Below are 253,857 nucleotides of genomic sequence, written 5' to 3' on the forward strand. Positions count from 1 at the left end.
CAACAGATAAAAAAATCACAAAATGAGAACTGCAGAAACAAAAACCAGGTAAGATTTGTTTACACAACATTGTAAAGTGACTATACTCCAATTAAAAAAAAAAAGATTTATTTAACGTGGTAGGTGTGCTTGCCCATTCATAAGTTCATTCCAGTCTGGAACACAGGAGGATAATGCTACTCGCATATCTGCTGCGCCATTTAATCCGGTCCTTTCCTTTGCTTTTAACTGGGTTAAGACCGAAAATCCTATTTCACACAAACTAGTTGCTGTGAATGGTAATAATAGCAGGATACTCTTTTGACTTATCAAAGGAAAGTCTTCCTTTATCTTAATCCAAAATGCTGATACACTTAGTGTTTCATAATCATTCTTCGATGTATATGAAGAACTGAGCTGCAGTAATTCATTTTCTTCTTCAGGCACCAAGTTTAACTCAATTATTGATTCTGGGTTTCGAAAAGCAAACGGATCTTTTACCCAACAATTCTGTCTTAATGTTTCAAATTTCTCTTCTGGGAATAAATGGTTAAAGGTTTGACAGAGAGAAGTGAGGTGCAACAATATCTCTAGTTTTATTTCTTCCAAAATGTTTTCATTGATAACATTCTCTTCAATGTGCTGCAAAAACCTTGGAAACATGTAGTAGCTAGGACGATTGCTTTTAAGCTTCGCTTGCCACAACAGTAATGCCTTCTGGAATCCTTGGATACATTCGGCCTGTTGGAATATGTCACTGTTTTTCCCCTGTAGTTTTAAACGTAGTTCATTAAGGATGCCAAAAATATCAGTTAAATATGCCAGTTTCGTTACCCAAATATCATCCTCAAAAATAGTTGCCAAATGAGACTTCTTTTCAGTAAGAAAAACGTGTATCTCATTCCTGAGTTCGTAAACCCTGCTCAGTATTTTCCCTTGAGACAACCAACGAACTTTGGTGTGAAACAGTAAGTGGGTATAATTAGCTCCAATCTCCGAACAAAACGTTTCAAGAAGTCGGCTGTTTAATGAGCTTCCTTTAATAAAGTTAACAACTTTCACTGCCTTTTTCAATACTTCCATGAGCTTCTGTGGAATCTCTCTGGATGCTAATGCTTCATGATGTATAAAACAATGATTCCACACACCACTAGTAACTTCTAGCAATTTTTTAATTACTCTGCTCTGTTTTCCAGTGATGTTTGCTGTTCCGTCACTTGTAATTCCTTTGCAGTTTTTCCAGTTTAATTTATACTGACCAAAAATGCACTTTTCTAATTCTGTGAAAATATCTAATCCACTTAGGTGTGAGGTTAAGTTTAAACAACACAAAAAATCCTCCATAAAATCGCCTTGCCACGCATATCTTACATAGACTAAAAGTGCTGTGCAGCTTCCAGTATCTGTGCTTTCATCAAGCTGGATTGCAAAATCCATTCCCGACTGTAACTGAGTAATAAGCATTGCCTCTAAATGTTCGGCAATCGTACAAATTCGAAGAGATATTGTGTTATTACTAGGAATCGTTTTTAATTTATCAGCAGATTTATCATCAAAAATTGTACGCACCGTATCCAAACATGCTGGAAGAATAATTTTTTCAGCAGCTGTGTGAGCCGTTTTCTCTTTTGCCACACGATATGCAACTAAATATGATGATAATAAGGTTTTCTCACTAACAGTAGTAGAGCAGCTAAGAAATTGTGTTGATGACTTTACAACTATTTTCTTTCTTTGAAAATATTCAAGAGGCTTATCAATAAGTTCAGCATGCTGTGTTTCTAAGCGCCTTTTTAATTTTGCAGGTTTTAAGCTTTCATTTGCAAGAATATTATTACAAATAAGACACTGAGGTCTGTCATTTTCAAAGGGTTTTTCACATTTGATAAAACCATATTTTAAATAATCTTCATTACAACGCCTTGCAGTTACTTTTTTCTTTTTGAAACATGGCTCAAATGAAGTTGATGTTTGCAGATTAGAGCCAATAGTTTTATCAATATTGTCACTATTCATACTTCCAGATCCAGCAGTAGAACTTGAACATGCTTCTGCATATTTTGCTTCATTATTCCTCTTTCTTTTAAAAAAGAAATGATCCATTTTAAAAGCAATTTTGAATAAAATATTATAATTGCCACTAACTATAATTGCCACTAATATATATATGTGTATATATATATATATATATATTTTTTTTTACAGCCTAGATAACATGTTTCCAAAATTGCAGTTTGCAAATGAATCTCAGTGGAACATCTCAGACTTTATATACAGTTGCAAGTCATGGTAATATACAACTAGACTGCAGATCAACCTTGTTATTATGAAAACCAAATAAGACATCATTGGAAAATGATTGAAAAACCATTTCTTAGGCAATCAATGTACATTCTATTCATCATATCCCCTCCATCAAATCTTTCCACATATTGAAACTTATGACCTTAGTATTCCTTGCAAGGTGTGTAATTCTGGCAAAGGATTCATGCAAACCACTCTGATATTTTATATTTTATTTTGTTTTTAAAAATGTTCGTCATGACTCACAAAATTGATTTCATGACCTACTAAATGGGTCACATGCATAATGTGAAAAACACTGACATAGAGACGTTTTCCTCTTTTGTGTTAGTGGCTTGACTATGTCTGCTTGATGACCAAAGAAACTAGCTGATCTGCTAAACTGCTGGCTGATACAGAGACTTTCTTGAAGTGGTAGGTATATATCATTCCTGATTTTCATTCCTGATACTTTTTGATGGGAAGGGTTTTTTTTTTTTTTTTTTTTTTTTTTTGCGTTACACGGGCCTCCCACTGTTGTGGCCTCTCCCATTGCAGAGCACAGGCTCCGGACGCGCAGGCTCAGCGGCCATGGCTCACGGGCCCAGCCGCTGCGTGGCGTGTGGGATCTTCCCGAACTGGGGCATGAACCCGTGTCCCCTGCATCGGCAGGCGGACTCTCAACCACTGCGCCACCAGGGAAGCCCCCGTTGGGAAGGGTTTTTAAGAGTGCCAGTATTGTCTGATCTCATGAGGTTCCAATGAGGTTTTCCATGGCTAGGTCAACTATAAGGTTGGAGTTGGTGACATATTTTTAGAACTGTCTTGGAATGCATCCTTGACCTGGGAATAAGACCAGAGATATGACATTAAGCATTACAATACAGAGAAATAGTGTTGCCAGCTATAGGGACCTTTACAGAATCCAAGGTCATGGGTGCTGAAGCAAAAAGCTGGTACCTCTCAACACAATGTTATATAGGCTTAGGTCTTTTTCTGTAAGGCAAACCACCTCAACCAAGATTGGAAGATAGAAAAAATGATGTAAGACCTGGGAGTCGCATCAGGAGATGCAAAGTACATTGACAAAGCTAAACACAGGAAACCATGGAGGAGCACAGCTCATTCACTATATATATTTCCTCTTAGCTCAGTTTGGCCATGCCCATCTTGTAAGTACTTCCCGCACTGCTCTCTTTGAACTTAGGATATTTGGGTCTTATCAGCATAATACAGCACTTCCTTACAAAGCTCTCCATCAAGTAATGCCACTTTGCAGGGGGGGGGGGAGGAAGGGTAAAGTCTTACATTTACTGTAGTGTTTATTAGAAATTAAACATTTTAAGTGTTAATAGTTTTATCAGGATTGTTTGCATTAACTAGATTTTCTTATTTTCTGTAATTCTTGATGCTCTGGCATGTGGGGTCTCACTAATCATAGAGGGAACTAATCCTCCCAGGGTTGGGTAATTCCTAGAGATAGCAAACAACTTGACTGATAGCTCAACCCAGGAACACAACTTTCATATGCAAACTAACCAGTCCAGAGCCAGCCCTACCCACACTTTCCCACCCTCCCAAATCAGGTTCTTATTCTCCAGATACTCCCCTGCCCTAACTACCCCAGGGCCAGGTAACCATGAACTACGGACAGCCCCCATGCCCTGAATCCTGGTGAAACTGTTAAGAAAGCCAATCTGAAACCTGCTAACCCTGCTTGACCAATTCCTTCCTGAGAAAACCACAGTACAGGCTTTTCCACATTTCCCCTTCCACCCCCTCTCCCTCCTGCCCAATCCTGGTGCTTCCCATGTGGCCGCCCTGTATGGCATGGCTCGGCATGCCCTACCTCCTGTTTCTAGGGATCTGTATAAAAACTACCTACTTCATGACAGCCATTTCTGTGTCTGTTTGCCTTATCATACCTGATTAAAACAAATCATAGGTAGATCATTTTTACTTCATCTTGGTTCTGGTTATAAAGTTGCATAGTTTGGCCCTAACCTATTTTCCACATAATGTCTGTTATATTTTAGCATAAATTTTGCATTCCACGAGTTCTTCTAAGTCATAGTGTTAAAGCTGAAACACCCGTATCTCGAGATAACTTTTATTACTTGCCTGGTGAATGGATTCCCCCAATCACTTGAGAGGAAGATTGGAATCCTTCAGTTTTGGGGACACACTAAATATTTGTCATTCTAGCTATCACCCATCCTTCACCTGTGAGTGAAACGGTATCATACAGTACACAAGTAAGGTATAGGTTTCAGGAATACCAGGCAGCACGCAAAATGTGCTACAAATTATCTGAATGCCATCGATTTTCATCAGCCTGTCACCACTGTATTTATGTGGTGGCCTAATCTTTTAATAAAGCCAGCTTTGAAAGAGGCATCAGAGTGGATGGTGACCTTGAAACAAGAAAGATGTTGCCAGATGGAGAAGGCCTTAGTGAGGTTCTTCCCTGAGACTTCATTACTTATTTTTAACAGTAAACTTGAAGGGGACTTTCAGTATGTCATGTATACAGCACTTTTTAAAATTTTAATAAGCTTTATTTTTTTTAAGAGCAACTTTAGGTTCACAGCAAAACTGAGCAAAAGGTAGGGATTTCCCATATATTTCCTGCCCCCACCTATGCACAGTCTTCGCCATCACCAACATCCCCCACCGGAGTGGTACTTGTTACAGCTGATAGACCTACAGTGTCACATCATAATCACCCGAAGTCCACCCTTTACATAAGGTTCACTCTTCGTGTTGTACACTCTATGAATTTTGACAAATGTATGACATGTATCCATCGTTATGGTTTCATACAGAGTATTTTCACTGCCCTAAAAATCCCGTGCCTCTGCCTCCCTTCTTTCCTATCCCCACTCCCACTGCCACCAATCTCTAATAGTCACCGAATTTTTTTTTTTTTTTTTACCAGCTCAGCTCCACAGTCTTGCCTTTTCCAGAGTGCCATACCGTTGGAATTATATGTATATAGACTTTTCAGATTGGCTTCTTTCACTTAGTAATATGCATTTAAGGTTCCTCCATGTATTTTCATGACTTGATAGCTTATTTCTTTTTAGCACTGAAAAATACTTCATTGTCTGGCTATAACAGTTTATTTATCCATTCACCTACTGAAAAACATCTTAGTTGCTTCCAAATTTTGGCAACTATGAATAAAGCTGCTATAAACATTGGTTGTAGGTTTTTGTGTGGACAAAAGTTTTCAACTCCTTTGGGTAGATACTAAGGAACCTGACTGCTGCATCGTATGTACAAGTACATTTTTAAAGAGGATCCCGGCAAAGGTTGTGTATCCTTTTGTTGCTGGAGCTTGTCAATATTGTGGGCACAGATTATGCTTTATAGATAAAGCATAGATGTTGCTCAACTTTTTTTTTTTTTGCAATGGTGCCAGCTTTTGTTAACGTAATTCACACATGCTGACAGACTTCAAATAATGCCAAAGGGACTGCTCTAGGATTTCCTGAGCTGTGATGGCCTACTCTGGTACTGAGTTATTCTGTTGATGTCTCTGATATGAACTGCCAATAAATAGAACCAAGTCAGAACTGAGGGGTAAAGGTGGCTGGTGAGATGAGTTACACAATTTAGTATAATTCAGTGAGAAAAGTGACGTGGGGAGCTGTCAAGATAAGACTATTTGGTCAGTTTGGCATTGGACAAATACTAAATCTTGAATTTAGGAGCAGATATTTTATATGAGACTAAAAGCTTTAAATGGCATTCTAGAACAACGTTGTTGGAATGCAGCTTCAGGAAGGTGGCAGCAGGAGTCATCTGAGAAAACTTTGCTATAGGGAGTAGGGTTAAGTTGTAATATGCAAGAGATCAAAATGTATAACCTTGTCTCTAGGCTAGCAGTCTCTTGGCATAGTTTTCTGTGTTTAGTAATATAAAGCATTAGTGTCAACAGGAAGACCTACAAATAGGGGCAAAGGTCAGGGTTTATTAGGATGGTGGCATTTTTAGGTGTTGGTTGCCTTAGGAGGGGCTTGGAAATATCAACTTGATTAGTTATTATATTATGAATGCTTTAACTAGGACAAGTTGCTAGAGATCTAATGTATATGGTACCTGATTACACTTTAAAAAGAGTACATATGGGGGAATTCAGGGCCTGGTGTGAGAAACAGGCAAAGCTTTTCTTTGGAGGTCTTATGTCCTGTCTGCCAAGGTAGTTAGTAGGACTAAAGAGTTTATGGCAGACGCCTATTGGATGTCACAGCATGGTGGACAGCATCAATATATTAAATCAGAACTAAACTGCTGAAAAAGCAACTGCATCTAAATCTCTTTGATGAATAAAAAGAGCTGGAGAGCAATTCACAACAGCCTTGAAGCAATCTGACTCAGATATATAACTGCCCTTAACAGCTGAAATAGAACATTTATTGATTCTTCCTGTCATACTGAAGGATGCTCACTTGTTTTTAATGTTCCTTCTCTCCACATGAATTTCAAACCACTACAATTTTATCCTGTATGCCACCTCTCCCCAGATATTTTATAGACATTTACCTTATAAAGAAAAACAGTGTTAAAACGTTCTCCAAAGTCTTTTGTTTGCCCTCTCTTTTCTTTATCTATGTCTCTGAAAGGTGCCTTAATGGCAAGTCACAGGAATTTGGAGGGACAGGTTCAAACCTGAGGGTTTTGGTCTAACCGTAAGTTTTGGAACTTTAAACAGAGATATTCTCAATTAGAACTCAATGTAAATCAGAGCATATACACACATTAGCATGAATAACTACATGTGTGATTCCATAAGCCAGATGGGTTCTGCTGGGACAGGTCCTTTCTGGCCAAAACTTCAAAAATCTATAGATGTGTGCACTGATGCTTAAGATGTGTGTGTTGAGGCTGACTGTTGTGGATATATAACCACATTTCAGAGCAATAATGCTCTTTAATTGGGTGTGCATCTATCTTAGCCATTCTTTAGGAGAGAATTTCAATTAAGGTGACCAAATACTTGTAGCTGAAAAGTTTCTTATATACCAAGGTGCAATAATAATGACCTGTTCCTAGAACAGTGTTTGTTGTAATGGTAGGTACTCAGTAAATGTATTTGAAAGATTAAATGAGAGAATGACACCTGTAGCAAACTGTACCATGTACATTGTTTTTATTAATCAATGAAAAATAAGTTACCAAACTATATTTGAACAATTTGGTAATATGTAAGACAAAGGTTAGTATGACCTATTCTTTAAAATTGGATCAACGATATTCTATTTCAAAATAAACTGCTTATAATGTTAGATACTAGAAACAATGGTCTTATAAAAACATAAATGTAAACTATATTCAGATTTATCTTATAAAGCCTAACACTTAAATCTACCTGAAAATAAGAAACACATTAAAAAAACCCCTAATATCTCATTTATATTACAATAAGTAATTATTCTTTTAGACAAAAACAATTGTCTTTAAATCATTCTGTTCTTTTATATTTTTACTATTCTCATTTCAATCCAGTTCTCTGTGGGAGTTCATAATCAGCTATGCTTCAGACTGTTATATCCAAAAAGTATTCTTAAAGGGCTTACTCTCTCTCCTCAAGCAGACAATACACCTACAATAATAGCAGACATAATATATTAGGGTATAGACCTCATAGATGTGGGGATGAAAGCATGGGGAAGTCCTTTTCTAACTGAAAGAGGATGCAAGGTAACAGCTAAATGGGAGTCAGAAGCAGAAAATGTTGCAAGTTTGACAGAATAAGGTATGAAATAGTTGTTTACAAAAGTGGTGCTACGAATGGACTAGGAAAATGTGTTAGGATTTTAAGCAGGTCTGCATGATTGCCTTACATGCTTAATGCAATGATCATTATTGCTATGATGCTTGACAGGTGTGGTCTTTAATTCCCTGCCATGAATTTTTACCTCTTAAAGCCTCATCCTATCTCTCTAGGTTTCTCCTTCATCCCATATCTCCATACTATTCTACACCTGAAGCTCTAAGACTATGGGAGTTCTTGAAATACCTCATGCACTTTCATGCTTCTGCTTTCGCTCTGGCTGGTATTCCCCTTGCCTTAAGTCATTTGAAATCCTATTCATTCTTCATGATTTAGCTCAAATGCTACAGCATTCATCCAATCAACTAAGATGTAAGTATTTACGATGTGCCAGGTCCTGGGGATACAAAGCAAGAAAATGGATAGTGATATATGCATATAAGGGAACACCTGTTCAGCTGTTACAAGGAATGAACTAGAGTTACATAACACTGACAAATCTTATATTAAGTTAAAGAAAGCTGCCAAAGGATATACACATTTCTGCTTGTTAAAACTATGCAAAACAGCACTATATGTAATCCAAAATTAAAAGCGTGGTTACCTTGGTCAAGAGGGAACATAACGGGACTGGGTGGAGCAGACAAAGGACTCCAGTTATATAATAACTATTTCTCCAGTTGGGTGTCAAGTACGTATGTATTAGTTACAGTTTTATTTCAACTTTTTGTCTGTCTAAAGATATTCTATTTTTAAAAGGGATGTTTAAAGCTTGATTCCTTCCTGAAGGCATTGCAAACCTGTCCCATAACCAGTAACTTAAAATTACCTTCTTTCCGTCTCTGATATTATCCTTTGTTTCCTGTATTGCCATTGTGCACACATCAGTAATACTTAGGCCTCAAGAGTAGGAACTTGCAGGTACGAGCTTTAAGTAGATTAGAATGTAATCCTCTTCCCAGGAGACTCCCGTTTGCTCCAGTTCTCTAGGGACCTAACTAGGCCTAAGAACCTCAGCCTGACCCCTTCATGTGACCCGAGAACATCTTCCCTCGGATCCCGGATCGCTGACCCCTTCCCCCGGTAGATGTCCATTCGCCCCTTGAGCAAAAGCAAAACGTGCCTCCCGCCAACGAACCCCAGAATGTCTCCCTTTAGCGGACTCCGGACCACTCCCACCAGAGGTTGCCTTTCTTCCTTCTCACCTCCAGCCGAGCGCCGCGACCCTCGCGCCTCGCCTGCCGACTCGCGGTGCGCCTCGCCCCCCATTCTCTACACAACACCACTTCCCATCTAACCTCAACACTCACAGAAATCACACTTCCAGCCGGAAAAAGTAAGGCTCGGCCCTCTGCGCATGCGCGGAGCTAAGAGTCGCCCCTGCCCTCGCGTTCGTCTCGCGGTATTGCCTTTTCCCGCGGGAGTTATTTGAGCTTTCTGGCGGTAACCACGCCCTCGGCTGTCCGCGGCCGGCTGACCGAAGTCTGAATTTTGTCTGCAGAAAATCTGGCCGTGGTCAGTCGAGCCAGATACGGCTGAGAGCCGACAGATTCTTACCGGCCGGGTTCTGGCGCCATGGGGTTCTGCTGCCGATTAAGGAGGCCTTCCAGCTGGCGCAGGAGCCGCATCAGAACCGGGCGAAGCTGGTGGTGGCGCTGAGCCGCACCTACGGCTCGGCGATCCCCGCCACCCCTTGCCGCCCCGCTGGTACACCAGTTAGCACGTTAATTTGTCAGTCTTTGTAAGGGAATTACAGAGATTTTTTTCAATTCTGCTATCATTTACCTTGTTTACTTATTTAGAGAACCATATTGTTCTTTATAATCATAGTAGACTTGTGTCTCTAAGTTAGAAGTTCACCGATTTTTAACATAAATGTGCATTTCATTTAATAGATATAAAATGTATATTAAATATATATATTTGTATTTCTGCCCTGTAATGATTTTAACAAAACACGTTTCTTAGGAACAAAGTAACTCAGTGCAAAGAAGTTCATTTTTGTTCCAAACTATTTTTCAGGTTAATATCCAGGTGTCCCCCACTTTTCAAAAATTCAATTTAGGCCACTTCGCTTTTAGAAAAGACCTGTATTGTATTAGTACGTGTTTTCATAACTGAAGGAAATCTGGAGGGTTTTCACTTTTACAAAAAAACGGCGAAAAGCGATAGTACTTGGTATGCTTAGCCTTCAGCGTTTTTTTTTTTTGCAGGGAGCCTTTACCGAGGCAGCGCGCAGACGCAGCAGCCTGAGTGGCACAGCCAGGCTCCTTCCCTGGAAATACACTCAGCATCTCAGCATCTAGCCCCCATAGCTTGGAACTGTGCCTGTGAGCATCTGTGCTGCATCTCGGTTTATTTTGTGCATTCGTCAGCAAGTGTCCTAAAGTATCAGAAAAGGTTAACATAAAACCAGATGTAATTTTAAGTGTTTTGATTGGGGTGAACGAACTGGGCATTGTGTGTGAGTTGAACTTGCTTGGGTCCACTATTTCCAGGCAGAGAGAAAGAATCTTGAAAGCTGCCAAAGTTACTATTGCTTCTGTTAGTAGCAAAGTGGTCTCAGTTGGCATCCAGCAGTGGGTAAACTGGAAAGTCTATTGCTTGAGCGGACTGATGGGTGTACAAAGCGAGGTGTTTAAGTTATCTTATACTTAAGGAGAAATCGGTCAGTCTTTCTAATAAGCTGAAACAGAAAGCACTTGGACCACGGTGATGAAAGTGTTGCAACAGTAGAATTTGAAGGTAGTCATGGATGGTTTGATTGGTGAGGGCAGGTTCTTACCTTAAAAGTTACTGGAGAGAGTGCTTCCGCTGTTACTGAAGCTGCCAAAAAGTTCCCGGAACTGAAGAAAATAATTACAGGAGGTGGTTATTCATATAAGTGTTTGACCCTGAAATTGATGTTGAAGAGGTTTTGGCATCCCATGACTAAGAACTGACAGATGAAGAGCTGATGCCATTGCAAGAGGAAAGGATACTATTCGAATACTAATTGAAACGGAACACAGTAGTGAACAGCCTAAAAGTAAAGCCCTCCAGGAACTCAACATGAAGCACTTGCATGAGATTTTCACTGTAATTGACAGTGCTGCAATGATAGCAGAGAAGGTATGACTTTAATTTTGAAAGGGCATGTAGGTTTAGGGCAAGTTTGCAGGATGTTCTGAGTGCCTACAAACAACTGCATGATAGAAAAATGCATGAGGATAAGCAGTCAAGCATACTGTCATGTTTCAAGCCTTCCACATCAGCCACAGCCGACGATGAACCTCAACATTTGACGCTGAGGCAGGCAGTTATAGAAGAAGGTGAAGACATTAGTGACCTGCTTGCCCTGACGGATTCAAACAACGGTGAGATGTTAATGAGTGACCCCCTTCCTCTGTCTCCTACATCCCCATCTCCACACGCCCCCACCACAGCCTCCCACATCTCAGCCTAACACACCATCATCACCACCTCTCAGCCTTCCAGTGTGTTGCTGGCTGTCCTCTCGATTCTGGTAAGTGAAACTATACTGAACAGACATTATTTCTACTTTATCCAGGCAGTGTGTTTATCATATCATACCTGCTTTTACTATATGCTAGTGTTATTTTAGGTTTTATGTGTTATTTGGTATGATTTGGTAGGTTATTTTTTGAGTCTGGAAATGCTCAAACTTTCCCCATATAAATTCATGGTAATTGCTTCTTCACTTTATACCATTTTGGCTTACGAAAGGTTTCATAGAAACATTCTACTTTCAGATATGGGGGAAAACCTGTATTTCTAGCCTTTTATTATAATTTAGTTTCAGAAATAGAAAAAGAGTTAAATACAATAGTTTTAATTTCAACTCTAAGACTTTACATGAATTTGACAAAATCAAAAAGCATTTCTTTGCCTCAAGCTACTACCTTTTTGTTTAAAATTATTTATTTATTTATTTATTTATTTATTTATGGCTGCACTGGGTCTTTTTTGCTGCACACGGGCTTTCTCTAGTTGCGGCAAGCAGGGGCTACTCTTCGTTGCAGTGGACGTGCTTCTCATTGCGGTGGCTTCTCTTGTTTCAGAGCATGGGCTCTAGGCATCTGGGCTTCAGTAGTTGTGGCATGAGGGCTCAGTAGTTGTGGCTCACAGGCTCTAGAGCGCAGGCTCAGTAGTTGTAGTGCACGGGCTTCATTGCTCCGTGGCATGTGGGATCTTCCCAGATCAGAGATTGAACCCGTGTCCCCTGCATTGGCAGACAGATTCTTAACCACTGCGCCACCAGGGAAGTCCCAAGCTACTACCTTTTTTACCTGCAGGATTTCAAAAAGATTCTTCCATATGCTCTGCATTGTTCTGCACTTTTTTTCTTCACTTAACAGTATATTCTGGATATTCCTTCTTATCACTATTTAATTAAACTTAATGCATTCTTTATTTTTTTTCTTTCAGCTGTCATATATTCTGTTTTGTGGATATACTCAGATTTGTAGCCAGTCTCCTATAGATGGACACTTGTGTTGTTTCCAGCCTTTGGATATTAGGAACAATGCTTTAATGAATAAATGTCATTTCTTACATTTGCAGGGGTAACTCTTAGATTCTCTGAAGAGAATTGCCGGTTTAAAGAGGAAATGTTTTTGTAAGTGTGATAAATATTGACAGTTGGCCTTGAAAGAGTGGTCCATTCTGCACTCCCATCAGCAGCGTATGAGAGGTATTGCTTATTTTTAGGTGGATTGGGAGGAACTAGAAAGTGATTGGGGGGATGTTTTTTGATAGACCAGAAAATTTCTAAGTAAAATCCTGAACAGTTTGAGAATAGGAGTTAGAATGATAACATATATGTCAAAAAGAAATTGCTGTGTGATGGGAAGGGTCAATTGTAAAAGGCAGTGTTGAATTCAGACCAGTGCTGTTGTTGTTTTTAACTGAACTGTGCTTTCGATACGTTTCTCGGTAGATTCAAGGATGTAGAGAAGAATCAAAAGAATCTTATGTGATATTTTAAAATCTATGCTGCCTTGCTCCATGACAGCAGTAACTCAAAAACAGGAGACATGGGTGAATGATTACTCAAGTCTATTCTCAACAATTTATTCTTCTGAATAGATGATTAAGAGTCATTAAAGAGTGAAGATTTTACTTTAATGAACAATTATTCATGTTACTGAGAGTCTTAGGTTAGTGCTAGAAGTAAAGTCTTTTATCAATGTAGCTTGTGAAGGATTTGTTTTGTATTTTTGGTTGTCAATAAAACATTTTTTCAAGAGGCATTTGTTTATGCCTTAAATATGCTATGATGGTGTATAAATATGAACCTGCAGCGGAGTGAGAAATAGAATTTGCAGCAGTTTATTATTTCTTTAACCAAACAGAAGGAAGATGAAGACAGCGACATTTCACGTTATTTTAATTATTTTACTTTCTTCTTGAAAGTATTCCGGAAGTTTTGCCAGTTTTTATTAACATTCACAGGGAGTGAGTATATCATTTAAAAATTTACCAGATTGAAAACTTTAAGGACTTGTATAATTTAGAGGAAAAACAGCTAGGATTCTAAATATATATGAGATATAAATAAATTAATTTATAGTATACACACACACATACATACATACACATATATTTATGTCATATTAAAGTGACCTTATAAATAATACCTTTTTCTGTAGGATAAACTATGATCATGATTAAAAGCTGATTTAATAGATAATGCTAGCTTTAATTTAAAATATTTAAGAACAGTTTCAGGTAAATGTATTTAAATGAGTGCTCTACTTAGCAAGGAAGTTAAAAGACCTTTTTTTTTTGGTTCAAAAATTATTTCATTCTTATTATTTAGTAAATATTTCAGACAAGGATTATTTTGAGACTATATTAAATGTACATTTTGTACACGTATGTATGAAATTAGCATTATAGCTTCTGTGGGGTTTTTTTGCATGAATTATACCTTCTTTATGAGTTATTATTAAAGTCTTGAATTCTGAACTTGAGGAAATCAAATGGTTGTCATTATAATGCCACCTGTGAATAAGTTTGATCAGTGTTTTCTTTCAGGACTGAGGCAAATAGCAATGAAGTTCAATTTTGAGGGTGCCAGATTCTAAATAAGTTCTTGGGAAATATGCCAGAAAATGCCCAGATTGATAATGTTTTGTGTATAAAATTAATTAAGCCATTCTTATTAGACTGAAAGATAAATTTCCAAATACAGGCAATTCTGGCTCTTTCAGTACTTAAGACTGTTCCCTATGGTTAAAGGTATATATGACATGCCTATTTTTTTACTTCATATTTTTTTTTCTTTAACTTTAAATACACAGTAGTTGAATTTTTCCTTATTAAATATACAATATACAGTAAGAGAAAAGAGTGTGTATGATGCATGTGCACTTCTGTCTGCGCGCACACACACACACACACCCACACACCATTTAAAGATATGTAATTCCAACAGCAATTCTGTGACAGCAATTGGATGTCCTATAATTTGACACCTAGAGTTAGAGCAGACACATAGGTCAAGGGCTTAGCCCCACAAGACTGCCTCCACAACAGATGCCAGCCAGGAGTTTAAAGTATCCCAAAGCTACCTACACTTCTAGCCCGCTGACTCCAAATTCAGGGATTCCCATGACTGCTCACCACCACCCCCAGGTGTGATAATTCTCTAGCATGGCTGACTGGACTCAGGAAAGCACTATGCTACCTACTCAAGCTTTATTATAAAGGGGCAAAGTATGGGACGCAGGGAGTGCAGAGCTTCCATGGCCTGCCTGGGTGTGCCACCCTCTCAGCACATTGATGTGTTCACCAACCTGGAAGCTTCTTGAGCCTGGTTGTTTCAAGATTTTTTATGGGATTTCATTGAGTAGGCATGATTGATTAAATCATTGGCTATTTAATTGAAAATCTTTAGTCCCTCTCCCCTCCCTGGAAATTGGGGGATAGGCCCTGAAAGTTCCAACTCTATAATCACCTTGGCTGGTTTTTCTGGTGACCAGCTTCTATCTTGATGCTACCTAGCGTCTCCCAACCCACCAAGAGTCACCTCATTAGCATAAACTCAAGTGTGGTTGAAAGGGGCTCAGGAATGACAAAAGACATTTCTATCACTCAGCAAACTCAGGAGGTTTCAGGAACTCTACCAGGGACCAGGGACAAAGATCAAATAATTTTTTTATTATACCACAAGAGAATAAAAAAGTGAAAACATAATACCCAATGCCTAATTAAGAAATAGAATACCAAGGTACCTTTTTAAGTCTCTTATGTCTCTTTCTTAATGTATTCCCCCTTCTTCTTTCCCAGAGGAAACCACTATCATGAATTTTATATTATTCGTTACCTTGCTTTTCTTTAGAGTTTAGTTAATTATAAGGCTACCTAGGTGTATCCCCAAAATATGCACTGTGTCTTTGCTTTTTTTTAACCTTATTATGAATGTAGTTATTTTGCATGTATTCTTTTGTAACTAAGTTTTTCTTCCATTTAACACTGTTTCTAAGAGTAATCCAAATTTATGCATGTAGCTATAGTTCATTCCTTTTCACTACCATATAATATTTTGTATTAGAAATACAACACACTTGAGTTATCTGCTATATTGCTTACTATTATGAACTAAACTTATCAGCATTCTCAAACATGTGCAAATGTTTCTCTGGCTAATATGCCTAGAGGTGGTGTTATGGACTGAATTGGGTTTCCTCAAAATTCAAATGTTGAAGCCCTTACTCCTAATACCTCCCAATATCTCAGAATGTGACTGCATTTGGAGATAGAGTCTTTATTAATAAAGAGGTAATTAAGTTAAAATGAGACCTTTGATGATGGTGGAGTGGCGAGGGTGCCCTAGTCTGGTCTGATTGTTGTCCTTATAAGAAGAGGAGATTAGGACATACAGAGAAATGCTGGACATGTGCATGCAGGGAAGAAAGGCCAGTGAAGACACTGCAGGAAGACATCTGCAATGCCTGGGAAGAAACCAAACTGTATTCTTGGACTTCTAGCCTCCAAAACTCAGAAAATAAATTGGTGTCTAAGCCACCCAGTCTCTAGTATTTTTGTTATGGCAACCCTAGCAAACAAATACAGTTAGAATTGCTAGATGGTAGGATTATGCACAAGTTCAGTTAGTAATGCCAATATTTTTTTAAAGTACTTGGACTGATTTACAATCCTACTGGCATGTATGAGAATTCTTGTTCTACATCCTCACCCAAACCTGATATTGTCAGACTTTACTTTCTCCAGTCTGTTGGAAAGGAATGGAATGTTATTGTCATATTAATTGCATTTTCCTGATAATTAAGGAAAGTTGAATATCTTCATGCGTTTCTTGTTTCTATATCAATAAAATGCCTGTTATATCTTCGTCCACTGTTCTGTTATGTTATTTGTTTTTTTATTACTGATGGGTAGGAGTTAATTTTAATGAAAGTTAAGATTTATCCTTTAATAACCTGTCTTCTTTTATGTCTTATTTAAGAAATTCTTCCCAACCTCCAGAGTAAAAGAATATATTCTCTCATTTTTTTTTCTGAATGTTTTACATTTGAATCCTTAATGTACCTGGAATTGATTTTTTTTTAAGTTTGGTTTGAGGTAGATACATAGTTTCATTTTTTTCCCATGCTAATAACAGTTGTCCTAGTCCTATTTATTGAATAGTCTTTGGCAGCTCTGTTATACATCACGTCTGCCTATGATGCGGTTCTCTTTCTTGTCTCTAATTATGATTTTTGTCTACCTCTAGACCAGCATCACATTGTCTTAATTCCTATGGTTTTATAATAAATCTTAATATCTGGTAGTAAGTGGATTCTTTTGTTTTAAATTATATATATATATATATGTATATTTATTTATTTAACAATTGATATGTGTATGATCTTGAACCTTTCAAATGTGGAGAATAGAGCTAGGTGTGTTTAAGCATAGGAAATGGTCTTTGCTCCAAAGACTAAAAAAATTCTTTTCAAGGCAACTCAAAATCAAACCAGTGAGCCTTCAAAACAGCCATTTCTAATATGAAACCAGGGTTTTTGGGGTATTAGGGATGGGGTTTTAGGTGGAAAAAGGTGGTCCCTGTGTTGATAGTTGTTGAGGCTAGTTGGGTATATTTTATAGGTTTCAGTAGTTTCTTTTCTTAATAAATATATAATGTATCACTTGTTAGGTAATTATATTGGGCCTTTAATGACTACTTCTTTTGTCTTTGTTAAGATTTTCTACTCAGAGAATTCCATTTCTTCAGCAAGGCCTAATGATACATCAGGTAAATGTACATAAAGTTGATAGATTTGAAGATCATACTTTTTGTTACTGTTATGAAATTTTTCAAAGAGAATACAGTAAAATGAGCCCAACAACCCAACACCTGACTTCAACCTTTATGAATATTTGGCCAGTTTTGTTTCTCTTCCTTCCCCCTCCTCATACACAGGCCACATGAACACACTTCACACACCCCATCGCACTCTCAGCCAGAATTATTTTAAAGCAAATCTTAGCTGTCACTTCATCTAATATCCCGTGTTCAGATTTTTCTAATTTTCTCAAAAAAATTATTTTCATGCTTGTTTCTTTGAATTGGGATCTAAACTATATCTATACATTTCATTTGATATTTCTTATGTCTCTTTTAATATTCAACTAGCTCTCTTCCCCTCTCTTTCCTTGACATATATTTGTTATAGAGATTGGGTCATTTGTCTAGTTGAATTTCCCATATTCTGGATTTGGCTAATTTCATCTTTGTACTATCACTCAATCTGTTCTATCATGTGTATTTCCCATAAACTGCTATTTAATGGTAGATGATTGACTAGATTATAGCTTGACTTTTTTTTCCAGAAAGTGGGGCAAAATACTTATGTGGTAGCCTATAAACATTTTATTGCATTCATATCAGGAGGTGAAAGTCTTCAATAATATTTTTCAAAGTGTCCTAATATACATGATTAAGGATTATAAATGTGTTCTGTAGTCTTTTCATCTCTAATCTTCCTGTTTTTACAGATGGGAAAACTAAGGCCTAGAGAGTTAAATATTTGCCAAAGACAACCAGCTAACTTAATAGAAGTAGGGCTTTTTTCCACCTAATACTCCTTTCAGAATTTTGCTTCAGTTGTATATGCCTTTGTCTGAAGGTTTTCATGCATCAGAATAATGTCAGAGGTGGTCAGGATGGCACTTCTTCCTGTTCCAACTAGAGATTTTGTGACTGAGAAGGTAAGACGCAGTACGTGTAACTGTGTAAAGTTTACACACTAGTAAACCACTCCCTTGAGTGGTTCTGTTTTTGCATTGCCAGTGTGATAGCTAAGACTTGAGTTTGAAAGTAATAGTCAGAGGGGCCTTAGACAGGACCTAAGCCTGAAGCTTGGTAAATCCAGGATAGGAAGAATGCAAGAAAATCTTTATAGGCTACAATAGTATTTAGTTATTTGGTCCTAAATAATTTTTTTTGTGTGTGTAGAATTGTTCACCTCATATCTTTTTTTTTAAATAAATTTATTTGTTTTATTTATTTATTTTTGGCTGCGTTGGGTCTCCGTTGCTACGTGCAGGCTTTCTCTAGTTACGGCGAGCGGGGGCTACTCTTCATTGCGGTGCGCAGGCTTCTCATTGCAGTGGCTTCTCTTGTTGCGGAGCACGGGCTCTAGGCATGTGGGCTTCAGTAGTTGTGGTGCATGGGCTCAGTAGTTGTGCCTCACTGGCTCTAGAGCACAGGCTCAGTAGTTGTGGCACACAGGCTTAGTTGCTCCGCGGCATCTGGGATCTTCTTGGACCAGGGCTCGAACCCTTGTGCCCTGCATTGACAGGCGGATTCTTAACCACTGCACCACCAGGGAAGCCCTCATTTCTTTTTTTTATTATTATTTTTAAATTTAATTAAATTTACTTATTTATTTTTGTCTGTGTTGGGTCTTTATTGCTGTGCGTGGGCTTTCTCCCCTTGCGGCGAGCGGGGGATACTCTTCCTTGTGGTGTGTGGCCTTCTCACTGCCATGGCTTCTCTTGTCGCAGAGCACGGGCTCTAGGCACGCGGGCCTCAGTAGTTGTGGTGCACGGGCTTAGTTGCTCTGCAGCATGTGGGATCTTCCCAGACCAGGTCTTGAACCTGTGTCCCCTGCATTGGCAGGCAGATTCTTAACCAGTGCGCCACCAGAGAAGTCCCTTCATTTCTTTTTATATTGTTATGCTTTGTTTCCCATTTTAGTTTTTACTTGTCTTATAAATATTAGCTGTAAATTCATACTAATTTGAAGAAAATGAATTAATGTAACAAAATATAGGAAGTGAAAACTAGAGGGAAGTTACATTCCTCTACAGCTTACCTAACTGAACAGATGCTGTGAAATCAGTGATGTGAAAAATCTTCTAGAAATCTTCACAGAAATATCTTGAGTTGCTTCATCTTTTGATGTGTAAAAGTGGACTGTAGTGGCAGGCTCACTGCTTTCTTTTTAGTGAACTGACGGGAATTTGCAAAAACAGTGATTGTAGGTATATGACAAATAAATTTATCATTTAAAGCCGTTGCCTTGATCATTTTTTAATACAATAGAAATGAGCTGATATGGAGAAAGGAAGGTTTATGACTAAAATAAAAGTTTCATGAAATAATACCTTTACTTTGTAAGGGAAAAACATTATTACATACAATTTCACTAATGTTTAAATGCAACATAGAGAAATAATCCCAAATAAACACAATACAAGTAAAAATCGGGAACATTTTATTTAATGTGATTAGTATGCTGTCTGTTCATTCCAGTCTGAGATACACAAGGGCAGTTCTCACATATCCGATTAACCCTGTTTCTTTCCTTTGTTTTTAATTGGATAAACTATTAAAGCACTAGTGAATAGTACTACACTAATTCTGCTTTTCAGTGGACAGTCTTATTTCATCCAAGAGGATGATAAATTTAATGTCTCATAATCATTCTTTAGTGTTTATGAAAAGTAAGCTGTAATATTTCATATTCTTTAATTACCAAGTGTGTATAACTCAATTTTTGATTGAGTCTTAGAAAGCCAGTGAATCTAACCAGATTTTTTTTCTTGAATGCATCAATTTTTTTTTTCTGGGATATAATGGTTAAAAGTTTGAGACAGGCTGGAAACAGTAAAAAATAGACAAAATATATGAAACAATGTTTTTAAAGACACTGGACATCTGTCAGTGAAGAACAGGCAATAAAGGACATGAATTCTGAGTGAGAGGAAACAAACAAGGTGAATTCTGGGATGACTCCAGCTTACTGCCTTGAGAGAATTTCCAGGCCTCAGCACAGCCATGGGGACCACAGGAAGAGCCTGGTGGGGTCCCTCGTTTGATAAGATAGAGCTGAGAGCCGGTGAAACCAAAGTGGCTAGAGTTTGCAGCACAGAGTACTAGAGAGGAGAGCGCTGCACAGAAAGAGAACTCTGGAAATCTGGAAAGAATCTCCCTTGAGTTTTCAGGTGAGTTCTGATCAGTGCATGCAAGTGAGGAAATTACCTGAGGCCAAGAAAAGGACCACCTGAAAGTATTAGAGGTAATAGACCCCAGCTCAAAGAGGGCTGGAAATAATGGCTGTTCCCACAAGACATACTGGAAAAGCATCATTCACAGAGCAGTGGATAGAGTACATAGAAGGGTCTTGCCTCAATTGTGGGGAATAATTAGCCCTAGGCTGAGCACTGTTGTGTCTTGTATTTAAAGCAAGATCTGAAAACATCAAATTGTTCCCCAGTAAGTGTGCCAGAACAAAGACCTCCAGGAATACAAAAATATCCAGTACCTAGAAAGGTAAATCTTTCATTGTCTGGCATCCAATCAAAAATTATCAAAGATGCAAATAAGTGGGAAAATAGGACCCATACTAAGGAGACAAATCAATTGAAACTGATCCAGATGTTAAAATTTGCAGACATTATATTGTAACTATTCCATATATTCAAAAAGTTAAGTAGAGACATGGAAGATAGACCAAACTTCTAGAGATGAAAACTGCAATGTGCGGAATATAAAACACTGGGTGGGATTAATGGCAGATTTGACATTTCAGAAGAAAAGATTTATGAGTTTGAAGACGTGTCAATAGAAACTATCCAAAATCAAGCACAGAAACAAGACAATGAGTAAGCTGTGCACAACTTTCTAATACGCCTGTAATAGGAGACTAAGAGATGGGGAAAGAAATCTGAAGAATTTATTTAAGGAAATAGCTTAAAAGTTTTTTTTAAATTACAGAAACTGTAAACCCACCGATCTAAGGAGATCAATGAACCCCAAGCACAAGAAGCATGAAAACAACTACACCAAAGCACATCATAATCAAATTGCTTAAAACCAGTGATAAAGATAAAATCTTTAAAAACACCAAAGGAAAAAAGGCATTGTTTCCAAGATGAGAATGACATCAGATTTCTTTTAGAAAATATTCAATTGAGACATCAATAGACAAACTTAAGTAATGTATTAGAAAGAACCCTGTCAATCTAAAATTTTATGCCCAGGAAAATATTTCAAAAACAGGTGAAATATTTTTCAGACGAAAGCTGAAAGAATTCATCACTAGCAGATCTGTAATGCAAGAAATGTTAAAGCAAGTCCAGTCTTTCAGGCAGAAAGAAATACACTAGAGACTGGCAAACTATAGTCTGCAACCTTGTTAGTTTACTGCCTGCAATGTAAGAATAGTGTTTACATTTTTAAAATGTCATTTAAAAATATCTCCAGAGATTATCAAATGCTTCTTGGGGTGCAAAACCGCCTCCAGTTGAGAACTACTGGCTCTATATACCCCAGTTAAAATGCAGAGATTGTTGGATTGGATAAGAGAGCAAGACCCAATTATATGCTGCTTATAAGACACAAATATGTTAAAAACAAAAAAATGCAAAAAGAAATGTGATGGTAACACCAATCAAAAGAAAGCTAGAGTGACTATTGTTATTAGACAAAATAGATTTCAGAACAAAGAATACTGCCAGGTGTAAAGAATGTAAAATGATACAACCACTTTGGAAAATACTTTGTCAGTTTCTTGTAAAGTTAAACATGCATCCATATGATCTAGCCATTCTACTCTTAGATATTTACCCAAGAGAAAAGGAAATATTTATCCATGCAAAGACTTTTACATAAATGTTCATAGTAGCTCTATCATTTTGTAATAGCCAAAATTAGAAATAACCAAAGTGTCCATCAACAAGTGAATAAACTGGTATATGATAGAAAACATGCAATGGAATACTATACAGCAATTAAAAAGGAATGAACTATTGATACATACCACAACATTGATGAGTTTAAAAAATAATTATGCTGAGTGAGAGAAGTCAGACAAATGATTCCATTTATATAAAATTCTAGAAAATGCAAACTATATGGAGACAGAAGATCAGTAATTGCCGCAGAAAGGCAGGGGTGGGGGAGAGCAGGAAGGAGGGCTTACCCAGGGTACCATGAAACTTGGGGATGGTGGGGATATTCATTATCCTGATTCAGGTGAAAGCTTCTTGTGTTTATAAAAGATCAAATTGTACATTTTAAATATGTGTGGTTCACTGTATGTCAGTTATACCTCCATAAAGCTTTTACAAAAGTTTGTGCCAGAAAAGTTAAATGTACAATATCTTTATTTCTTTCAGAATATCTTAATTTTTTCCATATGTTGTGAAAACTTGGGGAGCATGTAATAGCTGGGGTGATTACTGCCATGACAGCAATGCCTTTTGGAACTTTCAGATGTGTTTGAATGTTGAAATAAATCCCTGTAGTTGTTAAGATAGTTCATCAAGAATGCTGAAAATATCAGTTAAGTATGTATTGTTATTACTTAGATATTGTCTTTGGAACTATTTGACAAATAGCAATTGCTTTTCAACTAGGAAAAAAATAGTTGACCAAGTAGTACTAAATATTTAATAAAAATAAACTTTCACTGTGTTTTTCAATACCTCAGTGAAATCACCAGAATGTCTTTGGATAACAGAATTTTCTTATATTGTACGTTAGTTGATAATGACTGAAGCTGGTATTGGGTGCATGGTGATGTTCATTATACTGTTGTCTCTATTCTTATTTTAGTTTGAAATTTTTCATCATAAGACATTTTAAAACATATATTACACAGCAATATATTATCTACTCTAAATATATCTAATTCAGTTTTGTGTGAAGTTACGTATAAACAACATAACATATCCTGTGTGAACTGATCTTGCTACATATATCCAAGAAACTCAAAGCTATGCAGCTTATTATCATCAAATTGGATTTTGAAATCTTTGTAGACTTGTGATGAGTATTGCTTCTAAATGTTCTGCAGTAGTAAACAAATGAGCTACTGTGCTGGCACTCTGCATGTTTTTTTTATTGATTAGATACAAAGTTATACACATCATATCCAAACATGCTGTAAGAAAATATGTGAAGCATTTTCTGTCTCTCAATATGCTTTAATGATGATAGTAAGATTTTATCATTAACAATGGTGGAAAGACTAAGAAATTAGACTGGAAACTTGAATGCATTTTTCCCCTTTCTTTATCAATAAATTCAGCAGGTTGTTTCCAAGGAGATTTAATTTTGAAGATTTTAAGCTTTTATTTAAAAATACCATTGGCAGTTTAATAAACCCACATATTAAATTATCTTCATTATAATCTCGTGTACTTTCTTTTTTTTCGCTGTAGAATGTGGCTTGCATGAAATCAAAATTTGCTGTTTAAAATAAATATTTTTCTCCTTATTGCCACTATTTTACACCCCAGATTCAGCAGTTGAACTTGAACAGTTTTCAATTCATCATTCTTTATTCTTTTTGCTTAAAAAATATGGTTTAAGTGCAGTTTGTATTAGTTTTATGAAAATGTTACAATTCACAAGTTCAAAAATATCACACTAGATGTTTCCTGACCATCTTTCAAATCAAATGAGAAGACAGCAACCAATTCATGTTTTATTTATCACATTCTCTCCATTAATTGTTCCTTGTAACAGTTGCCACTGCTGAGCATGGTATTTGTGGCAGTAGGTACAGTCCTTGCTCACACCTTGAGTAAGTTGCTCTGGCATTTTCTATGAAAAAGATTTGCTAATTTCAGTCCACAATTAGCTTGTGACCTGTTGTTTTTCAAAGCACTATATTACGCCATTTGATTTGCATTTAGAGGCAATATGAGACTTTGCTTAGTCTCATTTGAATGTTATGCTGAGTCTTTCCATATCTACATGTCAAATAGGAAGGTCAAATACATACTTAGTATGTAATTCATGAGTTGTATAAGTTGTTTAATATGTGTTGAAACTTTCACTTTAACAAATATTGAACGCCTATACAGTATGCCAAGTGTGATGCTAGGCACTTTTACATTTGCTTTCTCATAGATTGCCATAAAGGTTATAGAGCTTGCCCATGATCATGTGGTTGTTTAGTGAAAGAGCCAAAGAGTAGAACCAAAGTACTATGACATGCATTCAAGTGTCCTTTGCACTATACCATGATTCTAATCATTAAGAGTGGAATGAGATTTTCACAATTAATAGTTGCAATTTTTAACAGTACTATAATGGTTTAAATTTTCACATTAAACCAGAAAGTATTCAACATCTAGTAATTTCTTTTAAAATGAAGCTTATTTAATAAGCTGAAAACACTACCAGTGTATAAAACCCTAATCTAGTTAGCAATTGGGTGAATTTTCTCCATTAATACCACATGGCCTAACTGCATTGTCATCAGAGCAACAACAACAACAAATCTCATATATCTAAAATCTGAAAAGTTAAATCAGCCTAAAAGATTTGCATTACAGGAACAAGATATAGTTATGGTCTTTTTAAAAAAGTGTGTCAATAGGAACTTGATGCAATTCTGTTTGCAATCGGCCACAATGAAAGTGAATCAACTTCCTCTTGCTTCAGCCCAAGGGTGTGGCATGTGGTCTTGAACAACTAACTTGCGACCCAGATTTCTTTGAAGGACTCCTCTAGAGAACATAAGTGCATGTATACTGTAGTCATATACTGTAATCATCAGAGTCTTAGCAACAGCTAAATCCATCTCAGCTGAGAGCCCATGGTTTTTGTTTTTGTTTTTTTGTTTAGTTTTGTTTTTTTCCTTAATGTCAGGATTTCTGTGTAGTTTTGACTGAAGGTCAGGTAGTCTCATTCTAAGTTTGTGTTCCTTTCCTCAGATAAACTTTAGCTCTGCTCAAGTGGTATAAAATTTCAGTTGTTATTACATGTTTTAATACACTGATTGAGGCTCTGGTATGCACAAAGCTCCATTCTAGGCAATGGAGTTGGTGAGGGGCATGGGAAGGGGTGAGACAAATGTAGCTTGGAGTGCATACTTCGGGCATTCCTTGTGGGCACCCAGATTCAGATAACTAGGTACATCTGGCATACTCGTAGGGTGGCCCCAGAAAAGTTTTACGAAATTTGCTGAGGTAACTTACGCAAGGCAGATCATCTTAAGGGAAAAAGAAACGAGCTGGACCAATACTAAAACCATTGTTGGAGTGAAGGAGGGATTTTGAATGTGATGGTATGGCTGTACCTCAAATTTGCCCTGGTTCAAACTCCCAAGAGCATATCTGATGCCCAGGGAGCTAGAGGGCTCTAAGTGAATACAGTTGAAAGCTACTTCACTAAATACGTGATGCTCAAGTAACCTTCCTTTGGGACCTCTTTAACAGTGTGTCACAAAGAAGAAAGCCATTCTTTACTACCTTGGCACCTAAGCTCATGATGATATGAGAATAGAGGGCTCAGGGGAAGAAAGGAAGAGACACAGTGACTCACTTGTCATCTGGGGTAGCCATATCGCTATAAAGGGAGTGAATTTGTTACTGAGCCTGTGAGAAACATCCCTGGGGATTCAGAGCACTTCTTAGTAATGATGGGGAGGTTCTCCTGAAGCTGCAAATTCTGCGCTTGCTGGTGAGGCGGTGAATCATTTAGATTCACATATTAATGGTATTGTGACCTCATCTGTATCTGTGGGCTGCTGGGGCCTGGGGAAATATGGGTTATATAAAGATGAAAAAACGTCCCTACCTTCAAAAAGGGCTCACTTTAGTGGGGAAAAAGACATGGTCATATGGATAAAAGTAAACTGCAATATATTCAATATTGTAAGTGATGTACTACACCAGGTACCTTATTGAATGACACATATGAGTATTTGCATCCTATTCTGTAGAAATTGGGGCACCATTAAATGTTTTTAATTAAGGGAGAGTTATCAGATCTACGTTAGAAACGTTTCTGACTAGCTGGTTTGGCAGAAGGATTGAATGAGAAGAAGCTACAATCAGGGAGACTGGTAGTTCAAGCAAAAGGTAAGTAGGGCCTAAACCAGGTCCATATCAATGTGAGTAGAGAAGGGGTTGGATTAGAGATCTTTAAGAGGACTGTGTATTTTATTAGATATTCAAGTGATAGAGAGAGCTTTTAAAATAACTCTAAAATCTCTAGAGACTGTATCATACATTAAAAGATACAGATTCTGGTGCTAGACTGCCTACATTAGAATCTTGGCTCTGCTATTAACGGGATAGCCTTGGGCAAATTATGTATCTCTTCCATCTCAATCTTTTCATCTATAAAGTAGGGAGGATAATAGTACCTACACTCCATACAGCCATTCTGTGAAAGGATATAATTTAATACCGTAAGTCCTGAGCAGAGGGCCTTGTACTCAAGTTTGTTTGCTATTGTTATCCTAGCTGGGGTGACTAGATGAACAGTGATAAAAGTCAGGATGAGAATACAAAGACTTGGCAGGCTCAGAGGACAGAGAACACGGTGAGTTCACTTTTGGATATACTGAGTCTGGAATTTCTGACACACAGTGTTTGTTGAATAACAATAGAAATGAGTGGGTTTTTGTTTTTTAAAGAACTGTGGTTATGTGCCAGGCACTGTTATAAACTCTTTACCTGTATAATCCCATTTAATTCTCCACAATGCTGTCAGATAATTTATATTATTTCCATTTTACAGTTTATTTAGCAAAAGAGTAAACAGGCTTGTGGCTTAACAATATTAACAAAAACCTCGGGGCTTCCCTGGTAGCACAGTGGTTAAGAATCCCCCTGCCAGTGCAGGTGACATGGGTTCAAGTCCTGGTCTGGGAAGATCCCACATGCTGCAGAACAACTAAGCCTGTGCGCCACAACTGCTGAGCCTGCATGCCACAACTACTGAAGCTCGTGCGCTTAGAGCCCGTGATCTGCAACAAGAGAAGCCACCGCAATGAGAAGCCCTCACACTGCAACAAAGAGTAGCCCCCGCTCACCGCAACTAGAGAAAGCCCGTGCACAGCAACAAAGACCCAACACAGCCAAAAATAAATAAATTTATGTAAAAACCCCCAAAAACCTCATTACCAGAAGGCAAAGGAAGTTGTGATTTACTCTGCTAGTAGTAAGTGAGAAAGTAGATCAGCTGGGATTGGACCCAGACAATCTGATTTCCACGCTGGTATGCTGAACCACTATAATGGCTCAAACCATTTTGAACCTCTGGCTTCTAATATCTCTTAACACTAGAGTCTATTAAGATACAGTGTCCTATTTTACATAGTGTTAAATGTTTAATAATAAAAATACCTGACATTAAGTGAATGGCTACTATATGCCAAGCATTATATGTATAATCTTCAATCTCCACAATAACCTGTCAAGATATTATAATCGATATTTTACTGCAGTGGAGACTAAGGCTCAGAAATGTTCAGGAACTTGCCCATAGTTGCATAATTATGGAGAGATTTGAGCTCCTGTTTATTCCTGAAGTCTGTTTCATTTCTGTACCATTCATGTAGTAATCTATCATGCAAATTTAGCTATATTACATTTAGTGTATCATGTCATTGTGTTTTCCAAATGATACCATGAGTTCCATGAATTCTACAACCACCTTATGAAGTTTGAGAACCAGTTTTAATTATGGATGTGTAGTTAAAAACTGGGATAGTATTTTTCAAACTTTAGTTACATAGGAATTGTGTATAGGGTCTGAGACCTTGCCCCACATGTATTGAATCAAATTTCCAAGGGTGAGTCTCAGAAATCAGATCTTTAAAAGGATGGGATGTGTTCTTAATCAGGTTCCCAGAGGACTATATTCTGAATATCACTGTAAGGGATGGGGCTAGTTCACGTACCCTTGGCATCTGAGCTCTCTGGTTGAAGTCTTACTGTACTTGCATTGTCAGCACCATACAGTTTATTAACTCTTAATTATTATTTCAGAGCTTCTCTCATTAATTTAGCTGAGAGCAAGCATTTAGCTAAGAACCTTGAAGCAGTACGTATTCTGTCTCCTGTTCTGCCACATATTATTTCCCACTGTCTGCACCCCTTTTCACTGATGAAGCTCTAGGCAGGCTATATGGTAGGACTTGTGTTTAACAGAAAGTGAAGTGTGATGCTGTACAAGAGGGAAAGAGCATCGCAGTACAGTGAAAATGAGAGATCTGGCTTCAAATTCAACTTGTACCTCTGAGCGTTGATTCCCTCGTCAGTAAAACTGGGTTGGCAGAACCTAATTCACAATGTTGTCAGATAATGTGGTGCCTGGTATACAGTTAGTCTTTCAATGACTGATGGCTATCATCAATGTGTAATTTACCCCTACGTTTGGAGAGGAAGATCATAGAAGTATTAAGTTGTGTGTAAAAAAAAAAGGGATATCATTTTTCAGGAATGTTCAGTTAGAGACAGGCAAGATTAAACGTGTAAGTCTATGATTCTTCATGAATAATAGCATTCCTTTTATTTCAACCCATCCTAAAGCTGACTCAAATTGGACATTTACATTTGGTAAGTATTTCACAACCATCTCTTACTTATTATTTCCCTGCAGACTCAGTCAATATGACTTACTATTTTATTTTATGTGGCTAGACTGTCAGCTTCAATGTATCCTCATGAAAGAACCTAAGCTAGAATGACCTGCTAAGCCACTCTGGGATGCTTGATCCCCAGAAACTGTGAAACAAATGTTTTAAGCCACTAAGTTTTGGGATACTCTGTTATACAGCAATAGATAACTAATACCATGAGACAAAGAGAAAACCTCTATCTTGTTTCAGCCACTGTCGTTTTGTATATTCTGTCACTTAACAGCCAAATCCGAGTCCCTCCTTTCTCCAGTTAAATTTATTTGTAGAATTAACCTAAAAAAAAGTCTTTTGGGCTTCCCTGGTGGCTCAGTGGTTGAGAATCCGCCTGCCGATGAAGGGGACACGGGTTCGTGCCCCAGTCCGGGAAGATCCCACATGCCGCGGAGCGGCTGGGCCTGTGAGACATGGCCGCTGAGCCTGTGCATCCGGAGCCTGTGCTCCGCAACGGGAGAGGACACAACAGTGAGAAGCCCGCGTACTGCAAAAAAAAAAAAAAAAAAAGAAAAAAGTCTTTCAAGGTGCTATTTCTGGAGTCCCAGAGACTGAGAATTGGAGGAGACCAAAGAAAGCATCTTGTCCAATCTCTTCATTTTATAGGTGAAAGTAACAGCTAATATTTAGTGTTTTCTGTGCCAGGCTCTTTGCTAAGTTCTATATAACATGTAATTCTCAGGATATCCTGTGAGGTAGAGACTCACTGTCCTATTTTACAGGTGAGAAAACTGGGTCCACACTCCTACCCACTTTGCCTTACTGTCTCTCTGTTGTTAAAGAATACTTTCAAACAGTTCTATCACAAGCATATGCCAATGTTTTATTACAATCTTGCACATAAGGGAAAAAATCTGTAGTCATGCAAAGAATCATCCTGGTAGAGACTTTTTCGGAAAAGTGACTGGAACGAATCACAAACTAGTTATAAAGAAAATAGTGATTGGTTAAAAGGTCAATTAACTCTTGATCTGGGTTGTTGGTGACTGATTTCCCATAATAGAGAAGCACTTGCCTGGCAGAGTCCTTTTTACATGTGTCATAGATTAATCAATATGTATTAATTATCACCCCTTATCACTCTCAAAAGTGTCTGTACAGATGAGAAAACTGAAGCCCCAGAGTGGGCCATTGATTTGCCTAAGGTCCCATGGAAAGGTAGTTAGTGGCAGAGATAGAATTAGAACTCAGGCCAATGTTTTATGTATTAAACAAGTTGTTCCCCCCAAACCCAGCTATTAGTCAATTAATGGAAATCAGACACTCTTGTTTCTTTCTGCCTACATAGCTCTTAGCATTTTAAAAATTCCTGGGAGTTGCCTTATGTACCTGGGGATATTTTTTGTACTGTGTTCTGAGCTTATGAGGAAGGAAGGAAACAGAACTGATACTTCCCTAAATACTTTTTTCCCTTCTCTGTAGGCAGAGATTAAGCAATCACTGACCTGATTTCATCATTACAATGAATGTAAGCCTGACAATTTACAGGAAACTAATTGTTCCTTTCCATTCCAGAAACTTGTGATACTTTCCCTCACTACATGTTGCAAACAGCTAAGTCAAGTTGTCTGTGATAGTAGTCAACACCTTTCCCTTGGGCCGTATTCACTGCACCGTTCAGCATGTTAGCTCATAATAGAGCCTTTGATTGGAGTTGGTGTTGACTTGGCAATATTTATTAAGAACAGGTAAGCCATACACGGGTATGTCTAGGGAATGGAAGGCTCTTACCTGTCTGGAACTTTTGCAAAGAAACATTATGGACCACTGTGTACATCTTATCTCCACATTTCTACTGGAGTAAAGTATGGTCTTCGCATTACCTAAACTATTTCTTTTCCAAAGATAATCTAAGGAACTGAAGTACTCTATATTTGGACACATATAGTTTGTGGAGTGGCCTACATTCTTCTTTGTCACCTTTCGCTCCTGTTCAGAGGTGAATAGCACATATTAGGCATTTAGTTTGTTGACATAAACTGATGACAGAGAGCTGTTTTTCAGTGTAAGGTTAAGTACAGATTGTAGAATGAGGAAGACATAGATTTATATCCCTGATTTTCCACTCACTAACTCTATGACCTTGGACAAGTCAATAACTCTAAACGTTATTTTCCTTTTCCCGTCAAGTGGGAAAAACAGTAGAAACTTCCACATATGGTAGTTGTGAGGATTACACATGACAATTCATGTAAAGCACGTATAATACATGTTAAGACATCAATACATCTTAATTATTGTTTTCTTCTGTTTACCTCCACCTGTATCTTTTCTCTTTCCTTTAATCCTTCCCCCACTCTGTTTTTCCTCATCTTTTAACTTCTGTCCTATCTGTCCCTTTTTCTTTTATGCCTCTTCCTCTTCTCAGCTCTTCTGTTATCCTATGCCTTTGTATATGTCCAAGCATGTCTTTTTTCATGTATGAGGCATCAGTGAATCACCTCTAGGGGAGAGAGCTCCACACCTTGAATAAAAGGGCACAGTAAGTAGCACCCGTATTCCAATCTGATGACTTATTCTTATTTATTTAATTGATTTTTGGCTGCGTTGGGTCTCAGTTGTGGCATGCAGGATCTTTGTTGAGGCATGCAGGATCTTTTGTTGTGGTGCGCAGGCTCTTTATTGTGGCGTGCGGGCTTCTCTTTAGTTGTGGAGTGCGGGTTTTCTCTTCTCTAGTTGTGGCACGCGGGCCCAGTTGCCCCGTGGCATGTGGGATCTTAGTTCCCTGACCAGGGATCGAGCCTGCGTCCCCTGCATTGTAAAGCGGATTCTTTACCACTGGACCACCAGGGAAGTCCCTGATGCCTTATTCTTTTAGTCAAGAATGTGCTCCAAAAATGCAAACTTAAAGTTCTGGGAATGGACACAGACTCACTGTGAGCACAAAGGGCCACGGAACAGGAAAATGCCCAATGTGGTAGATCCCCCCCACCCCAACTTTCTAGCAACTATTTGGACATTAAAAAGATCTGGCAGCTAGGGCAGCCTAGCCAAAGTGAAGATGGTCCTGTGTGTATGTCCTATAGGAAGTGCAACAGGGGCTTGGTGGTCTAAAGAAGAGAAGTCAGCTAGAACTCACTGGAATGGCTTCCTACCGACAAGCTGGGAAAGGCCCATGTCAGAAGGAAGGGACCGTGTGGCAGGAGATGAAGGCGCAAGTCTCCAGGCACAGGTACAGGAAGCATTCCAGGACTCTATATGTCTGTGCAGTAGGCTGGGGCTTCCGAGAGACTGGATATAGCTCTGAAATGATGGATCTAACGGTGATTGATATTAATTAAACTGAAATCTTTAAAAAAACCTAATTTTGTTTTTCAAATACAAAATTTGGAAAAAAGTTTTGTTAAAATTTTGAGAAAAAAGTAGCTCCCCTCTCCCCTAAATCAGCCACAGTCCCAACACCAAAAGATAGCCACTGTTAACACTCTGATGTATTTCCTTTTATCCCCTTTCAAATGCATTTATAAAATACAGTTGCCATAAGGTTGTTTCTATTATATTCATTTCTGTATTCTGACATTAAAAGTAAACATGCTCATTTAAAACATTGGAAAGAATAGAAAAATATAAGGGAGGGAGGGACTCATCTATAACTTTTGTCAATCAGAGGAGACATTAAGGCTTTGTGTCATTTATGCCACCCTTTTTATGCATTTTTGTAAGCTTGTTATGGATTATGTGCAATTTTGATTCTGCTTTTTTCAGTTAACCTTATATCATACCTGTTTCCCCAAGGTCATTAAAAACACCATCCTTACCCTCAAAGATGCTTCCAGTCCTACCAGGAAAATTGATGTGGACCCAAGGGTGTCATAAGCAGAGTAACCAGAGGCAGAGCAGATTAGATACAATTTTGGGATAAACATAAAATGGCTCTACCTGCAATTAGCCCGGCTGCTGCTGATTATACATAATCAAACATTTTAGTATTTTTAAAGACTTAAAAGTCTTTTAAAATGCATTATTATTAACAAATTTTTATAACTGTAAGAATGATAGGTGAACACAGTAAAATATTAAAACTGTATCAAAGGGTATGTATTTAAAAGGCATTTAACTGTTTCCCATCCTAGAAGCCCTGCTCACAAATTTCTGCTGTCTTATCCTAGAAACACATACTATACTTTTTTTTTTAAACACAAAAGAGAACATATTTAACAAAGTGTTCTCTACATTGTTTTTCTTAACTTAGAACTTCTTGGTTTCATTCCATATCAGCAAACATAGATCTACCTTATACTTTTTAACAGATGCCTATTTGTCCATTGAATGAATGTACTATAATTTATTTATCTAATATCCAGTTGATAGACAGCTAGTTGTTTCCAATTATTTTTGTCATTGTGCAAAAGATTTTATTATATCTTTTGTGACAAGCTTTTCTTTCCATAGTATTATGGGCTGAATTGTGTTCCTCCCAAATTCATATGTTGAAGCCCTAATCCTCAGTATGTCGGAACGTGACTGTATTTGGAGACAGGGCCTTTAAAGATGTGATTAAGTTAAAATGAAGTGGTTAGGGTGGGCCCTAATGCAATCTTCCTGGTGTCCTTATTTGAGAAGGAGATTAGGACATAGACACCAGACATACACAAGCACAGAGCAAAGGCCATGTGAGGACACTGTGAGAAGGTGGCCATTTGCAAGCCAAGGAGAGAGGACTTAGAAGAAATCAAACCTGCTAACACCTCAGTGTTGGACTTCCAGAACTGCAAGAGGAGAAATTTCTGTTGTTTAAGTCTGTGATATTTTGTTATGACAGCCCCAGCAAACGAATACACACAGGCACTCATCTGTATATAGTGAAAACAAATGGGGAAATAGAATTCACTACTTAAGTTTAAAGAAAGAAAGTAAAAGTTTGGGGCAAAATGCAGGCTTATGTACATTTCATTTTCTGAGGTCCATGTGCATATAAAGTATCTGAAAGGAAAATGAAAAAAAAACTCCCAAAAAACCAAAACAAACCGTAGCATCTGGCCTCACATTCCAACTCAGTGGCTATCTTTTCTTTTAATAATGCCATCATCCCTGCTAAGAGCTTTACTCCTAAATCAACCTGCAGCAATTGTTGTTTGGCTAATTTGACTGACAGTAAGCATCAACTCTGGTACTGAGTTAGGACTGGGATTCCAGCTGTTGGGGATAGCAACAACTTTTCATTGCTTGCTTTCACAAGTAACCCACTGCAGGGTAAAGTGCTGTGTCACATACTCAGCTAAATGGAGTTAAATATAAATGCCTTAGAACTGACTTTCCCTGACCAGTAACCCTCTCCAGGGCCCTCAAAACCAGGGTTGGAAAATACCAGTGAAGAGGCCTCATGTCATCATACATTTAGGTCACCAGGGAATGATTTGGCATTTTCTTTCCCTGTAGCATGCTGTTTTCAGAGAGAATGAGAGAAGGAAAGAACAAATTTCCAATCCACCAGGCACTATACACTTTGGAATTTCACTGCTCTGTTCATATGCCTTCTCTAGTTTCCTTGTTACCCACAGCTAGATGGTCTATTAGAATTCCTTCACTTTCATTTACCAGAAGAAATCATAAAGGCATGATTAAACCGACAACCTTAGCCTTAATAACAGTTCCTGATCTGATGTAGTTGTAGGAATCCATAAAAACGATACTACACTGATCAATGTCTTCTTTTTTGGGGCAAAAGTTTAATGTAAATCAATCATTTATTCTGGATATATCAGGTGATTAATTATTATCTTACTCAGCATATGGAGCAAATGTTAATAACTTCTTCTGAAGGGAAGAATGACCCACAGGACTTATTTTTTTATATTACTTTATTTCTTTCATTTTGTCATCTTAAAGTCCCTGAAATGGCCAGTCCAACGTGGCTGTAGTTTAGCTAACTACACAGCTTCAAATTCTAGGTTACAGTGAAACTGTGGGTGGATGGACTTTTTTGTTGTTAAACACATATTTAATGTGCTTGGTTCTAGGGGTACACTGGTGAACAACAGACACAAACAGGTATTGGGAAATAAAACATGGTGTATTAAAAGCTAGTTAAAATGAGGAAATTACAGAATGCCATGAACTTCCTTCATTCCTTCTTTCTTTATTCAACTATTGAGTACTAAGTGTATGTAAGATAGCAGTGTTCTAAGTGCTGAGGATAAAACTATGTGCATATTCTCATGGAACTCATTGCTCTATATAACTGGTTGACCTGAGGTCTGGGTCTACATTCCAAGATAGCTAGAGTGACAGATCAGAATGAAATAAAGAAATAGATGGAAAATAAGAAAATGTCTTCTGGGGGGTATTAAAAAATATAAAAGCAAAACCATAGTGAATGAGTAGAGTTTTAAAAGAAAGGAGAAGGGGAGAGGATGGGAGAAAATGAGAGAGATATCAAGGACCTTATCTATATTCTATTACTTAGGTGCTATTCCTGTTTCTAGGACAGACTCTGTATAAATCGTCATCTCTGTATCCCACACAACTAACAGGGTGCCTTGGGACGGTGTTATTGGACCTAGATTTATATGTCCGGATTACTCGCTAATTTGTGGGATGCTAGGTAATTACCAGAATGCCTTCAATACTTAGTTTCCTACAGTACTACCTCACAGATTTGTTTTATTTAATAATGATAGCTTACAGACAGTACTTACTATGTGCTAGGTACTATTATAAACAATTCAAATGTATGAACTCTCTTAATTCTCATAACAATCCTATGAGGTAGGTATTTGTCTTAGTCAGCTCAGACTGTTATAAAAAAATACCACAGATTGGGTGGCTTATAAACAGCTGAAATTTGTCCTGGTCCTAGAGGTTGGAAGTCCAAGATCAGGGTGTCAGCTCAGACTGTTATAAAAAAATACCATAGGCCTTCCCACGTGGCGCAGTGGTTGAGAATCTGCCTGCCAATGCAGGGGACACGGGTTCGATCCCTGGTCCGGGAAGATCCCACATGCCGCGGAGTAACTGGGCCCGTGCGCCACAACTGTTGAGCCTGTGCTCTGGAGCCCGTGAGCCACAGCTGCTGAGCCTGCGTGCCGCAGCTGCTGGGGCCCGCGCGCCTAGAGCCCGTGCTCCACAAAGAGAGAAGCCACCGCAATGAGAAGCCCGCGCACCACAACCAAGAGTAGCCCCTGCTCGCCACAACTAGAGAGAGCCCACACACAGCGGCGAGGACCCAACGCAGCCGAAAATAAATTAAAAAAAAAATACATAGATTGGGTGGCTTATAAACAGCTGAAATTTGTTTGTCCTGGTCCTAGAGGTTGGAAGTCCAAGATCAGGGTGTCAGCATGGTGAGGGCCAGACTGCTGATTTCTCCCTGTGTTCTCACCTGGGGAAGAGCAGAGAAGGGAAGCAAGCTCTCTAGGGGACTCATTATTAGGGTTTTACCTTCATGACGTCATCTAATCCTATTATCTCCCAAAGGTCCACCTCCTAATAACACATGAGGGGTAGGGTTTCAACATTTGAATTTGAGGCAGGCACAAGCACTGAGTTCATGGCTGTATTAACCCCATTTTATATACGAGGAAACTGAGGCACAGAGAAGTCACGGTAGCTTGCTCAAGGTCATACATGTAGTATATGGCAAATGAGGAATCCAACTTCATCTCCAATCTGTGCTTTTAAACACTGCTCATATTGCCTCTCAATAAATGGCACATAGTAAGATTAGAGACAAACAAATGCATTCTTCTAAAAAAGTTCTTTCTTACAACCTTCTACTCCATCATTTATTGAATATTTATCAAGCCCTTATATTGTCCTGGAACTGTGACAGACAATACAGATACAAGGGGTGAAGAGAACATCCGGTTCTTGCTCTCCTGGAGTTTATTGTCATTAAGCAAATAACATAACCCTTCCCAGGTTCTCAGCCTTCCCTGTTTTCTCCCATTTCTCTGTGTCTATTAATCCTCCAGCCAGCCAGTCCAGGGTTGATCTGGATGAGAGAAGCCCGTAATAGGGTCTTCCTAGGTCTCCTGGAGGGCTGGGGCCGGGATGAGGTGACCTGTCGGGAAGAGCCACACTGACCTTTTTCTTGGCAGTGACCTGGTTTGTCTCCTTTCTCTCTGAGCCTCGGGTTAAAATGGAGGGATGTGTCTCGAACTTCCTTTCCACACTAACTTTCTCTCATTATTTACCCTCCTGCCCAGCACCCAAGGCCTTTCTGACATCCCTGACCTTGCGTCCCTGTGCTTGAGGTGAATTCCTACCTCCTTGATCCCCAGGAGACATTTTCCCTCCTTGGAGTCTCCAGAATTCCACGCGGCCCGTCCCTTTCGCCCGCCCCGGAGGAGATGAGTGGTCCCCGCCCAGCCTCCAGACCCAGGCTCCAAGCCCGCCGCGAGCCCACGGGCCGCCATTGTCCGGTCCTGTCCCACGTCCCCGTTTTCCTCATGGGGCGCAAGTTTTGGGAGCCCCCAGTCCTGGTTCCCCCAATCGCTGGGACCTCTGACCAGCGGGCAGGGAGGTCGGTGCTCGGGCCGGCGGCTGGGCCATCATCCGCATGGGCAGGGAGGCGAAGGGCGGCTCAGGAGGGCCGGGGCGCGCACAGCGCAGTCGCCCAGGCGGACCGGGCGGTCGGGCCGACCGCGGCCATTGTACTCGGTTGCCTCGGCCTCAAGACCTGGTAGGCATAGCGGCAAAAGGCGCTGACAGCACCCTAAAACGACGCCCCCTCGTCTCAGATCATGTGTTTTGTGTTGCAAAACATAACAGACAAACAGGGAAACGACTTGGTTTCTTTTTCTGGCGCAGAAGGAGGACGAGCAACGTGAGTTGAGCGGGGAGGTGAAAGCGCGAGCCTCCGCCGCGCGCCCGGTCACGTGGTGCCGTAGGGACCGCATGGCGGCGACCCGCGCGCCCCCGCGTCCCGGCCGGCCCGGCAGCCCGGGCGCGCGCTCCGACGGGGCGGGCGCATGCGCAGGGGGGGGCGCCGCCTCTGCCCCGCGGCGAGGGTGTCTATGGAGAGGCGGCGGCCGCGCCTGCTGAGGCGGAGGCTGAGGTGGTGGCGATGGCGCCCTTCCCCGAAGAAGTGGACGTCTTCACCGCCCCACACTGGCGGATGAAGCAGCTGGTGGGGCTCTACTGCGACAAGGTAACGGTGTGCGGGGCCTCTGGCTCTGGGCGGCGCGGGCGGAGCGGGCCGGATCCCTGGGCGGCCGGGCCTGCGCGGCGCCTTCAGCCCCCGGGGGCCGCGCCGGGCGAATTGTAGCCTGCGCAGCTGTCAGCGCCGTGCTCGCTGCCCCGCACCTTCCGCGGGGAGCCCACGCCCCGCCCTGCTGGCGGCCTCGGACGTGCCCTCGGAGCTCGCGGCGCGGCCCCTTCCCGGCCGAGGGCCTGGCCACCCGCCGCCCTCGGGGCGGGCTCCCCGCGGCCGCGCTGGGCCTCCCGCCCCTGCCCCCTGAGGGAGAGGGGCCCCTGCGCCCCTACCGATCTCTGGGGACCCCGGGCCGGCTACCTGCGGTGGCTTCCTCTCCCCCTGGCGCAGGCTGTTTCTGTAGTTGTCCGCCACCTCCCCCATCAATACTGCCCCCCCGCCCTACCCCCGGCCTGTGTTGGGCCTCCCCGATTCTCCTTACGAACACCCATCCATTCTTCTGAACCTCTGGCCCGCTTTCTGGCCCAACGAGCACCTTCTCCCAACTCCTCCCTGCTCATTTTACGCCCCAGCTTTTCTCTGGTTTGATTTGGGAGAAAACTCAGGTTTCGTGGCTTACGAACCAGAGAACCTTCTCTCTTCTTTTGTGGTCATGTTTTTCCTTGCAACTTTTATTGTCCGGAGCGTTTACTAGATGTCGATTTTGTTACAAGACAGCTATTCTCTGTTGGAATTCTTTACGTGGGCTCGAATAAAAGGGCTTCGGAACAACTTGATTTAACTGCGAGAACCTTTTTGCATTCTTAATTGGTGCACCATAAGCTGAAAAAGCACTTTTGTGGAGATAGTTCAGGGCTGTTTGCTAATGCTTTTTGAGTCCACATTTTTGTCAAAAATTTATGTTGGGTAGAGTCCACATACGGATATTCTGAGAACTTCAGGCAATCCTGCTTCATGTAGAAATGAACCAAACAAAAAGCATTTAAAGACCTATTGCTTAAGCATGGATATCAACTTTGATGAACTTTCAGAAATTACATAGCACTAAGCAGAACCGCTGTTGCGAGAAAAGAGGTGTTCTTATAGCCCATGAGGTGGTTGGAGGATGCCCCGTGTTCAGTGCCAGGCCACACTTAAAAAGCATCCACAACCATCTTTTCCCTCCCTCCATTTTGAAAATTAACAATACCCGATTCAGATACAGGTTTAAATACCACGGCAGTCTAGGACAGTGGTTCTCAACCTTGTTTGCTCAGTAGAATCACCCTAAAGCTGTTAAAAATGCTGATGCTCAAGTCACTAAAATCAGCATCTCTGAGGCTGGGCCCAGGCATCAAGTATAATTTAAAGCTCTCCAGGTGAGTCCAGTGTGAAGCCAAGGGTGAGAACACTTATCCAGGAAAAACATAATGAATGGGTAAGCCGTTAGTTAAGCTGTGTAACTCTGGAATTAAAAAATATATATATTTGTTTAATTTATTTAGTTTTGGCTGCACTGGGTCTTTTTGTTGCACGCGGGCTTTCTCTGGTTGCCACAAGCGGGGGCTACTTTGTTGCAGCGGCCGGGCTGCTCATTGCGCTGGCTTCTTGTCGCGGAGCATGGGCTCTAGGCACGCGGGCTTCAGTAGTTGTAGCACGCGGGCTCAGTAGTTGTGGCTCGTGGACTCTAGAGTGCAGGCTCAGTAGTTGTGGCGCATGGACCCAGCTGCTCCGCGACATGTGGGATCCTCCCTGACCAGGGCTCGAACCTGTGTACCCTGCATTGGTGGGCAGATTCCTAACCACTGTGCCACCAGGGAAGCCCTAGATTTTTGAGTTAGTTTACTGTAGTGTTTTTACCTGCCCTGGCTTTTGAACTTAATTATTCTGATGGTATCCTTTAATTGCAGGAAAGAAAAAAATGGGGAGGTTTTTTTACTTTCTCAAAACCAAAAAGGGAAAGTTAATGAGGAGTAATAGAATTTGAGGTCTTCTCTCTAGACTGGGGAGAGGTGGTCCAGGACCACCTGAAATTGTTATGGAAATTTTGGTGCATGTGTACATTTTTCTAGGAGGTTTGTGGCTTTCATCAGGTTTCCAAATGATTGTGACCCTCCCAAAATGGTTAAGAATCACAACTTTATCTAGCTACGTGCTAGACTAACCAGCGTATTTAAAAAATTGAAGAAGTCAGTCACTAATGTTGTGTGTCACTACCTGGTGATTGAGAACGTTAGAACAAATTTTGAAAATACAGTGCCCTTTTTAAAAACAATATTTGAGTCAAATAAGATTCTTTTTGGTAGTTAAATGTCCCCTTTTGAAATAACTAGGAAAGCATTTTCAATTTGACATAGCAGAAGTTAAAATTATCACTAATTTTGAGTTAATTAGATGTAGTTAATGAGATTGTTGTATAAATTCATCAGGAAGATTAAAAATTCCAATTTTCTGAACTGTGGATCAGAGACCAAGGTGATTTAGGGGAAAAAAAAAACTGCGTAGGAATTAAACATCCGGATTCCTTCTTGATACTGATAGTTAATTGGAATCTCTCCTAGGATGCCCTTTGGGAGCTAAAGGGGAAAAATGTATTTTATAATGGCTAAATTGTCTTAAAGGAGTATATGTTTTTATTCATTTGGCATCTCAACTTTTTTTAAAAATTATTTTATTTTTATTTTATTTATTTTTGGCTGCGTTGGGTCTTCATTGCTGCACGCGGGCTTTCTCTAGTTGCCGCGAGCAGGGGCTACTCTTCGTTGTGGTGCGCAGGCTTCTCATTGCAGTGGCTTCTCTCGTTGTGGACCATGGGCTCTAGGCATGTGGACTTCAACAGTTGTGGCATGCGGGCTCAGTAGTTGTGGCTTGCAGGCTCTAGAGCACAGGCTCAGTAGTTGTGGTGTATGGGCTTAGTTGCTCCACTGCATGTGGGATCTTCCTGGACCAGGGCTTGAACCCGTGTCCCCTGCATTGGCAGGCGGATTCTTAACCACTGCACCACCAGGGAAGCCCTCAACTTTTGCCTTTACCATGTTTTGCCTGTACAGACCACGGGTATCCAGCCAAAACAGCATATAGTAAAACTTTACAAAATGAGAACTAGCTTTTGTACTTAAACGAAAAAGATACAAAATATGTTATTTCATCGTATACTATATGTTGACTCTGAATGCCCAGTAATTATAAAGAAGTCAGTTTTATTTTGAATATTGACTTTTCAAGTACAATGTATTTTAGAAGCATCCATTTATTTATTAGCAACAACAATTATTTACGTGCTTAGACTAGTTTATTTAGAATAATTCTGAAGTTGTGGGCCATTTTTTTTTTAAGAAGATGTTGGGAGTAGGAGTTTATTAATTAATTAATTTATTTTTGCTGTGTTGGGTCTTCGTTTCTGTGCGAGGGCTTTCTCTAGTTGTGGCAAGCGGGGGCCAGTCTTCATCGCAGTGCGTGGGCCTCTCACTATCGCGGCCTATCTTGTTGCGGAGCACAGGCTCCAGACGTGCAGGCTCAGTAGTTGTGGCTCACGGACTTAGTTGCTCCGCGGCATGTGGGATCCTCCCAGACCAGGGCTTGAACCCGTGTCCCCTGCATTAGCAGGCAGGTTCTCAACCACTGCGCCACCAGGGAAGCCCATGAAGTTGTGGGCCATTTTAAATATTGCTGTATTATATCTAATTTAATACTTCGCTCATGTGTTTCCTTTTACATTTATAAAAGGTTTTATAGAAAGATTTTTTCACTGTTGTTATCCAGACAGCAGTCCTTTTAGGTACGTAAAGGCAGAGATGTTTCTGTTTTATAGCTGGGGATTTGTAGGGCTAGATTAGTTAGACCGAGTTTACATAAGCAGTTAGTGATAGATCCAGATGGAAACCCAAGTCAGGATCATGATTCCTAGTTTAATTTTCTTCGTATAAAACCAGAGTAGTTTCTGAAAAAATTTTCTGGTAACAGTCTATTATGAAATCGTTCGCTAATTCACTGACCTTCCAAATTAGGAGGATTTTAGGCAATATTTACATTGGATCACATCCTTTTTTCCAGTTTATTCCAATTCCTCAGTTTTTCCTCTAATCCTCAAAACTTGACAACATTAATACTGCCAGTGGGCATGGAGTTTCTACTGACACTTGGCCCTGTAGTAGCTTGTATTGGCCATGCGAGATGTAGTTCCTATTCTTTAGGAGATTACAGTCACACATTTGTGCTAGGATGGAAATCCAAATGCCCGTTAGTGGGAGCAAAGGGGGGAGGTATTTGGTCAGCTCTACATTAAAGTGTCAGGAGTGGGCTTACAGTCTCTTTGAACTGATTTCTGAGAACAAGGTAGGTGATGGTTGTAAAGATGTGCATAGTACAGAGCTTTCCAGACTGTACAGTAAACCAGCTATAAAAAATTCAAGTGGTGGAGGCTTTATGGAGTGCCCAGGTTTTTCAGGTAAGGATATTACCTGAAGTGCCATCTACTTTATCATTTTATAAAGATAGGACATTTAATGAGCAAAGCCATAGGCAGAAAATAAACTCAGAATAATTCGAATAGATTATTTTTAAAAAATTGAATGAGTATAGCTTTATGAAGAATTCATTTAGTTTTCCTCGATTTTCTGTTCCTTTGCATACCTGTAAAAACTGTTATTGACTGGCATTGGGTTATTGGAGAGAATATGTTTTGAATTGAGAGCTAAGGAGAGGAAGGAAAAGGGAATTTAATGAGTTCTTACTACATGCTTACTTACTTTTAATCCTCACAAGAGCCCTGTGAGACAAGTATTATCCCTTATTTAAAGATGAGGAAACAGACTTAGTGGTTAAGTAACTTACCCAACTCACTCAACTAGTAATTAGGGGAGCCCGAATTTTTAACGTTTAGAATTTGTTTCCTTTCTAAAGCCCATGTTTTTTGCATTACCTTACTGGTTCTGCTATTTACTACTAGCTATATGATTTTACGCAGAACATTTCACCTGTGGATCATAGGTTTTTCTATCTGTAAGTTAGTTTGAGCAGATAGTTATTAAGGTTTCTTCACTGAGTGTAAATCTCCCTCACTTAAATGAAAGCATTGTCTGGCCGAGGAGAGAAAAAGTAAAAACTTATTTGGGGTAATAGTATTTGAGTTTTTGTTATGCAGTTTTTCATATCTGCTTCTGAACTTAATATCTAGTCTTTAAGTGGCACACAGCTTCAAATCAGTTTGAAGCCAGGCTGTAAGTATGATTTTAAGTTGTAGAATGTCTGAGGCAGAAAATCAGTTTTTTTAAAATTGTTTACGATACTCTTTTTTTATAAATTTATTTATTTATTTTTGGCTGTGTTGGGTCTTCATTGCTGCGCGCGGGCTTTCTCTAGTTGCGGCAAGTGGTGGCTTCTCTTGTTGTGGAGCAAGGGCTCTAGAGCGCAGGCTCAGTAGCTGTGGTGCACAGGCTCAGTTGCTCCACCGCATGTGGGATCTTCCCGGACCAGAGCTCGAACCGGTGTCCCCTGCATTGGCAGGCGGGTTCCTAATCACTGCGCCACCAGGGAAGTCCCAGAAAGTCAGTTATAAATTCTTTTAAAATATGGGAGATACCATGTTACTGATTGTTACTATTTGTTGATTATGTGTATCCTGTTCTATGTAGGTTCCTTGTTGAATCTGCTAGGCATCAGACGATACACGCTTATAGGTCACTTGGGAACTTTTATAATCTTACTGTAGAACAGTGTTTTTCCAAGTGTGTTCTGTGACCCATTAGTGGGTCATGGAATCGATTTTGTGGGTCAGAAATAACATTGAAAAAATGAGGGGACTTCCCTGGTGGTCCAGTGGTTAAGACACGGGCTTTCACTGCCGTGGACCTGGGTTCGATCCCTGGTCGGGGAACTAAGATCCCACAAGCCGTGTGATGCAGCAAAAAAAAAAGAAATGGAAAAGTAAATGATAGAGTACATCACAGATTAGGGAGGGAAATATTGTTTCCTGAAATTTGTTTGAAGTGTTTGTGGTGTGTGTGTCTGGATTGTGCTATATTTCATACTAAAGGTCATGGTTAAACATGTTTGAAAAAACACTTCTTTGGGGCAGCATTTCTCAACTGCAGCACTGTTGACATTTTGGGCCAGATGGTTCTTTGTTATAGGGGCTGCTGTCCTGGGCATTGTAGAATGTTTAGTCCGGCCCTGCCATTTACCCGCTAAGATGGCAGTAGTGCTTCTGCAGTCTCTAAACCTTGTCCATTAATTCCTGGGGGGCAAAATCGAACCCCTGGAGAGAACTAATATTTTAGAGCAAGCATTCTTTCTGACAATTTACTCTGTTGGCTCTGAAGAGATAGCTTTATGATTAGGACTAACATTGCATCTTGTGGAAGGTAAGTAGGTTTTATAGTCATAGAGAGTTGACCTCTGTTTTGTTGTCTACCAGTTGTATGATTTTTGGGTAAGTTATTTTCTCTGAGCTTCAGGGTTTTCACCTATAAAATGGGAATTATAACATCTACTTCCTAGGATTGTTGTTAAGAATTAAATAATATCTAAAAATATTTAGTATAGTACCTAGCACGCTCTAGGCCTCAGTATGTCCCAGATATTATTAGGGTCTAGGTTTATTTTTTTTCTCAATCAAGTCTCTATGATTGAATACCTTTCTAGAGGTAAACAATTTAAAAAAATGATTCATATACACAAATTTTTTAAAAGTTAAACTGTATATGCTCAGGTTATTCTTTTCACTGCTAAATTTACTGACTTTAGGTACCAGGTTAAAAACAGTTGCTCTTTTCAAGTGGAGAAAAACTGACTTGGGTAGGATAAGGACTTCTAATGATAGTTTTGTTTGGGTTAAATATAGGAATAACAGAAAAACCTAAGTAGGCTTATATATGTTATATTCCGTGTTCTTTAAATATATTAACTTATTCAATCATCACAAGAACCCTATTAGGTAGTTAATATTATTAGCCTTATTTTACAGATGAAGAAATTGAGTGAGGTACATAGCAACTTAGTGACTTGATGGCAGAGATGGATTCACACCTAAGCAGTCTGGCTCCAGAGTCAGCACTTTTAACCACTCTGCGGGATTAACTCTATGCATAATGGAGAGTCCTTTTGTCTAATTTGGTTCTCAGTCTGTAGCATGAACCTGGTCTTTACCTTAGCTTGTTATTAAATCCGAAGGATTTTCTAATAGTCCAGTGAGACTGTATGCAAAACTTCCTGGATGTGTTTTACGATGTTATTTTCCATAACTCACGTGAGGACATTATTTAGTTTTTTGCCATCCTTTTTGTTTTTAAAAAATTTTATAGCCATTATTAATGCTTAATTTACCTCTTATTTCTACTGACTTATTTTTAACTTTTTTTTTAATATAATGCCACATGATAGTATTTGCTGAGATTAGCCACTAGTGGATTTTGTTGTGATTTTGTGTGGCATTTCTTAGGATAAAATCTACAACCTTGGTTTAACCAAATCCGTCCTGTCTGTTATTTTTGTATGGCTCAGGAGCTCAGAATGGTTTTTACATTTTTAAGTAGTTGGAAAAAGTAAAAAGAATAATATTTTATGACATGTGAAAGTTACATAAAATTTAAATTTTAGTGTCTGTAAATAAAATTTATTGGAATACGGCCACAGTCATTCATATGACTACTTTTGTGCTACAACAACTGAATTAAATAGTTGCTACAGACAGTATACCTCACACACAAAAAACTTAATATATCTGACCCTTTACAGGAAAAGTTGCTAACCCCTGTTGTATTGGGTTGGCCAAAAAATTTGTTTGGGTTTTTCCATAACATCTTATGGAAAAACCGGAACAAACTTTTTGGCCAACCCATAGATAATTTATTTATTGTGGTTACAGTTCGTTGTCTTATTTCACTAGATTGTAAACTCTGTAAAGGCAGAGATGTCTGTTTTTTTCACTGAGGTATCCCAAGTACCAGAAACAGTGCCTGGCTTATAATAACTGCTCATTAAATATTTGAATAGGGTAAAAAAAAACCCATGAATTTATACAAATGAATGATTAATTTTCAAAGTAATGCTAGCTAATATTTATTTAGCACCAGTTCATTTAAATCTCACAGCAACCATATGAAGTACAGGCGGTTTTATTATTCCCATTTAACGCCAGGAAGAAACTAAGACATTGAAGGAGAAAAGTAGCTTACCTAGGGTTACACAGCTAAATAAATGGTAGGACTGGAGCCTAATCCTAGAGAATCTGGGTCTAGGTCTGGTTTTCTGTAAATGACTCATACCCAATCCATCTGCCTTTTACAGTAGATCATTGGTTAAATTATATAGTGGAATAGTCTTGCTTTAGGAGTTTGTTGTCTTTTCTGATGCTTTGTCATGAGCTGACTGTTCCTGCCCAGAACAGGCAATTAAGACACCTTAGACTCTTCTCCATTTTAGGAATACTAGATCAGACTTTACAGAACAAGTCTAGGAAGTATGGTGTTTGTAGCTTCTTTTTCTCCATTTACTGTCTGTTGTTTTTAACCTAATCAGATTTTTCCTCTTAAAATGAATTTTGAAACTGGAATTGACATAATAGAAGACAGATTTAATATGACAGTGGAAGTAATAGAAGGTTTGAATATTACTTTGAACTTTATCTTGAATCGAGTTTCCCGATAATATATATGCTTTGAACATGAGAATTTAACTTGACATTAAATGTAAAAAAATAAAATTATATCAGAATAGTCATTTTCTCTTGTTGAATAGTAGAATTAAAGAAAATGACAGTGTATATATTTCTTTATATTTTCATTGATTTTTATCTTTCCTTCAAGTGCCTTTACTTTCTCATGCCCCGATGTACAAGTTTTTCACATTGTACTATTGCAGTGCTTCCACTCTAGGAAGTATGTGATCCTTGTATAAACTGCTAAGTGTTTTCCAAAAAAAGAAAATTCTTATAAAATTATCTAATAATGTTCTAGTAGCTTAGTCAGTGTTTTCTGAACAGATCAGACTCATCTTGATATTAAAGTTTAAACAAATTATAATAGAAAGTTTTTGAATTTTTTACATTGTAAAAGTAGTATAATAGCATAAAGAACATTTGAAAAAAGAAAAAAGTGCATCACATTATCCTAACACAGCTCTTTTAATGTTTATATGTAACTTTATGGAGTATCTGTATTTAGTATGTGCACAGAGTAATGGAATTTTAGGTTTCGAGGGAGTCTGGTTTAATCTCTTTTATTTAAAGAAACTGTTTTGTTGGTGCGTACATCCTTTCCTTCAGAATTCAAACCAACATCTTCCTGGGCTGGGGTACTTTTTATTATACCATTATAACTTGTTTTTTATGATTTCCTTTCCTACTTTAACAAAGTATAAGGGAGGTATTTTGATATGTACAAAACTAGATAGGAATGCATTTGAGTATTTCCTATTGGTGCATATTTGCATGTATTTATTATGCCTTTCTTTTTAAATTTTTATTCAGCTTTCTAAAACCAACTTTTCCAACAACAATGATTTCCGTGCTCTTCTGCAGTCTCTGTATGCTACTTTTAAGGAGTTCAAAATGCATGAGCAGATTGAAAACGAATACATTATTGGTTTGCTTCAACAACGCAGCCAGACCATTTATAATGTGCATTCTGACAATAAACTCTCTGAGATGCTTAGCCTCTTTGAAAAGGGTCTGAAGAATGTTAAGGTGAGTTGCAAAAATGGATATTTATCACAGCTTGTGCCATCTTCTGATATGTCATTGGCAAAACTTGTTAGCATTTTATAGTAAATGATGTTACTATAGTATAGTAAATGTGTGTTAAAGAAAAAAAAATTATTCTGACACTTGTTAAAGACGATAAGGAAGACTTTATTCAAGGGATTACTGCAATGGGGTTTTGCAGTAGGAGAGAGAGATGGGGTTGAATTCTTATAGCCAGGGAGCAGAGGTGAGGGTCAGGAAAATTACTAAGAGGAAACATCAAGCTGGGAGATTCTTGCTAGACTGACTCTTGCTTCCTTTTGCTGAAGGCATACCAAGGTGACAAGATATTGAGGGTGGTTAGATATTGAGGGTTATCAAATGCCAAGGGTGGTAATGGTGGGGTTGATAGACTGATTCAGGATGATTTTGGTAAAACTGGACTAAGTGGGCCAAGGACAGAGCTCAAGGTCAGGGCCTGGCTGAGAAGACTCAGTGGATCCTGGCTCAGGTTTGATGAGAATCTTTATCAGTTACCTCTTTGTTACTATATGTAAAATTCTATCATGAATGCTGCTCTCCAAATCTTAAAGGTGTTTTTGTAAGTTGAAATTTCAATTACTGTACAAATTTTACTTTCTGATAACATTTGCTGAACTCTTAAAAGAAATCTGTAGTAAATGCAGTTATTGGTGACTAAAGGTAGAATTGTTACTTAGAATGAACAGGGCTGTAGGGGTGGTTACAAAGAATAATTTTTAGTTGTATGATGTAAAATTAAAGATATTTTTGGGTGTAGTTTAGGATAATGGTGTAGAGAAATTTCCCTATTAATTATATTTACGTATTATAGGATATTTGGTCTTCATTTGTCCCCCTTTTGGCTTGGTGAAACATAGACTTAAGTTGTAACTCTGTCAAACCACCATGCACCTTTCATTGATAGATTTGTGTTCTAGAAAGACTGTTCTTAAGTAGGGAAGATGATGGATTGAAGGGAAAAAAAAGACTCAAGCAGGAAGATTTTTATAAAAAAATTATTGTAATAGTTTCCAGAAGAATATATAGTAGCTATTTGGTGGGGAGGTAGGAGATTGGGTAGGGATAGGGTACTGGGAGGGAAGATGGTATAGGAAGATTTATTTTTTATTGAATACTCCTTTGTACTGTTTGAATTTTATATCATGTTCATGTATTACCTATTCAATAAAATGATTAAGATCAGAACTGAAGTAGTAACTAGTGGAGACAGAAGGGAAGGGACAGACTTGAAAGTAATGTAGGACATAAAATTGATAGAAGGTAGTGCTTGTATATACAGGAAGGAAGAAAGGAGAAAGAGAAAGGAAATAAGAGTGAGAATTGAGCTTGACTTTCTAGGGAATATAGAAGAGGCTAAAAAGATCCATTATGGGCAGGTTGAGTTTGAACTGCTCGTGCAGTCCAGGTGGGCATTTATAGGTAGGAGGTGGCATTAGTTGCGCTTCAAGGTTGGAAGGGTAATTTGGTTTGGAAAAGCAAATTTGATAATTATCAGCATGTAAGTAGAAATGGAAGCCACTTGGGCATGCTTAAGGAAAATGTGTAAAATCCTAAGAGAATAGGACATTGGATAGACTATTGGGAAGCAGTTTAATAAATTAGTTAGAAAAGGAGGAGACTAGAGAGGACTCAGCAGGGTTAAGATATTCCCACATTTTAAAAGTTTCATTATTTTTTGAATTTTCCACATGTACTAAGTTGAGAGGGCTGATACAGAAGTGATGGATAAGTTACAGGGAGATATGACCATAGTTCATATGGGGAAGAACTCTTTAGCTGTTGTGCAGAGTTAGAATGATTTACCTCAAGGTACAGTGAGCTCCTTGCCTTTAGAAATGTAGATGGTCTTCTTCAGGATAATGTAACAGGTATTCTGAATTGTTTAGTAGAGGATACACTAGATGACCTTAAAGGGATTCTGTAATGATATAGTCCAATAGGCGCTTGTGAACTGCTCAGAGGTATATTAATCGGAAAACGGACACATTGAAATTGTATAAATATGCATTAGAAATCACTAGAAGTTTTGAGCAAATACTTGCTATTTTTAGACTTTTTATGACATTTTTAAAAAGAAGTATGAGATCACATTACTAAAGGAATTCAAGGTTCTTTTAAGAGATGTTTTGAGGCCATCTTTTATACTTAGAAAAGTACAGAGACCATTTTGCTATTTGTTAGTCTAATTTTTTACCCTGACGTTTCAAGTTACATTTCACACTGACTTTCTAGGATCAGATACAGTATAAATTACGAAGCGAAATTTTTATAGAATACAGTTTTTTTGTTTGTTTCTAGAATGAATATGAGCAGTTAAATTATGCAAAACAGTTGAAAGAGAGACTGGAGGCTTTTACAAGAGATTTTCTTCCTCACATGAAAGAGGAAGAGGAGGTAAGCATAATTTTTCCTCTTCGTGATTTTGCTTTATAAAATTGGAGAAATGTTATTTTTCCTTTGAGTCTTCAAAATAATACATAGGAAGATGAACCTCCAGATCTTTTTAGAAAATGAAGAAAAACCCAAGGAAAAAAAGCATTAATTTTGTTTCCTTAGAGAGTTTGTTGCTTTTCATTGACTGAGTGATTGATTTAATTCATTTACTCAAAAAATATTTATTCTCTTATTATGTGGATGGCACTGTATTGATTGCTAACTTTTTATGCTACCCTAATGTCTTTTCTGAACATGTTTTCTGTATTTGCATTCTAAGTTTAAAGAATTTTTAGTGTTCTTTTTTTAGTAGTGGATTTTAGTAATTAAATGGTGGTGTTAAACTTATCAGTCTTATAACTAGTGCACATGTATTAGGATATCCCTGAAGTGGATGAGCAAAACATTTTCTCATTCTCTTCTTTCTCTAAAGTGGGATGAGTATCAGGGTAAGGAATAGAGAAAATATTTATGAGGAACTGGATTCTTGTTCAGCTGTAAATCAGTTATTATAGTGATTCTCACTATAAAAAAGCTTTACCTTATAATCAGATGGCCGTTTTAAAAAAATCTACTTTTAAACCCTTTCCAGACCAATTAAATCAGGTGGGAGATAGAAATGGACATGGATATATTTTAAAGGTTCCCCAAGTCATTGTAATATGCAAATATGCAACCAGCTTTGAAACCACTGAGTTACCAGAGCAGTGTTTCTTAACCTGTGATGCACATCAAAATTATCTATGGAGCAAAGAAAAAAAAAAAAAAGCCCTTGGCTCCACCTCTAAAGATTCTAATTCTGTCAGTTGGAGGTTGGGACTAAGCATCTGTTTCAAGGAAGAAATCTCCTAGATAATATTGAATAGTTGAAGGTATCAGTAGAGCTTTGACTTTTATGGTTGGCAGTACACTGGGTACGGTTCTCATATGATTTAGAGGCCCTGTTTGGGTAGAGGTCAGTTGTTGTAGTAGCAGAAAGCAGTTACCTGACCTAAATGTCTTACCATAGGAGAGTGATTTAGAGTGTATGATAAGCTCTGTACAGGAGGACCTTCTGGTTTGCATGCTTTTAAATTGTTTCGAGAATGAGTGGAGAAGCCATAGAAAGAAGGATCTTGGTGGTGGTATTCTTCTTTGCAATTTTTGGGTAAACTAACTTGGTAACAACTAAATTTTTATGTTTTCCAAATATGTGGTCATAATACTACACTTGAGCCATTAATACTTTAAAAGATGTAGAGTAAAACAAAACTAATTAAGCATATTTCCTTATGAGTATTTTGTTTAATTTAGGTTTTTCAGCCCATGTTAATGGAATATTTTACCTATGAAGAGCTTAAGGATATTAAAAAGAAAGTGATTGCACAACACTGCTCTCAGAAGGATACTGCAGAACTCCTTAGAGGTCTTAGCCTATGGAATCAAGCTGAGGAGCGGCAGAAGTTTTTTAAATATTCTGTGGATGAAAAGTCAGATAAAGGTGAGAGTCATATGTTTAGATAGCTAGCTAGCGATTTATTCGTTCCAAGGCCATTTACTTCTTGTTGATATGACCTTTATATTTTGTTTGAAGAATAATTTAGGCCATTTGTTTTCAAGTATAGTAAATTTAATTGAGGACAGTAGTTTCTATCTTAGAATTTAGTATTGTCTATGATAATTTAACAGCTCATATACTTGGGCCATGTGCAGTATAGTGTTTCTTGAAGGAGTTTATATATATAATAATAATAATTTTGATTAGTAAGAATAACTATCAATATTATTTATATATAAATATATAATGATAATTTAATAATATTTTATTATTAATACTTATTATTGGCCAATCAAAATTATTGAAAACTACCATATAGAGAGCACTTTTGCAGTGTCATCCAATTTTCTGAGCTCCACTGACCATAGTGGCTGTTTTTATCCTTCTTTGTTTTTCCTTTTTTTTAAAAATCAGTTTTCAAAATCATTTAATGCTTATAGTTTTATCTCTACCCTTTCTCATTCTCTTAGCTTATATCCAGGAATACACAGGGGAGTGAGTATGAGAGGCATAGTTTTTCTATGTATAGTCACTTTGAGAAAACAAATGACAAATGTACATAAAATATCTCTGCTTTTTTTATTGATAGACTACTTCCTCATTTTTATTCTTTCTTTTGTTTGATAGCTTTGCCTTTTAAAACATCATTAAATAAAATTATTGGCATCCTGAGGCTAGTAAAAATTCCTTTGCTTTTGCTAGATGAGAAATAGCAATGGCATTCCTGTTAAAATTGCTTGAAACTGTTTGAAATTGGTCCTTTTTTCTTATTTTTATTTAATAAAGTAGGTGAGATGCATGTTGGAACAAAATTGTTTTTATAGGTTAAGGTATAATTAAACCCATAAAGCTTGTGTGCTTCACTCTGAAATGCAGCTTGTGCTTTAGACATCAAGTCAGGACCTGTTGTATCTGGTTTAATTTTAATTATAACATGGGACTTAAAAGCATCACACTTACTATATTGAATTTTCCCACTCCTTCAAAGTAAATTATAGCTGTATTATGTTTAAAATATTTGCCATTTGTAAAGGGTTAGGTGAAAGTAATTCATCATAGCATTTCTATATTTAAGTTGCTTTGTGAAAACAAATCAAATATATAAGGTACTCAGATCCTTTTTAGTACATTAATGATGAAACTTTTATATTTTATATTCTTTATTGTACACCTCATTTGCAGTTTTCCTTTGGAAAGTTGCTACTGAAATAACCCATTATAGGAAATTGGATATCCAATAACTGTTTTCTATATTAGCTGCTGACAAAAGATTCCTGATAAATGTATACCAGCATTAGAAATATTTACATTATATTGTCTCAGCTGGCTCATAAATAGGATAAGGTTGAGGCACCTAAATGTTATAGAGGTCAGATTTCAGAGTTCTTACATGAAACGTGAAAATCAAAGAGGGAACACAAGGAACATGCTGACAGGAGTTGTAATGCATGAATGGAAAACGTTGTGAGATTTGTGTGCATCATTAAAAATGCCCTGGATTTCTCATTATTTGACTGACTCTACACTTGCTGACTTAAAGCTGTATAACCTGTTGGGTTCCTTTTTCAAATGATGCTTCTTATGCTACAAAGTGAGTATTGTATTTTCTGCGACGCCTTTGTAAGAGGAAGTAAATCCTGTGTTCATTATTGTAGCTCCCACTGATGAAGTATGATTTGGACCACGATAGTTTAACCCTACAGGTTCTTAGCAAGTTTAACATCTCCATGTTAACTCTAATCCATGTTATTTCCTTTTCACATCTTGCAAGCAGGAAGGAGTGGACTTTAGGCACTGGATTTTATTTATAGAAATGTGATTGTAATTTCTTACTGCATTTGCTCTTAGAGCCTTTTATGTTAAAGGTTTTCTTTTTTATTTCAGAAGCGGAAGTGTCAGAACAATCCACAGGTATAACTCATCTTCCTCCTGAGGTAATGCTGTCAATTTTCAGTTATCTTAATCCTCAAGAATTATGTCGATGCAGTCAAGTAAGCACTAAATGGTCTCAGCTGGCAAAAACTGGATCACTTTGGAAACATCTTTACCCTGTTCATTGGGCCAGAGGTAGGTAAATGGGATGCTTAGTTTGTTTTAAAAATATTTCAGTCTGTTTTTTTTTTAAGTATATACTCATAGACATTAATAAGCAAGGCCAGGGAGGGAAACTCTGAAAGGTTGACTAAAAATAGGTTTCATTAGTTAGATTATATGTCTTTGTATACATTTTTTAAAAGCTAACAATTCTGAAGTATTCATGAGTGAATTATGTGATGTGTGCAATTTCCTTTCAAGTAATTAGGAAGAAATAGTTGGGGATGGAACGAAAAATAATTGGCAAAATGTTGATAATTGTTTTTTCTTAATAAATTTATTTTATTTATTTTTGGCTGCATTGGGTCTTCGTTGCTGCTTGCGGGCTTTCTCTAGTTGTGGCAAATGGGCTACTCTTCATTGTGGTGCATGGGCTTCTCATTGCAGTGGCTTCTGTTGTTGTGGAGCATGGGCTCTAGGTGCACGGGCTTCAGTAGTTGTGGCTTGTGGGCTCTAGAGTGCAGGCTCAGTAGTTGTGGTGCACGGGCTTAGTTGCTCCGTGGCATGTGGGATCTTCCCGGACCAGGACTCGAACCCGTGTCCCCTGCATTGGCAGGCAGATTCTTAACCACTGTGCCACCAGGGAAGCCCCGATAATTGTGAAGATAGGTGATGAGTACATAGGTGTTCATTATGCTACTTGTTTAATGCTGCTTATTCCTACTTTTGACTATATTTGTAATTTTCCATAACAAAACATTAAAAATAAAATTAATAGGTTGTCAGAACAGCTTTAAATAATTAGATGAGTATTTTAAAAATACAAAATAAATTAATTCTATAAAATTTAAAGTTGAGTCACTGTTATGTTTCCCTTTTGATAGTAGCTCAAGATAACTAAATGTATTTTTGTCTTTAGCATATTTTTTTGTGATTAATAATGCCTCATTCTATAAATTACAATTTCATATTAGTTAATTTCATTGTGGTAAGTTAGTTTTACATGTGAACAATTAAAGAAAGTTTTGCTTTCATGAGCATATAATGCAGTCATGGGATAAATACAACTAATATGGCATATATTCTTCTGTCACTGAATTAAAACAGTTTTTCTAGGTGAGTACCTCAAATTTCACATTAATTGTTTTTAGTTTTTTATAATTTGTCACTTGGACATGGAAATATATATTTTTTACATAATTAAAGTGTGAGTCTGATTTAAAAATAGTTTTATTTTTTATATCAATATGTATCACTTTTAAATAAGCTTTTGTTAGATATATAATATTTTTTGCATGAAGCTATTTGGAGTATTGGGTAGACTTATATGATCCAAATGATTAGAATTATTATTTTTATGTGGAATAATTTTTCTTATTGTAGGATAATATATTAAGTGAAAAGTCAGATAAGGCAAGTATGGATATATCACATACTTTTTTATTAGATGTATTTTTGATTATGAAGAATTACTTATTAGGTAGTAATACATAATTAGGTACTGTTTGATATAAAGATCAAATATGATAATGCTATGCTAGATTTCTGTGAAGTTAACCAGATATTAAATATGCTGCTTTTTTTTTCTGTTTTTAATATGCTTAAACAAAAAGTTCCAATAAAAATGGTTGTAATTTAATTTATTTATGGTATTTGTTTCCTGTGATTCTTGATCACAATTGATTTGACCCCCTGCAGGGGATGTTTTGAAATGCCTGTGGAGGCATTTTTGTCCCATCTTGGAGTATTACACTGGCATCCAGTGGGTAGAGGCCAGGGTTACTGCTAAACACCCTGCAATGCACAGGGAAGCACTCCACAACAAAGAATTACCCAGCCCAGAATATCAATGGTGTTAAGGTTGAGGAGCCCTCACTTAGATGTAACGTTAGGAATTCAATAAATTAATTCTGCATTGTCTTGCACTTCACAATCACGTAATTTAATCGCAGCGTATTCTCCAGGATCTTTAAATTTATGGTTTAGCTTTACCTTAATCTTTCCCTTTTTCTGTTCCCACCTACTTCTGAATTGCTAATTCACTACTGAGTAGAAAGTCTTGCTTCCTTTTGTTTATTAGCAATTGTGTTAATGCGGGTATTGCTGGAGCCAGTGTGAAGCCACAGTAGGGAAAAAGGTTAGGTTGTTTTCAGTGATTTCTGAAATTTCTTGTTAAGACTGTTGATAATTATTTTTCATAGTTTTTTGGTATGTCTGAAATTGAATTCTGTGCTTATTTAAATGTAATTTTTTAAACCACAATTGTTTCTAACAATAGGTGGCTCATTGTGTATGGCTCACATATTTTTTGTGTGCAGACATTTTTGTTATAAATAGGTTATTTTTTTGTAATGGTAGCCGATCTAATCTTATTTTGTTCCTTTTGTTTTTTTGTTGAGTAGGTGACTGGTATAGTGGTCCTGCAACTGAACTTGATACTGAACCTGATGAGGAATGGGTGAAAAATAGAAAAGATGAAAGTCGTGCTTTTCAGGAGTGGGATGAAGATGCCGATATAGATGAATCTGGTAAGCTGTGTCTGGAATTAAAACTGTTACATGGTGCTTTAATAGTTACTGTTACATTAACAAGTACTTAGGTGCTAGGATTTATGTATTTTGTGTTTTCTAAAAAACCTGGTGTTTTTAAGCCTACTGCTTTCTAAACTTTCATGGAATAGTAAGCGTATTTAAAATTCTGTTTAAAGTAATTTTTAAATGTGTATAGGCTTGTTTCCCATATGTTTTTTTTTTAACAGATTTATTTATTTATTTATTTTTATTTATTTTTGGCTGCGTTGGGTCTTCGTTGCTGCCCGCAGGCTTTCTCTAGTTGCAGCGAGTGGGGGCTGCTCTTCGTTGCGGTGCATGGGCTTCTCATTGTGGTGGCCTCTCTTGTTGTGGAGCATGGGCTCTAGGTGCACGGGCTTCAATAGTTGTGGCGCGTGGGCTCAGTAGTTGTGGCTCATGGGCTCTAGAGCGCAGGCTAAGTAGTTGTGGCACACGGGCTTAGTTGCTCCGCAGCATGTGGGATCTTCCCGGACCAGGGCTCGAACCTGTGTCCCCTGCATTGGCAGGCGGATTCTTAACCACTGTGTTATCAGGGAAGCCCTCCCATATGCTTTTATATTTATTTAAACGCTTTAAAAAAATCAGAAAATGATGACTGTTTTCCTTATTGAAATAATATACATTCATTATAGTGCTATGCAGTTTACAGTGTGTTTTTAGGGCCACTTTATTTGATCAGCTCAGTAGTATATATTGAGTCGTCTGTGGCCCAGAGGAAGGAGCATAACGCTGTTGAACCTGTTTATTAATTTGTAAACAGTCATGCCACTTGCCTCACATGGTGGTTATAGAATTAAGTAATATATATGAAGATTCTTTGTAAATGGTAAGGGATTATATAAACTGGTGTAGCCATTCATTAAGCACCGTGGGAGAATTCAAGGGTGACAAAGACTTTATCCCTACCCTCAAAGAACTCACAAATGGGAGAATTTAGAATACATGATTCTTAATCAAGGTATGTATTGGAAAATGCTGTAATGAAGGTGCAGAAAGATGCTCTTTGGGAATATGGAGGAGAAAGACACAAATTCTATCTTAGATGTTACTTTAGATAATGATTAATTATTAAAAGATGATGAAAATAGTAAAAAAAAAAAAAAAACTAATAAGATATTCTTCTACTTCGTAAAACTGAACCTGTAGGAATTTTTTATTTATAAGTTGCCCACTTATAGTAAGCTGGTCTGGCAAAAGAACTAAACTTGTGGAAAGTAAGGAATATAAATACAAAGATTATTGTTTTAGCAGCAAGTTTATTTTTATGAAATGAAGGTGCAAAACACCTTTTTTAATGTTTTAAATGTTTGGAAGGTGTCATGTAAGGAGGAGGTCTATTCCAGTTACATTTGGTGATTTGCTTATCCTGTGGCAGGCACTTTCTGGGCATGAGGTTAACAGTGAACAAAATGGGAAAAAAAAATCCTTGGCTTTGTTTAGCTTAAAATTTGGAGGGGGAGGCAGACAGTAAAGACAGGCAAAATATATACTGTATTAGATAATGTTAAGTGCTGTGGAGAAAAATAAAGGAAAAGCGTGCCAGGAAGAGAGGAAAGAAGTTACCATTTTCAATAGATTGAGTAGTTAAGGTTCCTTGAGAAATTTGAGCAAAGACCTCAAGGAGTTAAGGTCTTTACTCAGATGTCACCTTAGGGAAGACTTGATTTATCCATTCTAAAAAATCAATTCATAATACCTGTGTTGAGTTTTAAAGGCTTTATCAAACTTAATGTGTTTATCTCAGCACTTAAAGATAGACAAAGAGACTGCTGTTGTTTTCTTTCATATTGAGAGGGAAAGGTTAAGGTTATAATGATGGAGCCTTTCTAAGGTAATATATGTGTTTAGCTGTTTAGTGTATCTAAGAGTAAACTTTGGATCTGTCATCTATGTTAGTGCTTTTTCAGCTTAGCTGTCTTTACTAGTCTTGTAGAGAAGTTATTATTCTTCATAGGATGTTTAGTTTTCTTTTTTTTAGGATTTCACAGTAAACAGTACACATTTAGATAGAGCCGCAGAAACAAAAGAATCATTTGGAAATAAAATTTTAGTAGAATAAATAGGGTTCACTGAACGTCACTTTTATCCCTGTATTTCACATATATGTCTAACTAAAGGAGGAATTTAGAATAATATCTGTAAACATGGAAACAATCAAAAATTCAGAATTATTGTTTCTATTTATATTCCTTTTGTCAGCTACACTCAGTTTTCTTTTAAATGAGACTTCCTCAGCTTATCCTGTTAAACTGTTTTATGTTTGGAGACATTTGAGTTAGATCTTCGGGTAAGCAAAAAAGCAATAGGATCCTGAGAAAGGTGATAAAATTATTAGTTCATTCTTTTTCGTGTAGTGTGTTTTTTTCCTTATATCAAATTGGAGTTTGTAGGGTTTTTTTTTTTTTTTACTTGTTACAGTAGTGCATCCTGTTATACACATCTAAACTCTACAGAAGTTATTAAGCAGAAAACAAAAGCCATGCTCATTTTTAATTTCTTTAAAGTTCTAAGGTACTTTTCGTTGCTTGATTCATTATGACCAGCCTAACTTAATTGTTTCAAATCTCTTCTAGCTCTGTGTCCCTTTTATTGATATTTATGTAAAATAATGAATGATACTTTTTATTATTTTTATTATGGTTCATTTTCCTCTTGATATCCTATATTCTCTTGAAGAACTGACACTATTCTTCAAGTAGTCAAAGTTTTTTCCAAAATTTTTTCGGTGCCTGAAACTGGAGTTATTTTTATCTTTTCTCTGATAATTAGCTTGAGAAGAAAATTACCTTCAGCCTTGAAGCATGTTAAAAAATTCTTCCTTTCATTCCCATTTAAACCTTTTTTCTTTTTCTTTTGTCTCTTTTTAGTTGATGTCAGACCTGTTAATATAAATATTAAGTCCTGGCGAATGAGGACTTGTCCATTTAATTTGCTTTGCATATATAGGGGAGTTTAAAAGGAGAGCAAAATGTATTTCATATTTAATGATTTGGTGATTCCTTGAGTAGCCTAATCATAATTAGTGTATCAAGTTCTTAGACTTTTGAATTCATTTTACAGAAGAGTCTGCAGAGGAATCGATTGCCATCAGCATTGCACAAATGGAAAAACGTTTACTCCATGGCTTAATTCATAATGTTCTACCGTATGTTGGTACTTCTGTAAAAACTTTAGTATTAGCGTACAGCTGTGCAGTTTCCAGCAAAATGGTATGTATAAATTAGCACTAGTTTAGGTATTAAGAAAAAGTAGCAACGATCTACATTTTGTTTGCTTATTCCTGAGTTTAATTTAAAAAAAAAATAACAGTTTACCCATGAGTGTACCTTCCCATGGGTAGGCATACACTGCTAATTTTCATCTTTTTTCATTTCAGTTCTCATAGTAATCTTTGTACATAGATATCATTGTCTTCATATTATAGAAAAGGAAACATAGACTGAGAGGTTAAACAGTTTATTTAGTTTCACAGATGTTAAGTGATAAAGCCCAGTTTTATATGGTTGTTTATAATGTGTAAGGCATGGTAAGATGGGCAGGTGAAATTAAATCATGGTTTTATAAAAGACTATCTTGTGATATCCTACATTAGAATCTTCTTGGGTATTCCTTAAGAATGTAAATTTCCTGGGTCTAATCTTAGAATTACTGAAACAGATTTTCTGGGATTTCATCACAATATATATTTGTAAGGCAGAATTGAAGTGATTTTTACATGCAGAAAAGTGTGAGAACCACTGGTTATATTACTTACTAAAAATTATATATTACTTACTAAAAGTTATGTCTCTAACCTAACTAAATTCTGCAGATCTTCACAGTGACTTTTTTTTCCCTCTTAGGTTAGGCAGATTTTAGAGCTTTGTCCTAACTTGGAACATTTGGATCTTACCCAAACTGACATTTCAGATTCTGCATTTGACAGGTTAGTTAATTTTGAATATATAAATTTAATGATTTCTTAACTATGAATCAGTAGAATTGTTCTGTAGTTTTTCATTTACATAATTACAGTTTAATCATACTATTACTTTCTACTATCAGATTTTGGTCATGTTATGGTAGTAGCACCCTCCAATTCTTTGCTTTTGTCCTTAGGTCCCAGCTGATTCAAAACTTATATATGTATCATCCTATCACCTTTATAATCTTGTACTGTGTCTAGGCTTTTGAGCCTTGCTGTGTAACCATGTAGCTTGGTACTGTGTTTTAAAGAAGTTTTCATTTTCAGTTGGGCTCCCAGTACCATTTGGCAAAGCTCCCTCTTCATAGTTATTCTAAAATTTTAACACTTTCTTCAAGCAACCCTCAGATTTTATTTCTTTGGATGCTGCTACTTTCCTTCTTATTCTACCTCGCCCTGCTGTTTCCCACCCTAGCATTTATATCAGCACCTCTTTTCCAATTTCAGAGGGAGAAATGTATTCTTCTCTGGCTAAGGCTAATTCTCTACTAATTCCTAGAGCTTGTTCTACTGAATCTTTCTCCTCTAATTATTATTTTCTTTCTTTCATGTCTGTAGAGCCTTTCCTCTATTGGTTATTTTTCAGGATGAAAAACAGTCTCTCCCTTCCATACCCTTCTCCTTTCCTACTCTTCTTTTGGGTTAGCAATACTCTTAGTTCCTCATTACTCTTATTGTCTTTTCATATTCCTAGCATTTAAAGTAGTGCCTAACAACAGATATTCAGTAAATGATTGATTATATTAGATTTAAAATCTTTCTTGTAGTTTCCATTTACTTACGTATAATCAAATCTTTTGAAGAATTTAACAATATCCACTAATAGTTTTGTTACCTCTTAATTATAGTTGGTCTTGGCTTGGTTGCTGCCAGAGTCTTCGGCATCTTGATCTATCTGGATGTGAAAAAATCACAGATGTGGCTCTAGAGAAGATTTCTAGAGCTCTTGGAATTTTGACATCTCATCAGAGTGGCCTTTTGAAAACTCCAACAAGCAAAATTGCTTCGACTACCTGGAAAAATAAAGACATTACCATGCAGTCCACCAAGCAGTATGCTTGTTTGCCCGATATAACTAACAAGGGCATCGGAGAAGAAATAGATAATGAACACCCCTGGACTAAACCTATTTCTTCTGAAAATTTCACTTCTCCTTATGTGTGGATGTTAGATGCTGAAGATTTGGCTGATATTGAAGATGCTGTAGAATGGAGACATAGAAATGTTGAAAGTCTTTGTGTAATGGAAACAGCATCCAATTTTAGTTGTTCCTCCTCCGGTTGTTACAGTAAGGATATTGTTGGACTAAGGACTAGTGTCTGTTGGCAGCAGCATTGTGCTTCTCCAGCCTTCGCGTATTGTGGTCATTCATTTTGTTGTACAGGAACAGCTTTAAGAACTATGTCAGCACTCCCGGAGTCTTCTGCATTGTGTAGAAAAGCATCAAGGACTAGATTGCTTAGGGGAACAGACTTAATTTACTCTGGGAGTGAAAAAACTGATCAAGAGACTGGGCGTGTACTTCTGTTTCTCAGTCTGTCCGGATGTTATCAGATCACAGACCATGGTCTCAGGTAAGTAATCTGTTGCAGAGTATTAGGAAATGAGCATGTTCTCATTCTCAAATGGAGTGGAAAATTTTGAATCTAAGTCATTCCTTTCAGCTGATTTATTTAACCGAAAGAGTTAACCACTTCAAAGAGTTGTCCTACTGCAAAATTTTGGAACGATAAAACTTCAGCATGAAGTTTCAGTCAGTTCAATTGCTTTGTAATGTGGAAGAACATAAATTTAAAAGTTTAATAAATACTTACAACACAATAAATACATGCAACACATTTTCTAAGGTGCTTTAGTGGATGTAAAGATGAATAAGATACAGTTTTTACCCTCTAGGACTTGTAACAGAGAAGAAAATATGTACACTATATTCTGTGTATTATTTGTGTACATCCTTTAAGGGATGCTGAATTAAAGATTCTATGGGGATCAAAGGAGAGAGAGAGAGACTTCTCATCCAGTTGCAGCAAATGATCAGAAAATGTTATGAAGAGGAACTTCCCTGGCAGTCCAGTGGTTAAGACTTTGCCTTCTGATGCAGGGGGTGTGGGTTCGATCTCTGGTCGGGGAGCTAAGATCCCACATGCCTCGTGGCCAAAAAACCTAAACGTAAAACAGAAGCAATATTGTAACAAATTCAATAAAGACTTTAAAAATGGTCCACATCAAAAAAAAATTTTTTAATCTTTAAAAAAAAAAAAGATAAAATGTAATGAAGAGGTGGCCCTTAATTGAACCTTGAAGATGGATGAAGGATTTTGATAGGTGGCAGAGGGAGAAGAGACCATTCCAAGCAGTAGGGATCATTTGAGCCCACGGTAAAGCACTGTTTAACTGTTGTTAGGGTATTTTGCTGTTATGGTTGTTCTCAGAGTTAATAATTGTTTGATTATCTGTGGCATGAGCCTTCAGAAATTGACTTTATGTTTTCTCTTTTACCCTGTAATAGACTTGAATTTTACTAGGGCTCCTTAATAAATGGGGTGTCAGGCATGTTAAACAATGAAAATTCATCCAACATAAAGCCTATTACCCCCTCTTGTCTTTTAAGTATGATCTTTAGCAGATTAAATTGAACTCAGTGGGGGATGTTCAAAGGAGTATTCCCGTTTGGTTGTAGAGAAGGATGTGTATTGGGGAATAGTGGGGAATAAGGCTATGACAGAGTTTGAATTCAGGGAAGAATTCATTTGGGGAATGGGGAGCACAGGAACTATCTTACTTGATATTATTTGGACTGGTAGCTTATCAAAAAAGCTGCAATCTGAGTGCAGCTCAGATTTTAAAAAGTGCAGCTCCTTTTAATCAGATTATCTTGAAGGAGTCTTTCTTAATCATTTAAATATTTATTGAGCATCTGTTGTGTGACTTGCCCTCTTCTAACTGCTCGGGATCCAGAATAAATGACTCAAATTTCCTGCTTTCATAGAGTTTATAATCTAATGGTAGAAATAAGACAATAAAGATGTAATATCAGACTGAATGTTCTGAAGAAAAGTGAAATATGTCTATGGGGTAGAGAATACAGAGAATGCTCCTTCACATTTGATGGACAGGAAAGGCCTTGAAAAGAAGCATTTTTTTAAGTAGAGATTGGGATGAAGTTAGAGAGTGAATTTTCTGTGCATTTCCTGGGAGAGAAGCTAAGGAGATCGAAACTACAAATTTGATTTTTAGAAACAGCTTTCTTCTTGCATTTATTCTGTTGGTTTAAAAAGTATTTCAGTTAACTTAATAAGTTCAGCTGGTGTTCAGGTTTGAGAACAAATACAACTTGTGCAAGCATTCACCTCAACTTGGGGGAACAGAGTTGCTAGTTGGGAGTATTCTGTGTATCCTTCTGTAATAGTCATTATGTTTTATTCAGGGATGGGTAGCATGAATTTTGGCAAGTTGGTTATGGGGCTTGTTAAAAGAGCATTCACTGTAAAAATGTAGGTTGAAAATCAAAGTTTTAAACTAGATTGAAGCCGTAGGGAACATATAGTGTAGTGTGTAGTCTTCATGCAGCATTATCTGGTTTTCATAGGAATGACATAAAATAAATTTTGGCTGTCATTGAGTAGAAGTAGCCTGTTTAAATTTTCAGCCTTCTTTGGCCCCCTCACATTGCCATTATTGTTTCGGTACAAACTATTCCTTTTCTCCTTGAATCCAAGGCAACTGCTCTTGAATCTTTTGCAGATAGCATGTATAGTTGGGTGTTACAGTTAAACATTCTGTCATTTAATCTTTCGGTTTCACAATATGCATTTAATGTAATTACTGATATGGTTAAATTTATGCCTACCATCTTACTGTTTGTTTTCCCCCTGTTTCTCTTTTCTTTATTCTTGTTTTGTCTTTTCCTGACTTGCTTTGGATTTATTAAGTATGGGTTGGCCAAAAATTTCCTTTGGTTTTTAAGTAAAAATAAAAGACATTTTTCATTTTCACCAAGAACGTTATGGAACAACATATTCACTGTTTTGTTCCACCACCTTCTGCCATTTTTGAGGCAACTTCATAATTCCATCTTCCCAAAACTTTTTATCTTTTTGAGCAAAGAACTGTTCCAGGTGCCTTTTAGTGTTCCAGGGAATTGAAATTTTTTCCATTGAGAGAATTTTGTAAAGACCGAACAAAATAATGGAAATCTGAAGGTGCAATGTCTGGTGAATACAGCAGATGAATCAGAACTTCCCAGCCAAGCTGTAACAGTTTTTGCTTGGTCATCAAAGAAACATGCGGTCTTGTGTTACCCTGATGGAAGATTGTGCGTTTTCTGTTGACTAATTCCGGACGCTTTTCGTTGAGTGCTGCTTTTGAGTTGGTCTAATTGGGAGCAGTACTTGTTAGAATTAACCTTTTGGTTTCTGGAAGGAGCTCATAGTAGAGGACTCTGTTCCAGTCCCACCATATACACATCACCTTCTTTGGGTGAAGACCGGCCTTTGTTGTGGTTGGTGGCAGTTCATTTTGCTTGCCCACGACCTCTTCCGTTCCACATTATTGTACAGTATCCACTTTTCATCGCCTGTCACAATTTGTTTCAAAATGGAATGTTTTTGTTACGTTTCAGTAGAGAATTGCATGCGGAAATACAGTCAGGAAGGTTTTTTTCACTTAACTTTTGTGGAACCCAAACATCAGAGCGATTAACATAACCAAGCTGGTGCAAATGATTTTCAGTGCTTGATTTGGATATTTTGAGTATGTCGGCTATCTCCTGCATGGTATAACGTTGATTGTTCTCAGTGAATGTCTTCATTTGGTAGCTATCAACCTCAGCTGGTCTACCTGACTGTGGAGCATCATCCAGCAAGAAATTCCAGCATGAAACTTCGCAAACCACTCACACTTTCGATCAGTCATAGCATCATCTCCATACACTGCACAAATCTTTTTTCGTGTTTCAGTTGCATTTTCACCTTTCTTGAAATAAGAAAGCATAATATGTCGAAAATGTTGCTTTTTCTTCCATCTTCAATTTTTAAGTGGCTACACAAAAATTCACTACTTTTGATAAGTTTTTTTTAAATGCACACTGATATGACAGCTGTCACAAGACAATCTAACAAAATTGTTTCAAATGAACTTAAATATAACTAAGCCCTACTAAAGCCATCTTACGGAAAATACGAACGAACTTTTTGGCCAACCCAGTACTTTTAGTATCAGTTTTATCTCTACTCTTGGTTAGTATATCATTTATTTAGTGTTTGCTTTAGGGTTTGTATGTACCTTGTAAATAAAATTGTGGTAAAATATACAAACCACAAAGGTTACCATATTAACGATTTTTTCTTAAATTTTATTTTATTTATTTTTCTAAACAGCACGTTCTTACTAGTTATCCATTTTATACATATTAATGTATATGTGTCAGTACCAATCTCCCAGTTCATCACACCACCACCACCCCCCTCGCCACTTTCCCCCCTTGGTGTCCATGTTTGTTCTGTACATGTGTGTCTATTTCTGCCCTGCAAACTGGTTCATCTGTACCATTTTTCTAGGTTCCACATATTTGCGTTAATATGTGATATTTGTTTTTCTCGTTCTGACTTACTTTACTCTGTATGACAGTCTCTGGATCCATCCACATCTCTACAAATGACTCGGTTTCATTCCTTTTTATGGCTGAGTAATATTCCATTGTATGTATATACCACACCTTCTTTATCCATTGGTCTGTCGATGGGCATTTAGGTTGCTTCCATGTCCTGGCTATTTTAAATAGTGCTGCAATGAACATTGTGGTACATGACTCTTTCTGAATTACGGTTTTCTCAGGGTATATGCCCAGTAGTGGGATTGCTGGGTCGTTTGGTAATTCTATTTTTAGTTTTTTAAGGAACCTCCATACTGTTCTCCGTAGTGGCTGTATCAATTTACATTCCCACCAACAGGGCAAGAGGGTTCCCTTTTCTCCACACCCTCTCCAGCATTTGTTGTTTGTAGATTTTCCAGTGATTCCCATTCTAACTGGTGTGAGGTGATACCTCATTGTAGTTTTGATTTGCATTTCTCTAATAATTAGTGATGTTGAGCAGCTTTTCATGTGCTTCTTGGCCATTTGTATGTCTTCTTTGGAGAAATGTCTATTTAGGTCTTCTGCCCATTTTTGGATTGGGTTGTTTGTTTAATATTGAGCTGCATGAGCTGTTTATATATTTTGGAGATTAATCCTTTGTTGATTTGTTTGCCAATATTTTCTCCCATTCTGAGGGTTGCCTTTTCGTCTTGTTTGTAGTTTCCTTTGCTTTGCAAAAGGTTTTAAGTTTCATTAGATCCCATTTGTTTATTTTTGTTTTTATTTCCATTACTCTAGGAGGTGGATCAAAAAAAGATCTTGCTGTGATTTATGTCAAAGTGTGTTCTTCCTAGGTTTTCCTCTAAGAGTTTTATAGTATCTGGTCTTACATTTTGGTCTCTAATCCATTTTGAGTTTATTTTTGTGTATGGTGTTAGGGAGTGTTCTAATTTCATTCTTTTACATGTAGCTGTCCAGTTTTTCCAGCACCACTTATTGAAGAGACTGTCTTTTCTCCATTGTATATCCTTGCCACCTTTGTCATAGATTAGTTGACCATAGGTGCGTGGGTTTATCTCTGGGCTTTCTATCTTGTTCCATTGATCTGTATTTCTGTTTTTGTGCCAGTATCATATTGTCTTGATTACTGTAGCTTTGTAGTATAGTCTGAAGTCAGGGAATCTGATTCCTCTAGCTCCATTTTTTTCCCTCAAGACTGCTTTGGCTATTCAGGGTCTTTTGTGTCTCCATACAAATTTTAAAATTTTTTGTTCTAGTTCCATAAAAAACGCCATTGGTAGTTTGATAGGGATTGCATTGAATCTGTAGATTGCTTTGGGTAGTATAGTCATTTTCACAATATTGATTCTTCCAGTCCAAGAACATGGTATATCTCTCCATCTGTTGGTATCATCTTTAATTTCTTTCATCAGTGTCTTATAGTTTTCTGCATATAGGTTTTTTGTCTCCCTAAGTAGGTTTATTCCTAGGTATTTTATTCTTTTTGTTGCAGTGGTAAATGGGAGTGTTTCTTTAATTTCTCTTTCAGATCTTTCATCATTAGTGTATAGGAATGCAAGAGATTTCTGTGCATTAATTTTGTATCCTGCAACTTTACCGGATTCATTGATTAGCTCTAGTAGTTTTCTGGTGGTATCTTTAGGATTCTCTATGTATAGTATCATGTCATCTGCAAACAGTGACAGTTTTACTTCTTCTTTTCCAATTTGTCTTCCTTTTATTTCTTTTTCTTCTCTGATTGCCCTGGCTAGGACTTCCAAAGGTATGTTGAATAATACTGGTGAGAGTGGACATCCTTGTCTTGTTCCTGATCTTAGAGGAAGTGCTTTCAGTTTTTCACCACTGAGAACAATGTTTGCTATGAGTTTGTTGTATATGGCCTTTATTATGTTGAGGTAACTTCCCTCTGTGCCCACTTTCTGGAGAGTTTTTATCATAAATGGGTGTTGAATTTTGTTAAAAGCTTTTTCTGCATCTATTGAGGTGATCATATGCTTTTTCTTCTTCAGTTTGTTAATACGGTGTATCACATGGATTGACTTGCGTATATTGAAGAATCCTTGCATCCCTGGGATAAGTCCCACTTGATCATGGTGTATGATCCTTTTAATGTGCTGTTGGATTCTGTTTGCTAGTATTTTGTTGAGGATTTTTGTATCTATATTCATCTGTGATATATTTCCGTAATTTTCTTTTTTTGCCGGGTAGAGTAATCTGGGTTGTAGGTTCTTCCCTTTCATCACTTTAAGTATATCATGCCACTCCCTTCTGGCTTGTGGAGTTTCTGCTGAGAAATCAGCTATTAACCTTATGGGAGTTCCCTTGTATGTTATTTGTAGTTTTTCCCTTGCTGCTTTCAGTAATTTTTCTTTGTCTTTAATTTTTTCCAATTTGTTTTCTGTGTGTCTTGTCATGTTTCTCCTTGGGTTTGTCCTGCCTGGGAGTCTCTGTGCTTCCTGGGCTTGGGTGGCTAGTTCCTTTCCCATGTTAGGGAAGTTTTCGACTATAATCTCTTCATATATTTTCTCGGGTCCTTTCTCTCTCTCTTCTTCTGGGACCCCTATAATGTGAATGTTGTTGCATTTATTAATGTTGTCCCAGTGGTCTCTTAGTCTGTCTTCATTTCTTTTCATTCTTTTTTCTTTCTTCTGTTTCATGGCAGTTAATTCCACCATTCTGTCTTCCAGGTCACATATCCGTTCTTCTGCCTCAGTTATTCTGGTATTGGTTCTTTCTCCTTTATTTTTCATTTCAGTTATTGTATTGTTCATATCTGTTTGTTTGTTCTTTAATTCTTATAGGTCTTTGTTAAACATTTCTTTCATCCTCTGGATCTTTGCCTCCATTCTTTTTCCAAGGTCCTGGATCATCTTCACTATAATTATTCTGAATTCTTTTCAGGAAGGTTGCCTATCTCCACTTCATTTAGTTGTTTTTCTGGGGGTTTATCTTGTTCCTTCATCTGGTACGTAGCTCTCTGCCTTTTCATCTTGTCTGTCTTTCTGAAGTGAATGTGGTTTTTGTTCCACAGGCTGCAGGATTGTAGTTCTTCTTGCTTCTGCTGTCTGCCCTCTGGTGGATGAGGCTATCTAAGAGGGTTTTGCAAGTTTCCTGATGGGAGGGACTGGTGGTGGGTAGAGCTGGCTGTTGCTGTGGTGGGGAGATCTCAGTAAAACTTTCATCTGGTTGTCTGCTGATGGGTGGGGCTGGGTTCCCTCCCTGTTGGTTGTTTGGCCTGAGGCGACCCAACACTGGAGCCTACCCAGGCTCTTTGGTGGGTCTGAAGGCGGACTCTGGGAGGGCTCATGCCAAGGAGTACTTCCCAGAACTTCTGCTGCCAGTGTCCTTGTCCTCATGGTGAGACACAGCCACCCCCCGCCTCTGCAGGAGACCCTCCAACACTAGCAGGTAGGTCTAGTTCAGTCTCCTATGGGGTCACTGCTCCTTCCCCTGGGTCCCGATACGCACACTATTTTGTGTGTGGCCTTCAAGAGTGGGGTCTCTTTCCCCCGGTGCTGTTGAAGTCCTGCAATCAAATCCCAGTAGCCTTCTAAGTCTGGTTCTCTGGGAATTCCTCCTCCTGTTGGTGGACCCCGAGGTTGGGAAGCCTGACGTGGGGCTCAGAACCTTCACTCCAGTGGGTGGACTTCTGTGGTATAAGTGTTCTCCAGTTTGTGAGTCACCCACCCAGCAGTTACAGGATTTGATTTTATTGTGATTGCACCCCTCCTACCATCTCATTGTGGCTTCTTTGTCTTTGGATGTGGGGTATCTTTTTTGCTGAGTTCTAGTGTCTTTCTGTCAGTGATTTTTCAGCAGTTAGTTGTGATTCCGGTGCTCTCGCGAGGGGGAGTGAGAGCACGTCCTTCTACTCCGCCATCTTGAACCAGTCCTTCCATTTTAATGATTTTTAAGTGTACAACTCAGTGGCCCTCTGAGTTCACAATGTTGTATAACATTGCAAATATTTCCAAAACTTTTTCAGCACTCACAACAGAAAGTGTAACTATCAAGCAGTAACTGCTTACTCTTCCAACCCTCCCAGGCTCCCTACTGTTTTACTTTCTGTCTCTATGTATTTGCATCATTTATACAACATAGATACATCATGTAAGTGGAAACATACAATACTTGTCCTCTCTGTCTGGCTTATTTCACTTAGCATAATGTATTCAAGGTTCATTCACGTTGTGAATGTATCAGAACTTCATTCCTTATTATAGCTGAATGATATTCTGTATTTATATACCACATTTTGTTTATCTGTTTGTCATTGATGTCATCATCGATGGGCACTTGGATTGTTCGCCCTGTTAGCTGTTGTGAATAATGCTGCTGTGAATATTGGCATACAAGTATTTGAGTCCTTGTTGTCATTTGTTCTTTAATTTATTTTAGCAGTGTTTTGCAGTTTTCAGTGTACAAGTCTTTTGCCTTAGTTAAGTTAATTCTTAAGTATTTTAATTTTTTGATGCTATTTTAAGTGGAATTTTCTTAATTTCTTTTTCAGATTGTTCATTGCTAGCGTATAGAAATATAACTGATTTTTAAAAAATTAATTTATGTATTTTTGGCTGTGTTGGGTCTTCGTTGCTGCACGTGGGCTTTGTCTAGTTGTGGAGAGCAGAGGCTACTCTTTCTTGCATTGCACGGACTTCTCACTGTAGTGGATTTCTTGTTGCAGAGCACGGGCTTCAGTAGTTGCAGTGCACAGGCTTAGTTGCTCTGCGGCATGTGGGATCTTCCCAGACCAGGGTTTGATCCCGTGTCCCCTGCTTTGGCAGGCGGATTCTTAACCACTGCACAACCAGGGAAGCCCCTAACTGATTTTTGAATGTGGATTTTGTATCCTGCTACTCTTCCACATTTGTTTTTTAGCTCTTAATACAGTTTTTTTTGGTGTGAATTCTTGAGAGTTTTCTATGTATAAGATCATGTCATCTACAAACAGAGATTATTTTACTTCTCCCTTTCCAACTTAGATGCCTTAAAATAATTTTTTTTTCTGGTTTAATTGCTCTGGCTAGAATTTCCAGTACTGTATTAAGTGGAAGCATCCATAGTGGGCATCCTTATCTTGTTTCTAATCTTAGGGGAAGAGCTTTCAGTCTTTCATCATTAACTGTGTTAGCTGTGTGTTTTCCATATATGGCTTTTCTTATGTTGAGGAAGTTCTCTTCTAGTCCTAGTTTACTGAGTATTTTTATCATAAAAGTGTATTTGATTTTGTCACATGCTCTTTCTGCATCAGTTGAGATGATCATGTATTTTTTTCTCCTTCATTCTATTAGTGTGATATGTTAATTTGATTGAGAACCACCCGTGCATCCCTGGGATAAAACTCACTTGGTCATGGTGTGTAATCTGTTTAATATGCTCCTGGATTCAGTTTGCTCGTGTTTGCTGTGGATTTTTGCATCTATATTTGTAAGGGACATTTGGCCTGTAGTTTTCTTTTCTTGTGCCTTTGTCTAGCTTTGGTATCAGGGTAATAATACTGGCCTCATAGAATGAGTAGGAAGTCTTCCTCCTCTTCAGTGTTTTTTAAGAGTTTGAGAAGGATTGTTACTTCTCTAAATGTTTAGTGGAATTCACCAGTGAGGCATCTGATTTTGATTTCTTAGTTGGGAAGCTTTGATTACTAATTCAGTCTCCTTACTTGTTGTAGGTGTATTCTGATTTTCTGTTTGTTTGTTTGTTTTTTTCCTTGAGTCAGTTTTGTTACTTTTTGTGTTTCTAGGGGAGTTGTCTACTTCATCTAGGTTATACAATTTGTTGATATACAGTTGTTCATGGTACTATTTTATAATCCTTTCTATTTCTGTAAAATCGGTAGTAATGTCCTAACTTTCATTTCTAATATTTATTTATTTATTTTTGGCTGTGTTGGGTATTCCTTGCTGCGCATGGGCTTTCTCTAGAGTAGAGAAGAGTAGCGGGGGCTACTCTTTGTTGCAGTGTGCGGGCTTCTCATTGCAGTGGCTTCTCTTGTTGCAGAGCATGGGCTCTAGGCATGTGGGCTTCAGTAGTTGTGGCTTGCGGGCTTTAGGGTGCAGGCTTAGTAGTCGTGGCACACGGGCTTAGTTGCTCCGTGGCATATGGGATCTTCCCGGACCAGGGCTCGAACCCATGTCCCCTGCATTGGCAGGCGGATTCTTAATCACTGTGCCACCAGGGAAGTCCCCTAATGTTCATTTCTTACATTGGTAATTTGAGTCCTCTTTTTTTCTTAGTTATACTAACTAAATGTCAAGTTTTGATGATCTTTTCAAAGAAGCGAAGTTATACTTTCTATGAGTTCAACCTTTTAAAATTTATTAAGCCTTTTTTTGTGGCCAAACGTGATCTGAGTATTCCATGTGCACTTGAGAAGAATGTGTATTCTGCTGTTTTTAACCGGAATGTTCTCTGTATGTTTGGTAGGACTAATCTGTTAATAGTGTAGTTCAAGTTCTCTATTTCCCTCTTGATCTTCTGTCCACTTGTTCTATCCATTATTGAAATTGGGGTATTGTATTTCTGACTATTTTTGTAGGACTTTTCATTTTTCCCTTTAGTTCTATCAATTTTGTATCATATATTTTGGGGCTCTGTTGTTAAGTGTGTATATGTTCTCAGTTTTTTTTAATCTTGGTGGAGTACACCTTTTACCAATATATAATATCCTAATACCCTTTGCCTTTTGTAAACATTTAAAAATTTGAAGTCTTTTTTGTTTCACAGTATTATAGTCACTCTTGCTCTGTTTTTGTTACCTTGTTTTTTTGGCCTCACTATGTGGCATGCAGAATCTTAGTTCCCTGACCAGGGATTGAACCCGTGCCCCCTGCAGTGGAAGCCTGGAGTCTTAACCACTTGACTGCCAGGGAACTCCCCCCTTTTGTTTACTTTTTGCTTGGAGTATCTTTTCTCATGCTTTTACTTTTAACCTCTTAGTGTTTTTGCATCTAAAGTGAGGTCTCTAATAAAGAGTATATAGATGGATCATGTTTTTAAAATTCTGAAGTTAAAAAATTTTTAATATAGTCTGTTAATCTCTGCCTTTCAGAAGGAGAATTTGATGGATTCATTTTTAAAGTAATTACTGATAAAGGAGACTTTACTTATGCCATTTATCTATTTCTTTTCCTTATGTTTTACATGCTTTTGTTCCTCATTTTCTCAGTGACTTCCTCTTTTTATGTTTTGTTTTGTTGTAATATACCATTTGATTCCCTTTTTCTCCATTTTCTTTGTTTTTTAAAGTTATTTTTTTAGTTGTTACCTTAGGGATACAATTAACATCTTGATCTTAAAACAACCTAGTTTGACAACCAGCTTAGTTTCAATCATGTACAAATACTCCACTCTTGACATCTCTGTCTCATCTCCTTTATATTGTTATTGGTACAGGTTACAGCTTTATACATTGTGTGCCCTTTAATGTAGATTTATAATTACTGTTTTATGCTTTTGTGGATGCATTTTTAACTAATTGCTTTCTACCTTCAAACAGTATTATACCATTTCACATAGAATGTAAGAATCTTAAAACAGTAATCGCCTGTTCCCCTCCCCATTCTTTGTGCTGTTTTTGTTATATATTTTATTTCTATATATGTTTTAAACCCCATAATACATTGTTAATATTTTTTCTTTAAACAATTGTCTTTTTTTTTTTTTTTTGGCCATGAGGCATGTGGGATCTTAACTCCCCGACCAGGGATTGAACCCGTACCCCCTGCATTAGAAGGTGAAGTCTTAACCACTGGACTACCAGGGAAGTCCCAAACAATTGTCTTTTAGAAAAAATTAACAAAGAAGTCTTATTTCACCTTTTTTGCCATTCTTCATGCTTTTGTACAGTTTCATGTTTCCATTTGGTATTGTTTTTCTTTTGCCTGCAGAGTTCTCTGTAGTTTTTTGTACTGTTAAGTCTTTTGTCAGTAAACTCTCAGTTCTTGTCTGAAAAACTCTTTATTTCACCTTCATTTTAGAAGGATTTTCACTGTGTATAGAATTCTAAGTTGGTAGTTTTGTTTTAGCACTTTTAAGATGTTACATTGTCTTTCAGCTTGCGTCATTTATGAGAATTGTATTAAATTTTTATCTTTGTTCTTCCGTATATTATGTATGTTTTTTCTTTAGCTGCTTTAAAATTTTATTTCTGCTTTTAATGCAGTTTGCATATGGTATGCCTTGGTGTGGTTATCTTCATTGTTATCTTGCTTGGGGTTAATTGAGATTCTTGGATATGTTATTCCTAGCTTTCATAAAATTGAAAAACAAAATTCAGCTATTATTTCCTCAAGTACTTTTTCTCTCCTCCCTATTCTCTTACCCCTGCTTCTTGCTGGGACTTCCATGTATGTCAGACTTCTTGATACTGTACTATAGGTCACTTTAGTGTAATAGTTCCCTGGACTGTCATGACAAAGTACCACAAGCTAGGTGATTAGAATGATAGAAATTTATTCTCTTAGAGTTCTGGAGATTAGAGTTCAATAATCAGGGTGTTGGCCAAACCATGTTCCCTCTGAAACCTTTAAGGGAGCATCCTTTCTTAACTCTTGAAACTTTTCATAGACCCAGGTGTTGCTTGGCTTGTGGCACTATAACCCCAATCTCTGCCTCAGTCTTCACACGGCCATCTCCTTTTTGTGTCTGTATATCTATGCGTCTTCACATGGCATTATCCGTGTGTGTGTGTCTAAATATCCCTCTTCTTAGGAGGACATCAGTCATATTGGATTAAGGCCCACCCTAATGACCTGATCTTAAATCTGCAAAGACCGTATTTCCAACTAAAGTCACATTTATGATACTGAGGGTTAAGACTTCAACATATCTTTTTTTGATGGGGGTGGGAGGGGACACAATTCAACCCATAACACCAGGGCTTTTTCTTTTCCTTACTGTTTTTGTTCTTTTTTCTCTTGGTGCTTCATTTTGGTTAATCTGGTTGTTCTTCAAGTCCACTAATTTTTGCAATGTCTAATTACTGCTAATCTCGTTCAGTGTATTTTTTATTTCAGATATTGTATTTTTCATCTCTAGAAGTTTCATTTGGTACACTCGTGATCCTCCCTGATATATACATATACACACACATATAAGCACATCAATAATGTATGTAAATATATTAAAACATAAAAAAAACTAATATATAGACATGTTTTTTGTTTCATTATGTTCATATTTTCTTTTAAATCCTTGAGCATATTTAAAATATGAAATCTGTTTTAAAGTCATTATCTCCTAATTTCATCATCTTTATCATTTATTGGTCTGTTTCTATTGATTCTTTTTTTCTGATTCTTTGAGTGTTTAGTAGTTTTTGATTGGATACCAGATAATGTGAATTATACATTGTTGAATTCTGGATTTTGTTCTGATCTTTTAAAGATTACTACTTTGAATCACTCCCTGGTCTGTATTATTTCTGTAATTTGTATATATTTCTAAAACTTTTTTTCTTATTGCATGCATTATTAATACTTTGTTTAAATGTTTCTTTCTTTGTTTGAGAGCAAAGAATGTATTTTGCATTTTACTGTGTAGGCCTGTGCCTGACATACTTGGGTATTGGTGATAAAAAGTAGACTAGAGTGATCTTTCTAGTATGCATTTCTTATTACTTGTTATTACTCCTTTAAGCGTTTCAGTGAGTCTTATTGCCCTTTGGTTAAAGTTCAGATTCTTGGCCCTTGCTTGCCTCTGTAGTTTATATCTTGTTACCTTCTTTAAATCTCTTCCTTTTACTTCCTCACATCTTCACCTCTGCCAAAAAAAAGACAGCAAGTAGGTAAACATAAACATAACACACAAACACACAAAACCATCCTTTCTTTAACCATACTCAGCTATTTTCGTTTCCTCCAGGTATACAGGCATACCTTGTTTCATTGTACTTTGCTTTATTGTGCTTTGCAGATAATTGCGTCTTATACAAATTGAAGGTTTGTGGCAACCTTGTATCGAGCAGGTCTGTCAGTCCCATTTTTCTAACGATATTTGCTTGCTTCACGGTTTTGTGTCACACTTTAATTCTTCAGTATTTCAAACTTCCATTATTATTATATTTGTTATGGTGATCTGTGATCAGTGATCTCTGATGATACTACTGTAATTGTTTTGGAGTGCCACAAACCATATAAGATGGCAAACTTAATCGATAAATACTGTGTGTGTTCTGACTGCTTCAACTGGCTATTCCCCCATCTCTCTCCATCTTCTCCTGCCACCCTATTTCCTGAGACACAACAGTATTGAAATTAGGCCAATTAATAACCCTACAGTGGCCTCTAAGTATTCAAGTAAAATGAGTCACACATCTCTCACTTTAAATCAAAATCTAGAAATGATTACACTTAGTGAGGAAGGCACGTCAAAAGCCAAGCAAGATAGGCTGAAAGCTAGGTCTTTTGCACCAAACAGTTAGCCAGGCTATACAAGCAAAGGAGAAGTTCTTGAAGTAAATTAAAAGTGCTACTCTATTGAACACATGAATGGTAAGAAAGTGAAACAGCCTTTTTGCTGATAAGGAGAAAGTTTTAGTGGTCTGGATAGAAGATCAAACTAGCCACAGTATTCTTTTAAGCCAAAGCCTAATTCACAGCAAGACCCTAACTCTCTTCAGTTCTGTGAAGGCTGAGGTGAGGAAGCTGCAGAAGAAAAGTTGGAAGCGAGCAGAGGTTGGTTCATGAGATTTAAGGAAAGAAGCCATAACATAAAAGTGCAAGGTGAGTACAGAGGAGAAGTCAGTGCCTGGCTTCAAAGGACAGGCTGACTCTTCTATTAGGGGTTAATGCAGCTGGTGGCTTCGTTGAAGCCAGTGCTTATTTACCATTCTGAAAATCCTAGGGCCCTTAAGAATGATGCTAAATCTACTCTGCTTGTGCTCTGTAAATGAAACCACAAAGCCTGGATGACAGCACATCTGTTTACAACATGATTTACTGACTTTTTAAGCCCACTGTTGAGACCTACTGCTTAGGAAGAAAAAGATTCCTTTCAAAATACTGCTCAGAGATAATGTACCTGCTCACCCAAGAGCTCTGATGGAGATGTACCATGAGATTAATGTTTTTTGTTGTTGTTTGTTTTATAAATTTATTTCTTTTTTGCTGTGTTGGGTCTTCGTTGCTGTGCACGGGCTTTCTGTAGTTGTGGTGAGCAGGGGCTACTCTTTGTTGCAGTGCGCGGGCTTTTTGTTTCAGTGGCTTCTCTTGTCTCAGAGCATAGGCTCTAGGTGTGCGGGCTTCAGTAGTTGGGGCACGTGGGCTCAGTAGCTGGCTCGTGGGCTCTAGAGCGCAGGCTCAGTAGTTGTGGTGCATGGGCTTACTTGCTTCATGACATGTGGGATCTTCCCGGACCAGGGATCGAACCCGTGTCCCCTGCATTGGCAGGCGATTCTTAACCACTGTGCCACCAGGGAAGTCGCTGAGATTAATGTTGTTTTCATGCCTGCTAACACAACATCCATTTTGCAGCCCATTGATCCAGGAGGCATTTCAACTTTCAAGTCTTACTATTTAAGAAATACATTTTGTAAGGCTATGTAGCTGCCTTAGGTAGTGATTCCTCTGAGCTAGGCAAAGTAAATTGAAAATCTTCTTGAAAGGATTCACTATTCTAGATGCGATGAAGAACATTTGTGATTCTTGGGAACATATCAGAATATCAACATTAACAGGATTTTAGAAGAAATTGATTACAACCCTCATGAATGACTTTGAGGGGTTCAAGACTTCACTGGAGGAAGTAACTGCAGGTTAGAAATAGCAAGAGAACTAGAATTAAAAGTAGAGTATGAAAATGTGACTGAATTATATCCGTAATAAAACTTTAATGGATAAGGAGTTGTTTCTTATGGATGAACAAAGAAAGTGGTTTCTTCCGATGGAATCTACTCCTGGTGAAAATGCTGTGAAGACTGTTGAAGTGGCAACAAAAGATTTAGAATATTACATAAACTTAATTGTTAAAGCAGTGGCAGGGTTTGAAAGTAATTGACTCCAATTTTGAAAGAAGTAGGGCAAAATGCTACAGAGCAATCATTCGTGGAAGGAAGAGTCAGTCAATGCAGCAAAAAAAACTTCATTGTTGTCTTATCTTAAGAAACCGCCATGGCCACCCCAGCTTTCAACCACCACCTCGATCAGTCAGCAGCCGTCAACATGGAGGCAAGACCCTCCACCAGCAAAAAGATTATGACTTGCTGCTGAAGGCTCAGATGATACAATAAGTATTTTTAGCAATTAGCAATAAAATAAAGTATTTTTAATTAAGGTATGCATATAGTTTTTTAGACATACTGCTATTGCATACTTAATAGACTACAGTATAATGTAAACCTAACTTTTTTATATGCACCAGAAAACCAAAAAAATTGTGTGGCTTGCTTTATTGTGATATTCGCTTTATTGTGGTGGTCTGGAACTCAACCTGCAATATCTCTGAGGTATGCCTGTACTGTATTTCTCTGTCTTCATACATTTGCATTTGCTCTCTCTCTAACAAACGTTTATTGGCTAACTTCTGTTCATTTCTATCTCCATTCCAGTTTAAACGTCACTTTTTAAGGGAAACCGTTTGTGACCCCTGTCCCCCTCCCTCCACCAAGGCCCTTAAATACGTTCCCAGGAGAGCATTCACCATATGATATTATAACTGCTTGTTTACTTTTGTCTTGTTTGATATCCCACTAGACTCAGTGAATGCATATACAGTTTACTCAAGTGTATTTGTGATATAAAGTTTTACATTCCATGCAGTCTGTCCTCAGTGTACTGAAAATTTGTAAGTTTTAGAACATGAAGCAGTTTCTGCATTGAGATACCTTCTGAGATCTTTTAGACCACTTTTTAGAAGCTGTTTTATTTTTTATTCTGAGCTATTCAACTTTATAGGAAAAAAAGAATCAATAAACTTTAAACAATAGTCTTCCTTTAAAGATGTCTGTTTGTAATTACTGTGGCCCAGTCAAGCCACTGAAGTTCTGAACTGCCACTGTTACTAATTTAAACTGTAGGAATGGATCAGGGAATCTATGATTTAAGAAAAAGTCAGTCTTTTTCAGTCAAAATATAAGGAGAAGTATGCATTTAAATCTCTCACGTGTATTGGGGTCTTGATAAGCTCTTTTTGATAGGCCAGGTTTTTCTTGTAAACATGCAATGACAAAACATTAAAATGTATGTACTGATCTTTGTCCATCAGTGCCTGTCACTGAATATATAAATATTTCCATAGTTTATTCTAATCTCAGTAGTTTACATACTTTTACTTACCTTTACTTCCTAATTTCCATGTATCTGCATAATCATGCTATTTGTTTTTTTACTAAATTTATTGTATTATTAGTTTTTGGATAGTGCTGTCAAGATAGACTGTCTCTAGTTTTCCCAGTTTTTGCTGTTCTATAGAGGGAATTGATGTTCTCAGTTTTGCTCTTGATATTTTTCAGCTCTGCCATTGTCATTTCAGTCAATTTCTCATTTTATTCTTTTTATGTAAATTGTTTTTTTAAAATTCTTCTAGGGTATGCCATGAAAAGCAATGTTTTCATTTTTACTGAAATGAAATTCACATTAAATTCATTCTTTTAAAGGGTACAAATCAGTGGTTTTAGTATACTTATAAGGTTGGCAACCATTACCACTGTCAAATTAGAAACATTTTCATTAAACCAAAAAGAAGCCATTTACTCATTAGCAGTCATTCTTCATTCCTCTTTGCCCCCAGCCCCTGGTAGCCACTAATTTACTTTGTCTGTCTATTCTGCTTATTTTGGATATTTCATATAAGTGGAATTACATAGTATGTGGTCTTTTGTGTATGATTTTTTTCACTTAGCACAGTATTTTCAAGGTTCATGCATGCTGTGGCATGTATCAGTTCTTTATGGCTACATGATATTTATACTAAATTTTGTTTATCCACTCATTGATTAGTGGACATTTGGATTGTTTCCACTTTTTGGATATTATGAATAATGCTGCTGTGAACATTTGTTTGCAAGTTTTTCTGTGAACATATGTTTTCACTTCTCTTGGGTATATGCTGATTCTTTAACTCTTTGAGGAACTGCCAAACTGTTTAGTAATTTTCTTGATAATTTTTACTTAGTTTAGTAGGAGAGTGAAGATTACAATTCCAGGATTCATTACTTCCTTCCTGTAAGAATTGAGTTACTGTAATGTTCTTATAAAGAACATTTCATAGACTTGTTTATTGAATGTCTTCAGAAATGTCTCTGTTAAATGTATCCTGCCTAAGGATGAAGTTAGTTGTCATGTTTTATAGAGATACTTTAATTTTTCATTACCAGATTGAAAGGTCTGTTAATAGTCCATTGGGCCATAGGAATACATAAGTTTTCATAGATTTTACAATACATTTTAATTGTTAATATATTCTAATTGTTGAATTGCTTCTCTTACAGGGTTTTGACTCTGGGAGGAGGGCTACCTTATTTGGAGCACCTTAATCTCTCTGGTTGTCTTACTGTAACTGGTGCAGGCCTGCAGGATTTGGTTTCAGCATGTCCTTCTCTAAATGATGAATACTTTTACTACTGTGACAACATTAACGGTAATGCCTTTTAACAATGGGATAATTTTGGAGGAGTTGATTTAAAAATTTTTAACAGTTCTGAAAATTCTTAGGGTTTCTATTTTGTTTTCTAGATTTCTGATTACCAAACATTTTTTACTTTCAGGTTTAGTCTGAAAGATAAGTTTTCTTATCTTTCTAAAGATAAATTTTCTTATCTTTCTAAAGATAAGTTTTCTTTTGGAGAGATATCTCAACTATCCATTCTGCCAGATTTTAGAAATATGTAATAGTTTAATCAATCCAAAGTGACAAGTTTTTATAGAATTACTAAAATTCTTATAAAATTTTGGGAAATTCCTCTAGAGTGAAAGAGCACTCATTAACAATACAGCGTATTGCTGTTCTAGATACACCTAATTCTTAGGGATGTTAGAGTTAGTTTTCTTGTAGGACAAGAAAACTTCATAATGTAGTAGAAAAAGGAGGACTTTGGTAATGTGAACTCCTCAGGGACCCTGAATCTGGTTCCAAATAAATCTCTTGGAAGATTGAGGAGGATGGTGAGTGTGGTATTGGGAAGAGGCTGAGGTGCTTTAAATGTGATTAAAATTCCTATAGTATTATGGAGATTGAACCCTGAACCTACTTTTAACAATCATCAGGTAAACATTTCTTGATTTTTTTTGTTTTGTTTTATTTTTTTTATTTTTTTTGTGGTACGTGGGCCTCTCACTGTTGTGGCCTCTCCCCTTGCGGAGCACAGGCTCCGGACGCGCAGGCTCGGTGGCCATGGCTCACGGGCCCAGCCACTCGGCGGCATGTGGGATCTTCCCAGACCGGGACACGAACCGTGTCCGCTGCATCGGCAGCCAGACTCTCAACCACTGCGCCACCAGGGAAGCCCCTTGTTTTATTTTTTAAGCCTATTCCTGCCCTGCAGTGGGACTGTTTAATGTGCTTTTTCAAAGTACGTTCAGTGCCCTGTTGGGCATTTGATAATCACTGGTAGAGACTGAAGTCCTGAAGCATAAAAAGCTGCTCCTCAACTATTAGTAAGGAAGTCAACCTCCTGTGTTTATAATTGGAAAAAATTTACATGGTTCAGATTCTACTGTGTCTTTTTACATCATGTTTTTTTTTGCGGTACGTGGGCCTCTCACTGTTGTGGCCTCTCCTGTTGCGGAGCACAGGCTCAGCAGCCATGGCTCATGGGCCCAACTACTCTGTGGCATGTGGGATCTTCCCGGACCGGGGCACGAACCCATGTCCCCTGCATTAGCAGGCGGACTCCCAACCACTGCGCCACCAGGGAAGCCCCATGTATTGTTATTTTTGAGAGTCCAGTTCATCTTAAGATCATGGGAAGATAAACGGAGTCTCTCAGGCAGAAAAATTGACAGACGCCAGCAAGACTAGAGGAATAGTATCTTCTTTAATGACATACCAGTAGGCAGAGAAGTTAGCAAATCTGCTGTTTCTCAGAGATTAGATTTTTCTTAAAATGTATATGAAGAGACAGGAGATAGCACTTCTTTTGTTTCTTGAATCATTGGTGATGCAGGAGATGACCTCCCATGTTCTTGAAATAGCAACACTAACTTCAAGCATTTCTTTGCTCTCTGTTGCCTTTAGTGTATAAGAAGGAATGGGGAAAATTAATGTCATTTTAGTTGCAACCTGCTAAGTGTACAAAAGAAGGTGTGAGTGCTACAGTGCAGCACTTGCTGCTTTTGGGGATGCAATAAAAATATATATATATATTTTTAATACACGGTTATGTCATTGTGGGTTCACTGTTGTACTTACTAAGGCTTATAGGATATATTATGAAAAGTAATCAGTAAGCAATTATTTTTTGTAAGAAAAACACCTTATTGGTAGGTTGCATTTGAATTATCTACACTGATTTCAGCATAGGTTATGCTGGTGGGAATAAATCTCAGAACCTAATTTGTTATACTTATTTTGGGGTATATAGATGTTATTGGATTGGTAGGGGGATTGGGTTTCACTTCATTTTTATGATCTGCCTACTACTTTTGTGTGTGTGTGTCTTTTTAAAAAAAACTTCTTGAAATAATTTAGGTGTTGGGATAAAGTTAAATACTTAAAAACTTTTGCACTTTGTTAGTATGTTAGAATTCCTTTCATCTTGACTGGTTTTGAATATATAAATATTAAAGTGTTCCAAAGGAGCTGCTACATTCTTTTTGTTGAATGTTAAGATTTTTTTTTGATAAATGAGTGGTAGTTTTCAATAAATGAATTTTAATGAACATATCTGACTTTAAAATGTTTGAAAGGAAATTGACCGTGCTTGTATAATCCAATACCAAGTCTCCTTTTACAGCTTCTTAAAGCATGATTTGGGGGAAATGGAAATCCTTTAAAGTTTACAGGGTGACTTGTCATGTGAACTTATGTTCCAGAGTTCCAGCCAGTTGCTCATAAAGCAATGCCCTGATACAATCTTTTCCTTAAAAGGCCATATGGACACTAGAAAGTGTTAGAATAAAGTTGCATTGTATCCAGTTTTGCAAGATGACACAGGATTCATCCAGTATCTTTTATTATAATTCAACTTGTACAAATACTTAGTGACTATAAATATTTAGCTCCCTTTTCATTATTATTTTTATTATTTCTGAAAGTAGTCAATATTTTTATACATGTTCTTAAACTAATAGGGAGCATATTTAGGTGACACATTATATTTTAATATTTGAGAGTAACACTTAACTAAAAATGTATTTTGTCAAAAGAGAGTTTGCATAGTTAACTACCAGGTTACTAACTAAAAGAAGTAAATGCTGATAAATAATACTCATTAACTAAAAAGTGCTAAGTAAAACAAAATTTTCTATTTCCTAAGCATTAGCAGAGATTTTGGAGAAGATAAATTAGTAATCAGATATTCAAACAGTGTCTGCTGCCAGCAAGGCACTATACTAAGCATTAACATAAAATGCCATTTTTATTCTTAATGATTCTTTCATGACATTTAAATTTGTTATTTGATTGATAAAAAAGTTAAGATTTAAGTATAAAAAAAGGCTTCTTAGCCATAACATTTAAAAAATTCCTTGTCATTTAAGAAGTGTTAGATGGAATTGCCTAGTTTTAGAGCTCTGAAGAACATTTGAACAATGATAGCAAATAAACTTGTACTGATTTGCATTTCAATGTATGTTTAATTTGTGAATTAAGATAGATTAGATCATAGTAGGTGACACAGTTTCAGATGATTTGCTCTCTTATGTTTCTAATTTAAGTTAAAGAGGAATTAAAGGTAAGTGAAGGTAAGTGCAGATATACAGCATAAGTAATATGCTTAAAATCTAGGAAAAACAAACAATTCAGTAATAAAAATTTGGGAAAATAACAATAGCTACCATTATAGCTCTTCTTAACTAATATTTTAAAAAATGCTCTCTTACAAAAGTTATTTTTACCATGCATTTAAAGGTTTTATTTAATGATTATGCAAATGTTATTTTTCTGTTTTATTATCCTTTACCGTAATTTAGCCCGCATCTGTTATAACCATTGGGTTTATTATCTCATATCAAGATTGACATTTACTGGTGATAAGTCAAATGTTTACCTTTGAAATTCCATGTCTGTGGAAGCACAGCTGTCTACTTGAGATATTTGGCAACCCAACATATCTTAGTCATGTTTCTTTCCAATTCTACCTCACTTTTTCTGTTGCCTGTTTATTCTGTTGTCCATTTATTCCCTTTTCTAAATAGTCCTTCTGTGATGCTTAAGGGTCTTAACTGTTAACATTGCTTATGATTTCCATGCTTTGGAAATTGCTTTCTCCCCTGTTTTCTACAGTATGAAACTAACTTACAAACAGTGGTTGTCTTCACTTTTGCTTTGCCCTAGGCCTTCAACAAAATAAAACCCATTCATGGATGATACCACTTTTATGGATTTTTAGGATCAGTCACCTGGAATGTCATTCACCTTATGATGGGATTGTAGTTTTGAGGTAGTTAGTATTACAGTTGTTGGTTAAGCACAATTTATGCCCTTAGATTTCCATTGAAACTAAGATATTCTGGTGTGTATCTGAGAAAGGGAGCACATTTTATAGCAATATGAGCGTGAACTTTGTTTTGTGATGAATAAGGAGATGCTGACAGATATCAGGAGAGGGTTACTTTCTACCTAATATAGGACACATATTTTTATTCCTACATTTTTCTTCCCATATTATCCCTACTTCCATCCCTTAGACTTTGAGAGCAAAAAGTGACTCAGGTCACCGGAGTGGAGACTGAGGATCCTGAGCCTCTTTTTTGGGGGAGGTTGGTGAAAAACTGTGTGGTACAGGCATACCTTGGAGATATTGTGAGTTTGGTTCCAGACCACCATAATAAAGTGAATATTGCAATAAAGTGAGCCACGTGAATATTTTGGTTTCCCAGTGTATATAAAAGTTATGTTTGCACTGTACTGTAGTCTATTAAGTGCAAAAGCATTGTCTAAAAAAAGCAACGTACATACTTTAATTTAAAAATACTTTTTTGCTAAAAAATTTTAACCATCATCTGAGCCTTCAGTGAGTCATAGTAGTAACATCAAAGATCACTGATCACAGATGACCATAACAAATATAATAATAATGAAAAAGCTTGAAATATTGTGAGAATTACCAAAATGTGCCAGAGAGACAGGAAGTGAGCAAATGTTGTTGGAAAAATGGTGCCAGTAGACTTGCTCAGTGCAAGGTTGCCACACACCTTTAGTTTGTAAAAAATGCAGTATCTGCAAAGTGCAATAAAGTGAAGCACAATTAAATGAAGTATGCCTGTGTTTGGAAAAATATGAATCTTTTGATTAGATTCCTTGATCCAATTGGCTCCTTTGAGGCTCCCATTTAATTTTCTCTCTTGAAAACCAGTAGCATACTTTACTTTGATTGCTTTCAGCCATCGCTTATGATTTTTCCCTAGGCGTGTGATTGCAGTATAAAATTTCTTCCTTACCTTTCTGTGCTTTTAAAAATAGAAGTATAGACATTTTGAAGTATTGTAGGGAGTTTCAGTTTGGAATATTGTACCAAAGTCTCCATGTCTCTTTCCTCATATTTCTCCCTTTCAAAAAAGTTAGAATTATATACTGAGAAAATGTTAGATATGTTTTTGCAAAAACCACCAGTTTAAGCATTTCATCACAGGGACTGTGTCAGGGCAGGGCAATGATAGTGAGGTAGGAGATTGGCTCTTGGAGAAAGGCTCTAATGTACTAAGAAATTTCATTTTGACTCTTTGATTAAGATGACTAGCATTGTGTCTTAAGAGAAAATAGTCTTAACAAAAATGCTACTTTATGAATTTTAAGTATTTGACACATTTAACTTTTCATTTTCAAAATAGAATAGATTTTAATTTTGATTAAATAAAAAATAAGCTTGTGGTAATTCAGTTTTATATTTGAAATGACTTTAAACTTTTATTATAGAACCTTTTAAATATATAAACATAATAATATAAAGAAGCTTTATGGATCATTGGCTTCAGCAGTTATAAACCTGTGGTCAATCTTTTTTCATATACTATTGCCCATTCCCATACCTGCTCCCCGTATCCCAGGCATTATATTACTTTAAAAGTTAAGCATAAGTATTTGAAAATAAATGAAATCATAAGCTATTGCAGTTCCACTATGCTTGTAAAGTTCATTAGTTTCTTTTCTTACTTAAAGATACATTATTATTTCCATTAGTGAAATATATGAATGCTATACTTCATTGATTGTATATCCTAAGAAATTAGTCCTTTGTATTTTGTATATTGCCATTACAGGAATACAAAAAAAAAGTTAAATTCTGGTAAATAAGTGTGTTCTATGTGTTTATTTGCAAGTAGTTATTTTCTTATGTTGGTATTAGCATAATTGCCTTCTTTTGCAATTGATCGCTACTTCAAAAGACAAAGAAAGCTAATATAATATATTTTTCTAAGTTAAAGTCTTGATATCATTCCAGTGATTTTTCAATTATAATCCATTTGATAAAATAAATATTACTTTCTATAATAAAAATATATTTCATGTACTTTTATGGTCCTTACGTATCAAAAATGCAAGTATTTTGGTTCTAATTGATGAAAGAACTAATTAACTTTGTTCATGGTGCAGACATACTGAAAGGCTTCAATATAGTTAAAATGTCTTTTTCCGCATTTGCTCGCCTTTATGAAAACTGTGATTCATTCAGAGTACTTGACATTTGAATATGCGCCATGATATCTCTTTGATACTTTCTAATTCTCAGCTTTGTTCCCTAATGGATCTTTTAATCTAGTGTCTGGGTAACATAATGTCATTGGAATAAAATGTCAGTTATTCCACAAATGTATTATTATTTTTCTTTGTAATTGGATCATAACTTTTATTATGTCTTAGGTATGTTTTTAATTATTCATTCATTACATATTTGATTCTGGAAGATAATTTCACCTAACCCTATCACATGACTTATTTTGGGTACAGATATTAAATAACAATATGGCAAATATGTTAAGGCTATATCTACGTAGTTTATTTTTAACAAAAATTTTGAATGTAATATTTATTATAATTGCTCAATACTGGATTCTTTAGCTTATCTATTATAGATAAGGTTGTTTTTGCCTTAATTATATTTCTAGGAAAGATGTTCATGATACAAGAAATCCATTGTGAAGTTATCCTGGCAGTCTTGTTTCTGTGGGTTATCTCTTTTCTTCTTGGATTTTTTATTTTGTAAGATTGTTGCCAAAAAATTACTTCTTTTCATTCTTCTTTTTCATTTACCTATATTAGTTAAAGTCAAACTGCTGTTGGCGATTTTTGTGCTGAATAATTTTTTATACACTCATTGTGGGATTTTACTTCTATGTTACAAATGTATTACTAGTTAAAAAAAAATAAGTGTTTTACTTCTTTCATTAGCAAGATTATTTTTGTGTGATAAGAAATTCCTCCTTTCACACTTCTCTGTTTTCATACAGGTCCTCATGCTGACACCGCCAGTGGATGCCAGAATTTGCAGTGTGGTTTTCGAGCCTGCTGCCGCTCTGGCGAATGACCCTTGACTTCTGACCTTTGTCTACTTCATTTAGCTGAGCAGGCTTCCTTTCATGCACTTTACTTATAGCACATTTCTTGTGTTAATCATCCCTTTTTGAGTGTGACTTGTTTTGGCCCCATTTCTTACAGCCTCGGAAATCTTAATTTACCAGTGAATTGTACAGTGTTGTTTCTCTTGCAAATCCTATTTTTGTTTTAGAAAGGGATTAGGTCTTTTTCATAGGGTGAGAACAATTTTATCAGATTTCTTTTAAACTAAATATTTTGAAAAAAATGTCACTAATGCCATGCCATTTAAAGTATTTTTTAGATTATTTTGAGTTTTGAAGTCAATGGGTTATTGGTTCTCTTCATAGATAAACACTGTACCAAGTCTTGCAGATCTTTTCAGACATACATTTTTGAAGTTTTATTTTCAGAGACTGCACAGTTTGGAAACCAGTCTCCTTTCCATAATGTTTCCTTTATTTGAACAATTCTCAGAGGGCCAATTCAAACATATCCACATATAAGATTCTTTAAGATTATAAAATAAATTGGCTTCTTGGTGTTAGCTCAGGGAGCTGGCACAGCACCAGTGTCTTTGTATTCGCTTTCTTCAAAGACCCCTGGTTCCCACCACTGTCCGTAAATTGTCACATTTGGGGGAGGGGTTTTTAAAAGTTCCACAGTCATTTGAAGAAATGTATAAATAAAATCTACTTTGAGGACTTTACCAAGTAATTTCTTTTGTGTTTTGATTTTGTTGTAAATCTCAATCCAGGGTTACTTTACTGTGAAATGGGACTAAATAGGTCTTTTGAACTCCCATGAAATCATGACTCTGACAAATGAATAGTTTTAGACAGATACCTGATTTTATTGAGCTGAATTGTCTTTTTGAAATTTATTGTGCAGTCGTCAGAATTTGAATTTGTAAGCTTATCTTCATTGCTGTTTGAAATAATAATTGGAATGGAGACCTGTTATTCAGAAAGGCACATATTGAGTCAATTTTATGTCATGCTATGTATAATTTATGTCACAAAGAAGAGAATAGTCAGCAGCATGCCACCTATTTTTATAAATATCTGTAAGGCTGTGGAAGAGGAGGTAATCTTGCAATTATGTTCTTTGTGGTCCCAGGTATTTTTTGTTTGTTTTATTGAGGAAGAGGAAGAGCAGGAAAGATACAAACTATAGATAGACAGATTTCAGTTCAGGCTAAGAGAAAACTATTTTACACAGAGTTGTCTAAAGATGAAGGAAGAAACATTTGACGAGAAAATAAATAAGAAGTCACTCTGCTTTTAAATTTAACTAACATTTGAACTAAATACTGTGAGGGAAAATCACCTCTAAGGAAGGACATCTAATGACTCTGAAATTTCACTTTTCTCTAAGAGTTTCCTCATTTTGATTCCATTGCTATTAACATTTGTGAAATATAAGATGGAACCCCTCAAGTTTCTTGTATGGAGGATAGGGCAGCTCTGGAAGCAGACCATCTTACCCTTTAAGTTTGTGTCTCTTAGCTTAAGTCCTCATGCCTCTTGTGGCACTACTGCGCCTAGCTGCCTCCTTTAAAAGTCTGGCCTAAGCACAAAGGAAAAAACGTTCTGGATTCCCTTAGAGAACTTGAGAGGAAATCTGAGTTTAGTGAACCGTTACAGGGTCAGAAGTTTTATTTTGTAGGTTGACTGTTTTGTCGTTACTGTACTTTCATTTCCTTAAATGATTAATAAAGTTCATTTGAAAAGTTGACATCAGGGACTATTTCAAGAAAACAAACTAAAATAAGTCTTCTGGAGTGACTCCCATCCAACTGCACGGTAAAATTAGTTATCTATAACCAGGTCCCAAGTCATCAAGGGAGTACTCAAGTTTATACCCATGTAATCAGAAAACAGTGTAATATTTGGGGAGTAAAATTTTTGATAATACTTAATGGAAAAAATCATGATTAAATGATATTTTGGGACTTGGCTTAAATGTTATTCTTCATAAATTAATTAATTTGAGCAGCTAATTTCCCAGGGGTTCCAGGTAATGGAGGTGCCCCCCTTTTGCCTTGTCCTGTGCCACTTGATGTTAGAAAACCATTAAATAGGACTTGGCAGTCTTGAACCAAACTGACTTCAACATGTGAGCACATTGCATGTGGAAACTTTTTCTACCACCCCCACCACCCCCACCCATTTCATGGGGAGATGGCATAATCTGCATTTAATTTTTAAATATTACTGCTGTTCCATTATTAAGGATAGTTAATGCTTTAAAATTTCTTCTAAATTTATTTTTCATTGAAATATAGTTGATGTACAATATTATGTTAGTTTTAAGTGTACTGCGTAATGACCTGACAGTTGCATACATTATGAAATGATCACTGTGGTAAGTCTGGTAACCATCTCAACTTACATAAAGTTATTACTGTATTATTGACCATATTCCTTATGCTGTATATTACATCCCCATGACTTATATAACAGGACCTCTTAATCTCCTTCACCTATTTCCCCTACCCTCCTCCCTTCTTGCAACCACTGGTTTGTTTTCTGTATCTGAGACTGTTTTTGTTTTGTTTTTTAGATTCCACATATAAGTAAAATCATGTCATATTTGTCTTTCTCTGTCTGACTTATTTCACTTAGTATCCTCTAGATCCATCCATGTTGTCTCAAGTGGCAAGATTCTTTTTTAATGGCTGAGTAATATATATACGTGTGTGTGTGTGTGTGTGTGTGTGTGTATATATATATATATATATATGTATGTATCGTCTTTATCCATTTATCTTTCCACGGACTCTCAGGTTGCTTCCACCTTGTGGCTATTATAAATAATGCAAAAAATTATAACATATTATTAAATTATGTATAATTATATTATACAATCAATATAATAACAATTATATAATTAATAGATTATAAATATAAACAAGTATGCTAATTTTATAATTATAAAATTAATAGTAATTATATTTATATTAAAATTTTATTTATAATAATATAAATAATGCAGCAGTGAATACTGGAGTGCATATAACTTTTTGAATTAGTGTTTTTGTTTTCTTTGGATAAATACTCAGAAGTGAAATTGCTGACATTTCTATTTTTAATTTTTTGAGAATTCTCCATACTGTTCTCCATAGGGGTGCACCAATTTGCAGTCCCACCAGTAGTGCATGAGGGTTCACTTTTCTCCACATCTTTACCAACACTTGTTATTTGTTGTCTTTTTGTTGGCAGCCATTCTGACAGGTGTGAGGTGGTATCTCATTGTGGTTTTGATCTGCATTTCCCTGGTACTTAATGATGTTGAGCATATTTTTATGTGTCTGTTGGCCATCGGTATGTCTTCTTTGGAAAAATGTCTATTCAGGTCTGCTGCCCATTTTTTAACCTGGTGGTTTGTTTTTTTTGATGTCAAGTTGTATGAGTTCTTTGTATATTTTGGATATTAACCCTTTGTCAGATATATCATTTGCAAGTATCTTCTCCCATTCAGTAGGCTGCCTTTTTGTTTTGTTGAGAGTTCTTTTTGTTTTTTTGCATGCAAAAGCTCTTTAGTTTGATGTAGCCCCATTTGCTTATTTTTGCTTTTATTGCCCTTGCCCTGAGGAGACATATCCAAGCTATTGGTAAGACCAGTGTCAAAGAGCATACTGCCTGTGTTTTCTTCTGGGAGTTTTATGGTTTCGGGTCCTTACATTTAAGTCTTTAATCCATTTTAAGTTTATTTTTGTATTTGTTGTGAGAAAGTAGTCCAGTTTGATTCTTTTTTAATGTAGCTCTCCAGTTTTCCCAATACTGTTTATTGAAGAGGATGTCTTTTTCCCATTTATATTCTTGCGTCCTTTGTCATAGATTAATTGATCATATAAGTGTGGATTTACTTCTGGATTCTATTCTGTTCCATTGATCTCTGTGTGTTTTTTATGCCAGCACCATACTGTTTTGATTACTGTAGCTTTGTAGTATGGTTTGAAGTCAGGAAGCCTGATACATCCAGCTTTGTTGTTCTTTCTCATGATTGTTTTGGCTGTTCAAGGTCTTTTGTGTTTCCATTCAAATTTAGGATTATTTGTTTAATTTTGTGACAAATTCTATTGGTATTTTGACAGAGAGAGATAGCATTGAATGTAGTACGGTCATTTTAACAATATTAATTCCTCCAATTCATGAGTGTGGTATATCTTTTTATTTGTGTTTTCTTTAATTTCTTTCATCAGTGTCTTATAGTTTTCCAAGCTATAACCTTAAATGGATGTTGAATTTTGTCAAAAACATTTTCTGCATCTCTTGAGGTGATCATATGATTTTTATTATTGAGTTTCTTAAGGTTATCACGTTCATTGATTTGCACATATTGAATCATCCTTGCATCCCTAGGATGAATTCCACTTGATCATGGTGTATGATTCTTTTAACATATTGTTGTATTTGGTTTGCTAATACTTTCTTGAGGATTTTTGCATCTATGTTCATAAGTGACATTGGCTTGTCATTTTCTTTTGCATGTGTTGTCTTTGGTTTGGATATCAGGGTGATGCTGTCCTTGTAGAATGAGTTTGGAAACATTTTTCTCCTCTGCAGTGTTTTGGAATAGTTTGAGAAGGATGGATGTTAACTCCCCTTTAAATTTTTGGTGGAATTCACCAGTGAAGCCATCTGGTCCTGGACTTCTGTTTGCTGGGAGTTTTTTTGATTACTGATTCAATTTCATTACTGGTAATTGGTCTGTTCATATTTTCTGTTTCTTCCTAATTTAGTCATGGGAGATTGTACATTTCTAGGAATTTATTCTATTTCTTCTAGGTTGTCAATTTTATTGGCATATAATTGTTCTCAGTATAATCTTCTACAATTCTTTGTGTTCCTGTGGTGTTAGCTATAATTTCTCTTCTTTCATTTTTTATTTTATTTGGACTCTCTTTTTATGTTGATGAGTCTGGCTAAAGGTTTATCAATTTTGTTTATCTTTCAAAGAACCAACTCAGTTTCATTGATCTTTTCTTTTGTTTTTTAGTCTCATTATTTTCCTCTGATCTTTATTATTTCTTCCTTTCTGCTAACTTTGGGTTTTGTTTGTTCTTTTTCTAGTTCCTTTGGATATAAGATTAAATTTTTATTTGAGATTTTTCTTGTTTCCTGAGGTGTGGGCTTGTATTGCTATAAACTTGCCTCTTAGAACTGCTTTTGCTGAGTTCCATAGACACTGGATCATTGTTTTTCCATTTTCATTTGTCTCCAGGTATTTTTTTAATTTCTTTTTTGATTTCTTCAGTGATCCATTGGATGTTTAGTAGCATATTGTTTAGCCTCCATGTGCTTGTGTGTGGGTTGTTTTGGTTTTTTTTTTTTTTAGGTAGTTGATTTTTAGTCTTACAGCATTGTAGTTGGAAAAGATTCTTGATATGATTTCAGTCTTCTTAAATTTACTGAAACTTGTTTTGTGGCCTAGCACGTGATCTATCCTGGAGAATGTTCCATGTGCACTTGAAAAGAAGGTGTGTCGTGCTGCATTCGGATAGTATGTTCTCTATATATTTAAAATACATCTAGTGTAATATATCATTTAAGGCCAGTGTTTCCTTATTGCTTTTCTGTCTGGATAATCTGTTCATTGATGTGAGTGGGGTGTTAAAGGTTCCTTCTATTACTGTGTTACTGTCAGTTTCTCCCTTTATGTTTGTCAATATTTGCTTCACCTTGTTAGGTGCTCCTTTGTTGGGTGCATATATATTTATAGCTGTTATGTCTTCTTGTTGGATTGACCCCTTTTATCATTGGGTAATATCCTTCTTTGTTTCTTGTTATAGTCTTTGTTTTAAAGTCTGTTTTGTCTGATATAAGTGTTGCTACCCTGTCTTTTCATTTCCATTCACATGGAGTACCTTTTTATGTCCACTCACTTTCAGTCTGTGTGTGTATTTAGGTCTGAAATAAGTCTCTTACAGGCAGCATATATATGGTTACTTTTTTGTTTATTTTAAAAAATCTGTTCAGCCACTCTAAGTCTTTTGACTGGAGTATTTGGTTTATTTACATTTAAAGTAATTGTTGATAGGTAATGTACTTTTTGCCATTTTGTGAATTGTTTTCTGGTTGTTTTGGTAGTTTTGTTCCTTTTTTTCTTTTGTCTTCTTCCCTTGTGACTTCATGACTATCTTTAGTGTTATGTTTGAATTCCTTTCTCTTATTGTGTGTATTGATTATAGGTTTTTGGTTTTAGGTTACCATGAGGTAGGTAGGAAGATACATAGATAGGTATATGTGATTGTTTAATGTTGATCTTTTTTAGTTTGAGTTCATTCTCACAACCCTGCATTTTTACCTCCCTCTCCACATTTAATGTTTTGATATCATATTTTACATCTTTTTGTTTTGTGTGTTTTTTGACTACTTATTTTGGATATAGATAATTTTACTACTTTTGTTTTTTAATTTTACTACTAGCTTTATAAGTGGTTGATATACTACCTTACGGGTTGTTTGCTTTTATTGATGAGGCTTTTGCTTTTTAAATTTTCATATTTCTAGTTGTGGCCTTTTTTCTTCCCACTTAGGGAAGTCCTTTTTTTTTTTTTTTTTTTTTTTTTTTTTTGCTGTATGCGGGCCTCTCACTGTTGTGGCCTCTCCCATTGCGGAGCACAGGCTCCAGACGTGCAGGCTCAGTGGCCATGGCTCACGGGCCCAGCCGCTCTGCGGCATGTGGGATCCTCCCAGACCGGGGCACGAACCCGTGTCCCCTGCATTGGCAGGCGGAATCCCAACCACTGCGCCACCAGGGAAGCCCAGGGAAGTCCTTTTAACATTTTTTTTTTTTTTTAACATCTTTATTGGAGTATAATTGCTTTACAATGGTGTGTTAGTTTCTGCTTTATAACAAAGTGAATCACTTATACATATGTTCCCATATCTCGTCCCTCTTGTGTCTCCCTCCCTCCCAACCTCCCTATCCCACCCCTCCAGGTGGTCACAAAGCACCGAGCTGATCTCCCTGTGCTATGCGGCTGCTTCCCACTAGCTGTCTACCTTACGTTTGGTAGTATATATATATCCATGCCTCTCTTTCGCTTTGTCACACCTTACCCTTCCCCCTCCCCATATCCTCAAGTCCATTCTCTAGTAGGTCTAGTAGGACACAGTATTTATTCCTGTCTTACCCCTGGGTTCTTCATGACAGTTTTTTTTTTCTTAAATTCCATATATATGTGTTAGCATATGGTATTTGTCTTTTTCTTTCTGACTTACTTCACTCTGTATGACAGACTCTAGGTCTATCCACCTCATTACAAATAGCTCAATTTCGTTTCTTTTTATGGCTGAGTAATATTCCATTGTATATATGTGCCACATCTTCTTTATCCATTCATTTGATGATGGACACTTAGGTTGTTTCCATCTCCTGGCTATTGTAAATAGAGCTGCAATGAACATTTTGGTACATGACTCTTTTTGAATTACGGTTTTCTCAGGGTATATGCCCAGTAGTGGAATTGCTGGGTCATATGGTAGTTCTATTTTTAGTTTTTTAAGGAACCTCCATACTGTTCTCCACAGTGGCTGTATCAATTTACATTCCCACCAACAGTGCAAGAGGGTTCCCTTTTCTACACACCCTCTCCAGCATTTATTGTTTCTAAATTTTTTGATGATGGCCATTCTGACTGGTGTGAGATGATATCATTGTAGTTTGATTTGCATTTCTCTAATGATTAGTGATGTTGAGCATTCTTTCATATGTTTGTTGGCAGTCTGTATATCTTCTTTGGAGAAATGTCTATTTAGGTCTTCTGCCCATTTTTGGATTGGGTTGTTTGTTTTTTTGTTATTAAGCTGCATGAGCTGCTTATAAATTTTGGAGATTAATCCTTTGTCAGTTGCTTCATTTGCAAATATTTTCTCTCATTCTGAGGGTTGTCTTTTTGTCTTGTTTAGGGTTTCCTTTGCTGTGCAAAAGCTTTGAAGTTTCATTAGGTCCCATTTGTTTATTTTTGTTTTTATTTCCATTTTTCTAGGAGGTGGGTCAAAAAGGATCTTGCTGTGATTTATGTCATAGAGTATCCTGCCTGTGTTTTCCTCTAAGCGTTTGATAGTTTCTGGCCTTACAGTTAGGTCTTTAATCCATTTTGAGCTTATTTTTGTGTATGGTGCTAGGGAGTGGTCTAATCTCTTCCTTTTACATGTACCTGTCCAGTTTTCCCAGCACCATTTACTGAAGAGGCTGTCCTTTCTCCACTGTACATTCCTGCCTCCTTTATCAAAGATAAGGTGACCATATGTGCGTGGGTTTATCTCTGGGCTTTCTATCCTGTTCCATTGATCTTTCTGTTTTTGTGCCAGTACCATAATGTCTTGATTACTGTAGCTTTGTAGTATAGTCTGAAGTCAGGGAGCCTGATTCCTCCAGCTCCTTTTTTTGTTCTCAGGATTGCTTTGGCTATTCAGGGTCTTTTGTGTTTCCATACAAGTTGTGAATTTTTTTGTTCTAGTTCTGTGAAAAATGCCAGTGGTAGTTTGATAGGGATTGCATTGAATCTCTAGATTGCTTTGGGTAGTAGAGTCATTTTCACAATGTTGATTCTTCCAATCCAAGAACATGGTATATCTCTCCATCTATTTGTATCATCTTTAATTTCTTTTATCAGTGTCTTATAATTTTCTGCATATAGGTCTTTTTTCTCCTTAGGTAGGTTTATTCCTAGATATTTATTCTTTTTGTTGCAGTGGTAAATGGGAGTGTTTTCTTGATTTCACTTTCAGATTTTTCATTATTAGTGTATAGGAATGCCAGAGATTTCTGTGCATTAATTTTGTATCCTGCTACTTTACCAAATTCATTGATTAGCTCTAGTAGTTTTCTGGTAGCATCTTTAGGATTCTCTATGTATAGTATCATGTCATCTGCAGACAGTGACAGCTTTACTTCTTCTTTTCCGATTTGGATTCCTTTTATTTCCTTTTCTTCTCTGATTGCTGTGGCTAAAACTTCCAAAACTATGTTGAATAAGAGTGGTGAGAGTGGGCAACCTTGTCTTGTTCCTGATCTTAGTGGAAATGGTTTCAGTTTTTCACCATTGAGGACGATGTTGGCTGTGGGTTTGTCATATATGGCCTTTATTATTTTGAGGAAAGTTCCCTCTATGCGTACTTTCTGCAGGGTTTTTATCATAAATGGGTGTTGACTTTTGTCGAAAGCTTCCTTTGCATCTATTGAGATGATCATATGGTTTTTCTCCTTCAATTTGTTAATATGGTGTTTCACGTTGATTGATTTGCGTATATTGAAGAATCCTTGCATTCCGGGATTAAACCCCACTTGATCATGGTGTATGATCCGTTTAATGTGCTGTTGGCTTCTGTTTGCTAGTATTTTGTTGAGGATTTTGCATCTATATTCATCAGTGATGTTGGCCTGTAGTTTTCTTTCTTTGTGACATCCTTGTCTGGTTTTGGTATCAGGGTGATGGTGGCCTCGTAGAATGAGTTTGGGAGTGTTCCTCCCTCTGCTATATCTTGGAAGAGTTTGAGAAGGATAGGTGTTTGCTTGTCTCTAAATGTTTGATAGAACTCGCCTGTGAAGCCATCTGGTCCTGGACTTTTGTTTGTTGGAAGATTTTTAATCACAGTTTCAATTTCAGTGCTTGTGATTCGTCTGTTCATATTTTCTATTTCTTCCTGATTCAGTCTTGGCAGGTTGTGCATTTCTAAGAATTTGTCCATTTCTTCCAGGTTGTCCATTTTATTGGCATATAGTTGCTTGTAGTAATCTCTCATGATCTTTTGTATTTCTGCAGTGTCAGTTGTTACTTCTCCTTTTTCATTTCTAATTCTATTGGTTTGAGTCTTCTCCCTTTTTTTCTTGATGAGTCTGGCTAATGGTTTACCAATTTTGTTTATCTTCTCAAAGAACCAGCTTTTAGTTTTATAGATCTTTGCTATCGTTTCCTTCATTTCTTTTTCATTTATTTCTGATCTGATTTTTATGATTTCTTTCCTTCTGCTAACTTTGGGGTTTTTTTGTTCTTCTTTCTCTAATTGCTTTAGGTGCAAGGTTAGGTTGTTTATTCGAGATGTTTCCTGTTTCTTAAGGTAGGATTGTATTGCTATAAACTTCCCTCTTAGAACTGCTTTTGCTGCATCCCATAGATTTTGGGTCGTCGTGTCTCCATTGTCATTTGTTTCTAGGTATTTTTTAATTTCCTCTTTGATTTCTTCAGTGATCACTTCGTTATTAAGTAGTGTATTGATTAGCCTCCATGTGTTTGTATTTTTTACAGATCTTTTCCTGTAATTGATATCTAGTCTCATAGTGTTGTGGTCGGAAAAGATACTTGATACAATTTCAATTTTCTTAAATTTACCAAGGCTTGATTTGTGACCCAAGATAAGATCTATCCTGGAGAATTTTCCATGAGCACATGAGAAAAATGTGTATTCTGTTGTTTTTCATGGAATGTCCTATAAATATCAGTTATTAAGTCCATCTTGTTGAATGTATCATTTAAAGCTTGTGTTTCCTTATTTATTTTCATTTTGGATGATCTGTCGATTGGTGAAAGTGGGGTGTTAAAGTCTCCTACTATGAATGTGTTACTGTCGATTTCCCCTTTTATGGCTGTTAGCATTTGCCTTATGTATTGCGGTACTCCTATGTTGGGTGCATAAGTATTTGCAATTTTTATATCTTCTTCTTGGATTGATCCCTTGATCAATATGTAGTGTCCTTCTTTGTCTCTTCTAATAGTCTTTATTTTAAAGTCTATTTTGTCTGATATGAGCATTGCTACTCCAGCTTTCTTTTGGTTTCCATTTGCATGAAATATCTTTTTCATCCCCTTACTTTCAGTCTGTATGTATCTCTAGGTCTTAAGTGGGTCTCTTGTAGACAGCAAATATATGGGTCTTGTTTTTGTATCCATTCAGCCAATCTGTGTCTTTTGGTGGGAGCATTTAGTCCATTTACATTTAAGGTAATTATTGATATGTATATTCCTATTCCCATTTTCTTAATTGTTTGGGGTTCGTTATTGTAGGTCTTTTCCTTCTCTTGTGTTTCTTGCCTAGAGAAATTCCTTTAGCAGTTGTTGTAGAGCTGGTTTGGTGGTGCTGAACTCTCTCAGCTTTTGTTTGTCTGTAACCGTTTTAATTTCTCCATCAAATCTGAATGACATCCTTGCTGGATAGAGTAATCTTGGTTTCAGGTTTTTCTCCTTCATCACTTTAAATATGTCCTGCCAGTCCCTTCTGGCTTGCAGAGTTTCTGCTGAAAGATCAGCTGTTAACCTTACGGGGATTCCGTTGTGTGTTATTTGTTTTTTTTCCCTTGCTGCTTTTAATATGTTTTCTTTGTATTTAATTTTTGACAGTTTGATTAATATGTGTCTTGGGGTATTTCTCCTTGGATTTATCCTGTATGGGACTCTCTGTGCTTCCTGGACTTGATTAACTATTTCTTTTCCCATATTAGGGAAGTTTTCAACTATAATCTCTTCAAATATTTTCTCAGTCCCTTTCTTTTTCTCTTCTTCTTCTGGAACCCCTATAATTCGAATGTTGGTGTGTTTAATGTTGTCCCAGAGGTCTCTGAGACTGTCCTCAGTTCTTTTCATTCTTTTTTCTTTATTCTGCTCTGCAGTAGTTATTTCCACTATTTTATCTTCCAGGTCACTTATCCGTTCTTCTGCCTCAGTTATTCTGCTATTGATCCCATCTATTTTTCATTTTATTTATTGTGTTGTTCATCATTGTTTGTTTCATCTTTAGTTCTTCTAGGTCCTTGTTAAATGTTTCTTGCGTTTTGTCTATTCTATTTCCAAGATTTTGGATCATCTTTACTGTCATTATTCTGAATTCTTTTTCAGGTAGACTGCCTATTTCCTCTTCATTTGTTAGGTCTGGTGGGTTTTTATCTTGTTCCTTCATCTGCTGTGTGTTTTTCTGTCTTCTCATTTTGCTTATCTTACTGTGTGTGGGCTCTCCTTTTTGCAGGCTGCAGGTTCTTCCCATTGTTTTTGGTGTCTCTCCCCAGTGGCTAAGGTTGGTTTCAGTGGGTTCTGTAGGCTTCCTGGTGGAGGGGACTAGTGCCTGTGTTCAGGTGGATGAGGCTGGATCTTGTCTTTCTGGTGGGCAGGTCCACGTCTGGTGGTGTGTTTTGGGGTGTCTGTGGACCTATTATAATTTTAGGCAGCCTCTCTGCTAATGGGTGGGGTTGTGTTCCTGTCTTGCTAGTTGTTTGGCATAGGATGTCCAGCACTGTAGCTTGCTGGTCGTTGAGTGAAGCTGGGTGCTGGTGTTGAGATGGAGATCTCTGGGAGATTTTCACTGTTTGATATTATGTGGAGCTGGGCGGTCTCTTGTGGACCAGTGTCCTGAAGTTGGCTCTCTCACCTCAGAGGCACAGCACTGACTCCTGGCTGCAGCACCAAGAGCCTTTCATCCACACGGCTCAGAATAAGAGGGAGAAAAAGTAGAAAGAATTAGTAGAAGTAGAAAGAAAGAAAGAAAGGACGGAGGGAGGGAGGAAGGAAGGAAGGAGGGAAGGAAGGAAAAAAAGAAAGAAGATAAAGTAAAATAAAATAAGAAAATATAATAAAGTTATTAAAATAAAAAAGTGATTATTAAGAGGAAAAAAAACGAATGGATAGAACCCTAGGAAAAATGGTGGAAGCAAAGCTATACAGACAAAATCTCACACAGAAGCATACACATACACTCAGAAAGAGGAAAAGGGGAAAAAATCATAAATCTTGCTCTCAAAGTCCACTACCTCAATTTGGGATGATTCGTTGTCTAAAGGGGGGAAGGAAGGAAAGAAAGAACGAAGATAAAGTAAAATAAAGTGATTAAAAAGTAATTATTAAGAAAAAATTTTTAAAGCAACAACAACAAAAAAAAAACGGACGGATAGAACCCTAGGACAAATGGTGGAAACAAAGCTATACAGACAAAATCCCACACAGAAGCATATACATACACACAAAAAGAGGAAAAGGGGAAAAAATAATAAATCTTGCTCTCAAAGTCCACCTCCTCAATTTGGGATGACTGGTTGTCTATTCATGTATTCCACAGATGCAGGGTACATCAAGTTGATTGTGGAGCTTTAATCCGCTGCTTCTGAGCCTGCTGGGAGAGATTTCCCTTTCTCTTCTTTGTTCTCACAGCTCCCAGGGCTCAGCTTTGGATTTGGCCCTGCCACTGCGTGTAGGTCGCCGGAGGGCGTCTGTTTTTCCGCTCAGACAGGACGGGGTTAAAGGAGCCGCTGATTCGGGGGCTCTGGCGCACTCAGGCCGGCGGGGAGGGCGGGGCACGGAGTGCGGGGCGTGTCTGCGGCGGCAGAGGCCGGCGTGACGCTGCACCAGCCTGAGGCGCAACGTGCGTTCTCCCAGGGAAGTTGTTCCTGGATCCCGGGACCCTGGGAGTGGCGGGCTGCACAGGCTCCCCGGAAGGGGGTGTGTGGATAGTGACCTGTGCTCTCACACAGGCTTCTTGGTGGCGGCAGCAGCAGTCTTACCGTCTCATGCCCGTCTCTGGGGTCCGCGCTGTTAGCCGCGGCTCGCGCCCGTTTCTGGAGCTCCTTTAAGCAGCGCTCTTAATCCCCTCTCCTCACGCACCAGGAAACAAAGAGGTAAGAAAAAGTCTCTTGCCTCTTCGACAGGTCCAGACTTTTCCCCGGACTCCCTCCCGCCTAGCAGCGGTGCACTAACGCCCTGCAGGCTGTGTTTACGCCGCCAACCCCAGTTCTCTCCTGGCGCTCTGACCGAAGCCCAAGCCTCAGCTCGCAGCCCCGCCCGCCCGAGCGGGTGAGCAGATAAGCCTCTCAGGCTGGTGAGTGCCGGTCAGCACCAATCCTCTGTGCGGGAATCTCTCCGCTTTGCCCTCCGCACCCGTTGCTGTGCTCTCCTCCGCGGCTTTGAAGCTTTCCCCCTAAGCCACCCGCAGTCTCCGCCCGCGAAGGGGCTCCCTAGTGTGTGGAAACTTTTCCTCCTTCATGGCTCCCTCCCACTGGTGCAGGTCCCGTCCCTATCCTTTTGTCTCTGTTTATTCTTTTTTCTGTTGCCCTACCCAGGTACCTGGGGGTTTTCTTGCCTTTAGGGAGGTCTGAGGTCTTCTGCCAGCGTTCAGTAGGTGCTCTGCAGGAGTAGCTCCACGTGTAGATGTATTTCTGGTGTATCTGTGGGGAGGAAGGCGATCTCCGCGTCCTACTCTTCCGGCATCTTCCCGGAAGCCTCCTAACATTTCTTGTAAAGTTGTTTTAGTGGTACTGAAGTCTTCTAGTTTTTGCTTATCTGTAAAGCTCTTTATCTCTCCCTCAAATCTGAAGGATAGTCTTGCCAGATAGAATATTCTTGGTTTAAAGTTTTTTTTTTTCCATCAGTTCTCTCCCTTCTGACCTACAGGGTTTCTGCTGAAAAGTCAGCTCATAGTCTTATGGGAGGTCCCTTGTATGTATCTAGCTGTTTTTCTCTTGCTGCTTTTCATATTCTCTCTATCTTTAATTTTTTGCCGTTTTAATTATAATGTGTCTTGGTGTGGACCTTTTTGAGTTCATATTCTTTGAGACTCGCTGTTTCCTGGAACTGAATGTCTGTTTCTTTTCCCAGGTTAGTGAAGCTTTTAGCTATTATTTCTTCAAATAAGTTCTCTACCCCTTTCTCTTCTCCTTCTGGAACCCCTATAATGTGAATGTTAGTGCACTTGACGTTGTCTCAGAGGTTCTTAAACTTTCTCATTTTTTAAAATTCTTTTTCTTTTCAGGTTTGGTATTTCCACTACTCTGTCTTCCAGTTCACTGACTGTTCCTCTGTATTTAATCTGATGATTCCTTCTAGTGTATTTTTTATTTTTATTGTATTCTTCACCTCTGTTTATTTTTCTCTACAGTTTCTAACTGTTAAACTTCTCACTGTGTTCATCTATTCTCCTGAGTTTGTTGAGCATCTTATGATCATTATCTTGAATTCTTTATGGGTTAGATTGCTTATTTCCACTTTGGTTTGTTCTTCTGGGGTTTTGTCTTTTTTCTTCATTTGGAACATATTCCTCTGTCTCTTCATTTTGCCTAATTCTCTGTTTATTTCTATGTAACTAGTAGGTCACTTAGCTTTTATGATCTTGGAGAAGTGGCCTTCTGTCAGAGACATTTAATGGGGCCCAGCAGCACCCTCCCCTCTGCTCACTAGTGCTATATGTTCTGGGGGTGTCCTCTTTGTGGGCTGTGTGGGCCCTTCTGTTGTGGTGGGGCTGACTACTTTGGGTGTGTGGTAGGTGGGGCTGGCCCCTGGCTCAGTTGGCTGCTGGGCCTTGCCTTGTGTGGTGGCTGCTGGCTCACTGGTTGTTGTGGCTGAGTCTACGATGGCAAGCTGCATGTTCCAGGGGGTCCTGGCGCTGGTGCTGGCTTCAGGGGCTGGGGGTACCTGGTGGTGGTGGTGGTCCAATACCAGGTGTGCTGTTAAGCCCCCTGCACTAATAGACTAGAGAGAGTACTCCAGAATGGTGCTTACCAGCACCATTAGTGTCCTAATGGTAGAATGAGCTCCCCAAAATGGCGCCCCAAGTGTTTATGTCTGTGTGGGGAGTCCCAGTTCCCTCTTACCTCTCAGGGAATCTCTCCAGGATCAGCAAGTTTGTCTGACCGAGATGTCTTTCAGATTACTGCTTCTTCATTGGGACTTGGAGTGATGGAGATTTTGTGTGTACCCTTTAAGAGTGGAGCCCACTTGTCTCTCACATATGCAAACCCCACTGGCCTTCAAACCCAGACATTCTAGGGGCTCGTCTTACAGGTGCAGGACCCCTGGGCTGGGGAGCCCAATGTGGGGCTTGGACCCCTTGCTCCTTGGGGAGAACCTCTGTAATTGAGATTATCTTTCCGTTTGTGGGTCATCTACCCAGGGGTGTGGGTCTTGACCCTACTGTGTCTCCGACCCCCTTAGCCATCTCATTGTGGTCCTTCGTTATATCTTTAGTTGTGGAAAATCTTTCTGCCAGTTGTTCTCATAGATGGTTGCTCTGTAAATAGTTGTAATTTTCCTGAGCCTGTGACAGGAGGTGAGCTCAGTGTCTTCCTATTCCACCATCTTGGCCACACCTCTGTGGATAGTTAATGGTTAATGAAACAATATATACACTTGGTTTAAATTTATATTGAGCTTTGTGATGGATTTTATGAAATATTGAAACTGTTTTTAGAATAAGAGGCAACAAGTAAAACGCCTTGTGTTACCTGACATACATTAAGTGCCACGTACTGGATAGTGTTTTAAGTACTTTAAATACACTGACTTTTAAAATCAGTACAACAATGTGATGAAGTTGGTAATGTGATCATCCCAGTCTTATATATGGGGAAAGTTAAGTAACAGAGAGGTTAAGTAACTTGCCCATGGATTACCCAGCTAGTAAGTGGCAGAACTAGTATTTCTCCAAAGCTCATGCTCTTAACCACTCAACTATCCTGTCTCTATATTGCTATATTGGTAATGACTATTATGGGTCAGACCTTGAATTCTCCTTTGAAGGGTTCATAGTATAAATATCAGAGGCATGTAAACACATAATCATAATTTGATAGGGAAAGGCATAAGGGAATAAAGGTAAAATTTCCTTAACTTGGTTCTTCTGTCTTTATGTTTTTTGTTTTGTTTTGCTTTTAAGTGAGACTGTATTCCAGCTACATCAGTGGTTCTCAGCTGGAGGCAGTTTATCCCATAGAAGACATTTGGCAATGACTGGAAACATTCTTGGTTGTCACAACTTGGCAGAGGGGAAGAATGCAACTGGCAGCTAGTGGGTAGGTGCCAAGGATGCTGTTAAACATCCTACAAAGACCTTCGCAACAAGTAATTACTTGGCCCAGAATGTCAATAGAGCCGCTACTGAGAAATCCTGTTTTACATATTTCTATTTTGTGTACATCTTTCCGTGTCAGTACGTACCTTTAATTCCTTTTAGTATTATCTGACTTTGGCTTCATCAGTTTGGGCTGTTGTAACAGAGTACCATAAGCTGGATGGCTTAAACAACAGCTGTGTCGGTGCTCACAGTTCTAGAGCCTGGTAAGTCTAGAATCAAGGTTTCGGCAGATCCACTGTCTAATGAAGACTCTTTTTGGCTTGTAGACAGCCATCTTCTCATTGTATCCATGCATGGCATAGAGGGGAAGTAAGCTCTCTCCTGTCTTTTCTTAAAGGGCACTAAATCCCATCTTGAGGGCTGTATCCTTATGATCTAATTAACTCCCTAATTACCTATCTCTCTTTTTTTTTAATTTTATTTTTGGTTGCACCAGGTCTTAGTTGCCGCAGGCAAACTCCCTAGTTGTGGCTTTTGGGCTCCTTAGTCGCGGCTCACCAGCTCCTTTAGTTGCAGCACGTGTGCTTCTTGGTTGCAGCCAGTGGGCTTCTTAGTTGAGGCCAGTGGGCTCCTTAGTTGCAGCTCGTGGGCTCCTTAGTTGTGGCATGCAAACTCTTAGTAGCGGCATGCATGTGGGATCTAGTTCCCTGACTAGGGATCGAACCCCACGTCCCCTGCATTAAAAGGCATATTCTTAACCACTGTGCCACCAGAGAAGTCCGTCTCTCTTTTTTTAATTGAAATATAGTTGATTTACAATATTATGTTAGTTTCAGGTACATTACAATACAGTACATTATAGGTTATTACAAGATACTGAATATAGTTCCTTGTGCTATACAGTAGGTCTTTGTTCTTCATCAGTTTTATATATAGTAGTGTATACCTGTTAATCCCATACTCCTAATTTATCCCTCCCCCACCTTACCCTTCGGTAACCATAAGTTTGGTTTCTGTGTCTGTGAGCCTGTTTCTGTTTTGTAAATAAATTCATTTGTATTAATTTTAAGATTCCACATATAGGTGATATATAATATTTGTCTTTTACTTAGTATGATAATCTCTAGGTCAATCTGTGTTGTTGCAAATGGCAATATTTCATTCTCCTTTATGGCTGAGTAATTATTCCATTGTGTATGTATATACACCACATCTTCTTTATCCACTCCTCTGTTGGTGGGCACTTAGGTTGCTTCCATGTCTTGGCTATTGTAAATAATGCTGCTGTGAACATTGGTGTGCATGTATCTTTTTGAATTAAGAGTTTTCGTCTCTTCTGGGTATATGCCCAGGGGATTGAGTGGGATTGCTGGATCATATTGTAACTCTATTTTTAGTTTTTTAAGGAACCTCCCGACTGTTTTCCATAGTGGCTGTACCAATTTACAGTCCCACCAACAGTGTAGGAGGGTTCCATTTTCTCCACACCCTCTCCAGCATTTATTGGTAGACTTTTTGATGATGGCCATTCTGACCGGTGCGAGGTGATATCTCATTGTAGTTTCGATTTGCATTTCTCTAATAATTAGTGATATTGAGCATCTCGTGTGCCTGTTGGCCATCTGCATGTCTTTGGAGAAATGTCTATTTAGGTCTTCGCATTTTTTGATTGTGTTGTTTTTTTGATATTGAGTTGTATGAGCTGTTTGTATATTTTGGAAATTAAGCCCTTGTTGGTTGCGCCATTTGCAGATGTTTTCTTACAGTCCATAGGTAGTCATTTTGTTTTGTTTATGGTTTCCTTTGCTGTGCAGAATCTTATAAGTTTGATTACGCCCCATTTGTTTATTATTTTATTTCTTTTGCCTTGGGCGACTGATCTAAGAAAAAATTGCTGTGATTCCTATCAGAGAATGTTTTGCCTATGTTCTCTTCCAGGAGTTTTGTGGTATTACGACTTACATTTAAGTCTTTAAGCCATTTTGAGTTTATTTTTGTGTATGGTGTGAGGGAGGGTTCTAACTTCATTGATTTACATGTGGCTGTCCAGCTTTCCCAGCATCCACTTGCTGAAGAGACTGTCTTTTCTCCATTGTATATTTTTGTCTCCTTTTTCAAAGATCAATTGACCATAGGTGTATGGGTTTATTTCTGGTCTCTCTATTCTATCTATGTGTCTTGTTTTTGTGCCAATACCATGCTGTTTTTTTTTAATAGCTATTTTTTAATTTTTTTGTGTGTTACGCGGGCCTCTCACTGTTGTGTCCTCCTCCGTGGAGGAACACAGGCTCTGGACGCGCAGGCTCAGCGGCCATGGCTCACAGGACTAGCCTCTTCGCGGCATGTGGGATCTTCCCGGACCGGGGCACGAACCCATATCCCCTTCATCAGCAGGTGGACTCTCAACCACTGCGCCACCAGGGAAGCCCCTACCATGCTGTTTTGATTACTGTAGCTTTGTAGTATTTTCTGAAGTCTGGGAGGATTACACCTCCTGCTTTGTTCAGTTTCCTCAGGATTGCTTTGGCAATTCTGGATCTTCTGTGGTTCCATATAAATTTTAGGATTATTTGTTCTAGTTCTATGAAAAATGTCATGGGTAATTTGATAGGGATCACATTAAATCCATAGATTGCTTTGGGTAGTATGGCCATTTTAACAATATTCTTCCAGTCTAAGAGCATGGGATGTCTTACTGGCAAAGAAGAAGAGCATTTTAGATAGGAGGTGAGCAGGTACAAAAGCATAGAGGAATAAAGCTCATAGGGTAAGCGGGAACTCTTGAGTTGTCACAGTTGAATTTAGGGTCAAAGTGGCAGAGACAAGGCAGACTACTAAATAAAAACTTATTTTGCATATTTTGAAAATAATGATAATTTTATTTCATTATTTGTATTTTCTTCCCTTAGATCAAGAGCACTTAAAAAATATTCTCATATCTTAATTATCATTTTTACATGATATAAAACATACAATGAAAAAATTATCTGTTGCGTATAAGGGAGGCAACATAGATCCAAACAGACAAAACATTTTTGGGATATGGGTGGATATATACAGCTAAAGCAAATTCAACATTAGGCGCATCAGTATTATGTACTCCAGTGCTATACACAGCTTCAATTAAAGGCTTCACTTCAGAGTATGGCATGTGAAGGGGAAATCCAGAGAACTGAAGGAAAGCAAAACAAAATTTTTAGTCATTAGTGAACGTGAAGTTTTCACTGTATTTTTTCCCTACGTAAGTACGTACAGTTCTTAATATTCGTAATAGGAAGTCTTCCTTTTGGATCTTAAAGTCATTTATTTAGTTTTGTTTTCCTGTCCAGCTATATATTAGCAATATAGAAAATGGAGAGAGGCTAAATGTCGATTTTTGTTTTAGTTGCTAACATACTGACTTGGTGTTTAAGACACCTGTTAGTCACCCAGCCACTCTCCACTGTTTCCTTCTTTCTTCCTAATAGCCCCAAGTTTGCATAGAAACCCGTGCAATTCCAGGCACCTAGGTTAAGTTAATACCTTCTATCCCTTTGGCCTCAGTGTTGATCTACAGAAAAGAATGTATAATCTAGGAAACTTGAAAGGGATAGTGGCACGCAGATGCTCTTTCCTGCTCAGAGCAATATGTGTGCAGATGTGAGTCCTGCTGGGAACTATTCCAGCCATTTGCTACCACAAGAAAAGCCATCCTGTGGGTGATGCCGCCACATGGAGGAGGGCAGAGTGGGAAGACTTGCAGACATGTGGTATAGCCCTGATAGCTACTCACCCCTAACTTTTACCTAAATAAGCCCATAAGTTGTTAATGTTCAAGCTTGCTTGAAGTAAGTTTTCTGTTACTTGAATTGAAAACATCCCAGCTGAAAAATGAGCCTTATAAGGTAAAGGTAATTTTTAGTCAGTGAGTAGAATTAAATGTACAACTTGATTTCATACTGTTTAGCCAGTGAGGCTTACTGTTTTAGTTTGAGACTACTTTCTAGGTTTTAGGATCCAGATAAAGGATGTGAACACACAGCACTACTGACAGGCAGTAGAGAAAGCCTATTAATGAGAATTTTTCTTAGCAGTGAAAAGCAATTAGTATAAAATATCCTTTAAAAAAAAATCTGACCAAGAATGGTTGGTTTCGTCTTTATGCTCAGTTGAGTCTAACATGATTTAGCCAGATATTTTCATTTTATTTAATGCTCTTGCAATTTTATAAAAGATACTATTTTTCATAGGACCCTCCTACAAAAAAAGGTGGTGTTTTGGCTTTATAGAGGCATTTTGCTCTTTAATGGCAGGTTCATTCTTGAGATCTGAACTTCTAATCACAGTTTTTAGTCTGTGCTGCTTCGTCTGTGTACTTTGGGGAGTAATTTAGGCATTTTGATTCCAAAAACCCATAGTACTGAGCAATTTCCAATTTGAAATGAACTACTTACCCTGTAGTCTCCTAGCTGTTTCAGCAGTTCTGCTCTGTGGTCGTCTTCCACATCTTCTCCATGATTTCTTTCTAATAGAGGCAAGAAGTGACGCAGAGTAGAGGTACAGTATCTATTCCACCGAGTCAGATGGCGAGGCCTCCAGTCCATGATTTTTTCTTTTAGTATTTTTTCAATCCTGTTTATAAAAGATAAGTTCCATTTTTTGGTGACTTGACTTTTCCCTTGTAAACAAAAATAAAAAATAGTATTCTGAAACTTATTAGAAGAAACAAGATTTTTGGGGGGAATTTGTTGTTCTTAGGATCCCAAATAAGGCTGTATTTGAAATTTGCAGTTGAGAGTAAATTGGTATTTTTTAGTAATAATACCTTAAAAAGGGTCACATTTAATTTTGTGCAGCTTGACATGCTGCTCTTCACACAGCCTGAGACAGTAGAAAGGGCACACAGGCTTTGAAACTAGAAAGGTCTGGCTGGGCTCAGAAGCCCCCTTTAACACTTGACAAGTATGTGGACCTCTCTGAGCCTCAGTTTCCACACGTGTGAAACTGGGGAAATAAGTTCTATTTTACAGCATTATAAGTATTATTGGGGCTCAAATAGGCTCTTACTAGCTTTGTACATGTGTTAGGTTTTTAAAATAGCTGAAGTTCACTTAAGCACTAATTGGACAAAATAGGCATATTTAAGCTGAGGGTTATGATATTGTCTGAACAAGACCCATAAATAACATGACGTTGAACTCTAATCTGAGGTAAAGTTTTTGGAGAACTACCTATCATTGCTGGATTTCACTGCTGTATGTCTCACACCATGCTGATGCTAAAGCCTTCTTTTGAGCCTTGGGATTTAGAGATCACATTTGTACTTTGCATCTATAAACATGAATTAAAGTTTAATTGCCCAAATTATTTTACATTGATCCAGGTGGAAAATTGTTTAGTTGGATATTAACACTCCTAGTGACAGACTGCATATGCATTTATGGATATCAAGTGACCTGTCTTGTAGTTCAGCTGCAGCCACTTTGTCGGTGCGCTGGTAAATTAGCTCTTCTGGCTATAAAAGAAAAAACAGTTCAGGAATTTTAGAAATCAGTTACACTTAATTTCAATAGCTATACATCCTTTCCTAAATTTTTTTTAAAAATTATGAACTCTCAGACATTCAGTTAGTTAGACATCGAGGATAATGTAACAGATGCAAATATACCCAAGACCTACTTTAAATAAAGCATCACAAATTATAATGCTTTGTGGTTCTTTCTCTGTTTTATCACCCTTTTCTGTCACAGAAGTAACCATGATCTGAATTTGTTTTTTAGCACTCTTTCATTCAACATATACTGAATACCTACTGTGTGCCAGGCACTTACTTACACAAGTGAAGGGGACAGAGCTGTGAATAAAATCCCTGCTCTCATGGTGTTTACATTATAGTCAGTGGAGATAGGCAAATTAGTGAAATGTGTTTATGATTTAACTACAGATGTATGTATCCCTAAACAATATATTGTACTGCATGTTTTCTGAAATTTATGTAATAATTTTATACTGCAAACATGCCAGTTTTTCTCCCTTAACATTATATTTAGAATAGCAGATACATATTTTCAGTGTGCTTACTAATATTCATGAATATTAATTCATTTGTGTACTATAAAATATTCTACTATATACCATAATTTATCTCTTCTGTTGTTCCAGTTTTAGGCTTTTGCAAACAGTGCTCCTATGAAAATTGTTATGTTACCTTGTATACATGGGAGAGTTTCTCTAGGGTGATTTTTCTTAAAACTTCTTTTGGAAAGGTTTGATCCACAGTAAAAAATACATTTTATATTATACACACAGTATCTATATATCTATAGCTATCACATTTAAAGTTTTAGTAAACAGTTCTCATGCTTACTATTTATAATCTATTACTGTCCAGGACCCTCTAAATTAATGTTATGAGCCCCTCCTGGATCATGCCCTGCAGTTTGATTTCAGGTTTCAATAGCAGTGATGAAATTAATTTAGTGAATTGAGACCAGCATTGAAAAAATTAAATGAAATATATTTTGTGGCATTCTTTTGGGTCATGGGACTCTATATCAAAACTTACTCGTTCACATATTTGTGTACTGGTTCATGATATGATGGTCTTTCTTATTGGGCTTAACTAACTTTGAAAATGAAATATTATTCTAGACTAAATATCTAGGAGTGGAACTAAGGGTCAAAATATATCTGGCTACCCAATATAACGATATCACATTCCTTACTTTCTATATCTACATTTAATTGTTAATAAAAAAATTATACCTGAACACTGGAAAGGCCAGGATATGGAAGCCTTCTTGAAAAGAAAGATTTCCATAGCTTGGGCTTGGTGACATCAAAATTCATCCTTAATGGGGAATCATATTGTTGAATATTAAACCAAATCTAAAAAAGACAAGACTACATTAGCATATATGGTAGCAGATGTATGTGTATTTGTGTGTGTATGTATGTTATATAAAGAGAGACAGCAGAGAGAGACAGAAAGGGAACATGTAGCTTGCACATTTTTTTGTCATTTTGATTTTTAAGACTGATAAGCACTTTATGATCAGTGGCATCATATAGTTGTCACCAGCCATTTTTTTTTTTAACATTTTTTATACCTGCAGTTGAGGTGTACCTTACGATTAATTGTAGGTTGATGAAATAAGGTAGTTCCTGGTGATAAGACACTTAGAATCTTGTGGAAGAAGACAGACAAGGCTACTCCCTTCTCGGGCTAGCCTTTCCTAACCTTGCTCTTCCCAGCCTCCTAATTGTGGTAGGTGTCCATCTCTTTCCTTCCACAGCACTCTGTAACCTCTGAGATAGCACCTGTCTTATTGAGGCACTGTAGCATATTAATTCTGGAACCAGACCACTTGCATTTGAATTCTGGCTCCAACGTTTATTAACTGTGTGACTTTGGACAGTTTAATTACCGTATGCCTCAGTTTCCTCCTCTATAAAAGTGGGATGGTCGTACTTAACCTCATAAGGATGATGATAACGTTAAATGAGTTGATACATTTATACCTCTTAGAACAATGCCTGGTACATAGTAAGTACTCAATAATTGTTAGCTATTTTATTACTGTTGTTAGTATTTATCATTATTTATAGTTGTTTATCTCACTAGACTATTAGATGTTGCCTTGAGGACATTTGCCATGTGCTTTATTCACCATTGTATCATTAGCATCCAGCACAGCTCCTGGTTGGCACGTGGTAGGCATATTGAGTAACTGTGTGCATGAGTGGTGAATTTGTCCATTCAACATAATCAAGTACCTTATATTTAGTCTCAGTTCTAATCACTGTGGATAAAGTTGTGAATGAAACATAGTTTCTACCAGCATGCAGTAGCTAAGGAAAAGACAGTGCAAACAAACAAATACATGGGATATCAGATGATACAAGATGTGGTAGATTGCATCCCTGGCCCCAGTTCCTCACCCCTTCCTATACCCACAGCCTTTGCCCTGTTACTTGGCAGTTACTCCCACTAAAAGGGCAGAAATGTATTTCCTTGCCTCTTGACTTTGGTCAGTAGAATGGGATAGCAGTGTCATTATGTGACTTCTGTGTCCAAGCTTAAGCAGCTCTGTGTGTTCCTGCTTGCCCTCTTGTGCCTCTGCCAATTGTCATTGCCCTGAGTCCCAGAATAAAAATGCATGAAGCAGGGCTCTCCCAGCCTAGGTCAGCAGAACCATCCCAGCTGACTCAGATCCATGAGAATAATTGTCTGAAGCCATTTCTTTTGGGGATGGGTTTCTGGTATTTTGTTGTGGCAAAAGCTAACCTTACAAGGGCTATGGAGAAAACTATGCAGGAAGAGGTGAAATTTTAGGGTAGGTAGAGACGTTTTCACTGGAAAGAGCATGAAGGAGTGAGGGAGAAATTAATGAAGATACCTGGTCAGGGGAAGGGTCATCTATGCAGAGGAAATAGCAGATGCACAGTGTGTCTGAGGGACAGCAAAGAAGACAAAGTGACTTCAGAGGAGTGAGCAAATTAGAGCAAGAAAGAGATCAGCAGAAGATGATGGGGGCAGGGCAGCTGTCAGATCATAGAAGGCCTTGTGGGCCATTTTAAAGATTGAGGCTTTGACTGTTGAGTGAGCCAGGAAGCCACTGGAGTGTTTTATGCAGATGAGTGACATAATTTCCTTCTATTTTAACAGGAATATTCCTTGCTCTTTTGAGATTAGACAGCAGGGGGTAGGGGCAAGTCGGTTAAAGAAGGCAAGGTCTTTAAGAACTATAATTTGGCTGTAGGGTAGGGAATGTGCAGAAAGTAGTGGGAAATAGCACTGGAAAAAAAGAAGTCAGGTTACATAGGGCTTTCAAATCCAAGGTGAGACATTTATTTTTAAATCTGTATACAGTGAGGTACCCTCAGTACTTTTTGAGCCATTGAATGATGAAAGCTGAAATTCAGTAACAGGTATGTATCAGTGTACCAAATAATGGACTGAATTGGAGACAAATTATTTAGTTGGCTACTTATAGTAATGCAGGATGAAACAATAATGATATGACCTGGAAACAGAAGAGGCAGAATCTATATGAGTTGGTATCAAAAGGATTGAAGTAGGAGGAAGTGAAGGAGGGGGAAAATCAAGGACAGTTCTGGGGTTTGAATCGGGGTAACTGACATCCACAGAAGTAGGAAGGCCAGGAGGAGGAGCTCTTTTTAGAGATAAAGGAGAAATGATACAAGTTGTGGATGGCCTGAGTTTGTGATTTTGGTAAAGCATCTGGGTGTCTAGCAAACAGTTGAAAATTCAGGACCCAAAGATTCTGGGGCTAGTGACAGAATTATGACTTTTTTTGCCAGGATAAACTAGATAGAGCTATAATAAATAATGTGTGGTTTTGCAAGAAATCTAAATGTAGAATTTTCAGGAAAATCTACTTTTAAGGTGTGGAAAGAAAAGCCAGTGGAAGAAACCTAGGGAACTATTGCAGAGAAATGAAAATCAACAGTCCTTTATCAGTAAACCGAGGATGAGAAAGTGTTTTTTTCCATGAAGAGGTGATTAGTTGTGTCACGTGCCATAGAAAAGGACAGGAGAGTGAGGAATGGAGTAAACCATTGGATTTATTTATGCATTAGCAAGATAATGGTACTTCTCAGAGGGTATCTCTGTAGAATGGTCAGGGAAGAGGACTAGATTATAGGCGGTTAAAGTCTGAGTGTACTGAGGAAGTGGAAGCGGGGCATATAATTAATATTTAAAGAATTTTGGAAGGAAAGGAAGGAGGGGCAATGGTAGTTTAGGCTGTAGCCGGGTTGGGAGAAGCATGTTTTAGAATTGTTGGACTTCTGAGCCTATTGATGGAGAAGGAGAGAGAAAACATATAGAGGCCAAGTTGGGACAGTTAGTGGAGCCAAGTGTTGGAACAGGAGTAGAAACACAAACATGGGTGGAAGGGGGAGACTTACTTCTTGGCAAAGGAGTGGAGGAGGAAAAAGGCTGACAGTCCAAAGAGGTGGTGTGGTAGAGCAGGGGCAGTTGAGGTTTCAGAGTGCCAGGCCTGCAAAGCGAGCCTGAGGTCCTCTCCTGAGGGTGGCCGAGGCTTAGAGCAGGTTCAGAGCAGCTGCCATGTGGGATGGCAGGCATCATGAGCCACTGCTGCCTGTCTTGTTAGAAGAGTAGGAAAGGGGGTCTTTCTTCCTCACAAAACTTGGGCTTTATGTGAATTAGTCAACCATACAGTAATTGTTTTGAGAACTAATAATTTTGACAAAGAATGGAGTTCTCTGTAGGCTTTTTCAATGCCTGTTGACTCTGCCTGATTACTAATATGACCTTAAGATGGTTCTCTACATGTATTAATAGATGGAGCTTAGCAGATCATTTATGATTATGATACTGCTTTTAATTAAAAATAATAACATGCAAATTGTACACTACACTGCTCTTTTCACACTTGTAGTTAATAATAGTTACCATTTGCTGAATACCTATGAAAGACAGGTACTTTGCTGAGTGCTTGGCATATGTTATCTCTAATTATAGTAGTAACCCATAGACCAGTGGTCTTCAAGGTAGGGTGCACATCACAGACATAATAGAAGAAATAGTAGATCTTCTAATTATTTCTTTTCATTTTAAGAGTTTCTTCTGTGTGTAATATAAATAATATATTGATCCATAAGTAAATACATATATAATTTATAAATAAAAATACATATATTGGGGATATATGCTCAAATGACTTTTCTGACAGATAAAGTTCAGAGAACACTCAGGTAGATAATGATTATAAACACAGTCACAGTGGCCAACACAGGGTTGCTACTGTATGTTAGCTGCTTTGCATTGATTATCTCATTTACTTCTCACAGCTACTCTGTAAAGTAATTACTAACAAATACCTTCATTTTACCAGTGAAGAAACTGATGCTGTATAAGATTAAGAAACTTTCCTAAGCTTACATAACTAGTAAATGATGATGTTGGAATTTAAACTCAGGCAGTGTGATCCCATAACTCATGTTTTTAACCAGTGCCTTATAGAGTACCCTTCATAGTTAAATGGCCCCCCAAACTGGGTGCAAGCAGAATCACCTGATGGTACCTGGGAATCTCTTAGAAAAAGAAAAGGAAGAAAAGAAAGACAGTCTTTTCAGGTGATAAATTTGGCTCATTTAGTTCTCAAAACACTATGAGTTCGGCATTGTAAACTCTTACTTTGGGAGGGAAAACAGGACAAGCCAGAATACAAACTCAGGTCGTCTGAATCTAAATCCTAAATTCTTTCTTTAACCTCATTCTGCTTCTCGAAGATCAGGTGACTAATTTCAACCAGAAGTTTTTATTTAGAACAGTTCTGCCACTGTGCTTGACACTGCGTTTCTTTAACTGGTATTATATATGTTTATGTAAATTTTTTTGACACAAAATATTATTAAAATCAGATCAATTTAAAAAAAGCAATAGTCAACCACATTTAAGAGGAAATGGTAATACTTACATTATCGGGACCTATTAAACAGCCCACGCTTTTTAAGGGGCAGAATGTATCAAATTGTCCATAACAATGTCCACTGCAGGGATTCCATATTAAATAGTGACTTTGCTCCCGAGTTAGCACATAGGCAGTTGGACCCTGAAGGAAAATAGCCATTAAACCAGTTTCCGATTAATTATGCTATTAGGGTCAAGAGTAATTTGTATAGACAGTTCATTATTTTAATTGGACCCCTAATTTCTAAACCCCATGGCTAATGGTGAAAATTATTTTGCAGTTCTAGATTATGCTGAATTAATAAAATCAAAAGTTTATTTTTGCAAAATTCTTGCATCTGCAACTAGTGTGATATAGTGACCAAATAGGAATAGTGGTCATGTTACTCAACTGATATATCTTTTTTTTTTTTTAAGTTAAATGGGGTATGTTGTGGGGTTTTCTTTTTTCAGTTTTACTGAAATATAATTGATGTACAACACTGTATAAGTTTAAGGTGTACAACATAATGATTTGATTTCCATACATCATGAAACGATGACCACAGTAGGTTTAGTGAACACCCATCATCTCATACAGATACATTAAAAGAAATAGGAAAAAAAATTTTTTTTCTTGTGATGAGAATTCTTAGGATTACTCTCTTAACGACTTTCATTTATAACATACAGCAGTGTTAATTATCTTTATTATGTTGTATATTGCATCCCTAGAACTTATATATCTTATAACTGGAGGTTTGTACCTTTTGACTACCTTATCTAATTCCCCTTCCCCCTATCCCCTGCCTCTGATAGCCACAAATCTGATCTCTTTTGTATGAATTTGTTTTTGAAGTATAATTGACCTACAACACTATGTTAGTTTCTGGTACACAACATAGTTATTTGATAATGTCTATACATTTCAAACTGATCATCATGAAAAGTCTAGTTATCATCTGTCACCATACAAAGATATTACATAATTACTGACTATATTCCCCACACTGTATATTTCATACCTGTAACATTTATTTTGTAACTAAAAGTTTGTACTTAATCTTCCTCACCTATTTCTCTCCTCCCCCCTCATTCCTGCCCCCATTCCCCCCTCCCCCCATTCCCCCCTCCCCCCATTCCCCCCTCCCCCCATTCCCCCTCCTCCCCCCATTCCCCCCCTCCTTCCCCCCCATTCCCCTCATCTCCCCCTCCATTCCCCCCTCCTCCCCTCTGGTAACCACCTGTGTTTTTTGCTGTATCTATGTTTCTTTTTTTTTCCTTTTTTTAAAAAATTAATTTATTTTTGGCTGCATTGGGTCTTCATTGCAGTGCACAGGTTTTCTCTAGTTGCAGCGAGCTGGGGCTACTCACTGCAGTGGCTTCTCTTGTTGTGGAGCACAGGCTCTAGGCACGCGGGCTTCAGTAGTTGTGGGTCGCGGGCTCTAGAGCACAGGCTCAGTAGTTGTGGCACACGGGCTTAGTTGCTCTGTGGCTTGTGGGATCTTCCTGGACCAGGGCTTGAACGCATGTCCCATGCTTTGGCAGGTGGATTCTTAACCACTGCGCCACTAGGGAAGCCCTCTATGACTGTTTGTTTCATTATGTTTGTTCATTTGTTTTGTTTTTTAGATTCCACATACACTATTTGCCTTTCTCTGACTTACTTCACTTAGCATAATACCCTCTAGGTCTATCCATGTTATTGCAAATGGCAAGATATCTTATGATTGGCTGAAGAATGATTATTGATGGAAATAAGTAGTCACTGCATTTTCTTTTTAGAGTCAGTTAAGATTGCCTTTTAAGTATTTAGAAGGCTGATTATATCTGAATACTACTTCTATTTCTAATACAGTAATTAATATTTGATATACATTTATAATTATGTAAATGAATAGAAGATAATTTGAGAGGATACTTACTAAACTCTTGACAGTGAGTACACCCAAGGAGGGGGTGGGATTGGGAGTTAGAGCCTGAAGAAGGACTTTAACTTTTAATTCAGAATACTTATGTATTATTAGATTCTCTTTTTACAATGAACATTTATTCATTCATTTATTTCTCATGTATGATTTCATTTGATGCTCACTATAGGCTTCTGGGGAAGGCAGGGCAAAACTTACTCTCCCACTTTCATTATAAGGCTCAGAGTTGTGAAGTGACTTGCTTAAAGTCACACAGCTCATGAGGCGTGGGCATAACCTTGAACCCAGGCAGGCCTTGTGACTTCCTAGCCCATTATTCTGTTCCTTGTACCAGGCTATCTGGGAGATAATGATGGAGCATGAATTAGGATTCAGATATGATACTGCCTGTCTAGTAGCAACCTGTGCTGTCTAATTCCTAAGGATTCCTAGAGCCCTTCTTTTTGAAACACTCTTTGGATAAGCTGTTTCAGTCCATATGACTTTTCTAAGTTTGTACCCAAAATTACCCCCAAAACGTGCCCCAAATTTCGGGATATTTGCAGTGGGCTGGGGAAACAAATTTTAGTCGTCGCTATCTCCAGTCTAATAAAAATAACAATGGTGATACCAAAATATAGCTGTGGACATTCTTTTCTTTGTTCCTGTGGTTATCTGCCTTGTTGCCCTTTGCCTGCCAGGTTAATAGCAGATGCCTGTGGATGAAGCAGACGTGAAAGACTGTCCTTGCCGCACTTCTTCAGATCCCCTTCGGTCCTTGGCATGAATAACACTAGATCACTAAGGGAATCAGAATTCTTAGTAGCATGGGCGGGAGGGGGCTCTTGCTAAAAGGACAGAGCTAGGTGGGGACTGTGGGTGGTAAAGGGCTCTGATTTGCCAAAGACACCCTGAAGCATTGTGCAGGGCCCGAGTACCCTGAAAGCCACTTCATGTTTTATCGCTGGTTCTCTCTTCCTGTTGTGGAATCTCTGGGCTACTTTCCTTGCAACTCAAAGAATTGTTGTGAAATAAGCCCTGTCCATGATTTGGAACATAACACAGCCATCCATGTTAGCCAAGGACACTTTGTTAGAGCCAACCTATGTGATCTTACCTCAGGAATAGCATTGCCCATCACCAGCCAGGCCTTCTTACCCAGGGAGAGGAAGTAATTGCACAGTAATACTGCATGCTCTTCTTCGTCTCCTGCCAGGAGATCAAGAAATTGCTGACCAAAATTAAAAACAAAAAATTACGTTGCATTGACTGACCGCTTCATTCTAGATTGGCTGTATAGGATTTTAAAAAGTCATTGTTAAAATTAGTACCTTCAAGGATAAGATCTATTTTAAAAAGATTTTTCCAAGTGTTGGTACTGTGTTGTTAATTCATTAAAATAAAAAATACCGCAGCACTTTTAGTCGGACATGGTATTTTCTCTGACATTGATGACATGATTTCTAGAATCAATTATGGGGTGAGGTGTGGGAGACAAATTTCAAAGTTCCACGTTTTACTTTGAACTTACATATGGTAGCTCCCTGTGTACGAAACACTTTTTCTTTGTGAAGACGTTATTTTCTAGAGCAATTTTAGGTTCACAGCAAAGCTGACAGGAAGGCACAGAGATTCCCCGCACTTTCTTGCCCCCCCACAGGTACAGGCTCCTCCACCATCAACATCCCCCGCCAGGCGGCACGTGGGTTACAACTGACAAACCTACCCTGACGCACCATGATCACCCAAAGTCCATAGTTTATATATAGGGTTCACTCCTGGTGTTGTACGTTCTGTGGGTTTTGACAAGTCTGTCATTACAGTATAATGCAGTGTGTTTTCATTGCCCTAGAAGTCCTCTGTGCTCTGCCTGTTCACATCCTGTCCTCCCACCCTGGCCACCACACTGTTTTAAGCGCATTGCATGCATCAATTCATTTGATCCTGGAAGAAACCTTTGAGGGTGATACTCATCTTCCCATTTTACAGATGAGGAAGTGGAGGCACAGGGAGATGAGGCAATACCTAGGAAGTGGAGAAGCCATTCTGGCTCTAGAGCACATGAACTATATTCTATTCTTCGTATATCTTCTTACAGATATCTTGAGGTTGTGGAAATTTTATCTCTAAAATTGTGAACATTCTGTTGCCAAAATATATTGGGGAGCAAGAAATTTTAAGTGTACTTCAGCTTCTTCCTTTTAGAGCTATCCTTCAAAGGGAGTTGTATACCGCAGTTAAATTTTATGCAAACACAGTACAACATGAGATCCAGAAGCAGAATGAATACCAGTGATAATACATGTTGGTTTCATACTACTGAAGACTCATTTGGAAGTTTATGTAGCATATGTTGATTGTAAGTTCCATGAGGTCAGAGGCCATTTTATTTTGCTCATAGCCAGAACTAAGTACAGTGTCTGACATGTGATAGGTGACCAAGAAATACATACTGGATATTGACATGCCTTTAGAAGCCCATAAATTAAGGAATATGCAATTTCCAAAGCCCATGCATTAAGGAATATGCAATTTCCAAATGTAATAGAGAATGTGATTTTGATTATTTTATGAATAAAATTGGGATGTTGTTAAGGTAACATTGAGAGGATAAATTAGCATTAAGACATCTGAAGTGGTTTTGTGTGTGTGGGTGCGAGTGTGTGTGCGCAAATAATTAATTTTTTTGTTTAATTAATAATTTTAATTAATTTTAATTAATAATTTTGTTTAATTTCTGAACTTTGGGCAAGTTGAACCAGGAAGAAAAAAGTACCTCAGAATTTAGCTCATCCTGCTAAACAGATGGCTGTGTAGATTTTTATAATAACTAATGAGTGTTGCAATTTAAAATTATGCAAGCCATTTACTAATGTTCCATGAAATCAGCTCAAACTAGTAAGTCTATGAGGGAGAACTACTTACATCAGATGTGCTCCACAGGTCACAGATACCAGCAAATGAAACAGTGTCAGGCAAGAAAGGAATCAAAGACACATATCGAGCCACCAGTTCCTGTTGAAACAAAATTAGCTGTAATCATTTTTCTAATAAAATAGAAAGCTGGATCGTCTATCTCATTTCTTGGAAGAAAGTTTCATATATCACAAACATTTATGTGAACAAAATGAAACGAATGCTCACAAGAGCTTACTAAGTGTTGTGTTAATATTATCTCATTTAATCCTCTCCAAACATCCCGAGGAAGATTATTGTTATTATCCATCTTTTACAGATGAAGAAAATGGCTCTTGGGTCTCTTTGAAATGTTCTCATCTTCTTCCCACACCCGCCCCCCACCCCCCGCCCCACTTATAACAAGACTCTCGAAGATCATCTTGTATTTTCTCTAGCCCAGTGCTGAAAGCAGCCATTTCTCTAAGAAGTCCTGGTTCCTTTTAGAGGGCAGTAGTATTTAGAAACCAAGATGGGTGCATCACTGTGGTTGTAACTCATTATTTCTATAATTGCTCAGGAGGCTGAACATCTTTTTATATGCTTATTGGCCTTTCATGTTTCCACTTCTGTGAATTTGTATTCAAGTATTTTGTACATTTTTAAATTGATTTGTAGTTGTTAAAAAATATATTCTATTTACTATTCCTTTGTTTATTACATATGTTGTAAATGTCCTCTCCTGATTGTGGCTTGTCTTTTCCTTTGTGCTGTTTTTTGCTAACTCAAGTTCTCAGTTTTAATATGGTCAAATTTATTCTTTCTCGTTATAGTTACAGTAAGTCCCCTACATACGAACGAGTTCCATTCCGAGAGCGAGTTCGTAAGTCCAATTTCTTCGTAAGTCCAACAAAGTTAGCCTAGGGACCCAAACTAACACAATTGGCTGTATAGTACTGTACTGTAATAGGTTTATAATAGTTTTCACACATAATACTTAAAAAAAAACAAACACAAAAAATAAAGAAAACATTTTAAATCTTACAGTACAGTACTTTGAAAAGTACAGTAGTGCAGTCCAACAGCTGGCATACAGGGGCTGGCATCGAGTGAACAGGCCAGAAGAGTTACTGACTGGAGGAGGGAGAGGAGGTGGGAGATGGTAGAGCTGAAGGATTGTCAGCAATAGGAGATGGAGGGCAAGCTGCAATTTCACTCACGCCTGATGCTGATGACACAGGTTCTGGTTCCTTGCTGGAACCAGATGCATGTTCACACCTTTGAAAGTTTGCAACTTGAAGATTCGTATGTAGTGGACTTACTGTAGTGCTTTTTTCTGGCTTTTTTAAGGAACTTCCTACCTCAGGTCATAAAGATAAAAATGCCTCTCATATTTAAGTCCTCAATCTATTTGTTGAATGGTGTGCAGCAGGAATCTATTTTTTTTTCCATGTGTAAAATCACTGATCCCAATACAATTTATGTAATAGTCAATTTTTACTAATTTCCAGTGCCAGCTTTGTCATATATCAAGTTTGAGTGGGTTAATATTTGAGTAGACCAATTCTGGATTTTTAAATTCTCTTCCATTTTTCTCTTTGTTATTTGTGCTCAATACCATTTTACCTTAATTACTACAGTCTCATAAGTATCTGGATATGACGTGGCAGATCTTCCCACTGAGTTCTTCTTTCTCTTCAGGATCGTCTTTGCTATTTTTTTGCCCTTTGCACTGCTGCATAAATATTAGAATCAGCTTGCCAAGTTCCACTACAAGCTGTTTTAAAAATCTAGTTTTACAGTCTTTGTCTTTTAACTGGAAAGTTTAATCCCTTCACTTTGATTGTGATTATTGGTAAATATTTAGACTATTTCTACTACCTTATTCTGTGCTTTTTATTTATTTTTCTACAATTTTTTCTATGTTTTTTCCCCTCCGTACTCTCTTTACCCCCTTTTGTTATTTTATCTCCTGCTGGTTTGGAAGTTATACTCACTTTTTAAGATTCTTTTAAGTTGTTAATCTAGAAGTTCCAGTATGAATATTTAACTTAAAACTCTAAAGTTAATAAATATCTTTGCCCTCATCTTGGAAAATATACAAGGGCATTAAAATACTCTCATAGATCCTGTCCTGACATATACATTTTTTTTCAGGATTTTTGTTTTATCTTGATTTTTCAACCACATTGATTTTATTATTACTGTGAAGACAATGCTTGTTGATTTATTCACTAATTTCCCATTTTCTTTACCTATCATTATGTGTTGCATCTAGGATTTTCTGAGAACCTTCCTTCTCTTTATATTTTTTAGAAATTCTTTAAGTGAGAATCTTTTGGTTGTAAATTCTCCCAATGTTTGTGTGAAAGATAGTTTCACTGGTTATAAATTACTAGTTTGATGACTGTTTTCTTTTAGTCTTTTGAAGATGTCATTCCATTTCTGGCTTTCATTTGTGCAGCTAAAAAACCTGTTAGTTTAATTACTGTTCCTTTTTAGATAATCTGCACTTTCTCTCTAGCAACTTTAAAGATCATCTTTGTTTTTTTTGTTCCCTATTATACACCTGGAGTTTAATTTCATTTTATTTATCTTGTGTGGGATTCATCGGGCTTTCTGAACCATTGTTGTCTTTCATCAGATCTTGAAAATTCTCAGCTCTATCTCTTTGAATATTGCTTTTCTTCTTTTAAACACAGTTTGGTCCTCCTCCCTCTATCCTCCATGTCTCTTAACCATTCCTTTATGTCTTCCATTTTTTTCTGTTTCTGTGCTATACTCCAAGTAGTTTCTTTGCCTGTATATTCATGAATTATCTCTGTATTTAACTGTATTTAATTTAACTCTGTATTCAACTATATTTGACGTTAGGTTTAAACTGTTTGTTCAGTTTCTAATTTTAACTATTCTTTATTTCTACAAGTTCCATGTAGTACTTTTAACACGCTGTGTGTCAGTTCTAATAGTCTATTGTCCTTTTGTTATATTTTCAATTCCCTAGATTTCTTAAACTTATTAAACATACCTATTTTATATTCTGAATCTGGTAATTTGTGTCCCGATTCTGCAGAATGTTGTTTCTGCTAACTTAGCTTCTTCATAGTGACTTATTTCTTCATTGATGATCTGTATATGTTCATGTTGCTTGGAACTTTTTCTATGGAATTTTTTTGAGACTGTGTTTAAAGGATGTTCTCCTAGAAGAATTTGGGTTTGCTTTGACAGGGACTTAGGGGCATTACCAACAGGGAATTCTTGAAATTAAATTTCGATTGAAGTTTTTTGGGGTCCTACAGGTAGTGTAAATTTCAGTCCCAAGTGTGAATAAGTACAGCTTAGTGATTAGGAATTCTTAGGAGAGACGTTTTTTTTTTCTCTTCCATCCAGAGTCAAGGCTGAGACAGGCAGGTTGTCTTCTGCAGGGCAGAGTATTTCCTAGTTTACCTACCAGTGAGTTTACACTTAAAGGGTCCCAGCTCCGTGGCTGAGTCTCTAACGCAATGCTCCAGCACCATGCATTACCTTCCATCTCCAGCAACCTTGAGGCCCATTGAAACCCATCTCTTGGCATTAGGAATTACGGGTGACCCCAGAGCAAACACTATTTCAAGCCCTCACCCTTGTGGAGTCTTACTTTCCTGTTGTTTCCTGTCTCTGGGTTTTCCTCCTCATCTTATTTCCATTTCAGTCATGATTTAAAACATGTTTTAAATATTTTATTCATCACTCTTAAGTGTTCTCTACTGGGAGAAGTTTTCTGCATATCTACTCTGCTAGAGAGAATAGAAGTCCCTGTTAAGGTTTTTAATAAAAATTTGATTATTAAAAGTAAATGTAATGTAGAACACAATGTTTATTTGTTTTTTTAAATATATATCTATATCTGCAAATAGGCATATCATTACCCTGTTCCTAAATTACTAAATTAATGACTTATTAGCAGCAATTACTCTCTATACTATCCACTCGCCAAAGACAGTTATGGGTTACTGTGTCCACTTAAGAATAGCCCATTCAGCATACAGTCCTGTTCGTGTGAGATTGCGACGGGTATGGTGCTTTGCAGGCAGAGAATGATGCATGATTATTTAATGGCCTGGTATGGATGTGCTTTACGGGGATGGCCTACATGCTTGTACATACTTAAAGCTTGGAAACAATTTTTGCTTAATTTGAATTTAATGATGCTTACAGCATTAAATATAATATTGAGTAGTTATCTTGGTATAACAGAAGGTGCACGAGTTCTAAGTCAGAGGCCTAGGTTCCAATTCTAGCAAAGTTATAGAGAATACATAATGAAAACATGTTTGTATAAGACATTGTGAAAGTGTAGAGCATCTTCCAAATTTTAGTTTTCCAGCACCCAATGTAATGTCAGGGACACAGTAAGCACTCAATAATTAATTGTTCCCTGAAAGAATGGACTAAGGATTATTATCCTCACTGGTACCTTCAGACTTTTCTAAAGAAAGTAAGCCTCATGGTACTAAAGGAGTTTTAATCATTACTTTAATCATTAATGATCTTGATCTAGTTACTATCCTAGGTACTATGAAATGTGTTAATTAAGAGGGCAATATATTGAAACTTTAAAACCTTTTTAGCATCAACACCGATTGGCTGTGAAATACTTACTGCGGTTGCCTGGGGATTGTTGGGGTGAGTGTTAAGGAGCTCCTGAGGAGGATTTAAAGGCTTGAGATAACGAGTAATGAAGACGGTTTTCCCACTAATGTCAACCACTCTTGTAAGGCACTGACGATTTGGAAACTTTAAGGCACATTCAGCTTGAAACTTCTCAGTCGCTTGAAGCAATTTCTCATCTTCCTGAGAATCAAACTTCAAAAATAAAGACTCCATGTTGTTTGTATATCATTACAGGAGATACAGTAGAACCTGTTCAGATCCCACAGTCAACATGAACTCAATGTGTGCTTCAGGAAGTATGATTTAGTGACCCCCCCCTACAAAATTGTCAGGCCCCAGTGTTCCTGAAGCTTTATTTAATTATATTTATAATTTAAAAATTAGATGGATTCATTAAACACTTAAAATATATTCACCAGGGCTTCCTGGTGGCACAGTGGTTGAGAGTCCGCCTGCCGATGCAGGGGACACAGGTTTGTGCCCCGGTCCGGGAAGATCCCACATGCCATGGAGCGGCTGGGCCCGTGAGCCATGGCTGCTGAGCCTGTGCGTCTGGAGCCTGTGCTCCGCGACGGGAGAGGCCACAACAGTGAGAGGCCTGCGTACCGCAAAAAAAAAAAAAAAAAAAAAAAATATATATATATATATATATTCACCAGCATTGAAAGAAAGTAGTCAACAGGCAAGCAGCCATATGGAAATTATTGGATTAATAAAGCAACAGATAAAAATTAAACTATGATGTACTACTTCTGATTGATGAGACCAAGCAATAGTTTTATGTGTATTTTGATGTTGGTTTTAGAGGGGAGAGGGCTCAGAAATCAAACATTTCAAATGCAAAGGTAAAGCAACTCATGTTAAAAGGACCACAAATTTACAAGTATATATGGATGTATTAAAAAGTTTTAAATCCATAACCAACATACTAAATAATAGTAATGGGTCTCAAGGTAAAAGGAAGCAGAACTCGAACCATCAAATGTATAGTAGTTTTTTTAAGTGGTTCTCTGATGCAAGATGAGCCAATTCCCAGACTTTTTTTGTTTTGTTTTTAACATCTTTTTTTTTTTTTTTTTGCTGTACACGGGCCTCTCACTGTTGTGGCCTCTGCCGTTGCAGAGCACGGGCTCCGGATGCGCAGGCTCAGCGGCCATGGCTCACGGGTCCAGCCGCTCCGCCGCATGTGGGATCTTCCCGGACCGGGGCAGGAACCCGTGTCCCCTGCATCGGCAGGCGGACTCTCAACCACTGTGCCACCAGGGAAGCCCCTGTTTTTAACATCTTTATTGGAGTATAATTGCTTAACAATGGTATGTTAGTTTCTGCTTTATAACAAAGTGAATCAGCTATACATATACATATGTTCCCATATCTCCTCCCTCTTTCGTCTCCCTCCCTCCCACCCTCCCTATCCCACCCCTCTAGGTGGTCACAAACCACCGAGCTGATCTCCCTGTGCTATGTGGCTGCTTCCCACTAGCTATCTATTTTACGTTTGGTAGTGTATATATGTCCAACTCAAAGCAGCTGAAACAAAACAGATTTCAATTGTCTCTGGACATAGGGTGTCATTTTTTCCTTCAAGCCATTGTTGAAACGTAGCATGGAAAAAAGCAGATATTTAAATGTTTTTACAAGGTTTTTGTTGTTTAGTATAAAAATGTATGTATGGTTGCTTACATTTCAAAGGATTTTAAGACAAACTCAAACTTTTATTAGAAAATCAATTTTTAGGTAAGATTTACATTCTAGGTAGTGCTTGAAAGTTTTGTTTGTTTGTTTTCGAGGAGGGAAATACATCTAGATATCCCCTTCATACTCTGCTTTACTTATTTTAGCATTTAAAACTGCTGATATATTTGTTTACTCTGTCTCCCTCATAAAGTAAGATTCTTGAAGTCAGGGATTTTGTTTTGATCTAGTTTTTTACCTTCAGTGTCGAGGATACTACACACATAGTACATAGTACATAGTACATAGTAGGCACATGGTAAGTGTTTAACGAATGTTGTTGAATGAATGAATGAGAGCACAGAGAACATCCCATTACTTTTTTATGACTTTTAGTAGGATCTAGTATACTGAATTGTTCTTGGCTTCTCTTATATTGGAGCTGGACTGTGGCTCCTGTTTCTAATTTGATTGCTGTATCCTAAGAAATTGAGGTAGTGGTTGTGGCGGATAGATAGGATGGAGGCATTTCCAAAAGCCTCCTGGGATGTGCCCTGACATCTGAATCCTAACATTATCATCATCGTCGTCATCATAACCACCTACTCAGCACAGTGCCAAGACACGGTAGCTACCGAATAGGTGTTATGATGAAGACATAAATAAATGAAAAAGGTGAGCTTACAAGACTTTGGTATGGATGTATACAGACTCTAGGGTATAAATAATTGTAACTTTAGAAAGACTGAGAATTATGAAACAAGGGTGGTGTGAAGAAAAGCACTCTTTTGAAGTCATCCCTGTTTCCTTTAAACTCATTAATTTACACCTGCATCCAATTATTTAAAAAACGTTTGCTGAAAGTCTAAAGGGTTCTAGGCAGTCTGGATGAATGTATATGAAACAGACCCCTCAAGAAACTTCTAGTCTGGAGGAGAACATTAATAAGCCATCAGGTGCTTGAAACACTTGACCAGAGATCCTATAGGGATAGACACCATATGCTATGGAAGCATTAAAGAGAGGCAGCTATAGGCAGTGTCCAGAAAGAACAGTAAAAATCTTCAATCAGTACTGACTGCTTCCAAATTGAAAAAAATATGTATAAAACTTGTTCTTGGACCTGGATGTTCTGCTGTGTATTTTGACTCTGTAGTTAGTGCTTCTTGGGAGCAGGGCCCATGTTTCAATCATTTTGTGTTCTTCTCTGCACTGAGCATGCATAATGTAAGCATTTAATAGGTATCTATTAATGGTCATTAATACTTGTTTAGACCACAAGGATGCCATTTAATGGATTGAAACAGTAATTTAAGGGTAGTATGCCATGTTGGTAATCTAAGAAGTGCCAAGCAAAAGTTAAATATGAAAAGGATTTGGGTCGTTTATTATGAAACAAATAAAGATGGAACTGACAAATTCACAATTTGATTCAACATGAAATTTGGAAGATTCTTAATTGGCTCAATTCTTTAACTTCTAGGTTAATGTAAATATTTACAGAAAACTGAATGGGTTTATTTTCCCTTTGAATACCTACACTGTGGCAGCTCCACTGACCAGAAATAATTGTCCCAGCCACACTGTTTCTGTAAGAAGCAGCTCATGGATTTTACGGATGTGGAAACAGTGGAGGTAGCTCCCAGTATGCAGGTGACATTCAGACATGTGACTTCCTGATTCAGAGCTAAATAAGAAACTTTCTGACAAAATGAAATGAGCCAAAAGACAAAGGTAGTTATTCTTCATGAACTGCAGACATCTGTAGTTCATTGCCAAGGGATCACACATACATTAGGACCCAGCAGCTTCCATAAGGTGGCAGAGGACAGAAGCAGGTAATTAAAGCCTAATAACTATTGGCTGATGAATAGTAAAACAAAATGCTTGGTACCTTTTTAAGCATGTCACTCATCTATCAGAAGCAAGAAAGAAAAAAGAGAAGGAATAAGAGGAAGACTTCATTAACAGACATAATCTATTTTAAAAAACTTTTGTTTTTATCAAGACAGAGTAAAGTAGGGGATGTTAAGAGTTTCAGGAGTTGCTACTGATTTTTTAGACAGTTCCATGAGTAAATATCTTTAAAAAATCATATGGAATGGTTCAGCATGGGATGATAGTGGAGGGGAGGCTCTAATGGGCTAATCCTGGCAGTTGCTGTTAAGTGGAAAAACAATTCCAGGTTGTGGTCCCTACTATTTAGGGCAAGAGCTTCTCTCTCCTTTCTGCCACTTTGTGTTTAGGATGCCAGGATCCTGTCAGTGCACAAGGCTTCCTTATCAAGGAGCAGCAGAGTCTGCCTTCCACAGGGGTTTTTCTTACGCCCTCATTTTGGAGGTCTGAGAGAAATGCCACATACAGCCACAGTGGGGCAGTGAAAAGCCACCAAAGGCAGCACTGACAGCCTTGATATCTCATTTTAAGGAAGGCAGGCCATAGGACCCTTAAAACTTCTGCAGGAGGAGGTCAGTGCCTGGGAAGAAGGCCAAGTACAAAGGCACCTCTGGTTTTCAGCTTTTCAGCTTTTCAGCCCCAGTCACAGACTGCTCTCTCGTGGTTTGGAAGCTCACCTCCAGGTGGAGTACTAACTGACCACTTTTGCTTCTGTTAAGAATACATAGAACTAGCAAAATCATCTTTTCTCTGGGAGCATTTTTCTGTGTAAACATGCTTTTTGACTTTCTCTTGAGTTTGTACATGAAGAAAAGCATTCCAAACATGTTTCCCTTTCTAGAAATATTTTGAAATGTATATATTCTAACATGATTTTTGGAGAACGTATTTGTCACAGCTTTAGTGACAAAGGCTAGCATATAAGGTTAATTTGAATTTCATAAATTTGTTTTTCCAACAATCCTTCATGTTTTCCTGTAAATGCCTTGCAAATAGGAAATAGTATTTTTCTCTGTGACCCAAACTGTAATAGTGGAAAAGAAACAGAGGAATGTGCTCATTTTTTTCATCTCTGTCTGAGTCTTAATTACAGTGGATAAAGAGTCAGCATAATAATTTGGGCAGTGTAGCTTAGTAGTTAACAATTTGGAATTTTTATTTGCTTTTTTAGGCAGCTATATTCCCAGTGCCTAAAAAATGCCTGTCACACGGAAGATGCTCAGTAAATATTTGTTGAATATATATGACTTAAAGTCAGACAGATGTTTAATTGTTAGCGCTGCCATTTACTTCCCCGGGGTGAACTTGGACAGTTCAGCCCCATTTTCCTCATCTCCTAGTTGAAGACCCACCATACAAGACAACTGTGAGTATTCAGAGAGAGGACACATGTCAATGCCTGACAGAGTGCTCTGGACAGAGTGACAACTCAGCACATGTTGTTGTTGGTGGTGGTTGTCATTACTGTATTAGTTTATAATAATAAGAGGTCATGATCAATCTTTCTCCCAAGTCTGATAAGGGCAGTATGCATCAATGCTGCACAAGTATGTTACATTAAGAAAGTATCTCCCAATTCTGAAGGTTGGGAAACAGTTGCTAACAAGTAGAAGTTCTAGAAATTCTTTTTCTCTAGAGCTGCGCAAAATTAGAGTACTTGTGCATACACTTACTTGTTTCTGTCCGAAGGCACTGAAATAAACTGTGGTGACCCCTGAAGGTCACCCGGTTTTATGATCCTATGAATTGATTCAATATACAACATGACCAGGGACTTGAGGTCAGATTTAGAAATTCATTTCATCACGCTTGCCAGTCAGTGTCAAGATAATAAAGCAGTCTGCTTTTCTACTTTCATATTTCAGTTTCTACCCAATGAGAAAATTCTTCTAAAAGTAGAGCCTGTTTATATTTGTTTTGCTTTGCTAAAAGTTTAAATTGCTGATTGACCCGATTATTGACTCAATGAAGTACAGACCCACACAGGTGTTCTCTAACCTTCATTCTGTCCAAACCGAAAGAGTAATAAATGGATACTGAAGTAAGGAAACCTCTGCTTGTGCCATTCAGTACAATTTTATAAAAGCATGGCCTAGCAAGCATTCCTCAGGTTTCGTCCGCGTCAGACATGCAATTCCAGAGAGTACGCAGTTACCTTTTCTCGAACCGACTCCCCAGGAACCAGCTGAGGCTCCAAGGTAATGAACAGGGTGATGTAGGAGCCTTCACTCAGGCTTCGGACAGCGTCAAAACCCCGCTCAATAATCGCACTTCGTTCCTTACTGTAGCCCAGAAGAACTGGGGGAATATTGATTTTAAATGTCCCATCAATCTGTGAAGAAAATACAGTTCTGTAAACATCCTGGTGATTTTCCAACAGAAGTTCAAAGGTAAGTGTCAACTCCTCATCATCTGATGAATTCAGTAAAAACTGCTCAGACTGTATTCAGGGCCCAGCCCATCTCTCCAGGCTTGTCTCCTTAAGCTGTCACAGCAAGGGCTCTCTCTTTCCCTGCCTTCTTTGCTTGGTTCAGCGGAACATGTGCTAGTTATGCAAGTTGATTCCAACACTAGGTTGCCTGTGTTCAAATCCTGAATTAAACTCAAAGTGACTCAGCTTGTGCATTTGTAAAAAGGAGATAATAATAGTATCTACTTTGTAGGGTAATTATGTATGCTGAATGGATTAATAGATGTAAAACACTAAGAAAAATGCCTGTCCTGTGCTAAGTTCTCAGTAAGTGTTAGCTGGCAGCCAGTCCCCTTTTCTGGGATGCCTCAGCTTCCCATCTCCACCTTTTAGAATCTTAATCATTTTTCAAGGCTCAGGTCAGATATTATCTCCTTCGTGATTTGTTTTATCTTCACTAGCCTTACATACAACTTGCTTCTTTCATCTATTGCATTGACACATTCTGCCAGACTTCACTGTTGTGTGCGTATTTATCATGTTCTTTTAGATAATTGTTCTTTGCAAATAGAATCTGTATTGTGCTCTTTTTTGTATCATCCATCTCCAATATACCACAGTGTTTTTTATACACAGGAGGTGCTCAATAAATGCAGGCTGAGTGAATTACAAGCCTCTTACATAAAATTACCTAAATTATGTAGAGGTTCAAAAAGGCAGAAGTTCTTACTCCTTTGTAGTCAAAGCAACAGTAAGTTTATGGAAGACTGTGTAGTACTACAAAACTACTCAGGGCTAGACTTTGAAATTCACAGATTTTCAGAGAATCCAATTTTTATTTCAGTGAATATGTCCTCTAGAGAGGAATGAAGGAAGCTCTTATTTATTTTCCTCTTTACATTGGTGGAGTTCCCCCAAAGCCTGTATATGTACCCAGGCAGAGGAGAGGGTACAAGGAGAAGAAGAATATAAATACAGTGCCATATAAAGTACAGCTGAAATAACTGGGCACATCTGGTCTGTAGAACAGATAGATGAGCCAGGAGGGAATGGACACTGTCTCCAGATAGTTGAAGTGTAAGAATTTAAGACAGAGTCTCTCACCCTGGGCACTGTTGATGTTTGGGGCTGGAGAACTCTTTGTTATGGAGAGCTGTCCTGTGCATTGTAGGGTGTTTGCAGCATTCCTGCCTCAATACACTAGATACCAGTTGCACCCCTACTAGTTGCAACAACCAAAAAATGTCTCCAGATATTGTCAGATGTGCCCTGTCGGTTCATTTAAGAGCATGAGCTTTGGAATCAGGCAAAACATTTAAAATGACAAATGTGGTAAAATCATTCTCAAGAGCAACATTGAGAGGTATAAACTCAGAAGTTGAATAGGTCTCTCTACTTTTACCCATCTCCTTCTTCAAGGATAAGCCAATGTAAAATGTTGGAAATTGGTAAAAGTTGAATCCCAGATCTGCTGTAAACTTTGGGATTTGAGTAGTTACTTACCTTTCTAGGCTTCTGTTTTTTTCATCTATAAAATGGGGATAATAATGTCTATTGAGCTGTTGTGAGGTTTAATTAAGGTGACATATAAACTAGCTAGAAATGGTATATATCAATAATATGCACCTGATAAATATAGTTATTCCTACTATTATTACCAAATTAGGAGTCTCCTTGTTTTGTATAGCTCCAAACCAGGACCTATGAATGGGGGTCCCAGGGAGGAATTTAGTTATGGCACAGTTTAAAGAAGAAATTTATGACAGAGATATTGGAAAGAGAGCAAGCTACCTTATGAGGCAGTAAGGTCCCTACTTCTAGAGAGTATGGGTATTACTAGGATATAGTAAAGGAGATTCATTATCAAGAAGGAGTTTGGAGTAATTACTTCTGAGTACCCTTCCAAATGTAACGTCAAATAACATGGGCAGTTTGATTTGCAAAATGATGTGCTCTTTATAATTTTTTTCATTTCAAATCTATTCGAAGAGGGAAATGTAAAATTTTTGGCACGCATATAGCTGCAGCATCACCTGTAGACAGTCCCTTTGGTCTAGGGAGGATTGCAATTCCAAATGATTCTTGAAATTCCAACCAATCCAAGCCTCTCATACTTGAGTTTTGTTCTTGGCCTTGCTTGAGACCATGACCCAGGCAGCATTTGCTCTAATGTGGTCATCACACGTGGATTTAAACTGTTTCCTCTTGTAGCTGTGTGAGATTAACACAGTCTTTGGCTCAAAGCCTCCTGTTGCTATGGATTTAATACTGGGATATTAAAGCCATTTCAGAATCTTTAACTGTCTCAGATTAGAGCTACTATGCCATTCAAGAATTGTTAACCTAACGGATCCCCTTAAGCAAAATTGTTAAACTCTGAAGAACGGTATTTTAGTTGAGCAAGTCGCTACCAACCATTTTTCATTTTTGAAATGGTGAGGACTCTGGAAACATTAAAGCACTTGATTAAAATGGGCCATCAACTGGCCTGGTTGTTTTCTTCAAGTTATTTTCAGGCTTCTATCCACTCCACTTTTGTCATTTTTGACAAGTTTCTACTTTGTCCTACCTTCTTCACTTTCATTTAAAGTTAAAAAATTCTCAGATTGGCAAAGTTGTACATTAACTACTAACTGTAAGAAAGATAGATGTTTTAATAAGTCATGCAAATATGACAGAAGATCAATGGCTTTATATAGGGATTTTTATCTTTCCAATAGTGGCCTTGCACATAGGTTCTCTCAGTGTTAAGGGTATACTTCCACAAAAAAACCTTTAACAGGAAAAATGGATAGAGCAGTTCCCTATTCCTGTGAAATTCTTACTTTTGATGCTTACCCTTGCCTGGAAATATATCGTGCTAAATGGAATTTTCACACATCCCAACCAGTGTCTCTCAATACGGGTGTGGATTCCACTTCCTCTTTCACGGTCATCCTAAAGGAGGGGTGGGAAGTGATAATTGTTTAACAGCTCCGGATAGGAAGTAGGAAAGCAGCAGGATTTTAGCTGAAAGCCTGGTAGGTTTAAGTTAAACAGATCTAAGTCACGTTCTGGTTAAGACACTTAATAGTTCTGTGACCCTAGGAAAGTCATTTAACTTCTCTGAACCTCAGTTTCCTCATCAATAAATTGGGAATTTAACAATCTACTTTGTAGGGGTATTTTAAAATTAAGACAATGTATAAAAAGCCCCTAGTACAATTCCTGGATCATAGCAGACAGTCAAGTTGAAAATAAAAAAACTGGTTCTCTTCCTCCCTTCTTTCTTTCCCCGTTTATACATGTCAGGTTTCAAACATTCCAAATTTTGGGATTGATGGGGCTCAGGGCAGGCTGCCCCCAAATGTGTCAAAGTGGCACATGGATTACTTTGAATTCAAGTTACTTGAAAAGCAGCTGGTGCAAAAACACTCTGACCCTCCTTTGTCTGCAGAAAGCGGGAAATAAATCTCCTGTGTGAAAGGTGCCCTCCCTGCACCTGGGGGTAGAAAGACATTCTTATCACCAGAGACAGGGAATCCAGGGCTGAGGAGCCTGTACAAACAAACCTTGTTATTTCTTTACTAATTTACCCCAAACCAAACATCTATGTCTTGTCAATTCTTCACAAATTTATTGTTTCTTTGTCTAAAAGGTATAAAAGCTGTCTGTTTTGGTCACTTCCTAGATCATATATCTATGAGTCCTTTGTACATATAAAATTAAAAGTTGTTTATTTTTCCCCTGTTAATCTGTCTTGTGTCAATTTAATTATTAGACCAGCCAAAAGAACACACAAGCGTAAGGGGAAATTTTCTCCTCCCTGACAGGACTTAACACAATGGGTAGAGGATAGGAAAATGAATACAGACATCTTTCTCAAAAACGTGAACTTACCTCTAAGACATCATATAGAACTTCATCAAAAATGTTGATGAACACGTCATCTTTCACTGACTGCAAACTGGTGGTGCTGTAATCCCCATTGGGGGCCCTGCAAATGGGCACCCATGATCAGGGAGCATGAAAAGAGCAAAAGAGAAATAATGAGTACTCAAATGTCCAAACTGGAAAAATACCTGAATATGAGCATAGATAGGAGGACTAATGGCAGTTGTCTCATTTAAAGGATTTCTCTAGCACGGAGACCCTCTAAGGTAGTACCTATACTCAAATGGCAAGGCAGTAGACAGCAGGCTCCGTGCAGAGACAAACCCTTTTGCTGGCTTGTCCTGGTGAGTCTCACATCATCTCCCAACCATGGTGAGCTTTGCAAGGAGCCAGCTGGCTACATACAAGGTCTCCAGCTGATACTGGTACTGGTATGTGGACTTCCTAAGCAACTGGGCTCTGGAAGGTGCTTCTCTGTCAGACCATCCCCTGGTCATAAACCTGTTGTTATGTGGCTAGTTGGATGGTCCCTGCTTCCCACTCACTTTCCCCACAGATAAGTAAAGCAAGGTAGGGGTGAGGTTCATCTCTTATAACATCACCTGCTCTGAGTCCAGCCAAGCCTGGCCCAAGCAGGCCTCTCCATGGCATGGCTCAAGACCAGGCTACTGCATCTGTTGTGCTGAGCATTTGCCTTTAACTTTTCTCATTCTTTTTGCTTGTACTATGTATAAGAGTGGTATCTGTTTCTCCCTTCTGACTTAACTAGTTCTAACCCTTGCTCAGTCTCTAACTTACTATTTGGCATTAAGCAAGTCACCTTTCATCTTTAGGTTTTAGTTTATTTTCTATAAAAGTAGAGCACTAGACTAGATAATTTCTGGGTTGCTTCAAGATCTGAAGTAAAGAGTCTTTTAAATATGTAAAATCATTTAATCAAAAATTTTAAATGCCTATGTGTTTCTGATGAGGGAGAAAGCTTAATTTATGGGAACTAGGGAGCTTCAAAATTACTTACAGCTTCCAGAGTTGGGGAGATGGGGAAGAAAAGAAAAACAGTGTAGAGGCTGTGGGATTGAGGGACTGGGAAGCTCGGGCTGTAAGAAGCCAGAGCCTGGAGAGGAGTGGGGTGTCCCAACAATGAACCCAAGTTTCGGAAGTTGGATATTTTCCCATTTTATTCTTGATTGGAGTCACTTGTAGAATGAGGAAAATATGCCTACCTAAATGGAAGTTCAAGTTCTTCATTCCAGCTGGGGTTTGGACCTTCAGCTGTAGTTGTATGGCAAATTGTTCGCTGAAATGAAACTTCTACAAAAGGACGTACTAAAACCTTAAAATCAAGAGCAAAGAATCTGTAACAGTAGAATTATTTTGATCCTAACAGAGGTAAAATATATTTCTAAATGGTGTGTTTCCAAAGAAAACAAGGCAGAAAACAGACTATGAACTTTCTAGGCAATTCTTAAAATTAGAAGGGGCAAGATTCTAAGTGGAGATCCAGCACTGGGGTATTTCACCTGGCCGAGGGGGTAGTCAGCACTGTGGGTTGCGCTTGGTGTGGTTGGGGAAGCAGCATGCTTTTCGCTGAAAGTCCTTGAAGATCTCGATGGCTGCTGGAATTTGCTAGGAGAGAAAATGTATGAAAGAAATAAATGGCATGGAAAGTCTAATTGTATACTTTGCAGACGGTTTCTCCAAAGATGTATGGTGTTGGTGGCTATGGTGACAGACATACTCTCTAAGCTTGTTGATGCTTCAGAAGTCTTTTTGCATGCTCTGGTCCTCCTCAGTCACCTAGTGATTACGAGAGCCTTTCCAACTTTCATCCATAGGCCTGCATGTCTGGCTGGAATAGAGGAAAGGGACCTCTTCTCTCTGCTCTCTCATGGGTGCCTTTTCCCCCGTAATTGAGAACCTCAATCCCTCTCAGGTAGCAGAATCCTGAGCTTCCTAACCAGCCTGCCCTGCCTCCATCCAATTCTGGTCCTTTCCCACTGTATTTCCTTTGAACGTGCACTCTGCAGTAAACACGAGCTATATATCCCAGGTAAGACATCTCTCTCTGGGCCTGCCAAGCATCAATGGGAAAGGCGGTCAGGGATTCCTAGCTTGAGTTAGGATCTATGAGTCTCGCCCTCTTTTCCTTTTGAGCTGCCATTCTTAAAGGGAGAAATGAAGGTCATGTCCAGAGATCCTCTCCCAGATACCTTCCCCCTCATCCCAACAACCCACTTGCATATTTGTTTTTCGTTTTTCTTTTTATAAATTTATTTTATTTATTTATTTTTGGCTGCATTGGGTCTTTGTTGCTGAGTGTGGGCTTTCTCTAGTTGCAGGGCGCGGGGGCTGCTCTTTGTTGCGGTGCATGGGCTTCTCATTGCAGAGGCTCCTCCTGTTGCAGAGCACGGGCTTTGGGCGCACGGGCTTCAGTGGTTGTGGCTCGCGGGCTCTAGAGCGCAGGCTCAGTAGTTGTGGCACACGGGCTTAGTTGCTCTGTGGCATGTGGAATCTTCCGGGACCAGGGCTCGAACCCGTGTCCCCTGCATTGGCAGGCGGATTCTTAACCACTGTGCCACCAGGGAAGCCCCTGCCTATTTGTTTTGAATTTTACGGTTTGCCAAGTATTTCACATTCATTTGCTTAGCAAAGTACAAATTATCTTTTTCCACCAGACTGTTTTACCTTTTCACAGAAAGGGTTTCAGACAAACTATGAGGCAATGAAAGTAGAACATTTAACACAACAGCGGCCAGAGAAAACCTTTTCCTGTTTGGAACATTGTCAATTACATTATTACACAAACACTTGTTAAGTACCTACTATACTTTAGGCCCTGTGTTAGACACTGGGGCTGCAAAGGCAAATAAGATAAACTTCGGCTCAAACTAGATAAACAAATAATCACAATATAGTGGGATATATGTTAGACTAGAGGGGTGGGCATGGGCCTTAAGAGTGCAGAGAAGGAGTTGAACAATCCTATTTAGTTTAATTGCAAGGGCAGAAGGTTAAGATTTGCGTGTGTTTAGTGCAAGAGTTGATATTTGAACTGACTTGATGAGTTTACACTGAAATATATAACATATAGGATCAACTATGCTTCCCTGTAATTATTTGAATGAAATGGTTTAACTCTTAAAAAACTTCATGGAAACCAAAAATAAGAGAAACACCAACATATCTTTTTAAAAAAAACAGCTTTTCACCCCACAGTTAAACTTTAATGCAATCAAGATGAATGTTGGGCTGTGTGGCTTAAGGAAGCAATGCTATGGCACAGATTCAAGAGCTTAAATGGACATTTACATATAACAAAACACTGAGAATAGCTGGTGATGATCAGATGTTCTGTAATGGGTGGAAGAGTTAGTCAGCAGAAAAATAAAGTAGGGCAAAATAATAGGGGGTGGATAATTTAAAGGGAAGACCCTAGGGACAAAAGATGCCAGAGGCTAGCAGGGTGTGCTTCTGTGATCAGAGAGCTGGATGACCTTGGGCAAGCCACTTACACTCCCTTCATTTCCATTTTCCCTTTTGTAAAATGGAGACAGTAATAGTAGTGAGAAGTAAGTGAAATAATACAAATGAAAGTGCCTAGCATAGTGCCTAGAACACGGTGAATGTATACTAAATTATAGTTTCCCTCATGACATTGACAAGGGCACCAGCAAAGAGAAGTAATTCTTGGTCCTTCCATCTCTGTTCTCTAAGGGGATAAGAAACTTTGCCTCACCTTACCTATGGTGAGGGGCTCCCCATTGCCCCAGTGTAATGAAATACAGTAGACATAATTCACTTCTCTGAGCAGATAAAAGAGAAGTCGTAGTTTTGTGCTCAAACACATGTTTCAGAATCTAGAATATATACCTTTTGGGTATCTGCCCAGCTCTCACCCACTTCTCTGAGAACTGTCCTCCATCTTCAGGACAGGTCCTTGTGACCTGCCTCTCTGACTGTAGGTGACTAGACATGGATCAACACCTGACCCAAGTTAGGATCTTCAGATTCACTCCTGGGAAGCTGACACCTGGTGGGTGGTACCCTGACAGGATGGACCACTTCCATCACATGGAGAAGAATAAAGCAAACCCACAGAGGGAAGCAAGCAAGAGAAACAATGGGGCCTCTGAAGAAGCCCATTTTAATCTTTACTTCTACCACGTAGTTTGGCTGTACCTCTTGTTCTTGAGTTCTATGAGATATTCCCAATAAATCCCCTCTTTACCCTAAACTGACTGATTTGGTTCTGTTACTTGCAACCAATAGGGCCCTGACTTCATCAAGAACCCTCTTCCTCCCCGCCATCCCTGCCCTCGGCCCCCACAGAGGAACAACTATGTTAAAAACGAGAGTGAACGTGCTCTACAGAGGTTGGATCCTGCACATTCCGTCCCAGGGCTGTTCAGAGGGCTCTCACCTTGTCGTTGGCTTCCTCACTGGAATGTCATAAGCCCGGATAACGTTCACCAGCAGCTTTATGTCTCCATCAGACAGGTTTTGGGCTGTCACCTTCTTCCGACCTTTTCTTCTTGGCCTCAGTGGTCGTTTTTGTTCTGCCAGCTTGAAAAGGCTCAGGCCCAAAATGCTAATGATTACAGAGCAAGATTAGGATGCCAGGGAAAAGAAAGATCTGGAAAGTCTTGAGACAACTTCCCAAATGCTGCCCCAAGGTCCCTCACAAGCCCCTGAAAAACTCCTTGTCTTTTTAAGGAGGGTGGAAATTGTCAAGAAGTTCTCCCAAGATTGGGGAGAGCCCACTCTGTAGATTATTAACATTCATTTTAACTGCTACCAATCAGAGGATGAAATTCATGTTCTGGTCCCTCCCTGCACTTCCTGCTTGCTGTCTGCCTTGCTTATCCACCAGCCCCTCAAACGTGGCCTGTGCTCTCCTACTGTCTGCTTTCACTCATGCCAATCCTGCATGCTGAATGCCTCCTTCCACCTCCCTCCTCATCCACCCACTCGGTTGCAGTTTCACCACTTTGCAGGGCCAGTATTTCCCCTTCCCCAGAGGCCCAGCCGCATCAGCCCGAAGCGGGGCTCCCTCTCCTGGGCCCCTGGAGCCCTCATTAGCCTGCTGCACTCACAGGGCAGCTGATGGTTACAGCCTTCTCAGGCCCTTCCAGGGATACCTCACTCTCTGCAGTTAGGCAAAACTAGGTGTGAATCCTGCTCACCTTGGGCAAATTATTTCACCTCTTGAAGTTTCTGTTTCATCATCTGTAAAATGGGGTTGTTGAGAGGACTTTGTGAGGAGATGTATACAGAGCACCCTGGCACTGGTCTAGCATTAGAGGCCCTAACATAGTGACTGTTGGGACGATGACAATGATTATGATGCCAGTGATTATGTTGGAGAAAGGAGGGGGTGGAGACAGGAGGAAGGGAGGGGGAGCAGGGGGATCCTTCTCTCACATCTCTCTTCCTCTCACTGAGATGACCTCCATTAACACTTCCTAGAAGATGAAAGCAACGCAGTGAATCACGGGGGAGAAAGGGCCATGAAGAAAATAACTTAATTCTGCCCCAGAGACTAAACAGAAACACAACTGTGACTGCGTGTCAGGAAGCTGACGTTAATGACTATGCCCGAGAGCCACAGAACAAAGCCAGCGGTGCAGAGCTGGCCTCGGGCTGGCAGCGCTCACGCTGCTCTACTTCCCTGTGGGTATCAGAGCTGGCCAGGCGGCCTGCTGGACTGGAGCCCTCTTTCCAAGAGACACGTGCCAGCCGGGGAGACAATGGCTGCAAGGGGCTTCCGGGGGCTGTTGTTCCCTTGTTCCCAGTTGCTTCCCAGGGTCTTCTGTCCCACAGAGCGCAGAGGAACCACCATTTACCAGCACTTCTCTGGTTCAAGCAGAGTGCTAGGTGCCTTACGTATAATATTTCTAATCCTTACAAGTATATTTATCCCATTTTTCATATGAAGAAACTGGAGGCTCCAAGAGGTGATAGAATTTGCTAAATAGGAGGGAGAGGGAGTTGGGGTTCAAAATCAGATCACCCTGACTACACAGCCCAGCTTCTTCTTCTTTTAACATTTACATATATTTATTCATTAACTCATTTAAGACAAGAATAAGCCCATTACATGTTAACATGATATAAAATTATGAAAAATAACTATCCTTTCCAAAACAAAGAGTGCGAGGAGAGTGACACTGTTTTACATTTTTGCAAATCTCTTTTTTTGATTTATTATACGTTTTAATTTATTTTTTACTTTAATTGAGATATAATTGACATATAACACTGTATATGTTTAAAGTGTACAATGTCTTGGTTTGATACATTTATATATGGCAATATGTTACCACTGTAGCATTAACCAACACTTCTATCTATCGCTTCACATAATTATTATTTCTTTTTTTGTGGTGAGAATTATTAAGATCTAGTCTCTTAGTAACTCTGAAGTTTGTAATCAGTATTGCTGACTATAATCACCATGCTGTGCATTAGATCTCCAGGACTGATTTATCTACTGGTTACAGGTTTGTACCCTTAAACATCTCCCCAGTTTCCCCCACCCCCAACCCCTACTGACTAACATTCTAGTCTCGGTTTTTATTAGTTTGGCTTTTTTAGATTCCACGTATAAGTGAGAATCATATAGTATTTGTCTTTCTCTGTCTGACTCATCTCATTTAACATAATGCCCTCAAGGTCCATCCACGTTGTTACAAATTACAGCCCATCTTCTTAATCCCTCTGCCAGGACAGCTACCTAACCCAAACTTGGGGACCTCAGAGAGAAACCTTTGCGGGGGGTCATGACATGGTACATCCCTTCTTTTCTCAATACTTGCTCCCTCTCAGAGAGGTGCCTCCTATCATGAGACTTTGCTGCCTCCCTAACAGTCAGATTGAGAGCATCTTGGTGGCTGGGACCATTATATACAGAAACATTTTAATTTAAAGCCAAGAACAAACCAGAATTAAAAGAAGGAAGAACATACCCCGAGCCTTCAGAACTTAATGCAGAAAGTAAAGCAGAAAAAAGAAAAAGAAAGAAAAGAAATGGAAAAACAGCATGAAAAATCATCATCTATTCTAAAGTGTAATTTTCATGACTGAAAAACAAACAAACAAACATTCAATGACTGGACTCTGGGCCTGGAATAAAGAGAGAGGGTTTGCATGAATTTATGTGGGCACAGCCTCCCTTCTGTACGAGGATGGAGGCAAAGCCAAAAGAAGGGGCTGCCATGGATTGCCCAGTTTTTTGTCTCCTTGCCAACTTGATGGTGGAGAGGAAGTACATGCATAGGAAATGACCTTTTCAGGAGACCAAGAGATTTAATCACAGGGAGGGTCATGAAGTTAATAGACTGTGCAAGCCCACCAGTATAGAAAGTTCTCTTTCATCTTTCATGCATCCACCTCAAGTTGAGACCATCTGAGGATTATTCTAAATGATAGGGAGACAATCAAGCAAGTAAACACAGTCAATTCCCAACTTCTATGTAAATATCCATTGTTCCCTGCTGCCCTTGCCCCTCACCAAACACATGGCAGCTCTGTGTCTCCGAGCTGTGGTGCTGGAACAGACCTCTCCATGCCACCCAGAAGCTTAGTGGGCAAGTTCTCAGCCACCCCCACTGCCCTGTGATGGGAGAATAAAGGAGACCCCGGCATAGGGAGGCGAGGAAAGCAGGAGGATGATGTGCTGGAGGGGATGCTGTCAAAACTTCATGTGACTGGAATGAGAAGATAGCCAAGACTGGTGAAGTTCACTTGGAGGTGCTGGGAGGTGAGATGGGGTCCACTGGATGTGATGGAGAGGATCTCGTGTGACTTGTTCTAACAGAAAAACTCCAACTAGTGTAACATTAGGCATTAATCAGGCTTTACCAGTTTCCAGTATTATTAGGGGCCCAAATGCACACCATTTGGTAAAATATTATATTTACATGAAATTTTTAATATAATACAATACAAATAATTTTAAAAGAAATAATAAAAAAGGTCTTTTTTTTTACCTGATATTGGGAACTTCTTCTTCTACTACCAAATCCGAAAGAAGAAAATGGTGTTTTGCAATTAGAAAACGATTTATCACTGATTCTCTAACCTGAGGAAAGAAATATGTTTTATTTAAAATGTTTTTGTTCTATGAACGCACACTTCACTGCTCTAATGTCACCTCAGTGCAGGTTTCCAGACCACCTTTACTTTTCTCTGCAGCTCTGACCTCTTCGTATTGTAAATCATCCAGCTTTCCTCACTAGCATAAGCTCCCTAAGGCAGAGGGATTCTATTTTGTTCTCTGCTGTATTCTCAGGACCTGGGAAAATTCCTGGCAGATAAGATCATAAAATTTAGCTGAATGAATGAATGAACAACTACAAAAAGTAGGACCCGTCTCGAAGCACACACACTTCAGAACTGATTCTGAAGTTCTTCCCCTATTCAAACTGACTTGCTACGTAATTATTCTTTAAATAGAGGACCTCTTAAATGTCATAAATATTCTTTTTTTTTTTTTTTTCATACATGAGCTACAGGGTAGATCAACCGGATGAGAAAAATGTACTCTAGCCACTAGGGCGTTTCTTATAAGTTAAATTAAAGGAAGGAAGGACAAAAGGATATTTTGACTTTCTAGTGCAGAAGGGCAGTTAGTATGTCATTTATAAAACTTCTTTTTTTATTACAAAGGTAATAAGATGCAAAAATTCAAATATTAAAAAAAAATCATGACTTAGAAAGTTAAGTCCCTTGTAATCATACCTCCTCTTAAGAACCACTGATAATAAACTGAGACACATCCTAGTGTTTTCAGCGTTTCTGCATCGAATACACTCCCCTTGGTTCCTGAGCTAGTTCAAATTGGATTTTTATCACTTATAATCATGAGTCCAAACTAATACAAAGGAGAACCAAGTAACCATGTTCCAGAGTTGAAGATAGCTGTTAATCAAATCTAATCTGTAATTATGAGAAAATAAGCCTACAGGGGTTAAGAATAGAGACCTCCCTCCTCCAACCGTAGGATGTTGGCTACTTTTCCCCTATGAGGACTGTTTAAAATGGTTTTCCTTACCTGCTGGAGGTACTTGGCTACTATGGCCCTGTGGGTATCTATGTGGTCTTTGGTTTCAATTACATTTCTGTCTCGTAACCGTTTCTCATAGTCCTAAAATTAAAAGGAAGCCATACTTTTATGATTTTAAAATACTAGTACTCTCTCATGCCCTTTTTGAGATCAGAGAATTATTTATCAAATGTGGTTTAAGTCACAAATTATGGTTCTAAATGTTCCTTCTGGTTCCTTCTGAACTTTTGGTTCAGAATTGATCTTTGATGCAGTATCCAGGATTTGGAGTTACTTGATCGAACTGCTTTATAAGTAGAAGAGAAATCTGTAATTACAAGTTACAGTGTTCATGCAGAAAGAAATAGAGGTAGTAGAGTCGCTGTAGTTCAAGATGCTAAGCTCACCCAAACAAGATGCTAAGCTCACCCAAACAATTAAGCAGGGCCAAAGCCCCTGCTTAAATTTTGCCTTTGATATTTCAAGTAAAGCAATTACAGAAATAGTAAATAGCGTCTGGCTGCAGCTGACTTGCACCTACTTGAAGGAGAGGAATGGCTGCCTTTGGCTTTGTCTTCTTAGGCCACTGCACTTTTCTCTTTTTTCTATCAATAAAATTCCATGGGGTCCCCAGGGAGATGCCATGTTCCCCTTCACTCCTTCCCTGGTCACAGCTGAATGCCCAGGGTGGCCCCTAACCCAGGCTGGCTGGCTCAAAAGTTGTCCCCAAGATTTTTAAACTCGGGACAAGAGGACACACCTCTCCCTCCTGGCTGAGGCTACTAGATGTGAACTTGGATGATACTGGTGACCAAGTGATGAAATAGAGAAATCTGTCTACAGTGGGGGAAAATGAAGTCACCATACCAAGGAAAGCCCAGACAGGATGGTGATGGGGCCTGGCAATAGTTGGGTGTCTTTGAGACGCAGATGAACTCCTGTCATTCACATGTTTTAGATGTTTAACTCTATTTTGTGATTTCGTTATCTAATAAACTCCCCTTCGTTCATAAGCTAGTTCAAATTGGGTTTTTATCACATAATCACAAGTCCAAACTAATATAAAGAACCAAATAACCAAAAATATTCTCCCAGAATAATTTCTGCAAGAAAAATCATACAGTCCTGGTATTAACTTCTAATGGCTCTCCCTTTACCTCATCAAACACAGATTTGTCTGGCTTTCACTGGCTTGCCCCATATACACAAGCCTATTACCTATAACTCCTCAAAGGCTCCCTGCTCCCATTCCCGCCATGTTCCCTCCTCTGCCAAGCCTTTGTGCATCCTGCTGCCTGTCTAGGGTGCCCAGAACTGTCCCCACTTCCTTCCTGGCCCCCCGCGCCAAGGCTGCTCAAATCCTACCCACCTATTTTCCCTGCAGTGCTTACCACCGTGCTTTGTGCTTAGTAAATACTTACTGGATTAAAATGGCATTGAATTCCTGACTAAGGCACAATCCTTTGCCACATTAACACTTAAGAGACTCTTCAACCCTACACCTCTAATTTTTCCTAGTTTAGATGTCATTATATTGAGACAAAGATATTATTTAAACATTGGATTCAACAAAAATAATGGGAAGGTTATGTAAAGTACTACAAAAGAGGAACTAATATTGCTACTGAGAACATAGCAACAACAACAAAATACCTACATAATAGTATACCAAATGGCACAGCAGATATTTTATTAATAATAAAATAAGCCAATTTCTCACCTGGAATACCTTTTCCATAATTTCTCGGTCATACATTGGAATTTGTTTATAATTTCGGAATTCTGGCACCCCTTGGCTTCTAAGACCAAGAAGCCTGAATCGTTTGGATCTGTTTAATTCCTCATCTGAAACAAAGTTAAATTCCTGTTGTAGCTGTTCCAGTCGAAAGAAATCAGGGATGTAGGATTCACCACTGGTAGCAACCTATAAAAACCAAGAAATACAAAACTCTAGATAACAGGCAGATTTCATCCAAAGAAACTTGGCACTGAGCTTTTGGGAATGACGTTTTAACAGTTTTAGGCAGAGAGACTTGAAACATCCATCATTTCATTTAAAGAGAAAATACACTAAAATATAATGGTAATGAGGCAGATGCTACTCTGCCTTTTATAGCTACTAATATTCATTTAGTAGCTATAAAAAGTATCATGAATCATTTTTCCAGAGAAATAAAAGTTAAAAGGTTCATTTTTGGTACGCACGCTCCTCTAACAGTTGTCATGAAAATATACAGACTGAAAAATATGAGATTTATATCAGTGTATTACCAAGTGCCTACTGCAAATAAGATTATTCATATACATAATGTATATAAAGTGTATGTATTTTAAATGTATTTTTAAAGTATTTTACACTTTAATATTTTAAATATATTTTAAAATATTTTTAAAATATAACTTTTGGACTTTATTTATGCACAAATGTAGATAAAGGCCCTAGAGTCGGCTGATCAGCTTCACTTGGCTCCACAGCCATGCTCTCCTGTCCCTGCACAGCACCTCATGGCCTTGGTCACTGAGAAAAGTGAACCAGAGGTGGACCCAAGCCCCAGCCTCCGATGCCCCTGTACCCTGGTACAGAAAGTGCGGCTTCAGCACCACTGAGAGACTAGCAGGTGTGGGCTGCACTCTGCCCAGGTGTCTGCTTGTTCCTCTGCTGGGTGCTTTGCCAGCTGCAAACTCCTCCTGGGCAGATCTCTGCTTCTCTTCAGGGAGCAGAGATCTGATGGAGCTTTGCGATGGGAAAGGTGATACTGCTGTGAAAATCCTGGTTCATAAAAAAGAGGCCAGTCAGGAGGGCAAACTCTGTGTTTTGTCCTTCTATGGGAAGCAAATAGTTAAAAAGAAAAAAAAAAATGAAGGAGACATGTGCACTATATTATTGTCAATTTAAAGCTAGTCATTGAAACATATCAATAATTTGAAAGCTTTATATGAAATAGGCTACACTTCAGGTAATATGGCCTATTCTTTTTTTTTTAAGGTGGATATTTTAATTAATAAAACAAAAATGAAACAATGAAGACATATATTGGGACTTCACTCATTCACCAATTATGCAAGAAATGTTTTGGTTAAATAAGATAATTCATTCTTTCTAATAGTTCTCTAAGTATCAACATGCACTAAGTATCATGTTGGAAGGAGATTTTATGAAGATAAAAGTCAGAATAAACCAAAGCTTGCTTTGGGACTTATCGTAGAATCACTAGGGGAGAAGTGAAAGTTTTCACCCTGGTTATAGTTACCCTACTGATGGACTCGAACTAAGAAACGTGATCACGGAATGTGTTGCTATGGCCACTTTCTGGATCATCTACTTGTTTATTAGGTTTTGTGGGAATTATGAACTTGGGAGTAAAAGCAATTGTATTTGTTACCAAGAGAAATCATTTACTGACTAATGTTCCATTTTATTTACAAATTCATTGAAGAAAGAATTCTGAATGTTATGACAGATACAAGCAATTTATATCAAAAACACTTCAGTGAAACCTAAAAGGTAATCTAATTAATCATCCAACAAGAAAACAAACAAAACCACCATTTCTGAAAATGCCCCATCAGCCCTTCAAAGTATGATGGAAAGAGCACAGGGCCTGAAATCACATCAACTTGGAGCCGTGTCCTTACCATCTGTGGGATGTGGAGCAAGGAACCCTGAGTGTCTGGGTTCAGTGTCTCTCCACAGAAGGGGCAAATTGAAACCTTTCTTTAGGGGGTTTACAGAGGTTAGAGGTAAGAGTAACAACAACAGCAGCAGCTGATGTTGACTGTACACTGACCGTGTGCCCAGCTTGATGTTGATCGCAGTAGCTCATTTCCTCCTGACAACACTGTGAGGGCATCACAGGGCTTAGGGGCATGCGTGCTTGCCTTCATCATACAGCCAGTAGGTACAGAGCTAAAATTTAAACCTGTCATTCAACCCAGGCTTCATGCTCTTAAACACTATTGCGCAGGAGAACATATGGGGAAGAAAATGTGTGTCAAGACCCAGCCATTTCTGTTATTATCACACCAAGTGGAGAAGTGGTGCATGTCCAGATCTCCTGCCACATTACCGAGATGAGCTGCATCAAAGGGGCATTGCTGGGGTCATTGGGGTCAAGCTTGGACTCTGCTGCCCACTTGGCCAACATTTTCATGTCTGTCAGTCCTGATGTGCCGATAGATGAGATGGCATCTGCTCTCTTCAAAGCGCTGAAAATGAAAGTTGATTCCATGAGACCGACTTTATCACAGAGCAGTTTGCATTAAGACCACAAAATCCCAGGGACAGCACTGCTTAAGGAGGCTATTCCCTATGAGAGAAAATCTGATCATAAGGAAGGACTTTTGACATTTTTCTTTACTTGATGGTTACTATTAAATATGTTATAAGCATAATAAAGAAGTCTGAATGGTGGGAGAAAGTATTTTCAAAGCACACATCTAATAAGGGGTTAATATCCAAAAAATATAAGGAACTCATACAACTCAGTAGCAAGAAAACAAATAATCTAATTAAAATGGGCAAAGGATCTGAACTGACATTTTTCCAAAGAAGACGTACAAGTGGCCAACAGACACATGAAAAGATGCTCAACATCGCTAATCATCAGGGAAATGCAAATCAAAACTATAATGAAATATCACGTCACACCTGTCAGAATGGCTATAATCAAAAAGACAAGTGAAAACAAGTGTTGTCAAGGATATGAAGAAAAAGGTGGTCCCTTGTGCACTATTGGTGGGAATGGAAATTGGTGCAGCCACTATGAAAAACAGTACGGAGGCTCCTCAAGAAATGAAAAGTAGAACAACCATATAATCCAGCAATCCCACAACTGGGGATATATCCAAAGTAAACAAAATCAGTATCCCGAAGAGATATCTGCACTCCCATGTTTACTGCAGCATTATTTACAATAATTAAGACATGGAAACAACCTAAGTGTCCATCAATGGATGAATGGATAAATAAAATATGATACATATGTATAATATATATATCATATGTAGAATATTATTCAGCCGTAAAAGAAGGAAATCCTGTCATTTGAAACAACTGGATGGACCTTGAGGGCATTATACTAAGTGAGATGATCTCACTTCTATGTGGAATCTAAAAAACACAAACTCATAAAAACAGAGAATAGATTGGTGGAGGCAGAGGTGAGGGGGACGGAGAAATGGATGAAGGGACTCCAGAGTACAAACTTCCAGTTATACGATGAATAAGTTCTGGAAATCTAATGTACAGCATGGTAACTATAGTTAATAATACTCTATTGTATACTTGGAAATTGCTAAGATAGCAGATCTTAAAATTTCTCATCATAAGGAAAAAATTATAACTATGTGTGGTGATGGATGTGTTACCTAAACTTATCGTGATAGTCATTTTGCAGTATGTACAAATACCGAATCATTATGTTGTACATCTTAAACTTATACAGTGCTATATGTCAGTTATATCTCAGTAAAACTGGGGGAGAAAAGAAGTATAAATAGAAGGAATGCAACTGTGACCCTGCATTCCTGCAACTCTGCCCAGTGCGTTAAAGTGTCCTGAGTCCCTGATCCAGACTAGTGACAGGTGCCTCTGCATCTTGTGCAGGATGCCGAGAAGGCCTCATCTCCCAGATAACTGGGGACCACTTGTACCTAAAATAAAAGAGAAAAAATAAACACTTATGCAACCAACTTAAGCACCAACTTTGGACATGATTGAGTTCCAAGGGGGCCAGTGTGGTCACCTTGGTTGAGTTGGGGCTTTATTTTATTTTATTTTTTTTGAATTTAATTTTATTTTTTTATACAGCAGGTCCTTATTAGTCATCCATTTTATACACATCAGTGTAAACATGTCAATCCCAATCTCCCAATTCATCACACCACCATCCCCATCCCCTGCAGCTTTCCCGCCTTGGTGTCCATATATTTGTTCTCTACATCTGTGTCTCTACTTCTGCCCTGCCCAGTCATCTGTACCATTTTTCTAGGTTCCACATATATGTGATAATGTACGATATTTGTTTTTCTCTTTCTGACTTACTTCACTCTGTATGACAGTCTCTAGATCCATCCACGTCTCTACAAATGACCCAATTTTGTTCCATTTTATGGCTGAGTAATATTCCATTGTATCTATGTACCACACCTTCTTTATTCATTTGTCTGTTGATGGGCATTTAGGTTGCTTCCATGTCCTGGCTATTGTAAATAGTGCTGCAGTGAACATTGGGGTGCATGTGTCTTTTTGAATTATGGTTTTCTCTGGGGGTATATGCCCAGTAGTGGGATTGCTGGGTCATATAGTAATTCTATTTTTAGTTTTTTAAGGAACCTCCAAACTGTTCTCCATACCAGCTGTATCAATTTACATTCCCACCAACAGTGTAGGAGGGTTCCCTTTTCTCCACACCCTCTCCAGCATTTGTTGCCTGTAGATTTTCCGATGATGCCCATTCTAACTGGTGTGAGGTGATACCTCATTGTAGTTTTGACTTGCATTTCTCTAATAATTAGTGATGTTGAGCAGCTTTTCATGTGCTTCTTGGCCATCTGTATGTCTTCTTTGGAGAAATGTCTATTTAGGTCTTCTGCCCATTTTTGGATTGAGTTGTTTGTTTCTTTAATATTGAGCTGCATGAGCTGTTTATATATTTTGGAGATTAATCCTTTGTCTGTTTTTTTTGCGGTACGTGGGCCTCTCACTGTTGTGGCTTCTCCCGTTGCGGAGCACAGGCTCCGGACACTCAGGCTCAGCAGCCATGGCTCACGGGCCCAGCCGCTCCGTGGCATGTGGGATCTTCTCGGACCAGGGCACAAACCTGTTTCCCCCACATTGGCAAGCAGACTCTCAACCACTGTGCCACCAGGGAAGCCCTGTCTGTTGATTTGTTTGCAAATATTTTCTCCCATTTTGTGCGTTGTCTTTTTGTCTTGTTTATGGTTTCCTTTGCTGTGCAAAAGCTTTTAAGTTTCTTTAGGTCCCATTTGTTTATTTTTGTTTTTATTTCCATTTCTCTAGGAGGTGGATCAAAAAAGATCTTGCTGTAATTTATGTCAAAGAGTGTTCTTCCTATGTTTTCCTCTAAGAGTTTTATAGGGTCCAGTGTTATATTTAGGTCTCTAATCCATTTTGAGTTTATTTTTGTGTATGGTGTTAGGGAGTGTTCTAATTTCATTCTTTTACATGTAGCTGTCCAGTTTTCCCAGCACCACTTATTGAAGAGACTGTCTTTTCTCCATTGTATATCCTTGCCACCTTTGTCATAGATTAGTTGACCATAGGTGCATGGGTTTATCTCTGGGCTTTCTATCCTGTTCCATTGATCTGTATTTCTGTTTTTGTGCTAGTATCATATTGTCTTGATTACTGTAGCTTTGTAGTATAGTCTGAAGTCAGGGAGTCTGATTCCTCTAGCTCTGTTTTTTTCCCTCAAGACTGCTTTGGCTATTCAGGGTCTTTTGTGTCTCCATACAAATTAAAAATTTTTTTGTTCTAGTTCCGTAAAAAATGCCATTGGTAATTTGATAGGGATTGCATTGAATATGTAGATTGCTTTGGGTAGTATAGTCATTTTCACAATGTTGATTCTTCCAATCCAAGAACATGGTATATCTCTCCATCTGTTGGTATGATCTTTAATTTCTTTCATCAATGTCTTATAGTTTTCTGCATACAGGTCTTTTGTCTCCCTAGGTAGGTTTATTCCTAGGTATTTTACTCTTTTTGTTGCAGTGGTCAATGGAAGTGTTTCCTTAATTTCTCTTTCAGATCTTTCATCATTAGTGTATAGGAATGCAAGAGATTTCTGTGCATTAATTTTGTATCCTGCAACTTTACCAGATTCATTGATTAGCTCTAGTAGTTTTCTGGTGGCATCTTTAGGATTCTGTATGTATAGTATCATGTCATCTTCAAACAGTGACAGTTTTACTTCTTCTTTTCCAATTTGTTTTCCTTTTATTTCTTTTTCTTCTCTGATTGCCATGGCTAGGACTTCCAAAATTATGTTGAATAATAGTGGTGAGCGTGGACATCCTTGTCTTGTTCCTGATCTTAGAGGAAATGCTTTCAGTTTTTCACCATTAAGAATGATGTTTGGGGCTTCCCTGGTGGCGCAGTAGTTGAGAGTCCGCCTGCCGATGCAGGGGACACGGGTTCGTGCCCCGGTCTGGGAGGATCCCACATGTCGCAGAGTGGCTGGGCCCATGAGCCATGGCCACTGAGCCTGCACGTCTGGAGCCTGTGCTCTGCAATGGGAGAGGCCACAACAGTGAGAGGCCCGTGTACCACAAAAAAAAAAAAAAAAAAAAGATGTTTGCTCTGCGTTTGTTGTATATGGCCTTTATTATGTTGAGGTAGGTTCCCTCTATGAGTTGGGGCTTTATCAACAGGGCTGCATCTCTCATCACTCACAGTGTTTTAACTCCTCTCCTGAGGAGCTGGAGCTTTCACCCCCAGAAAATGTCTCCAGCATAAAACTCAATGAGACAAATGCAAAAGGCTTATATTCAAAGACTTAAACGAGCCTCCACTGGAAATGCTGCCAGGGTCCTGGCTGAGAAAGGCCTTGTTGTTTTTATCGCATGGGTACAAGCATTTGCACTGGATGGAGAGGGCGTAAAGGGAACAAAACCAGCCCCAGTCTGTTTTTCCACACATTGAAAATGACAGTCTTTGGCTTGGGAAGTGTCTTCTTGGTGATCAAGATAAGTCCTTTTATTTTATGGAGGCAGTTGAGACATCAGTGGTAAGATGATCCACTCAAGACACATCTATTGGGGAAGGACAGAAGCAAGGCACAGTCCAGGCTGCCTGGACAGGCATCAACCACAAGGAGAGAGGGTCCGTCCATCTGGAGTGAACTAGTGAGGCCCAGAGTCCGTTTCTGCTGTTCTGAGTAGAAACCTAGGGCTAGCAATCAAGGAAGGGGGCTGAGAATAGGGACTTTCATATAATCAGAAGGTTCTACACCAATCATCATTTACAATGAACTTTACTGAGGGCCAAATATTGATATATACAGCTATGTGCTATGCACTTTCCCCATTTGTGAAATTGGGAAAAGAATACTTCACAGTTAATTGGTGAAGATTAAATAAGGTAAAGTGCTTTACTAATAAAAAAAAAACTGAAAATACTGGCACATAACAATAAAAGGAAAGAATGTGATATTGCAAGATTTTTCCCACTGGGTGTTGTTCATGCCAATGCTGACATTGCTCATCGGCTTATTCTAGCCATACATTACCTTCTAAATCCAATATTCTGCTGTGACAATGGAGGAATTAAAGGAATCCCATTTTCTCCAATGGCCCATGCCACACTGTTGGACACTTTCCCCGAGGTCATTAGAATCAGTTGATTACTACCATCAGCTTCAAATGAGAAGGGTACTCCTGGGGAAACAGCAGATTAAATAGGATGTTGTTTAGAAAGAGGGAGTGAGCCCAGTACTAGTAAGAAAGCAGAAAGTAGACAAATGGAACAGAGTGGGTGGGAGTGGTGGGGATGGAACACATAATTCAAATCAACATCACTGAACTTCAGGGAATGACGCTCACCATCGGCCACTTGGCTCTATCTCTTGACAGCAGAGTGTAGGCATTATAATAAACGATCCACTTTGGAGTGGGACCAACTGCATGTATATTCTGGTTCTGCCACTTGACAGCTGTGTGGACAAATTACTTAACTTCTCTGAACCTTGGTTTCATTGTGTATAAAAATAGGGAACATAATAGTACCCCCTCTTATGGATTACTGTGAAGACATTCATTGATTCATTCATTCAGTAGATACTTCTTTGAGCTCCTACTTCATGCTGGCACTATTCTGGTCACAAAGATAGCAGTAAAGAAACAAAACTGATAGGAATCCCTGTTCTCATGGAGTTTACATTCAAGTAGGAGAGACAGGATATAAGAAGATAAGTAAGAGACATGGGCAGTATGTTAGAGAGTGATAAATGCAAAAGAGAAACAAATTAGGGAAGGTGTATAGAAAATGTGTGTTTGGAGAGGCAGGGGTTGAACTGTCAGAAGGGGTGGCCAGGGAGGGCCCATGAGAAGTCATAAAGGCCTGAAGAAAGCTAAGTGAGGCATGTAGGTATCTTGCGAAAGAGCCTTCTTGGCAGAAGGAACAAAGGCAAAGGCCCTAAGGTCACAGTGTGCCTGGAGTGAGGAACAGCATGTTAAGTGAGGTAAAACTTGCAAAGACTCAGACATGCCTGGGAAACGCTGACCGCTCCACAGATGCTATTGCTCAGCTGTTGTAGCGACCGTAAAGCCTCACTGATTTGGCCCTCACTGATTGGACATTAGTGATAAAAAAAAGTCTCGGGGCAGGACATTTAATCAAGTAAAGGAAGTAAAGATTTTCAAGCATGAAATATAGCAACTTCATGCTTTGGGGAGTTCCAGTTAATATTTTTAACACAAAAACAATACCACTGTTAACCCTATAACAGCATCTTTGTGTTTTTCAAAGATCTTTCCTTCATACTGAACACTCCATCTTGATTTTCAGAATAACCCTATATGACATTAAGGGTGTTATTATTAGATCCATTTTATGAATGAGGAAGATGATATTCAAAGAGGTTACATGATTACTAGGATCACACAGCTTGTCAGTAGCAGAGCTGGAACTAAAAGCTTAAGCCTCCAGACTTTTAGACTGGTGATCAGTTTAGAGACTCAAAGAATTCTTGAAGATAAAGTTCCAGATATGCTCTCATAATAAAAGATCACCAGGCACATGAGGAAACAGAATCAGAATCAGACCAATAAGCAGATAGGTGTTGGAATGATCAGATACAGAATATTGAAAAATATTTTAATGTGTTTTAAAGAATAAATGAATGAATTAATGAATAAAAGAAATGATCGAGAGTGTCAGAAAAGGACAAAACGTTGTCAGAACTGATTGTAAAAAACTAAATAGAATTTCTAGAGGTGAAGAATATAATCATTGAAACAAGAAACGCAGTGATGAGTTTCAATGACTGGACATAGCCAAAAAGTGAATTCATGATTTGGAAGACCGACTTAAAGAAATTGCACAGAATATAAAAGTGAAAAAAAGAGATGTCAAGTATATTAAAGAGAGGTTAAAAAACATGGTGGACGGAGTGAGACGGTCCATCATATATTTAATCAGAATTGTAGAAGGAGATAAGAGAATATTATTTAATAATCTCCCTATTATTTATTTCAAACTTTTCAACCTTACAAATAACACTGTGAGGTACATTTTTTTTTTTATGCACAAAGTTTTGTCTTCATTTCAAATTGTTTTCTTAGGAAAGATTCCTGGAAGTTGAATTAAGGTGTCAAAGGCAATCTGAAGGCCCTTAATTCACATGGTAAAACTACTTTACACTTGCATCGTTATATGAATTTTCTGGCCACCCATAGTATATAAAAATGACTTTGCCAAAAATTGTATATGATTATTGCTTTAATTTTTCTGATAGCAATTTTATAATTGTCTGCTTGTCTGATACGTGAAAAAAAAGATATGTTCAAATTTGACCATGAATCCGTTAGCCATTGAGGCTTTCCATACCACTGCCAACTCCCTCGTGGTCCAGTGTCACATGCTGGTTACTGCTAAACTCCACTTCTTCAGTGGGAGCTCTTCCAGAGACAACAGTCGTTTCAGGAATAGGCAGAAACACTTCTGCTAGCAAGGTGGTACCACTGTGTCCAACTGTTTCATATACCTGAAATTGAGGAAGGGAACAGCCAAATAAAAACAGCAGTAAAGGGTGCTCACTCCCAGATAATGAGTACATTTTCCTGTGCTGGTCACTGTTCTAGTCAAGAGCACCCATCTCAGAGTGGAAAGTTGAGTTGTGTTGCTATGGTCTCCATGGAGACCAGGTTATACCCTATTTATGGTCACGTTGTTGGCACCCTGTCCTCTTGCCTGGCCTAATCTCCTGGGGTAGAGAGGTTAATCAAATTATCAGGTGACTGCAGTTGTTTCTATGTCAAACTAATACACAGTAGTTTGGAGAATGGGCTTCCTCTTTCTCCTGGTTCAGATTATTTCAGAGAGAAACGCCATCAGGTTGAAAGGTGGGACAATATGGACATGCCACTAGATGGTTCATTATCTGCACCAACCTCAAAGTCAATAGGAAACGCACCATACCTAGAAGTACTCTAGGGTATCAGGTTCAAATCTGTTATTTGGTAAATCTCTCAAAGTTCTTTCCTTCAAGACCTCATTTTATTTGTTAGTTGCTGAAATCCTATCCAGCTTCTTCTCAGGCCTTCTCCCAAAATGGAGCTAACTTGACCACCTGTAGCTCTGATACTAATTACTGTGGTGTGTCTTACTGTAATGCCATCACCATGAGATGAAGGACCCATTGCCAGGGCAACCACAGATTATGAATACACAATACAGTCTCAGTAGGACCCTCTGCTTCCCCTGTATTCTTGGGTCATTTCTTTTGTGGTAAAAGATAAAATATTCCACAGCTCTGCTGGCTTCCTTTCTATGTTTTATTCTTTCTTCCCATGAGGCTTCTCTGGCTGGTACACATTTCTCTAAAATGCAGATTTTACTCTTTTATTTCTACAAATTAAGTACTCCTGTTTTTCTTCTTATGCAATAGAGTTCCCTCTGATTAATACTTTCCATTTACAACCTGCATGCACAAAAATGACACTACGGAGCCTCTCTGCCTACCCTCCTCGTATCACGGCATGTGAAATGAATTCTTGTCCAAGGATAAGGATGAGGATGGATTTGTACTGGGCTGCTATCCTGGCTTCATCTCCCTGGTATCTACCAGCTCACATTTGCAAGATGGCTGATTGAGCTTTGAGGGGCTACTGGGGCAAAGACAAAGCAGAGACTGCATAGGAACTGAACTCAAAACCCCAGACTCAGTACCACTGTGAGGTATTCTAACAGGCTGGATGTGCCAAGAAACCTGTGATTGTTCAGGGCTTACCTCTGCCTAATTCAGGGGCTCAGCAGGAAGCCCATGAGTGGCACATTTTAGCCACGCTCTCCAAATTCATCTTTATCAGTAGATAGGTGATATTTTTTTCCTTATTAAAAAGATCTTTTAGGGAAAATTTCAAATATATGTAATCTTAGAAGAAGAATATACCATGAACCCATCACCTACCTAGCTTCAATTACCATTAACTTATGGCCAATCTGGTTTTATCTACACTCTCAACCATTTGACTCTCCACCAGTATTTTGAACTCAGACATCATTTTACTGTAAATGTTTCAATATGTATCTCTAAAAGAGAAGGATATAAAAAGGCATAATTACAATACTATTATCACAGCAATTCCTTAATAATGTCAAATATCAGTAAGTTTCAAATGCTCTTTAGAGTCTCAAAAAATTACTTTGAATTAACATCACAATTTATTCCATACGTTGCAATTGATTGGTATGTCCCTCAAGGCTCTATTAATTTATAGGTGATCCCCCTTTTAACACTTTTTCTCTATATTTTTATTGGCTCAGAACTCCAATGGAGAAAGGAGGGCCATTGTTTTTGCTTACCTCAACCTCTCATAAGAGCCTGCCAGTTTTATAATATCACAGACCTTAAAGAACACGTAGCAGGTTGTTGTTTATTGCACAGGAGACCTTGGTTTGACCTGTTCAGTTATGGACTCACCGGCATCAAGTTTCAGTCTGAGAAAATGGTGGGTTTTTCTTTAAAATTTTTTGTACTTCCCCCCAAATTTTAATTCACTGAGACATTCCTTTGTATGAAGCCGTCTGTTATCTCGTTTAAACTTAACCACAATCCTATGAAGGACGGTTTGTGGTAAAGATTAAGCGCGATAACAGACCCAGCAATTCTAGATTATGGATGTGTGTGGCTCGACAAAGGGGAGAAACTTCCCCTAGTCCCTCATCTCTTAAGTCACAAAGCTGCGATTTGAATCTACAACTGTTTCACTTCAAAACTCGTACACTTTTTCTTACATCTTCCTCATTGGTCAAGGAAAATCAGAAGGGTGATTAAACAATTAAGAAACCTTTTAAAGCCATAACCATGATCCATAAAGTATAATTACTTTAGATAGATTGGTGAGAAATAATGACTGAAAGATAATTTAAAATCTGAATGAAAGAACCACAAAACACGGAAGTGCTATAAAAACAATGGCTACAATCAAAGGTTAAGGGATCACCTTAGCATGGGCCATCGTGATCAAAAGACCACCGAACTCTTCCTGTCTGAGTTCCTCTCAGACCCTCAAGGGGCTTGCTTGGTCTCTCAGCAAGGCGAGGGTGCACTGCCCACTTCGCGCAGGGGCTTTACCTCCCTGGAAGGTGCTCCTGCTGTACTGGACACTGAGTGAGACCTGCCACATGCCCACCCATACTTACTTAGGTGCCACCACCTTTCCCTATGATTTCCCTGTGGGAATGCTTATTCCCTCTATTGAAATTCGTTGTTTATGCATCATTTGTCTTACTGGATGGTGAGATTCCTGAAAGTAGGGATCTTGTTTGATTTCCCTTTGACTGCTCAGTACCTACCATCTGTGAATTAATATATTTAGATGGGAGCAGGTTAACTCCCGTTTTTTGTTTTTTTTTTCTGATTTTTTGGACAAAATTTATTTATTTACTTATTTTTACAGAAGAGACTATTTAGAATGAGAACAAATCACAACGAAGTATAAATTTTAAAAGCTGGCAAATGCTATAAACTCACAAAATCCAGAAAAATAACACTACAATCCATTTTAGAACATTTCGTCACCCTGAAAAAACTCTCATACCCACTAGCAGTTATTTCCCTTTTTACCTCCCCTTCCCGACAGCCCTAGGCAACCACAAATATACTCTGTCTCTATAGATCTGCCTATTCTGGACATTTTAAGTAAATGGACTCATACACCTTGTGATTCTTTGTAACTGACTTCTTTCACTTAGCTTTCATTCTTAATGCTTTAAAGAATCAGCCATGTTGTACCATGTATCAGTACTTTGTTCTTTTTTTATTGCCAAATAATATTCCATTGTATGGCTATGTCACATTTTACTTGATGGGTATTTGGGTTGTTTCCACTTTTTGACTATTATGAATAATGCTTGTATGAACGATCAGCATCATTATCGGTCAAGGAAATGCAAAGCAAAACCACACTGAGATACTATTTCACACCCACAAGGAGGGCTGCAATCAAAAAGGCAAATGAAAACAAGTGTGGCAAGGATGTGGAGAAAATGGAAACTCACACACTGCTGGTGGGAATGTAAAATAATGCAGCCACTTTGGAAAGCAATCTGGCAGTTCCTCAAAAGGTTAAACATAGAACAGTTAATAGAAGTAAGTTGTTAGATGATAAATCCATGGAATGGAACTGTTTTCTTCTCTGAACAGCTGGTAGACTTGGGTGTAGTACGGCTCTCAGATTTTTTTACCTGACTTGTTTTACTCCCCACATGACTGTCAGCTCCTCCCACAGCCTGCAGAGGGCAGTGTGGTGGACAGGACAGGGCAGCCTTGTGGTTCAACTGGTCTGGGACTGAATCCTGACATTGCAACTTACTAGCTGTGCTGTGTGACCTTGGGCATGACATTCCCCTCACTTTTGCTCTCATTGTAAAATGAGGATGTTACCCAAAGCTCAGCAGGAAGGCAGTGGTGCAGTTTAGCTGAGATGGATGAAAAGCCTCTTTCCCTCTGTATGAGCTCAATAAATGTTTCTTCCTTCTTTGTTTGGGCATACAGTTGACAACAAGCATGTGCATTTTTATAATACTTTGAAGTTTACAAAGATCTTTCATAAACATGATAACATTTCCCAAATATCTCATTAAATCTTGTTGGCCAACTGATTTTATTCAGCTTTATGACAAAAGAATTTCTTTTATTTAACTTAAATTTTAACTTGTAAGAATGTCTTTTCAAGACACACTTTTTTTTTCAAGGAAGACATTAAGTTTCTGAGGCCTTATAGGAATTTTATGGCATATTCCATATTTATAATTAAATCATCTGTATTTCTAGGAACCCAAAGGCAAGGAGGTGAAAAACAAACTACATTAAGCCTTAAATGCTTTAAAAAAATCAGGAGCTAATAAAACCCTTCAAGTTAAGGCAATAGAAACCATACCAACAGTCAGAAAATACCATTTATGCTGGTAAAATGCTTCACAAGATGACATAAATGCAGTATTTAGTATTTAGTTAAATCTTGCCTGACTTTGTGTCTTTCTTAACCACTCCTATGACTAATGAATTCCCAAACAGCCCAACACCCAGGGCAACTAAATCAGGGTGTGAAACACATCTAAAAATAAAAACAAATCCAAATATTTTTCAGATTCCTTATATCCCCTTCCATAATAGAATTCAGTGTTTGTTTACTCAGCTGCACAGGACAAAATTTCTATATTATCTGACTCCAGTGGCTTTGCAAACACATCCCTGCTAGACTTTAATAGTTTATCAAGTATTATATTGTGGAAGGACCTTAAGAGATGCCTCTGAGCTTCTGTTTTGATTTTTAATTCCTTGTGGATGTGCTGTGCTGGTCACCACGGTTAATGATGCCCAATAAAACATGCAGTTACTACATAAAGGGCATTTCTGGTAGATGTCAGTGGAAGGGTCTGTTTCCCCGTCTCCAGAAACACATTCCTGTCTAGTGTCAGAGAGGAAATGAATTGGAGAATCTTGGTGCTGAGTCTGTAGGACAGAGGCAACTACAGACTCTGGGGAAATGGAGGGTTTGCTGATTGGGTCTACTGTCTCAGAAGGTAATAATCAACTTTTTTTTTTTTAAATAAGGAAAAATGGATACCATCCCACAAAGCCAAAAAAATCCAAAAATTTCCTAAACTTTTTACCCTACCTTTTAAAGGTAGCCAGTTGATGTTAGTAAGCTTTGTAAAATAAGAATTTCTTTTATTTAAATTAAACTTTAACATGTAAGATCTGTCTTTTCAAGACACCCTAATTTTTTAAATAGCAGTTCTATTTAATGCTAGGATGAAATGCTATTTTTTTTTTTTTTTTTTTGGTGATACGCGGGCCTCTCCCGCTGCGGAGCACAGGCTCCGGACGCGCAGGCTCAGCGGCTATGGCTTACGGGCCCAGCTGCTCCGTGGCACGTGGGATCCTCCCAGACCGGGGCACGAACCTGCGTCCCCTGCATCGGCAGGCGGACTCTCAACCACTGCGCCACCAGGGAAGCCCAGAAATGCTATTTTTAAAAATCAGAAAATGGGCACTTTGGGCTTTATAGGTATTTGCAAATCACTTTTTGTATAATTAAGTTTAATTTTCATTTTCTTTCTGAGTCAGGGGTTCTCAGCCTCAGCACTGTTGACATTTGGGGCTGAACAATCCTTTGTTGCAGTATACTGTGCTGTACATTGTAAGATGTTTAGCGGCATCCCTGGCCTCGACTTATTAGAGGTGCCAGTAGCTCCTCACCACTTGTGATCATTAAAATGTCTCCAGACATTGCCAAAAGGCACCCCCCGGGGGGGGGCAACATAATCTCCATTGAGAAGCACTGCTCTAAGCAAAATGAGTGTTTGTGTGTGTGTGTTTGAAGGTGGAATGTTAATGAAGAAACAAGACAGGAAATATAATTTATGTTCAACTGTTCAAAAATTCCTGTTGTATAAAGCAAGGCAGCATTGAATTCAGAATAGCAATTAGATCAACTGCTACCAAATTGGAACTATTTATGTGATTCTTATTAACTTCTCCTGCATTTGGAATGGTGTTTGCTTTAACTCAACACTCTGGTGCAAATTTACCTGCTAACAGTATTTAGAACTGTATAGATAAGACAAACCTTAGAAATGTAGGGGCGTTAAGTTTAGATAAAAAAGAATCCATCGTGAAGTAGTCTATACTGCATGGTCTTAAGTCATGTTTCTCTTATTTTAAAACCTAAACAAAACAAAGCAAAACAAAACACAGCAGTTTTGTATTTTGCACATGGTGGCGTTGGATTTGGTATGAGTGGCTGCCCTGTAATCTCAGCCACCGGTGATGTTATCATCCAGTCTGTTAATTGTCTCTTGGTTGATGTCCCCATTTCCCTTCAGTGTTGGATCAACCCTTCCTTACTCTTGTGCCCACAGACTCCCTTCCTTCACTGAAAAGGCTGTGGGCATTGGAGGTGAACCCCCTTACGACCAGCCTTCCACCCCCTCCCTTGTGTCATCACTCTTGACTCGAAGGACCATGCTATTCTGCCTTGATCCCACCCCTCCCAGTATCCTGTGGCATTCCTTCCCTCAACACTCCCACCCTCTTTCCTTCCCTTCTCCCACCCACTCCCCCTACAACTTTCCTTTTTATTTTCCAAGTCATCAAGGTTTTCTGGACTGGCTGCTTTTCCCATAGCTGACAACTGTGCTCCAGTCAACTACACCCTAAAGTAAACCATGGTCCCCTTTCAGACCCCTGATCCAGTTCCCTCCTTCCTTTCCCTGCCAAGCTTCTGGGAAGGAGTCCCTTTTGGTATCTTTATTTTCTCTCCCCCTGTCCCAGTGAGCTACAGGAGGGTTATCAAGGACACTTCTCCAAATAGGATTGGTTTTCCCACTTGGAGAGTGCAATTCTGCAGAAAAGCCAGGGAAATCAGGAGAGGCTCTGGGAAGGGAAACTCGAGTTATTGCCAAGTTGGTTAAACAGAAAAGTTCCCTATCTCAATCCACATGCCAGGAATATGAAAGCTCAACAGGATTGCTTCATAAGGAAAAAATAATAATGCTAAGATATTTCAAAGCCACCCAGCAGTATTACACAACAGCTGTTAGTTTTGGGGAGTCAAGAAGATGAATATGGGGTGATATTATAGATGTGAATGATAAGGAAGTGAAGGTCATTATCACAAAGCTTTTTTTTTTCTAAATCAAACTTCTTTTTTGTGAAAACACCAAGCATTTATCTTGGAATGACCTCAGAAGCCAGACCTTTTCAAGACCTTTCTGGAAGGGCTCTGGTCCCATTCCAGCTCCCATCCTGTGAAGTCGCATCTCACCCTTCCCTTGGGGCCAACTTTGATTCCTTTTCTTTTTACTCCCTCTAGTCAAACCATCATCAAGTCCTGTCAGTCCTTCTTTCAAGGCTGCAGTGTTGCTCTAATTAATTCCTTCCTCCCATTTCTGCTGTGAGGCCCAACCCCATCCCCTCACTCCTGGCTTTCTGGGCCAGCCTGTGGACTTCTCTTCTTCTTTGTAGGGCTGCCCTGGCATTCCTATCTCAAGCCTGGCTAGGAAACACTGAGCCTTGTGGTTCAAAACATGCAAGAAGTCAAACATCACAGTCAACACTGTTCCCTTCAGTAGTCCTGTGTATCGTACTGCACTGAGCGTTGCTTCTTTGTAGTTGTCTCTCTCGCATCTCCTAGCTGGATTTAAAGCTCTCTGAGACAGGGCCGTGTATACCTCCCTTTACACATGGCTTCCAATGCTCCACTACACTCCTGGCTCAGCATCAGACCCTCAGCTGGCTCTCAACAATTAAGCAACATTCAGGGCTTGGTTGTTGAGTCATCAACTGATGCATTATAGTTCTGACAATCTGGGAACATTTTCTGAAACACATTACCCTCTAAAGAAATCTGATAGCACTGGCATAAACAGATGCATTTAAGATGATTTTTCTTATCCTCCTGAAGTTGCCAGTAATCCTTGAACCTTCCCTAATTCAAAACTTGCAGTTATATGGAAAATTTCCAAATGACACAGTACTATTCCTAGACAGTCAAAATACAATATCCTCTAAATTAATTTCATCTATAACCACTACTCAATTATAAAAAATTAGGCCATTGAGCCATTATGAGATGTAATTTGATCAGTTATCAAATCTTTATGGATAGTTTAAGAACTTACCCAAGACTCCTTTAATCTGTAATTTTTTAAAGAAGATGACATGATTCAGCTCTTAAGGCCAAGATAATAGCTTACAAGTATATTCTTAATATTGTAGGATAAAGTTTTGTTTTTTTATTTAAAAATTCATTTCATAATATTTTAGAGAATACCCTTTTCACATTACTTTATAAAATTACTTTGATTGTAATATCCATAGCAAGTTAATATTCAAGAGAGTCAATGGGAGATAGTATAGGAGGCTTCCTTTATGTTTTAGAATATATGTGAAATAAAGTCTTGGTACATTAGTGGAAGGTGGAGGATGTCTTTCCTACATGGTAATTCAGAACATTTAGAATGGCCCAGAGTGGGAGAGGGCTTCACAGACTGGCCAGGTGGTCTGAGCTCTCACCAACCAACAGGGACGCAGGCTGGACACCCGGATGCCAGGGCCTTCCCTCCTGTCCTTCGCACTAGCTTCAGTGTGGGAGGGTCTCTTTCAGAGGCCCGCAGTCCTTCCTACCTGCCATGTTCTGTCTGCTGCTCTCCCTGGCCTCCCTCTAGCTCTCTATCTGATCTTCTCACGTGAATCTCGGTCTTCCTCAACATCAGTTTTTCCGCTGCAGGGGAGGAAAGGGAGGAGTCAAGGATGAATCTCAAACAAGGGGGCAAACTCTGCGTAGCTGAAATCTTTGCTATTCTGTGGATGTGGGACAGGTAAGACTCTTAAGGGCCCCCAGCAACCTCCCATGGTGAAGAGCAGGTGACAGCAAAGCATCGAGCTGGCTTTTGGAGTTTGTGTTTATTTACTTTCTCCATCAAGTTTTATTCTTCACTTAGACAGTTTTCCCTGTGCAGTTAAGTCTTGCTTTAAACTGTAGCTTAAGCACACACAAGTGTGCAGGGCCAGGGCAGGAGGGTTCATGTGGGAAGCAGTAAAGATGTGGGGCTTCAGAACCAGCAGGGTGTGACCCTCCACCCAAAGGCATTTGGATTTTAAATGTTCCAAAGCCCTTCGCCATGCAAACAGAAAGACACTGCCTTCAGGCTCTGCACTTCAGAGAATCTCTGGCTAAGAAAGGCCTCTCATGGTACAAAGAATACCAGATTTTCTAATTTCAACAAATCTGAAATGGGATTGTGTCTTTGGATCCATGGTGCCTCGTAGTTAAGTGACTCAAATAATGGTGCCTCTCACAGGGAGAGATGATGGGATGAAATCCAGTCAGCAGGATCTCAGAGCCCCTCAGATACAACTTTGCTAAGGGACAGAGGAAGAGGAGCCCTCCACGTAGGCAGTCAGGCTCAGCAGGGGCTCCAGGGGAGCAGGGGTGCACAGTCGGCGTGGACCTGCCACCACGGGCAGGGTTGTTAGTACCAGGCAAGCCCACCAGCCATCCACTTGGAGGTAACCTCAGCTTCCCTTCCCAGTGCAGAGCTGGGTGACTCTCTGCTCTCACCTTCAGGCACCATCACCCCATCATGCAGAAATGTAGAGATTATTTTCTCACAGATATTCATAGGGAATTTTCAGGCTTAAGAAAAACTCACATTTTCACCAAACCTCCGCATTCAATCCCCTTTCTCATATCATTCTTTACTTTAACAAAATCTCCTTACTTTCTCCTCTCACCCATATTAAGTTGAGCAGCAAAGTAAGTTCGTTCTGTTTTTCTTAAGTTCCCAAATACATAGACAATTCCTTAAAAATCAGATGGGTTCTTGCATAATTATATGAGTGACTGGACTAAGCCTAGCACTAAACTTTCCAGAAAAACATTTTTCCGTTTTGTAGCTATCAATGCTGTTATCAGCACAGCAAAGGAATTTGGCCTGAGTCATGATGCCAGGTGCTTTGTACATGAGGATCACCCTCAGCCCTCACCACCCCGAGATCAGGGATGAAAGGAGAAGGACAAAATTGCCACAGTCTCTGGAAAGCCCCAAACCCAGGTGGTTGACCTTGCGTGCCCAGTGCTGACCGGTTCAGGGTCACCATCTCATTTCTTGGCATCCCTACTTCATTCTGAGCATTTCTACTGTGCTTCCTTCCCACTGTCAAAATAACCCCCTATCTTAGCTGTTTCAAACTTCCTCTACGAGTTTTAGAAGGTTTTCAACTACCTGAGTCTAGACAGGGGTTGATATTCAAAACGTTGAATGGCACTCACAGCCAAGTGCTAACCAATCACAAGAGCTGTTACTGTACAAGGGAACAGGGTCCTGGAGGCATTAACCTTGTTCAGACATACCCTTTAACTGGTCCATTGTAAGAAGGTCCAGAGGGTCTTGGAAGTGGGGTCTATGTGGCCAGGGTGGCATTTTGGGGGTCCAGGATGGAAACTCTTTGCTATTCAGTAGAGAAGTATTTAAATATTTTAATAATTACATAGCTGTAATTGTATCTGCAGACTTAATGTCAATTACAATCAGTGGGTAGTGGCAGCCTGGAGTACAGTGTTGAGAAGGATTCTGAAGTTATTTCCAGGCTCAGTGGGGGAAAATAGGGCATGATCAATTGTCATTTCTGGCAAGGGTGGTGGATAAGAATGAGAAATTTCTGCACAAGTGGTGGATGAGGATTAGTGATTTCTGCATGGGTGGTAGATGGCAAACAAAGGCACCTGTGCCACATATTTGCAAGCCTAAGTAACATGCCTATTAGTATCATAAAAGAGAATCTGTCAGCATCATAAGAGAGGTTTCGCCATAAGAACAGCAAGCCTAAGACACTGTAGTAGATTGAATAGTGTCCTCTAAAACTTCATGTCCACCTGGAACCACAGAATGTGACCTTATTTGGAAATAGGGTGTTTCCAGGTGTAATTAGTTAAAGATCCAGATGAGCGTATACTGGATTAGGGTGGGTCCTAAATCCAACGAGAGTGTCCTTCTAAGAGACCAAAAAGGACACACAGACAAGAGAAGGCCATGTGTAGATGGACGCAGAGATGGGAGTGATGCTACCGCAAGCCAAGGAACACCTGGAGTCACCAGGAGCTGAAGAGGCAGGAAAGGTTCTTCTCTAGAGATTTTGGAGGGAGCACAGCCCCACTGACACCTTTATTTCAGACTTCAGGGCCTCCAAAACAGTGAGAGAAAAAATGGCTGTTGTCTTAAGTCACCAGGTTTGTGGTGCTTCATTATGGCAGCCTTAGGAAACTAAAACAGACACAAATAAATATATTGCTAATGGTGGCATTTAGGCTAGTGGGGAGCTTTATTTATTTTGGGGGATCCTAGCACCTGTACCCCAACCCCCCATTATAACCACCTGTGATTATAGAAGTTGATTTCTCTGGTATATTATGCTAGGATCTTGGTACAGCGTGACGTTGAAGTTCTCCAGTGAATGAGCCAGAGACCTCTCTACCGTCCCCCATCCTCCCTCATCCCCCCACCTCGTCTAGAGACACACACTTGAGCACTGTGGCCAGTTACTCTGCCAGCATTTCTAGGAGCCAAGTGGGTTAACAGATCTTTTCTGCCAAGACCTTAAGACGTGCCCAGGAAGAGCTGACCTTCTGTTCCCCTTGAGAATCTATCAGGACACCAGCATAGCCAATGGATGATTTAAAACCATCTCGCACCTGTGATGACCAAAAATTCTTGGGACAGTGACTATAATTAAAATATGTACCTGAAGTGTTAAACTCTCCGGCCAGTTGAATATTTTCAAGTTGAAAATCTGTCCAAAGTGAACACGGAAGTCGGCCCCAAGTGGCCGACTGTCGGTCCTGGACACTTCCTTGTTGTTGAAGGTCACCTTTAAATACAGCGAGCGCCTCTTGACGTCCTCCCTTCGCAAGACCTCCACCCTGCAGAGTGAGACCATTCACTGGTGGGTCAGTATTCATTTACTAAGTATAACTGGAGTGTTTGACAAATGGTCACTGACCAGAATAAGATACACTGGAGCTGGAGCTTCAGTCCCTTTAGCCTTCATTGAACCAAGGCAGTCATAGGTCTTGCAGCGCTTAATATAATAAATAGTATGTGTGATATGAAATAAGAGGCCCTGAAAAGGCCACAGGGGATTTAGAACTGTGCTAAAGCATCACTGTGCTATAGTCTCCTTAATTATTTCAAACAACCATTACATTTGTATCCCAAAGTTTAAAGTAAACAGAATTATATTATTTGTTAAATGGAGTCAGTTCAGACCATAAAGGCTGGTAGTGATTTATGTTTGGGGAGGATGTTTTAACCTATAAATATAATAGCATATTGTAGCAGTTGGGTCAACTCTGCTTTTCCAAGATCCAAGCTTATTCTTAACATTTTCCAATGGTGAGTCACTGCTCACTGGCTGCAGGGGATTAAGAAATGTTCCTTATTGTTAAAGGTCATTTGAATCCCAGTAGAACATAGGACGTATCCAGGCAAGCATATCACTTTTTTTTTTTTTAAACATCTATATTGGAGTATAATTGCTTTACAATGGTGTGTTAGTTTCTGCTTTATAACAAAGTGAATCAGCTATACATATACATATACCCCCATATCTCCTCCCTCTTGCATCTCCCTCTCACCCTCCCTATCCCACCCCTCTAGGTGGTCACAAAGCACCGACCTGATCTCCTTGTGCAATGCAGCTCCTTCCCACTAGCTATCTATTTTACATTTGGTAGTGTATATAAGTCCATGCCACTCTCTCACTTCATCCCAGCTTACCCTTCCCCCTCCCCGTATCCTCAAGTCCATTCTCTACATCTGTGTCTTTATTCCTGTCCTGCCCCTAGGTTCTTCAGAACCATTTTTTTTGTTTTTTTGATTCCATATATATGTGTTAGCATACGGTATTTGTTTTTCTCTTTCTGACTTACTTGACTCTGTATGACAGACTCTAGGTCCATCCACCTCAATAAGTCAATTTCATTTCTTTTTATGGCTGAGTAATATTACATTGTATATATGTGCCACATCTTCTTTATCCATTCATCTGTCAATGGACACTTACATTGCTTCCATGTCCTGGTGTAAATATTGCTGCAAAGAACATTGCGGCACGTCTCTTTTTGAATTATGGCTTTCTCAGGGGATATGCCCAGTAGTGGGATTGCTGGGTCATATGGTAGTTCTATTTTTAGTTTTTTAAGGAATTTCCATACTGTTATCCATAGTGGCTGTATTGATTTACATTCCCACCAACAGTGAAAGAGGGTTCCCTTTTCTCCACAATCTCTCCAGCATTTATTGTTTGTAGATTTTTTGATAATGGCCATTCTGACTGGTGTGAAGTGATACCTCATTGTAGTTTTGATTTGCATTTCTCCAAAGATTAGTGATGTTGAGCATTCTTTCATGTGTTTGTTGGCAATCTATATATATTCTTTGGAGAAATATCTGTCTAGATCTTCTGCCCATTTTTGGATTGGGTTGTTTGTTTTTTTGGTATTGAGCTGCATGAGCTTCTTGTAAATTTTGGAGATTACTCCTTTGTCAGTTGCTTCATTTGTAAATATTTTCTCCCATTCTGAGGGTTGTCTTTTCATCTTGCTTATGGTTTCCTTTGCTGTGCAAAAGTTTTAAGTTTCATTAGGTCCCATTTGTTTATTTTTGTTTTAATTTCCATTTCCCTAGGAGGTGGGTCAAAAAGGATCTTGCTGTGATTTATGTCATAGAGTGTTCTGCCTATGTTTTCCTCTAAGAGTGTTATAGTGTCTGGCCTTACATTTAGGTCTTTAATCCATTTTGAGTTTATTTTTGTGTATGGTGTTAGGGAATGTTCTAATTTCATTCTTTTACATGTAACTGTTCAATTTTCCCAGCACCACTTACTGAAGACACTGTCTTTTCTCCATTGTACATTCTTGTCTCTTTTATCAAAAATAAGGTGACCATATGTGCATGGGTTTATCCCTGGGCTTTCTATACTGTTCCATTGATCAATATTTCTGTTTTTGTGCCAGTACCATATTGTCTTGATTAATGTAGCTCTGTAGTATAGTCTGAAGTCCAGGAGCCTGATTCCTGCAGCTCCATTTTTCTTTCTCAAGATTGCTTTGGCTGTTCGGGGTCTTTTGTGTTTCCATACAAATTGTGAAATTTTTTGTTCTAGTTCTGTGAAAAATGCCATTGGTAGTTTCATAGGAATTGCATTGAATTGGTAAGATTGCTTTGGGTGCATAGTCATCTTCACAATGTTGATTCTTCCAATCCAAGAAAGAGAGTGGTATATCTCTCCATCTATTTGTATCATCTTTAATTTCTTTCAACAGTGTCTTATAGTTTTCTGCATACTGGTCTTTTGTCTCCTTAGCTAGGTTTATTCCTGGGTAGTTTATTCTTTTTGTTGCAGTGGTAAATGGGAGTGTTTCCTTAATTTCTCTTTCAGATTTTTCACCATTAGTGTATAGGAATGCAAGAGATTTCTGTGCATTAATGTTGTATCCTGCAACTTTACCAAATTCATTGATTAGCTCTAGTAGTTTTCTGGTAGCCTCTTTAGGATTCTCTATGTATGGTATCAAGTCATCTTCTGCAAACAGTGACAGCTTTACTTCTTCTTTTCCACTTTGGATTCCTTTTATTTCTATTTCTTGTCTGATTGCTGTGGCTAAAACTTCCAAAACTATGTTGAATAATAGTGGTGAGAGTGGGCAACCTTGTCTTGTTCCTGATCATAGTGGAAATGGTTTCATTTTGTCACCTTTGAGAACGATGTTGCCTGTGGGTTTGTCATATATGGCATTTATTATGTTGAGGTAAGTTCCCTCTATGCCTACTTTCTGGAGAGTTTTTATCATAAATTGGTGTTGAATTTTGTCAAAAGCTTTTTCTGCATCTATTGAGGTGATCATATGGTTTTACTCCTTCAATTTGTTAATATGGTTTACCACATTGATTGATTTGTGTATATTGAAGAATCCTTGCATCGCTGGGATAAACCCCACTTGATCATGGTGTATGATCCTTTTAATGTGCTGTTGGATTCTGTTTGCTAGTATTTTGTTGAGGATTTTTGCATCTATGTTCATCAGTGATAATGGCCTGTAGTTTTCTTTCTTTGTGGCATCCTTGTCTGGTTTTGGTATCAGGGTGATGATGGCCTCGTAGAATGAGTTTGTGAGTGTTCCTCCCACTGCTATATTTTGGAAGAGTTTGAGAAGGATAGGTGTTTGCTCTTCTCTAAATGTTTGATAAAATTCACCTGCGAACCCATCTGGTCCTGGGCTTTTGTTTGTTGGAAGATTTTTAATCACAGTCTCAATTCCATTGCTTGTGATTGGTCTGTTTATATTTTCTGTTTCTTCCTGGTTCAGTCTCAGAAAGTTGTGCTTTTCTAAGAATTTGTCCATTTCTTCCAGGTTGTCCATTTTATTGGCATATAGTTGCTTGTAGTAATCTCTCATGATCCTATGTATTTCTGCAGTGTCAGTTGTCACTTCTTTTCATTTCTAATTCTATTGATTTGAGTCTTCTCCCTTTTTTCTTGATGAGTCTGGATAACGGTTTATCAATTTTGTTTATCTTCTCAAAGAACCAGCTTTTAGATTTATTGATCTTTACTATTGTTTCCTTCATTTCTTTTTCATTTATTTCTGGTCTGATCTTTATTATTTCTTTTCTTCTGCTAACTTTTCATTTTTTTTATTCTTCTTTCTCTAATTGCTTTAGGTGTAAGGTTAGGTTGTTTATTTGAGATGTTTCTTGTTTCTTGAGGTAGGATTGTATTGCTATAAACTTCCCTCTTAGAACTGCTTTTGCTGCATCCCATAGGTTTTGGGTCATCGTGTTTTCATTGTCACTTGTTTCTATGTATTTTTTGTTTTCCTCTTTGATTTCTTCAGTGATCTCTTGGTTATTTAGTAGTGTATTGTTTTGCCTCCATGTGTTTGTATTTTTTACAGATTTTTTCCTGTAATTGATATCTAGTCTCATAGCATTATGGTCAGAAAATATACTTGATATGATTTCAATTTTCTTAAATTTACCAAGGCTTGATTTGTGACCCAAGATATGATCTATCCTGGAGAATGTTCCATGAGCACTTGATAAGAAAGTGTATTCTGTTGTTTTTGGATGGAATGTCCTAAAAATATCAATTAAGTCTGTCTTGTTTAATGTATCATATAAAGCTTGTGTTTCCTTATTTATTTTTATTTTGGATGATCTGTCCATTGGTGAAAGTTGGGTTTTATAGTCCCCTACTATGAATGTGTTACTGTTGGTTTCCCCTTTTATGACTGTTAGCATTTGCCTTATGTATTGAGTTGCTCCTATGTTGGGTGCATAAATATTTACAATTGTTATATCTTCTTCTTGGATTGATCCCTTGATCATTATGTAGTGTCCTTCTTTGTCTCTTGTAATTGTCTTTATTTTAAAGTCTATTTTGTATTATATGAGAATTGCTACTCCAGCTTTCGTCTGATTTCCATTTGCATGGAATATCTTTTTCCATCCCCTCACTTTCAGTCTGTATGTGTCCCTAGGTCTGAAATGGGTGTCTTGTAGACAGCATATATACAGGTCTTGTTTTTGTATCCATTCAACCAGTCTATGTCTTTTGGTTGGAGCATTTAATCCACTTACATTTAAGGTAGTTATCGAAATGTATGTTCCTGTTACAATTTTCTTAATTGTTTTCGTTTCATTATTGTAGGTCTTTTCCTTCTCTTGTGTTTCCTTCCTAGAGAAGTTCCTTTAGCATTTGTTGTAAAGCTGGTTTGGTGGTGCTGAATTCTCTTAGCTTTTGCTTGTCTGTAAAGGTTTTAATTTGTCTGTCGAATCTGAATGAGATAGAGTAGAATAATCTTGGTTGTAGGTTTTTCCCTTTCATCACTTTAAATATGTCCTGCCACTCCCTTCTGCCTTGCAGAGTTTCTGCTGAAAGATCAGCTGTTAACCTTATGGGGATTCCCTTGCATGTTGTTTGTTGTTTTTCCCTTGCTGCTTTTAATATTTTTTCTTTGTATTTAATTTTTGATAGTTTAATTAATATGTGTCTTGGTGTGTTTCTCCATGGATTTGTCCTGTATGAGACTCTCTGTGCTTCCTGGACTTGATTGACTACTTCCTTTCTCATATTAGGGAAGTTTTCAACTATAATCTCTTCAAATATTTTCTCAGTCCCTTTCTTTTTCTCTTCTTCTTCTGGGACCCCTATAATGCGAATGTTTGTGTGTTTAATGTTGTCCCAGAGGTCTCTGAGATTGTCCTGAATTCTTTTCATTCTTTTTTCTTTATTGTGCTCTGTGGTAATTATTTCCAGTATTTTATCTTCCAGGTCACTTATCCTTTCTTCTGCCTCAGTTATTCTTCTATTGATTCCTTCTAGAGAATTGTTAATTTCATTTATTGGGTTGTTCACCATTGTTTGTTTCATCTTTAGTTCTTTTAGGTCCTTGTTACACGTTTCTTGTATTTTCTCCATTCTATTTCCAAGATTTTGGCTCATCTTTACTATCATTACTCTGAATTCTTTTCCAGGTAGACTGCTTATTTCCTCTTCATTTTTTTGGTGTGGTGGGCTTTTACCTTGCTTCTTCATCTACTGGGTTTTTCTCTGTCTTCTCATTTTGCTTAACTTACTGTGTTTGGGGTCACCTATTCGCAGGACAGGTCATAGTTCCCATTGTTTTTGGTGTCTGCTCCCAGTGGCTAACGTTGGTTCAGTGGGTTGTGTAGGCTTCCTGGTGGAGGGGACTGGTGCCTGTGTTCTGGTGGATGAGGCTGGATCTTGTCTTTCTCGTGGGCAGGACTGTATCCGGTGGTGTGTTTTGGGGTGTCTGTGACCTTATTATGCTTTTAGGCATCCTCTCTGCTAATGTGGGGGGGTTATGTTCCTGTCTTGCTAGTTGTCTGGCATAGGGTGTCAAGCACTGTAGCTTGCTGGTCATTGAGTGGAGCTGGGTCTTAGCAGTGAGATGGTGATCTCTGGGAGAGCTTTTGCCATTTGATATTACATGGAGCCAGGAGTTCTCTGGTGGACCAATGTCCTGAACTCGGCTCTCCCAACTCAGAGGAACAGGCCTGACACCCGGCCGGAGCACCAAGACCCTGTCTGCCACATAGCTTAGAAGTAAATGGAAAAAAAGAAGAAACAAGGAATGAAATAAATAAAATAAAATAAAATAAAAAGTTATTAAAGTAAAAAAAAAAAAAAGTAATAAAAAAGAGAAAAAAAGAAAATGAAAGAAAGAAAAAACAGAGCAACCAAACCAAAAAACAAATCCACCAATGATAACAAGTGCTAAAAACTATACTAAAAAAATAAAAAAGGACAGACAGAACCCTAGGACAAATGGTAAAAACAAACCTATACAGACAATATCACACAAAGAAGCGTACACATCTCACAAAGAGAAAAAGGAAAAAATATATATATTAAAAAAAAAGGAAGGGAGCAACCAAATCAATAAACAAATCTACCAGTGATAATAAGCTCTAAATACTAAACTAAAATAAATACAAAACCAGAAACAAATTAGATGCAGAACACAAACCCCAAGTCTACAGCTGCTCCCAAAGTCCACCGTCTCAATTTTGCAATGATTCGTTATCTATTCAGGTATTCCAGAGATGCAGGGTACATCAGGTTGACTGTGGAGATTTAATCTGCTGCTTCTGAGGCTGTTGGGAGAAATTTCCCTTTCTCTTCTTTGTTCACACAGCTCCTGGGGTTCAGCTTTGCATTTGGCCCCAAATTTAAATTTTGACCTTTGCTTGTAGGTCTCCTGAGGGCGTCTGTTCTTCACCCAGACAGGAGGGGGTTAAAGGAGTGGCTGATTTGGAAGCTTTGGCTCACTCAGGGCGGGGGAGAGGGAGGGGTACGGATGCCGGGCGAGCCTGCAGCGGCAGAGGCCGGCGTGACGTTGCAACAGCCTGAGGCGCGCCCTGCGTTCTCCTGGGGAAGTTGTCCCTGGATCATAGGACACTGGCAGTGGCAGGCTGCACAAGCTCCCGGGAGGGGAGGTGTGGATAGTGACCTGTGCTCGTACACAGGCTTCTTGGTGGCTGCAACAGCAGCCTTAGCGTCTCATGCCCGTCTCTGGTGTCCGCGCTGGTAGCCACGGCTTGCACCCATCTCTGGAGCTCGTTTAGGCAGTGCTCTGAATCCCCTCTCCTCGTGCACCCCAAAACAATGGTCTCTTGCCTGTTAAGCAGTTCCAGACTTTTTCCCAGACTCCCTTCCGGCTAGATGTGGCGCACTAGCCCCCTTCAGGCTGTGTTCAGGCAGCCAACCCCAGTCCTGTCCCTGGTATCTGACCTCTGAAGACCAAGCCTCAGCTCCCAGCCCCCATCTGCCCCGGCGGGTGAGCAGACAAGCCTCTCAGGCTGGTGAGTGCTGGTTGGCACCAATCTTCTGTGTGGGAATCTCTCCACTTTGCCCTCTGCACCCCGTTGCTGCACTCTCCTCTGTGGCTCCGAAGCTTCCCCCCCATCACCCCCTGTCTCTACCAGTGAAGGGGCTTCCTAGTGTGTGGAAACCTTTCCTCCTTCACAGCTCCCTCCCAGAGGTGCAGGTCCTGTCCCTGTTCTTTTGTCTCTGTTTTTTCTTTCTTCTTTTCCCCTATCCAGGTATGTGTGGAGTTTCTTGCCTTTTGGGAAGTCTGAGGTCTTCTGCCAGCGTTCAGTAGGTGTTCTGTAGGAGTTGTTCCACATGTAGATGTATTTCAGATGTATTTGTGGGGAGGAAGGTGATCTCCACGTTTTACTCCTCTGCCATCTTGAAGGTCTCTTGAAGCATATCATTCTTATAGCCATGAAGTTAAAAAAATCAAAACCTTCAAGAGCGGTCTTTAATTTTATTGTACATATTTGCAGAGATGCCCACTACAAATTCCAGTTATTGGTTAAGCCAATAGCAACTCAAGTTTGTTAAGGAAATTAAAAGGTTAGAACATAAAAATCTAAAACACACTCAGGGTTTTTTGGGTTGTAGTTGTTTTTTTTTTTTTTATATTATGATGTATAGACACAACATAACACTTATCATTGTAACTATTTTTAAGTATACCATTCAGTGGCATTAAGTACATTCACAATGTTGTGCAACCAACACCACTATCCTTCTCTAGAATGTTTTCATCATCCCAAATAGAAATTCTGTACTCATTAAATTGAGTGGGTAGTTTTAACTTTCTACCTCTCCATAATTTAGGCCCATCCCAGGCATGAAATTGCTCAGTTGACTTGAATTTTTTTTTTTCTATAAAAGACATTTAACAACAAATCTTGAGAAATATCCAAGACCCCCAAAGACTTCACTCAGGGTTTTTTAAAGGCTTATTCCCAATACTGCAACCTCATGCCACCAACAGACCTAAAACACCTCCGTCTTCTGCATGGCCCTCTTTGACCTGATGGCCTGATGAAGAGGGTGGCTTATAATCATTGGCTTGGGGCAATCTGGTTTATAGTCCCCAAGCCTAGTGAAAACTCAGAAACTTCAGACTGAGGTATACATTCTTGGTCAAAATGGGACTCACCATAAAGGATTGTAAAATCAAGCCTAAATTTTCCCTTTAAAAAACATGCTCAAAATCACATATTTTGAATGTTCATAACAAAGTTATATGGTATGGTATTTGTGGCCTGAAAGTAGCTAATTTAGTGCTGGGGAACAGTTTACTTATGTATAGCATCTGAACGCTATGAAGTTGAGAGAATACATGAAAATGCACAGGGAGCTACGGTGTAAAAGTAAGTTATTAGCATATTAATAGAAGTTTGAAACTAAGAAGATTGTGGGGTCTTATAAAGACATCCTGGTTAACCCCTGCATCCTAATATCTCTGATGCTGACTTCTCACTTTCTATGGTGGAGTATTGAAGATTCAAGTCTGAGATATTCCCTGTGTTCATGATAGGTCTTCTGGGTACTGGAGTATTAGGCCTGGGATCTGGTGGTAATAATTATTTCAATATATTTCCTTTAGTAGATAACAGTATGGTTTAACATGCATCAGAATCACCTGGAAACCTTGTGAAAACACAGTTTTCTGGGCCCTAACCCAGAATTTCTGATTCAGCAGGTCTCAGTAGAACCTGAGAATTTCCAACAAGTTCTCCAGGGATGCTGATGGTGCTGGTCCTGGGGTTACACTTTGAGACCCATCTCTGTAAAGTATTGGAAAGAAATAAATAGCAAACTTAAAATATTTTTATTAAATTACAAATTTCTAAAAAAAAAGATGAACATATATATGTGTGTTTATGAACTTATTATATGTATAGATTTATAAACGTTATATAACTTTTAGGGATCACATATGAATGACTAGAGATGTAATTCTACCAGATCTGGAGGGCCTCAGATGGCCTCAGATGGCCTTGACTTTATCTCAAACTATAGGGAATATCCACAGTTCCTTTGGGAGGCTCTGTGAGGCCTTCAAAGACAGCAGGTGGCCTAGGAGCAGCTGAAATCAAGGGCCAAGGAGAGATCTGGGTGTCTGTGCCAGGGACAGGGGGTGTGCCAGCAGTGGACAAAAAAGATACACTGAGGTTACAGATAAAGGCTCCGAACCAGAAGCCATGCAGGCAGGCACTGTGCAGAGTGTCCCCTACAGGCAGCTTCTGGTAATGAGCTCCTGAGTGGCCAATGGCGATGCGTTGGGCGGGTGAACCATATGAAATCGCCAAAATCTGGACAAATACCTGCAATTTCATATCGTCCAACCTAATAAATATCTACAGAGACTTCATGATTCTCCTGATCATTCCATGTCAGTCAGGAGATGTACATTCCACATGGTGCAGTGTATGTGTCACATGTCAACCTCAGTTATGTTTGGAGCATCTGCTCACCTGGGACACTGGTCGTTGGGTGTTACATTCCCCGCAAGGCTCAACTCTGGGACCAGCGTGGGCTCCCCGGGCCTCCTCCGGCTCTGGGCTGCTCTCTCCCTCACCTGTTGCTCTATCACAGCCCGATCTGTGGGCTCTGGAGGGACAGGTTTCACAGGCTCCTCCCCGGGATCTGGCTCCTTCATCTCATCAGGATGTTCTTCGACTGCTTGTTTGTTTTTCTTCTTTTTGGCCCTCTGTTGGGTAAGAGGCAACCTTATGTCAAACAGGAATTTTGGAATTTCTTTAAAAAGCACAGTCTTCAGAATCAGATAGACGTGGATGCAAACCCAGCTCCACCTCAACCAGCTGTGTGCACTCAGGCAGCTCACTAAGCCATTTGACCTGTCCATGCCTCAGTTTTCTCGTCTACAAAGTGGGAACAATTATAGGAAACTTTTTCCAGGTCTCTTGAAATGAGGTAATGTCTGGAAAGAACTTATCACGTGCCTGGTCCCTAGAGAGAGCTTAAAAAAGTTAACTATTCATCTGCTCATTAGTATTGGCTCTAAAGACCAAGGATACATCTCTTTTTGGCTGCACACGCAGCATGCGGGAGTTCCCCAACCAGGAATCGAACCTGTGCCCCCTATGGTGGAAGCACAGAGTCTTAACCACTGGACCACCAGGGAAATTCCAAGGATACATCTTGAAATTAAAGTAAGGCTTGTGAATACAACTGACACTGCAGGTCACCTTGATCTATTACTTACTGTCCCTGGATTACTTATTACTTATTGTCCCAGTTTTGCAAGGTCATATGTATAAAGTTATATAATTTTCTGGGGGAAGCCCAGAAGCACCAATACCCTACATTAGATAGGGTAAGCCATGTTAAATAGTAAAATACGTATCACAGAGCTTGACAGGCACATGAGTGATTACCAGGTTATTGCTGGTTCATTCAAACAGCCCCAGGATGACACAGAGAACTGTTTTTGGAAAAACCTTTCTCTGGTATCAGCAGGCTGGGTGGCTTTTTCAACAAGTGCATTAATCAGTTCATTCTCTCATCCTTTTGTCCCCTAGCGAGGGGGCTGGGAGGGAGACAGAGCACAGCAGGCAGGGGACCCCAGTCTGTGTGCCCAGTTTCCCTCCTCCTGTCTCAAGGTGCCTCTACCCAGACCCTTCCTGTCCCCCAGGTCAGCTCTGTTCAAGGCTGTTTACAGACCTGGGCTTTCTTCCAGGCTTTCCACTGCTGCTGTGCACTTCTGTATTCCTCGATCTTCTGTTCGTACTCTTCCATGTGCTCTTCCAACAATTCACTTATCTCGGCCTGAATTTCTGCTTCATATGCTTCTTCATCAGCTTTCTGGTCAACTTTTTCCCTTTAAAATAATTTATAGCACCTTAGTTATTTCTTAAAATTAAGTGATAGAGTAATAATAGCAGCAAATACCTGTATTGGGCTTGCTGTGTGGCAGCTCCTCTCCTACAAGCTTTGCACAGGTGAGCTCACAACCGTGTGAGGCAGATACTGTTACCTTCAGCATTTTATACACTAGGAGACTGCAGCACAGAGAGGTTAAGTAACTTTCCCAAGAACACACAGCTGGTGAATGGAAGAGCTGGAATATGAGCCCAATCTATTTACACTAAGCCACAAAGCCACGCTGAGTTAGATGATCCAGATGGTACCCTGACACAGTGCCTGCAAATTCTCAGCTGACAGAGGCAGCAGTTTCATTGTAGTTATTTTGTTAATTCTTCAAGTCTCTGAGGAACCACTTCATTATGCTGCTACCAAATCCCTGAAGCTACTTTTTTGACTTTGGATTGACCATTGGAATTTTTCTTTGATAATTCTGCTGACAGTGCATTAATGTTCAGCCTGACCCAGAGCAGTGCTTCCCGCAGTGTGTTCTGTAGAGTTCTGGTTCTATGAGGTGCCCTCCAAAAAAAGGTGCTGTGGCCAAATCAACACAAGATTGAACAAATGTGAAGTTTCCATGTTGCTTTGTAAAGGGCTTTGCAGAGCCCTTTACATGCGGATGGGCAGTGTGACTCCCCAGGAGGGTGGGGGAGGGCAAGCATGGTATCCAGCACATCCCACCCAGCACTTCAGAGTTGTTTCAACCCATCCCCTGTGCTTATCTCCTAATGCGATCAGTATGGTCTGGCCTGCAAGTTCTACTCTCCTAAAGTTCCAGCTCCTTTTTAGAGAAACTTAGCCTAGAGCTGACCAATGTTTGCATATGTACACGTGTGGCCTGGTGGGTTAGCAGTTAACAGGCCCCCAAGGCGCAGACTCTTACAAAGCTACTACTGAAGAAATCACTTGGGAAACACCTGAAATTTATAAACATCAGAGAAATTTGGCCCCCAAGTTATGTTCCATCTCTGATATATATTCATTCGCTTTTCTCCGTGTTAATCAGAGGCATGAATAAACTAGTTGAAATTTAAATATTTTTGCAGGAAGAAATAATGCTGTATCATAAGGTAGCTAGATGAATCAAGAATGGGAAGAAAGGGCACTCCAAAAGAATTTAGGACACAGCTACTTATGGGTGGAAGTGATGTGAAGTATCACAAAAAGGAAGTTTGTAACCTAGAGGTGACCTTAATGGTAAATTTCCTATCAATTTTTGTTTATCCTAAACTTAAGGAATGAAGGAGAAAACAATCTTGTAACTATTTATGTTCTGCTTCTGGATGGAAGGGATGGCCTGGAAGATGGAATATGGAAGCCAAAACACTGGGATTTCTGGCAGACATCCACGATTTCTGTGGTACAGATTATCTGAATTTGTTTTTATATTATATTATATATTTTATATTAATTGAGCAGATACTACATGGCAGGTGTGCTGTCTGGGACCAGATACCCAGTGGTGACAAGATCCCTGCCCTCATAAAGCACAGTCTTGTGTTTGTCATGGAAACTGCAGAATGTTTTCTCAGTTTTATGATAATTACAACCCCCCAGCATCACAATTTGCAGCTATCTTTGGCTAAAAACTGACTGTTTTCAAAGCACAGTATCAGATAATTGCCCTCATGTGTCACTTTTCCTGTAGATGTATGGGCACATCACTTATGCAGATGAAACAAACAGGAAGGGACCAAAACCAGCAGCAGAGATGCTCTTGAATTAATATGCAGAACATGGTTGTGTTGTGATAACTGTACTCTTAATTATGTACCAAAGTCTAGTCAGTTCAACTGCATAAATATTATCAAAGCATACTTTCTCCACACCACACACAAAGATCAATTCCAAATTGAATTTGGAATTTGAAAGATTAATCTTCATTAATATGAAGATTACAGGAGACAATATAGTAGTATATCTACTTGATTCAGGGGAAGGATTTCTTCAAACAAAAAGCACTGATCAGAAAAGAAAAGACTAATATATTCTACCTCTTTAAAATTAAGAATTACTATTCTTCAAAAAGCAGCAAACTACTAAAAAGACAACTACAGAAGATTTCTGCAACACACGTCGACAAAGGTCTCATGTTCAGGATATATACCAAACTTCTACAAATTATGGAAAAGATAAAAGGACAAACAATCCAGTTCAAAAATTGGCAAAAGTCTTGAACAGACACTTTGAAAAAGAGGAATTCAAAATGGCCAATTCATGCATAAGAAATATAAATTAAAACACGCCATCCGATTGGCAAAATGTGAATGTTTGACAACATCAGGTGATAGGGCTGATATGGGTGACGTGGACCCATAGGAACACTGGTCAAACTGAAAGTCAGCACAAACACTCTGGAAAAGTGTCTGCAACCAGCGTATAAGTATTTGGAGAAGCACATCCCCTAAGACTCGACAATTCCACTTCCAGGTATATTTCTGGAAAACTTAGGCACACGTACCCTAAAAAGACACATACAAAAACGTCTATAAAAGTGCCGTCTGATTTCATTGTCTGTGTCCCCTTCACTCCCAAACTGGAAGCTCTGGGAGGAAAGAGATGATGTTTATCTCCTTCATCAGCGTAGCCCAAGAGTCTAGCACAACGCATGACAGAGTGGGCACTTAAGAAATGATGAATTGTACTTGAAAACTGAGTAACATTTTTATAACAATTTTGAGAAATAAAATTCATTCTTTTAAAATGTAAAAAAAAAAAGAAAGAAATGCTGTCTATAACAGCTGAAAAATGGAATCAACTCAAATGTCAATCAACAGTAAAATAGACAAATTTTGTTATATTCATATAATGAAGTGTTATAGAGCAAAGAGAATTAACTACAACTGTGTGCCGAAAAGGAGATGAATCTCCAGTGGTATTGAAGAAAAGAAACAGGTGTGTGTTCACTAAAGCATACACACAATATACTTTCACTTATGGAAAAGTCAGATACAGGCAATATTAGACTAAGTGTTAGAGATTACACATAGATGGCAAAGCTATTAACTAAAAGCAAGGAAACGCTGATCATAAAAGTCCAGAAAATGGTTACTTCTGGGACAGAGGACATGTAATTGGGGTTAGGAACATGGGGGATGCTCAGATACTAGTAATGTTCTAGTTCTTAACTTGGGGAGTTGCACATGGTTATTCATTTGTAATTATTATTTTTAAAATTATTTTAAAAATTGTATCTATGTTTAATACATTTCCCCCTATGCATGATATAACCCAATAAAACAATTTTTGAAAAAAGCCTACTTTCTCAAAACAAGTTTCAAGGGTGTATTTGTAAACCTCTGGAACTCTCGAAGGGATTTCATCTCTTTCCAGACTTTTATGATGGTCTTAAGCAATGTTCGATCTTTTTCTTGTTCAGCATCACGCAGTTTTCTTGTTTGCCTACAAGATATAATACATGGATATATATTTTAAAGTTATTTAGGTGTGTTTGCAAATTAGGAAAAGAAACTAGTAATGCTATAGTGATTGTATAGTTAATTTCACAGCTATGATATTTCTTTAGTACTAGAAAACCAAAAATATGAATGCAAATTTGAAGTCAATAGGATGCTGGTTTGTTTTTATAGGTTATTTGATTTTGTTTTCTCTAGTAGAATCTGACTTCAATTAAACTAAATTACCATTTAAAATTCTCATTAATACTGTGCAATCTTAAACAGCCACTTTTGAAATTATAAAAATAAGGGGCCCAGTAAACGTAGTTCTCATGGACTAAACTATGATAAACAGGAAATTATGTTGCTGTGCCAGTTAACAAGTATATTAAAGTCTGCCTGTGTTAACACTAATCACCAGTCCTACGTTTAGGAGATGAAGTAATGTTACTACATCCCTTGGTGAGTTTTCAGTGCTGACTAGATTAGCGATATTTTTGGCTTGCTTTGAAGAGGCTTCTTTTGAAAATGCTTTCATTGTGATTGATATTATCTAAAGTGTTTGGGAATTATTTAATGCCTTACTTTAAGCCCCCTCTACAAATAATAGCCAAATGTACTCTATTATGCCATTAGTTAGTTAATTAATTAGATTTTTTTTTTCTTGGGCAAGTATCAGGTGTCATTCCAGGGGATTCAGAAGTGGTTCCTAGGAGATAGTAGGTGTCTCTGTTCTCAGGGAGTTGATAGCTTGGCTCAGGAGACAGACACATAGATAAATGACTGACAGAGTGCCCTAGGAAACCATAGCCACAGTGTTTCATGAATCATCACCTCCTGAACTCCAGAAGGAAGGCCTGTGTCTGGAAGTTGGTTGTACTTGTGATGACTTAGTCTGGAGATGGTGCAGAGAAACACAGAGGTCTAGGTTTCTGATCATTCAGTTGGTGTCATGGAAAAGGAAGCTGGTAGAAGCTGTTGGCCAGTTAGTGGTTGGGTAGCCAAGATTTGGGACTCTTGGAAGACCTTAGAAAAGCTAGGAGGCAATGAACTAGAATAAGAAACATTCTTCTTGAGGAACAGTAAAGCATTCTGGTTAAGGGCACAGATGTGGGAACCAAGATACCCAGATTTAAATCCTGGTTCTAGCCGGCCTTGGGCAAACTATTTTACTTCTCCATGCCTTATCTGAAAGTAGAGATGATAATAGAATTTATTTCACAGGGTTGTTGGGAGGAGTAAACGAGTTAATTAATACTAGAACCATGTCTGACATCTGGTAAGTGGTCCACAAATATTATCTGTCATTACCTAGTGATCTGTTCTTCTCTTATGCCTTTAGCAGCTATCTCTCCTGCCTCCTTTAAAAAACACTGCAATATAAAATTATTTTACTGAGTTATATGACACCTTAAGCCTTTCTGATATATTTTCTACTTCCTTTTTTAGTCCCTGACAAGATAGTTTCTCAGAAATGCTAAAAAGAACGCTTAGCAAGTAAAATTTGACCTATGAGCTAGAGAAGCAAAGAATCACGAAAGAATATTTAATTACAGATTGTTGCCAGACTATGGAGGAAGAGGAAAAGGCAACTATGATTAGGGAGCTGGGTAACACTTTTCTTTTTCTTTTTTTAAATCTGTTTATTTATTTTTGGCTGTGTTGGGTCTTAGTTTCTGTACGAGGGCTTTCTCTAGTTGTGGTGAGCGGGGGCCACTCTTCATCACGGTGCGCGGGCCTCTCACCATCGTGGCCTCTCTTGTTGCGGAGCACAAGCTCCAGACGCGCAGGCTCAGTAGTTGTGGCTCACGGGCCCAGTTGCTCCGCGGCATGTGGGATCTTCCCAGACCAAGGCTCGAACCCGTGTCCCCTGCATAGGCAGGCAGATTCTCAACCACTGCGCCACCAGGGACGCCCAAGGGTAACACTTTTCTGAAGCCTGATGTAGATGGGGTCTGGAGTGTGGAAAGGAGTCCAGCCCAGAGGTGAAACTTTGGGAGCCACATTGGCATCTAGATGATATTTAAAACCACAGGACTGGATTCATCTCAGGAGAAAATGCAGATTAACAAAAGATTAAAAACAAAAAAATCCTGGGAGGAACTCTGAACATTTAGAGGCTGGGCAAAGAAGGAAGATTAGGCAAAGGATAGTGGGAAGGACAGGTGGCCGAAGAGGGGTGAGGGCATCTGAGAGAGGGTGGTGTGTGGCACCCTGTGGGGACAGTGCCCAATGCCAAGTACCAGGGGGGCTGAGAGGTCCCCTTCTGCTTAGCAACACGGAGGTTCCCCAGGACTGTGGCAAGATCAGCCTCAGGGCAAAGGTGGGCGCAGGAAAGAGGCTAGACTGGACAGTGAAGGGGAGGGGAGGGAGTAGAGACAGCAGTACTTACCAAATTTACATTTAAAATACTTATTAGTAAATACTTGCCAGAAGTTTGGCTGTGAAGGGAAATACAGGGATAAAGTGTAGCTGGATGGGGATCTGAGATCCTAGACTTGTTATTTGTTCAAGATTGAGCATATGTGAGGGTGAAGATCCAGGAGAGGGTTAAATAAAGTGTTCCCCTGTATTGCACGAACACCCATGTTTCCTTTCTTAATACAGCCTGGTTCCAGTGCAGAGGACGAGCAGTGTGGTCATGATGCCATTTACGGAAAATAAGATGGAAAATGCGTCACTGGCTGAGGTTAGCTGCCCCAACCTGGGACCTATCAGATACCCAGGGGTGGGCTCCAAGGCAGCTGGCTCATCAGCAGCTCCCAGGGGGCTTCAGGGAACAGGTCCGCTTGATGAGATATCCAGGAACAGACCATCTGCTTAGAATTTGCTTTTCCACCATGTGAAAAGTCAGTAAAGGACTAAAATCCACTCTTTCACTGCATCAGAAATGCTGAATCTCAGTGGTTTCCATCTCCAGGGGTGGCAGGATGTTTGCAATGGGTCTGCGATCCATGGGTCCACCTGGCATGGTCTGTAGGACTCACACACGATTCTGCTACTGTTTCTCAAATACTGATTAATAAATGCAATTCCATATCAAACCTTCATTGTATCCAGAGTAGCTTTTTGTCACTTTTTCTTACTCAGTGTATACTAAAACAAAAATTACTTTCACGAGGAGGAGGCAATGTGCTTTTCTTTTAACATAAATAAGAATTTTCATTTTTAAACATACTCCTCACACTTTTACAACTATAGTATACAAACATCACTAATTTTCACTTTGGTAGGAGAATTTCCAACTCAAGGGCAGATTGTGAAGAGAAAAGTATACATTTAAATTCCTTGAATAGATAACTAATAAGGACCTACTGGATAGCACAGGGAACTCTACTTAATACTCTGTTATGATCTATATGGGAAAACAATCTGAAAAAGAGTGGATATATGTATATGTGTAACTGATTCACTTTGCTGTACAGCAGAAAATAACATGACATTGTAAATCAACTCTACTCCAATAAAAATTAAAAATGATAAACCCCTTGATTTATTAATTCCTGTTCTAAGAATTTATTCTGTGGAAATACTTATACAGGTACACAAATACATACATATAGGAGTGTTAGAGTACAACTTAAAGTAATAAAAAATAGGAATAATACAAACACCTATTAATGGGGAATGTAAAATCTATATAATGTCAGCTCTTAAACAATGATATAGACCTAGATGTACTATGATAGGAAAAGGTCTCAGATGCATTTTACATAAAAAAGCAAGTTGCAAGGTGGTAAATGCAATGTGATTCTTTAAAAAAGTAAAATATATACACATAAACACATCTGTGTATATATATGTATACACACATGTATATATATGTGGAAGAACTAGCAAAAAACTGTTACCCATGATTTTCCCTGAGAAATAGGACTCTAGAATAAATGTTCACATTCCACATTGTATGTTTCCTTATTGTTTGGCAATGATCAGGGTTTTAATTTTTGAATTTTAATTATGAAAAATTTCAAGATATAGAAGAGCACATATAATAAATAATATGACACTTACTAACATTTTTTCACATTTACTCAGAATTTTTGTTTGTTTGTTTTGCAATGTTAGAGTTCCATTTGAAGACCTCTCCATTCCATCCCCTTCTCTCCCTCCCTGGAGGAAGAAACTGGCATGTGTGTCTTTTCCGTCTGTATGTAACACACATGTGCGTACCTGGAATACATGAGTATTGTTGTTTCACATGCTCTTTAGGGCTTGTGACCTGTATCACACAGCAAGTCTCCTCTTACAACTGATTTTTTTATTCAGCACTATTTTATCCATGATGTACACAGATCTAATTTGGTCCTTCTAACTAAATTAGATGGGAGGGACGTTCATTTAAAGATTGAAGCAGATGGGTTCATTCTGGTGTGGGGTTATCTCTAGCTTCTTACTCTTGTAAGTGATGCTGTGAAATGCTTGCACACATGTCCAGTGCACATGCGCACACAGCTCCTTGGAGTACATGTGTCTGAAGCAGAATTGCCGGGTCCTAGTCTGCTGGCATTTTCAACTCCTTGCTCGTCTCTGGACAGGCTGCTCTCTGAGGTGGTGGCTGTAGCAATATTTGTTTACACTAGCAGAGTGTGCAAGTTACCCTATTCCCCCGTGCGCCCTCCCGTCTTCATTCATTTCTTGGACTTCAAATTTGGTGTTAATATGATCGACATATATCGTTATTTCATTTGGCTTAATGTATTCAGTGCATTCAGAAAAACTGTGAAAAAATAAACTCTCAATGTGTACAGGGGAAAAAAAGCAGTAGTTATAGATTTTACTCACCGAATTTCAGATTTATACTCATTGATGGTTTTTTGGGTTGTTTCAAGAGACTTAGGAGTTTTTGCTGGATTAAGGCCCATCTGAACAGCATTTCTTAGAGCTTGGAGCTAGAAAAGATATGGATACAAGATCTGAGTTAGAAGCTCTACTCCTTACTACAAGTGATGGGCTTGGACCCACCCACTTCTCCAGGGCAAAATGATGTCAGCAACCTGTGAAGGGATGTGCAAGCATCCAGCCATCTCCATGCTTTCACTGAAGTGAATTTTGACAGACAGCTATTGCTTCTATTAAAAAAAAAAAAAAAAAGGAATAATAAAGAACTGTGTGTGTCCATCCTTGTTCTGTGGCCCAGACCCAGCTGCTCATGACAGATGCTACTTTTACTCTACTGTCTCAGAAACAACTTTTCTTTCAAGGTGGGGTGGGGGTCTCTCTGGGGCCTGGACATATAACGACATTCTTGTGATATAAAGAGAGCATAAAATTATAGACCTATAGGAGGAGATATTGTGGCGTTATCTCTTATTTGGGTAGTAAGGTTTTAAAGTCAGGGCAAAAGTTGTCTATAGTCAAAACTACCCATGGAGATCCCACGGGACAGTGTCACATTAGAAGTAAATCCAAAATGGGTAGACATTTCCTTACGTTGAAACAACTGACTTGTTTAGGTACCATGTTAGGGTAAATTACATATAACAATGAGAATGTCTCTAAGGACACAGAGATTCTCAGGCCATGAATGGTCTCATCATATGAGATCACGTAAGCAAGACACAGCTACCCACTGCCAGTGGGCGAGATTCCTTGCTCTGTTTGCAGGAATCGTTCTTTCAACCAAGTGTGTGCCACTGAATTTGTACAGGTTAAATGTACATGGTTGTATCCTTTCTTTTGCCTCTAGGTAGGTCAACACATCATATCCTAGACAGAGGGAACATGAAGGAAGCACACGAGCATTTGCTGCTAGAAGGTATTTTTGTTGTTTGGGCTCCTCAGGAGAACCAACCCCCTCAACAATTGGCATGGAAGAGATCACGGGTACCTTGTCGGTAAGAAATTGTGCCTTGTGTCTCTGGCGTCTTGCAAGGTACTGGTCATATAACTGGGCCAGTTTGGCTGCCAAAACATGCTCTCGGCTAAAACAGGGATGATGTGTGAAGATTAACCCCAAAATATCAATGTCCAGTTGGAAATTTCCAGGAGGGTCTCCAGATCCAATCAAATGCTGACTTCTGTGGATGTATTTTACTGCCTGCCAAAGAGAGCAGAGTGTAGGGGAAACACAGTTAAAGCACTTCCTAGATACTGATCTGATGTGCAATGGGAAAAGTCAGATGCAAAATATTTCCTACCCTAATCAAGCCAGGAGAACCTTGCTCCATTCCCTGTTCCCTGGGGTTTTAGGGGCCTGCCCTTTTCTGAACACTTGAAAAGTAAAATGAAGGACAAGGAGTGAGAAAAGAAATCATTTCAATCTTGCTTTCCTAGGTCTTTTAGGGTTTATCTCTACTGAGTCATTGCCCTAATCTTTGTCATGCGACTATCCCATTTCCTGGAAATTTTGGGCTTTGCAGCTGGTGACCTTGAAATTCTTTTAATGAGAGAAGCATAGATTCTAATCCAAACTGATCATTATTTGGATCATAGATATACTCTCCACGTGGAGAAGTTTTTAGTTTGTAGACAACAGCCAGAGACTAACATACTGAACCGAGCTTCAGGCGGGCACCTAGTTTTCCTGGGAAGAAGAAAGTCAGTCTGCAAAATAACAGAGGAAGAGATAGTTGGGGCAGCTGAGTGTGTAGAAAACAGGAGTGGAAATTTCCACTGGGACTTTCCTGGATCACTTGGTGTACAGAGTGTCAGATAAATCTCTGTTTTTCTTCCTTAAACTCATCAAGATATTCCATGTTGATCACTGCTGCTTGTAGGTGACTAGTTTTGGAGGTTGCAGAGCTCCAAGGTGGGGAGGACACCTTTTTGATTTTGTGTCTTCATGTTCTCTCCTTGTCATAGACATTGACTACAGTCAGGATGTGGGGTTTGACACACTTCACTCGATCCTCCCCTTTGCAGAGAGGAGTTTTTGGAAGCTATTTATGTTATCTAGAAAAGATTATGTGGCCCAAATGTATTATTTATAAGTTATGAGGTAAATTGGAAGCTGCAAATATTCTAGTCAGAAGTGAAGCATCTATCCGATGTTAATTGCGGGTAACGTGTTCAGGAATCTCTTCATTTAATTCGTCTTCATGGTATTATGTAAAGATGCTGAACTGGGGTCAGAAGCCTTGGATTCTAGCTGTGGCTCCACCTCTAACTTGCTCTGGAACCTTGGGCAAGTCACTACACATCTCCGTGCCTCTATCTCTTTATCGTACAAATGGGAGGCTGAGGAAAAAGATCCAGTTGGCATTTTGTAGGTCACTAGGCATCATATAAAGCACTTCACACATATCACCTAGTTCATTCTGTTAGGGAACTGCTGGCCATTAGACAAGAGCCCATGCTTGGGCCCTGGAAGGGGTCCCCTTTCCTGCAACAATTCCATAGAGATTTTTGGTTGCCTACAACGTAGTGAGGCCTGTCTGCGAGCAGCAATAGATTGAAAGGGGAAAAATGGGGTGTGATCTTTATAACTTGGGGCAGGAAGGATGAAGTCTGAGATGTGCAGAGGGAGGGATGGAAACTGGAAGAGGGGGCTCCAGAGTTAGAATCCTGCATCACAAGATCCTAACATTCTCCCCATCAGACTAAGTATGGAAAACAGGTCACACTGTGTGTATGTATACATGTATACATGTCCAAAAATGTATACATGTATACACTGTGTGTATGTATACATGTATACATGTATACATGTCCAAAAATGTATTCTCATGTTATATAGTGTGATCTACTTTTCAGTTACTATTAGTCATTGAAATAGTACCAGTATTTGCACTTACAGTAAAGCATATACACGAGTCTTCATTTACCAGTAAATTTGTTGTTGGGTTGTCTTGTTGCCTGCTTTGTACCAGTATTCACGAGTAAGGATATATGAGTATATTTCCTTTTAGCCATTCAATTTCATACTTATTTTCCCCTGAATTAGTAGACAATTAATGTATATTTAGAACTTATGATTTCCTACAGGACGCCTGTACAGTGTACCCTATGTTTTCATAAAAGGACAAGTTTTTTCTATAAAATAACATTAAGTCTGTCTTTTTGATGAGAAGACCTATAGATTTTTCATTTTTAAAAAATGTTCTTGTAAAACTGGGATGTGTTTACAAATATGCTATGCTTGAATAAGAGTGCATTGACTATACCTCAGTACCTTCCAAAATATGCTGAATTGAGCTTCCATTTGGATTTACAGGGAGGAAAGCCCATCCCGACAGGGGTCATATTCCAATATTTTGTACCTTATGAAAGTCCTAATTTTGAGATTAATATCCTTACACTTCACACCGCAACAATGGCGGCCCATCTCTTTTCTTTCATTCAAGCAAAAGTATCCAGTTATAACCTGCATTCGTGTTAGAGGCTTTTAATCTTCATGTGGTGACTCTGTGTCTTACTGTCACACTGACCACCTGGATGAATTTAAAAATTCCCACCTCACAAAGATGTGTACCACTAAACATCAATCCACAGACCTGACGGAAAGTTCCTCTGTAATTGTCTGGCTCCTGCTGGTCCTTGCTTTGCTGTTCCTCTTACCATGGGTTACAGAGTTCTGAAGTCGCTCAGGGTGTGGCCCTCAGGTTCCATCTTGTACTCTTCTTAGTATGAGTAAGTAATGTCGGTAGTATGGTCCTAATGTTACCTAGGTCAGCTGTACTTCGTGTCTCCTCCCCCAAATCTTCATTAGCCCATGTTTAAATGATTGCTGCTGGTCTCTGCCTTCAGCTCAGCTCAACCAAGTGAAAAAGCTTCCAGGACTCCTGGTGGGCATTGGGTTAGACTGCTCAAAAGACCCCCAACTCTCTTCCTATTAGGGAGAAAGACCCCTAGTCTCTTGTCTTTCTTTCTGCTGTATCTGTTTTCTTTTCTGAAAACTATCATGAAAACAGTACAAAAACTTTCTCCTAAAAATAAATAATATTTATAAGGTATATTATTTTAATTTTGAAATTGATTTGATTCTTCAGTCTTCAGTGGAAAACTGAAAACGCAAACTATCAGAGGTGATGTACATGGATTATCTGCTGATGTTCTCAGTGTGTTCAGAGATGCTTGCCGATGGAGACAGAATTTTTAAGGTTGGACAGAAAAAGAATAATCATTGGTGGAATTAAAATAAAAGTTTCTATATTTGTCCTGGGAAAATAATAGCAACAGAACCTGAATCCAGCCCAGAGCCTGCAGTAGATTCTATAGCTGTTGTTCTGGTCTTCTCTGGGAAGCTTTCTCATTCTCCATCTTCTGGGTATATCTCTATGACATGAGGTTGGTGTGGGGGGGCATATGTCCCACTTAAAACTGACTAGTTTGTCCTTGGTGTTGATAATGTGAACCTTGGGGAAAGATATGATCCCTTTCCTCTGGAGTTTCTAAGCTTAGGTTATCAAGGGTCCTAACACATGGAGAATTCTGGCCTGCCTACAACAGGAGAGAAGGAGACCAGTCAACATTCAAGGAGAACCAGGAGAAAGAAAGGCAGAGAGAGACACCTGCTGGCACAGAGTCCCCGGTCCCAGAGTCCTAGTTCCTAAAGCCCCTCCTTCATTTTGTGATTTATCTCCAGATCCTTCCCAATTTTGTAAGCCACCAAGTTCTCTCTTTGCTTAAGCTAGTTTGCAGTGGGTTTCTGTCACTTGCAACCCAAAGAGTGCTGACTACTGCAGTGCTCATTACACAGTAGGGGACCAATGCTTCTGTGAAAAATGGCTGAGAATAGTGGAAGGGGAAAGTAATAGTTCTATCATGTTGTGATGAACAAGGAGGTTGGAATTATGCTAAATTCCTCAGATTAGTGTGCAGTTTTGAAAAAAGAGGAGGCAGCTACACATATGTCCCTGGGAATGCCATGTTGACTTCTAATCACTGTGCCTTTAACACTTGACGACATTTCTGTCTCCCCCCACTAGGCACAAAGTCTCTCTAAGGCCAAGTTTGAATGTTGCTACCTCTGAGTTTCCAGAGTTTAGCACAACTAAGAATATAGTAGACTCAGTTGAGGACGGAAAGAATTAAAAAGAAAAGAAGAAAGGCAGGAGGATAGGTAGGATGGAAGGCAGGAGGAAGGAAGGAAGGAAGGAAGGGAGGGAGGGAGGGAGGGAGGGAGGGAGGGAGGAAGGAGGCTGTTGGAACAGCTTTCAGCAACCCTAAACTTACTTTGCTATTATGCTTAAGCAAACTGCATAATACTGTTTATGTTTTACCTGCAATGTCTCATTTGGAATTTTTACTTTTTATTTTTGGGTTAGTTACTTCTTACGAGGTATTAAATTGCAATCTTTCTCATTTGAGGTTTAACTTTGTTCTTTGCACAATATCTAATCTTTTTGCATTTCTCTATCTTTAATGGTCTCTAAAAAAGAATCTCAGTTTAGTAGCAGCAGAATATTTCGCTTTTAAAAACTACTTCTTTTCCCTCTGTAATTAAGGAAAATGTTCAAAGAAGGAGGGCTGAATACCAACTCCCTTCTAAATAAACCTCGTAATTTATCTAATAAGAGGACATACACTCCCTCATTTGAATTGGCAGTCTAATCAAAGAAGAGCCAGGCTTGACTCCCATCCAGGATGGGTTTGGTCAGTCCTGCTGGGTTAGCATCAGACCTGAGAGCTCTGAAGTGTAAATTCATCAATTGCCAATTCCTGATCTAGCACACCGACTTGGTTTTCCATCATTTAGTTGCCAGGATGAAGCCAGGCTCTAAGAGGGCTACTGTTTTACAGGAGAGACAGCCGAGTTAAGGAGAGGAGTAGAAAACAAGGAATTTCTTCTAGATTCATTCAGCTCAACTGAGTCATTTAAATGATATTCAATTCACACTTTTACTAAGGCATTCCTACATGCCAGGCTTCCTGCCAAGTGCGAGGGTTAGAAGAGGAATAAAACAGTATTTGCCCTTTGTTACTCTCAGGGTAGTGGAGGAAGGAGAGCGAAGATAGATTAATGATCTATGAATAAAACAATCACTGCCTGTTTATCTATTTCTCTGCTCCTGCATCATGTCAAAACTCCCAGATATAAGGTATGTTTGGACATTAGACTGAAAATATAGGTCATATGCATTTAACACTGCTTCTTAAAGGCAAGCCTATTACATGGAACAGAGAGGAGAAAAAATGGGTTTTGGCATCAGATAGACCTGAATAAATGTAAGAAAAGGTGAAAGTTAGTAAATCAATAGAACTGTAAAAAATTAACTCTGAAAGAAATGCATTGTTGTTTGAATTACTAGAAAGTTCCATAAACACATTAAAAAAAAAGACTGAGGTATACAAATCAACAGTGAAATTAACAGGCAACCTGTTATGGAGAAACAAAGAGGTAGGAATAATAAAGAGGTAGGAAACAAAGAGGGCGGAGAAACAAAGAGGTTATTCCTACCTCTTTATAACCTCTAATATAACCTTTGCTTCTTTCTTAGGCACGCTGACAGAGTCTCTATGCTTTGCTATGTTTGAAGCCTAACTTTCTATGAAATGACCTTGGAAGACTTCAGCCCCGTTAGAGTTCTCCCTTCTCTAACTTTTGCTCTGTGATGCAGGATGACCAGCCCCTCGTAGTGGAACTATTATTTTCCTCTACTTTCCTGTTTCTGCGCACAAGATAGGAAGGTCTCCCCTCTCAAAAGTATTGGGAGGAAACTCTCTGTGCTCTCCCCACTCTCGCATCCCCACTGGCTCCTTCCCAAAAGAGAAGGAAGACTGCTTGATTAGAGAGTCAACTGGAGCCCAAGATCCATTGGTCCAAATTCCTTGCTGTGCAGAGTAACCGGTGGCCTCTGGCTGTCCCTTCTCAGCTCTCTCCCGAGAGCCTGCTCACTGGCCCCGTGGGTTCTCCATGGCAGTCCACGTGGTGAACTCATTGGGGCCCTTCTCTGGATGGGGGGACAGAACTCTTGGGAGATGGAGCCGGAAGCCCAATTGGTCTTGTGTCCAAGCAGCATTCTGCTCTCCAGCTTTATCCTTAGTTGCAGCTGAAACCTGCATCCCTCTCTGATTCCTGTGCATTTCCCAATTAGCTCAGAACTTCTAAAGGAGACATATAAGATTAATCTTAATTGGCTCCCTCAAGATCCTACTCTCCATAGTAATTACTCTTCTATTTTCTAACTTTAACCCATATTTTTTTGCTTCATTATATCAGTGTTTCTTGCTGAAATGGTTGGATGGATGAAGAGATAAGGTGATGGATTATTACACATGCATAAGACGATATTGTCTGGATCACTAATTATAGCATGTATCTTTGTCATATAAGCAAGTAGATGATAAATCCCGCATGGACTAGGACTTCGGTTTATGCTTGTTTTGTAAACCTACTCCCAGGGTCACATTTCTGCACAAAGTAGTCACTCATTACTATTTGTCTGTAATAGCAATATTTTATAGAAATTCATTAAAAAAAGTGCAAACAGATACATCACCTCAATACTCACAAAAATCGTATGAGGTAGAGATGATGAAGATTTTTCAATTAAGGAAACAGCTCCAGAGTGGTCAAGGGAGCTTCCTGAAGCACAACCCAGTAGGACACCCAACTGCTCAGATTCTCTGACTTGGGCCTGTGTCTTCCCTGTTCAACACGCCTCTCTATAGCTATATAGAATGATCTTATATCCCCTTATTCTCTTTCACACTAGCAGTGTTGAAATAATTACACGAGTTTCTGAAGGAGGTGATCCTTGCTGGACATTTCAGGAAAGCAAGAGCAATATAATTAAATTTGAAAGCAGACAACTGTCTATTCAACACCAGCCAGCCCTCACTGAGCTCTGTTTGAAGCACTTTTATGTATTATCTTAACCATCTGCACAACAATCCCAGGAGGCAGATGCTATCATTACTCCCATTTTATAGATGGAGAAATCGCAGCACAGAGACGGGGAGAGCCAAGTTCGCCCAGTGAGTGACAGGGCCAGGACTCAAATCAGGCAGCGTGGTACCAGAGCTGAGGAACATACCATAAAAAGGATTCGCAAGGATAGAAAATCTCCAGTTATATAATAAAGAGAAAATGAGGGGGAAATAATCCTGCAGTGTATGTGAGATGACAGAGAGAAAAGAAAAAAAATCAGGGTAGCTAACCTGGTTATGTGAATAAAGACGCTGACCTAGCCATTCCTACCTGGGAAACTCATTCCTTGTTTAAGAAGGGATTTGGTGAGGGCAGGAGACTCACTCTTATATAATATGCCTGCTGTTTGCTTTGCATGTGTAAGATAGTGAATTATTAAAAAAAAAGTCAAAATAGAATGTTGCAAATTCATCATTCCAATCTATTCAAAAAGCAAAGCACTTTCAAGCAAATTTATGTATTAAAAATGGGGAGAGAGGTTTACCTTTTTATACAGTGTTTCGAGTTCTGCCTTAATGTCTTGCTCCTGTGTCAGCATGGGTGGTCTTGAAGGAAATGGCTTGATGGGGTTTGGCAGTGCTAGGATTCTTCCATCATCTCCGAACCATCTCCTCCCCTGGGGATCAAGCAGAGGGACAGAAAATGGTTTACAAAATAAACAGCGTTTGCAGGGAAATTCTCTGTCAACATACGTATTTCATGCACCTTCCCCCTGCCCGGTAAATATTTTAAAGTCTCTGTTTCCATTAGAAATTGAGTTTTCACTAATGCCCCCAGAATTAATTTAAGATATAGTTTTCAACCTTCTCTCCTCAAAAAAAGTTTAAGAAAAAAATTAAAGGATTGTTTAAGAAAAATGTATTTTCTATTTGTCAAAAATTAAGAAAGGCCACTAAGGAGAAAAACAATTGAGAACATTCTATCTTTGGACGATTAAAAATTTCTGTGAATTGGGAAAAGGTTGCCAATATCGGATTTAACAGGAGGAGCCTGACTCCAGCTTGCAGAAGATGGGATTTGAGCAGAGGAGAGGGTGTGATGTTTGAGGGCCACTGAACATATTGAGGACAAATTGAAAAAAAAAAAAAAAAAGAAGAATGAACCACTGTGCAGACGCTCTCAGGAGGAAATGAGTACCACGCTGCAGTGATGGCCCATGGGATAAAGAGCATCCATGAATCCCTCCTGGGCTACAATGAGGCAGCAGGGCTGAGAGCTTACGGGCTCCTGCACCAGCAACCTGTTCTCCATGATGTTCTGGTTGGTTCTCGGCACCTCCAGTCTTGCCCCGATGTAAAGGCCTTCGTCTTCCGGGTACCTGGGCTGCACATTCTCAGGAAGCTTTTTATACGTAGGCACTAGACAGTTCATAAATAAATACAAGCCTCATTAGTGCCAACCTGAACGTTTCAAACCGCAATTTGGTGAATGAAAACCACCACCGGAGATTTTACTTATGTTCTTGGAAACTGCAAATGCTCCAAACTGATTTATGGAAGCAGGACCAAGGGAAAGATGAATGTGTTTACCCGCAGTATCATGTTGGATATTCTACACCTAACTCACCCGCGTGGCCTCACACACTGCGAGGACTGTGGTACCCAAATCAGAAGAGCTGCTCCTGGGCTCATCAGCAGAGTGAATTTGGACCAGATGCTTCTTTGAACACTTTCCTTTCATACAAAAGTGATTGTAATATCTATTTCTTTGGGGTCTTGGGAGAATTAAATGAAGTAAAGTATGAGGAAGTGCTTTGTAAATTAAAAAGTTCACTTGAGTCAACGTGACTTCATTTACTCCCTCACTCTTTGATCTGTTCACAGATCAGATCTTTGCTGACAGCTTCCCTGTGCCCGGTGCTCAGGAGGCTCTGTGGGGTCAGTGGGAGCGACAGGCAGCAACAGCCAACAAAGGACGGAACAAGATGATTTCAGAGAATGGTAAGCATGGTGAAGAAAAGAACACCTGTGATAATAATGCAGGGCGGGAAGGGGATAGACTTGAGATGGAGCGGTGAAAAACAGGCTTTTCCATTTGCACTGCCTCCTGAAGATTGAGAAGGAAAGAGCTGGTGATGGGACGAGCAAGAGTGTCTGCCCAAGGGAACAACCTGTGCTGAGTGGGAAACAGAAACACCCAGAATGCAGTGGTGCTGAGGGCAGGAGCAGTGCCTGGAGATAATGTCAGCAGAGGGCAGGAGGGAGAGCCGGGAGAGCCCTGCACGTCTCAGAGGAGCTTGGGTTCTGGTCAAGGGGGTGGGGTCACTGAAGACCTTGTGCCAGGGACTGACTGAGCAGATCCGCAATTCCAAAAAGACATCTGGGCCTGCTTCTTCAGCAGAGTGGGCTAGAGGAGAAGCTGGCCGCTGCTGACATGAAGGTCAGGATGCAATTTGGCAATGAACAATGAAAGGTGGAGACTTGTTTTTGTTTTATAATTATCTCACTCTAAAACACCCCAAATTCCTGAATCTGCTAATTTTCCAGCGTGTGGCCATTTGGACACTCTGCATCCCAAACCCATCCACAAAAAACAACTAATACCAGTATTCCTAGGAAAACCTATCTCTGGGTCCTTAGAAAATGCGGAGCAAACTATCGTTTTACCTTTTTTTCTGTCCCCCACCTCATCTATCCACAAGTCTAAACGTCAGTCCACCACTAGTCCAATGGTCTTCAAAGCTTTCATCACAGCATTTTGGGGCACTTGCTCATTTTATGTATGTTTATTTATTATGTATGCACTATGGCACAAGCAAAATTAAATTAGGAAAGGATGAGATTAAAAATAAATGTAAGTAGAAGTCTTGATGTTTTCTTCCTATACCCCTGGGATGAACTCACTCTGCTTTGGAGACCATTCTCTAAACAGTAGCAAGAAAACAGCAACAGTAATAGAAGTTCTTATTTTTGATCCCCTGCTAAGTGCTAGTCGCAACATAGGCACTTCACTCATATTATTTCCTCAATGCTCAAAATAAAAATAAATGCCCAGAGTCACCTTGCAGGATAGTTTCATTGTCCCCTGTCTTCAGGTGAGGCACCTGAGAGTAGAGGAACATGCTAAAGGTCATACCTCAGGAAGGAAGAGCTGGGTCTCTGTGCTTGGTCGTGGGGTCGCCTCCACGGAATGGAAGCCCCGATTCCCTGCTCAGAGCAAGCCAGTGCAACCAGGACTCCCTAAGCCTCTTCCACTGCCTCTACCGACTCCCAGTTTCTGGCCCGGTCTGAGACAGCCCCTGGGGTCTGACCTCCAACCCCAACTCAGCTAGGCTCCAGGGAGAGGCCTGACAGTGAATCCTCTGAGCAAAAACCCAAGTGACGAAGCTCCTCCTTGGCTAAGGCTGCTGCGACGCCTCTCTCCCCGAAGAAGCGTCAGGATGCATGTGCACGTGGGTGGCCTCCGGGGCAGGTCCCCTAGATCGGAAACCTGCCTTGCTTTACTAGCTTCATGGTCTTGGGCCAGATCCCTAACTCCTCTGAGCTTCTACTTCTTCATCTGTAGAATGGGCATGACAAAAAGTCACTTCTCCAGCCCTGGTGGGTGGGTGAGGCACGTTCGTTGACACACATCAAGCATTTGGAAAAGTACCAGGTGGAATCAACGCACAGAATGCATTCACTATTATTATTACTATTATTATTATTGTAAAGTTAAAATCCTTGGGTACTTTTGCCAGCTACCTTCTTGAAAAAGAAACTTGGGATGTCCAGCAAATTATGATACTTTGAACATAGTTGATTCAAAATGACCTCTCAAAAAGAAACAATAATTTGCTTTTGGCTCAGTATTTAATTGGAACTTAAATAGAACAGGACAAATGAAAAGAAATCCAACTTCCAAGTAAGATAAGCTCAGGCCTCCTTCCCAGCCTGAGGGGTGCACTCCTGCAGGACTCACTGGAACTAGGGGGATCCCTCAGGAACTCTCAGGAGGAAAGGAAATTCCAGGGGGAAAAAAGAGCAAAGGGAGACCCAGGAAAGAGAGGGAGAAAGGAGATGTACCTGGGAATCAGTCAGATGGACCCGGCTTCAGTAGCCTGGCCATTTCCCCATGGAGGAGGAAGCTTGGCCAGCCATGTTCCTGGCACACAGCTCTTCAAACCCCTGGAATCTCTGGAGTGGTAACTGTCTCCTGTATGCTAATGAGATGACAGGTGGCTGGAGCTCCTGTCAGGATGGGTGCTGGTGTCCAGGGAAACCAAGCATGTGAGCAGAGGGCTGGGGCTTTCAGCATCTGCCTCCCTCTATCCCTACCTCCGGGACAGGAGAGGGTCTAGAGAGAGAATCCATCACCAGTGGCCATGATGTAATCAATCATGCCTACATAATTGAAGCCTCCATAACAATCCTCACTGAAGGGGTTTAGAGAGCTTCCTGGTTGGTGAACGCATGGAGGTGCTGGGAGGTTGTGTGCCTGGAGAGGGCATGGAAGCTTTCCCTCATACCTCGCCCTATGCATCTCTTCATCTGCATCCTCTACCATTTTCTTTAGTGTATAATAGACCAGTAAATATAAGTAAGTGTTTCCTTCAGTTCTACGTGCTGTTGTAGCAAATTATTCAACCTGAAGATGGTGTCGTGGAACCATCTCATTGTAGTAGAGTCAAATAGAGCTGTGGGTAACCTGGTGACCCAATACCTAGGGTTGGCATGGGAGGTAGGGGGAAGTCTTGTGGGACTGAGCCCTAAATCTGTGGGTTCTGTGCTAACCCCAGGTAGACGCTGTCAGAATTCAGTTGTAGGACACCTAGCTGGTGTTGGAGAATTGGTTGCTGTGGGAAGAAACCCACACATCTGGTCACAGAAGTGTTCTAGAAGTGCTGAGTGTAAGTAGAGGATGAAACTGAGTTTTTCCATTTCACAGCCTGAATCTCAGAGTCTCACACACTCTCAGCCCCAGAACTGGTCATGGATTTGGTGGAGGGGTTCCCATAGCATCCTGGTATTTCTTCTGCTAGTCTATCGATAAGTGTTGTTGAATGGATATTTTCCCATGTTCTATATTTTTTTGTCTGAACATATTTCTTGATTATGAAATTAGATTAGAAATTGGGATCAGTTGTGGAAATCAGGCATCCTTATACACCAGCCACATTTCATTTGAAGGAAAACGAAGATGCCTAAGTTGAGTAGGACGATAAAGAGAGCAAGTACCTGTCAACGTGCTGGGTATGAACAGGAGTTCTTTTTCCATCTGCAGACGGATGTGGACACTTTCATATTCCGCAGGTCTGACTGCCACAAAATCTTCAGCCGCGTGATCTAAGCCCAGTAGGAGATGCTCAGTATCCCCACCATCGAGCAGCTCTTCCTCGTCCTGCATTTCATTAAAAAAACAGCATTATTTCATTAAAAAAACAGCAAGAGGGCGCCACTGGTGGCGCAGTGGTTGAGAGTCCGCCTGCCGATGCAGGGGACGTGGGTTCGTGCCCCGGTCTGGGAAGATCCCACATGCCGCGGAGCGGCTGGGCCCATGAGCCATGGCCGCTGAGCCTGCGCGTCCGGAGCCTGTGCTCCGCAACGGGAGAGGCCACAACAGTGAGAGGCTCGTGTACCGCAAAAAAAAAGTGGAGCCTGATACTCCTCCTTTCTATCTGGGCTGTACTTAGTGACTTGCTTCTATGAGTAGAATATGAGTTTGGTTATGTAGAGTCTGATACTAGGTCATAAAAGGCATCCTGGCTTCCTCCTTGCTTCCTCTCAGATCACTTGCTTTGGGGAAACCAGCTGTCATGTCATGAGGACACTCAGGCAGCTTTACAGGAAGGTCTGAACTGAGGCCTCCCGCCAACAACCAGCACTTGCTGGGCAGATGGGTGAGCCACCTTGGAAGCAAACCCTCCCAACTCAGTCAAGCCTTCAGATGAATGCAGCCTTGGCCACCTTGTCTGCAGCCTCATGAGACATCCTGAGCCAGAACTAGCTGAATATAGATTTGTAAAACAATTATTATAGAGCACACTAAAGTATTCCCAAGCTTTCATAGACCTAGGTAAGAAATTCCATTTCTGGGAGTCATTTTTCAAGGGAGGTGACTAAAAGCTAAGCACAGAAATAGGCCAACTGTGCAAATTCTGAAACATTCCGGTGTGTTTTCCTTTTTGTTTTTTAATGTGGTAAAATATAAGTAACATAAAATGTATCATATTAACCCCATTTAAATGTACAGTTCTGTGGCATTAAGTATATTTACATTGTCGTACAACCAACGTCACCATCCATCTCCAGAACTTTTTCATCTTCCCCAACTGAAACTCTGTCCCCATTAAACAATATCTCCCCGTTTCCCCCTCCTCCAGTCCCTGGCAACCACCAGTGTACTGTCTTTCTCCATGAACTTGACAACTCTAGGTACCTCACGAAAGTGGGATCACACGATATTTGTCCTTTTGTAACCGGCTTATTTCACTTAGCATAATGTCTTCAAGGTTCATCCATGTTTAGCATGTGTCAGAATTTCCTTCCTTTCTGGCTATTGTAAATAATGCTTCTGTCAACACGAGTGTACAAATATCTGTTTGAGTGTCTGCTTTCAGTTCTTTTGGGTATTGCTGGATTGTATGGTAGTTAGTTCTATGTTTCAATTTCTGAGGAACCTCAGAAATAGGCTTTTTCCACAGCAGCTGTACCACGTTGCATCACCATCAACAATGCACAAGTTTCTCCACATACTTGCCAGCACTTTTCCTTCCTTCCTGCCTCCCTCCTTCCCTCCCTTCCTTCCTTTATCTACCTACCTACCTATCTATCTATCTATCTTATAATAGTCACTTTAATTTGTGTAAAGTGGTATCTTATTGTGCTTTTGATTTGCGTTTCCCTAATGATTAGTGCTGTTAAGCATCTTTTCATGTACTTACTGGCCCTTTGTATATCTTCCTTGGAGACATGGCTGTTCAAGTCCTCTGCCCTTTTTTTTTTTTTTTTTTTTTTTGTGGTACGCGGGTCTCTCACTGCTGTGGCCTCCCCCATTGCGGAGCACAGGCTCCGGACGCGCAGGCTCAGCGGCCATGGCTCACGGGCCCAGCCGCTCCGCGGCATGTGGGATCCTCCCGGACCGGGGCACAAACCCGTGTCCCCTGCATCGGCAGGCGGACTCTCAACCACTGTGCCACCAGGGAAGCCCCTGCCCATTTTTAATAGCATGTTTTCTTTGATTTCACACATCCCACCCACAATTACAGAATCTGAGTTGTAACTTGGGTGTGGTATGGGGCACAAAAACCTGCTCACCTGTAAGGTTGTGGGGGGAGAGAGAGAGAGAGAGGTTTCATTTGCCTTGGAGAGGTAAACATTTTGTATATGAAATGAATACTAATCCTTGTGTGGAGTCTAGCAAGAAAAATCTGCAAACGATGTTGCTACACTTTTTTTTTTCCCACAAGAGAAAGATGGACAGATTTAATTAAGGTACTTAGTCCCAAGATTATGGGGTAAAATCAAGGGCTAAGAAAGCAATGTGAATCTGGTATTCTTATTGCTTTCAGTTAGGACATGGATGAGTTGTTCTGTGTGGTGGTGTTGAGTTTGTTCCCAGCCACTTTTTTCCTGGATGGGATATCATCACAATCATTGTCCCCATCATCGTCCCCATCATCGTCCCCATCACCATCATCACGATCATCATCCCCATCATCCCCATCATCCCCAATACCATCATCACCATCATCACCAATAGCATCATCACCAATAGCATCATCATCCCTCTCCTCATTACCATCCTAATACTAAATACCATTTTGTTTACTCCTTCTTGCATAGGTGGCTCTTCTTCCTCTCCTTCCTCCTCCTCTTGGTTAGTTCCATGTCTACTTTTTGCTTTTGGTTTTTCCTCTGATTCCTCTGGTTCGGGATCAAAGTTGAAAGTAAAAAAGTTATAGGCTTCCTCAGCAGAAGGGAAGCCAGGCGGAACCTACAGAGAAGCAGCAAGCAATAGAATTTGGGATTATCTAAACTGAGGTGACCTCTGCACGGTTCACTGACAGCTGGCTGGATGCTCAGAGCATCAGGCACGTTCTAGGCCTCCTAAGCATATTACCTTTGTTGAAGGTGGTGAACTTTAACAGATGCAACAGGCCTCCTTAGTTAACTAACTTTAATGAGTTACTTTTTTTATAAATCAGCAATTATTTACCTTCCTACAAGCACATAAATACATTATTTATATCAGTAAATGCTTTAGAAAAGATGATTAAAATGCAAAAAAGTGGATTCAATTGTTTTATAGGCCAATGCTGAGATACTTTTAATTTTGAGCAATACAGTGTTTGTTAAACTTTTTTATTAAAAAAAAGATCATTTGGGGGAGTTTGTTTTAACTCTTCTTGAGTTATTATCCCCTTTTTTTCCCCATAGTAAAAGCTGGTGCAACTTCATGGCTGAACAAGTAGTCTTATCATGAACATTTCCTGCCCTTCCATGCATTTCCCTTCCCCAAAGTAGGCAGTATTCTAATCTCTCCACATGATTCTAGGATTTCAAAAGTAGGAATCATTTCTCATACTTTTTCTCGCATACTCCATGCAATAGGAGTCAGCTTGTGTGTATAGTCATTTCTCATTGAATATTTTTGAAAAACAAACAAATCAACAAAATACATGATTTAAAGAATGCATGATTTAAAACAAACATGATTTAAAAACACAGGATTTCTCACCGGGGGTTTAGACTTGATTTTTCGCGCAGAATCATGGAATTTTACTCTTGAAAAACCTTGGGAGTCATCTTCTTGTTGAGTCCTTTGTACCTCTCTACCTGGCTATACGAGTAGAAAAAAAAGATAGAGACGCCATTTAAATCAAGAAACTAAGGATGTTCTAACACAAGCATTAACCTTCAAAAGTCTTATCTTCTGACCATTGATGCATCTCACCATTTCTAAGGAATGAAATGTTTACAAATTTCAAATATATTTGAATGTTAACGTGGCTGAATATTTTCTTACTCAGCTCTGTCTCTCTCAAGACTAAACAAATATAAAATTTTATTGTCATTAAACCTGAAAATGAAAAGTGTTATTTCATCCTATAGATCAATAGATTATCCAGCTCACAGAGCATCATTTCCAAACAGTCTATGATGAAAAGTATCAATGATTATAAATAAGTCCAAGTGGGCAAGGGCTGCCCCAGCCCTGGCCTTTCAGTTTTGTTTAAATCTCAGAATGGCTGACTGAGTCTCCTCAGGCATTTATCCAGAGACACCTGTGTGATGAAAGCTAGAAACACTTGGAACAGCTAAGATAAGGTGCTATAAAATTTCACCTAAATGCAGCTAGATGTCCAGCAATGGCCAGAATAAAAATGAGGACATCAATTGGGTATAATCTATCATACTAGCAAGAGAACACATACACTTCCAATTTATGTAAAATTCTACGCTTTTCCTCCATCTTCTCATTTTGCAGTATAAGGTTAAGTAGTTATGTACTAGTACTCAATTATATAGAAGTTGAAGGCGTGCTAATGAATAAATGTCGCAGTGCAATGCCAAGAATTGTTATTTGTCTTGGTAAATTCCAGAATTTTAAATGGTGCTTTTGAAGATGAGGAAAGAAGCAGATGGGTATTACTTAGTGTAAGGAGAAACAACTGAAAAAAATTAGCGTAGACTAAAGATCAGGTTCTAGTGCTGGATCAGGAAGACTTTCTAAGGATTTTCCAAGTTTAGTCTTCTCATAAAACAGGGCTAAAGCTTTCTCGTTCACTGCTGAGGATGCCATTCTGCTCCTGCCTGCCTCAGAATCCCCCACCTCCGATAGCCCACGAGGGAGACTGATATGTTTGACAGCATGAAAACAAGCCAAGGGCTCAACCAATAAGAGAGAAGAGAAGCTTGACTCTGTGTGTAGGCAAGCCTTGGGTTTTAGAGAACTGTAAAGATGATGATACTAAAACACAAGACCAGGCAGAAACACTAGCCGTTTAGAAAAAAAAGATAAGTAGGTTAAATTCCATGTGGCAAATATGTGTATGCGGAGATTAGTATTTTATTCTTTTTGTTTCTTCCCATCCCTTTCTATACTTGCTTGGCATAGAGGCTATTAAGTTCCGAAAATACAATTTCATTGGTGTCTTTTATTGTAATATTGATGGTTTTATTATGATATTTATGGGCTTGATCAAAAAGCTTGTAATTTAATTTTTATTAAGATCTAAAAATATTTAAAAGTAAATTATACTAGCATATTAAAAGCTATTAAATATATTTAAAAGGATTGAGTGTGCAGAATTAAATTTTAAAGAACTATTATCTATAATATCTTTATATAAGCTTAGAGTAATAATGACATTTAATTTCAACTTGAATGCCTATCATGATACGTGCATGTGTCCAGCTAGGAATTCTTTCTCACCCTTGAATTTGTTGTATCCTCCAAGAAGGCTCTATGGCCCTCTTCTAGCTTGAACTAGGCAATATCAAGTCTCATTACTTTTACCATACCATAACTACAAAATATACTAGTTCTAGCCCTGATCTCTCTTCTAAACTGCTAATCAATGTTTTTAATTCCTTAAAAGACATCCTAATCTGGATTGTCTTGCAGATACCTCAGATTTTTATACATTCTTGATATCAGCCATGATATTAATCAAGATATATGATTTCCAAATAATTTCTCCCATTCTGTGTGTTGTCTTTTCACTTTCTTGATGGTTTCTTTGAAGCTCAGAAATGTTTAATTTTGATGAAGTCCAGTGTATCTATTTATTCTTTTGCCACTTGTGTTTTGGAGTCAGAGATAAGGAACCATTGCCTACGCCAAGACTCCTCAGATTTTACGTAACCTGACTCCAAGGCTGGAGCCACGTGCCCTTTCTATGAGCTCCTAATAGCACCCACCACAGATCTTAATCATCCTGTACTTCCATTGTCTGATAACCTGCCTGTCATCCCTACTGGGATCCTTGAGAGTAGGCTGTGACTGACATCCCTGTGTATTCAGAGCCCAGTGGGCACCTGGCAGGAAGGAGTCTCCTGTAGATGCTGGCTGGGCCACAGGTAGAGTGTGTCAAGGGATCAGAACTTGGGTCACCTGGGACAGAGAACCAGGCCCAGAAAATAAAGACGTTATGGTGGTGTCTAGTGGAGACCAAGTAGTCAAAAGTTCTGTGTTATTTCCACTTTGATGTTGACATGTTCTTAGAGATTTGTGTTTGGCTTTGTTCTCTTATCACAAGTCTGCTGAGTATAAAGTAAATAGAAATGCAAACAAGAGTTAAGCACAGGTTTGTGTTGATAATTTGGATTCTCTGCCATATTCCCAACTGGTTTCTCCTTTTCACTCTGACCCTACAGCCTCTAACACTAGCTACCACTTACAGAGAGAGGGCTTACCATGTGCCAGGTGCTGTCTGAAACACTGTAGCATGTATGAGATCATTTAATCCTCAAAACAATACCAAGAATTGGGTTCTAGTAGTATCCCTATTTTACAGAGGTGGAAAATGGGGTCCAGAGAGTAGATAAGTTACATGTCCAAGGTCACCCAGCTAGTGTGTGAGATTGCCAGCACTGAATGCTGGGCAGCTGAGGTCCAGCATCTGGGTTCTTCGTGTGCTTTGCTCTTTGCTCCATAGGATATAAATGGACCACTTTTTAGATATTCCTTCTGGGTTGAGGTGTATACATGAAGAAATGTGCTTGTGAATGGTATGTTCCATTAGCAACATGAGATCAGGTCTAAGGGCAAGGCAGTTGATGTTTGCCTCAAATCCACAGAATGGCTCTTAGGGGAGATAGACTATGACAGACATACAAGTCAAGGTCCTGCTCACAAGGAGAAATAAATACCCTATGGGCCAAGAGACTACATTTTTACCTCTAAAGCTTCCAACTTGATTTGGGTATCATATTCATGGCCCATGGACAAGTGAAAACTACCATGACTGTATGAAATGATTATCCATCAGAAGATACATACAAGGCCGGATATAGGAGACCAGGCCCTCCTATCACTTAGGCCACTTGACCAGAAGCCGAGACTCACACAACTGCTGAAACAATCAAAGTGTTTGTGTCATCATGATGGGATTTCAGGGGCTTTTTCTTTATTTTCCAGTATTTTAGAATTATGGCTCTTACAATTATGGCTCTTACGGAAGAAAATAAATTGGAATTAAAGAACAAGAAATGTGTCCTCAGTAGAATGGAGTAGCAAATTGTCATAAAGCCTTTTTAGGGGACTGACTGAGTGTTCCAACAACCTATGAGGATGGCTGCAACTTTCCTTGTAATCATGCAATCTCTGGCTTGTTTGGGTTGAATATAGGTAAAAATTTGTAGCATCTCATCATAGAAAAAGAAAAGGCATCATCTAAGAAATCAGTGGTTGTGTTTCAGAAATATCCCTAAAGCATAGACTTTGAAAACAACCAAAACCATCATCATCAACAACAAACCATTGGATTAGACTTGCAAACACTTCATTGAGCCATTTGCTCTGTTCTTTCTGTTCCTTCTTTTACCCTCTTACATGCTTGTCCTTCAGCAACATCCCCGCTACGTCTTTCTGTCTTTTACTGGCTTCTACTCTGATTCATGGGCTTTTACTGTCAGTTTTTCTCCAAGTGTAAGACTGTCTTCATTCAGTCTTCTTTCCCTCAGGAAGCAAAGGCACTCTCAAAACTTCAAAACTGACCACAGTAGAAATGCTTCCAAAATCTGTTTCTCCAGCCCCAGGTCCCTTCCTCTATGTGCATCTCCAGAGGAACACGTGCTGTGATGCCTCACCAGCATCTCAGATTCAAACAGAAATCAACCCAGTGCGTTCAAACCACCTCCCGATCCTATTGTCAATTGCTTTCCACTGCTTATGAAAAGCCATCAGTGCTCCTTAGTGTAACACTCAGGCCCCCACGATCAGATTCTACTCTCATCTCTTTCTCTGTTTCCCAGCAAGATCCATGGACCCAGCAACACTGACCCTTGAGACAGACTGGGAATGAGATAGAGCTGGGGTCAAATCCGGACTCCTCCATGTACATGCTCTGTGACCTGGGGATAGCTTTGCAGCCCCTCTGAACCTCATATATCAAATGTGAATGGAAATAATAGTACCCACCTCATAGGTGTGTTGGGATAAGGGCATGTGATAACATGGGGCAGACTTGGCAAAACGCCTGGCACCGAGTAGCACTTTATAAATAGTAGCTATTATTATTAATAATAAGCATTTAACACCTCGTCTGTGCATAGCTCTGTTCTAGAACTTTTGCTGGAAAATTTGTATTCTGCTTCATTGTCCTTGGTCACAAAGTAGGGATGGCCCATTTCTCACCTCTGTGCCAAATTCAGTCTCCAATTCTTTCTCACTGGGACGTCGTAAGCGCCTGGGCCGAGGGGTGGGAATTTCCTGCAGCAACGCACTTTCTGCTTTGGACTAAAAAGTCGAACAGAAAATTATTGCTACATCATGTCAGTGATGCTATGAAAATCTTGGTCACCATCTTAGGAGAAAATAAATCAGTAAAAAATACATGTTATACTTCTTTAAGAGATAAGAACAATGATTTAGAAAAAGGATGTTAAATTCTTCTTAAGTATAATTTTCATCTGTGCCAATGTTAAATACTGCATTAACATTTAGAACATGAAAAACAAATTTAACGGTATTCAAATCCATGCAGTTTTGAGCAAACAAAGCAAGCTAGACAAGACCAGAAGCATTGCAGTCAGCACCGAACAAAATATTCCTGTGGTTTCTCTCACCCTTGCAGCTTGTAATTTCTCCCTCATGCGTTCTCTCATGGAAAATTCTGCAAAGCCTGTTCTGGAAGCTGAAGGAATTGGAGGTAAGCCTAAAACAATACAAGAAAATTACTTTAAAACATTTTTTTTTCCAAAGGGAAGATTAGATTGAAAAATGGCAAGAGAATGTAATTTTATTTTGCAAATTTAGAACTTCACGTAAGCAATCATGAGATAGTGCTGATAACCGTCCATTTGATGTAATAAGGACATGTCTTGGCTTCTTTAAGACGGACAGTGAAAACCTCGGTCCTATCAAGGCTGTTACATCGACTTAACTAAGAATAAAACGAATGACATTTGACTATTCAAGGCACAGACACACTTACCAATTCAATTTCCATTGGGAAGAGTTTCTCGAATTTGTTGATTTGAGAAACAGGCTTGTCGGATGAATGGATGGCTATTGATTTCGGAGTTCAACTTTCAACAGCACTGATAACTTCAGTCAGAGAAACCTTTTCTATGAGAGGTTCTATAGCCCCGGGCTATCTCATACAGACAACACATATTTTGTACATATTATTAAACCTATACATAAATATCATGAAACGTTGTTCAGCTATTTTGTGTCGGGCTCTGTGATAATGTGTTGAATGCATCTTCTCGTCAATCTTATGCCATCCCTGCTAGGAGGGATCACCTGGCACCTTGAAGATGAAGACTCTGAGGCCCTCTGTGATAACTGACTGGCATGGCGATTGCACACCTAGGAAGTGGAATGCTTGGGATTTGGTCTCAAATGCTCTGCACCATTATGAAAGAGGTGGAAATAGAACAAAGCATTTGGGGAACAGAATGTTATGCTTGGAGCAGAGAGGCTCTACTGGGATGAAGTAGAAGATAAGATTGCAGAAGGAGTTTGGGGTCAAGTCATGGGGAGCCTCTGATGTCACATGAAGGAGTCTGGAATATATTCTCCATGCGGTGGGGATGTCTTGAAGGATGTGGAGAGAGGAGGAAGTGAAGCAGCATTTTCTGAGGCTGTCCCTGGGTCTGCAGGTACAGCATGGTTGGGGTGGAGGCACCAGGGACCCCAGCTGGGATACCCTGGTGAGATAATAAAGAGGGAGTCTGTGGGAATAATTGCGAAGATGCCACAAGAAAAATGATACAGTTGTCCCTAGTGACGATGGCGAGTAGGGCACTAGTTCTCCCAGCAGTAGCAGCATCTTCTGGGCACTTGGTGGACGGGCAAACACTCAGGCCAGACACACTCGGTGAATCAGAACCTGGAGGTGGAACCACCATCTGGGTGATTTAAAGACACACTCAAGTTGGAGGACCCCCGGTTTAGAGCAAGAAAGAGAAGGTGAAGGTGTCTGAGGTTTTGACTGAGGTGAGTGGGGGTTTGGGGTTCCTGAGAAAGAGACAAGAGAAGGGAAGCCAGTCTGGGAGATACTGAAGGGGGTCACTTTGCAGCTGGAATGAGTCTGAGGTGCTGGCAGGATATGGAAATGTGTGCTTGTCCTGCACCTGAGCTCCGGGAAGGGGTCCAGGCTCCAAGATGAAGACTTAGGAAACGTTTCTACCGTGGTGATGTTAACGTTTTGAGAAAACCTTTCCCGAAGGAGACAGTGCAGAGACAGGAGGCTTCTGACCCTGTAGCCATTGGCACTGTTAAGGGACGAAGGCTAAAAAATGAAAGAAATAGAGAAGGCAAGATGATTTATTAGCAGGTGGAAGGAACTGTGGCAGAGAGAGGAAGTGATGACGGGCAGAGGCCACTGTGCTCGCCCTTCGGCCTCCGCTTATGCAGAAAAGCGATCCTGGGCTTTGGAGCTATTTCTGCAACTTGGCCACTCAGTGCTGAGGCTGGGCTTCCTTCCTTCTGTGTGATAGATGTAAAATCCTACTTTATCAGGCACCAATCATGCCATTTCCTCAATGCCTGTAGGAAAGCATGAAATAATTGTAGTGAAGATCACAGTCTTGCATGTGTGGATTGAGGTTCAAGTTCTTTAGAAGAATCTCCATTAGCTCGATAAAAAGGCCTTTGGCATTGTTTTTCAACTCACGTAAAAAATCAAGTCATTATTTCCTATTTTAAAGATCATCTACCCATGGTAGATCATATCTCCATGTCAAAGTCCCAAGACTTGTCCTGTATCGCGTTTGTCACATTGTGAATTTATATATTTGTGTGGTTATTTGATTAGTACCTCCTTCCTCTCCCAGGTTCTATGGTTTTCAGCCACAAAGGGCGGGCACAGGTAAGTGTCACTAAGTGTGTGTGGACCACCTAGGCTGATAAAGAAGGGCTTCTAGACTGGACCCCCTGGGGCTTGCCCATCCTGTTCTCTGGCTGATCACTCTCTTTGCTTCTGTCTCTAGAGAGCTGCCCTTTCATAGTTAACAAGGCATGCTTTTGAACGTGAAAAAAAATCTTGTTTATTTACTCCCCTTCGCCCTGCATTTTTTTAAAGAGATCTAGTTTTTCAAATTGACTTAAAATAGCTACTGTGTACATGGAGCTCATTAGAATAATTTTATGAATTATTCTTTAAAAGAGAGACAAGATATTTTATTTAAACACTATCTCTTCTTACTAAAGAAACCAAAGGGGCTTCTTTAGTACGTATTAGTTTTAAAAAACTTGAAAAATTCTGAAGTGGTGAAAAGTAGTTCTTGCCTGAGTTTTTCAAAACTCTGTGTTAGTGAAAGGCATTTGGAGGGCATAAAGATTTCCAAATCTGATCTGTACAACTAGGTGGTGAGATGTTATTTTCCCAGCTAAAATGTGACCTGCTTGAGGGCAAGGACCATGTTGGTGACTTTTGTACCTGGCACCTTGTAGCACTATATCAATAAAGGAAAACACATGAAGGAACCATGAGGGTGTGAGAGATATTATACTTAAAGAGGGATTTCAAACAAAATAAATGCAATCCTCATTTGGATGAAATCAGATGATGACAACTTTTTTCTTTTTAAGGTAATATTACTACCATGATAACCATGGAAACCAAGTGTACTATTTCACTCCCTTTGACCTAATAACTAATAGGGCTTAGGGACTTTCATTTTTATGTTGGTAGTCCATGGCAAACAGAGTGTCTTTAAACAGCTAGAAACACGAAGACAATCCTCATAAGACATTTTCCCGCCTTACTGTCAGTTACTCCACTACATGACTAATGAGCTAGTGGTCCCAGACTGACTCTATTTGTCTTTCCCTGGGGCTAAGAAGTGATTTGCCAAACTTGAAAAAGGGTGTGATTCCACATTTACTAAACAGGCTCTGTGACACAGCTAAGAAAATCTGGCATGCATAAAGTTTCCACAGTTATCCAAGAGTGCAATGAAAATAATTTTTTAAATTATTAAAGATTTGAGTTGAGGACATGCAAGAACTTATGGGTAATGAGAGAATTTCAAGACATTCCATTAAAAATATATACATAATGTCCATTAGTATGAAATATGGATTTCCTTGGCCATGTGATGTTTTTCATCAGAGGCAGCAGGGATTACAAATTCAGCAACACTGCACTGGCTGCTCAGCAAACCCGTGAATCCCAAAGCTTCATTAGCCTCGTGTTGCTTCCAGATCTTCTCCGTGCTGTCACCTTTTCCTGTCACCCATACTCACTGTACCCTATTTCTCTCTCCTTACGGACTGCATCACAAGTTGGACGTGTTCCATTTTTCTTTAAACCACTTCCATTATACGTGACCCCTCAGAAAACAAAGTCTTCACTCCACCATCTGGAAGTGCTCCCCTCTTTCCCTTACTTTTGCAGACATTCCCACACGTCTTTATAGACCATTTGTTCTGTGAATCACACTGCCCAGACCAGAGCTCTCTGTATACATTGGGGTGTATGAGGACTTTCCAAGGACTTGACATAAAATTTGAAATGCAGTTCAGCCAGCCCTCTGTGTCCATGGGTTCTGCATCTGCTGATTTAACCAGGCACGGATAGAAAATGTTTAGAAAAAATTCCAGAAAGTTCCAAAAAGCAAGACTTGAATTTGCTGCGAACCAGCAACTATTTACATAACACTGACATTGTATTAGGTATTATAAATAATCAAGACATCATTTAAAGTATACAGGATGATGTATGTAGGTTATATGCAAATTCTATGCCATTTTATATAAGGGACCTGAGCATCGATGGATTTTGATATCCACAGGGCAGGGTGGGGCGGGGAGTGGTCCTGGAACCAATCCCTGTGGATACTGAGGAATGACTAAGTTGGTTGGATTTGAGTTGGTACTATCTGAATTCACAGATTGTCAAATAGGAGAGTGTGCCTATGATTCTTGGTTAGTTACCTCACTCTTCTACCTTTCTCTTCTAAAGAATATGCTACTGAAAGCTTTTATTTATTTATTTTACTTCTTATGATTAATACATATTGAAGAAATTTTACAGTACCTTTATGTCTTCATCAGTTGTGCATTATTGATATTGATAATAAATAACTCAATCAAAAATTCAACTTAAGATGGTGAGCAGTGAAGACTTTTTTTTAAAGCTATTTTTTAATTATCTATTTTATACATATTTGTTTATATACGTCAATCCCAATCTCCCAATTCATCCCACCACCACCACTTTCCCCCTTTGGTGTCCATACGTTTGTTCTCTACATCTGCGTCTCTATTTCTGCCTTGCAAACCGGTTCATCTGTACCATTTATCTAGATTCCACATATATGCGTTTAATATACAATATTTGTTTTTCTCTCTCTGACTTACTTCACTCTGTGTGACAGTCTCTAGGTCCATCCACGTCTCTACAAATGACCCAGTCACGTTCCTTTTCATGGCTGAGGAATATTCCATTGTATATATGTACCACATCTTCTTTTTCCATTTGTCTGTCGATGGGCAGATGAATTTATGCTGCTTCCATGACCTGGCTATTGTAAATACTTCTTCAATGAACACTGGGATGCATATGTATTTTTGAATTATGGTTTTCTCTGGGGGTATATGTCCAGTAGTGGGATTGCTGGGTCATATGGTAATTCTATTTTTAGTCTTTTAAGGAACCTCCATACTGTTCTCCAAAGCGGCTGTATCAATTTACATTCCCACCAACAGTGCAAGAGGGTTCCCTTTTCTCCACACCCTCTCCAGCATTTGTTGTTTGTAGATTTTCTGATGCCCATTCTAATCGGTGTGAGGTGATACCTCATTGCAGTTTTGATTTGCATTTCTCTACTAATTAGTGATGTTGAGCAGCTTTTAATGTGTCTCATGGCCATCTGCATGTCTTCTTTGGAGAAATGTCTATTTAAGTCTTCTGCCCATTTTTTGATTGGGTTGTTTGTTTTTTTAATATTGAGCTGCATGAGCTGTCTATATATTTTGGAGATTAATCCCTTGTCCATTGATTCGTTGGCAAATATTTTCTCCCATTCTGAGGGTTGTCTTTTTGTCTTGTTTATAGTTTCCTTTGCTGTGCAAAAGCTTTTAAGTTTCATTTGGTCCCATTTGTTTATTTTTGTTTTTATTTCCATTACTCTAGGAGGTGGGCCAAAAAAGATCTTGCTGTGATTTATGTCATAGAGTGTTCTGCCTATGTTTTCCTCTAAGAGTTTTATAGGGTCCAGTCTTATATTTCGGTCTTTAATCCATTTTGAGTTTATTTTTGTGTAGGGTGTTAGGGAGTGTTCTAATTTCATTCTTTTACATGTAGCTGTCCAGTTTTCCCAACACCACTTATTGAAGAGACTGTCTTTTCTCCATTGTATATCCTTGCCTCCTTTGTCATATATTAGTTGACCATAGGTGCGTGGGTTTATCTCTGGGCTTTCTATCCTGCTCCATTGATCTATATTTCTGTTTTTGTGCCAGTACCATATTGTCTTGATTACTGTAGCCTTATAGTATAGTCTGAAGTCAGGAAGTCTGATTCCTCCAGCTGTTTTTTGCCCTCAAGATTGCTTTGGCTATTTGGGGTCTTTTGTGTCTCCATACAAATTTTAAGATTTTTTCTAGTTCTGTAAAAAATGCCATTGGTAATTTGATAGGGATTGCATCGAATCTGTAGATTACTTTGGGTAATATAGTCATTTTCACAATATTGATTCTTCCAATCCAAGAACATGGTATATTTCTCCATCTGTTTGTGTCATCTTTGATTGCTTTCAACAGTGTCTTATAGTTTTCTGAGTACAGGTCTTTTACTTCCTTAAGTAGGTTTATTCCAAGATATTTTATTCTTTTTGTTGCAGTGCTGAATGGATTGTTTCCCTGATTTCTCTTTCTGATCTTTCATTGTTAGTGTATAGGAATGCAAGAGATTTCTGTGCATTAATTTTGTATCCTGCAACTTTACCAAATTCATTGTTTAGCTCTAGTAGTTTTCTGGTGGCATCTTTAGGATTCTCTATGTATAGTATCAGGTCATCTGCAAACAGTTGACAGTTTCACTTCTTTTCCAATTTGTATTCCTTTTATTTCTTTCTCTTCTCTGATTGCCGTGGCTAGGACTTCCAGAACTATGTTGAATAATAGTGGCAAGAGTGGACATCCTTGTCTTGTTACAGATCTTAGAGGAAGTGCTTTCAGTTTTTCACCATTGAGAATGATGTTTTGCTGTGGGTTTGTCATATATGGCCTTTAATATGTTGAAGTAGGTTCCCTCTATGCCCACTCTCTGGAGAATTTTTATCATAAATCGGTGTTGAATTTTGTCAAAAGCTTTTTCTGCATCAATTGAGATGATCATATGGTTTTTATTCTTCAGTTTGTTAATATGGTGTATCACATTTATTGATTTGCGTATATTGAAGAATCCTTGGCAACTCTGGGACAAATCCTACATAATCATGCTGTATGATCTTTTTTATGTGTTGTTGGATTCTGTTTGCTAGTATTTTGTTGAGGAGTTTTGCATCTATATTCATCATTGATACTGGTCTGTAATTTTCTTTTTTTGTAGTGTCTCTGTTTGGCTTTGGTATGAGCGTGATGGTGGCCTCATAGAATGAGTGTGGGAGTGTTCCTTCCTCTGCAGTTTTTTGGAAGAGTTTGAGAAGGATGGGTGTTAACTCTTCTCTAAATGTTTGATACAGTTCACCTGTGAAGTCATCTGGTCCTGGACTTTTGTTTATTGGAAGATTTTTAATCACAGTTTCAATTTCATTACTTGTGATTGGTCTGTCCATATTTTCTATTTCTTCCTGGTTCAGTCTTGGAAGGTTATGTGTTTCTATGAATTTGTCCATTTCTTCCAGGTTGTCCATTTTATTGGCATAGAGTTGCTTATAGTAGTCTCTTAGGATACTTTGTATTTCTGCGGTGTCCATTGTAACTTCTTTTTCATTTCTAATTTTGATTTGAGTCCTCTCCCTCTTTTTCTTGATGAGTTTGGCTAAAGGTTTATAAATTTTGTTTATTTTCTCAAAGAACCAGCTTTTAGTTTTATTGATCTTTGCTATTGTTTTCTTTGTTTCTATTTCATTTATTGCTGCTCTGATCTTTATGATTTCTTTCCTTCTACTAACTTTGGGTTTTGTTTGTTCTTTCTCTGCTTCTTTTAGGTGTAAGGTTAGATTATTTGAGATTTTTCTTGTTCCTTGAGGTAGGATTATATTACTATAAACTTCCCTCTTAGAACTGCTTTTGCTGCATCCAATAGGTTTTGGATTGTCATGTTTTCATTGTCATTTTGTCTCTAGGTATTTTTTGATTTCTTCTTTGAGTTCTTCAGTGATCTCTTGGTTATTTAGTAACGTATTGTTTAGCCTCCATGTGTTTGTGCTTTTTATGTTTTTTTCCCTGTAATTTATTTCTAATCTCATAGTGTTGTGGTCAGAAAAGATGCTTGATATGATTTTAATTTTCTTAAATTTACCGAGGCTTGATTTGTAACCCAAGATGTAATCTATCCCGGAGAATGTTCCATGTGCACTTGAGAAGAAATTGTAATCTGCTGTTTTCGGATGGAATGTCCTATAAATATTAATTAAATCTATCTGGTCTACTGTGTCATTTAAAGCTGTGATTCCTTTTTAATTTTCTTTCTGGCTGATCTGTCCATTGGTGTAAGTGAGGTGTTAAAGTCCCTCACTATTACTATGTTACTATTGATTTCCTCTTTTATAGCTGTTAGCATTTGCCGTATGTATTGAGGTGCTCCTATGTTGGGTGCATATATATTTATAATTGTTATATCTTCTTCTTGGATTGATCCCTTGATCATTATGTCATGTCCTTTCTTCTCTCTTATAACATTCTTTATTTTAAAGTCTATTTTATCTGACATGAGTATTGCTACTCCAGCTTTCTTCTGATTTCCATTCCATGGAGTATCTTTTTCTATCCCCTCACTTTCAGTCTGTGTGTGTTCCTAGGCCTGAAGTGGGTCTCTTGCAGACAGCATATATATGGGTCTTGCTTTTGTATCCCTTCAGCAAGCCTGTGTCTTTTGGTTGGAGCATTTAATCTGTTCACATTCAAGATAGTTATAGATATGTATGTTCCTATTTCCATTTTATTAATTGTTTTGGGTTTGTTTTTGTAGGTCCTTTTCTCTTTTTGTATTTCCCAGTTAGAGAAGTTCCCTTAGCATTTGTTGTAGAGCTGGTTTGGTGGTGCTGAATTCTCTTAGCTTTTGCTTATCTGTAAAGCTTTTGATTTCTCTGTCAAATCTGAATGAGATCCTTGCCAGGTAGAGCATTCTGGGTTGCAGTTTCCTCCCTTTCATCACTTTAAATATATCGTGCCACTCCCTTCTGGTTGTAGAATTTCTGCTGAAAAATCAGCTGTTAACCATAAGGGAGTTCCCTTGTGTGTTATTTGTTGTTTTTCCCTTGTTGCTTTTAATAATTTTTCTTCGTCTTAATTTTTGTCAATTTGATTACTATGTGTCTCGGCATGTTTCTCCTGCCTGGGACTCTCTGTGCTTCTTGGACTTGGGTGGCTATTTCCTTTCCCATGTTAGGGAATTTTTGACTTTAATCTCTTCAAATACTTTCTTGGGTCCTTTCTCTCTCTCTCCTCCTTCTGGGACCCCTTTAATGCAAATGTTGGTGCATTTAATGTTATCCCAGATGTCTCTTAGGCTGTCATCATTTCTTTTCATTCTTTTTTCTTTATTCTGTTCTGCAGCAGTGTATTCCACCATTCTGTCTTCTAGGGCAATTATCCATTATTCTGCCTCAGTTATTCTGCTATTGATTCCTTCTAGTGTATTTTTCATTTCAATTATTGTATTGTTCATATCTGTTTGTTTGTTCTTTAATTCTTCTAGGTGTTTGTTCTTTAATTCTTCTAGGTCTGCATTAAACATTTCTTGCATCCTCTCGATCTTTGCCTCCATTCTTTTTCCAAGGTCTTGGATCATCTTCAATATGATTATTCTGAATTCTTTTTCTGGAAGGTTGCCTATCTCCACTTCATTTAGTTGTTTTTCTGGGGTTTTATCTTGTTCCTTCATCTGGTACAGAGTCCTCTGCCTTTTCATTTTGTCTATCTTTCTGTGAAAGTGGTTTTCATTCCACAGGCTGCAGGATTGTAGTTCTTCTTGCTTCTGCTGTCTGCCCTCTGGTGGATGAGGCTATCTAAGAGGCTTATGCAAACTTCCTGATGGGAGGGACTGGTGGTGGGTAGAGCTGGGTGTTGCTCTGGTGGGCAGAACTCAGTAAAACTTTAATCTGCTTGTCTGCTGATGGTTGGGGCTGGATTCCCTCCCTGTTGGTTGTTTGGCCTGAGGTGACCCAACACTTGGAGCCTACCCGGGCTCTTTGGTGGGGCTAATGGTGGACTCTGGGAGGGCTCACACCAAGGAGTACTTCCCAGAACTTCTGCTGACAGTGTCCTTGTCCTCACAGTGAGCCACAGCCACCCTCTGCCTCTGCAGGAGACCCTCCAACAGTAGCAGGTAGGTCTGGTTCAGTTTCCTATGGGGTCACTGCTCCTTCCCCTGGGTCCCAAAGTGCACACTACTTTGTGTGTGCCCTCCAAGAGTGGAGTCTCTGTTTCTCCCGGTGCTGTTGAAGTCCTGAAATCAAATCCCGCTAGCCTTCAAAGTCTGATTCTCTGGGAATTCCTCCTCCTGTTGCTGGACCCCGAGGTTGGGAAGCCTAATGTGGGGTTCAGAACCTTCACTCCAGTGGGTGGACTTCTGTGGTATAGTTGTGCTCCACTTTGTGAGTCACCCACCCAGTGGTTATGGGATATGATTTTATTGTGATTGCGCCCCTCCTACCATCTCATTGCAGCTTCTCCTTTGTCTTTGGATGTGGGGTATATTTTTTGGTAAGTTCTAGTGTCTTCCTGTCGATGACTGTTCAGCAGTTAGTTGTGATTCTGGCACTCTCACAAGAGGGAGTGAGCGCACGTCCTTCTACTCCACCATCTTGAACCAATCTCAATAAAAGATTTTTTAACATAGTGATATATTTTTTAAAATTCTGTGGGGGATATGGAATGAAGGAGTTAGAGAAGAAAAGGGAATGATGTGAAATTCTAACTGTTCAGGGAGAGTTTGTTTATTATTTTGAAACAGATAATGGTGGTTCTCAAATCCCTATGCCATTTAGATTCCTTTGGGTGCTTTAAAAGTGACATAAGAGTTTTATTTTAAAACATTAATATTTACAATATGACATCAATAAAATCTTGTGTAAATATTTAAAAGCATGATAAAAACTCTTGATGGCAAGTTACATATAAGCAACATTCTTGTAGTGATCATGGACAAAAGGGCTGGGAGTACACTGGCCTGAACTGGGTTTTCACTCTTGCCTCTCTCCTCCCATGATGAATAATTTCCCATGGTTGTAAAATTCCAGGGATAGAATGTAAATATGGAGTTGAGGGGTAGGGAGAGCACAGGATCTTGACTTCAGTAGGAAAACTTGGAGAGGAGCAGAGGTAATAATCTTAAAGGCTTGAGAGGAAAAACGTAATGAGTGAGACAATCAGTTGGACTGTCCCCAACTTCTAAGCTACTTCACTTGGATGTAAGAGCTTTCAGCCTTAGCAACCCTCTGTCAACACATGACTTCCTCAGCGGTCAGGCAGGAAAAACTCAGCATTAGAAAAGGGCCTGAGGTTAGTGGTGGTTGTCCCTAGGGTATAAGAATGTGAGTGATTACTTTCTCCTATTTCCTTCTCCAGATTTTCTAATTTCATTAAATGGATGAGTATTGTGGAAATTTTACTACACAAAATGGAGGTCAAAACAGGCTGAGAACTGCAGGCTCTGCCCTGGGTTCCAGCCCTAGCGCTGCTGAGAGCTCACCTGTGCTGAGGGTCTGCAGCGATTTCTTTGGTCAATTTCTTCTTTTCTGGTTCTTTCTTTCATAGTCCCATTAACATTTTTATTTTATATTAACTGAAAACTCAGGGTCTTATTCTGGCATATAAGTTTCCTTCTGACTCAGGGGGGCTTGAACCTCAGGATTTTGGCTCTGCCTGCTGCCCTTTCCTGCTTCTTTGTGCTTCAGCACACCTCCCAGGCTTGAAGATTATTATGGTCTGAATGTTTTCATCCTCCACAACTTCCCATGTTGAAGCCCTAACCCCCAGTGTGATGGTATTTGGAGGTGGGACCTTTGGGAGGTAAATAGGTTTAGATGAGGTCATTGAGAGTGGGGTCCCCATGATGTGATTAGTGTCCCTATAAGAAGAGGAAGAGAGACCAGAGCTGTCTCTCTCTCTCTCTCCATCACATGAGGACACAGTGAGAAGGGCCATCGGCCAGCCAGGAAAAGGCTCTCACTAGGAACTGAATCATCCTGCACTTTGATTTGGACTCCCAGCCTCTAGAACCATGAGAACTCAATGTCTGCTGTTCAAGCCATCAGTCTACAGTATTTCGTTGTAGCAGCTGGAGCCACATGAGACAGGGACCATCAGTCTGGAAAAGACTGGGCCCGGCCAGCCCTGCCGTTTGTCCCTGTGCTCCGGCATCATCATGGTGATGGCACGGGGCAAGGGGGCTTCCAACAGAACTGAGACAATGAACAGTGGTAAAGAACATCATAGATATACTTTGACATGACAGTTTTGCCTCAGGTTGAGCCTTCCACATTGCCTTGGGCAGAATGGAAAAAACATCAACAGCATTCAGGAGGGCCAGGTACTGCCTGGGAGATGCCAGGGTAACTGTGAGTGGTCTCAGAACAAGCTTCCCAAACTTTTAAGAGAGGAAATAATAGGTAAAGCTTCTGAGCTTGGAATATTTTTGCGGGAGTTAATCTCTAACAGGATACTAGCACATGTTCTACCCAACCCACTCTTGGAAGTGCTAGGTTAGGGAATCTAGTTCAAGCATTCCACTAAGAAATCTTTATTGAGCACGTATTATGTGTACAAGGCAGTAGGGATATAAGAGTGAACAAAACAAATATCCCCACCTTCCTGGAGTGAAGTAGTATGTGGAGTATGTCAGATGGTGGTAGGTGTATGGAGACAAACAAAGCTGGCTTGGGGATAAGGAGGGCCAGGAGGCAGGGGTGTATTGTAGTTTGGAGTGGCCAAGCAAGACCTTCAAGGTGACATTGGATCAGGGGAAGGAAATGAGGGGTCAAGCCAGGTGGGTAGCTGGGGGGATGAGCATTTTAGCTATAAGTCATATCTGGTGCAAAGACTCTGAGACATGGCCATCCTAATGCAAGACCAGAGCGGAAAGGGGAAACATGAGGGGTAGGAGATGGAATATAGGATAGCAGGTCATAGAGATAAGGGGGAGACAAACTGTGTAGGTCATTCTGCAGAATTTGACTTTAACTCTGAGTCAGTTGAGAACCATTGGAGGATTTGAACAGCGGAGTAACTTGACCTTACTTTTATAAGGCCACTCTGGCTGCTGGGGTGAGAATGGGGGGTGAGAATAGGAGCAGGGACATCAGTTAGGAGGCTATGGCAACACTTTTTAAAATAATTGCAACACTTCAGATAGGAGTTGAAGGCAGCCTGGATCAGGATGGTAGTGGGGGAGGAAGTGAGAAATGGTCATACTTTCAATCTATTCTGATGCAGAGCAAACAGGACTTATTGATAGACTGGAAGTGGGTAGACAGAAAGAAAGGAGTTAAGGATGACCACAAGTTTTTGACCCAAGCAACAGAAAAAATGAAATGTCTATTTAGTGAAATGGGGATGACAAGGATTTCCCCACCCTCATGACATCCTTTAACAAGCTTTGCAAACTTCCAAGAAGAGTAATGGTATGTAAAGTTTCTGAAATTGGAAGATTTTTGTAGGAGAAACAGGTTAGGGTTGGAAGAAGGAGATCAGAAGCCTAGTTTCAGTCGAGTAGAATTTGGGTTGTCTCAAAATAGATCATGGACCTAACTAAATGTAAAAGCTAAAAACAGAAAACTTCCAGAAGAAAAATATAGGAGAAAATGTTCATGACCTTGGGTTGGGCAAAGAATTTTTAGATACAATCCATAATAGAAGAAAAGTGATAAATTTGACTCCAACAAGATTAAACACTTTTGTACTTCTTAAAAGACACCATTAAGAAAATAAAAAGATTAGACATTTACTTGGAGAAGATATTTGCAAATTATATACCTGATAAAGTACTTGTATCCAGAATATATAAAGAACTCTTACAATTCCACAGTAAGACAAAAAATCCAATTAATAATGTATAAAAATTTAAACAGACATTTTACTAAGATGATATATAAAAGGCTAATAAGCATATGAAAAAATACTCCATATCATTAATCACTAGGGAAATACAAGTTAAAAGCACAACGAAATACCACTGTATACACATTATAAAGGCTAAAATTGAAGACAGATAATATCAGTTGTTGGCAAGGAAGTGAGAAACTGGAACTCTCACAAACTGTTGGTGGGCAAGTAAAATGATACAGCCAGTTTGTAAAACAGATCAGCACTTTCTTATAAAGTTAAATATACATTTATCATATGACCCAGTTCATAGAAGCATTATTTATAATAGCCCGAAACTGGAAATAATCCAAATATTCATCAACAGGTGAATGAATAAATAAAATGTAGTATACCCATATGATGGAATATAATTCAGCAGTAAAAAGGAAGGAAATGTGGATAGATGCTACAATGCTTATAAATCTCAAAAACATGCTAAGTGAAAGAAGTCAGACACAAACCCCACATATTATATGGTTCTATTCACATGAAATGTCTAGAAAAGGCCTATTTATAGGAATATAAAACAAATCAGTGTTTGTCTAGGGCTGGGGGTGGGAGTGGCTGCAAACAGGCATAAAGGAACTTTTTGGGGTGATGAAAATGTTCTAAAACTGGATGGTGGTGATGGCTGCACAGGTCTACAAATTTACTAATAATCATTGAATCGTATACTTACAATGGGTGAATTTTATGATATGCAAATTATGCTTCAATAAATCTGTTACAAATGCGAGCTGTCTTATGCGATATGCAAAAGTGGGTGTTAAGTTGATAGTTGCACACTTAGTCTGAAAGAAGCCCAGACTGGAGATAAAAGTTGGGAACTGCTCAGTTATACATACGATAGCTACATGATAGAATTTAAAGTCTTGAGATGACTGAAAGAATGAGTGTTGACAAAGAAAAGGGGGCTGAGCACTGAGCTTGGAGGCTCCAAGATTTAGAGGCTGGGGTGTAAGGACTAGCAAGGAGATGGAGAGGTCCAGCCAGCGAGGGGGAAGGAAAACCAGGAGAGTGGTGTCCGGGGAGCCATGTACAGAAGAGGAGAGAGCGTGAGCTGCAGGGAACGCAACTGAAAGTCAAGGACGGTAAAGATGAAGGACTGACTATAGAATTTAGCAAATGTGCGGTTCGTGGGGACCTCAACAAGGAGAATTTTGACAGGGAGGGGGATGTGAATTAGAGGAGTAGGTTCAAGATTGGAGCAGGATGGGAACAGACGACTCTGGAGGAATTTTGCTATAAAGGAGTTTTTGGGAAAATGTGTTTCCTTATAACTAATAATAATGATGGGTCTGTTTTATATTCTTTGTATTCTTTTATGAGATGGTCAGTCAGGTGGGGCACAAGAGGAGACAGAGGAGAGGCTCAGGAAACAAAGTTGATCATAAACTCTCAGGTTCTGCAGCCCGGGGGCAGGACATGCCACGCAGGGCACATGGAAAGACACCAGGGTGGTCAGGAGCAGAAGACAGGAGGGGCTGAGAGCTCAGCTCATGGCCTTTCTTGGGATTTCTGAGGGAAAGACAAGGCAGGGCAGGGTAAGCAGTTTAGGGTTGGCGGGTTCGAGTGGTTCTGGGGGGCTCTAAGCTATAGGGGTGGTCCCTAGTTGCCTGGTACCTGGCCCTGGGATGATCCAGGCAGAGGAATCTTGCTTCCTGGGGTTGTACTGACGCCGAAAGCTCAGGTTCTCTGCACTGATGCCAGAACGAATCTGAGAGACAGAGTTCTGGGTGAAGTAGAAGAAGATAGCTTTATTGCTTTGCCAGGCAAAGTGGGCCACAGCGGGCTCCTGCCTCAGAAAAGTATGTGTCCCAACCCCGGAGGATCTGATGAGAAGTTTTATAGCGATAGCTCAGGGGGGATGTTGCTGACAAGATTAGGATGTGTGAAGGGCTTGCACTCCCTTAATCTCGTCTCAGGTGCTCAGTCTCCTAATCTGGAGCTTTTTTGGTCCCTTTAGTCTTGCCTCAGGTGGTTTCTTGGCTGCTCTTCCCTTGATTAGCAACAGTTCGAATCAAGCTTTGGAACTCAGGGAAGGTCATGGAGGCTGGAGTCTTGCCTACAAGAAACGGGGGACAAAAAAGGCCTCCATGCCCAGGCAACCCACAGGACCTTCGCTCAGTTTCAGTACTGGCCAGACAGAGAAGGTGGGGCTCTGGATTAGTTATTTTGCATTAAAGTCATGCTCCAGTCCTGACTCTTTGCTATCTCTAACAATTGGCTACTGTCTCCCCAACCAGAAAGGTTTTTTTGTTTTTGTTTTGTTTGTTTGGGTGCTTATTTTTAAGATGTCAAAAATCATAATATCCAGAAAAAAATTGTATTGAATACAGCATACAATTTATTTTTACTTAGATAAATATTTTACTTAGTACTGTAATTTAGTCCCCCCAGTACCGCGTGAGGTAGTAAACTCCAGTGTTGGTGAACTTTTGATATTTCCTACATTCCCCAGTGTGCACCCTCTGACTAGAATGTTCTTCACTGCTGGGCTCCAAGGTAACTCCCAAGACCAGCTCCTTTGGGCCATTCTCCTCTTGTCTTATACTGAACTTTATAACATTTGTTTCCTGGGTCAGTCTCTCCAGGTCTTGGTGACTTTTAAAAAGTATGCCTAAAATAAGTGATCTATTTCCTTTCATTTGCATCAAATTTCACTGGATTCTGAATTTTATTTTCAACCAATACTGAGAAATTGGCTCTGAAATGATGCTTTAACCAGAGAAACTAACAGGAATGGATAGAAAACAGATGTCAGTAATGAAGAAACTTATGTTCATAAGAAACTGCTTAACATTCAATAGTTCCTCCCTTAAGAGACGGTGCAAGTTGGAATCGTGCAGGAAATGTGTGTACTTTTTTCCTAGATGTTTATTTGATTGGGAGCTATGTTCCTATTCGGTGAAATGCTTTCTGTATTTGGAAAGTCATGACTATGTATATGTTTGAATAGCATATTAGAAGCCAAAGCTTTCAGCGCATGCATTTACACTGCTGTTCATCAGGGAGATGGCCCCTCTGGGCGTGTGCCTGGTGCCGTGCGGAGGCCATGTCTTCAAGGGTGCTGGTATCTGAGCATCTGACTACAGTCTGGACTTGACAACACTTGGAGCCCCGCAGGAATGCTATAGGATAGAGAGGGTCATGGGTTCAAGGGCAGAGGCTGGGGTGGTAGCGCTGAGCAACAAGCCAAACCCATGAGAAGTTTGGGGAATGAACCACCAAGAGGGAGTCAAAGAATTGGATCCAGGTGAGCAGTCTTGGTTGGAAGGATGTGGTGGGTGTGGTATGGGGGTAGTAAGTGAGCATACAGAAACCAGAGCATGGCCGTGAGTAAAATACAGAGAGCACTGCACCTTCCCTGGGCAACTGTAAACCATTCTCTTTAAAGACCAATCAGAGTTAAGATTTGCTGGTATAGAATGATGCTGTAGTGCAGCAATTAAGAACACAGGTTCACTTAGTATGATAATCTGAGGGAACTATATTCAATATCCTGGTTTACCAAACCATAGTGGAAAAGAATATGAAAAAGAATATATATATATATATATATATATATATATAAATATATATATATATATATATATATGACAAACACTTTGCTGTATAGCAGAAATTAACACAACATTGCAAATCAACTGTACTTCAATGAAATAAATTTAAAAAAAAGAAAAAAAAAAAGAACACAGGTTCCTGAGGTCTGTAGACTGGAGTCTGAGTTCTGGCTCTACCACCTCTAGCTGTTGGTTCTCTCTGAACTTTAGTTTCCTAAATTATAAAACAATGCCTGATGACAGGACTGTTCTGAGTAATGTAAAGACCTCAGCATGGTGCCAGCCATATCATAACACTCAAAAGAGGTAATTATTTTTGTTAGTTATTTAGCATCAAGTTCTTCTTGCAGCTGGAGAAGGCGACTAGGTATGTGCCAGACCCTATGTGCGGTGCTTTCTGTGTATCATCTGATTTCACTGTCATAACAGCTGCACGAAGCCAAGGCTTTTATGATCCTCGTTTTTATCAATATAAACGAGGCTCCTGTGGCTGAGAGAGACTGGGCTGCTGCTCGAGGTCCCAGGACTAAAAGTAGTAACGAGTAGTAGTGAGTCTGATTTCAGTTTCTATGGGTTTCAGGGAATGTTTGCTGACTTGAAATGTTGTTTATTTCTCTTAATCTTGGGCAATGTACTGGGATATGAGTAAGAAAGAGAATGAGGAATCTTGATGGAAATCTTATCAGAAAGCTTGCTGTGTGCCTCAGAACATGGTATTAAGCTCTCAGGGTTCAAGGCTGTCAGATTTATCATCTGGTTTTCTCCCTTCCTTCCTTCCTTCCTTCCTTCCTCCCTCCCTCCCTCCCTCCCTTTCTTCCTTTTCTCTCTCTCTCTCTCTTTCTGAGGGAGAGGAGGATGCCTCAGGTAAACCAATAAGTGCTTAGAGAAGAAAAATATAATGAAATCATATGAGCTTAAAAAGTTCCACAGCTTTCTTAGCATAAACTTTCTTGCTTGGGATAGGGAAACCACCGAATCTGAGGTTTTGCCTAGAAAAATGTAGATAAGTAGCATTTATAAAATGGTCATGAGAGACAGCCTCTTGAACCATTTAGTAGTCTTAGCCCAAGTTGGGGGGGGGGAGGTGGGAGGTGCCAGGATGGTTCCACATATGAAAATCAACCAGTGTAATACACCTCATTACCAGAACAAAGGACAAACACCACATGATCATCTCGCTTGATACAGAAAAAACATTTGACAAAATTCAACATTCTTTTATGATAAAAAACATTAGACAAACTAGGAATAGAAGGAAATTACTTCAACATGGTAAAGGCCATATACGAAAAGCCCACAACTTACATTATACTCAGTGGTGAAAAACTGAAATCATCTCCTCTAAGATCAGGAACAAGGCAGGGATGCCCGCCCGCCACCTCCACCCCCCCACCCCCGCCCCCAACTTTACTTCTATTCAACATAATACTGGAAATCCAAACCAGAGCAATTAAGCAAGTGCTATAGACAGAATGTTTGTGTCCTCCCTGAATTCATATGTTGAAGTTTTTGTCCCAGTGTGATGCTATTTGGAGATGGGGCCTTTGGGAGGTGATTAGGTCATAAGGGTGGAACTTTCATGAATGGGACTAGTTCCCTTATGAAAAAGACCCCAGAGAGCTTCTACTCTGCCCCTTCTACCGTGTGAGAACGCAACAAGAAGACAGCCATTTATGAAACAAAAGCAGGCCCTCCTTACCAGACACCAGATCTGCTGGTGCCTTTGTCTTCAACTTTTCAGGCTCCAGAACTATGAGAAACAAAATTTCTGCTGCTTATAAGCCAACCAGTCTATAGTGTTTTATATTAACAGAGCAAACAGACTAAGACAGTAAGAAAAAGTTACAAAAGGCATCCAGATTGGGAAGGAAGAAGTAAAATTATCTCTGTTTGCAGAAGACATTGTCTTATATAGAGAAAACCTTTAAAGAGTCCCCTCCCACACACAAAAAATGTTGAAACTAATAAGCAAATTCAGCAAAGTTGCAGCACAGAAAATCAATATGTAAAATCAGTCGTGTTTCTATCCACTGACAGTGAAACATCTAAAAAGGAAGCTAAGAAAACAATTGCATTTACAATAGCATGAAAAGAGTAAAACACTTAAGAATTAACTTAACCAAAGAGGCAAAAGACTTGTATGCTGTAAACTAAAAAAAACTGTTGACAACATTTAAAGAAGACACAAACAAACGGAAAGTCACCCCATGTTCATAGATTGGAAAACTTAATATTGTTAAAATGTCAATACTACCCAAGGCAATCAACAGATTTAATGCAATCCCTATCACAATCTCAATGGCATTTTTCTTATGAAAAGAAAAGTTCATCCTAAAACTCACATAGAATATTAAGGTTCCCTGAAATAGCCAAACCAGTTTTGAAAAACAACAAAATTGGAGGCTCAGGCGTCCTGATTTCAAAACATATTATAAAGCTACATCCATTAAAACAGTGTGGTACTGGCATAAAGACAGACATATAGACCAATGGGATAGAATAGAGAACCCAGAAGCAAAACCATGTGTATGTGGTCAAATAATCTTCAACAAGGATGCCAAGACCACTCAATGGGGAAAATACAGTGTCTTCAACAAATGATGTTGAGAAACTGGCTATCCACGTGCAAAAGAATGAAGTTGACCCTTACCTTACACAATAAACTCAGAAAGGATTAAAGACCTAAATGTGAGACGTAAAGTTATAAAACCCCTAGAAGAAAACACAGAGGAAATCTTCATGACATTGAGTTTGTTAATGACTTCTCGGATGTGACACCAAAAGCACAGGCAACAAAGGCAAACACAGACAAATGGGACCACCTCAAACTTAACAACTTCTTTGCACCAAAGGACACAATCAATAGAATACAAAGACCAACTGTGGAATGGGAGAAAATATTTGCAGTTCCCTTCTGATCTAATTTCCTTCTTCTTCCTCTTGCTCACTGTCTGTCAACCACTCTGGCATCCTTGTTCCTTAAATACACCAAGCACACTCTTGCTTTAAGGCCACTTTCCTCAGGGGTCTCACATTTCCTTCAGGCCTCTGCACAAACATCTTCTCACTGAAGAGGGCTTCCCCTGATGACCTTTCATAAAACAGCAACCCTTCCTCTCATCTCCACTGTAGTCTCGTCCAGCCAATTCTTTATGTTTCTCTGTAGCACTTCTCACCACTGGCCATACTGTATATTTATCATATCTTTTTTGATTTGCTTTCTCTTTTTCCCTCTAACCCCCCAGCTGGAATATAAACTCTGTTGGGGTATTAAGGCCTTTTATTCTTGTCCCTACTTTGCAGATAAAGAAACTGAAGTTTAAGGAGGTGGGGAAACTTGCCCAAGCAAGTAAGAAAGTAACAGGTATAGACTGGTACACACACTTGTCTGACGCCAAAGACCGAGGCCTTAACGGATACAACTGTATTGCTTTTCTGTCACAACCTTAATAAAGAGATGGGTGGAGAGCTTTCTGAGTGGGCACCAAAGCCTGGGAATGCCCAGGTGGCCACAAGGCATTCAGAGGCCAGTAGCAGTCAACCAGGGTGGAGGCATATTGGAGAAGAGTGGGAGTAGAATTGGAAAGGGCCAGATCACATAGGGTCTCAGAACTCAGAACAAATAAGAGTGTGAATTTTATGTGATGCTCATTACAGATTTCTGAGTATAGTTTTAAAGAAAGATGAATGTGGTGGTTTAAATATATGCCCATAAATTTCTTTGACACACCTCTCTTTAAAGGTGGAGCCAAATTCCCCCCCCCCCGAAGATGGGCTGGACTTAGTTTCCTGCTAAGTGGGTGGGTGATTTCCCAGGTGAGGTCCTATAAGACCCGGCTGCTCCTGGACGCACTATTTTCTGCACACATTCGGGTGTTTTAGAGCCCTCTGTTTGGAGTCCTCTCCCACCAACACTCTACCACGGAGACACCTGCACATCCTCTATTGCTTCGGCTCTGTGCCTTGCCTTTCCTGTCTCAGGTCGAGACTCCTCGTGTTGCTCATTCCTTGCACTCTCGCTCTAACATGTGTTGACATGCTGAATGAGACCTATTCTGCTCTCTTGACCACATGGCTGACTTTCTGCTGGTCTTGACCTCTCGTTTCTAACTTCTAATCCATCAGGTGCCCTCACCTCACTCCCAGGGATTTGCTCTACATCTTGGCCCACCAGTGCTGCCAAATCAGCAACAGCCTCCAGCTCTGCCCTGAGCTGCCCAGAGACCGGCTGGTCATGACCTTGCTCAGGCAGGCACATCTTAGCCTTGTACTGTTCTTTCCTTCTTCAAATCATAAATTGTATTTTTTATTTTTTCCTTTTGGACTAATGCATAGATTGCCTATTATCTCACTCTAACACACCTTAGTTAATGTATATTTATCTATTTAAAATACTAGTGCATACTATTTAAATATTTAAAACTGTGCACACTCTTTAAAATATTTCCACATCCTTTTCTTGATTTGATCCTTACGATCACCCCCATGGTGACAGTAAAGAGTATTTCTCCCATTTTAGGAAGAAGGAAAGAATTCACTTTTCATTATGCTACAGAGCCATTATTACTGGCCATGCTCTCTGACATTTTTCTTTTTCTCTTGATTTTAAAACAACTACTTAAATATTCAATAGTTGTGCTATGGACAGAATTGTGTCCCCACAAAATTCATACGTTGAAGCCCTAACCCTCAATGTGACTATATTTGGAGATAGGGCCTCTAAGGAGGTAATGAAGGTTAAATGAGGTTATATGGTAGGGCCCTAATATAATAGGATTAGCATCCTTATAGGAAGAGACACCAAAGTGAGCACACAGGGAGATGCCAGCCACCTACAAGCCAGGAAGAGAGGACTCACTGGAAAGTGACCACATGGGCACCCTGATCTTAGACTTCCAGCCTCCAGAATTGTGAGAAAATAAATGTCTGTTGTTAGAGCCACCCAGTCTATGGTATATTTTGGTACGGCAGGCTGAGCACACTAAGACAAACTGTAATCTTCAATAATGAATAATTTTACCCATTTAGAAAATGAAGCAACTATATGGGATAAAGTTTGGTTCTACTTTACTAACTGGTAACAGTTCTACTGTGTTATTGCTTTTGGGTGGGAACCACATTTTTCTTAGGGTTGGACTTCAGATGAACTTGCTTCCAAAGCCCTCTAATTTCCAATAGTTACTCTATTCCCCAGCTCAGCTGCAGAAAAATAGAGTAATAATAATTATGTAACAATTGAAAAGTGTAACACGCCTTCTTCTCTGGTCTAATCCACTGTTCAAGAAAAGCAACAAGTGAGGGGTAATAATTTTCCCTACAATGAGCAGAGAATGAATGATGGTCACTATGATGGGGAAAAGTAATGCTGTAAAATACAGGCCACAGTTCCTGGAGGGGGAAGGGAGTGTGTGTGTGTGTGTGTGTGTGTGTGTGTGTGTGTGTGTGTGTGTGTGTGTGTGTTGGGGGGTGGGGTGAGGGATGGATAAGAGAAGGGGTCCTCGAGGGGCAGGATCTCCGAGAGCCTCAGAAACATCCTCAGGTGTTCCAACATCTGATTCTAGTACTATTTCATTGACAAATATGCCTTCCCATTTCACCCACCCTTGAATGTCTACCTGTTTGATTATTTGCACCATTTCTATTTCAATGAATGCTTCAAAATTCTGTGGTTATGTAAATATGTCCTGGGGTTGTGTCCTGTCTCCCAGACAGAGGTGAACTTAGAAATTGCCTAGAATTGGGGTAAAATGCTGTGGAGGGCGGTGGACGCATACAAAAAATAATACCCAAGCAAAATCCCCACGATGCTCTGTGCTGATCCCAGGAGGCAATTAATACTGGTTGACAGAACTTACTCCGTGGGCCTCGTCGGCTCGTCATGCCCAGGAGGTGAGTGTCAGAACCTTCCTGCACGGGCTCCTGCTGGTCGTCTGGATGGGATTTTTCAGACACCATTTCCTTGGGGCCAGCAGCCGACAGCTGTGGGCAGATGGTCAGAGGTTGTGAATCTCAGGGCTTCGGTTGACTCAGATGCTATCTCAGGATGAGGTGGGTCACTTAGCAAGGGGACAGGCCTTAATCCTCTTCAGATCTAGATAACTGTGGTCTGTGTCACCTGAGTCACTGTGGTCATGATCACCTATCCCCACAGGAAGCAGTGCCGATCCTGATTTTCTCTAAGAGGTTTCTTGGGGAGATGACCCAGGTGGCACAGTGACTTCCCTGGTGGTGCAGTGGTTAGGAATCCACCTGCCAATGCAGGGGACGCAGGTTCATGCCCTGGTCTGGGAAGATCCCACATGCCACAGAGCAACTAAGCCTGTGTGCCACAACTACTGAGCCTGCGCACCTAGAACCCATGCTCCACAAGAGAGGCCACCGCAATGAGAAGCCCACGCACTGCAGTGAGGAGTGGCCCCCGCTCGCCACAACGAGAAAAAGCCCGTGAGCAGCAGCGAAGACCCAACGCAGCCAAAAAATAAAGAAATGAATTTAAAAAGAAATTTTTAAAAAATGAATATCTTCACTTTTTCTAGGTTTAATGTGTAGAGCTCTGCAGAAATTTGGAGGAAAAGGGAAACAGGAAAATCACAGCCAAACTATTTGATCCCAGCTCCAACTCATTTGGAAATAGCTGTCAAAGTGTCCCTGGTTAATCCAGGGCAAAGAACAGCCTCTGGTTCCTTCCCCAAACTCTCAGAGGAGGACAGACTGGTGAGCAGAAGTGGCAGTGGAGGCCCCAGTTGAGTGATGGCCTTTGGGCCAGACAAAGGTTTGCCTCCAAACTCACATTTGCCGTGGGACTCGAGCGAGTTATCGAACTTCCTAACTTCCTTCGTCATCCGTAAAAGAAGGGAAATAAAAATAGCCCATTCACTGAGATGCTGCTATGTACAGGCACTTTGTAAAGCACAGACATTCTGACTTAAATAAATGGCCTGGAGTGGACCTGAGGCATTTGACTTAAAAAAAAAAAATCCCCAAGTTATTCTGAAGTGCCGCTGGGGTTAAGAAACACTCTCCAGATTTCTCACAAAGCACCAAAGACTGCACGTTCGTTGTCTGATCAGGGCTCTTTGTGCAGTTCAAGGAATGAGATGATGTCTCAAGAAAGCGCCACACCTAGGACACAGAAAGTGCCTTCTCCTTTCCATCCCTGCTCCTTGCTCCCGTTTAGTCCAAGCTCCACACCCCTAGCCCCAGTCACCATTGCTTACTGTGCCTGTGGCCTTGGAGCTAAGGAATTGAGCTCTTTCCATTTGTACTGGCTCATCTGACGCCTCGTTGGGCCCCGTGGCCCCGGCTGCAGAGCCCCCCGCTGACCCTGCAGGAAGGGGTTAAAGTTCCTGAGTGGCCAGAGGGCCCAGCCACAAGGCCAGGTAGCACCTCCAGCCTCTCCGGGCCCTCCCCTGGGCCACTCCATCCCAGCTACAGAGAAGAAGTTTCCTTGGCCCAGCTTGTCCCAACGGGATTGTGCTGGGCGACGGGAGAGCTGAAAAGGGGTTTCTCCCCTGACTTCGGCTCTCCTGGTGCCCTCCCCGCCACCCCGTCCCCGCTCTCCAGGCGGCCCCATCACGTGGCTGCCAGCTCAAAATGGCTCTCCTTCCCCCTCCCTCCCCTGCTCGCATCTGGATTATTCCAAGCCGATTGCCCCTCCGCAAAATCTTCCCGGCCTCCTTCCCAAGGGCGTCTATTTACCTGGAGAAGGTGGACCTTGTATAGGGATGCTCACGGCCAAGGAGGGCAACTTCTGCTGCGGGCAGAGCCGGGCGAGGGACCGCCAGCAGGCCCGGGAGATGGGGGCTGGCCTTGATTTAGACTGAGGCAGAATTTGGGCTTGGAGCTGGGAAAGTGGAAGTTCCCTGAGATTTGTAATCCTGCACTGCCATCTACCGCTGGTCTTAGTCTATGGCCTTTGATGACAGCACTAAAGGGGCTCACTTCAGCATTTCTAAACTTCTCTCTCAGGGGATGGGAAAAACCTTGGAGGAAACATGCTCCAAATACTGCCCATGGCTTCATGGTGAGGGTCATCCGTGAGACCCCACATAGGGTCCTTCAGCTGGACCATCCACCAGCATCCCTGCCTCTCCCAGAGAAGGCCAAGTGCTTGTACCCACAGGAGGCTGTATGGCCTCTCGGAGTGCAGTGAGCTGTTACCTGACAGCCCAGTAGACAGACAAGTGCTTCTGTCACTCCCTACCTGCTTCTTTCCTTTTTGTCTTGCAACCTTCACGGTCTTCTTCTGTCTTCCCTCATCTGCATCCTCACGGTCTTCAATGAACTCCTTTGTTAAGATGCAAATGGAAGAGTTATCTCTTAGTGTGTGTGTGTAAATTGGGAAAAAATGATAAGTGAGGAAGAGGGGTGGGATTTTTAGGTGTTAAAATGACTGTCTTGTCCTGGAGCCTCCACCCACTAAAGTTGAGTGTGAGCGAAGGGACAGTGGACAGACATCACCATCTACTCTTCTCAAAAGTTGTATCCAAATGGAAAGATGGTCAATGATATAGTGTTGGAGCTTCCATCGACCCAGGTGCTCATTCATGCCTAGGGAATTTATGGACAGCTGACTGTGTTCCAGGCCTTGGGTGCACAGAGGTACCGGAGGTGACTTCCCTCAAAAGTCATAATCTAATGAAGGCCACGAACAAGTGAATCTGCCAGGACTGATGTACTGACCCGGATGGAGGCCTCTGGCCCAGGACGATATCAGAATCACACTAGGGGCTTCCAGGGTTGGGCTTCTCTGCTCCCCACAGCCTTACTGTCAGGTAGAGAATAATGAGGATACATGTTAAATCACCGTGGAAGTTTGTATTTAATGCAAATTTTTTCAGGTCTTTTTGAAAAGGGAGAAATCCTTTTTGTGTTTTGTTTTGTTTTAAAATTTTCTTGGAGTATAGTTGATTTACAATGTTTTGTTAGTTTCAGGTGTACAGAAAGTGAATCCGTTATATATATATATATATATCCACTCTTTTTTTAGATTCTTTTCCCATATCGGTCATTACAGAGTATTCAGGAGAGCTCCCTGTGCTATACAGTAAGTTCTTATTAGTTATCTATTTTATATATAGTAGTGTGTGTATGTCTATCCCAATCTCCCAATTTATTCCTCTCCCCCTCCCTTATCCCCGGGTAACCATAAGTTTGTTTTCTACATCTGTAACTCTACTTCTGTTTTGTAAATAAGTTCATTTGTATCCTTTTTTTTAGATTCCACATATAAGCAGTATCATATGATTTGGCTTTCTGTGTCTGACTTAATTCACTCAGTATGACTATCTTTAGGTCCATCCATGTTGCTGCAAATGGCATTATTTTGTTCTTTTTTATGGCTGAGTAATATTTCATTGTATATATGTACCACATCTTCTTTATTCATTCCTCTGTTGATGGGCATTTAGTTTGCTTCCATGTCCTGGCTATTGTAAACAGTCCTGCAATGAACATTGGGGTGCGTGTATCTTTTCAAATTAAGATTTTTTTCTGGGTATATGCCTAGGAGTGGGATTGCTGGGTCATATGGTATTACTATTTTTAGTTTTTTAAGGAACCTCCATACTGTTTTCCATAGTGGCTGTACCAATTTACATTCCTACCAACAGTGTGGGAGTGTTCCTGAAAAGGGAGAAATCCTTTAACAGTGCCAACTTCGTTTCTTTTTCCATATTATGCTTTCTAAAGTTTTAGTCATAAAATGTTAGAGCTGAAGCCTCTTAAGTTTGAAGCTTTAAAGTTTTCTAGTTTGAGTTTTGCAAACCAGGGCACAAGTACCTTGGGGTATAAAAGAAGTTGCAAGATAAACCCAGAACCTCTTCTGGTGTACCGGATTTATTAGACTTTTTTTTTTCTAAAATTGGGAAATTTTTGTTTTTATACTGAAACAAACTTGGAACACAAAGCATGGGTTTTAATCATATAAGATTTCAAAGAAATGGCATGCAGGTTTCTGGGCTAGGCTTCAACCACTCAGCAGTGCCCTTGGCCATCTGTTTAGAGAAGACCTGAGCTTCAGCTGCAGAGGAGGGAACTGAGGTCCCAACCAGGGAGTGGGCATGGCTTGGGCTTTTTCTTTGTCTAAGGGACCTGATCGCTCTGACTCATCCTCTGGGTGCGAGCCCCACCCTCACTCAGACCTCCTTCTTCAGAGCGGTGTGCAACTGTGGCTCTTAATTCAAGTCTAAATTCTTATTGGCTTAGAATGGACTTGTGAGAAATATACATCAAGCTTTTTTTTTTTTTTTTGGCTTTCCAATAATGTTTTGATCCTCTGCCAATGGAAAACTCTCCAGTAGGACCTCAAATTAGACTGAATGTGAACTCCAGGAGAGCTCAGGGTTTTCTTCACTGCTCTATTCCCAGGGACCAGAGGCACAATGAATATTTGTTGTATGGATGAATGAGCACAGGTAGATGTAGGTAAGTTGTCAGTACTTGATATCTTGCTTAAAGTTAATCTGTGTGGTTTCATCTGGGTTCCTTCAGGCTTTTTGAAGTTCCTGTTGGAAATAGCATATTGTCCCCATTTCTGCCTCTATGGTCTCAAGTTACTGAGCCTTAGAGCCAAGAGAGAAAGGAGGATTGAGAGGAATACTTCCTCTTCTGTTCGGAGGTCTCTGGTCTCCAAACTGGAGAAGGCTTCGCTCCTCTGGTCCAGACAGCGTTTAATGATGTTTTGCACAAAATGAGTTAGAAATTGCAGGACTCCATGAGGGTTTTATAAGTGGTTATATCTACAGTTGTTATCCTCATTTTGAATTTCTTTAGAAATCAATGTGCTTTACTGAAAAAGAATGAATCTATGTATATGTATAAGTGAATCACTTTGCTGTATACCTGAAACTAACACAACATTGTAAATCAACTATAATCCCCCCCCAAAAAAAAGACATCAATGTGGTTCAGTAGAACTGGACCCTTTAGGTGGTAAATGGTGACAAAGCAGCTTCAGAGCCCTCAATCCTGGAGCACCTGCAGGGCTGCATGCACCCCTATTCTCCTCTGTGTGCCCAAGGTAGCACCTTCTGCATGCAGTAGGCGTGCAATAAATGCTCATTTCTGGCCTAACTTCCTCACTCACCAGCACGTGTGACATGAGCATGCACACACAAAGATACATCCCCTGGAGACATCTAAGCCATCACTCACCTCTGTAATTATTTTCACTTTTTCTTCCTTGGGCTTCATTTTAGCTGTGATGGCTCCTCCCTGACAGGCAAAGACCAAAGAAGAAGTCAGGTCCTTTGAACTCAGTGAAACGTCTTTCTTCTTACTACTGATAACGCTGAAGCTGACCTTGATGGTTAGTGAAGTGTTTGAACTGAGTAGACCTTGCATCCACAAGGAATGCATTCTTAGGCCCCAGGATTTGTGGACGTGAGCCCCAGAGGAGAAGGAAGGAGGCTGGACCCTCTGTCCCCACGAGCCTGTCAAAGATCTTGGCTTTCCTGTGTAGGAGGTGGAAGCCAGGAGAAGGTTCTGCCCGTGGTGTCAGATGACCCTGGTAGGAATCCAACTCCTGAAGGACTATTTCACAGCCTATCCTCTCCACTCAAACCTTCACCTTCCCATCCCCCTTCACTCTCTACCCTTGGCCTTTGTTCTCATTTCAAGAGCAAAGAGATAAAGCCAGAGATGGACCCTCCCCCATCCCCGTCCCCCTGTCTCACCCCACTGAGTCATGTCACCCCCTCTGCTTCCACTTGCTCCTGTGGTCTGTCCCTGCTTCCATCTGGGCCAGGGTTTCTGCCTGGGCACTGCTCCCGCCCCCTCCAGGGCCTTGACCTGGACAGTTTCCCCCTTTCACCTGCATAGTCATTTCTTCCTGCTCTTTTGGTTCATTCCTATCCATGTACAAAGGCCCCTTCCTTAAAAAACTCTCTCTGGGCTTCACATCTCTTTCTGTCGCTCAGTTGTTCAACCCTCTGAAAGAAAAATCCTCAAAGCCTCTCTTTCCAAATCAGTTTTCTGAGCCTAGCGCTCCCTGGAACCGCTCTTGCCAGCATCTCCAAGGACCCCCGCATCACCACATCTTATGATCCATCCTCAGCCCTCACCTTAGTTGCCCTGTCAGAGGCGTTTAGTAATGAAAGTGACCAGTTGCTTTCTTTTTCTTGAAATATCTTCTTCACTTGGCTTCTCAGACATGCTCTTTCCTGGTTCTCCCCCTACCCACTGCTTCTCCTCCTCAGATTCCTCGGCTGGTTTCTTCTCATCTTCCGAGCACCACGTGTGACAGTGCCTGGGGCTCAGCCTTGCCCCATTCCCTTGGTGAGATCGTCCTGTCTCTTGGCTTTAAATACCGTCAATCTACTGATGCTCCCCAAATTTACATCCAGGGCCCAAACGTCTCCCCAGAACTCCAGACTCAAATATCCGAGCATTTGATGGACACCTTCCCTTGGATTAACATGCCCCAAATGAAGCTCCTTGTCATCACCCCTGAATCTGCTTGTCCTGCAACCTTCCTTGTTGCAATACACAGAACTCTATGTTTTTCCCAGGCCAGAAACCTGGGAGTCATTCTTGAATCCTCTCTGGCTCTCACATGACACACCACATCCAATCCATCAGAAACCCTGCCGTCTTCGCCTTCACATTACATTGACAATCCCACCACCTTTAAGCAGTTCACTGTTACCACCCTGGTCCAGTACCGTTGTCTCTCAGGGTTTTTTGTAAGAATCTCCTGACGTCTTTGCTTCCCACCGCACAACCCATTCTCTGTATTGAAGCCAGAGTGAATTGTTTAACATATAAGTGAGATCATATCCTTCCTCCGCTCAAAATTCTCCAGTGACTTCCTTCTCTTAACAGAGTTAAATCCAAAATCCTTCAATGGCCTACAAGCCCCTCCATGATCTGCCCTTGAATCTTCTTGCCTCAGGACCTTTGCAGTTGCTCTGCCTAGAACTCTCTTTCCCAAGACATCTACCCTGTTCTCTCTCTTTTCATTTCCTTCAGGACTGCTCAGATTTCATTTTATCAGAGAGATCTTCCCTGAACACTCACAGTACAATGCTAATCTCCCACCCTCACCCTCCTGGAACTCCATAACCACCTTACAGCGATTTCTTTTTTCATAGTACTTATCACCAGTTGACATACATATTTATTTGTTATTGTCTGCCCATCCTCATAAAATATAAGCTACAAGAGGGCAGGAACATTTGCTCATTGTTTAGCCCCAGAGCCTAGGACTATGGCTCCCAGTAGACACAATACATTTTGTTGAATGAATGACTAAATTACTCTTTATTGGCTGTGTCTTCCTTGGCCACATTCTGAAGGCCTTCAAAGCTTCATCGTCCTCCTTGGGCTGCTGTGAAGATTAGATGAGAGACATGAGGAGCAACAGCAAGGCTGACAAATCATAAGCCCTTCTAATAGCTATGGAATCTGAATCTTAACTGGGACTTCGTCATGTAAGCAGCTCATCTGAAGCCTTCAAGGTTTCATTTACCCTAACGGAGAATTAGCACCTTAAAGGGAAATAAAGCATCTGAAATTCTATTGTCTCCAGTCCAGAACTCCTCCCAAGCTGTCAGATATGGAGGAAAGGAAATGGTGAAAGCAGCTAGGATATTAAAAGGGTGAGGAGGTAATCTAGAGAGAATCAGGGGACAGACAATAAAAATAAAATTCTACAGGGCAAGGGAGCTCCCTGAAACAGTGGGAATTATGAAGTGGAAAAAAAAGAACTGTGAAATATCTTAGTAACTAAAAAAAAAAAAGATTCTCAACAAGTTAAAAAATGTTACATGGGAAGAAACAGAAGCAGAAAATGAAAAATATAATGGGGTTGATTTTTTTCTCCTCATTTTTTCTTGATCATTACCTTTGAATGAGTTTCTAAGGAAATCAAATGACATCAAAATTTATCTTTTTATGAGCACTGTTGCTAAGAAAACCAATCAATACTCTGCAACTTTAATATGCAGCTTGTCATCATCATGTACATTGAGTGTTTGTTAATATATCCCTATTGGCAACATCAAAATAAGAGCCGTGATTCACTGCAGACTTATTTTGTTCTCTCTCTAGATATACGTTATCACTCGGGCTCACAAAAACACTTCCAGCTTAGTAGCATATGCCTCAATTTGCACATGTGGAAATGGAGGTTTCCTCTGAGGTTAGCCTCTGACAGGTTCTGTGCTTTGCCATTATGGTTATTAAATGTCATAATCAGAACTTGGCCCCGAGAATCTGTGATTCCAGGGTCCTCCTCCATGTCCCCCTACCTCTCTGTCTCAAAGTTTATTCTGGTTTTGCAATGTCAGTAACTTTTCTATGTTAGTCCACTATTCTCGAAATATTTACAATCGAAAAGCACAGAGCATTGCCCCTCTGGGAAAGGGCTCTGGCTACTTTAGGTCAACGATGTATTTAGTTTAACTCAATGCAGAAAACCAAAGATATTTTTCAAGGAAAGTACTGATGCCTTCATCCAAACAAATGGACTGTCTCTGAGGGTCATCAGAGGATCAGAGTCCTGTCCAGAGGGTCTTGTGGTAAATTCTAAAGAAGCAGAGAAAAAGGAACGAATGTATATGAAAAGGGCGGCATTATATGCAATGCTTTTCAACCTTGGCTACTCAGAAGATAATGTGCGTCCTACCCCAGAACAGTGAATACATGGGTTTATAGAAAGAGTGAGACCTTTGTAAAAAATTATGTGAACCTGGATTCAAATTCCAGCTCTGTTTATCAGCTGTGTGATGTTGGAGCAATGCCTTCACCCCTCTGAGATACATTTCTGTACCTGTAAACTTGTGATCATTATTCCTACCTCAATGAGTGATTATTTTATCAGGGTTAAATGATAGAATATGTGTAGTAAAATGCATAGCATGGACCAGGCTCTCAATACTGGGAAGTAAGTGTTATTATTAAGAAAAGGTGACGGTAGAGGTGGAATGTAGAAGAAAAGAATGAGGAGGGAAAAAGCAGTTAGGGGACAGGAATGAGAGTAGTAAGAAAGACCTTAGGTGACGTCAAATTCCCCATTACTGTCTTTGGTTCTCAACTTTGAATTTGTGGCACCAATAACCAATATGCCCTCTCTCCCATGCCGCAGCTGCGCCCAGGGCAGTTTTTTTTCTGTTTCCTTTTATGATGTTTCTGAAACCATCCCCTGTCCTCACACCTATGAGCATTTTCTCCCAGTGCACGGCATTTAGCCTTTTCTGTCTGATCCTGTTAGATCCTGGAACACTGGGCAGGTGCCATGCACACCCTGTTTGATTTCATTTCCTAATTCTCCAAGTTATTCCAGCCACAGCTTCCTGTAGTAAAAGGTGAGTGACAAATAGCTTTATAGAATCATTTCATCAGCTCCATGTAATGTATATTGTCTTCAAAGAGTATAAATACCACATCTGAGCTGTGTGATGTGACATATACCCAGTGCATTTATCTGATGAACTGAGTGCTCCCAGATCCTCCCTGGGAGTCATCCTGCTGTGCTTTAAGCACTCAAACCCTTTCATAAATCTCTTATGGTGCTTAGCTCATTGTACTGTTATAATCTGTTTATAGGTCTGTCTTCCCAGTAAACTCTGAGCTTCCGACCTGCTCTAGTTCATTTTTGCACACTCGAAACTTCAGCACCTTACTGAAGCCTGGTGCATTGTTGATGATCAATACATGTTTGAATGAATGACTCCTTAAAAGAGCTCTAGGAGATCCATTTGAAAGAGATTTCATTCTGGTCCTGAATTTACTCTCAGGAAAGCTTATATGAAAATCCAAAAACATACATGTATTTCCCATTAGACTTTATCAGCCTTTCAGAGCCCCTCTTTGCAACAAAGAGAAACAATCAGTTTAAACACAGCCGGTTGATTTCCTTGTGGTCTTTTGGCGAGAGCAGCCAGCCTTTGTCTGTAACAGATCTTCCTCTGTCTAATGCCAAGGAAAGTGAAGCTTGCAATAACTAGTATTTCGCCCCTTGAACCAATTTGAACTAAAAGGCCCAGAAATGCAACCGGCAGCCAGTGTTTCCGGGAGACCAGAATGCAACAGGATGGCGTGGACGTCCTAGGAAGGAAGCAGAGACAGCTTCGGAAGAAATTCCACCCAGGGGCTGTCATGAGCCAGACTTAATTTCCTGCAAACCAGACACCAGACAGTGGCTCAAATGAAAGCAGCCCAAGTCATACTGTACGTTTCCATTCCAGAAAGTAAAACGTAAATAATAATGATGAGGACCCCTACCTTTACAATTCATTAGGCTCAGGGTGTCCAGGGGAGAGGCTGAACTCCAAGCCTGGTAGCTGAAAGCAGGACTGCACTGCTGCAGCCCAGCTCCCGGGAAGAAGTAATTTACCTTAAGGAACTTTACAAGGCACTTTGCAGATTCTCCTTCCTGGGATGAAGGGAACGTGGAATGTGTCTCACTGTTGAATCTTCTAGAAAATCCAGAGGGAAAGGCTGAACGTTGGGGCGGCCCCTGGGCTGCTCCCTGGGAAGCTGCAGCCACGTCTCAGCAAAAACACCCGCTTAGCAACCCGTTCCTAAGGAAGGTCACTAGGTGGCTTTTTTTTTCTTTTAAAGTGACAGGTTACTCTAGCAGAGGAACACACATGCACGGGGTGAGCAGAGGTGCACAGCTTACAGGAGAAGCACAAAGGGAATCAGCATGGGGGAGCTGGGCAGAAATGAGGTCAAGCTTTCAGAGCTGTCCCTTCCCTTACCGCAACTGGTTGCTGGGCATTTCTGGTCAACGACAGGCAACGCTCAGAGGTGGGTGGCTTAGAGTCAGCGAAGGTCGTCATTACAGGGCAAGGATGTCTAACTTATCTGCTGCACAGGCTCCCTGGAGGTTGCCCTGGAGCGTTTTCTGGTTAAACATGGAAAATTGAATGTGCAAGAGGAATCTCTGCTTATTCTCTGAATCCCGTCCAAAACGCAAAGGAAATGGGAAAAGAGGCAAAGAAGATGGCAGAGTAATGGAATGAACAGACCAGAAAAGCTACCCTCCAAGTATACTAGCATGTGTGCGTGTGTGTGTGCATCTTTGTGGATCTATGTGTGTATCTGTGTGTCTGTGTGTTTGTCTATGTGTGTGGGTATGTGTCTCGTGTGTGTGTGTCTGTGAATCTGTGTCTGTGTGTGTATCTAAGTCAGTGTATGTATGTGTGTATGTATCTGTGTGTGTGTGTCTTTGCATTTCTATCTGTATGTGTACATGTGTCTGTGTGTGTCTTTGCATTTCTGTCTGTATGTGTACGTGTGTGTGTGTCTGTGTTTGCATTTCTGTCTGTATGTGTACGTGTGTGTGTGTATCTGTGTGTGTCTTTGCATTTCTGTTTGTATGTGCGTGTGTGTGTGTATCTGTGTCTTTGCATTTCTGTCTGTGTGTGTATGTGTGTGTGTGCCTCTGTGTGTACCTGTGTGTGTCTGGGGTGGGGTGGGGTGGTCAGGTAGGCATGGAAACGAGGAAGTGAGCTGATCCGCTCTGCAGAACTTCAGAGAGGGCTCCGGATTTGGCTTAGCAGTGTGATGGGCTGAGTTGTGTCTCCCAGAAAGATATGTTCAAGTCCTAACCCCTAGTACTTCAGAATGTGAGCTTATTTGGAGTTAAGGTCTTTAAAGAGGTAGTCAATTTAAGATGAGGTCATTAGCGTGGGCCCTGATCCAATAGGACCGTGTCCTTTTAAAAAGGGGGGATTTGGGCACAGGCAGCCATGCACAGTGGGAAGACCTGTGAAGGCACAGGGAGAACATCATCTATCAGCCGAGGAACGCGAAGCCACCAGAAGCTGGGAGTGAGGCCGGGAACTGATTCTCCCTCACAGCCCTCAGAGGAAACCAATCCTCCAAAACCTTGATTTCTTATCTTTGTATGACAGCCCCAGGAAATGAATACAGTCAGGTACCAAGGAAAGTGGGGAGACTCTGGGGCTGAGAATGCAAGAAAATGTGAAAATCTATGTATAGAGGGGCTAGGTCCTCAGGACCCTCCCTGACCCCTGGAAGCCTGAGGAATAATACCCTTCTTTCCCAGGCCCCTCTTCTTCTGCCATCTTGAGGAAACTGGGGGTTTCTTCTCAAGGGAAGTTGTACCAGAGCCACTGGTCTCAAGTTCAGGTACAGCAGAAGGTGTGTGTGTCTCAGGTCTGAAAACTGGGTCTGAAATGGAGAGGTGGGCAGGACGTACCTTTCTCACAGAGCTGAGACACCCACACATATACCTGGATCCTCTGTCCCACCTTCGCTGTAACCAAATTGGAAAACATGGAATATTGTTTTCTGGAAAAACTGAGTGGTCACAAAGAACAGGTCCCAGATATGGGTATTTCTGGCTCTTCTAATGAAAGAAGTAGCATATTGCCTTTACAGAAAGTCAATACAGAGAAAATGGGAGGATCACAGAAATTCAACACTTGTAGTTATATAGAAAGACAGAATCAAGAAAATGAAAAGGTAGAATGTTTCAAAGAAGCAATACAAAGAAGACTTTCAGAATTGAAAGAAGTCTTTCTATTGAAAGGGGCTATTACCTAGTGCTGGTGCAGGGAGACCATGAGAAAACTTGTCTGTCTCTGTTCACCAACTCTGCATGTGGCAGGAAGAGTATCTCCTGAGAATTCATAACCATTGGCTTGCACCATGCTGCTGAATTCCCTTATTCATGCTACCTACATCATTTAGGAACTCCCTAAGTGACACATTTTAACTAGTGGTCTCAGGCTACTGTATCCCTGTGGGGTGTTGGGCAAGAGCAGATACAAAACTTTTCTGGAGGGACACACCTTCAAGTAGTCCATTCAGAATTGCTACAGATAAATGTTGCTGAAGATGAATTTACAATACAAAATTAGACACACAGGAGGAAATAGTCAAAAGTCTGCAATTAGAGGGTATAGTTAGATACCCAAGAACTTCTGATAATGCAGTGATCATATGGAGAATCAGAAAAAATAATGACTGTAAAAGAACTTAAAAAGAGGCTTTGAAAATATGGAAGAAGAGTGAGATACTGTCAAAAAGGTCAGTCAAATGTTAAAAAGAATCAGCTAGAGCTTTTAGAAATGAATAATAAAGTCATGAATTCTTAAAAAAGTTTTTATTGGAGTATAGTTGATTTACAATGTTGTGTTAGTTTCAGGTGTACAGCAAAGTGAATCAGATATATGTGTGTGTGTGTGTGTATGTATATATATATATATATATATCCATGATTTTTTTTTTTATTTTAAAGCAAAGGATGGATGAGAGAGCTGGAAAGAGAATGAGTGATGATGTAAAAGATTTAAAAAATTCAAATGTGGGGCTTCCCTGGTGGCGCAGTGATTGAGAGTCTGCCTGCCGATGCAGGGGACACGGGTTCGTGCCCCGGTCCGGGAAGATCCCACATGCCACAGAGCGGCTAGGCCCGTGAACCATGGCCACTGAGCCTGCACGTCTGGAGCCTGTGCTCCACAACGGGAGAGGCCACAACAGTGAGAGGCCCGTGTACTGCAAAAAAAAAAAAAAAAAAAAAAAAAATTCAAATGTGGCACAGAGAGATGGAAAATAGGAAAGTGCGGATGAAAGACATGGAGGAGAAATTGACAAGGTCCACCATGTCTGCCATGTCCAGTGGAGTCCAGGAGCAGAGAAGAGAGAGACGCTGGATCTTAGAGTTGAGGGATCTTAGTCAACTTCCTTAACTTCTCAAGGTTTCAGTGTCCTCATTTGTAAAACGAGTTCATAATAGTACATACTCCAGAGGGTCATGACGAGGCTTATTAAGTTAATATTTGTCAAGTCCTGGCACTCAGTAAATGCTGTAAAGTTTAATGGATAAAAAAATATGGATGTTGTCTTAGCTCTGGCTGTGTTAACAAAATACCATAGACTGGGTGGCTTAAACCATAGAGATTTATTTTCTCACAGGTCTGGAGGATGGAAGTCCAAGATCAAGTTGCCAGTTGATTCAGTTTTTGGTAAGGGCTCTTTTCCTGGCTTGTAGATGGCCACCTTCTTGCTGTGTCCTCACATGGCCTTTCCTTGGTGTCTGCGGATTAGAGAGAGAGAACTCCCTCTTCTTTTTCATATAAAGCCACAAATCCTATCAAATTAGGGCCACACCCTTAAGACCTCATTTAGCCTTAATTACCTCCTAAAATCCCTATCTCCAAACACAATCACATTGAGGGTTAGCTGTCAATATATGAGTTTTGGGGGAATGTAGTAGATGTTTATAGTGAGAGATCATCTACTTCAAGTGGTCAACTCTTATAAGAGGTAGGATTTGTTCACTATGCTTGTGCTAATCTTCTGATTATGACCTGCCTTATCTTTTTCTTGAGGGCACTTGTTAAATTCTTTTATTAAGTAGACCCAAATGTGACTAAACAAAATAGTTAGTATCAGAGTTGGGGCAAAGTTAAATGGATTCCGTGACAATATTCTCCCCTGTCTTGAGATTTCTTTTTATTAATTTAATTTTTTAATCTTTTATTTTTAACGTCTTTATTGGAGTATAATTGCTTTACAATGGTGTGTTAGTTTCTGCTGTATAACAAAGTGAATCAGCTATACATATACATATATCCCCATATCTCCTCCCTCTTGCTTCTCCCTCCCACCCTCCCTTTCCCACCCATCTAGATGGACACAATGCACTGAGCTGATCTCCCTGTGCTATGCAGCTGCTTCCCACTAGCTATCTATTTTACATTTGATAGTGTATATATGTCCATACCACTCTCTCACTTCATCCCAGCTTACAATTCCCCTTTGCCGTGTCCTCAAGTCCATTCTCTATGTCTGCATCTTTATCCCTGTTTTGCCCGTAGGTTCTTCAGAACCATTTTTTCCCCTTAGATTCCATATATATGTGTTAGCATACGATATTCATTTTTCTCTTTCTGACTTACTTCACTCTGTATGACAGTCTCTACGTCCATCCACCTCATTACAAATAACTCAATTTCGTTTCTTTTTATGGCTGAGTATATATGTGCCACATCTTCTTTATCCATTCATCTTTCAGTGGACATTTAGGTTGATTCCATGACCTGGCTATTGTAAACAAAGCTGTAATGAACACTGTGGTACATGACTCTTCTTGTTTTTTGAATTTTTTTTATTTCCTTTTTTTTACAGCAGGTTCTTACTAGTTATCAATTTTATACATATTAGTGTATATATGTCAATCCCAATCTCCCAATTCATCACACCACCACCAACCCCCCGCCACTTTCCCCCCTTGATGTCCATAAGTTTGTTCTGTACATCTGTGTCTCAATTTCTGCCCTTCAAACCGGTTCATCTGTACCATTTTTCTAGGTTCCACATATATGCATTAATATATGATATTTGTTTTTCTCTTTCTGACTTACTTCACTCAGTAAGACAGTCTCTAGGTCCTTCCACCTCACTACAAATAACTCAATTTCGTTTATTTTTATGGCTGAGTGATATTCCATTGTATATATGTGCTACATCTTCTTTATCCATTCATGTATCGATGGACATTTAGGTTGATTCCATGACCTGGCTATTGTAAATAGTGCTTCAATGAACACTGGGGTGCATGTGTCTTTTTGAATTATGGTTTTCTCTGGGGGTATATGCCCAGTAGTTGGATTGCTGGGGATTCTATTTTTAGTTTTTTAAGGACCCTCCATACTGTTCTCCATAGTGGCTGTATCAATTTATATTCCCACCAACAGTGCAAGAGGGTTCCCTTTTCTCCACACCCTCTCCGGCATTTATTGTTTGTAGACTTTTTATGCTGGCCACTCTGACTGTTATGAGGTGATACCTCATTGGAGTTTTGATTTGCTTTTCTCTACTAATTAGTGATGTTGAGCAGCTTTTAATGTGCCTCATGGCCATCTGCATGTCTTCTTTGGAGAAATGTCTATTTAAGTCTTCTACCCATTTTTTGATTGGGTTTCTTTTTTTTTTTTTAATATTGAGCTGCATGAACTATCTATATATTTTGGAGATTAATCCTTTGTCCATTGATTCGTTTGCAAATATTTTCTCCCATTTTGAGGGTTGTCTTTTTGTCTTGTTTATGGTTTCCTTTGCTGTGCAAAAGCTTTTAAGTTTCATTAGGTCCCATTTGTTTATTTTTGTTTCTATTTCCATTTCTCTAAGAGGTGGGTCAAAAAAGATATTACTGTGATTTATGTCATAGAGTGTTCTGCCTATGTTTTCCTGTAAGAGTTTTATAGGGTCTGGTCTTACATTTTGGTCTTTAATCCATTTTGAGTTTATTTTTGTGTATGGTGTTAGGGAGTGTTCTAATATCATTCTTTTACATGTCGCTCTCCAGTTTTCCCAGCAACACTTATTGAAGAGAGTGTCTTTTCTCCGTTGTATATCCTTGCCTCCTTTGTCATACATTAGTTGACCATAGGTGTGTGGGTTTATCTCTGGGCTTTCTATCCTGTTCCATTGATCTATATTTCTGTTTTGGGGCCAGTACCATACTGTCTTGATTACTGTAGCTTTATAGTATAGTCCGAAGTCCAGGAGCCTGATTCCTCCAGCTGCATTTTTCTTTCCAAAGATTGCTTTGGCTATTCAGGGTCTTTTATGTTTCCATACAAATTGTAAAATTTTATGTTCTAGTGCTGTGAAAAATGCCATTGGTAGCTTGATAGGGATTGCATTGAATCTGTAGATTGCTTTGGGTAGTATAGTCATTTTCACAATGTTGATTCTTCCAATCCAAGAACATGGTATATCTCTTGGTCTGTTTGTATCATCTATAATTTCTTTCATCAGTGTCTTATAGTTTTCTGCATACAGGTCTTTTGTCTCCTTAGGTAGGTTTATTCCTAGGTATTTTTTTTCTTGTTGTTGCAATAGTAAATGGGAGTGTTTCCATAATTTCTCTTTCAGATTTTTCAAGATTAGTGTATAGGAATGCAAGGGATTTCTGTGCATTAATTTTGTGTCCTGCTACTTTGCCAAATTCACTGATTAGCTCTAGTACATTTCTTGTAGTGTCCTTAGTATACTCTATGTATAGTAGCATGTCATTTGCAAACAGTGACAGCTTTACTTCTTATTTTCTGATTTGGATTCCATTTCTTTCTTTTTCTTCTCTGATTGCTGTGGCTAAAACTTCCAAAACTATGTTGAATAATAGTGGTGAGAGTGGACAACCTTGTCTTGTTCCTGATCTTAGTGGAAATGGTTTCAGTTTTACACCATTGAGAATGATGGTGAGAACGATGATGTTTGTGGGTTTGACATATATGGCATTTATTATGTTGAGGTAATTTCCCTCTTTGCCTTCTTTATGGAGGGTTTTTATCATAAATGGGTGTTGAATTTTGTCAAAAGATTTTTGTGCATCTGTTGAGATGATCATATGGTTTATCCCCTTCATTTGTTAATATGGTATGTCACATTGATTGATTTGCATATATTGAAGAATTCTTGCATTCCTGGGATAAACCCCACTTGATCATGGTGTACGATCCTTTTAATGTGCTGTTGGATTCTGTTTGCTAGTGTTTGTTGAGGATTTTTGCATCTAGGTTCATCAGTGATATTGGCCTGTAGTTTTTTTCTTTGTGACATTTTTGTCTGACTTTGGTATCAGGGTGATGGTGGCCTCGTAGAATGAGTTTGGGAATGTTCCTCCTCTGCTATAGTTTGGAAGAGTTTGAGAAGGATAGGTGTTAGCTCTTCTCTAAATGTTTGATAGAAATAGCCTGTGAAGTCATCTGGTCCTGGGCTTTTGTTTGTTGGAAGATTTTAAATCACAGTTTCAATTTCAGTGCTTGTGATTGGTCTGTTTATATTTTCTATTTCTTCCTGGTTCAGTCTTGGAAGTTTGTGCTTTTCTAAGAATTTGTCCATTTCTTCCAGGTTGTCCATTTTATTGGCATATAATTGCTTGTAGTAATCTCTCATGATCCTTTGTATTTCTGCAGTGTCAGTTGTTACTTCTCCTTCTTCATTTCTAATTCTATTGATTTGAGTCTTCTCCCTTTTTTTCTTGATGACTCTGGCTAATGGTTTATCAATTTTGTTTATCTTCTCAAAGAATGAGCTTTTAGTTTTATTGATCTTTGCTATCTTTTCCTTGATTTCTTTTTCACTTACTTCTGATCTGATCTTTATGATTTCTTTCCTTCTGCTAAATTTGGGGCTTTTTTGTTCTTCTTTTTCTAATTGCTTTAATGTAGGGTTACATTTTTATTTGAGATGCTTGTTTCTTGAGTTAGGATTGTATTGCTATAAACTTCCGTCTTAAAACCACTTTTGCAGCATCCCATAGGTTTTGGGTCATTGTGTTTTCATTGTCATTTGTTTCTAGGTATTTTTTGATTTTCTCTTTGATTTCTTCAGTGAAGTCTTGGTTGTTTCATAGTGTATTGTTTAGCCTCGTGTGTTTGTATTTTCTACAGATTTTTTTTCCTGTAATTGATAGCTAGTTTCATAATGTTGTGGTTGGAAAAGATACTTGATACGATTTCAGTTTTCTTAAATTTAAAGGCTTGATTTGTGCCCCAAGATATGATCTATCCTGGAGAATGTTCCACGAGCACTTGAGAAGAAAGTGTAATCTGCTGATTTTAGATGGAATGTCCTATAAATGTCAATTAAGTCCACCTTGTTTAATGTATCATTTAAAGCTCGTGTTTCCTCATTTATTTTCATTTTGGATGATCTGTCCATTGGTGAAAGTGGGGTGTTAAAGTCCCCTACTATTATTGTGTTACTGTTGATTTCCCCTTTTATGGCTGTTAGCATTTGCCTTATGTGAGATCTTTCACCATTTGATATTACATGGGGCCGGGAGGTCTCTGGTGGACCAATGTCCTGATCTTGGCTCTCCCCCTTCAGAGATTCAGGGCTGACACCAGCTGGAGCACCAAGACCCTGTCCACCACTTGGCTCAGAAGAAAAGGGAGAAAAAAAAAAAAAAAACGAAAGAAAGAAAGAAAAAAATAATAAAATAAAGTGCTTAAAATAAAAATTAAAAAAATATTTTTAAAAATAAAAATATTTTAAGTAAAAAAAAAAAATGAAAGAAAGAAGAGAACAGCCAAACCAAAAAACAAATCCACCAATGTAAGAAGCGCTGAAAACTATACAAGAAAACAAAAAAATATACAGACAGAACCCTAGGACAAATGGTAAAACCAAACCTGTGCAGACAATATCACACAAAGAAGCATACACATGCACACTCAAAAAAAGAGAAAAAGGAAAAAATATATATTAAAAAAAAAGGAGGGGCTTCCCTGGTGGCGCAGTGGTTGAGAATCTGCCTGCCAATGCAGGGGACATGGGTTTGAGCCCTGTTTTGGGAAGATCCCACATGCCGCGGAGCAGTTGGGCCCGTGAGCCTCAACTGCTGAGCCTGTGCATCTGGAGCCTGTGCTCTGCAACAAGAGAGGCTGTGATAGTGAGAGGCCTGTGCACCGCGATGAGGAGTGGCCCCCACTCGCCACAGCTAGAGAAATCCCTCGCACAGAAACGAAGATCCAACACAGCCAAAAATAAATAAAGTTATAAAAAAAAAAAAGGGAGAGAGCAACCAAATCAGTACACAAATCTACCAAAGATAATAAGCTCTAAATACTAAACTAAAATAAACATAAAACCAGAACCAAATTAGATGCAGAAAGCAAACCCCAAGTGTACAGTCACTCCCAAAATCCACTGCCTCAATTGTTTGATGATTTTTTATATATTCAGGTATTCCAGAGATGCAGGGTACATCAAGTTGACTGTGGAGATTTAATCCACTGCTTCGTATGCTGTTGGGAGAAATTTCCCTTTCTCTTCCTTGTTCACACAGCTCCTGGGGTTCAGGTTTGCATTTGGCCCCAAATTTAAATTTTGGCCTCTGCTTGTAGGTTGCCTAAGGGCGTCTGTTCCCTGCCCAGACAGAAGGGGGTTAAAGGAGCGGCTAATTTGGAAGCTCTGTGTCACTCATGCCGGTGGGAGGGAGGAGTATGGAATGCAGGGTGAGCCTACGGCTGCAGAGGCCAGTATGACGTTGCAACAGCCTGTGGTGTGCCGTGTGTTCTCCTGGGGAAGTTGTCCCTGGATCACGTGACCCTGGCAGTGGTGGGCTGCACAGGCTCCCAGGAGGAGAGGTGTGGATAGTGACCTGTGCTCGCCCACAGGCTTCTTGGTGACTTCAGGAGCAGCCTTAGCATCTCATGCCAGTCCCTGATGTCCTTGCTGATAGCCGAGGCTCACACCTGTTTCTGGAGCTTGTTTAGGCAGTGCTCTGAATCCCCTCTCCCGCACACCCCAAAAGAATGGTCTCTTGCCTCTTAGGTAGTTGCAGACTTTTTCACGACTCCCTCCCAGCTAGCTGTGGTACACTAGCCCCCTTCAGGCTGTGTTCACACAGCCAACCCCAGTCCTCTCCCTGGGATCTGACCTCCGTAGCCGAGCCTCCGCTCCCAGCCCCCACCCGACCCAGTGGGTGAGCAAACAAGCCTCTCAGACTGGTGAGTGCTGGTCAGCACCGATCCTCTGTGCGGGAATCTCTCCACTCTGCCCTCTGCACCACTGTTGCTGCGCTCTCCTCCATGGCTCCAAAGATTCCCCCCATCACCCCCCTGTCTCTACCAGTGAAGGGGCTTCCTAGTGTGTGGAAACTTTTCCTCCTTCACAGCTCCCTCCCACTGGTGCAGGTCCCATCCCTATTCTTTTGTCTCTGTTTTTTTCTTTTTTCTGTTGCCCTACCCAGGTACGTGGGGAGTTTCTTGCCTTTTGGGAGGTCTGAGGTCTTCTGCCAGCGTTCAGTAGGTGTTCTGTAGGAGTTGTTCCACATTTAGATGTTTTCTTTTTTTTTTTGTGATACGCGAGCCTCTCACTGTTGTGGCCTTTCCCGTTGCGGAGCACAGGCTCCGGATGCGCAGGCTCAGTGGCCATGGCTCACAGGCCCAGCCGCTCCGTGGCATGTGGGATCTTCCCGGACCGGGGCATGAACCCGTGTCCCCTGCATCGGCAGGCGGACTCTCAACCACTGCACCACCGGGGAAGCCCTAGATGTATTTTTGGGGAGGAAGGTGATCTGCACGTTTTACTCCTTGCCGTCTTGAAGGTCCCCTCTCCCTTGTCTTTTAATATTTAACTAAACTAAAGCAGTTCATAAGAATTATATATCTCCTCATTATGTTCTAAAATTATTAAAATGCCTCATTCAAATATGGCATTTCTTACAAAAATTCTTATGCAAGCAAAATAAATGAATCTAGCAGACTTGTTTTAAATCAAAATGCAAAAATCTCATTCTTTTAGGTTAAGTGTTCCTATGTGGCTGAAGAGTTTTTAATCATGAATGAGTGTTGTATCACAGCTTTGTTTTTTTTCCTGCATCTTTTGAGGTAAACAAATATGACTTTTCTTTTTTCATCTCTTAATGTTGTGGATCTCAGTGACAATGTCAAACTTTTCTTGCATTCCTTGGATACACTAAACTTGGTAAAGATGTTTTAGAAATTAATTGTTGGATTTAGTTACTAATATTTAGATTATTTTTGTCTTAATGTTCATTACTGAGTTTGACTTATTGTTTTTCCTTTCCTGTATTGTTCTTGAGAATAAAGGGTATTCTAATATCTAAAAAGAAGACTAATCTTTTTCTTTCTCTCTCTCCCTGTCTTCCTCTGTCTCTCTGTTTCTGTTTCTCTCTCTCTACCTCTTTAACACACACACACACACACA

General features: G+C 39.4%; 2 protein-coding genes across 3 annotated transcripts; one reads left to right on the forward strand and one right to left on the reverse strand.

Moving 5' to 3' along the window:
* Positions 1–37,871: 37,871 nt before the first annotated feature.
* On the forward strand, positions 37,872–90,056 carry FBXL5 (F-box and leucine rich repeat protein 5). Of its 2 annotated transcripts, XM_082653245.1 has the most exons (11): positions 37,903–38,026; positions 47,475–47,690; positions 50,028–50,123; positions 51,456–51,642; positions 53,584–53,766; positions 56,136–56,261; positions 59,364–59,512; positions 60,146–60,228; positions 61,116–61,841; positions 80,289–80,437; positions 87,406–90,056. In XM_082653245.1, the coding sequence occupies exons 1-11, from the start codon at positions 37,943–37,945 to the stop codon at positions 87,480–87,482; spliced, it is 2,076 nt and encodes a 691-aa protein (XP_082509371.1). In that variant the 5' UTR covers positions 37,903–37,942; the 3' UTR covers positions 87,483–90,056. The 2 variants fall into 2 exon arrangements, with proteins under 2 accessions (XP_082509370.1, XP_082509371.1); XM_082653244.1 differs by lacking the exons at positions 80,289–80,437; positions 87,406–90,056 and adding an exon at positions 76,482–76,566 and having other exon boundaries at positions 37,872–38,026.
* Positions 90,057–107,177: 17,121 nt separating this feature from the next.
* CC2D2A (coiled-coil and C2 domain containing 2A) lies at positions 107,178–242,638 on the reverse strand. The gene is made up of 37 exons (XM_082653861.1): positions 242,531–242,638; positions 237,349–237,408; positions 234,398–234,481; positions 232,050–232,173; positions 208,990–209,078; positions 208,559–208,660; positions 203,936–204,037; positions 203,015–203,191; positions 200,434–200,596; positions 196,499–196,635; positions 195,762–195,893; positions 188,294–188,503; positions 187,249–187,355; positions 182,327–182,467; positions 178,865–179,021; positions 177,655–177,890; positions 167,537–167,714; positions 155,611–155,767; positions 153,293–153,440; positions 148,109–148,247; positions 145,762–145,965; positions 144,051–144,143; positions 142,987–143,078; positions 139,419–139,586; positions 136,519–136,624; positions 136,222–136,331; positions 135,005–135,101; positions 133,964–134,062; positions 130,871–131,047; positions 125,134–125,337; positions 120,523–120,612; positions 118,715–118,828; positions 115,716–115,850; positions 111,013–111,135; positions 109,704–109,762; positions 108,702–108,879; positions 107,178–107,440 (listed from the first exon to the last, which is right to left on the reverse strand). Exons 2-37 carry the CDS (start codon positions 237,385–237,387, stop codon positions 107,252–107,254), a joined length of 4,860 nt encoding a protein of 1,619 aa, XP_082509987.1. The 5' UTR covers positions 237,388–237,408; positions 242,531–242,638; the 3' UTR covers positions 107,178–107,251.
* Positions 242,639–253,857: the final 11,219 nt, after the last annotated feature.

This window comes from Grampus griseus (assembly GCF_964374135.1).
Source record: "Grampus griseus genome assembly, chromosome: 4".
NCBI lineage: Eukaryota > Metazoa > Chordata > Mammalia > Artiodactyla > Delphinidae > Grampus > Grampus griseus.

Excerpts from the sequence above, each read along its gene's own strand:
- FBXL5 (XM_082653245.1), top strand. The coding sequence starts at position 37,943 with ATGGCGCCCTTCCCCGAAGAAGTGGACGTCTTCACCGCCCCACACTGG. Across the intron at positions 38,027-47,474 it reads TGGGGCTCTACTGCGACAAG|CTTTCTAAAACCAACTTTTC; the intron begins GTAACGGTGTGC and ends ATTTTTATTCAG. Across the intron at positions 56,262-59,363 it reads TGCCGATATAGATGAATCTG|AAGAGTCTGCAGAGGAATCG; the intron begins GTAAGCTGTGTC and ends TTCATTTTACAG.
- CC2D2A (XM_082653861.1), bottom strand. The coding sequence starts at position 237,387 with ATGAAGCCCAAGGAAGAAAAAGTGAAAATAATTACAGAG. Across the intron at positions 136,332-136,518 it reads CTGACTACCCCCTCGGCCAG|GTTTTAGTACGTCCTTTTGT; the intron begins GTGAAATACCCC and ends CTTGATTTTAAG. Across the intron at positions 107,441-108,701 it reads AACAGCTAGGAGACTACAGG|TTCTCTGGATTTCCCCTTCA; the intron begins GTAAGTAGTTCA and ends GCTTTCCTTCAG.